Here is a 234,844-nt window from a genome sequence, read left to right as displayed (position 1 = left end):
TAAATAGAGCTAGTGTACCTACTTGAACTTACTTATAGGTAAATTGTGTAATTTTTAAGACTGTTTTATGCCTACCAGCTGAAAGCTAGCATTATTTTTACATCTAGGTTAATACATTTCTGCTCGGGATCATCCTTACCGTCTATGTGTATAGCTTACGACATCAGTTGATTTTTTACATTATTAATTAGTCAAATAAATACTTCCAAAAAATAATACCTCCTCAGTCACGAAAAAGCCCTGTTTTGGGGTTGAAATCTCTCTTCTCATTTCGCAATACACTTCACAATGTTTATCTAAAACACTTAGCCATCTCTTTCCCATGAATGCAGAACTCCTTAGCAACATCAACATCAATGTCCCTTCTAGACTTCCTCGCTATTCATGCTCGTTGCTTAAAGCTCCACAATTCCGTACCAACTTAGGGAAACATTCTTCTACAGTGAGATTAGCTTACCAGTACAACACCGTGACAGTCGCTTCGAAAGACATAGACATCTTTTATAATTCTATAAATGTATTCAGAAAACTAATAACTGAACAATTGAATTAAAACTGAATTATTGTCAACCATTTTTTTTTTATTGACTTATTGACGTACCTCCTTACCTATCATATCAACAGTATATATATATTATTATTTTTTTTTTAATTTCTAATGTTTGTTTTTAATTCGATTTTTATTTTAATTGTCATCTTTTGTATGTGTTACCACGTTTTTTTCTGTATTTAAGCTCACAAGGCTTATTATGCATGATGTGGTCACCTGTAATTAAGGAAGCACAAGAACCCTGTAACTTCTTTTTCTCTTGTATAGCATGTAAGGTGTATTCTTTGTTGGTGATCCATATAAGTAAATAAGTAAATGCATCACCCCATTACATCCATTCTTAACTCCCCATACAGCACTATCAGCTGTTGTGCTCTCAAGGAAAAACAGCTGATTGGAACATAAAAGTCGTATTGCCCGTGTTTATAAAGTCACAGGTGAGTGACCTATCCCGCTGGGAGCAATGACTGCGGTCACAGCACCCTGACGTTACTCGATGTCAGATGACACTTGCAACACAACGACAAGATAAAACCTCTTTCCTCGTCTCTTGAATTTTTTTTTTGATTATCCTTAAAAAATAAAAATAAATTGTCTTGAAATTTTTAAGGAAGGTGCAATGGTACATGTAGTTGTTATAATTAAAAGGAATATTAGTTATTATTGTAATGTTAAATAAACAAGGAAATTCTATACTGATTGGTTTTAATAATATTTATTTTAAAAGGATATGAAAAAATACGTGTTAATTACGTTGCCAACTCAAAGGTAGACCTACTATTTATAATTTCCTGTATAAATCGGTGTTTGTTGAATTTGAAGCCACAAGTAATAACAATTAATTATTTTAAATAAACAAATATGGACAACAATTCTTATATGGGCATATTTTCGTGGTTGTTTGAAATAGGCCATTATCAGCTGTTGACGACTAACTACACCTTAAAAATATGATTTAGAAAAAAATTACAGCTCAAATATAGACTTCATAGTTGTGAGTTAAAGAAATGTTATAGATTATTAAATATGTTATTCCGGATTTAGTTACGAGTTCGGATTTTTTGAATAAAATTGTCGGTTATTTTTTACGGATGTTATAAGATTTTTGATAACTATTAATCAAAGGTATGAGTGAAATAAAAAAATAACCGGTCAAGTGGGAGTTGTACACGCGACTTTCATGTTAGGCTAGAAACGAATTCACAGTAAAATAGAGCCCTATCCAAAAACCAACCATAAACTCAAAAATCACTTATCTGTCCTATTTAAAAGCAACATCTAATAAACGGTTAATTAAAAAACGTTAATAACTATCTAAGATAGAACTAGTTCAAGTATAACGTCACACATACACAGACACGCACACAGGCACACTTGATAACGTACACGGTAAGTACACAACCACAGTGTAAATGATACCAGTTTGGCAACTCGGTTATTTTTAGTTGTGTAGCACCTACCACCTAGATCTCAAAGTATTATTATTGCAGCTGTAAGAGAGAGACAGCTATACATGATGTAGAGCGTTGTCTCTTTCTGCTGGTAATTAAGTCTTTAAGAGATGGTGGTATACTACTACACCCAGGACTCTTAATGTTCCAAGTTTTTCTGGAATATGTATGGATGTATGTAATTGAGTGTTCGTGTCATTGTCGTAGGTTGTTATTTTTTTTTAGAGGTCCTGTTACTTGTGTGAATGTTAGGATTATTTATGGGGCAGGACAGGATAATAATTAGGCTGTTTCAGTTAAGTTATGTTGTTGGTGTTTTATTTTATTAAATTGATCAAGTTTTGTTATAGAACTGAAAAAAGGAAACTTAAAATGTCCTTGTAATTTTCTATCAAACCTAAGGTTTTTTTGCGTAAGAAAATAACAACTCTTACTAATTGCTACAATAAGTCCAAAATCGACATGTATTGCAACAAAAATTCTATAATTCTTTAACGAGTTAATTGATCTTATTAAATTAACCCATTTAATTTACCTATACCATAAATTATTCACTTCAGTTCAACAAAACAAAACACCTCATTAACCCGCGACAAAATACCAAAAAAAAAAACAAAAGTGAATATTAATGACAACACTATTGTTCCATGTTCTCACCTGCTCTGTGCAACATACCTACGGATGCGTACACCTCTAGCTTTTACTTTCGGTCACGACACGCGAGCGATGACTCCTGCGCAGATGCGTCGCGAGACTTGAGAAACTGGAGTAAGCGGTTGTAATTCAATTAGGGATTTGTTGAATTTTCGACGTATTTTCTTTTGTACAAGTAATATGCGAATAAATTATTTTTTTTGTTGTTAAAAGAAACTATTTTTTAGTTCAAAAATACTGACGCATTAAGGCAATTGAAAACGTGTGTGGCGAAAAACACCCAGACCCAGAACGAGCATTCGTGGATCACACAAATGCTTGTCCTACGCGGGGGATCAAACTCGGCGAACATTCCTCAACCACTCGGCTATCCATGCATTCAAGATTAGAGCAGATTCAGATTCTGTCGTTCCTCATCACAATCACGAAATTTTTATTTGTAGAGTTTATTAAATAGTTATTAGTTTTATTTGGAAGAATTTTCTATTACGTTAGTAGTGAAAGTAGTTAAAAAATTTAACAGACTGATGATAACACTAATGTCGTTGGATATTATTATACATAGCTCACCTTTAAGAATTTACATAATCCATGTTGTTTTATCTAATGCACAAACCGCAACAGCAGATAACGAGCTCATAATAATAGAAAATCCATCTGTCCGCAAGCGTCGCCGGGGGGCGCAACACGTTAAAGCCATCACAGAGGCAATCATGACTCATTAATAAGTTATTATCAGTCAGTCGTTATTAACCCGACACAGTAGGGCAGAATCTATGACGCAACTGTTTACAAACAAATATTATATCATTAGTACATACGTGTGTATTAAGCTTATTACTAAAGGGATAGAATAATATGATTATTTTATTGCTATAAAATGTGGTATGAATTAAATGAAAAAATCTGTAAAATTAAGTCTAGGTGCTACTTTTGTTGTTGAAGTTAATCTTCAATCAATTGGCTTGCTTGATTGTCGGTACGGCGAAAAAAATCTTTAAGAAAATTCTCAAACATATAATTGAACCGAAACATCTTTGAATAAAAGTGTATGTTTGCGATACTGAACCTAATGTCCAATATTGATTAAGCTTAAAGTTTCTAAACGTATTTAACTATCGATTGAAATCGGCAAAAACGCCTGAGAGTAAAAGAGTTCAACGCGTAAAGTCTACGAATTTATTTGCTACGCGAGGCTACGATTTTCAATAACATTTTAATTTGGCAGATTGTACCTACATATGAAATGTAAATTGTGTAGTATGTAGCACCAACTGCTTTTACTTGAATATCGGATTAGGCATATAGATTGTATGTAAGTATGTCTTTTTCAGGACAGAATAATTGCAAAAAGTACTTGGTTTTTTATTGTATTATAATTTTGGGTTTATTATCGACACGATAAAAAAAAAAATAGTGACTTGTAATCGAATAATACTCTGTACATGCATTTTATTGATTTATTTCTATGGCATTACTTTAATTTTAGAACTACCATGACAACCCCTCATTATTTATTAATTATGATTTACGTTATTTATTATTACGTGACGTAACTAACAGAATCATTACAACTGACATTGCATAAATACAAAATAGTAATTTAAATCTTCGATTCGAAATACTATTGAATGTATATTTCTCGATAACGCCAGAAAATACAAATTTGTATTCAAATGCTATACAATTATAAGAGTAAGACAAATTACGTCTATTCATATTTTAAGTTTAGAAAATTAAAGTCTGAGACGGATATTTGTTAACATTTTGCATAAATCAACTATTACAAAACATTCAAACCATGAAAATAATAGAGTTAATGGAAGTGCCCCAATATTTTCTGTACCAGACACTTTTTCCAAACTTACTAATTTCGCTGTCTGATTCGTATATGATGTATATAAAGTATTAAAAATGTTATGTCTAGTTGTTCGATTACGATAAAAAACACAGTAAAGGCAGAAAGAAAAAAACTATATTCTGGCTAACAATCTCGTCAAATGGTAATATGGCAAAGTAAATCGTCATCACATAATACTGCCTCTTCCTTTTACTTCTATAGTCCGTGTTCACAGACATTAAAAACCGTCGTTACCGGAGCACCAGCAATCAATTTCAACCACAACCTATTATCACCAATGACATTAGATTTACTTTCATTTCAAAGGTTAAAAAAAGAAGATACTATCAATATTACACTAGTAGCGCTCACAATAAACGCCTTTATTCCTGTACTATAAGGTTGAATTTTGCAAGCTCTTTTGTTTTATTATTTGGTAACTACTCGTATGTTTGACTGATATGAAGCAAGCTTGGCTTTATCGGCCATCACCACTGACAGTTGTAAAACCGCAAAAGTCACGCACTTATAAATATTTGACCGCAAAATAAAACGTTTTTAAAAATGATCAATGATTTACATCCTTTTTTAATTAAAAAGAGAAGGTTATTAATTTGTCAGTTACTTTTATTTTAGTTAATTTAGTTTTAGTTAAAAAAAATTACTGGGTACTGGGTTTTTGTCCTCATTTAGATTTTTTTTTAATCGAAATCCGGTGCTGGTCGTATTTGTGTTATTTAATTTTGCTAGAACATAATTTTGTTTTTTTTTTTTAATAAAAATCGAAAATGATCCCACGGAAACAAAAAAGTTTCGCTCAGTGGTTTTTGCGTGTAAGAGGAACAAACATATAAATGTTTGTTTCTGTCGCGTTTTTAAATATTAGTAGGAGAATTCAAATCAGAATTCTGTCACGTAATTGAGCAATATTATTGCTTTTGTGTAAGCTTTACAGCATAGGTACTATGCTTTGTAAAGCGGCACCCCTCTTCCAAAACTGCAATAATATTTGATAGTCAAGAGACTCATAATCCACCAGGTTTAACGATGGGCTCACGATGTCTATATTGGTCTACAACTTAAATAACACTTTAGAACCACTCATTAAATCAAACAAGCTTCGCAAATATTCATACTATTACACGATTTTGGATGGCTGCAACAAGTGTGTGTCTACTAGAGAATCAGCATTTTTTTTCAACTTAAATTGTATTTAACTCAACTATACTCACCCCATGTTAACACTCTTAAAAGGTATTTTTTGTTTTAAATTACCTCTTGAAAAGTGGCCAAAAACCTCCAGATTCTTTTTTCCATTTCTTTTGACTTTCAGAGATTTTCTTTTCGGAATGTCAGAAATTTCAAAGAAATGAATCATTAATTAAGATTAGGCATAAAAAAAACTTATTAACCACACTTCAACTTCACAAACTACATTAAATGAATACATTTTAACAAACCCGGGTACAGATGAAACCTTGTCTCGAGCTACTTTTTCTAATTTAATTATAAACAGGAATGTTTAATGTTTTCATAATACTGTGAAAGCGGAAAATCTCATAAATTAATTATTAGCATACATCTGACTGTTCATAATGTGGCAAAGGAAATGTGGAAACCTCCTCTCATCGTTAATGTTTTGCTAGTCTTATTAAAAAAAGGCTCTAATGCGAGACTCGGTTATGAGTCTAGAAAGAAAACCTTGCTGTTGAAGATATAGCAATGATATGATGGTTCACGAGAATTTCGATTTTGCATTAATATAAATAAAACGAAATAAACAAGTAAGTAAAATGCACCGAAATATAATCGAAGTTAAATAATCATACTTATAATAATAATATTTTTTATTTATTTATCACTCATGTGCAAGGCAAGGAAATCTAAGCCCATACAGTCATAGTCAAGTACTGAACTTCTTATTCGCGGTTCACAAAAAATCATACGAAACTCCGGTAGTCAGTACACACTCTAACATCATAAACTTGTGTAACTCACCTCCTAGTTCATTGTGATTAACTTTTATCACCGTTACGTAACTGTCAGTCATCATCTTTACAACCGTTGATCACCAGTGATTACCAACACGTAATAATTCAATGAATTGAATTCAACAATTATATGAACTTCGTTATTTTTATGGTTGTTTACTCAATACTAGTTCTCGTCAAATATTATTCACCTTTGGGAAAAGGTTAATAATGTCTTGTTTTAATGGCATTCAATACAATTAGTTAATTTCATATTACAGAGATGGTAATAATATTATAATTGACTACCCATCAGGATTCAAACACTTTGTAAATTTAGTTGGGCTATTTTATTTGCATAAATATTTCCAGTTCCAGCAACATGACCCCTATGTTCATGGTAATTATTTTTATCAGGAAAAGAATTTCATAAATCATTAATATTTCAAGTTGCTTCATGTAACTCTGAAGAAATTCTTGTTTATAATACATTATGTTATGACTACCTAAACTTCCCCAATTGTACTCATGGAAAACTAGATGGCGCTGTCAACTCCTTTTCCTACAATTTTCCAGGAAAATGGAAATATGCAATGTGCTTGTATTAACCTTCGTGGAACCAGTTCCCAAAAATGCTGTGCTTTCCTTTCTTTAGAATTTTCATCAAGGGTCAATCTAATATATAAAATTCCCGTGTCACGATGTTAGTTACCGTACTCCTCCGAAACGGCTTATCCGATTTTTACCAAATTTTATATGCGTATTCTGTAGGACTGAGAATAGAACAACATCTATTTTTCATACCCCTAAGTGATAAGGGTTGCCCTCACTAAAAAAATATATTTTATTTTTTGGACGAAATCGTTTGTTTTTATTTTTTTTTATAATGTGGCATTAAAAATACCTACAACTAGAAAAAAAAATCGGCAAAACAACGTTTGCTGGGTCAGCTAGTATTTGTATAAGATTTTTTTTTCAACCAGCATTAAAATGTGTTCTGAAAATTGGTCTGATTTTTGTGCGATTTTTTAATGCAAATCTTTGGACTTATACAGACCGATTCTATTGATATTTTTGTCATTTAACGTGAAATAACTGTCATTTCTAAGGTCCACATTAAAGTCCACATCATGTTTTTTCCGTACTTTTTATTTAATGTATTTTTTTGTTGTTGAAAATATGATTCGTAATAATTAATTATTATATTTTTAGGGTCAGTATCCAATGTGTGAAAAAAACACTTTCTATTACTGCGGCATCTATACCTGTCCATCAGGCTTTGACAGCCCAACCTTACCAATTGTTATTCAGTATTCTGGCTGTTACAAATAAGCATAATGTGTGTTTTTTTTAAATTCATCTCATTGTCCTCAAAATAGCCACTCTCATTTCATTTAAAAAAAATCCACTGGTGGGAATATGAATCCTTATATTTGTCAATCTCTTTTTTATAATTAACGCTTCCAGTTTAAAAGTAATTAATCATCATCTCTTCCTTAATATCTTAAATGGAGGAAGGTTTTTAAATCTCGTTTTATCTCACAGCGTCTGGTCGCTGTATTGGTTGCGTACGGCGCGCCGCGCTCCAGCCCATTTGCATATTGCTTTATCGTGTTACACCCCCAGACAAGGTTCTGCAATAACTGCCTTATACAACCCTGGGGTAACTCAGAAGGCGCATTAAGTATTGTGGTACCCGTTTTAGTGGTACAGTTTTATAGCAATTACTCTGAAAAATGTATGTATCATTAATTTATGAATCGGTTTATTATCGGGATTGCCCGACTAGTTTCTACACTCGCGACCCTGCCGCGTCAGCTCATGATTAAGGACTCCGGTTCGGTTTGAAACTAGTCGTGTAAACCTGATAAATACGCGTGAGTTAAGCAAAACAACATTTAATAATGAATAATTATTGTATAATAGTTACTATTAAAATACAATTAAATGAAGTTCGTAATCTTATTTCTTCATCCAGAAAAAAGGTTATAAAAAAGATTTTAATTTTCAAAGGAGTTCCAAATTCTTTACTCCAATAGCCGCAACTTGTTTTTAGACTTGGCAAAAAATAAATAAGTTGTTTGACAAAAAAGGTTTTAAGTAATGATTTATTACGGGTACGGCGTAAGCGAAAGGAAAGGAGGCGGTGAGAAAGTAACTACCTAGTGTCTTTATAGGTCACATAATTCAACTATCAACCTACCTACACATACAAATACAGACCAGTTTACAAATTCTATGTCACTCCAATGACAATATGTGATAGTATTTAAATTCATCCATCATCATCGTCGTCCTAGCCTTTTCAAACTAAGTTAGAATCGGCTTCGGTATGTATAAAAGCCGGGTCCTACAATTTAATGTGCCTCCCTATACACGAAGGAACCCGTTATGAAAAAGATGGTCACCCATCTATGAACTGACCGTATAAAGCATAGCTGAACTTGTTTTCGATCAACTTATTCATAACGTATACTCGTATTCGAACTCATAGACCCGACAAATCACAAACTCAACCCATTTGACCTTCTGTCCTCATCTCCATTACTGTCACGCCACCCATTACCGTCGCATTATTTTCACACTGTCAAACAAAAATAGTGGAGCGAGAAATTGGCGAAATCCGTAAATTGTTCGCCGAAAATCGCCGAATGTCGCCGAATGACGCCGATCTCACCCACGTAACCAGCATCCCACGTCATGGATGGCACACACCTACGCTTCCCATCTCGTATGTATTAAAATAAATAGGTTATATGTAAGTGCCTGTAGATATGTGTCTATCATCCTGACTGTGTCGACTGTTTGTCGAGATGTGTTAATGAACACCCACTGTTACATGTGTTTCTTGAAGATAGTCTAGGTTATCTCCAAATCTATACTTTACCTATGTCAACAATTAACTGCTTGAATGCTTGCTGAATTACTCAGCTAAAATAACATCCAATTTTAAAAACTTCGCAATCAGTTTAATTTCTAAATTATTGTAATTAAAAGGCAAAATAACCAATACTCCCAAAAATATTTACTACTACTACGTTAATGAAGAACAAATCTGGACCCCTAAAGAAGTTAGTAAACAAAAAGAAGGAAATCTTATAAATGAAATAGGTATTCCCTTTGTGAACGTCAGAGCTCTCCATACAGTACTTAGTGCGTACATTTGTGCGACACTTAATACAACAATAAACTTTTACTACGCGTTAGCTAGGTTAACGGTGTTCCTAAAACGTAGTCTGAAAGACGATAGTGGGGGGGGGGGTAATGTACACCTTGGTATAGGTGTATGTACTGTATGAGAGATTTTTATTATTAGTCATTTTTTACCTATACTATCCCATTGATGGGCAAAGGGGAAGACTTCTGAGACAGACTTCTAACGTAGATTTTTACCAAGGACTTTACAAGGCTAAATTCGCGTAATCGCGTATGATAAGTTTTCCAAAGGCTGTCGTTTTAGGAAAACCCTACAGAAAAGTGGTAAATTTTTTTCAAAACCAATTCGCATAAAAATGTAACATGACCTAAATTTTCGAATAGAATCGCTAAAATAATCAAACCCACAAACAATTTTCAGCTAATTCCAAAAGGCAAAATTGAATTTGATTCTCAGTACAAAGCACACAAGAATCCTATTCAAACCGCCACATGACTAGATTCAAAGTAAATATTAAAGCAAATAAGATAAACCGTAAAACCGCAAGAGCCAAGCGTTGTAAAGAATACATATCAGCAAAACTGGTCCTTTTACTGTAAGTCGCTAGAATTGTGAACCCGCCGCAAAGGACCAGGCTTATAAGCCAAGATTACTAAAATCTAATCAAGAGATTATGAAAATTTCAATAACAAAATTAGTTCTGTGGACGATAAAGGAGAAAAGGTCCCCAAATATTATTTTTGGCCTGAATACATCATCTGTGAACTGTGCCCTTTATTCATGACTTGCCGAGGATTACAAGCTAGGCGGTTAGTATGCCCTAAATTCTCAAGGGCGTTAGTCTTTTGAAAGATTATTGAATTAAACGCAATTGGGGCAAGGATATATTGGACAGGAGTCATCCAGACGAAAGAAATATGGAACGACTTCTCATTACCAGGCGTTTGAATATTCATGCGCCGTTTACCGTCGCGTCGACTACGATGTACGTAACGCAAATCGGTCGTGAAGTTTCATTCTGAGTTTTTTAGCAATGTTGTTCTCCTGGATACCAGCCACATTAAGTTTGACGTCTTTTATAAAATAAGGCGATAATACTACGGCAGTTAATGTTAGAATGATGAGCCGCAGATGGTCGTTGAAACTTATTCTCATCTCCGTATCTTCGTAACTACGTGGGAGGACGAACGTACATACATTGACGTACCTATCCGCCTTCTGTACTGCGAACCGCACACTCTGACCTTTCCTACAGACTTGCATTTAACAGACATGGAATGCATGTGAGTTCGATTCTCTCGGTCCCAAGGACCGCTCCCGAAATCGTGACATCGATTAGACGCGAACGGCGCACAGTAATCGAGTAACACGATTACGAAACTATAAAATATTATGGAGTTAAGTTACGTTACGTAGGTATTTCGAGTTGCGAATTGGCGTTCGCTTCGCGCTGTGTCGTAGTGGCTCGCGCCGCCTGGCCAGTGCCGCGCCGTCCGCCGCGCGATACACACGCACGCCGTGCAGCGCGCCCACGTCCGCGACTCGACTCGTGCTACCCTGTGTACCTGTGCCCTGTGTTATACCCCTAAAAGTACGTAAACAAAACACACTAACTAATCTGTGAAAGTGCGGTCCGGATTTATATTGGAGCGGCATCAAACGCGTGCGTATTGCTTGTTTGTTGCGAGTGATAGAATCTGTTGCATTCTGCAGGTGCTTGCTTGTTCTTTATTAATTGAAAAGTGATTGTAAAGCGGTCACGGCCGAGGCACACATGTCCGGCCCAGTTTTCACGATCGTTGCCTCTGTCTCGAACAAATTCCATGGCTTGGTTGCTTTTCTTTGTTTACCGCCGAGAGATGTTGTCGGTGCGTCTTGCACTTGTTGATTCGTGGCGAGCTGCGACTCGCACTCACATTTGTTTCGCCAGCCGACGAATTAGTTCCTCGATCCATTTTGGCAGCAAATGCCAATACTATGCGTTTAATTGCTGTGATGCCAGAATATTGATAAGTACCAAAACATTGCATGTATTGCATCATGGAATGAAGTGAAATCTATTATGCATTTCGGTTCTAACGTTAATCGCGATATTAAAACGAGAGCCATCGGGTGCCTTCAGGTTAATATTAATATAACAACCCTGATTGTGATTTATCTAGTCTCGTAAGAAATTCGTTTATCCATCTACCTATCTCTAAATGATGAAATATAGTGAAAATGTAAAGAAAATCCGGTACCCAACACAAAATGGCATTCGGAAGAAGCTTGAGCGATACACATTCATAATGGATTGTTTCTAGAACACATTTCAAACGAAAACCATTCATTAAGCTCCGACACGTGGAAAACAAGAAGATATGAAAATTAAATAAGTCTTAATTACACACCACATACTTATAATTCATGCTCACGCTTCCCTTGAACTTGAACTTTAATATTAAGCTTAAAACAAACCATTGGATAATTGTTACGCCGCAGTCTTTATTGTTCTTCAGAATACGTTATAAAAAGACAAACAAGCCTGACGGTTGTTTTAAGAAAATTAGAAGCAACGTGTTGCGCACTCGGGCTTTTCGATAAACTCCAACAGTGACGAGGAATTTTTCAAGAACATTTAAGAGGTCCTTCTGTTTCAACGCCAAGCAATCTACTCCACTAACATTATTAGCAAATACTCCAGCAATAATCTCGTTCGTACCTAAATTACGAGCATCCAATTATTCCGTCGAAATGATTCCTTTGCAATGAAGTTTCTAAGACGCACAAATTACTTAGCCGGCAGACTTTGTCCGTCATTAGCAGATAAATTCAGAAGCCACAAGTTTGTAATAATCGCAGTTATCGTTATTCTGTCTCTTTCCAGTGAAACCGATTACAATTAAAGTTTCTTGATTACGATAGACCAGTGTGGGACGAATGAATCGATTATAATATGGATCGAAAGTGAACGATTACATGTGCAAAACATTTAATATTGAACTCTGATAATGTCACGTTTTAACTCTTAATAAAATGATATGAATTCTGTAAAATATTCACCTTGAATAATGTGGTTAAATACTACTATTTTTCTTGGTTCTCCTGCAAATAAATGTAAATGAAAAACTTCGATTGACATACAAATAATTCAGTTTTTTAATCCTAGGTACTTATGGCGCGAAACAATGGGCAAAAATAAAGACTGTTTAATGAAACATATGGTTCTTAGTCAAGTCTTTCTAAAATCTGGTGCAAGATAGACAATTTCTTAAGTGTAGCATAAAAAGCAGGAAAAAACAAGCAAATACAAAGCAACAGATTAAGCAAAGAAGTAAGATGAAATAAGATGAAGAAACTGTTACATTGTAACATGATGGCAACACAAATTAGAAGTGATATTTACTGAATTGCTTAATAATGTAGAGCACTGCTATTACCGCCACGGTTATCACAGGAATAAGGTTAATTAAAATAGAAGATAAATTGTTTTTTTTAGGTTTTAAGTACCATGAAAAAGTTTTAATATGTTTTACAATTGATGTTGCCTACATATTTTTTTCTGGTTAGTATGCAGTCAACATTATATGACTACAGTTCCGTTCAGTTCTGAACGAGAAAAATGCCAAGCTAGAAGAATAAACGGAATCGTTCAAATTACCAAACATTGGTACATCGGGCAGCGATTAAAAAAATAGGTTCAATAAAACAAACAGTTTCTAAATCAATTTGCTGCAAGCAGATATCATCTGTATTCTTTTTAAAGTCAATTGTGTATAAAGCACGTGTACTAGATGACGCCACGTTACACCCAACCATTCTATTTATCTCCATAACATGACATGCTGTAGATTATGTATAATCCTGTTACTAAAACGTGACCGAGTTAATCTTCTTTGCAGAGAGGTTTCTGTGTTATTGGCTCATTACAATACTTCGGTGTACCTTTATTCCTACTTTTCCGGCAACCGTCCAATTGTTTTTCTCCGTAAAGGAAACAAATGAAAATGTATCCCGACCTCATCATAAAACAGATTATACCTGGAAAAGGAACTCTGAGAAGATGGAAAGCATCTTGGCAACAAATAAAAAGGTTGTCGCGCCTTTCCTTAGCGATGAACAAACAACGTTCAGTTGAAAAAGGCTGGTTTAACGCCGCAAATAAAAAGAAAACCAAAGATAGTTACTTACTGGAATTTAACCAAGTTGAAATGAAACGAGCAAAAACGAATCGCTTGATAAAAAGTTTAATGTTATGTTCTATAAGAAACTAAAGTGTTTGTAAAACAATTGTTGAGTCGTTAGCAGTAGTAAATAGTCTGAACAGCTTGTTCTGAGAACACGAGAGTTCAATACAGGATGTTTAAATTGTCTGAGATATTGTCCTATGTATGTCCTGTAGTTATCTTGTAAAATCGATCATTTCCTCACTCGCGTCCGCGTTAAATAGTACCAGCTACCGTATTTTTCTGTTCTATGCACAGTTTCAATATTCAGTTTGAGAATTTAAAGTGATTTTTACATTTTACATTCCCTGTGATGACTTTGATAGTACAATCTGTGTTAGTCAATGTATTGCAATGATATAACATATTAATATGCTATGCGCGTTCTTCACTCTTAGAAGACTTGTTAGTAAATGTACGTTCTTAAGGTACAGTCAAAAAGTGAATCTGTTTGTTAGGTTTAGAGGTAGAGACGAACTGATGACAAATATGCAACGTACATTTTTCTATACGGAGGTCGTGGGCTCGATGGCACCTAGGACAAATGTCTGTGTGATGAACACGATCACTTGTAGAGTGTCTGGATGTACTTTATCTATATTATGTGTGTATTTAGAAATGTATACTAGTACTCTTTATACAAGCTTTTCTTAGTTTGAGACTAGATGGGGCTAGAAAAGTTGAGAAATATTTTTTTTGATATCTCAACTTTTTATAGACAATATAAAGACACTTAATAATACACATGTTGTCAGTAAGTCTTACTAGGATCAGTGTGTCTCTTACTTTCTCTACAAATTGATTTACATTTTGACTCATATTGTCTGTCATAATGTTCTAAGTCAACATAGAGATGATAGCTACAAACAAATGAAGCCCTAAGTAATTGGAATTAATGAGTATATAAGGTTAATCCCTGTAAGGTTAACAGAGCACGGTCTAGGAATGTATGTTTAGGATACAAACTATGATAGCCTTATATTCGTATACAAATTCACTAAATACACTGTATTTTATTGAAACAGATATGAATTATTGGCTTGGTTTTTTGGGTTCCTTACCCAAAGGTTTTAAAGGAACTCTATTAATAAGAATTCGCTGTCCGTCCGTCCGTATGTCACCAAGCTGTATCTCATGAACCGTTTAAGACAGGCAGTTGAAATTTTCAAAGACGAAATTTGACAATTTTTATTGCACAGAGCTCTACTAATACATGTAAAAGTAGTTGTTGCGGGTGCATGATACAGACGCTTTCACAGCTGTTACAATCTTACTTTAGGTCCCCAGGAGTTTAAAAGAGTCTACCTCCCTTATTTTGACATTTCTCCACATATCTCCACTCCTGGAATATTGGCAATATTCATGGCGCTCTTCAAAAACTAACCTAACAAAACGATCGTTATATCCTTTAATCATTTTATTTATTTATCTATTATTAGGAATATTGGATCTCCAACAAAGCATACGCAGAAACACATAAACCCAAAAATAACAGTGTAGTTTTGAGTTGTGCACACACAGCATTCGTAGACATCTAAGTTTCTTCACCTATTTAGCCGTATTTAGGCCAAAGTCTTACAATACCTATTTATTGTAATTCTCCGAAGTTAGAATACTTGCGGTGTTGCATATCGCTTCGGTAAGCTGTGTCTGATATCTCTTTATTATTGTGTCAGGTTGTCCTCCCACGGGTCTTTGTCAGTTAAAGTTCACCTTCACTTGTGATTATACAATCATATTGCAGTTTATTGTATTTTGTTAGGAAGAGTTCTGGTTTGAGATTTGTTATAAATTAAAATTGAGTACTTGAGTACTGTATGTAATAGTAATGATTGGGTGTCCTTGTGTAAGTAACTAAGGATTAAATTCCTCAGTTCGAGAGACGATTTGTAAAAGAAAAAAAAATGGAATAGAAACAGTTTTGTGTTAAGAAAATTTTCGAGTTTCTGCTTCTTTTATTAATAGTAGTTAAATTTCTTATTCCCTATTTTTAACCATGATTAAGCTCTTTGCACACATGTCAACATAAGTCACACAATTTTAGGAATTAAAATCTGTATTTCAGACATTTACAAATCCACGTGTACGAACAGCCAAGAATTAAGAGGAAATATTATTCAAGTCATATTTGACGTTGCCTCGTCGCAAAAAGGTACAGCACTTAAAATAATGATGGTGTGCACAACGGATGTGAGATAATATGGTGGCTAGATACAGCGTATCGAATTAACTTGCTATCCGTACATCAGAACTAATTATTTGATTCTACTAGTTTACTAGTTAGTGATTTATGTCCGGTTCTTTGAATTTATGTATAATATTGGCTTGTTTTCCTCACTGCTGGGCCTAGAACAACCAAAAAGACAACTAAGAAGTGTACAAAAATACTATATTGAAGTTTTGTTAGTCGCTCATCTGGTATATTAGGAGTAAGCTCAAGTAGGGTAATAATATCAGCATATATCACAACTCGTTTAGGCTAAAATTACTCATCTAGATTATATTTTTCCACAATCCTGATCCGTAAACCAAATTTGATCGAAATCGGTAAAGCAGTTTCGCCGTGAAAGTGTAACAAATTTAAATAACCTACATTCAGATTTCAGGCAGGGATGTTATGAATATTTTCCTACAAAATTCACATGTGTGTATATTCTTGTTCCCTGATAGCGTAGGCAGAGGGTATCGCTGTTATTTTCTTGTCGTTTTCACCTCATTAGCTTCCATTACACTCTTTTACGGCTTGTTGACTCTATGAAGCTCGACAATTTACCCTGTTCTTGTAGTTAATAGATAAGTTGAATTATATATTATTTTTTAGATTAAATAATGTTAAATGGTAAATTATTTATATGACTATATTTTTCAAGCCAAACTTGCGATTCATTTCAGCTGTAGGTATAACAATTTCTGCTCCAACAATAGAGCTATGTACTTCATAAAATTTTGTAGATTTCTGTTTTTGATTGCGAAATAGAAAATACTCTGAGTATTCAATTCACATTTATTAAAAAAAAAAATACGAGTCAATTTTCACTTGTTTCATTTTCTTTCATTCTTTTGTTTTGTTCATCGTTACTATGACGCGTTTATAGCCGTAGGGTTGTTTTTGGTCATATAGAGATTTTCTATGCAGATAAACACCCACACTTAACCATAACATATTACGTTATACCACGTGACACCACGTTATACGACACAATCGGATTCGAATAATTCGTATTCGATTTATTACGTGTGAATAAAATCGAGATATTGATAATCGATAACGTATAAGACCAAGTTTAATGGTAAGCGGCGTTGTGAGATCTAACTTTAAAGGTTGTAGTCGTGTCTCTCGGTTATAATTCTTAGAATTTGAACTGAAGTTGGTAATCTTTAATCAATAATGTTTGAGGTAGTTTTTTTTCCTTTATATTTTAAGAGTCGGTGGTTATTGAAAAAGGAAAAGTTATTAGTGTTTCATTATGGGTGTGTCAACAAAAGTACAGTCGGAGATGTGAAAAAAGTTTATTTTTTTATTTTAGCAGATAAACCGAGTTAAATTTGTTTTTTTTTGGTGTTCTCCAAGTGATGATCGGAAGATTATAACGAGATTTATATTCACATTCACGTTAATATATACAGTCATGGAACAATAATTTGTATATACCAACAGTGCAGACGAAACAGATGTCGCTAAAAAAACTTATCTTAGAAATAAACAAATATTACGGTGAAATTAACGGCATTAAAAAGGCATTCTTCGCCTACGAGAGCACAAGCCGAAAACAACCAAAAAGAAAAATAAATTGTCCTCTAATATCAAATAAATTACTGGCATGATAGAAAAAAAAAATATTTGCCTGATCCCAAAGTTTCGCTATGAAGCGAACGCGTACAGTTGAATAATTCCTGCCCGCAGCTGTCTTTCTGTCATAAAGCCGGTCTCAAAAAAGGCTACAAGTTTCAATTTAACAGGACAGTGGGCATATTTACTCCCAGAATCCAGTTCCAGCCTTAGGAACACCTAGACTCACCTAACCGGATACATTTGTATAAACTACTGCTGTCTGCGTGAGAGTACATTGTGTCACCGTCTAATATCATGTTATTCTTTGACAGGCTATGTTTAGTTAAATACGGTCTTGAAGTTACTTTGATTTCCTTTTGGATATTCAATTGAGGTTTTCGATTAGAGAGAGTATTAAATTAGGCGCTTATATTCAAGATATCAAAAGATAGAATATTGGAAGAAATTCAGGCAACTGACTAAAATAATTGGGGGATTTTTGACAAACGTATTTTTTTAATAAGGTAGACGTAAGCGTTCTATAGAAGAATAAAAAATGTGTGTTATGTATCAAAGTTTATTACTTACCCGGTATACATCACTGGCCAGAATCAAAGACATAAAGATGCCTTTAATTATGCTAAAAAAGAAAAAAATTTGCAGCGTAAACTACAACAACATTTTCTGTGATTGCCATTCAAACCTCACCCTTATTCACTTTACATTTAAATCGAATATTGTATAAACTTAAGGGTCCAAAATTCAAGGCACAAGTCGTTCCTTATCTCTGTTAAACGACTTTTATCATCAAGCCTTTAGCTGCTATCGAGTTTATTTATGGCTAGTGTTAAGGGGTGACTTGACCAGCGGTTAGATGCGAGTTTATCACGCAATTGCGAGTGATAGCCGAGTTGTAAGGTGAGGTGTTCGTCCAATTTAAATCGGTTCAGATACGTCGATGTTTCTTATTAAGATAAATGTTAGATATACTTTATCGTTAGAAGTTAATAGTTAGGGAGGTGATTTTTTTTAATATATATACAGATATTTTTAATTTACATATATCCAAGCCAATAGAACGACTGACTGACTTTTGTTTTAAAGTTTAGTATGTGTCGATTTTTCTCAGGGTAGTCAGACGGAAAACGTCGACTTAAGCTTTCTAAAAAAGAGACACGTATAAGAGTTAAAAATCGTACTGACAGTATAAATGATTACATTTCGAGACCAATATTCCAGGGGTAAAAAAAAATTGCATTCGGGCAATAAATCCAATATCAGGTTGTCTCTCATATTTTTAATGGCACTTAAAGAATATGGTCTGACTGTAACGTAAGAGTCATTAAAGGAGTGTTTTAGCCATGTTTCTCTAAGATATTTTTTTTAAGAACTCAAAAAAATATTTTTATATTACTTAAGCAAAAGTACTATATTGCATTCTACAGATATATTAAGCTTACAATTTCAAAAAACATGATCGGTAAATACCCTGAAAATGTCGACTGGCAAATATTGTATCTCATATTAAATACCGTTGCGACGGAGATAGATCGAGTGTCACAGAACTACTGACATATGTATTTGTCGTAAACGCATTTGTTACGGATGGTATGGAAACTTGAACTATGACGGAGTGGAGAAAGAATTCCGGTATCACCTTTGCGAAAATGATGTTAGGAAAATTTGACTTAGGTCTAAAATCTAATGGTATGATTGTGCGATCCGGTGATTCTGGCTTGAGCAGTAGAAGGAGGTGTTCTTAGTTCTTGGAAGAACGATATATTCTCAGGCCGTGCCTTCGACGTAGGTTGAAGTCAATAGCGAAAATCAAACAGCAAAAAAATAATCGAAGCGAATGAATTCGTTAGTTTCATTGTGAATTCTGACTTACAGGAGTTGCAATGACGGGCAGTGCGTGGCGAGGTTGTGCTAAAAACAATCTGAAAGATGAAGTTTGGTTTTTTTTTGTAATTAGCAAATTAGTGCACATGTTTAAAGACTAACATAGTCACTGTCATATTATAAGACATTTTTGTAGATGTAATTTTAATGTATGTAAAATTCCACCTGACATAAAGGTGAATTTTCTTAGTCAGAGCGTTGTAAAAAAAGGAAATGACGCACATATTTTATGTCCGTCAGTTAGTTATATAATTACTTAAATTGATTAGAAACAAACCAGCGGCATTTAAAAATATAACCTTTATCATCATCATCGGTCTAGCCTTTTCCCAACTATGTTGGGGTCTGCTACCAGTCTGACCGGTTTCAGCTAAGTACCAGTGTCTTACAAGGAGCGACTGCCTATCTGACCTCCTCAACCCAGTTACCTGGGCGACACGATACCCCTTGGTTAGACTGGTTGTCAGACTTTTCAAGCTTCTGACTACCTGTAACGACTGTCAAAGATGTAAGAATAACAGCCGGGACCCACAATTTAAAGTGCCTTCCGAAACCTTTAATCATCACAAATACCAAATAAAAGCTTAAGTAGGCACTAAATATTTACTATATTCTATTGACACAAATAAAGGTAAAGAAATAGACAAGAAACAGTTTTCCTTCGTGAAAAGAATACTTGCTCCGTCAAATGTCAAAGGTGAATTTGCAATGTGATCCTCTTTTGTTTCATAAGGTGAGAGACGTGTGTCAACATACGTACCTATTGATAAGAATTCAAGACAAACTGCTATTTAATATAGAACAAAATGATACGTTCAATCAGGTACTCGATAATGTTTGAAAAGTATAAAGAAACTGGTTCACTGTTTTATGATTATTTTTATATGTAATATTTTAATTCATTGTTTAAGGTTTATGCGCTAGTCTAGACAAGCCAGCGCTTAATTCAAGCAATGTTTTTACCCATGTCAAAGGAGAAACCCGATTCTGGGCCTAGCCGTTACACGAATGAAATATGTACCAAAAAATTCTACTATTTTTCTTAGTTAACCCATTTAAATCTTAGCAACAATTACAATGGCCAAGTCTAAAAAAAAGTACATTTTTATTTTTCTATTTAAAACAACCTTTGTAAAGTATTTATTTTATTGTACATAACTTCATTTGGAAACACTAGCATAAAACAATAGAGTGTACCTAGAATATAATCGATTTAGCGGATATTACATTTTTAAAACTATATCAATATAAAATGAAAAATATACATTATTTACAAAACGTCAAAAAATACATCTTCATCCATGCCAAAGTCGGGAAACATGCCCAGAAGGCTGGTTGCATGGTCACGTTCTTTGGGCAAAATATAAACCTGCATTAGCCTTTATTTTATTGTAATTGCTTTTTTAAATTCAAATCATTGTAAAATAAAAAAAAATCTGGTGTATAATAATATTTTTATGTAAGCACGATTAAAAAATCATTAAAGGAAATAAATAATTGAAAAAATCGATTTCAACGAATCGATTCATTTATTTCACATGGATTGCACTAGTAAATGGCAAATGCCAATGTCAACGTCTGACAATTGACATCGTTTTTCCGTGTCATTCGCTCTTCGTATCTTCGCGCATGTGAATGTGTTTTTCAAATACTCGAGATTCATTACAATATTAAACCTCTGCTCGAATACTGGACTCCGAAACTGATTGCCTTCTGACTGACCCTCGCTTGCATATTGGATGCCTGCATTCCTGCTGACCTTTGCTGGACAACCGGATCTGAATATTGCTCTTCTGACAATTGGTGGATACGGTATCATGAGTGCATTAATGGAGGAATAGCAACAGACCGTTGCAACACAATAGAAAGGCGAATATTGGTTGGGTGCTGTGCCCACACCATGGACCAATTATCCTCCTGCACAATTCCTAGATAGTGTATTATTATATTATGATAATCCTAACGAAGGTGGTTAATAAAGAATGATCTCAATAATACGGTTTTTTTATTTTAATAAACCTATTGTCGCAATCGCAGTTTACTGTAATTTCAGATAGCATCAAATTCCCTGGTAGTAAACACAATGCTTAAATATGTCATTATTGATGTAAGTAGGCCCTATCTAGCAAACATAGTTTTCTGCTGAGGTTTTCAAGAATATTAATCTGAATTCACCACTTTTTATGTAAGTAGGTACCTAAACCTCATCATATTAGGTTGCGAGCGCACAGCTCGAAACAAAAATATGGCTGCGATGCCTGCTGACAGCAGAGAGTGTGAGAGAGAGAGCGTTGCTAGGTTACTAAGCACGCTCCGTCTTAAAGCGCACCGATAGTCCAGTCACAGTTTTTGAAGAAGGAGGTTTCAGTAAGGATCTTGAAGAATTAAGGAGGTTTCACTATAATAAGGAGGTTTCGCTGAGACTAACAATCAGTGTAAACATTGTCTGATTTTACCAACTTGGCCATTGCTGAGAGACGTGAAAATTGGGGACGTGAAATCTTCCTAAGTTCTCTAATTTATGGCAAAATTCCAGCTCTGTAACGCCAGGCCCAAGATTCTATGGAGTTTGGTTTTCTCCTTTCATGCAAAATTGGTAGATGGCAATTCCCCTTACAATCGTAACAGACAGACAGTTTTTTTATATATATATTCATGATACATAATTTTTATCCTATACAGAAAAAAGTCCTCTATATGACAAAAGACAAAGCGAAAGTAGCAGGGCAAAGTTAGTATTAGACAAATCCTTAATACGCCCTTAGCATAAATACCTATATATCTTGGCTTCCTAAGGAGACCCGCGGGATGGAAAGCCTATTCAAAACCGATGGTAATTTCCTCTCAGCTCATGGTTCCGTAGCTTATTAATATATAACCTCAGGGATTATAGCCATTATCGTGTTTATTGTTTGCATTATAGAGCCCTTAAATTTTAAAGGGTTAGGGAGGTATTATAATAATGTTAATTATAATTTTGATGCTTAATATATTTTTTTGGAAAGAATTAAAAATACCAATGACGTCACTGTGTAAATGTACTTAATTGATTTGTGACAGCAGTATATATCGTTGTATTTTTCGAGTCGTGCTAGCTGAAACTTAACAATGGGCATCATTAAAATTTGATAAAGATAGTGAATTCAATAAATGCAACAGGCAAATAAGAGCAACAGACGTAGCTGTTAATCTATTGCCTGTATCATGAGCTCAAGACAACACTGACATGACGTTTATACCTAGCTTGCTAGGAAAATTTCGACGCAAAAACGTGATGACGTCTATCCTATTTCCCGAAGAGATTATTTCATTACATTTTAGTATTTTTATTAAATTAAATCCATAACTCTCATCAAAAATGGTTCTTACTACGTATACGGTAAAAACAAGAACAAAAGTTAAACGGAAATCTCTATTCAGTTATTTATTTACTAGCTGTTGCCCGCGACTTCGTCTCCGTGGGTAGAAGATATAATTTATGATTTACACCTGCCCTGTTTTTTTCACATTTTCCATTGTATCTTCGCTCCTATTAGTCGCAGCGTGATGGTTTATAGCCTAAAGCCTTCCTCGATGAATGGTCTATTCAACACAAAAAGAATTTTTCAATTTGGACCAGTAGTTTCTGAGATTAGCGCGTTCAAAGAGCTTTCAGAGCCCAAAAAAAATGTGTCAGGTCTGTATGTGGAGCTGATTATCTAGACAGTTGTGTACCACTTTTCAAAAAATATAATATTCTACCTCTACCATGCCTGTATATTTATGAGATATGTGTGTTTGTTTATAAAAATCAATACTTATTTGAAAATGCCTGTAATATCAATAATAGACATAGTAGAAATAAATACAAACTTCATATACCAAAACAACGCACAGCAATGTTCAGTAAAAACTCGTATTGCATGGCTATTAGAATTTATAATAAATTACCTAATAACTTTAAAAATGAAACATTGAACATATTTAAAAAACAATTATTTGCCATGCTGATTGATAAGTGTTACTACACTGTAAATGAATACTTAAGTGATACAATGTAATATATTTGTTAAAATATGATTGTATAATGTAATGATAATTTTTCTCCTGAAATTTATCTATAAAATATTTATACATCCTTTCGCGTTATATAATTTTGGCCTATATTTGTTGTTTTTTTTTTTTTCTTAGTTTATAAGTTTAAGATTTGTACACCAGTAATGGTAGAATACAAGATACTAGTTATAATAATATGTAACACCTTAATGCACTGTTTTCTAACAAATAAATTTATCTTTATCTTTATCTTTATCTTTATCTTTATCAAACAAACAAACAAACTCCTCTGCTTTATATATTAGTATAGATAAAGATACAACACTTATCAAAGCATCCTTAATGACCGTAAAATCATGACAAACGTTATCGATACCGACAAATACAACAGTTACCGTACAAGCGGTACTCGTAGTTCTACAATTCGTATCGTACATGCCGCTACATTATATAGTTCTAATCTTCTAACTTGTGGAGAAAATAACCTTGGCATTCTTGATTGGCACCGCGCTTGCTATTATCGACCATTCAGCTAATACAATACGTTGAGACGAATATTGTGGTGTTTTGGTGTAGAATATAGGGTTTATGAGCCTTACAGCAAACTTATCTTAAGAAAGTATGTGTGAATGTGTCTTTGTTTTATACACGGTTAAACTATTTGACGATTTTTGATATTATTTGGCAATGAATCAACTGTTACTCCACGAAAGGACGTATATTTATGTAAGGCTATATTTTGCTGCAAGTGTTTTGTCGTTATTAAAATCCCGCACATCAATGTTATGTAAAACACTTAAGGAAAAACATCTATGAAAAGGCATCCTAAAATGTATGCAAATAAGCATTCGGAAGGGATATATCTATAACCAAACATATATGCATCAAGAACGCACAGCAATGATAAAAATAAACCGAACGGAAAATTAACGTTCAAAACAAGTGACGATAACAAATAATTAGGTTAATTCAACAGCTACTAATTAAGAAGTTAAAGCAAGCAAAGCATTGAACGTTATTAGTAATAGCAGAGCATGTACCTTCGGTAATGGCTTCACATGCAAACACATAAAATGGGTGAGACTGTGGAACTGTTTAGCTGTATGTGCTATGAGTGGATGCATTCGTGCCGCTTGCTGGTAAGAAAGGAAAAAATATAATTTTCGGACACGCAAAACTTATATGTCACAATCAAAATGTATTTTTATGTCATGTATGTCAAAATCGAAAAGTCACTGTAGGTCAGTCTTTTTTGGATGTAAGTATCTTTAAATAAAATTATAAAACATTAGTATTAATGACTAGTTGCGCGGTACCAAATTGTCATCCTTAGGGAGAATAATCTTGAAGGAAACAGGTGTAATCAGAATACCTTTCCCATAGAAATACTAGGACTCTATGATTTAGAAAAGCAGAGAGCACAAAATATACAAATTAATTTTACTTTACATATGCAGACAGGAGTATAACCTACGTAAAGAAATGAAGACGTTATGACAACACAAAGAATGAATGAAGGCTCTCAACACTTACGTACAGTCGTATAGTTCTGTGGGAAATGCTAAATTGCTTTATTTACTGCGGCTAAGCCTTGCTTGACATGCGACGAACACTAATAGTCCCGCCGAGACTTCCGCTATCAATTTACCGGGGCTTTTCCCCGGATTTTTATTTGTCTCTCCTTATGGTCCTGTAGAGTTTTGTTCCCTTCGTTTTTAGGACGATGACCTTTTAATGAAGCTGTTTAGTTGATAGCAGGTTAATCTGTTTGGCCTGATTCAGGTATCGTTTAGTAACCAGTATTTTTTTGTAAAATTTGAAGTAGAATTTTGTGTTTTTTAAAACAGTCGTGCCTGGGACCTAAAGCTTCTGGAAACTTGGATGATCAAATCCAAGTTTTACTTGCACTTTTTAGGGATCCATATCTAAAGGGTAAATAACGGAACCTTTTACTGGAGGCTCCTATGTCTATCCTTCTGTCCATCCGGCAGTCACCGTTATTTCTAGGCGGTCGAAGTTTTACGCAGATGATTTTTTTACTACTATAACAGCTACCGACAGTACGCAATGGTTTTTACGTTCATTAATTTGTTGTTTGACAAATAAAATTATTTTCTAATTCTGTGTCACCCAATCGCTTAGTATTTTTAGCCTTTTTGTACAGAACTCTCCATGTCACGAATCAACTCGCACTAAACACGTTATTTTAGTGCAAGGCTTGACCTAAATAATCCAAAAACCTCCGCAAAAATGTTCGTATAGATAGAGATAATTAACGATAAAGCTGTACAGTTTATGCTTGGTTGCTGCGATCGCGATGTGTCAAAACAACGTAGGTGTCAAGTGCTAATATGCCTGATAGCAGGCTTGCGAATCAATACTGATGGCGGCTCGTGACGCGACCGGGTCGAACTTATGTTATTAAGATTGCTTAATGGTTACTTTCAAACGTCTTTCTATGTTCCAAGATTTGTATTATAGCGTTTATTTAAAGCGTTTGTCTACAAATTTACTTTGTATATCGGTTATCAAGTAGAGAATGTTCTGTCGTGGTCCAGTTATTTTTATATAACTTTTCATTCAAATATGTGTCACGGATAGATTCCTTTTGTAGTACATAGTATATGTGGGGATTTTAGTAAGACTTTATCCATGTTTTCTTGTAAAGAAGAAAGAGGAAGATTCTTTGCGATTGCATAACATCATCCGTGTGAAACAGAGAAATCCAATGACAAGAAAAAAAGGTTAGAAAATTTTTAGTATTATCGTAAAGAAAAACTACTGCATTTCTGTCAAACATATACTTTTGATCTTTCTTTCATAAACATATAAAACAGTATATTTCTTTCCGTATACAGTTTGAAACTGTTCTTTACATTTTCATTCTAACTCCAAACATTGATAGATATTAGATACTGATATCAAATCAATACAACATATAAACACACACGTTGACAACAATTACATGTAAGTGTTCTAGTAAAGCAGGATGTTGGCGTGGGCGTATCTTATCACACCTCATGTTCGGGACACCTATTGAATATTTCGTGTCGAAAACGTACTTAATGTTTATGTAAATGGGCTATTAGTAATATTTACGTACTTGGTACTGTTGAAGGGAGTTTTGTAACGGTTCTAGTCATAAGTTGGGTTGGGTGATAAATATTAATTGGACAAATAAAGAGTTTGATGTTTCTGAAGACTTGTAATGTAATTGGTGATATTTAGAAATGTAAAGGAACGGGTGCGTCGATATAGTGGTAGTAGGTTTGAGCCCTGTCTGAGGTTTAATTTTGTCTATAAAAATGCAATTCTGAAAAATAGTTTTTTTTTCATTTCAATGCAGTGTTTAGGTTAGGTTAGAAATAAAGGTTGGTACAGAAATATAAAGTGATAGGTAACGGTTTTTGTGATTGTTTAAGATTCTGTTTTACGGAATAAAATTAAAAAAATATATTTTCAATAAAAATATAGTAGTAGTTTCTTAAAAGTTGCGTATTTAATATCAAAGCAACTGGAAGGGACAAAACGCAAGCTTGTACAATATTTTATCAAGAATTGACTTTAAAAAAATAAAGTGCCATTTTATCACTTATGAATCGAAGCTCTTAAACTCGTAAGTTCGCAACCCGAGTATTCCGAATCATATTTAAGCAATAATAAAAACAAAAAAGTGTCATATAATATCACTTGTGAATCAGAGAGTGAGTCAAGGGTTCAAAAGCCAGCATTCAAATTTATTAATGTTTATTGATCATTTATATTTATTTATCTTTTGTTTTATGACCTTATCGTGAATTTCGTTTCGATGCGTTTTAATGTATTTTAATGAGTATTCTTCTTATCATTGTGGATTGTTGTTTAAGGTTATATTATGTCACATTGTTTATGATGTTTCTTGATCTTAGCTGAGTTTACTTTTAATTTTTTATTTATGTTTCGAGTGCAGTGAAAATTTTAAGTTCTTTTGGAATTATTGATAAGTTAGATATTACACAAGGTGAAAAAGACCTTATTGAAACTCTTTTTTGTTCTTTGTTTTATTATTTCAGTTTTATTTTCTTTCCTACTTGTTTATCATATTAGCTAGTGAGGGATTCGAGTTTTCTTATAGTTTACAAAATCAATTATGCTACTTTTCTGATGTTATTCTCATTTACGTCCTGCGCCTATTCGGTGTTAGTACTTTATATTTTATAACGAATTAAACGTACAATACAGATTTACTTACTGAAAAAAAATATAAAAGTAAATTGCGATATCGTAGGAGGATAAGCTAGCTAGACTTATGAAACATAATCTATTGTTTGGGTATACGAGATAATTTTGTTGAACGACCTAATCCAGCCCAAATAAACAACGAAATATAATACTGACCGCCTACCACGAGAACTCTACGTAACACTTATTTTGTGGAAAAGAGACGCGACTATACACAATGTTTAGCGGTATCTGTCGCTCTCGCTTCCACCACGGCATCAGTCCTGGTTTAAGATATCGTAGTACAGGCAGGGGTTTATAATTATAGCCAGCAAACCAACACATATCGGATTATATTAAAATTAAAGTCAATAAATTGAATACGCTTAGTGTAGAAAATTAGTAATTAACGTATATTGATGCATGCTGCGAACTCTTAATCGATTCGCACACGCGCATTATCGCTTTGATAATTCGCTCGCTATGCTGCATACTTTGATATTTATTGCATAGCTCTACCCGCGGTTTCGGTTGCGTGAATAATTCATACATATTTTTCTGCATCTTCATGCGTGTTTAACACGTAGGGGTTTGTAGAGCTGCAGGACTTAATTTAATACAGTTTTAAATCGAGATTGTGAGTTAAGAATGATATTTTAACTATGAGCAACTGTGTTCTGCCTAACTGATTAATTTGTTATAAATAAAATAGTATTTCCTAAATATTGAAGCTCTATTTCGCTGTTCAATTATGCAGTCTACGAAAACTTAGTCTAAATCCATTTATCGATTACGCCAATATCTTTAATCTTCCAGATTTCAAAGATTTTACGCGACAATTTGGAACTGAGTACTAATGCGGGAACATTCTCTGATCTTAGATAAAGGAATATTATTGGACCGAGTTTAGGGGAGCTACCACTGCCTCTGAAAGTACCACTGCCTTAATTGTGGAAGAGAGATGCCACTCTACTTCGTGTAGAGCGCTGTCTTTCTCTTACAATTGCGAATATTTAACTTTAACAGGTGGTATTAGGTTTCTTGGTCACAATAAATAGAGATTTTCATTGAGATAATTTGCTCTATCCATATCCATTTATTTTATCACCTAGTTTGCCCTCTGGTTTTGCTCAAGTTTTATTCTGAAATAAAGATGTTTATGTATTTGTTAGGCATGTGTATTTGTAGCTTCCTTTAAGAGCATGTTTTTGTTTAGTGTCAATTGTTAGTTGAGTTTTGTTTTTATGCTTTACAAATTGATTACTCTGTAATTGTTCTAAGTAGGTAAGTCTTGTTTTTTATTGAACATTATTAAATGCTTTGTAAGTTAGCTGATGCTACATAATTGCATAAATGTGTTTGTAGGTTTAAGTCAATACACGTGCTGAACTAAAATGTGAATCAGATAAATTTTATAGATAACACTTGATTAGGTATTTTGAAAGGAAAAGCGATTAATATATTAAGACGGGTGTTTTGTAAAAACATCTCTGATAAAGCTATTTAACATAATTTTCCTCATTGATTTTAGGCTGGTGTTTATCTTAAACATAAATTATTATTTACCTCATTGTATCACCTGATTTTTAATTTCCGGTTGTAATTAAAAATCCATAATTTTCCTTCATTTTCTTTTACTTTTCTGAAACTCGTGTATAATGGTAGTTATACACGAAGACTGTATTGTTATTTTGCCTCCACGACAACACCAGTCATTCTTTAAAATGTAGAGCCCTACCTCTACAACCTTTCACAGTATAAGGGAAAAGTCACTCAGCTTAAGTCCATAGTCCACTACAATTTCGTATGGAGACGTGTACCTTCTATAAACATACACTAAATTAGGGCCCATTTAGACGATGTGACAATTATCGTGCCAGTTGTAATAGATTGCTGGCGTTCATCTATAACTTTAGGTATCCAAGCTGCACAATGTATTGCAATTTTCATATTTCTGGCATCGTCTAAATGGGCTCTAAGTGTGAGTAGTCCTTAAAGCAGTAACTCTGCGTAAGACTGTTTGTCAGAACTGTAAGGAGGGAACGACTGTCAAAGATCAACAAGTACATGACATCCGAGACTTACAGCTTAAAGTGTTTTCTAAGACATATTTGGATGGTGTTCTATGGAAAGTACTTAACCTATCAATGCACCTATGACTTATACCAAATAAGTATGTACTGTAATGTATGTGTTATGTTGTTCGTGAATCTTTGGTAAGCCGCTCCCCTTACATGTTATTTAGTAATTCTGTACCTTATATAACTATTCTGTAACTACGAGTATAATTGACTGCTATTTTTCAAGGAACTGAAATGACAAGAATCTTGCCAATTTTTTCTTAAAAAGACTTCCGCAAAAACACGCGATAGGGCAAGAAAATGGAATTGAATTTCATAAGTCAACATTTTCTTTTATTAAATGTGGCTGCAGCAATCTATCAAAATTTTATTTCAACCTTTTCAAAACTTGAGTTCACTGCACATCCTGCTCTAATTAATAATGTTTAATTAACACACATTGGTCTAGTAGGGCGAACAAGTATCACAAAGGGCCGGTGCAGTGCATTACAGAGCTAGATAAATACGCGCCAATCAGCTGTCGCTTGACTTTCACTGCGCCGCGCTGACGCAACGCTTGGACACACTCGCACATGTTACAGGTGAATTCAGAAGGTCTGATACTTTGTGTATTTGAGATAGCGTCGTATAGTAGTAGTGTTTAAGTATAAATTTGATTGGGCGTATCAACAACGAATGCCATTCATAGTTCTACATATTAAGTAAAGTAAGGTCAAGGACATTCGAACGGTGGTTTCTTCTAATTCCAAAAAAAGATAATTCGGCGACATGCTTGCTTATATATTAATACAGCCCCATCCTTTTTATACGGGATGACAATAATCCTAAATCGTCAAGGTACTCTTACCTTGGTGAACTATTACTTTCATATTTTAATCACTTTTACAAAGATCTTTTTTGAGCGCGCTGGTGGTGACATTTCCAATCTTGCCCGTCCTGTGCCAGTTTCAGAAAAACAGTCGATACAAAAACAAAGGCCACCGTCCCTTTAAAATGCAGTTTGGTTTTTTAAAAGCGTAATGTATATTTACTCTATTTTCGTAAACAACAATAAATCTTCATTTCTGTTTCGAGTAAACCTTCTGCAGTCTATTCTACTCACGACCACTCACTCGCTTGTGATCGGGTTTTGTTTAGGGACGCACGACTTTGTTTATGAAATTATGTAAACTTTCAATTGGCGTTACACTCAGTTCATAATAGTTATATACGGACATAAAGCCCTCAGAATCGAGTTTGTTAATTAGGTCACCTTGTGTGCTATGTATCAAATTGAATTGTGGAGTTATGGAATATGGTATAATGTGGATCTATGTTATACCAACCAAAGAAAACATGTATTTATTCATCATTTTAAAATATTAAATGTCTTCTTTAACTAATTGAAGTAAGGTCAGATACCTTTGTAATCTAATAGAAGAATCGAATTTTGTCAATTTTCATTACGAGACTCAATATTTCCGTCCATTTAAGAGTGTTTGCACAGAAATTACCTTTCTGAATTCCTCTTCAAGGAAAAATGTAATGTTATAAAATAAAATAATGATAAATTTTCTAGGGACAAAACGAATTGTATCTTTCGAGTAATAAATACAGAGTGTTAACTTATCTAGCCTTTACAAAACCTATGTAATATCCTCAACAATCCTTATCTTCTTGAATACGCTAGGTTTAACACTGTAGGTACTAGAGCTCTTACCATGAATTCTTAAAACAGTTCTAATGCCAATTTGGGAGCGAGACAGCGCTCTACACTGCGTCTAGTGGCATCTCTTTTCTGCAACACTAACAGTCCTGCTCTAGGATTGCATAGTACCAGGATTTCTGTAGGAAATATCGTTGAATATCGCGAACTTTGTCGCTCGTGATATGTTAGAATACCTGATGTCTAGACACAGATCTAGGTGAAGGAATATTTGTTAATGTAACGGCTTTATTAAACCTAAGTTAACAAGCGTCTGTATCAAGATAGGTAAAAGGCAATAGGCCTGTTGCAAAATTTCTACGAAATACTGAAATACAGAGTGTTTTCAGAGATTTAGGGCAAGTCTATTATTGTTAACTATGTTTTCCAAATGGAAAAACCTAATTATGATTGATGCTAGTTCGAACTACGGACATAATGAACTGTCGCGTTTCGAACCGTTATTTATGTCTGTCCTAGAAATAAAAAGGTATTAAATATGTACGTAAATATATATTCATACTTAGAATCATTGTTTTTGTTTCAATCATAATATCATAAGATACCTGCAATAAAAGCACGCCCCGATGCTCAGAAAACTTAACCACAAACAATATAATCCTAGGAAAAGCAAATGTAATTTCAATTAAAAGAAAATCATTAAACCATGTTGAGATACGTTGCAAGAGAACCCACAGCTGGTAAAGCATAGGTCACACTGACAGCGAGCGCTTTGCCCGAACTGCGATCTCACTTTCTTAATACTGTGAATTGCATCATCTGGGTGTACGAGATGTATTGGAATATGAAGAGGAAAGCGATTTTTTCTTAATATCGGTGGTGGTTTTTAATAAAGAATTCTTAAGCCCAGAAGTAGTTTGACGGCGGTATCTTTGCTACAATTAGATATCCAATAATAAGGTACTAGGACAAACCAAAAAGGTTGCCATAGATTGATCAGGAGTCTAAGATTTTCAATTCGCCAAGTTGTGTTGTGAAAATAATTATTTGATTTTCTATTAGACTTTTATATCGATTTAATTTTTTTATTTTTAAAAGAATAACTTATAGTCTCTTTGTGTCTTTGATTGACCATGAAAATTACATTATGGAACCGGACTCCTAAAGTCTTTAAAATTAACGTTCATGTGACTTTCAAAGGACAACTTGTAAAAATGTTTTGATTTTACTCGCATCGCTCGCTTGCAGTGTGACCTTAGCTTCAGTCGTTGAAGCAAAATGTGTGCGGTTATGATAGCAAATGACAATATTCTACGAATATATGCGAGAGGATTAATTAATGTACGTCTGTACGTAGGTATGTTACTTGAGTAACGTGATCATTATTTTATGAAATACGAATAAACATGCAGGTTTTGATGCGAGATTATTAGACTGTATTGCTTATAGTTTTATCACAAAATGTTTGAAATATAATATTTGTTGTTTGAAGTTTTCACAATATTGCAATGTTTTTTTAGATATTCTTTAGTTATAGTACATTTAAGTACACAGGTAGACACTATATTTTTGAGTTTAAGCTGTTTTGTAGTTAAAACACAATTTGATTATTATAATGACTAGGAGCTATCCCAATAAATACGCGTGATCAACAGGTGTTTGATTGTTAAAAAAGGATCGTTTTGAAAGTATCCCATAAAATTAATACAAAATTCTCTTATTAAATAATGTATACGATAAAATATTATGAAGTACAGTCATTCACTGGTGAGTTTACAATATTCTTTCAATATATAAAGGTCAACGTACGAGTTTATCATACAATGCGCGCAACACTTTGTTTTCGAACGTTTTCCACAATACGACCGGCAATGGTATAAACAAATTACAATAAAACTGTTTATTAAACGTTTATATTGTATAATTGTTTTAAAGAATTATTCAATGAAGTGGATTGTGGAGGTCAAGCGGCGCCATAGCAGAAATTAGGTATACATGTGCCTTTTGGTGATAGTTTGTAGGTTGGTACTATAAAAAAATAATAATATGATTATTCTTTTCACTGACTGCCTATTTCACCTCTAAAACTCATTGTTGCTACAGTTTTGCTATTTCATTAATAAATCCGATTATCGTGAGTATCGTAATTCATAGGTATGTGATTAATTAATATAAATGATCTAATTTCTGCAGCAAATGTCAGTAAAACTTATGGAGATGTTATTTATTTATTTGGTTACAGTAACTGTACATATAATATTACTTTTTAATTAAATATAGAACAAGGCAAAACAATTCAACCTTCAATTGCAATTTAAAAATAATAAATCACGTAAAACAAAAGAATCTAACACAACAAAATAAATGCCTATCGATTTTAAAATGTCAATCAATATTGTCCTACTTTACAATTATACAACCTGACATACCCATTGTGAACTCTTTGTGCAACGTAATAACGATTGCATTAACTGCACAAATAATATTGCCGTTCTACAAATCAGCATTCATAATAAATAATATAGTTATATACAAAAGTGAGTGTTCCAAGGCTGACTGGTGTTCATACTACTATCGTGTGCTCGAATTTTTACCATCGAACTAATATGCACCCAGTTCTAATGGCAGTAAGGTTGAAATAACATTAGCTGGTGCACCCATAGGTTTTTGTCTGTTACGATAGTTCGTTGCCATTTATGGAGGCAGCTTTCCTTGCCGGTCTTTGTATTTGATTTATTACTACAAAACTCTGGTTGAACACATTTTTTTGTCACAAATATTATGGATTTGGAGTAACCGGAGCTTGTTCAGTAAAAACCTTTAAAATAATTGGTGTTTTCTGGGTTTAGTTTAGTTAGCCATATTGATCGGTCGGAAATAAGGCCTTATTGGGTATGTGGCTTTTAAATTACGCGTTGAACAAATTATGATTAACATTACTGGTACTTATGGACACCAATAGAATTGCTACGAATTAAATATAGAGTGAAAATGTTGGACTGTAATAAATTTTATAAGTCGTGATCATAGAAGTGTAAATAAATATTGATATTACACAACATTGGTAAATAATGTTTTGACTCTTACTCAAGGTTTATTTTTATAAGTAAAATATTAATTAGCTTAATTTAACCCAATGATTTTTTAATAGTTATCTTTTGTAAAATTTAAGTATAAGATAGTGATATGATTTTAAGGAGGTTTTAGGTGTTACTTAAATTATTTCAATGATACTTTCTAGCATTAAATTAAAACTGTACGAGTCACTGCCATTGCATAAATTAAACATTACCTTAAGCAAACTCCAGCCAAAAATATTAGAAATCTTTTCTCATTGACATACCATTAACGTATATAACTATTGTACATTGTTCAGATGTAATGGTTTCCAGTAACACGACGCGTATGTGATGTTCGTAGAACTGTATGTACTCTACCTTATCTCGGAAACGATCAAATGTAATGACACAACATCTTCCAATAATCCTGTAATACCTGATTATCTTTTTAATTATGTCATTAATTTACGGATTGGCTTGTCATCTTATACTGTATTGTAGTTATTATAAACAAATTGTATGTATTTTATTTATTACGTGCCTTTTGAAGAGATAAATAGGCATTAATATCGCGTACCTGCTTATTATTGTGAACTAGATGCATTATGGTTTACAAAACGGTTTCCATGTAGTTCTCGTCTTGTATTACGTGAAACTGTAGTTAATTAAATCTGTTCTCTATTATTAGCACTCGAAGAGCACTTTTGCTTAAACAGGCGTTTCGGTTTCAAAAACGGTTGTCTCATACCCGGGATCAAATTTAGTGCATGTCTGTCAGCCATATTTGGTTTTAGTATTATTGGCTTTAATTAATATTATTTGTATTCTAATTCTTTGTTTAATAACTTTTACTTTCTCACTCAACTGGAGACCTTCATCACAAGCTAACTTTTCGGAGGGCTTGGGAATCAATATCGCAAAAATATGAAATACCTGTTCAATCACAGAACAAAGCTGGATGCAAGGCATAACTAAAGTTATTTCAAAAAGCATTAAGAGTAGAGCAGATATGCATTTTTACTACTAAATAATTCTAAAAGCTTGTAACTATTTCACGGGAACACTAACAGCCCAACTCTACCTACCCCGTCGGGAATAAAGTCGTAACGTTACACACACATACGCAAAACTATAACAGCCCACGTTAGCTTGAATTTATAATGAACTTCAAATGTGACGTCACGAGATTGTTAAAGCCATTATGTCTGCGTTTTCACTCATGTGTCCTATTTCGTATTCGGTTGCACTTTGCATGGCCAAATCGTTTGCCGTTTTATTGCGTTTGCAACAGAAATATTGCTTTTACATCACTTATTAATATCGTGGAGACCCACGTGGACTTTTTGTCTAGTTGTATTTGAGTAGTACAATTGATTAGTGGATTTTTGTTTTCGTCTTTATTATCTGTTGTCTAAGGGTTATATTTGAATAGTAAGGTGAATGTTCGAAATTGAGTTATTAACAGGGTTTCTTTCCGACTCTACCTGAAACTTTTAAAACAATTGTATATTCTGAATTTTTGATCTGTTATATTGATTTTAAATGAAGTCACAGTCATACCAGAGGATGGGACCAATGATTGTAAACGATACGAAAAATCTCCTATCGTGATTAATACGTTATTTTCTGTTAGCCATCCATCCGTGTTTGCAAGATATTTGTTTTGACAACGAATCAATTTAGATTAATTTTAATTTACATGTAAGATTCAGATTTTAATCTGTCTTAAGATTAATATCTAGCATTTATTTTAATTAAATCAATTGATAGATAATTATAATCAGTTACTTAAAGAGAATCACGGATTCTTCCTAATTATGAATAACTGTGAGTTTCCTATGAAGCGAAAAATTAAAACTTGGCTAATACTTAATATGGAAACTAATGGAGAATATGGAAACATAAATCAGTTTTGAGTTCCCCTCAAGTCTCATGTCGTCTCTGCCACGTTAATGTGAGCAAAGGCGCAAGCAAGTTTAGTTAAAGTACCCATATATATGCATTTTATAACGTATCAATATAATGTTACTAATTAGTATCTACTTACAAATATATTATTATTGATAGATAGTCATTAACAATAACCTGCCCATCAGTCCCTAAAGATTGGATAACCTAGTAGTATGACCATTGGACGGCCAAGTTAAAGGTCATAGGTTCGTAGTCCAGCTCGCACAGATGACTTTTCAGATTCATGAGTAACTGTATAAAGTTATTATCACTTACTAAAAATCGGCACTACTGAGAATTGTATAATGTCACTTCAGAGGCCTAAGAACCTAAACTTTATAACAGGCTGCACATCAAATATACAAAAGAAAAAACGATACCATTTTCGTTTTACAAAAACATTTGGAATATCAATTCTAACAATATAGTAGTATCTAAAATACACTAATACGTATTAAAGCCTCGTTAAAATTTAAAAGTACCATAACATTACACGTTACTCTACACCAGTATTACATTGAGAAGAAATGTCGCAATTTCCCCGGCATTCATTCATACGGCTATGAATAGATGTTATGTCTAAGCCCATCCTGTAGACAATGTAACGCTGTCTAACATAACGATGCGTCGTCAAACAGTTGTAAAATTATATATAACCTGACTTGAAGGCCTGCCAAGAACCTTTAACATAAGAACTGGTAGTTGAAGGGAGAGCGCGCTCTACATTTTGTATTGCGTTGTCTCGCTTCCTCTGCTGCAACTGTTTTAGTTTGGGAGTTAGTGGTAGGTATTCGGATTACATCTGGTTGTCTGTTTCCAAAATATTTTAATTTGATTACGAATAGATGTTACATCTATAACCTTATTTATGAGTTCTATTAAGTTCTCTTCTTTTTCCAATGATAGTAATGTACATACGACCTGTTGATAGAGTTAAAACCATGTAGTTTTTATAGGTTCAGAATATCCAAATTTAATACTGGATGCTAACATACGCAGTCTTCAGATGTGTGTAAACGAAATAAATAATAAATTTCTTTCTGAAAACATTTCGTTTGTAAATTCCGATTAGGTTATCGATAAGCTACATTGTTGTTAATTCAATTTGCAAAACATTATAGTATTAGTTAAATTTTCTGGACTTGGTTTAACTATAGCGGAATTAGCACTTTCTTGTCTAGATTTTATTTTTCTATCAATCTTTGAGGCTCGACGGTTTCATTTACGCAATAATTAAGTTCTTCTGTAAAGACACTTAGAATACGCATTGTAAATCATAAATATGTAGATTCTTATCCTTTTCAGGAATCAAACCTGCGACATGTCACGCACAGGTCACTGGCGTAGTTAACTATATCACTCGGCTTAACATGCAATCAAATCCGTCAAACACGAACGCATTAATTTAAGATCAGCTGTTAAAAATATTTAAAATAAGAATCCCGTTTGATTCGACAAAATCTAATCACGCTATAATGTTATCGTACGCTTTCGATCCATGGCATAACACTTTTGTCCATGACAGTACTTATCGTGTTTTTAAAATGGACGTTGGTGCTGATTAAATACGCAGATGTGCCCGCCGAGCGGAACGTGTGACGAATGGGCCACGTGCGCTCGCATGTACTCGCTCGCTTCCGGTCAACTTTGGTGACTGTTTTTACTTGATCCTAATCGAAAAGTCCAGTGTTCGTAAAAGGGGATCATTTTAATTTGGTGTCAAATGTACTGTGATCTAGGGGTATATCACTTCTTGAAGTAAGGCTGCTGCGGATGTGGAAGCGAGATGACGCTCTACACTGTATTGTTCGGCGTCCCTTTTGCGCAATTGTCTTACACATGTTGTATTGGACACCCTGACCATGACTATCACTGGTTAACCAAAAACCGAATAGTAGATCAGCGCTTGATACAAGGTTTGACATAGGGGTACCTAATTGGGTTATTCTGTTAGAAATTGGGTTCAATACTCCTTTAGAACCTCCTTTACATGACAAATAAGATTTAGTAAATTGTTTTGCAAGTGATGCGTTATCTAATCTAGAGCAGTAAAGTACATCAGCAGATAGAATGCGTGCATGAGTATCAATGCTGAAAACTGCTGAAAACTTATATTCTTTGCTCAAGGAAAACTAGCTTATTGTGGCCATATTCAGGTTCTTTGCATGCCATTTGATACTATCCAAATGAGGATACTGTTCTTATTGAAAAGTGTGTCATTTTAGCAAAAGTTCTATAACACTTGAAACTTGTAACAGTCGCAGTTGTAGCGTCGTACATTCTAGCAATCTCTAAATGACCTTTAACGGTGGTTTACGCGTTGATAACGCCATGGAAACCGTATCAAGTTCACCAAGTAGATGAAGTTTTATGATACCATTGAATCTATTCCTCGAAATATACTTTCAGTACCTACCGAGCAAATAAATCCTCCATCTTCGCAATTATTTCAGCCTACTGCCAACAATGATCAATCTATCAGTATCTTTTACTTCTTTAAAATATTACTGCTTCCTTATTTGTTTCACAAATCAATGAAGGACTTGCATCCTTACAACGAGAGGAACATTTTAAGCGTTACTTATCACCAGCACGTAGCGTCAACAGTAATTATCTTAATGATTTGACACATAAACATGTAACGTCCCACTTTATCAGTAATCACTTACGAAGCACACAATATTGTCATCCATGTCTTTATAATCCTATAAAAGGTGTCGTTACCGTTGGTATTAGACGCTAAAGTTAGTGCCGGCCTTGACATCAAACCTGGGACATAATGTGATCGCATTAACAACTGGAGCACTGGGTAACGGTGGATAACAATTTTACACGTATTAGAGTTTTCAGAGTTCAGCTAAGGGAAATATTACATAGTGCATGAAGAACAGTAGTGTCACTACGGATACTACAAGATTTTTCTGGTATGAAAGCGGCAAGTTTTAGTCACGGAACTTATCGGAAAGTATTAATTGACTCTTGAATTGTATTAAGGTCACTTATCTATGCATTTTATGCCAGCTATGTGTCTATCAAAAAGTTAAGCATTAATTTAAACAATAAGAAAACGTATCACTTAAATTGCTTGTCTCAATCTACTGACTTCGTCTTATTTAACAAATTTTTAGTAATCGTGTTTGAAGTATTTTTAACCCTACACCCAACTATCCCTTAAGCCCTTAACGATATCCTAGACGTTTCAATTTTAATTGACCCACAAATACGACGTCCTGATTTGAGGCCTCTTACGACCCCCGTGGGAAATTATCCGTCCTATTTTAAGGCAAAATACATGTCACGAATGAATGGTACTAGAATGAATATATTTGATGCCATTTAGCTATATTTAGGCAGAACGAATTGCACAATGAAATAAGTGATGTTTATTGTTTTATATCGATAACAATAGACGAATATTGTGAGAATGATTTACTTAACAAGTTTCGTGAGATGTACTCACGTGGTAATCACGTGAGGTGAGTTTGCTTTGGTTTATAATGTCACTTGTAGTAAAAAGTGACGGCGTTTTATTTAATACTTTTAATTACTCTCGAGTGTCCATTATTTTAGGAGAAAAATATACTGTTCTCAAGGTTCCTCGTTGTTCTGTCTTATCGAAAAGGCAAAAAAAGAAAATAATGTTATAAACACTACACTAGGTTAAACTTTAACTTGTATCAGTTAGAAATATTAACAGTACCTAGAGGTTCTTTTTTTAGTGTTCAGAATTTTTAACAAACAATACTAGCTAATTTAAAACCTATTTCTTTGAGAAGCTGCTTAAAAATACAAAAGCCATCAACCCGGACTTGTACTACTGAAGGCTCGCAAACTACGTGAAGGTCCCTCCCGTCAGCCCGCGATATGTTGACGTAATAACCTCATTTAGCTTTGTTCACTGTCTGTGAAATAATGGCCGCATTATTGGGCCCTAACATATCTTCGCCATCCCCGAGGTGAATGGATAATTTGATGCCAGGACCCTGAATATGACACTCTGATAAGGGAAAATACGTAATTGGATTTTCGTCAAAAAGAACCTTCAGCTTGTTTGTGACTACGATTTACTTCGGGGAACTAATGATTGAAATGTTTTTTGAGAAATACAGAAGATTAAAGACTGATCATTGTTATCAGATCTTAAAGGTATACACCGGTATAAATTTTAACCAAGTTTTTGGTAATGTAAAAAAAAACATAACGCATACGCAACGTGCATCTGCATGAAGTAGATTATTAAAGATAAAATAAAATAAAAACACCTACAGGCTCAAATCTTTCCCCCCACAACTTTTAAATGGCTACACCGATTTTTGTCAAATATGCGCAAATGATTGTTCTCAAATACAAAACAAACTAGACTGAAATCGTAAAATCCGTTCAGAGATTCTATGAAGCCACAGATAGACACTTCAAACTTAAACCCCCCCCCCCCGGGGAATTGGCAGTAAAAAAACAAAATAATTGTAATCCTGTATTAATGAAATGTTTTCCTAGACTCTCTCCAATTAAAAGCAAATATCTGAAACATGCATCAACAAACAACTCTCGAACACAAATGGACGATATACGAAATCAAGGAAACACCAATTACATAAAAACGTTAAATCCGAAATCCCGGCGTATACTGTGTGTGTATGTCAAACAATCGGTGGGAGTAGCACTCATGTAAATGAGGTGTTAAGCTTTATGTTCTGTAGCAGTAATATGAGAACTCAGCTGTGACCTATCACTGGAGCAGGGCTGAACCATTGTGTAAGAAACGAATCTCCTTTTTTTATTTAAGGGAAAAAATGTCTTTCTTGTCAACTGGAAGGCAGAAGGGATGAGATTGATAGAAGTAGTATTGGTAGTAAGCAGCACTTACCCTTCGCTGACTGCTACACTTAGCAGTGAGAAATCTTGAAGCAAAAACAGTAAATGTGGGAGAAATTACCTTGAAGTAGGACCTTATTATTTAGTTAACTAAATAGTTAGAACTTCAAAATTTCTTCAATGTTTTACTGTTCTGCCAAATTTGCCGACTAAAGCATAAGTATTGTCAACAAAAAACTCTTTGTAAGTGAGTCAAGGAATATTTTCGTCATTCCTTTGGTGAATTTAGCATCGTTCGTCGTTTTTATCTTTCTATCCATTAATCTTTTCCTAATGGTCGCCCGCTATTGCTAATGGGACAAAATTAGCGATCCGCCGCCTACGCGTTTTCGATTGCACAACTTTGCAATGCAAAAATGTGTTGATAATTTATGCTTTGTTAATTTTTTTTGGTAGTTTTAGCTGTAAGCGTGATTCTCCGGTTCATTTATTTCAGCCAAATTTTAAACTCTACATTATCTTTTTATCTAACATGAACATACCGCAAGAGGATTCATTGCTTTGATTTATTAGTTTATTATATAGTGAATTTTATGTATTGTTGTTTACAAAAATGTTATTTAAAAAAACGTAAAATATTATTTCATATAGCGTCTATTTATTGTTTTCTTAGCGTAAATACAAAACAACTACAAACTGCTTAGGTAGAAACACGTGTGCGCGGTTATATCGGCTTCGCGATACCGAACACCGATCAATATGTTTCGCAACATACCTGCCTACCTGCCTACCTGCAATCCACTTCTTAATTACAGATTTTAAATGAGAAATATATCTGTTTGGTGTTTTGATTGGTTGGGTAACGTGTTAATGGAATGCGGGGAATGCTTGATCGATGGTAACTACATACTAAATTTGTACATGTGAAATTGTGAATGCCTATTTTGGTAGTATATTTTCGACAAACCTTTTTTCTGTTTTGTTGAGACTCTAGACCGCTAGATTAAAAAAAAAACTTTTGTATCTTTAATATTAATAACTAGTGCGGTTCCAAAATTGTTTGTCTGCTGCTGAGATTGTTCTTCCTGAACCAGGTACTAGCTTTTCAATAATTCTCTGCTAATATTCTCGTAGTGACAACGTTCACTCACCTTAGTACTTACGTCTTTAGACTTCCCATTGTTGTACAATCTTTAAACAGCAATAAAATATTCAGTATATTAAGTTAACTTCATAGTACATTCTCTTATCAAGTGCCGGACATATCGCTTCAGTGTTTACTCAACCTGAACCTGTTTCACTTTGCCAACCAGTCTGGCTTCAGCTTTGCCGGTCTAGACTGTTATCGCCCTAATCGAAACCGTTGCGGAATGCAGACGGTATGAAAGGCACTCTCAATCGCATGCAAATAGCAACGGACATGTAAATTATACCCGATTTGGAGTGACTTACTAATGACTCAATAAGGAAGCGATTTTAATTAATTTGAAAGTAATAACTCCTTGGTATGGTCTAATTACATTTAATTTACGTATATTTAGAATTTCTTAAGCTGTCCTTTTTAGTTCGAAATGTTTGCCTGTTTGACGGTTGAAATTGTGATAGGCTGCGTTTCCATTGAGGTGCAGCAAAGAATACATTTTGATAAGGATTATATTATTATAAAAGTAATTTATTTATCCCTGTGTCTACTTACACAATTGAGGTGAAAACTCAGCCTTGACGTGGCTGTAAAAACATTCTGATCTATCAAAGGGCTCCATCCTTTTAAAGTTGATTTATCCCAACAAAAATAGCTGTTGCCCGCGACTTCGTTCCCGTGGGTAGAAGAAGATATAAGTTATGATTTATACCCGTCCTGTTTTTTCCACATTTTCCATTGTATTTTCGCTCCTATTAGTCGCAGCGTGATGGTTTATAGCCTAAAGCCTTCCTCGATTAATGGTCTATTCAACACAAAAAGAATTTTTCAATTTGGACCAGTAGTTCCTGAGATTAGCGCGTTCAAACAAACAAACAAACAAACTCTTCAGCTTTATATATATTAGTATTAGTATTAGTATTAGTATTAGTATTAGTATTAGTATTAGTATTAGTATTAGTATTAGTATTAGTATTAGTATTAGTATTAGTATAGATTCAAACCTGCACAAAAAAAATCAAATGAAACGAAGATTATTATTATCTTAGTTTTAAATTACCTGAACAGATAATAAACTTAACACACTGGAAATAAAATAAAAAAATGGGTATATTTTTTATTCGCCCAGAAAATACCTTCTGAACATCTTAAGCAATTTTGTCTCTGTTATTCTACCTTGCCTAGATAATTTGCTCAGAAAGGTGAGCTCTGAATATTTTACATGTTAATCTTTTTACTTCTGCTTTGAAGCCTCCAGGGGTATCGCAGTGTTTGAGATCCTTTCAACATAGAACCTCGTGAGTTTCTTTTATTTGAAAGTATGATTTAACTGTCTATCTATAATCATTAAAAATGGGATGATCTGAGCAAAAGCTAGGCTAGATTTTTTTAAACGTTTATAGTTAGTGTAGTCATACATCAAGTAGCTACGTTTAATTACCTAGTAGTAAAATACTGACAATAAACATACTTAATTCGTCATAAGAATCGCCATATTCTAGAAAAAAATATTCTATAATATCCACTAAACAGTTGATAATTTTAGTTAACTAAAATAAATAGTTAAGCTATCTTGCTGAACAAACGTTCACCGATGATTCTGGAACATTCGAAAACTTCCAGATTGTTCTCAGACACTAAAGCCGGTGCACGGGGAATGCCGGATGAATGAACGATCAATGTTGGGCCTCCGCCAGACATACGTCAGACCTTTTCAATGCACCTCTCTTAGTGAATTGTAATTAACAAAACGCTGCCGTGGCTGTATGACACATTTCCAATGCCAAAGTTACATGAGCGCTGTCAGAAGTGACATCCGCTGTCAAAGGCTTGACATTATAGTTAACCGTTGTTTGTAGTAAAAAGAAGTTTTGATAACTAAAAATGCGCTCGTGTGAAAAATATATAAATATAATAAGGTTTATTAAAAAAAATATAGTCTTTTTTAAGTCAAACTTTTTTGAAAATGATTTTATCAAGCGTTCCTCTAGCCAAACATTTGCATATTATCAGAAGAGGAAATGAACTTGGAACAATTTCCTCGCATAACACATTATTTAATGTATTACATAATTGTCACGTTTATACAACTAATTGCTGCACGTGATAACGCTAAAAATACATTTTTTATCTTACTGTTTGGCTGCTGTTCAAAATGAGTTCGTTGTCATTTTCAGAACCTCCTTCGTAAAACGTAACACGTCGTTTCTTATTTGTCAACAGAATATGAACTTAAGTGTTTATGAAGTAAGGTTGATAATTGGAGTGAGGTTATGTTAAGACGCATTCAATCTTGGCTTGACGCCACCTGTTGCAATTGAAGGCATTATTTGGGTAGCTTTATTGCTTCCGTGCTTTATAACTTAATATATCTATATGCTTTCTTTCCACTTATTTATTTACTTATCAAAGTAATAGGTACATTGGTTAACTACCTTAATTACGATAATATTCTAAATATTAAGTGATTCAGTATGACTCAATCTATTTAAAATCGTCAAAGAACTGAAAAATGATTGTAAATTTAAGTGAAAATAGGATCGCTGGATTCACTAGAATTTTCATCGACTTGAAATCAATCAATCAATGGATTACCAAAATTTTACCTAAAATTCTGTATCGAATTAAACGGACTTAAAATTCTTACCGTTTACCTTTGCGTTGACCCATCCACTTCTTTTCATGTTTATCTCGTTGCCATGGTTACCTAACAGCTTTCCTGAAGACAATATTCGCATAACACTAAACCAAGAGTCTTATTAGTGATTGATTGATTACCTTCAAAACGTGAGTTCCTATAGCAAAATTGATTTTGCTTTGACCTTTGCAAAGGTGACTAGCGAATCAATTGTTTTGTAATACACCTTTGTATTATTCATAGTGGAGTCTAGACTGTGGATGGTGAAGGTACACTGGCTCTAAAATTTATTGATACTTAAGTTTAAGTTTTCATAGTTTTTATTCTCTTTGGACCGAAAAGAGTTCTTTCTATACATCTATCTCGTTGCATTTTGTAACTAAAATTAATTTGTTTGTTGGATCTTTAAACGGTCTCATTTAGATAAAATTGACATTAATTACTCGCCTACTCAACGCGCGTGGGCCTTTTAAGAATATTAAGTTCAGTTTCCTAGAGAGGTCTTTCTTTAAGGCAGTGACTTCATAGAATAATTACTATGAAAGAGAAATTCGAAAAGTGTCTCGAAGTGGTTAGTAACTAAACAATTTATAATTAATTGAAATACTCACACATTTATTAGAATTGTTGTTGCTTAAAAATAAAAATGTTTAAAAAGCCTAGATAAAAAACAAAGCAACGTCTAAACAAAACCGCGCTAAAACATTGTTCGAACTTCAAAACAGACATTCGAAAATCAAACGTAGTGGTAAACATTCATAACTTTTCATTTTCACGGCTCGCCGGCCAGCGCTCTTGCCATCATCTCTTAAATCACAACTATTGTCATTGCTAAAGCAGGACGCCGCTACAAACTGTGTATTGCGTTGTCTCGCTTTCATAACCTCAGCCGTTGTTTTAGGAGTTCGTGGTACAGGCCCAGAGCGAGGCAATTGAGTCGGATGAAACTTTTTCAATCAATAGCCGAGGATTTTTCATTACCTGTTAGTTATTACATGTTGCGGTAAATATTAGCGTTGGAATTTTACACGATACGCTTTGTTGGAAACTTGTAGTTTTTAGAATTGCGATCGATGTTGGTTCGAGTTTGATTTAGGGCGCTCTTTTGTTGTGTCTATGTAGTCGATTTTAGAAATGATACAGGGCCTACGGTCAATCTTTAAAAAGCCGAGAAGCACCACATGTAGAAGAATAGACGTTGAAAACGATGGTATATTTTACCATAACGATAAATGACAATATACTTTTAACGTTGCCAAATACCAAGTAAACAGACAATACGTAAATAACTCTATTTTATTCCAATATTACTTCTGCCAAAAGACATGGAACAATGTTTACTATAACTCTCAAGGTCCCCCAAACACATAAAAAGCCATAATGCAACAAGTGGCAACCCTAGTTCTGACACAGTATGAAAAAGTTTCAGAAGTATAACGGATCTAAATAACAACATTTACCAACCGTGTTGCTACTGACATATTCATTTAATACATTTAAATGGAAATTGTTTTAATAGTAATATTTATGATAGATGCAAATTAAATTAAAAGCACCTTACCATTTCCAGACACCTTTATGCTTCAAAAATATTCATATTAAAAAAAATACAAAACGTAACATAAAATCTTATTTTTCATAAATTAAACTTGCAATTCCATCAAAAAGGAAGGAACCAATAAATGGATATACTGCACATAATATTTTATGTTATATTCTATACCATGTTCAGCGTCTGTGACCCACTTACCGTGTCAAGGTCGTTTCCTGAGCAACAAGTTGCAACCCTAACGTTCCAGGGGGCCTATCACCACCTCTCTACGTAAGACTCGTGCTGTGGAAGAGAGATGTCACTCTACACTGTATATAGTGCTGTCTCATTTCCCTTTACTTGAAGATTTGATGGTAGACCCCCTGATGTTCTGGTGTTACGTGATAATCAAATATTGATACTCAACTTTATTGGGTCAAACAATAAGGGAATGAAGTGCTGATTAAGTGTTCACTTGTTTTGTTTTTCCAAGACATTTTGGCACGGCTTTATTTGGATACAAGTTGATTTTTATTTGTTGTCTTTTTCATAATTTTTATAGGCAACATTATTTCCTCATTTTCCTTATCATAAAAAGTATTTTCTTAGCTTGCCTTTCAGTTTTTCTGTTTAAGTTTGATTTTTTACCTTTTGACATTTAAACATCGTTACTTATGCTTCTTTTAAAACTTTTTTGAAAAGCCTTTTGTCACAAAACAAAGTTTTGTTTAGTCTGGAGAAAATTCGTCGGGTATCCGATATTTGTGTTCCTTTGTCTGCTCAGATTTTTATGTACCTATTAAGAAACATTGTTGTGCCTTTTTCATAGAAGTTAGTTTAATCCTTCATAACTTGAAAGCTATTTTCACTTTGTAGCCTAAATAAAAAAGAAAGTACGAAAAGCAAATTTGAGCTATTTAATAAAAGCAATTATACCTACATAGAAATGTTTCCATATTGTACGTTAAACTATAAGTATTAAGGTTCAATTTAGCAATACTTACGACATCATGAATTAAGTAAGCAATTTATTTGATCGTAATATGACGTAAAAGTGGAGGTATTTTTATATGAGGACGTCTCATTGTCAAGAAGCGCGATAAACAATCTGTCTTCAAATTGATACACAAAGACATGGGAAAACCTAATTTGATATTACGTATAGCAACAGATACTTATTAAATATGTATGTAGATAAATAGTACAGGTAATCCGCGCGCGCCTTGCTATGTACACGTATGATTTTTTATTCGGATTTTTTGTAACTTATTAGTATACGGTTTTCTTGGATATTTAAAAGGATTACCCAAAAATGGCGCGATGTTTACGAAAAATTGACTATACAAATATAATTGTAAAACAGCGTTAATATGTACATTTGTAAAATATGTTGTATTGATTAACAACAAATGAAGAATTCTTGCATTTTGTATTAAAACACACACTTATCACAGCCACATGTTAATTGCGGTTTGTTTTAAATTGTGGTTTTAATTCGAACGAGCATTTGTCATGCGAAACAAATTTCTTAGTTGTTGCATGACAAATGACGATCTTGACTCACTCTGAGATCCATAGATCACTTTTGACTTACTAATCGTTGTTGCTATCAGCTAAAATGAAAAATCTATCTATTACTAAGAAAAGATTTACACTTATATACTCATACTAAGTTTTTATTTCCCACGTACGCAAAGTATGCAACGTATGATTGTTTTGTTATCTTTATTTACTAACAAAAATTAAGTTACAGAATGCAGACCAATGATTTTAGTAAATAAATATATTTATTTTTCTTTGCAATTTAACATTTTTAATCTGCACTCCAGTATGTAGATACTGGAGTGCAGATTCAAAATGTTAAATCGTACACAACCTCTAAAGTTTATACATCTTCGAAACGAAGTTAAAAATGAAGGAAAAAAAAACAAAATATTAAACAGTTACCCAAGTATTTCATTATTGTGGCAATCCACAAATCTGGACTCAGATATATGAAAGACTAAGGAATAGAAACGAGTTACATATGCAAAAAAATCATACGTTGCGTACGGATGTTTTTTTAATTCCACCTAAGTTATAAATGTGAGCATAACATTTAAAAACTATTAGACCATTAGAATGTTAAAGATGTAACGTTATTATTACATAAATGAACATAATATACGTTTGAAGTTTCGCAAAAATATTGCAACCTTTCTAAAAAAATAATTTAATATTCATTAATAAAACATTCGACTGTTATATAACTCTTATTATACTTCATTGATAAAAGCTTTTCTATAATATTAAATAATACAAACGAATTTATAAAATAATTACCTTATAAATATTCAATACTTTTTCGAATGTTGAACTAGTCGGGCGTCTACAATAACTGGTTGGAAAAACGAGTTCCTTTGATATTTTAATTGCTGTTACAAATCGACAAATGTAAAAGGAACTTCGGAAGGCTGAGATGCCTAAATTGGACTACAGAGTGACATCTATTATTGGTTAAGAATGCTATTATTTACTAATAAGATGTCATAAGATTAAGTATATCTTCCCTATTAGCGCCTTAGAGTATCTTTACTTGCATCTTATAATACACGGCTCTTCGTGTACATAATTAAGAAGACTTTTAATTATTACTTATCTAATGTTGAAGTCTTAAGTCTTGCGTTTACAAGTCTGTCCTATAAATAATAAATGTATACTCTGTGCTTGCACTTGAACGTAAGATTAGAATCTATTTTCATAAATAAAACTAAGTTCTGGACAGCATCTTAACTCATCTTTCCAAGTTCTTAGACTTATCTATAAAACTTTTCACAATGAATATACTTGTGTTTCTTCAGTTTTTTATTCATTACTCTTGTATGTTTTTCTTTTTAGTTCTTTTATTTATAATTGTTTTCTGGAATCTTTCGGTTTATATTGTTTGAAATGATATAATTTGCCGTTGAAGTATTAAAATACGATGTCTTTGATTTAAAACTGACTAAGCACAGACCATTAAAAAATGTCAAATCGCATTATGAAAATAACGATGTATATTACTTAATAATATTCCGACAATAGTTACCCATACCACACTACAAATAGTCCCGTAACACACATCTTCAAGTCGAGAATATATCGATTTGGCCCAAAACGTGTGCGAGCCGATGACCCGACGTCGAGGTCGCGTCGACTTGTTGCGTCTAAGAGCGAAAGTGGTACGGTCTACATCACTAGTGGGCACCGAAAACGAAAGTAAAACGGCTAAAGTTGTTTACTATTGTCTGAGAGGCAAGCTGTTGAGTGATCAAACTGGATTGGGTTTATTCTATGTTTGCTTTACTTCCTTCGTTAATTTTATGCTAAGAAATCGTGGTAAGATAGGGATAGTTGATGCTTTATGGGAGAGGTCAAAGTTTAGTAGTGGTAGGCTGAAATGATGATGATGCCTTTGTTGAAGTAATAACAGGAACACATCGTGTTATAATTCTAGTACTAAACATTTCATAATGTCTTTCATTAAAGACTCATTCTAACATCAAATAATAATGCAACAAAACTAACTAGCAAGCAACAAAAGCCATAAAAAAAACAACTGTAACACTTATTACTTAAAAGAAAACCTTAAAAAAAAATCATAGTACTACGAAAATTGACGTAACCTTACATAAGTACATCGAGTTATTATAGCCAAGTATAATTTAGTTACGGAGGACTACAAACCTTTTTACTTCCAAACTCCTTGCATCAAAAAGGCAGTTTTTTACTGCTTTTTGCGGTATCTCTGGTATTATTGCGTCACTTACGTCAAACTTCTGTCAGTGTGGGTGTTGTTTGCACCGTTTCGCCTTATTTGAGCATTCAAATAAAAATAATGAACTCTATTCGATATTCGATGTGTATAATATACTGTGTAAATAGATGCTGGATCCGTTATCATGTGATTTGCTAGGATATCTGTTTTCATCTGTAAGTTTCTTTATGGCCTTGTAAATAATGGGGAAAATTATTTAGCGTTTTCAAGTAGCTAAAATCAATTGAATTAATAATTAAGAAAATGAAATTTAGACTGTATATTTTCATGTCGAGAGCAAATGTATGTTTGCACATATATACTATCGAAAAGACAAACAAAAAACCAATGCAGATTCATACGCACTTTTACTCACATTACCAGAACATCAATAGATACATCAAGGAGGATACAATCATCATCACATTGCCCCATAGTTCATTTAATAAAGCAGTATAGAAAGCAAAAACTCTGCCTATTACGTCATTAAGGCCATCGGAATGCTCTAATCATGACACTCAGTGGAAGCCTTAACAAAGCAAGTGAAAGGATGCGGCTCTATCGCAGACAATAGGAACAGAGACCGCTCAATAACGTACGGATGCCCAATACGTAATAACTTAAGACGGTAATAACTGATACTCGAACAAATAATATGAAAAAAATGGGATATACTGTTATACAGAGGAAAATATACTTAATGTTTCAGAAAATAAAGATGAATTTCGGTCGCACGAATCTTTGCTAGTTGATTATTTTACCAATATGGTAGTGAATACTGACTAAAGTGCATGTGACGTAATAGTCCCTATTCCCTATTTATGTGGATTATATGATCTTCTACACGCCGAGTTCTGGCTCGTTCCGAAGGATTCCTTTCAAAATATCCTGTTGCATTTATATGCTCTTAAGTAGAATCGGTTAAGTTCGAGATTAAGAGTTCCGTACAAGTCGGCTATGGAAAAAGAAATTTGCAAAACGTTCAAGTTACCCATCAAATTATTGTCGCTACCAACTGTTATTTATTCTCGATTCTTGTTTTTTGTTGTAGCAGTAACAGAAATCCGTAATCTGTAAAAATGTCTTTTTTCTAGCTGTCAAGGTTCACAGGATATTGCTTGGTGACCGACGGACAGATGTTCTGATGTTGGGCTACAAAACCGTATTGGCGTAATTAACAAGAACCTGCATCATAATATTTGAAATCATTAATCTGGATTTATTTTCTTGGCTAAATATATTTTAAAGTATGAAATTCCGTGCGAACAAAGCTGGTCCTTTACCGCAATAGACAGTTATTGAGTTTTGAGGGCTTTGCCCCGCAGCGGGGTATTGCAAGATATTAAACCTGTTTACTCCTTACCGTTTTCCTCAATTCTTTCTCGTCCCTTCTCAAACATTCCGCATGTAATTCTATCGCCATCATCCTTATAACTTTCGTTCTGTCAAATGGTTTTATAAATCACCTTGCCTGGCCTGGGTGGGAGCGAGAGGATTTATCAGTGGTGTGTTGTACCTTGTTTTTTGTCTTTGTCGTTTTGTTTTGGAAACCCATATGGTGTTGTATTATTTCCTTGATAATTTGTCAAATCCTTGAATATTTATTTCTTGCCTTGAAGTGTTAGGAACCCAGAACTTCTTTTACCTGTGTCTGAAAACCGTTTTCTTTCCATGTTATGTAGGCTATCATTGAGTACGCATTAATTCTAGTTTCCTATCGTTCGGGAGCATATTGGTAGTTCACCAAGAATGGATTGGATGTTTCCGCTATCCGTAGTATTTGTGAGCGAATTGAATGCGAATTGCTCTCAATTTACGTTGGTATCATCCTCGTTTTAGATCTCTTAGCTTGTGCTTGATTTACCAAAAGTGGTTTGGTTTTCAGCTTTATGGATTCCAGTTAAGTTCAATACTTGTTTGTGAAGGTATATTTAGTTAAGTTTAGGTCCATTCACGTTGCAAGTTCTTGGTATTGAGCTAGTAAAAAAAAGCCTTTATCATGTAAACACATAAGTTCTGATTTGTGTGTTGTACGTAAATAGAAATGTTTGGACAATGAAGGCTGACCTAAATATTTGATTGTTGGAAACGTTACGAAGGACGCTTACACTTGCTTGCTTAATTAATTACAATTAGAATATATTTGTATAGCAATAGCGTTTACTAATGATTCTATTTTTGTCCGCAGGGCGCTACCAGTGATCAAGCCTCCCGTACCAGCATGTAGTAGACAGTGAATACTAAAATAATACATTTTCACTCGCGTTCTAACTAAATTCATGATGGCCGACATTCTCGAAATCGACCCCGTGGACGATGACGTCGGCTACGAGTACGATACGACAAAGATCCCCGACATCATCGCTCCGGACGAAATGATGGAGTCTGGGTATCAGGAGGGGTCTGAACAAAGTTATGGGGACCGTAGGGACTCGAAGGAGGGGTTCGGGGGCGAGGGGGACTCGGACAGCGGAGTGGACGGGGTGAGCAGCGGCTGCAGCGTGGCCGACGACTGCCCCGTCGTGTCCATCAACGACGTGGTCGCCTACTACGACGACATCCGCCCGCGCCGGCGGCACGTGCCGCAGCTCAGCTTCTACAACGTCGACATCGAGAGGCTGGCCATGGACGCTCTTATTCAGGTAAGCAACTTTTATTACCACTCATGCTACCAACTTACGATGAGCCCTGATTACTGGTTCATATTTAAGAGAATTAGATATACTAATATCATTTTTTCTGCGTCTAAATGAAACAGCGTATGTGTAAATGCGCATCACAGAAATACTTTAACAGCACAGCATATAACCTATGTGCCCTCAATGCACAGGAGAAATCATAGAGCATCGTTAAAAATACATTAGGAGGATGCAATTGAGATTTTTTCGCCCACTTCAAAGGTGTTTCCATAACAAAAACGTGATTATCTAATTCGTACACGTTAAACATAAATTATGTGCGGTCTTCGGTGTACTCGTTAATATGCATAGCGTTTGCCGTCACAATTAGACCGTTGCTATTTCCGTTTCATCTCACGACAATTGAATAAAAACCAGCGGAATTTCAAGATGTACTGCATGTTTCTATGTTTAGAAATTTCCTAGTGTTATCTAACAATCTTGAATGTCTGGTCGGTAAAAATCTGCATACTTAACTCGGGTACGGATTCCGGCTGTGCTTTTCGCAATACCGCCGTCAGCGGCTGGTGAGGCGGTCCGATTGTCATCTGTTCCGTATTCAGACGACGATGAAATTATATTATCGGTTTTGTTAGAGGTTCCTTTTATTTTTCTGTACAGATTTTATATTTAAAATGCAATTTGTAATCAGCTGTATTTTTAACCGAAGAAGGCTGTACACTTGATTTAATGTAACGTTGATATTGACTAAAGCCTAAGGAGTGGTTATTTGGTAATGTTTAAATAATGATCTTGATATAAGTATATGCATATTCAGTTATATGTATCACAATATGGACATCCTTGAGCAAAACTAAATGAACATAAAAATCACATTTGCGATGTTACTAACTTTTAATTAACGTTGCATAAAAATGTTACAAACCTATTTTAAAATTCGTCCTTCATCAGAAACTAATTACACAGATGTACCATTAATTACGAATCTGGGAATTTCAGTTGCACCGCTGTCTCTTTGAAGTATTAATTATGAGAGGGAAAGGCGTTTAAATACTTTACCCTCTTTGACTGCAATATTCGAAAACTTTTTGCCTAACTATGGTACCTAGCGATGAATGGACTGCAATTTTAAGTAAATTATTTGGCACTGGGGGCCTTTTATTTTGGTTTTTCGGAGACGTCCTCATGAACCCCACTCTCCTCAGGGTAGGACGCGGGTCGTGAAAGGTTCTTACTGACACCTTGGTACTGGCCTACCTCTAAGCCATTGTGTAACACTTCTTGAGAACATGGCTTCTTTATCTCCAAGTCTTTCTTCCGCTACTGTCACTGTTTTACTTAAAAAAGTGCTGATAGGATTCTTGTGGCTTGGTAGCTCTCCGCTTCGCTCATTTACCGTCAGAGCTGAAAAGTTGAAATTTCCACAAACGTATCCATATCTGTTTGATGATATATGTTGCCGCTGTAACAAACAGTGCTGCGCAATTGGTGTAGTCGTAACTCGGATACATCTCATTTGAATTTTTTTTTCTCAACCCATTTGCCCTATGGAGCCCTAGTGTCGCTATTTTAATTTGCACTTAACCTTTTATTTTAAGAACGACGACATGTTTAACCTCCCCTTGTGTAACTCAGTTTCCCATAGTAAGACAGGTTGTTAGAATTGTGATATTTTAACGACTGTCAAAGATCAATGCGTAGCAGTCGCGAATAACAGCGTAATATGGTTTCCGAACCCCATTTAAAACGTTATCAACTTTAATAATAACTGGTAAATACCTAATATTAACGGGTTAATTACTAAGGTATGGCTTTGGAATGAACATAAAACCGTGAGTTTTTCCATTGCTTAATAACTCTCTAGTCAGCATCCTCTTAACAAATATCTAGGTTGGATTAGCTAAAGGTACAATGCAACGTTTTTTATGGCGTTTTTTATGCGTGTACAATTGCTTAAATTCAGAAATGATTGAAATTACTAAAATCTTTAAATTAACCATGTGCTCCTAAACGTAGTTTAAGCATTAAACGTAGACGAAGAGTCTGACTCTAATATAAAAAATTATAAAGTATGTGAGTGTGTTTTTATGGCAGGGTCGCCCGAATGGCTGGACTGATTTCGATGAAATTTGGCATCATGGTAGCGAAACCATGGATTAACAAATAGGCTACTTTTTTTCGACTCCAAAAATGGAAGGCAATATTTTTGTAGCTATGAACGACATCCAGGCGGTCAAAGCCGCACACAAAAGCTAGTATTTTCATAAAACTAACTTCTATCTTCCATCGCGGTTTCAACTTATTTACGATGACTCTGCTTACCTCACCCCACATAAGAAGCATAATAAGCCAGTATTTTAACTTCAAGTAATGACCGTGTCGTTCGCTATACGTGAGTACTAAACTTGATACTACATAATGCATACTAATATAAATGTAAAAGTTGTTTCATCCGTCTGTTAGGTCATGCGCTAAAACCACTGAGCTTATTTTGATGATACGTAAATGGAGAAAAAGATTTAGAATAAGGTTGTGTATTATGAAGCTTTTAGTAAATTATTGGCAACTTTAAGGTAAGCGGAAAGACAGCATGCTGCTAGGGAGTTGGTTGAGTTTCTTCTTTCTTAGAAAACTGTGAAGGGTCGGCGAATATGGGTGTTGTCCATTACAATATTTTGACCTGCAAAAAGGTTTTTGATTTCGAAATAGCTATCATAGAGTTATTGTATCAGTATCAGTTCAGCCGTTTGGGATTCAAAGACGGGATAGACAAACTCGTTGTGGGCGTCAAATCTATTACAAACCTTTTTGCTCCAGTTCTCGTTTGTTGAATTATACAAAACATGCCTTAATTTTAATTGAAAACGTCATTTCGACAGCTAATCTTACACTAAGAAAGTAAAAGCTAAAATGTCCAGTGAGACGAAGTCGCGGCCGTCGTCTAGTTAAGTTACATAAGTCCGATGTTTATTACGCGTTTAGCTCGATCCGTACCTTTCTCCAGTACTGATGATGTTACGGATTATATTAGTGTTACGTAACATTGTAACATTGTTAGCTTTGTTACCGGCTTGTATTTAATTTAGATTGAAAAATGAATTGAGGAAAGAGCTGTGGAACTTGACGTATAGAAATAATTGAAAATGTTTGTTTTTGGTAGTGAAAGTGCTAGTTTTTGTAACGATATTACAGTTATATGAAAGAATTGTTGATGTGCCGCATTTGTACTGGTTTTTGTTGGTTTAGATAATAGGGTTTTGAATTGCTGCAGTAATAAGAATAAGATTGAGCTTTTACCGTGATGATTTTTCCGTATTAAATTAAATATTATTAAAAGCACCCTCTTATCATCCGGCCTCCACGCCTTTTTCAAGGTTCTGGTTGTGCAGATGAAACGGTTCATCAAACTCCCATGCAGTAAAGAGATACGTAAACATTCAGTAACTAAAAGAAAACAATACGCTGTTTATCTACAATTTGGTACTAAATAGGTGTTCCAGGACCTTTTTTGAAGCTATCAGACGAGGCTATTGAACTTTTTACTATTGTACTCATAAGCTTGCGTTTAAGTACACATGTTACCGATTATTTTATGTAAGGTCATGGTTTTCCCACGCATCGGCATTCACAATGAAAATAAGCTAACATTAAGCAGGTTTTAGTACAACTTAATAAATAAATCTGAGCAAACAAAAACCCCTACAAATTCGTAAAAATACTGCCATTTAAAAAAAATATTCTAGTATTTTTTTTTCGTAAATGCTTCAGTTAGATAACGGTATCCATGTTTAAAATACGAGTAACCACAGATAAGATATAATAGGTGGGTGTTCGAATTTTGAAACAATTGACGTAATTTATAAAAAAGTAATAATTTGCATATAGAATTCACTTGACGTTGAGCAACGGAGATGTTACGAATGGAGAATGTGTCTTATGCAATGTTACATACAATCGCGATGCATCATGCCGAGAGCACGAGGTTTGCCGAATATCGGCGGAAATGCCCGAAGAGGTGTTAGACTTAGGGAACATTTAAGGAAAAAGTTTACAAAGAATTCAGACTGTTAATAACTACTGTGTATTTTTTTTGACGAAGTTAAACACTACGTTGTGACGCAAGAGCCCTAGTTTTGGATGATTCATTATCTCTTCATCGATTGCCATATAAAAATAGTAATAATGTTAAATATTATACAGTTAGGTCGGTAGGTAATATATTATTATGTAACCTTGCGTAATGGTGTTATTACGTCTTACATTTCTATTTACGCACCCGATATTAACGTTAAATCGATACGTTGTTCATTGACAGACTTGATCATACAATTTGTATGAACTTTTGTATGAGTACTTAAAAAATATTCTATTCTCCTACTTTGATATAATTAAGAAAAATCTAATAATTTGTATGGATTAATGATACACAAAACGGAAAACATTATTAACCACTAATCACAAGTTGTCGTCAAGGTAATTACTAAGGGAAAAACCCGTCAAGAAATAGGCCATGTCTTACAGTAATTATTTAGTTAATTATAATAATTATTGCTGACATTGCTGTGTATTTGACCTCCTATATGACCAAGCAGTTTATAAGCACGAAGAAAAATGTGACGACTTTAAAAAAAAAGAAATATAACTGGCACAAAACATTAAAAGTAAAAGAATAATTCTAAATTTACGCATAGTCAACTAATAAATTTGGCGCAATTCACGCAGTCGTGTCATATGGTGACAAAATAATCGATATTCAAATAATCGGTTGTTAAAAAAACTATGCGGGCGTAATCGCGGGCAATCTTATAATGATATTCAACGCTTAACTTTCAACATTCGTGTGTACGGCCTCAAATGTTTTTTTTTTCTGCTACTCGTCTTTATTTCATAATTCAGCGGCGGTTGCATTTGTTTTTATCACTTACGTGTGAGACTGTCAGTTACTTTTACCGCGTAAACTGAGATTTGGCAAGCAAAGGTCATGATTACGTTATTAGAAAGGTATTTGGATTGAAAAGTTCATTGAATTGGCAATTTTGAATGTTGGCAATGTGTGTTCTTTATACGGTATTGAGAGAAATCGTTTTTTTTTAATTTATTCAATTTTTTATTGGTTTGTATTGGTAATTAAATTATAATATTTAAAAGTATACTCTCTCGGTTCGTATTTGGTAACACACGATTAAAAGTAAATTGTTCAACATTGTTTTAAATTTAATATTTTTTTAGGTGTAAAACGTCTAGTTCTATAATATAGTCTGACGTGGCTAATTTCGTTTAAAGTCAGTATTTTCAGTGTTTAAGCAATTTATGAAATTAATTAAGCATTGTTGTTGCTTATTATTTTAATAAACACCCGTTTTACAAGTGAAGGCTTATAATCTCGAACATAAATATTCATTTATATTCGGGAATCTTTCAAATAGGTCTTATGATTTCTATTATAATATCGAGTCGCCTTGAATATCGCCACGCAAATAAGTATCAGAAAACATTCTCCAAATAATACAAAATGTACTTAGTAATTATAATACTAAGTACTTAAAAAAAAAGGATTTGTAAGCATAAGGTTTTAGCGTACAATCCAATGCGCAATCATCATGATGAAATCTTTTTTTATCCAATGCGCAATATGTATTTTTTTAATATTGATCCCTGTTCTGAGTCTGCCGTTTTGTGCATGTAACTTAAATATTTGGATAAACCCCCGCTACATAAGTAGAAATCAATGTAGCTCGGAAAAGCATTAGAAAAGTCCACTTGAAGAAAGTAGTGTCTGCCCCTTTAATATTGGATCGTTGTTCTTCTGTAAGTTACCTGTATTGTGGTCGATTTGAGAATATGAAGACCTCTTGTATAACAATCCTTTTGTGTTTCATCTATAAATAGGACATTGTTCAGTATTCGGGTACAATGGGAATCTTGATACTCGATACGTTTTTACTAGCTAACGTATTATAAACATGTGTTACTTACATACTTTATTGTTACTTCATATTTTGTGTTTTTGTTACACTTTGGCTTGAGAAAGATTTTTATCTTTCGATACAATTTTGAGCTAGTAACGTTGTTCAATTGTTTTATAATGCGGTTCGCTTGGTTGGTTACTATGTTTTGATTCATATAAGATTCTTTGTAGAATTGTAAGGAGATAATATAGATCGAGCTTATTTTGAACTATGTATATTAGAAATGCAGGGCTACTAGTCTGTTAGGCCATAACTTACAAACATTTTATGAAAAGTGTATCAGCCGTGAAAAATTTTAGTCGATTTTATATAACACTTTATGATAACAAGTTAATAAACAAAGTATTTTTGAACATAAATATATTTAACAGTCTTAATCTGTGTTGTTCTTTAACAAATGTTCAGAACAGTAGTGACAAAAAAAAACTCTTTTATCAAAGTACTGCTTTGTTTTTATTGAGATCGTTAAGAGTACCTATTGTTACACTTTTTAGTACCGAAGTGTACATTAGTGTTGAATACGTACTTAGAGTTTGAATGGAAGCTGTTAATGAACTTTAATATGTATGATGACTTACGTTTAGTGTTGATAGATCTTTAAGAAGATAAAAAGATTTTTAAGAGTTCCACTTAGTATCTTTGACCGGTCTGAACCACATCTTTCACCCAACTAAGCATAGCTTTTATTAAGAGTACTAGACAATTGATAAACATACTTAGATAATTTTTAATGTAAGTACGGTCGTATAATACACAACTATATAATAGACACATTAAATGTTCTATGCAATAATGTTCATATGGAAAACGTCGAAAATAATAAAATACGAGCATCGCAGAATGTATCACAGCTCAAAGATATGGATATCGTTATGACGATCTGAATTATGGAAGTCGTCGGTTGTAACACTTATAACCCAACTCTATTGTTTTCATGAACTCCCAATAAGCACCTTGAGGCGGTTTTATATAAAAAAATAAATCCAGGTTGTCTCAAGATTTTCTCATTATATTATTTTTTTCGGTTATTATTTCGAGAATGTCTCCAAACGTCTTTTTATCATTCCAAAGTCTACAGAAGGGTTTTTTTTTATGAATCATTTGTTTCTTTATAATCATTACTCATGTTTTATAATGAACCTCGTTGAGTAAGTCGCCATGTTTCGTTTTTGTAATGTTCATTTGTTTTGAAGGTGACGATTTGACTGAAGTTATTGTTGGTATAAATACTTAATGTGATCAGAGGTGATCTTGGATCCGTGATTGGGATCGTGCATGTGAAATATGAAGGTTGTGTCTCATGCCTTTAAGGAATCTTTGTCTAATATATGAACTCTTCCACCTTCATGGTTTGATAATTGTTGGCAACGGTTTATGTATCGGGATCGCCCGTCTAGTTACGGACTCAACTGGAGTCCTTGATCATGAGTTGTCTCGGCCGTGGGGTCGCGTATAAACCCCACTTAAACCGCTTTATTGTCTCAATCAGGGCTTCGGCAACTAGTATGGTCTTAAACAATGATTTTAGATTTTGAGAGAATATGAAACCAATACTCCTTTCAAAGCAAAGTTTGTGTAGGCGCAGTAGGTTTTCAACGTTGCGAAATTAAAGTAATTTCACGTACAAATATGTACCTTATAAACTTGTAGAAAACGAATCTTACACAAGGTCGTGTGTGGAGCACTCTAATGCCTATACTTAATTACCAGTACTCGGTCACAACTTTGTAAGTGTTCTGTTATAATAAAACAGCTTAAACGACAACTCTCACCATACAAAAGTGTACTTTATTCTTTGCGAGCTATGGTAGATTTTTACATAACTGTAAAAGTATGATAAGTCAGATGTTTTAACACAAACATTGTGGACAGTGAAGCCTTATTGTAAATGAATCTATGTATGTGAAAAATCGATATTGCGTTGGCGGATGCCGGCTCAAGGGCGTAACGTATTAAGTACTCTTCAATCGACCGTTTTGCATGTCCTATCGGGCTATCTAATACTAAGCTATCGTGAAGCGTATATTGGTGATCACTAGAATTCCTGATTTTGCTGAAAACTGGCCAGTGAACCTGTACTTAATAGGAGCTTTTTTTCCACTAGGTAATGTTACAATACTTCATGCTATGTTTAAAAATTAAATTTTCAGTACAAGAATTTGTGGTTACAAATAAATTCGTGATTTGGAACCCACTCTTCACGTAAAGACCAAGTTTCAGGTTCCAAAAACCCTCCAGTTAGGTTTCAGTATTCTGATAACTAGAAAATCTTAAACTTAAAAAACGTTATTTTAGTTTTCACTCGCTCAGTACGTGCTATTTGGCTAAGCAAAACCTCTCTGTCGAATTTTCCTCAAACGCCCTCCAAAACAGACCGTCATTACTTCTAATCACCCCAAAATTTGCCATCTAACATTTCACATTGACCTTAAATTTTTCCACCAAAACATCACGCCTTGTGATTGTGTGAAAACCCACAAGCGTGTCGTTGGACCTTGAGGTAACGACGGCCGGATCCCGCTGTGATTACCAGGTAGTTAGCTGGCACGTGGGCCCTGCTGTAATAGGATTACCTTTTGTTTTATACGATCAATGTTTTGGCGGAATTTTGCGTAGCTCTATCAAGGTCATAAGTAGACAATATGTTCGTTTCTAGCAACTGGAGACGGTCCTCAAATGGCTATACTACAATAAGCTAGACAGCATTATTTTTAAAGAGATCTTTCAATCTTGATTTACTTTATACACCGGCCTCTAGAACCACCTACAGGCAAAATTCTTATCTCATCAGAGCGTGCCGGTCGTATAATGCAACTTGCAGGAGAATTGATATTGATCTGTTCAATACAGGGTTAGATAAACTTAAGAGAACTCTGTGCAAGCACTTTTTTGCTCATAATCCAAATTGATTATTCAATATGTCGCTACGTGCTTTTGGTTTGACCGACATACTGTCTGTATTTTTTTATTTTTCTCTCTACTATCAGTGGAAACTTTTAATTGGCTTTAGTTTCGCAATAAGCTTGTTCAATCTTTGTTATTAGCTGTAAGTTTTCCTAATATAATAAAATAAAATAATTTTCACGTCGATATGAAGCTAAGATTTGAGTAAAAACTACGACTTAAACTTAAGCTTACGACAAGAAAAGGATATTATTTAAGGAAAAGCAGCCGCTTAATAGTTTAGGTACTCGATTAATGAAAAATCGGCGATACTATGAATGTCTTTAAAATAAAGCTATAGGATTATATTCGTGCACCATAACCTTTTCAATTCTCCAGATGCTAACAATTTGTGTGACTTGTGTAGATGTGAGTAGTATACATCATTATATGCGAACTAGTATATAAGTATTTGTACGAAATAAGGTTCTTTAAACACATTTTTTTCTGACATGGAAACATAAGTAATAGCAAACGTCGTTTACCCATTATATTAAGTGATACAGTTCTATTAAGAAGGCAAAAGATGAGTATTCACATTAATTTATCCATGTAACCACATCTGCCTTCCTCGAAATACATAACAATATGCTCAATGTTAACAATATACTCGTGCATATATTAATTCAGTTTCTAAGTAACAATTATGATGTCAACAACAGATGATGGTGTAATGATTAAAATTGTCTAGCGATAAAAATAGCGACAATTATATTTATAGAAATACTAGCTGTTACTCGTGGTTTTGCCCGCCTGGAGGTCGGTTAAAGCTTTTGTTATACAGTAGTACGTAGTTCGACTCGCAACCCTGCCGTCGCATCAGCTCATGATTAAGGATTCCGGTTGGGTCCGAAACTAGTCGTGCAATCCTGATAAATAAGTGAGAAGAAACCCTTGCATCATTTAAGTAAAGTAACCGTAGAGTTAATCCAAGGTGCCAGCTATCTCTATACCAAATTCATCGAAATTGGTCTAGCTGTTTAAGCGTAAAGATGTAACAAACACTCAGACACTCTCGCCTTTATAACATTAGCATGATATTATACAATAGATACATAATTGCCTGCATAGTGTCATCGTGTTTTCGATTTAACAATACCGCTTCAAACCCAAAGGTCGTCGGTACGTCACAACGACCTCTAACTTAATACCAAAGAATAATAAGTTTTGTCTGTCATTATATACAAATTGTATTGTCGATGTTTTTGATTGGTTATTAAGGAAAATGTTGTATCAGAGAAAATTGTAACGATATTGAAAATTGTTTTTTTAGTGATGTTCCTTTTTGTACTTGTGTTATTTTAAGAAAGTGTAGTTCACAGTTTGCGATCTTAAAACGTGGAAGTTATCATCGGGCTATAGGGGTAAAACAGTTCAAAATAGACAGTTTCATTTTAAGTGGTTAAAGTTTTGTGTATATGATGAAGAAATGTAAGGTGGAAATACGAATCTAGAACACAAAATTCATTTTCTCGCCAGAAAGCTATTTCCAGAAGCAATTTATTATGAAACAAATGAATTATTTAAGCAAAGGCTTTAACGTTTCCTTAGTGACGGGACTGCCACAACCTTCTGGCGACGACGCTTCCAATTATCATCCGTGTTGCGGTCTCCCAATACCGGTACCTGCACAAACCGTTCGCCTTTTACGTATCACACAACAACCACTATTTCAAAAAAGAAACTCTATAAAACGGTACTCCCTACTGAAAATTAAACTTTATTCTGTGAGCAATTTGGTCCGTTATACATTGGTCCTGGTTTTGGATTTACCGCTTATTAAAATAATGGTACAGTTTATATATGCAATAATAAAATAAACGTGTGTTGTAGGATAGTGTGAATCACGACGCTTGCATTATATTAGCCAGTTCGTGATAGAACCGCTCCGATGGGAAATATTACGCGGGTTTCAGAGCAAGTGCCGGAATATACGGGCAATGAATTTTAAGCGAAGACGCTGCTCCCCTATACCAATAATCAAATGTTGAGGTTCCTAAACAAAGCTTCATAATTTTAAAAAGGCTACAAACCTACTTTCTTTAACAATTTTTTTTTTTGCAATTGTCTTATAACCAAGTCGCATTACCCACTTGCTCCTCTTTAAGAACAATTACAAATACAATTTCTGGAATACGGGAAATGAATTATTGCGATGTTAACACAGTTAATTTATGCAGCGTAGCTTCACACACTTTCTTTATATCAAGCATAAATGTGCCTATTAAAAAAAAATCTGTCTACAATAAAAGCAAACGTCCCGCCTGCATTAACCGCCCGTATATTGTCACGTGTGACGTCACACCTCCGAGATACTCGTGACACGTCTCATTTGGGTAATGGCCACACTATTTGGTAAGAGATTGTGATAAACGCCTTAATTATAAATAAAGGGTATTACATGGCTCTGAGCGGACAAAGAAACACGCAAGGCTAAGCGATAGCAAACGGGAATATATTTGTGAACAAAACTCTTACAAAACTGCTAAACCTAATTTAATTTCGCATTGTTTATTGCTGATGTGGAATGAGATTGTAAATGTGTTAAATTGCCTTAAACATTATGTAGAGTGTATATCTTGGAAGCAAGGGCGTAAACTTCACGTACAATACTTAAATGTGTAAGATTTGGAATATATTCCAATTCAGTGCTTAAATATCTCTGAATATGTATTATTTCTCATATTAATACATTTCTCCATTTCGTGATGATCGAAACTGCTTGAAACGTTTATTCGGAATAGACTCATTATACAATTGGTGTATTCGTAACAAGCGTTGTGAACTAAACGCAGATTGCCACAATTTCTTCGGTCCGCCTTTCCCCGCGAATCAATGTGCATGCATTACTTCGCAACGAGCTGATCTGATCTGGAATAAGGCCAGCGCTGTTGGCACACTTCGCTCTTACCTAACGCTTTATTTTTGTACTAATTCATTTGTTGTTGAGGTAGGCAACAACACTTACTTTGTTGTTGCTAAGTACGATGCCCTTAGGCCTATTACACACATAGGCACACTTTTTATATTAGTTTGCAGTCTTTAGCGCAGGATAGGGAATTTGAGACAGGACTTGCCCAAGATATGAAGAAAGAAAAAGAAAGTCAGTAATTCAAGTAACTATTAAATATTGGCGCGATTTTAGCAATGAAGCCTTACGCCTTAGTAATCATTATGGAGTGTATTTGAGTGTTTTTTTTTTCAAAAACGTAGTAGCCTGTTTTAGTACCATATTGACTGCCAAAAATTTCCATAGTGTCTTATAAAATTTTGAAAATCGTAGCACTTTCGAAAACTGTCGCTTGTGGGCAAGCTAAATATTTAACAAATTTAATTAAACTTTAGTATGACGTGTTCTCGAAGAAAGATTCAAAGTTTTTGTTATGTAATAATGTTAAAGAAGTTAATGACCTGTGATTTTATATTACTGCTTACTTATATATGTATTTTGCGGCGGATGACGGGTTTGCTGACCAGAATTTTATTCTCAAGTTAACAGGTTCAGATCGAACCCAGTATATCGAATTTACCCCCACTTTTATTTTAAAACTGCAATGTTAGGGTAATTAACATTGTGACAACTTTTAATGTTTATTTTTAAAGATTAAACATTTTTGTTGACAACATTAAGATTTTTGATAGGTTCCCAAATTAACGTGTTTTGAATACTGACCTTCTCAACTACAAAGGTCGCAGGCACCAACAATGTTGCCTAAACACATCTCTATCAATGCGTCGTCTGATTCGTGATAAATTATATGTATATATGGACACTATGTATATGCAAAATAGCTGCTCTTAAAATAGCTGATTCAAATATATGGATAGCCTTGACATTTGCATAAGTACGCCAAAGTGATCGCGGATATTCGAGTGTCGTTACATAATGTTGGTCCGCTGCGTTTTAATTGTTTTTATGCGTGTTTTAATGTTGATAGTACGCTCTTTACAAAAGGAAATTAATTCTCGTTTGAGTTTTACTTTTATCTCAGGGTAATGGTTTTTTTGCATATTGAAGTTGCGATTGCGATTGGTCATCCAGTTCAAAGCTCATTAATAAAAATAAACTAAAAATAGGTTTATTTTAAAGCTAAAGCTGGTAGTAATAAAGAGATAAACAAATCTTAACACTTCCTTGTGGATGTCACACGTTGGAAAAAATGTTAGCCGTATGACATGAGTTTTTGCGTTTTTGAAGTATCAAAATAAGTATGCAGGTCTCAATTTTTTTTGTATTTTTAGTATCGTTTTCCGGGTCATTGAACTACTTAAAATCCAAAAAAACACAGTTACTTCACCGTAAACACATATGCCTTCATCGGTAAAAACAATAAATAAAAAGGCATACATTTTCGCGTGCTGTACTTGGCGAAGGACGCTCTCGTCAATCATCGTAATAGCAGTGATCTGCGCATGCGCCGACCGGATGTGACGTCAGAAGGACACAGAAACACTGCGACATCACACCGAGTGATCCACGACCATCACGGTAGCTGGTTAAATGTAGGATTTTGAAAAAAGTAAGGTGTCAATCTGTTTGAAGTGAGATAGTGCTCTACATTGGGTATAATGGCATCTCTCTTACACGATGTGAAAATGTAGTAAGCGCGCTGGTTTCTCGTTGTTATTTAAAGGAAGAAAAAATGAGTATGTAGGTTGAAAATTGGAACCAAGTTTAAAAAATGTATTTATCAATAGTACATAACTAGTATTATGTCATCCTGAAGGTTTTATCTAAATGATTGATTAAAATTACCTAATAGACAGAATTTCAGCAGAATTGAGTGAAATAGCATTTTAATATATTTTTATTTTTTTTTATTCAAGCTTACTTGTATAATAATCAACCGACGATGCTGCCAATGATTTTAAATGTTTGCTAATCATCGTCAGTTTAAAACGCATTTTTTTTAAGGGAAGCTATGGCAATGAGTTTACCTTGAAATGTCCAGTGTAGATGAAAATCACGGTAATTAGTGTTTAATATACATGATACGAGTGTTTTTATGTGTTATAACGTCCTCTAAACATTAACATTTAAGAAACGTGTTTATTCTTGAGAAGCGACTTTAAAACTAATTTTGACTATTAATTGTAGACGTTAATGCCAGTACTATGATACTTGATAAGAAGTAAAATAGTTATTATTGTGCAAGCGAGATGGCATAATTAACTCGGTACAGCGCCGTCTTGCTCTGCAACGGTAGCGTTACTGCGTTAGGAACTTCAAGTTAGGTCACATATGATATAGACCAATTAAAACATAATTTTGATTTTATTGCGTCTTGTAACGCAAACATCTGTCTGTTATGTAATTGTTAGACGTTTATAGTTACGTTATTATTTTAAATAAACCGATCACCATACACGTCTGATGATTGTCTAGACTTTAAAAGACACAGCGTCCCCGAGTTTGTTGCTCTATATTCTCAGGGTATTCAGATAGGAAATGTTAACTCTACCGTTCTCAAAAACACTAGTAAAAGTGATGATATTATACTAATTACAAAATAAATGATTTCATTTCAGAATCGACTAATATTAGAATTCTATGTTAGTCGGACATTTGTCAATTGTTTTATATATAAACGCCAGAGCAAATCTTCCTTAAATCTATTTCTATTTCCATACGCCTCGATCTTATTGACAATATCTGGATATTTTTGAACCCTAATAGGAAAAGATCGAATATCTGATACCGATAGTTGTCATTCAATATCACACGTTCGTCAAATTCTAAACGACTCAATATTGCATTCATATATTCAATTTGATTCAATATTGTTGATGGTATTTTAAAGAAGCTTGCTGTGTAGGAGTGTAGTTACTTGTATGATATTCTAGGAGTTTTCCATATGATACTTGTATGAAGTTTTCCATATTATGGGAAAATGTGAAGGATCTTGATATTATAGATGTATTTTTAAAGAATTTGCTTTTGTTACCGTTGCCTGTTGGAGGTTGAATTTGTAGCGGATTTAGGGAGCTAGTACTTGTATTATGTTCTAGAAAATGATTTTGAGGAAAAATACTATTTTATTTAGTGACCAATATGATAGTTCTTTTGAAAGACGAGGGCTTGGAAATACGAGTAACACAGATGAACATTTCGCTACCGTTTTTTGTTTTCAAGGTCCTTAGTTATCTTTCATTTTAGCTAATGAAAAGTTGGAAATGGAAAAAGTTATGATGGAGAGAAAATATAGTATGAACGATTATTTGTCCTTTAGTTCTTAGTGTGAGAATAAGGATTTAAATATTATTTTCACATATTCTGCTCATATTTTCTTCACGGTTGTACAGTGTTGCTAAGGAAACGTTCAGTGATGTGAGCGAAAAGCTTGGAAACTGCAACTAAAATGTATGCATTTCTTTAAGTAACATTTTCTTATATATCCTTTAAGGTGGCGTTTTAGGTCTATATACTTTTTACATTGTTGCAAAGACTTTTTACTTTGTTTGAGTAAAGCATATTTTATTTCAATAAATAAATAAATGAAATAAATTTTAAAAAGTCACTGTAAAATTTCAGATATCATTATATTTTAAAAATAAGAATTTCATCATTATTTAATCAGTTTACTAACACGAATTTTTCAAGTCATTACCACAACATGCCAAGTCAAGAAAAAAAAAACGAAAAATAACTTTATTTGTAATCGTTTTCACATTAATCCCCTTTCTCCACACATTGAATCCGAAAAACAAGGAACCAATCGACAATAGCCATTAACATAGCATTAAGTAAACGACGGAAATAGTTGGGCACAAGTTGATACGAATCTCGACAGCGTTCGATATCGAAAGTAAATAGTAAATATATCGAGTGGCAGCGCCGCGCCGTCGCATGAAACGTACGCCGCGCTGAGTTATTGTTCAGCTGAACCGAGTAGGGCTGCAGGCAGACAAGCGAGACTGGTTCGGAGCTGTTTTAGATTTTGATTCGATTTTGTTTTGGTTCAGAATCAGTAGGTACTACTGTATGAGTGCTTTTTCTTAAATGGGTAAATATCGAATTGATGACCTCCGTGGTCGAGTGGCGTACATACCGGTTTCAAGGTGTCGCTAGCTCTGAGGTCCCGGGTTCAATCCCCGGTCGGGTCAATGTAAATATTCAAATTTCTACATTGTCTCGGGTCTGGGTGTTTGTGGTACCTTCGTTGTATCTGAATTCCATAACACAAGTGCTTTCGCAACTTACTTTGGGTTCAGAACAATGTATGTGATGTTGTCCGCATTTATTATTATTTATTATAAACAAAATCGAGTAGTGATCAGTTTATAAGCGTCGTTAAGTATTGAGCGTAGTTTTAACTTGTGCCACATGCACGAATTTTCGTTACTGTTGGATGAGACCCAACATGCATAATCAAAGTATTCAAGTAGACTGGTCTGAATCCAATATTCACTTTAGTGCATGTAAAGTAACAACATTTCTCAGGGAGGCTAATATTGTAATGAAAACAAAAAGTGCCCTATCTATCTATGGCAAGCTAAATCTTTTTTCAATTGTTGTTCGTTTAAAACTACTCACGTCTATAAGGATAAAAAAAATGTATTAACATTTCAAATTATTGCTTTTGGAACAATTTCAGTTATTAAAAATTTTAATATTAATTTTTCTTTAGCAACCCTATAATAATGTAGGTGTGTATTAGAATTTCGGAGGCGTTTGCATTTCCTTTGTGGACCGTCAGAGCGCGATATAATTCAGTTATCTTGCTCCAAGGCTTCAATGAAATGTAGCCTCGCCATTTTAATACACTTCAGGTATTTTTTGGTATAAAGAGCGTTTTAATAATACTTCATTGTTATTTTTCATTATACTATTTCACTTTTGTCAAATTATGTACTTGCTTACTTGCTATAAGTTATTCAATTGTCATTTTTTATATGAAGGTTTCAAAGTAACATAAACGTAGATGTAAGTTAATAGTATTTTCAATTAAAATATATATTACTATACTTTTTCCGTGTATGTAATACAATTTATTCTTCACTTTAATGAGTTAGTATGCAAGAGAAAAATTAAAAAAAAAAATACAAAAAAAATCTCTTTTCATCGGTCACCTATCATATGAAGGTGACGGATAGACCGACATACAGCGGAGTCTCAGTAATAAGGTTCCATATTTACCCTCTACGAACGCAAAACCTTAAAAAATATTCGGCTACAACAGATATAGGAGCAGCAACCCTACACCGGTGTTAGCTAAGCTGATCGCCTTTCACGGAACTGCGCACAAGGCCGCGCGTCGCGTGCGCCCGCGCACCGCTCTCCCCGCTGTCGCGCCGGCGCGTTGACACCTGAGCACTGTTGTTGTTTCGGCTTATATAGTAGGTAATTTGGTAAATTAAAACAATAGTTTTGCGAAAGCCTTTTATAGGATAGTAATGACGTTTAACATAAGTCCCGCTTGCTTTGGAGGGGAGTGGAAGATTTTTGCCTCCTCCTCCTCCTATTTATAATTGCTAATAAGTTTCGATGCGGGTTCCAAGATGCTAGAGCTGGGTGGTTTTTGTTGGTTGTTATTGTTGTTCCTGGTTTACAGGGGTTGCAATGATGGGAGAATTTGGCGGGCTTGTCCTATATTATCCTTTTTACTCAAATATGGGATCTTTTTGATCCTCTCATACTATAATAATAAAATTTATAGGTGCTTCTTCTGTGCTTTTAAGAGATGATATCCAAAACAATTTTTTATTATAGTACGTAGAAATTATGGTGGCAGTGCATCAGTTCTTCTGTATGCAGGTAGTCAGAAACTTTGGGCATCTTATTAAGTGGGTCATGCTTTAAGGAGTGATACTGCATTTGTAAGGTTGAAAGGTGTGCTGTATCCCGACTGGCATTTGTTTCCTTTTATTTATTTACCCCAATCGACTTATTCAGTCATAGACATTTTTTTACTTGGTAAAGCAGCAACTGCACACAGTTCAAGTTTCATTTTATCTCATTTAACAGTGCAGTAACAGTGCAACAATTAATTAGATGCTACCGCCACATGAACGTGTTGGTTAAATACAATAATTATAACACATTAAAATTGCTTCTCACTAAAATTTAAGAATTGCGTCGGCAATAGCAGTTATTAACAACAATTTAAATTACACCATGATAATATAAGTCGTATGTTTGATACGATAGGGATAATATTTGATCTAACACTAGACGAAAGCCTCTAGTTGCGTATAACTTTGATAATGACGTGTGGTGTGAAATGAAAAATAAAATTAATTGATAATCTCTTACAATAAAATTTGATTTACCTTATGAAAGTTTAATTTTAGCTTCGGTTCGTGTTACGACCTCAATAAACAACTTGGTAAAATACCTATTGAAATTAGAGCACTGATATTATGTTTCAAGTTTGTTGTGTTGCGACGTCAATTTTGAACACCCTATGTAAAATAATAGTAGCAAATGACAATGCTATTGTCATCATAATCGAAGTATATTTTTACCTGACCACAAATGTAAAAAAAAAACATCAACTGCGTTTCAGACACGCGACACCGAGGGTTCTGTACAAATGGGCAAAATAAAAATAGCAAGCAAAGTTAGTCACCCATCAAATTTAAGTCCGTGCTTTACCTTGATCTTAATTCTTAGTATTTATCGGTATAGCGATATAAAATAGGAATTTGTGATCTGTGAAACTTTCAGCTATCTAACTACATATATGCCTCATGAGATAAAGCCTGCCATTCAGGTGGATACAGAGTTGAATTTTTTCCTTTTTTTTGATACGAAACTCCAAAAAACAAACCGTTTATTTCCCCGACTGACTCATGAAACTACCTAATATGAGATGAAAACATCCCATGCTGTGGCCATAGTTATGTTGTAACAATTTCCATTGAAACATTTCCAGTACGTTGACAAGTGCGCAGGCGTCGCTCGGGGGGCTATTACCGTGCTCGCAACCGTGACATTGTCAAGGTCGCGCCGATGCGACACTCGATAATATTTCGTGTATTGTTTATGTATTTCCAATGACGTTGTTGTTAGTTTTCTATTGTTACTTTCACTTGTTATTGGAATTATAAAAAAAATACATTGTTCGGTATGATAATTTGATTAGATGTGGTGTTATAACAGCTGTTTTCGACATGGAAACTAAAGAGTAAAACCTCCTTTAATTTGAATTCTCTTCTTATTTTTTGAGAATATTTCGCTGATTCTAAATAAGAAAAAAATTGGTGCAAATTACCTTGTAACAATGTATTTTATAGCCATGTTTAAACAACACTAAATTACTAAAATAACAAGAAAAAATCGACTTAAATTCACGCATTCAGCCTTCAAAGCCTTTAATAAGGTACGATTAGGGTATTCGTGATCAAAAGTGTTACGATTTATAATTCATGTTGCTTATGTATTTATATTGTTAAATTTTCAGAAGTAATTGTTGATTGAGAAATTAACGCGGATCGCTTGGATTATTAAATCTTGTGTGGCCTTGGTTTTGCGTGGTTTATTATGGTTATCGTGTTTCAGCCTTAGTATGTTAAGTATTAAAGCTTAAAATAAATATTTTCGATCAAACATCAAAAAAATGCAAATGCAAAAGAACCAGTACTTTCATTTTCAATGCATATCATTACCATAATACAGGTTTTGCCTTCTCAATTTTGAGAATAGGCCTCTTTCTAAACCATATTTATTGTGTGTTTCTAAGTCTCTCACCTAGATTGGAACCCTCAATTGGACCATGAGTTTTTTATATCATTCGCTTGAAGGACAAGCCTGTAAGTAAATAAAGGCATGCAAATATGATTTATCATATTTATCCATCAGTTTCAAACAAACAATGCACAATACACAAACATAAAACATCTGCTAAATAATCACGCGATACAAAAAAACCCTCAAATTATTAAGCATACACACATACACGTTATTATTTTCATACACATAATCGCAATGGTTTGGACAAACAGTTGTGATTTTGTTCAAACACTGGCCCCAATGTTCGTGACCCGCTAATCGTGGTATTTGACGAGTGATTGTCGTAATTAGAACTCTATTGACGCGATTGTTATAAAAAGTTATTGTCAGTCTTTTTTTGGGTTTGGTGAAACTCAGGAAGGTGTTAATTGTTAAGTCAACAAGATTGGGTAGAGGGGATATATCGAAGTACATTAATAGATCAAGTCTTGGAATCGTTACCGTGTTTAGGTTTTCACCCTTGACTCACCTCTGTAAAGGATTTTTCTATGTTATTTCTTGTTGTCTACTTTAGTTGACTTTTTTGTTAACTAAGTTTCTTGGTATTACTATAGCACCGAAAATGAAGTGTACATTCAAGAGTTTGAAAATGTAGTTGAATTATTTTTTTGCTTGCTTTTTTTAGGTATGGAAATTCGCCGAATTACTCCTCCCACTTTTGGGTAGAACATAAAAGTGTGTCAGACTTATACCGACTTAAACCCACTCATATTCCATCCTTTGCCTTTTGCATAATATATATACCGAGACCGCGGACAACTGTTTCGGACAATCCTGCTAGATTTTTTGCTTCGTCTAGTAATTCATTAGCAAAATTGACTTTCTTTCGCAATTTTTTAACGTTCCTCCACAATTGTATCCATATTGCAGTGTTCTATAAATTATCCTTTTGTATTATTTCTAAAGATAACTTTATCAGTTCTATTATTAGATAAGTAACTCATAGTCAACATGAATCCGCCAAGTGTGGTGTTATCAGCTTTTAACTCCCGTTATTGTTAATCAAACATGGTTTAAAATGTGTTAGGAGATAAATGTAAGTGTCCTAATGGATAAATAATTGGATGTATCATGGTTGTAAATGTGATAAGAAATTGGATGTGTTTTGATAGAAATGTAGGCCAATAATGTACTTTACAGAGAGCTGTCTTTATGACAAGTGCGAATTGTGTTCGGTTTTTTGTAGTGACGCAGTAGTAATCCAAATCAAAGCATTATGTATGTCATATCGTGATTAATTACGAGACGTAACATACTAAACTTATCCTTTCCCAATTACATTGCTGACGTAAGCCTATCACGAGTTTCCTTACAATTATATACCACTTAACAGTTTCCAACAACAATTATTCCAATCTTGGCAGCTAGCAAACTCTCTGCGACCCTTATTACAGTAGATGGCGCTATGATCAATAGAACCTGTTGCTACCAAGGGTGTGGGACTGCTCCACTGACCTCAAACAATACGTACTCAAAGTAAAAACAACCTTTTCCAACGAAAAATAGAGTGGAAATTTCTCTGGGGACATGTCGGAGAATATGTCAGAACATTGACAACTAATTTTGTACTTTATGAAGCTGGTAATAGAATATGTTTTGTGTTGCGCGATTGTTATCTTAATGTAAATAAATAGGAGATGTCTGGAGAGAAAATTGTTCTGATATCACGGCTAGGACGTTTAGAGTCCCGCGAGGGTTGGACTGCGGTGGTTTGTTACAAGTACAGACTTGTCTCAATTAGGAGTTAATAAAACCAGGAGTGCCTTATGTATGGAACACATCTGATGTGCCTCGAGATTGAAGATACCTAGTGATATTTTAGTAAAGCTTCGGAGCTGGGGATTTTTTTACGGATGATGTGTTTTTAATATAAAACTGAGCGTAATCGATGAAAGAACGTATATTCTCAGGCTGTAAAAAAATACCTAGTCACACCGCTAATTCTAGTTTTGAAATAGGCATGAAAAATTAATCATGTTGTTTAATTTTTAACTCATTTAAAGAGGAAAAGGTTTTCAATTCGGTCAGTGATTTTTTTCAGTTATAAAATTGACAGCCGGTTTTAAGATTGGATTAACTTTCACTTCACAAATATAACAATATCATAAATAAGATCAGAATTGATAACTTTTGTCCTACAATTCTAAAGATCATCATTGATATATTTTCATCGGTTGCCCACTCGTGAAAGCGTCCGTGTTTATTACCGTTCAATTCATTTAATTTTATTAATATGTCACAAAATGTATACACATTAGTGTTTGTCATAAGACTGACTGTCACACCGAAGCGTAATCTGTTTCGTTCTCGACGATATTACGGTAATTTTTTTCAATAAAAAATCCGTATAAATTAGGTTTTTTTGGTCTGCCTTTCCTATAAACAATGTTTTCGAACTTAAGCTTGCTCGTATAGTAATAATTTAGGTACGATCGTTATTTAAATTGTGCCGTTTATGTTGTTACGATTAGTAACACATAGTTTAGTATGATTACGTAATTTATTTATGTAGTTAACATAAAGGCTTAACAATGGTTGAGCTAGAAACCTGTTTAACTTAATCGGCTGTTTCTTTACGTATAATCATATTTATAACCGTAAAATTGGTCTAATTTTAATTCAAATATCAGCGTGTACTAATTGGAACGAATAATATTTAATTGCTTAGTCATAGGTATATAAATAAAAATGTATAGAACGGAGTTGATAACGGGTCAATGTCAAGAGAAATGCATTTATATTAAAAAGATTTTAATAATCGTGTGTATCTTCGACACGATTTGACATCACCGCGTGTATTTATTCTCAAGTTTCCTTTATTTATTTTTTATTGTTAATACAACGCAAAACTCAATGAGCATTGAAGTAATTAGGTACGCCAGCAATTGTCGTTTTAATTAGGAATTTAGCAAGTCTTACGAGGTACCTATTGTTTTCTATTTTAAGCTTAGTACTTTATAAATTCGAATGGGAGGAACTAGGAAATTAATGCTGTTGTAGTTTGTATTATTGTTCTGAAACTTAGGTTTCGAAATACTTTGAAAGAGCCCTAGTTTTTGGACACAAATATGACTGTGATTGTTTATTACAGATAAAACGAATATTTTAGCAATTGTGGAAGAGAGACGCTATATATGACCCTGTAGTGTAATATGATGTTTCCACAATTATAATAGTAATATTTTAAAATGTGGCGTTAGGCGTTTTGAGTGTTTTATGTAATCTGTTAAGATCGTCAAGAATTTATAACACTTTGTGTCACTGTTACGAGTATTCCAAGAAATTTACTTTTCAACAATAGTGACGTATAAATACTTAAAATAAAAACAAAGAGTAATGTAAATTACTCGCATAATGACAAATTCCTTGCGACGAATTGCCCCACAGATACGTAGAATTGTGATCATTTATTGCATATTTTCTGCTATAATTACAAAGTTATTTTATCTTTTGCCCTTTTTACATTGCAATTATATTATCCACTGACGTTCGATTTTTCCCCGTTAACTTAAGCATTGTAAGTTTCCATTTTGTTGTTATATATGTTTGTTAAATAGTAATCTGATGGATTCTTCTTTGATTTTAATTAAAACGAAATACTACTGCAGGTTTCGTCAGTATCAAAATTAGACCAAGTTTTTTAGATTACTTTTTGGAAGTGAAACCATGTGAAATGGTTCAATACCTCGTAGTTTTGTGAAGTTAAAATTAATTCAGAATTCTTCTAACCTCAATTTCATTACTACCTATTACAGGTAGATAATGCTAAACTCTTAGGGAGCTGATCAGATACAGAAAAGTGCTGCTTTTACATTCTTACATTAGAAAAGAAAAATATGTAGGAAGATATCACCAACTTAAGATTATTAGTCCAAATAAAAAAAAATACCTGGAAATGTTGCACTAAATGACATTACTCGATAAATCTTTAACAAAACGAATGGCTATAAGTCACTTGTTCCTTACAATGTTCCATTACACTTGTTCCATTGTAACCAATTTATTATTTATGATTCAGTATCGCTTTCTATCTGAATCCATTACGCCGTCGTATATCACTCGCGTCGTGTCCGTATCACTGTCGTGTAACTGTCGAGGTCATCAGATTTGCATTTAATTGTCTTTTTTCTAATGTTCGTGTTTCATACTCATTATGTATTTCACTTGTACTACTGCGTATGATGTATAATGCTTATTATTTTAATGTTTACGCATTTATTTTTTAAGTTTATGCGGCTTCATTTGATAAGGCCTGGTTTTCTCTCTTTATCTCTGTTTATAAAAAGACTGGCTCGCAGAGACTATGTTCAAATTCTTATTCTTCTTGGTTTTAGACCTCCTGTAGGCCTATGATGTAGCTTAACACACCCTGGAATAATTAGCTGTATCTTGGAGTAAAGTGGGGAACTAATACAGCCAGGAAAAGGAACAAGTGATTCTGTTGTGTTTTTAATTGAATTATTTTGGGTTACATTTATTTCGATTTATATTCGACTACGGTGTGATAGGAGGAATGTTTAATGAAATAGTATTTCAGTAATTTGGTATTTCAACACGAGTACTGAAAGTTTTGAGTGTTAAGTAAATATTCCAGTTTATTTAAACTTAAAAAGTACCTATTAGTGAAATTTTATATTGAACTGTTGTAATTTGTTTGAAGTATTGCACGTGCAGAACCATTTTTAACCATATTTTTATATAATACAAAAGCAAACGTGTTTTTTTCCTCCGTATCTGAAAGAGTCTTTGTCTAGCACTGGAACATTTATTAGAAACTTGATCATTTTTCACCATGGTTTGAATCAAACACCTTGTATCAAGCATGTTTATCGAAAAGCTAAAATTATGACGACGATAATTTACTTATTTGTCACCTTTACAATCTCTAATTGATTACAACTGACGTCATCCTTACAAACCTTATCCTGCTACTCTTTAATAGTGACATCAAAAAATATTACAGCTGTAACAACATTACATTTACGGGCACAAAACTCATTGCCACGGGGTTCTAAACCTTGTTCACTAGAACTTAAAGTAGTGCTTGATATTTTGGAGTCGAGTTGTATGTTTGCGGTACCTGTTGCATAAATGTGAAGGACCCTATACCGCTCTCCGCTGATGTTCCGAGAAAAGGGCGTTGGTTTATTATTATTTAACGTTCGGAGTGTTTGTATTCGAGTTAAAGCAGCGGGTTAAAGAGGTGACGGTGTGTCTAGAATAGCGAGTGCAGGTAATTAAATAAACACTTAAACATTGTGCGTCGGAAAATGTTGTTGACTTGACTTGGAGATGAATATCTATGTTGATTGGGTTACTGAGTGGATAAAGTTATTATGTTACATGTGTTTGCTAATTATTTTGTTTATAATGAATTAACAGCTCAATCGCCATAACAAAAGTAATAGAAAGAGATTGAATGTGAGACACAAACCAAGAACATTTGGGGGGGGGGGGGGGTTGATAAAACAAATAAAAATCCTTCACTAAGATATGCGTAACTGCTTATAATAAGCTAGCAATGTACATGCACTTCTTATTAAGTTTCTGGTTCATCTCACACTTGGTGGTACACGTCTTACACATACTAAGCACCTTATTTAATACTTAACCTTAGGGCGCTAATTATTTCGTGGGCGATTTGTCGAAATAAGCGTACGAATGATATAATTTGTAACACATTGACCGCTCGCTAATCAAGTGACATTTTGTCTCGCGTACTAACGCAGCAACCTATTATGCTAATACTGAAATAGTCGTTAAATTGCATTATTATGTGGCGAGTTTTAATTGGCGACAATGTAGGTACAACGTAAAATTTAATATTAAAGGTTTTGGGCACATCAGTCCTATTTGTTTAAATACCGTAATTTTTTTTCTTCTTCCAAGTGTTTCAAGTCTTCTTAGCTTTAAAAAGGCTACATAAATATTTTTCCCGTTTAACCAAAAAGAAGGTATTGGCAAGATCATTTTTGTTAGCCGCCCCCGACATGGAAAGAGGATGAAGGCTATTTTTACACGATCGCGACAACGAAACAGATTGTGTCTTCATGAATATTATAATGCGACGATATAACGAACACTAAGTCGCGGTCCAAACGGCACCCTTCGTATCCACACTCAAGAGAAAATTAGTTTCAACATAAATCTATTTACGGGCGTCAAGTTTCTGAATATTTTTTCCCAGCTCCTTGGCAATTTCCATAGCCCCAGTTGATGTTACAAAACAAATTATAAAGTCAACGATGAATAATAACAGCCCACTTGATTCTCTTCAATTCAGTGCGTGCCTCAGATCCCTTTGAGAAGTTTACTAATTAACGAAAACCTCCAGATCTTTGCATTGACTTTCAAGTGTTTGGATTGTTCATTGGGCAATTTGGAGTTATTGTAATGGTAAATAAGTAGAGCACAAGTGTCCTATACTCTGTTAATTAATATTAGTTATAAATGACGTGTTTGCTTAACTCGCTTCAGAATTCCCTGTAAAGATAATTGTGAATGAAATATATTGGTTGGTAAATTCTTCTTGAGAGGCAAAGGCTAATTTAAATATTTTTCTTCATTGAGTTTTTTCAGCCTGAAATTAACATTTCTGTCTTGGCTCTCTTGTTTGCTGCTAATCCCACGCGACTTCTCCTAAAACTTGAGACACGTGTATCCTACATAAATGAAGAACATAAATAACAGAATTAAAATACGAACCTAATTTTAGGAGTCCGTCGGTTCCTCCTTAAGAAATTATATCGTTTCGAAAGTATCACCTAAAAGATAAGTAATTTTCGAACAAAACACCAAAATATACATTTAATTAAGCTGTATTTGTCTTGTAATACGATTGTTATTGTTCATTATTCGTTACGTAATGACATTGTGGTGTAGTAATCGAAAGGTGATCGAGGGAGATTGGTAACCGCTAGCTGTCTAGGTATTCGGCAAAGTTGTTTTTTTTTTTCTCATTTTAGGTAATTTAATCTGTTGTTTGTCTAGCGGCTTATAGGTTTTTGTATGTTGTTAAGCCCGTTAAGTAGACGAAGTTTGTTTTAAACTTATAGAGATTTTTTTCCAGACGTTAACTAGAATAAGGGCCTTGATTATGTTAACAAATGATTAGATGTTATTTTTAGGAATCTCAAATCTTATAGTAGGACTCCTAGGATTACCAAGTCAATATTTTACAAAAGCTCGATTCACGAGTCAGTTTCTATTATTTTGTCACGTCTTAAAAGCTGTATTGACTAGCGGATGGCTGAGCAATATAATATTGCTAGAGCATAAAATACGTCAGACTTCTCATGAAAAATATCTCAAGAAATATATTTTCTCGATTCAGCAGAATTCGTATCTATTTGCTGTGTACGATAACTGGTTGGCAAAATGTTGGGGAAATCGGATTCCCATTTTTGAAACATTTCCGAAGTGTCAGAATTACTGGAGAGAAAAATAAAAGCTGCTTTGGTTTTTCTTGTGTGAGCACTGAAAGGTTTCACTTCATGAAGTAAGTTGACAGTATATATCGACTTCTAAGACTTAAGAGGTTTCGGATGAAAACGATGGATTTAATGATGGAGGTGAATCTTCCAGCAAATGAAGTACTTTGAAATCGAAAAGCTACAATTAAAGAAAAAATAACCATTCCCTTGAACCGTGAGTCATGTATGAACACTTACATAGTTGAAGTATTGTGACTATGGGCAGGATAGAGAAGTTGGTAAAACAGAATACCTGTAACACTTCTTAGAATTTTTAGTTATTTTTTGGAAAACTAAGTTCTTTACAATATTATTACCAATAGAGATATAATAATATGAGAGGTGAGTGGTGGTTTCTGCGGTTATGGGTTAATTCCTTACAGGTAAATTGTTTCCTTTACCTTTATTTATCCTATTAGTTTTGAAATTACAACTCTTGGATTTTTTACACCTCCTAGATCATATTTCTCATTCATTTAGTTGCGGATTCCAAGATAGTCAATCGTTTCCCCTGGGATTGGCTGGGATATACCAAGTTTCAATATTTTGGTGGTATTCGTTGTTTTAATGTTTGTTTTTAAGTATTTTAATATCTTTTTAAAATATTTAAGGCAAAATCTTAGTTTAAATAAAGTATATTTGTTAACAAGTTATCAATTGATCCAAGTAACACGCATGCTCGCGCATACCAAAATTTTAACCTTTGAGTGAATTGCGCTCACTGACAGTTAACACGAATACCGATATTAAGTGAATGTACCGGTTGTTAATGTTATAGCTTATCTTTTTAATAAAGAAGCCCTTTTACCTTATTAATTAAATTTTTTTAAATGATTCATTTACAATTCAATTGTAGACTTTGCACTATTCAATTAACAAAATTGTATGTTTGCGCTATTTTTAATGTTATTTTTTGTACTATGTTTTCTTGTACCCTTAATTTTCATTTTTTTTCGAAGCAATATTTTTACCTTATCAAGTGTAATCGGATGAACAGTAAGATTATCTTGCACCTTGTTCATACAGATATAGAAGTTTACGTTGCGTTTACGTTTTGACTTACAATACTACCAACAAAGATCCAGATTAAACTTTCTTCCAGGTATGCTTGCAAAAGCAAAAAGTACTGATATCTCTACATTTACCTATACATCAATACCCTACAGGGTACAGATCTGTAATAGAGTGTATTATATCATTACGGTCATTTCTTTCCCCCTTCATTTCGTCTGACGCAAGACTACTTAGAAATTATGCTACGGTGTCGGTCTTGTGATCATTTATTTTCTAATCGTCTCGATCTTACTAAGACATTAGATTACATAGTCTATCGATTTCGTCATTGTTGTAAACGTATTTAACAAAGATTTTTTTAAGTAAGCTTTAAAACTTAAAGTCGGTTTTTGAAAAGTGTTGGTAAGTAAACAGCCTGCAGCTGGACATAGGCCTCCCTTAAGGTATGCCATAGAGCCCGGTCCACTGCTTTATGTATTAGGTCACTTTCGGCTCTCTGGGCTGTAATAGGATGATGAAGTAAAGGGCTTTCCAGACTGAAAAATCAAGACTCAGCTCAGGCTAACTGCATAAATAATCGGAAATTTTAAAAAGAAAGTCTGGAGAAAATCTTACGAAGATGGAGGTTAGAAATGTTTAAACATCTTACAATCTAATTAATGAAATGAAATCAATTGTAAACAGATGTTCACCGATCACAATTAAATAATTTACCTCACAACACGAGAATTTCATCATAAATCAACACAATTTACAACGATATTCAGTCTCGGTCTTGTCATGTACCTATTTCTACATTTTACGCATCAACAGTTACGATCTTACGCACGCTGCATCCACCCACGCAACATATTACCAGCCACACCAACCCCTATTACCACACAGTAAAGTACAAAATCCTAACACTTGACCGCAACTGTAAGTTTGCGCGACTGAAGATAGAACACCAGTTTACTTTGATCTTTAAGCTTAAGCAATTTGTTTTGCATACAGGTCAGGTTATACCTGTCGTATATGACTCATAATGCATTGTTATGGTAGGACGCATGCAACGAAGTCTTACATAATGAGGGCTCAATGAGGGGGGGTGAGGGGGGGAACTTCTAACAAGTTTACTGAAGACCTTGGCCGGGTCACGTGACCGGCGCGGATGACACGCGGGTTTTTTCTACCACTGGTTATTATGACGTAGGTAAGTACTCGGTAAATGATTTTAGTGTTTCAGTAGGTAATGTTTGATTGATTATGATTGCGATGTTTTAAGGTTTTTGGGACGCGAAGATTGTTATGAGTTGATTTGTGACGTCATGAGTTAGTGTCAGGTGTTTTTGAGTTAACTGTTTGAGCATTAAGAGAGTGTGTTAGAAAATAAATAGATGGAAGAACGACCATGTGTAAAGAGATTTTGTTATTGTATTTGCCGAAATGATAGGCTATAATGTTTAAAAGCACCTAGAGATGACTCTAGGTGCTTTTATTTTATATTATATTATATTATTACAGTCATGAGACTGTAACGTTCTTAAAATGCCTGAAGAACGGTCCTATTTGACATAAAAACTTGTGATTTTAATGAGGCTTTGAATTTCACATCGCTTATTTTCTGTTAGGAATAATAGGCTACTCTAAAGAATGAATTGAAACAATGTACATATAATCACCCAAGAAATTTCGCCAAACATCAACCGACATTCGCCTTTCGTTAAATAGAGACGTGCGAATTGATATTACTTAATACTTATGTTTATAAAGGCAGTTCGCCTTCGTGTCGGATGCATCTAAAAGTGCAGTCACAACGAACAGAGTGTTCAGCCGTCAAGGCTGCCATCCGCGGAATGCGGAGAGATCGTTCTCTGGCGCAACACTGTTTTGCAAACCCTCTTGCTTTGAGCACCAAACAAACATATCTGTACCGACGGCGAAAAATAGAACTAAGTAAATATTAACGTTGAAATGATCGGTTCTGGTAGAAAAAGAGCATCAGTAGCGCTGTATCCAACCGCAAATATAACTTTGTATTATTCCAACGTTTGATGCGCAAGTTTATATCCGTTTTTATATTTAGAATGGTTTGCATTATGGCGAGGTATGGCACTGTCAGTCCCTTCGAAAGGTCAGTGTGTATGACCCAGTTTGTTTGAACATCATATATAGCACTTGTTCCATGTAACGTTGGATGTATAGAGTCAGTCATGGAGGCTGTCAGCTCTTGATAAAATGATTGATGGTTCTGTTTATAAATATTTATGTTCATGAATAAAACATTATTGTTTATACATTTGCATTTTGCAATGTATCTTCACAAGTTATGAGCTTTGATTTGTACTTATTGATGTTCTTGTTGCTTTATATCTAGTTTTATGTTTCTTTTGTAATAATTGAAAAGCAAAGAGAGTAAATAATTTTGGTCTTTAGTCATTCAAATAGAAGTTAATTTTGGTGAGCTTAATTTGTCATTTGAAAAAAACATTTTTTTATTAGGCACACTTACCCTTCTTTTTGTAGTTAAGTTTTTGGTCTAAAGTGCTTTTCTTACAAAACACATTAACCGTAACGTTCCATTGTCGTTTCATCACCGGATCTGATCACAACCTCGCTAAGCAACTTATAAATTGCGAATAATCATCGTACAAGTCATCTATCATTTTAGCTAATGTATTTGTGATAGGTTAACAAGATGCTATTGCATTGTCTTTGGATCGGGCAATCATTTATTATTATTGCGAATTGTGACCGCTATTCATTTCTCATCGAACTGTCACAGCTTGTCTCCGCCGATGGATAGATGGCGTTACTGTCTTCGTGTAATGAATGGGTACTGAAATGCTTCTGTTTGTACTTTTTTCTTGTTCTCTCAATGATTTGTTCAATGACCAACAATTTGTCGCGAGTATAACGGATTGCATTGTTTTCAATGGAGACATATTACTTCCATATTTAGACGTTGAATCCTGGTAAATAAAATTATGTTTTAAAACGCAACAGTTTTTTCTTCATTTTTATTATTAAAAATCTTTACTTGCGATAGAAGTCGACTAATGATGGTATTATTAACTTAATGACACCTCGAGAGCTATTACATAGTGGGGACTGGCGAGTAACTGACCGCTTTATTATGAACACACCGTATATAAATTCAGTGATAAATAATATTTAAAGTTATCAAATATGTTAAATCTTAGAGTAATTTTTACTCATAGACTTAAAAATGCCTTATGTAACAATGTTTGCGGTTTTCGAATCGAACCTTTTCTTCAGACATAACAATGTATACGGTACTTAGTATTTTAAGTAAAAATAATTTTCGAGAGTAAATATTAAATAAGCATATTATTTTTGAAAATGTTACCTCAAACTCCCACCTCCATCCTCCACAGTTACTATTACAGAATCCATAATCAATTTCTTCAACATTCATCTATTTTAAGTAAACGCAACAAGCAAAACTAATTTAAAGCAAGCCATAAAATGTCGACCACTAACCGACGTGAAAACGCACAAATGCAACATTCACACGAACATTCATAACGCGATCATTCATAGGTGATGTATTCGATTTGAAAATGTTACATTTTGCGACTTTTTCTCATTCCATCGTTCGCTACGATCTGTTATTGCTTACCATTCATCATATATCCCGATGCGGATTGCAATTGCACTATAAATGTTTGTCATTTAATTTAAATATGTTTTTCTGAAGATATTAGGGATTGAATGATATTCCTCCAACATTGTATGTTGGAGGAATATCATTTATATTGTATTTGTTTTTAAAGCGGAATTATAAATATATGATCAGCGATACCTTCGATATAGTAGGGTTCCTTTTTTCCCCTTTCTTTTGGTTTGGAATAAAAAAGATAATATCTCGAATATGTACACATCCAGTTATTACTTAGATAATGAAGCAATTGCACACCAAAAGTAGTCTATATGAGCGAATTCAGCAGAATTCTCGTCAGATCGACAAATAAGTCGCGTGTTCGTAGCTAGCTTTAACCAACACCTTTTCCTTAAGAAAAAAAGTTACAGTTGTGGAAGCGAGACGCCGCTCTGCGCCATGTATAGCGCTATCTGGCTTTACGAACTGCAACGGTCTTACCGTTACATGTAGTGGTAGCGGCAAGGCGGTATCGGATAAAATTTTCAATTATCGACTCGCGTCGTCTCCTCCGTTTAATTAAGGACCGCAAAGGTTCTGGAAACCTTATGTAAGATGGTTCACCGACGACCAGTAATAGAGTATTTTTAATTAATTTAAAAGACATTTTGCTGTAAAGAGGTAATTATAGATTGATAACTTGTTTTATGCTTTTTTGAAATGAGAATTTCCAGACGGTAATTTTCAATTTCTTTTTCTTACAATAAATATTATCAGCTGTCTCAAGAAAGAGGTGGTGTTCTGAAAAAGTAATAAAAATAATTAACTTTGCTTTAGATCCTTGAAATGTTTATGATATATTCTTGTCTTCTGAAAAAGATAGAACAGGAGATATTAACTTGAATGTAAAGTATAGCAATTAAATTCCTCATTGACAATTTACGCAACAACTTTTACCGTCTAGACATATCAAATAATCTAACAGTAGTAGACACAACAATATACAATGTAAACAAGCCACAGACGTAACTGTGCGGTAGGCCCGGTAACCGGCGCTAGGCGGTGCGCGTGCGCAGAGCGTAGCGCGTAAGTAGCGCGGTGCGGCGCCGGCGCAGCCCGCCCTTTGTGAGCGACGCGCGCCGCCGACCACATCGACGTATTAGGCTTTTGACTGGTTTGACGTTCATACCGTTTTGTATTTACTTAGAAATTACGTATTCTTCTTATGATGGTTCTTAGTAAAAATTTTATTCCAAAGTTTGCTACGAGAGATGCACTTCATGGGACCTTCTTTTTACACTTATGTGTAACGAGACAGCTGTGGCCATATCTCTGTAGCAATACTTTTACGACTTATCTAACCTTTCAAACTCTGCAAGGCAGATTTTTAGGAGGAATTTGATAGCTTTCCACTTTGGAATCTCTTCTATTGAATTCAAACCTTCATATTTGGACGATAGCTTCTAGAAAAAATATTTTTATTTTAAAATAAATTGCTGTTAATTAGTTTAGCTAAAACTCGAGAACGGCTGAACCGACTTTACAAATCTTAGTCTTGAAATGTTTGTAGAACTCCAGGAAACATTTAAACGGCGATAAAATATGGAATAGTTGCAAAAAGTATCTAAGTTTTGTATTTTTGTCTGCATGGACTGTAAGGCGATACGAAGTTTACCGAGATATCTACTAGTTTATATAAGTCGGAAGAAGAAAATAACCTTCTACAGAAAGCGAAACAAAACAAACCGACTCTAAATTACCAAGTTTATAATCTGGAACCTAATCAAATAATATTAACTGTGGAGTAACAAATGGCGAGCAGACGTCAGCCACAATCCACTCGTAGTTCACAAGTCAGAAGACGTAACTCGTGGTCTATGGAAGCAATTTCCTCTTCTATCTGTGTGGGTTTGAAGAATTATTCTACTTTGTTCTCTTTATTGTTTTTATATTTAATTTGTTTGATTTAATGCCTGTTTGTGCTGCCCGCATCTCGTTATTGTATTTTTAAATTTGCTATCGGAAAATTTTATTCTATTTTTGTTTTCTTTGTATAAAATTATCGGAAAACTTCAACGCCAATTTACAGAAATGTCGAAATATAGATAGTGAAAGTGCAAAGGTCGTTTCGTTTATTCAGAAATAGGGTTCTTTAAATAGGTACTTTAAATAGGGTTGACTTTTCAATGTTTTTCGTACCCCAAATATCTATAGCAAAAGCTGTTTATTCTTAAGTGATATAATTTATTTTGGACTCAAACTGACCTATCAGGCTAATGCCTAATTGACTACTTTTTTTGCTTTTCTATTCTTAAAGGCGTTCAATTCCTCCCTTATCTCAACTTAGATCTTTCCTGTGGCTTCCTCTATTGGGGAATCACACCTTTATAAATATAATAGCAATGCAAGTGATTGAACAAACAAATACTCATGCTGATAAAATACCCATTTTCCTCAACAATTTCAAGCGCAACTTTTCACAATAGCCGTAAATAAATGTTTCCTTTTCGAGATAAGGCATGAATCATTGTTTAATGACAAAAAAACGCTGCGTAGAGAAAAACTGATTGCTTTAGTTCTGCCTAGTCACTGTTTTGATAATCATATATTGATTCCTATTTAGTTTTTTGGATGGACATGCAAGGACGTATGGTAATAGTTGCGATAACGTGCGGTCCTCGTGTCCGCTTTCGAGCTTCGGAAAAGTAATAAAGTTATTTAAAAGGTATCCGCTTTTAAATGGATTTGTCACGATTTTTTTCTTTTTGTCCTACGTCTGGAGTTAGTCAAGATCTTCTCATTGGTGATACTTAAATGCGTAGGTTGATAGAAATATCTTAGAGAATGAATAAAATGTTTTTATCTTTGAGCTGATAATTAACGGTGGTGGCATAATTTTGGAATTAATTTAAAACTCTATTTACATCTTAGTCCCAATTTTACCTTACTAAACGTGAATCAAGCTAATGACTTCTCACATACATCTTTAAAAAGCACTCAGAAAAATCACAAATACCTCAAATTTTGCGATCTTGTCACTAAGCGCGATGACGTCACGGCTAAACATATTTCTTCTTCAAAAAGTATAAAAGGACTCGCAAAGGAACCAGTTCCCTTGACATTGAGACCTAGATTAGTCGCGAACTCAATTTTAGTACAAATAAAGCAAGGAGGCCGCGACGGAGCTGACTTCCATTAGGAATTGTAAAGATTCAAGATGTTTCAAACCAAGGACCTTCAAGGACATTAGGGAGAGTTAATTATAATTATGAATACCTGATTTATATTTTTGTTATAAAGTTTGTACTGCTCCTTATGTCTCATTATTTCAAGGGCCATTTTTTGTTTCGAAAATGTTATCAATTGAGAAAGTGCGGACGTTTTCAATCAATTGAAGAACCGGTAAGTGCGAGTCGGACTGAACATTGAGGGTTCTATACAAACAGGCTAAAGAGAAATAAGATTGCAAAAATGTTTCTTACCTCAATTTTAATTTGTCTTTTATTAAACAGAAACAAGTTACCTGAGGAAAAATCGGCTGTTACGTTTCATAGTCAAATGGATAGATAGCGGAGCACTAGCGAGAGGGTTTTATCTTTCAGATACGGAATCCTAAAAAAAATATGTCAGTAAGAATGAAAAGCGTTGACGTTTGACGTTGAAATCTTGTTTCTTTAGACATTTCTTATTTTTTTACGATGACTTGAACTCTTATTCTTTTCATATTTAAGACATTACTTGAATAAATAATTTCATGCCTCATAATGTTTTTTCAGAGTCGGACAAGTAAATTGTACCATAATAGATAGTTATTAGTATTTTTTTCCATACTTTCAAAGGTATAAAGAAAGTCTTCCGTAAGGTCAATGCGAAGTATGGAAAGAGCAGGCGGAAATACAGCTGCTTGACCTTTTAAATGTTAAAACTTGTTTCTATACTTATTACCTATTATGAGACACATTGTATTTATTTTTTGAGTAAAAGTAGCTTCTTAAACAATATATTCGGATTATACGTTAGTACGTTTAAGTTAATCGTTAAGATGTGTTATATACAGTTGATTATTATGTACAAAGACTGCACCGATAGCGGAGAGTTTCGTTTCTCGCGGAAAACAACCATTTGTGTTATCCAAGAATGCTTGTTCTTAGTCTGGGTCTCTTGTGAAATCTTATTCCGGGAGACGTATAATATCGATAAGATTCACTTTTAAATGAAAATGGGCCTGTACTGAAACGATTTCTATCCGAAAATGTGTGGGATATATTGGGCTGGATAGGTTAGAATAGAATAGAAGAGGCAATAAAAAACCGATTTATTTCGTTAATTACATATGTATATATATTTCGTCATTGTACCTACTTAGTGCTTTCTCTCCTTGTCGCCTAAGTTCATAAGTGGCACGAGGAACCTGACCGACCGATACCGATATACATTGTAATGTATACGCGGGCTTTTAGGCAAATGGATGTTAGCTGACTGACCCATAAACCGTTTCATTGCTTATGATAATAGCTAGCGTTACGGGGCGCATGTAATGTAAAGTGTTGCTTGAAGCCTTACTCTCCTCTTAATAATCTCGTGTAAGATTTTTAGGTTTTAGCACACAATGGTGCAGTATTATTTGCTTATATTAAATTTTTTTGATGGCATGGTCAACTTTTGACTTGCCCCACGTTGGGCGCCATTAGTGTTGACGGTTTTGTCAAATTTTATCTTGTCATGTTTTTACTGTTTCTGAAAATTATTATTAGATATATAAATTCTAAATGACTTGTATGCTCTTCACGATGTAAAACTGAGTGAGCACTCTCTTATCGTACTTTGAATAATAATTCTGGCACGACGGTTCAATAACCTCTACTTGTAGGCGGACAGCCCTTAAAATAACTCTCTTTCAGCGTTTATTTATTCATCGACTTACAACATATCAAATTTATGATAATATCACATTTATTCAGAATTTTCTTCCGTTTGAGTGGTCACGTTAAGCTCATTAAATCTTAATTTAAACATGAACCAACAAAAAATAAAAAAATGAGTCTATAAATACAGAGTCTAAAATATTCCATAGGCAAACAAATGAAATTCGTGTTCATAGTTTCCCACCGGCGTCACAGTCCGGCCGAGCTGTCAAAGCCAGCGCATAAATGCATGGAACTGTCCAAAAAAACTCCATACAAAATATTTTATCCTTTAAAGAGAGGACAGATTTGTACACAATATACATCGTGTTGTAAATCCGTGTCCACACCGACGCATCGGATCTCATGCACAATGGCTACTGTACAACGAATGCATATTTATAGGGAATTTTCCACCGAACGCCTTTGCAGATCCCATTCTGTTTGATGTATTTTAATCCTCGTTCAATGGCGATAGACTTAAACCTGGTTAAGCTTTTCATTGATGGAATAAACATGGAAAATGTGCTTTGAATACGTTGTGTTATTTATGGATTTTTGTTAAAGGATTCTCGGTTTTATATTTACTCGTTTAGGTGAGGGAGGGATTTCTTTTTAAAATGTTAACTGGTGAATAAAAGGCCTTGAACGATATTTTATAGATTTTCTGAAATCTTACATTTAATGCAATTTTTTTAAATTGATTTCTTGACTCAGAATATTTCATCACCATCATCATTTATTTGAACATTTGAGTTTATTTATATAACGTTTTAAAACCAACGTGAGATGAATTAACTTAAAATGTGTGACTTGTATTTAAAATTTTGACTGAATAAATTGCCTACAGTTTAAATCAGTATACACTGTGTTTGTATATGGATGTTTATCGTCAAAAAGGTGTTAGATCGGTTAACCGCTTGTCAAATATATTGCGGCGGAGCGGTAATCGTAGACTGCACGCGGGTCTCGGGTCGCTGCGGATGTGAGGCAATTTAATTTACAGTGTTTTATATCACCAAATAAATGTTCATGCATTTAAATTCCTGTTTCTAACCTGTACAGATTTTGAATTTATAAGAGGATAGCGTTTGCTCGCTAATTGATTGTGATTCGGCCGGATTGCTATTGATCCGGTACATACAATAAAATTAAAACTGACTTCTAATTTCATGTTATTTTTGTTTCAGGTATGTTTACTATTTATGAGGATTCCGATCTTGATTGGTAAGTGAAGAATTAATTATCATATTTGTCAATAACAACATCAGTTACATCAATAGATAACTTTAAATGAAATCCAAAGTATAACGACCAATCTTCATCAGTCGTCGCGTCTTTAAACTTCACAAACAAAGCCACGTTCATAACTTAGTTCGGAGTTCTGAAGGCTTAGCTCCATGTCTTAGAGTAAGACTGTTGCAGTTGTAGAAAAGAAACACCGCTATACATTGCGTAGCTCGTTGTCTCGCTTCCACAAAAGGAGATGACTTAAGGGGTGGTGTTAGGTAGAGCGACTGTTCTCGACTTTGACATTTCGCAATAAAAGCTTCGCTCGGAAACTTCGTCACCTATACAATTACAAATGAATGACTGCGCTCGAATTTTCTTGACGATTGAAACTGCAGCTGAGCGTGGGTTGCATAAAAGAGAACTTGAACTGAAACAAATTGTTTCTTTGTAAACGTATTTTTGCTGCTTAACTTAAAAGTGGCTATTTGAAAACTATGTAGGGTTATTTCGGGTTCTACTTACATATTACATATGCTTCTGAACGTATTTTTTTAAACTGTTCTTGCGTAGACAGTGACAGAGCGTAGCGATCTATTAAAAAAAAATGGTCCGAAAATTACAAAATTGTAGTACTTAATGAAATATTTATACGTATAGATTATAACCAGGATTAATTCAAAGGATAGTTTTATCCCGATTTTATGTTCCCGTGGGATCATTTTCGACTTGTAGCGGACGGTCCCGTGGACAACACCTAGTAACGTCATAATGTTATTAATAGAAATAAAAATGAAATGCTTAATTAATTGTTCCACCATATTCATCACGATACAGACAAATCGCGAAGTAGCGAACACATAATGTTTCAAAATAACGAGCTCCAAGTGTAACGATTGTTGTTACAAATTGTATTTATTAAAACTTCAACAAACATTAACACATACAGTTTGAGTATTCGCTGTGTTGTTGCTCATTTGTTTGGTAAAGTTTACCGGCCTGATTCCTTACAACATATTATACACGTGTATGGAGTATGGTTCGGGCACGTTATGCAGAGGAATGAGAGTCATGTGGTGAGGAAGGTGTTAAGTATGGATGTGGATGGATATAGGGGAAGAGGACGACCAAGGAAACGATGGATGGATTGTGTGAAAGACGATATGGCTGCAAATAATGTTTCTTGTGAGATGACGTCAGATAGAAAGGTATGGAAGGAGAAGACATGTTGCGCCGACCCCATATACTAATTGGGATATGGGTAGGGGAATGATGATATGGAGTCTATTTCTTGAAAAGAGGTTGAATCTGCTGTCACAGCAGATTACACTTTGAAGACAAATGCTTTCTAAGTTTACCCACACTATCTGTCAGAGTCGAAATGTAAAGTTTAACAATAAGAAAACAAAAACACTGGATGCATTTTTTAATAGGGAGCATCAATCATACATGCAGAAATTGTGTTTTAATGTGAAGAAGGGATGGATTTTAGGTAGAAAAGATAATGAGGTCCATCAGGATATTTAGAAAAAAATACCCCCTGGCGAAATTATTCTTTAAAAACAACACCTTTTATGTCTCATAAAATTTCTAACATGCTCAGACCTATTTTGAAATTTCCGCGTCCCTTTCTTTTCATTTCAATAAGAAAAGGACGGCAAGTCGACAAGCTTAAGATTAGTAGTGACTGATGGAGTTTACAGTACAGCGTCTGTGCGTCTGTGCCATTAATTACGACGTCGTGTGGTATTCGAAACACGTACAGCTGACAAATGACCACGGGGACAGCGAAATGTAATTATATTATTATAAATATATGGGACGCTCAATATTATTGCACTGGTTAATTTGAATGTGGGTGTTTCAAACGAAAGGTCAAAAATATGTACGGAATACGCGATGATATGAGAAGGAAGGGATTGAATACTGTGATGAGGAGTAGTGAAGCTGGTTAAGGTGTGAGAATATATTGCATGTTGCAGTACATTGCGGGGTGACGCCGCTTGGGAATCATTCATAATCAACCGTCGGAAGTAATGTACTACAATTTAATCTTCACTGCCTAAATATGCCTTTAAATTATTAAGCCGCAGTAAATGTTATGGTCAATATTAAACAAAAATATAATTTAGAATTTGCTTGAAATTGCTGTCCGAAAGGCAAAACAATTTATTTTTGTTAGGCCTTTTAATTAATTACAAAGTATCCGCAATGTTTGGTATACAATAGCTTTACCCTTCACGCCTACGACTTCTCAATAAGCCAACGTTTACCTGGAAGGGCTGGCGCACATATGACGAAGAAACGTAGGTAATTTTAATTACATTCAAAAATGAACTGTAAACCTACGTGTTAAGGTGAAAAATAATTAAACATTGTGTGAGTAAATTTTGGCAGACATTAATGAACTTTAGCTGAAATACTTTAAAGTATATATTCGATTACCACAAAAATCCTTTACGGTTTATAAGTGGCAGCCCTAACAAAGGTACACATGACGTTTAATGTTTAACCCTATATTACGTAAGTGAAATTAATTATGACGAGTTACCCTCGATGTACTCACGTATACGAGAGTGATTGAGCCCGGTTAGGGCTCATTCAAACGAGTCGGAAATTACGTTCGAGTTGCAATACATTACGGAGCCACGCCGTTCTGGTGTTAAGAATTTGGTATCATTGCGCGCAATGTCTCGCAACTCACTCGACATCCTCGCCTCGTCTATATGGGGCTTTAGGGGCAAGTGACGTCACTCCGCCGCAATCAAGTGTTAATTAGTCACGTTTACATAGTTTTATTAATTATGACGTCAGGTGTGTTTTGTTCGTTTGCGTGCATCGATTCGGGGAAGTTGGTTGCATTAGCCGCGGTGGTTTAATTTGTATTGTTATTTTTTTTACGCTTTCAGCCATTATTACTATTATTGTGGTTCTGAGAAATATGGTATAAGACGTCATTTAGCCAGACAAATTTTAAACAACCTTAACCTTTATAAAAATTGTAACTAATAGATTTTATTGGCGACAATTTTTGTGTTATATTTAAATAAAATACATACATGTTTGTTTACATGCTTACACACAAAAGTTTGTTTACGCTGATATAAAAGAGAAGTGATTACAGCAAGCTGTTTTTTTTTTCCACATTTTTATAAAAAATATTTTAAGTGACAATATAAACAGCGAGCTGACGTTGTAAATCAGTGGAACAGTGGAAGCGCCAAGCGTGCACAGGATACGTAACGAGAACACGCCTCGGAGGAAAAACTGAAATATCATCGTTAAATCTGTAGTGTTGACGTAGTCCACACTTAGAGAGAGGGGGCAGAAGTATCGTGACGATAGAAATGTTTTTTTTTTGTGGTTTTCTTTCTTTTTGGAGATCTAGTTTTGTGTATATTGTAATTTTTTAATATGTCTCGTTATTCATTGTGCATGTTATTTAAATCCAAATCCTCATTTCTGGGTTTCTTTCCGCATTTAACTTGAATGTTTGTGAAAGCTCCGCGACACAACGATTGAATTCTTTAATGTGGGACTCGTCTTTAAATATTTAAAAGAATGCATTAGTTCGGGAAGCGTTGATAAATATTAAAAGTTTCAAATATAAAAAGTTAAAAGACCCAGATATAGCTGTCTCTAAAATTGGGTTTTATTCAGATTTAGCATTGAGCATATTTAAAATAAACGAAAAGCGCAAGTTACAGTACAATACAACAAAACAAAATTACATCTAACGTAGTTCGCAGTGAAACTTCTGTGTGACGATTTGAAGCGGCTATAACGTGAGCCGTGATTAATTGTAGCGATGTCAAGTCTGCAACAAGTGGGGAATTTCGATTTCACAGAAAACTGCCTTCACTCCGGCTGAATATATATTTTTCAGTGTTGTGTACTCACTACCCTCGATTTAGGTCTGATGGACCCATTTAGTATTAGATTGGTTTCATCAACGAGATAAAGAAACGGATTTTCAAGAGAACTTACGGTTGATGAACTCTCTTTTCATGTTACAAGTGATAGAAAACGTTTGTCTGATAACACTTTTGACAAATTATATTATTGATGTAACCTCTAAAGAAAAATAAGAACTGAGTGATAAAGTTTTATTAATGTGCTCCCGTTTTCAGCCTTATCCAAGTTGATTTGTTTTTCGTTACAAAAAAAAACTCTTTTATTTATTACCATATTATAAATTTAATAATGTTTTAATTTTACGAACATTTTAAAATCGATTAAAAACTTTTAGAGTTATCAAATCAATTAAAACAAACATTTTATGACGTAATAAAAACGTATATAGAGTCAGTTTTATTGATCAACGTATACGGTACTTTTTGCAAAGTAAATTCATTTCTCATCTATATTTATCTTTTTAAAACGAACCAAGGAGGTTTATAAAAAACTTTTTATAAACGCGAATCCTGTGTATGGCGTGTTTTCTTTAGTGAAAATATCCTTGACCTAGTTTTATTTATTTTCCCTTATTCCTTCGAATTGGGTCGCGGCTTTTGTTACCAATGTGGTAATAGAAATCTAAGAATAGATGCAAACAGTAAATGTAGAAAAAATATCATAGTTTCAAAAGCTATGCCTTCTCTTATCATACGTATCATATTACACATTTTTCATATGAAAATATGATTGGAAGAAGTACGTATCACTTAATAGTGACTCCTAATCTGCACTTAATCCTGTCTTTTACCACTCGTCTCCATACTGTGTCTACACATGAAAAAAAATGATATAGTATGGCAATGTGAATCGTTATTATATAGATTAATCTTCCTTTATCATAAGGCTACCATAATTAAGGGTGAGAACATATTATTATAGCCTCAGTTTAATCATCTCTCTTCTGTAAGTCTCGCAATGTAATCAACATCACTAGGTCACCATAAAACCCGAAAGCTATAATCGACACGTGTAATCTCGATGTATTAAGACGGATGGCAACCAATTCGCCTGTTTCATGTCGCTGGGCAGAAGCCCACGGGTGGGCGGGGCGTGGGCGACGGCGCCGCCACCCCGACAGCCTAGATTAATTTGTTTGCGGAAAAAAAATGTTTCGTACAATTTTTCGCGCTGTTCTCATTTTAATAGGACAAATTAAATAATTTATTTTGTTCAAGATAACATAAATATAATTCAAATTGTTTGTTTTTTGTTAAGAATAACGTTGATGAAATTAAATGGGTTTTTTTTTAGTTCAAGAGTTTGGTAAAAGCTACGTGTTGAGTGGGACTTAAAAGCTTTAAGAGCTCTATGGATTGTCGATAATAATTAGTGAATTATAATGGCACAAGATCCCAATCATTCGACATTCAAGATTCCAATATCCACTATTATGTTCGAATTACAAAATTAATTATCTCGAAAAATCTTGAAAAGCTCTCAACCATCTACTGTAGTATTTCCGTAGTGCCAGAAAATGAATAATAAAAGAAAATGTTTCAAAACAAGGACACTACTCCACAAGGTTCAGATGCCTTATAAAGTAATTTTATCTGAGATGAAAGACCTTAATTTCGGTAAGAAGAGCCTTCTTACTCCCTGCAGGTACTTGACACACTCCCATCCTGTTAACATTTACACATATTGTGTGTTCGTGTGAGCTGACAATTTTCCTCACTTCGCGACCTTTAATCATCGCTGGGGAAGTAAAGTAATCATCTTATTTGTCGCCTTTAGGCTGCCATACACCCGCCCAGACATGTGACATAGTTTCTGTTCGAATTGTTTCTTATTGAAAAGGCATGCTGTTTATCATTTCATATGCTTGAGCGATTTGGACAATGCTATCTTTTGTGAAGATGTCATGTGCTATTTTGTTCGAATGGCTCGAGTAGTACAGTAAATAAGGGTGTTATAAGCTTGACGTATCTGTCTGCCTGTATGCCATAGCTTCCGAACGGATTAAGCGACTTGATTTAGATTGTTTTATATTTAAGGTGAATATGTGCGTATGTGTGGTATTTCAAAGTAGTGCGGGTAAAGGTTTATATTGTCTTCGGTATTTTTATTTTATATTATGTTTTGTCCGCTTAAAGCATTCGATCGTGCGTTCAATCCAAAAAACTGTTTAGTTTCAACATATTATTTAATATCATGCAGTGTTGCAGATACAAATCGTCCGTGAACAAGCTGCCTTAGATTCATCTTGTTTTATAAGAAAGCTCTTTGAATCATACATAAGGGATCCTGTTTGTGTAACATCACGCTTGTGTCTTCCAAGGGTGGGTAGAAGTATAGAAGCACATTGCTCCCACTTCTTGTCACTCAGATTAAGTCCTACGCAAAGACGAGCTTATTTCTATACCTAGCAGCTTTGGATAACAAAGTAGTATATTAATACTTTGTTGTATTTAAAGATATCTTGATCGAAATACGTGATAAAATACTGAAATAGATGATGATAGCGGAAAATTTATTTTCTTTATATACCAACCTGTTTTAACAGGTTTTAGGATGTGAATTCACACTCAATTACTTGTTAATCTACCTACGTTAATGTTGCTCCTTCAGAATCCAGTCCATCCAAAGGTTGTCTGTAAAAGATCGCTTTTAGTCCACCCATTGCGACACCATTTATCTATTTATTTCTATAAAATCCTATACCTATGTGGTGTGCAATAAAGAATATTCTATCTATCTACGTTACTACAATCTAAGTTATTAAGTCGCAACAAGACTAATTCTTTAGCTAAGTACTAGTATTCGGGCTCTCCATTCAAAGTGAACTTGTAATAAGATACTGAAGTGAGTGAAATCATAGGTCTCAATGGTGGTCGTCATTTGTTTGAAGTGTGTTAAATGTAGGCGAGTAAGAGTTGTTCACGAATGTTTTGAGTGCTGATAGGTTGGAGTTTGCTTTTGGAGGTAGTATTGTTTTGATAGTAACTGTCGTGAGAATGATTCATTATTAAATGATGTAACGGTTTACTCACGCGTATTTATCGGGGTAGCCCGACTAGTTTCGGACCCAACCGGAGTCCTTAATCATGAGCAGACGCGGCGGGATCGCGAGTCGAAGTCGAAGTTCGACTCGCGATCCCGCCGCGTTCGACTCGCGAAACTAGTCGGGCTACCCCGATAAATACGCGTGAGTAAACCGTTACATCATTTAATAATGGTAGTATTGTTTTTGTCGTATTAAAGAGCTTTTTTATAAGCATTAATTATGACATTTACTTGACTTTTTCAAAAATGACTTTTTCTGAAATAAATAAATAAATAAAAAAAAAATACCATCACTTCTCTTAAAATAACATATCAGCATAAAAACAGCAGTCAAAACAAACACCAAAAGACATCAAGACTTATATTTCCATTACCGTAATTCATAACAGTTTGGGTAATCATAAACATGTTGGTAATATCAATTCTGAGGGAAACAGAAAGAAAACAATTACTGTGGTAAGCGCGGAGATATGTCGGCCTAAGTAAAAGTAAGTAACGCCATAAAGTAACAATACGGTAATGTGACAAAGGGAACCGTTATGTTAGCACTCGCTTCATGCGGGAGGGGACTTGGTTCCGTAGTGACACTTTTTTGTTTTGAGATGTTGTTGAAATGTTTTTGTGGCTTTACAGCGACTGTTCACTTAGTGGTCTTGTTGAATGTGACTTTATTGTTTTTGGTAGTCGCAGGGCAGAATGCGGAAGGGATGCTTTTATTTAAATGTTGTTAGTTGCTTCTTAATGGCAGACAAATTGCTTAATAAAGAATCATGTTTTCGTAAAGATCTCGTTTGGGTTGAATTTAAATGTGATTCAGAGCTGTAGAGGTAGGTTAATGGAAAGAACTATGTCCAGAAGAACTGCTTTTAGGTTTGTTGAGTAATGACGGTGATTGAAAACCTTGTAGGTAATACACGTAGTAAGACACTCTTTTTACTTAACTTTAACTTTGAAAACCAATTTTTAATTTTTATCATTTGAATATTTCTAAGAATTTTTAGTTTTAAAACCTTTCTAATTTCTAGTTTGAAAACTATGAAAATTTCAGTCTCTATTAACCGAAACTCATTTCTGTTTCATGAAACTTTCTAGAATTTTCTCTAAAACAGTGTACACAACAGCTAGAGCTAGTTCAGACGCTAACCGCTACTACACACCACGGTTTACAGCCACAACTTTGAACCAGACTTTGTTCCTCGCATGTTACCGTCATAGTTTAAACTTACTGTCTACCTTAAACTTTGTATCGCTTTAACAATGGGAGGTCATACTGAAATGGAAACTTTGAAAAATTCCAGTCTTTGAATTTTTTATAAAGACCTTCCAGAGACGTATTAAAGTTATAAAATGCCGTTTTGAAATGCACTCAAGGGATATCTTTGGGAATGTTTGAAAAATTGCGGAATTGGTGTCGAGAGGCATGTTACAGTTTTAAAACTATAACATTGTGCTTACGGAAGAGAATGACTAGTCTTTGCCTTTAACTATTGGGACGTTTCTCCTTGCATTATTTTTATCTTTTAATGGATAAGTTTTAACTGCATTTTAATATTAAGATTCAGATATTATGAACAACAAAAATGATTTAAGGCATTCTATTAGAGTATAAGCAAACTGAGAGCATCGTCGAAAAACGAAAGCGTATCAACGGAATATTTTCTACGGAACCCTAAGCAAGCCACAAAGCAATGTACTGTAGTTATAAATAATGAAAGCTGGGACGCGAATGCGGAGTAGTTTGTGTTATCACGACGCTCGCCAGGGAACAATCAGGGAACTTGCAGTTTTGTTACACTGTATTTGGAAACATAGATATGCGAAAAAAGGTTGGTTTTTAGGATATTTTATTAAGAAACGTTTATAGGTTAAATATGATGAAAGTTTAGTTAAGTGGAAGCCCGCGGTCGGTGCATGAAGGATTGCAAGGCATTACCATACACTGACACAAAAACACGGATGACGTAGCACGGCGGTTCAGATTTAGTCAGTAAGAGTCTGAAACTACCCATTGCCGAAGGAGTGGGTGTCCATGAGGATTCCCCCGCCTTAACAAAAGAAATAGGTTTATTTATCTACAATTGTTGACTTTGGAGCCGGGTACAAAATGAATTCTTCTTTTTCCACTCGCATATTGCCAGATAAATTCTACCAAACTTCAGCCATGTTTCTTCTTCCTGCTTTACAAAATAGAACCCTTTTTTGTACAAATGTCAGTATATTTATATACATAGAGCGTGTGCCCTTAATTCTAGGGGTTCCTTAATTTGCATACCGACGGGGCATGCATGTCCCGATACCCAGGAATTTGAAATACTTTAATACGTATCCTTTTCGGTTTGGGAAACTAAATGTAGTGACCCCTGTTTTAAACCTTGCCTACCCTGATATTTATTCCTTTTAAAAGATTTTGGTAGTAAAATTATCCATTTTACGACAGTTTCTGTATATGTTTATTAAATTGAAAGCATACTAAAGCGCTTATTGGTTTCTCTTAAAACGGATATATTTGAACTGTAAGAGCGAGATAGACATACGCGAAGTATATTGCGGTGTCTCATTATAAGTAACTTACCTACTCAGGTTAAGTTAATAACTGACTGTCCATACATAGAATCCCTATAAGATAAAATATACCCATTTTTAAATGGCTAAGGTTTTGTCTACCAAGAATTACCTTAATTGTTTGTCAAATAAATGTTTTTGTCAGTTAAACGAGAAAGTCTTTCATAAAGGTCATATGGTGTCAAATTTGAATTAAAATGAAGATCTGGATCATCACGGCAACATAACACTCGACCTAGTATCAACGTATTTACTGTTGACGAAAATAAATGGGAAAAAATCTACATAATTGGAAAGCAGAATCCAATCATTGGCGCGCGAAGAAATAAATTGTACGCAGATTTTGTGGTTACGCGTCAAGCTTTGATATTTCCTGCTATAATACTAGGTTTATTGCGATGCTCAGTTCTTTTATTTAGTTAATATTGATGAAGGCGATACATTTATAAATATTTCTATGCATTTGTATAGCTAGCAGTGCAGTGGTGTGCAGGTTTGTCCACATATGTAGCTTAGCTTTAAGTAATGGTGTGATAAATTCATTAAGCGAAAACCCGTACGATAGCTTACTTCTTTGACAGCTCGGCTGAAGTGTCCTGCAAATCCCGCGTGTTATCCACTGACAAACTCATGTCGGCTAATGAATACATTTTCTCACTTACATACATATGTATATATTACGTATATTTCACTTTACCCTGAAAGAGCTTTCCACAAAGTATAAGAAAACTTCAAAAAGAAATACTTAAAGAAGCAACAGCTGGATGCAAACAAATGAAAAACGAGGTGAGGTCGAAGTACCTAAAGTGAATATCCAGTTTGTGGATCATACTTTAACAAACACTAATTTATATTATTTGATAAATAATAATTGATAAATAAACCCTGATGATAACTAAACCACGTTACAAACGCAATAATAAAAAAAAAGCCGGAAAGGAGAACCTTCTCCTTCTTAAAATCAGATAAAGAGACCGATACACCATGAGCCCCTGTCTAGTTTTCTTGACCCATTTCTTAACAATATTCAGTTTGCAGTTTAATATTTAATTGTAAGTTCGTCCGGAGCTCGCCGGGCGTCGAGTGTTTGCTCACTCGGACAGAGGGCTGGTATTAGACTAGTTCTGTAGTGTCTGAGAGCGGGGCTTAGTGTAATGTCGGTCAGTGTTCGACTGTGTTTGAGTTTGTCGAACTTATTGGGACGCTTAGGGATGTGTGTTGGGTGTTATATGTAGATTTTTTTTTTTAAGCGGTTTACTCACTTTTGTTTTTAGGGATTGCCCGACTAGTTTCGGATTTCGAAGTCTTTCATCAGTCAGTCATCTGTTGAAGTCTTCAGTTATCATCAGTCGCGAGTTTGACTCGTGTATCGGTAAAACACGAGTGACCACTAAAAAATTCCGTATAAAAGAAACATGCAAATTGGTTTTAGAAGTTAATTTAAAAGCTTTTATTTTCGGTTTCTTGACCGTTGTGTAAGAGAGACGCCGCTACGCACAGATAGTGCTCTATCTCGCTTCTACGAAAGCAACGGTTTCGTATCTAAAGCTTAAAGTACAGACACTAAGATCCCTAGTGTAAACAGACTCTGCCATATTTGTATTGGGTCTCTAAGACCTTATTGTCATACAAACTTTGTTTGGTAAGTGTATTCTGAATATTGCTTTATTGGGGTCTGATAGACCAAGATTTAGGTCGAATATGTAATGAGCGTTATGAAGTTTCATTCAAGACCTTTTTTGTAAAAGTTACGTTATTGCTCTTTTGTAGAAATAAATAACATTTTTCATATTTTAACAAGACCAAAAGTTTACATTTATTATAATTATTAATTACTTAGATCGTATTTTTTTAATAATGAATGAATGCAGGTTATTCAAGTCTAAATCATTTTGCTGTTTTGGCAAATTTGAGCCTTCGTTTTTTAGTTTGCCTTTCAGTATGTAGTAAGTTATCTAGACGGCTTTAGAAGCTCTATAGTGCCCATGCGACATGTGTCCACTATCTTAGTAATTTGATAGAACGATTCCTTGCCTAGTAAATAATTATATCAAATTCAGTATTTCATATCTTGATAATTATCTAGTACTAAATTAATAAGCATGTAGAAGTCAACACAGCGATTATGCTTCTTACACGTGTAGCCTCGATAAATCTATTTTCGTTTGAACACATTCAGAGATATCATTAGCGATCGGAATATTGCAGAGATTGATAGAAAATTGTTCATCCTGATGCTAAATCGACGTCCCACGTGTAACCTCACACCTTCCCTTGTTTGTTTTCCATTTCATATTTCGACCTTAAGCCCAGATTATATTGGAATTGTATGTTGAATATTACGCGTGGGAATTCATTTCTTATTTATTGAAGTTATTATATTTAGATTACAGTCATGTTTATTATTAGTTATTTTGATTGTTAAGGTTGCTATGGTAACTGATTGTTGGTTAGTGCTGTTGTTTGGTTATAGAATAGAATATTATTTATTGCACACCGCGTACAGGATTTGATAAAAATAAATAGTTACAGTTACAGTTTGCTTCTAAGAGCGATTTCTTATTAATTAACCTTTGGATGGACTTGATTCTGAAGGAGCAAAATTTTAAGCACTAAGTAGTAATGAAAAATGGTGACAACTGTGACAAGTATTAATAATTTAAAACATGACTGTTTATAATTAAAACGTATCACTGTCTCATGTAACATGTTATATTGCATATATAAATCTTACATATGTGCTGGACTCTCATAAGAGAATACACCGGGGATACGTGGCGATGAAAGTGTTAAGGACACAATTTAACTAATGAAATTGCCTCATCGATGGAAATGTGTAACACTTGGTAAATAGTTTGTTTTGTTTCCTAAAATGTTACCGCACTACGTTTTCCTAAGAAAAATCAGTTTTACGTATAAATAAACAAAAATGAATACAGAAATTACTTAAATAGTTCAAGAATCCTCTAAAAAAAGCCGGTTAAGTGGGAGTCAGATTCGCGATACTTACTTGCCCGGTGCCGGATTCCGTACTATCTTACGGGTCCCTAAAAATGTTGGCTATACACGTTCAGCAAACAAATCTTCACATCCATAAACCACACTTTAGTCGGTACAATACAAACAAATGAACACCGATTTGTTATCATTAAAACAATTGATCAAATATTTGCACAAACTTGCGCTTGTTTATAATTCAAGGTGTCTTTTTAATATTGTGTAGAATGTAAGCAAAAAAATCAATAACATGTAATTTATTTTCTCTATCGTGCGCCTGCAATGTCTAGTGTTTATCGTGATTAGACTCATTAAATTTATATTGTGATTAAAAGTGTCTAATACCTACCTCATTTTCAAAATGTAAAATGGCATGTAAATACACACTTTCAAAAACGTAAAAGTTTCAAAGATAATATTTCTTACGGCTTTTTTTAACAAGTATACTCGTATATACAAAAAGTCAATAAAAATAAAGTGATCCACAAAAGGTTGTGTAATTATGACAAGTTACGCAATGATGGCGCCCAATGTCAATGACCCGCGCGGCGCCAAAACACCTGCGCCCGCGCCGCGACATGATATGTTGTAGCGGTCACGTGCCACACGGTAAAAGGTGAGACTTTTCTTTGTTGTATACGTTAAAAATACATCGGTATATAAAATAGGTCAAAAATAAAAATCGCGATTAATGAGATACATTGAAAATAATTCATTTTTTGTTGCTTTGAGTTTGAGATTATTATTTTTTATAGAAGAAATGGAAGTAAATAATTTATTGCTTTAATAAATAATATCCGTATTTAACATCTAGTAAATATGCTTAAAAAACATTAATGTTAAAATAAAACTTGCTTCGTCTTTTATCAAAATAATCAAACACCTTTCAGCGTCCCTTGAGAATGAATAAAAAGCTTTTAAAATAGGCGGTATCAGTGTTATGAAAGTATGAAGACAATAAATCCTGATAAAGTTGATGTGGTGTGCGCCGGTCATCCATCATCGTTTGTTTATTTTTGTGCAAGTTTAGTGTGACCATTAATCACTCGGAATAATCATTACTTGCACGTTTTCATGTTTTTGATTTTGATATCGGTTTTAAAGTTTTTTTTTTGTTTTCAATCTGATTATGATGTAATCTTGTTGCTCAAGGTTAATGATAATTAATTTTGAAATTGTTGATCTAGTTAAATATAGTTTTACGTCTTTTTTCGTTCTTCGCTTCTGATTTTGCTAGTACTTTCTAAGAAAAGGTCTTCTCATGTTAGCTAATTACTGCAAAGGTTAGAAAAAAAAAATTAGCAATGTAACAAATACTCGATCTAGTTCAAGTTTTTGTTTCTATTTTGGTATAAATAGTAGGAATATTGTTTTCTAGTAATTCCTTTGCTAAATTACAGCGAGTATTACACGATTAAAGCTTCACTGAAAGTTGAAATCCAGTTGGTGTTGGCACGTTCGTAGAATTTGCGAATGGTATGCGATTCAAGTATTTTGTATTTAAGGCGAAGCGAGCACGAATTTCACTGAGTTGTTAATTATTAATAAGTTATTTATTTAATTGACATTACTCAATGTTTTCCACATTCAGTCTATAGCCAAAAGCGTAATTTCAATGTTCCCATTGTTCTGTGAAAAAATGTAGATTGAGAACAGAGAGAATAAAACGAAAATTCTCAATAATGTGAAAGATACAAGTTTTCGGGATTCCAATAGACTTCGAATAGTTAAATTCAGTGGCGAAAGAAGTAGCACCCCCTTAATATAAAAAAGCGTTTATGAATCGTTATGAGCGTGGGTGATAAGTGATAAGCTACAAAATTGATTGGTTTCTATCATCAAGCGGCGGTGACGTCACCACTTGAGGTTATGACGTGCTGCCTGTTCCGATGACGTCATTAATTGTCGCGCCTACGTAGAAATGTTAACAGCGGGATTTAGATATGGAAATGTTAAGGATCGAAATTTTAATGTCTATGATGGCAATTGTTTTCAGTTGCTTAGTGGAGTGGGTTGTGGTCAGTTACTTCATGAATGTGACATTTAGCTAAAATCAGAGAGATTGGAAGCAGAACTTAACATGACTTAGGATAAAGCTAATCTGGATGTCATTGTTATTATTTGAAAGATATGAAACTAACTGCTCCGTCTACTTGTGATGTCATGTTGCAAAATGCATATTAACTTTGACATACCTAAATAAGAATTGAAAAATAAATCTAAGAGATCTAGAAGTAATAAAAGCATAAAACTGAAAGTTAAACATGAGCTAACATTAATATAAAGAAACTACTCTCTTCGTAGCAAGCATCAAAGTTAGAAGATAGAAAATTCAATTCAACGGTTTTATAAATAGGTAAAAACTCTAAGGAGTTCTACACAAAGATCTTGTTTGTATCCTTTAGAAATGAAACTAAAACAAATACTGTTTAGTTTTATAGAAATTTTGCTTGTACTTAAAATAAAAGGAAATAATGTGAGAAATTGTTAAAGAGGTTTATCTCGCTAATTATGTTCAGTAGTTTAGCGTATTTTAATCAGGGGATATGACTTCAATTTTTCAACGTTCTAAAAAAGAGCACAAAGCAGAAATAAATAATATTTATATTTACTAATGTTGTCATTCAGGTGACTTATAAAATAAAGACTGTGTTAATATATTGATAAAATGTCTTTTGGACAATCTGAACTAATGTTACCTACGAAACAAGTTCTACCCAAACACATCCCTCAGAAAACTCACAATAACTCAGCAACATTTCCTAACTACGCGTCGGTACGGAAAAATCCCGTTATCAAGCGTATTGAGATCAATGCCCCATGATCACAGGCGCTCATCCCCACGGATGTGTCACATTGCAAATGGCCGCCGGCGCCGCACAGACGCACCCCTGATTATAGGCAACGCTGAAACAACGACAATTAACCATGCGTGTTATGTATGCTTCACTATGGCACCTAACCTACTGTGTTACTGAATATAATTGATTTGTTTGTGCTGATGGCGTATCCCATGAAGGTTGGATAATTTACTGTTGCGTGCGTTTTTACACGTGTTTTTCTAGTTTATATTGTCGTAATATTGTGTTTGCATGTATGGAATGTTGTTCGTTTATTTGTTTCGTTGTTTTGGTTTGTACATGTACATGGATTGAATCGTAGTATTGTGTCGTTATCGTAAATATGCCAAAGTAAATGCCAAATCAGCACAAAAAAATTCGAGAGATAGTTTTCCTATTTATCATTATCAACCGGCTGTAGTCCACTGCTGGAGTTTAAATACGAGAATTGGTCACTTTTCTGCATTCATATATCTAACTTAGTGACTTAATAATTACATCACTTGATTACACATCCACGCATCCTGTATACAAACACTATATACAGGCTGTGACCAAAGCGTCGGGGTGTGATTTTAAGCTCGAGTGGGTGTAATTGGGAGTAGCGCCGGCGCCGAAACTCCGTCGCCGTGTGTAATGGTCGACGAATAAATTATTTTCTACTTAATTCGCCTTTTGATCGCGACCTTGCCGCAATAATTACTAGCTGTGACATGTAATTGTTTATCGTCACTTGTTCTCTGGTGTTTTCGTTAGCAACTGTTGTGTTCTTTGCTTTAAATAAAGTCTGCCTATATATTGTGCCCGCCTAGTGACAGTTTATTTAAAGGTCTTGCTTTTGACCGTTAGAATATAATCATCTTGTAAGCTTCATCTTTTGGTTTGATTTTCGGGAGAGAGTATTAACTATCTTTCCTATCATTAGCGTTACAGAGTAGTATATACACAATTTTTTTTCTTTTGTGGAACGTCTAGTTTTTTTAAGTTATCATATCTACTTTAAAACATAAGTGTTAATTTTAACACCTAAAATAGATAAATCAAAATAAGTTTCAAATGAAATCGAATCAAACGTTTATTTTCAAAACAGAGGTAATTATTGGTGGTCTTATAATATTAATGAGATGTGCACTATGTTCAATCACTAAATGGTCTACAAATCTTTTCTTTTTAAATTGTTCTTCTTATTATTTAACTAGAATAATCATATCGTAAATTAAATTAGGTACATGTCAGTGAAGTTATTTTAAAATATATTTGACGTTGTAATTAAATAATTAAGTAGGTACTGATTGTAAATAATCCGGATGTGTTTGCAGATGACTTGTGTGAGTGACTTCCTGATGTACTTTACGAGAACCTATTGAGATGTAGGAAGTCTTCGTTTAATTGATTATGAGATCATCGAGTAATGGGATCAGTGCGTGATGTCCTGTTTCTGTGAGCTATCGATAAAAAACCGGCCAAGTGCGAGTCGGACTCGCGCACCGAGGGTTCCGTACAAACCTGCAAGGTTTACAAAGTTCGTTCATTACGACAATCGAGTCATATAAATATATATGACTCGATTGTAAAACGTTGCTTCATGCCAAATTTCAAGATTCTAGGTCGACTGGAAGTACCCTTTAGGTTTTGATTCCCTTGCGAGTACTCGCGCGTTTCAAAATATGCAGCTTAAATTGCTGTTTCTTTTGATTGCGTTGACATAGAAGTTTGATTTTGTTACAGCTTAAAGGTATTATAGACCTGAGTATTTGGTATGAATTTCAATTTAATACCTCTACGCGTTTATGTGGAAATAGGTAGTAAGTTTAAAATTATAAAAAAAAAATTATTATGTGATGTAACTAAAAATTTAAGGTTTTCGGAATTTTTCCTTTATGTGTGCTATAAAACGTTGCTTCGTGCCAAATATCAAGATTCTAGGTCGACTGGAAGTACCCTTTAGGTTTTGATTCCCTTGCGAGTACTTGCGAGTTTCAAAATATGCAGCTTAAATTGCTGTTTCTTTTGATTGCGTTGACATAGAAGTTTGATTTTGTTACAGCTTAAAGGTATTATAGACCTGAGTATTTGGTATGAATTTCAATTTAATACCTCTACGCGTTTATGTGGAAATAGGTAGTAAGTTTAAAATTATAAAAAAAAAATTATTATGTGATGTAACTAAAAATTTAAGGTTTTCGGAATTTTTCCTTTATGTGTGCTATAAAACGTTGCTTCGTGCCAAATATCAAGATTCTAGGTCGACTGGAAGTACCCTTTAGGTTTTGATTCCCTTGCGAGTACTTGCGAGTTTCAAAATATGCAGCTTAAATTGCTGTTTCTTTTGATTGCGTTGACATAGAAGTTTGATTTTGTTACAGCTTAAAGGTATTATAGACCTGAGTATTTGGTATGAATTTCAATTTAATACCTCTACGTGTTTATGAGGAAATAGGTAGTAAGTTTAAAATTATTAAAAAAAAAAATATTATGTGATGTAACTAAAAATTTATGGTTTTTGTAATTTTTCCTTTATCTATGGTATAAGACGTTGCTTCGTACCAAATTTCAAGATTCTGAGTTCACGGGAAGCACCCTGTAGGTTTTGATTCCCTTGCAAGTGTCGAAAATTTGCGGCATAAACGGCTGTATCTTTTGATTGCGTTGCCTTAGAAGTTTGATTTTTTCACAGCTTCAAGGGACAGTAGACCTGAGTAATTGATATAAATTTCAGCTTCATACCTCCACGCGTTCCCGAGAAAAAGGGTCTTGACAGACGGACGGACGGACGGACGGACAGACGGACGGACAGACGGACAACAAAGTGATCCTATAAGGGTTCCGTTTTTTCCTTTTGAGGTACGGAACCCTAAAAATAATTACATCTTTTGGACAATCGATTTGTCTTCGTGCGTAGGACAATTTTTGTGTGCATAAAACCCTTTTATTCTTTTTTGTCGTCGTGGTTGTAATTCTCGTCTTTTAACAAATGACTGCATAGCCAAAATTTACAGATTGTTTTAATTTCATATGTAAAATCTGTTTTATATTAGGGTTCTATAGTTACCTCAAAAGTCGAAACGGAAGCCTATTATAACCTTAGACCAAAATCAATATCGAGTTTAGGCAAATGATAGTACACTCATTAATTCGATGGGTGACCAGTTTCCTTTCTTTTTTCTATCTGTATGTTGAGTTGACTCGCATTTGACTTTATTTTTTATCTTATTTTCGTCTTCTTTATTTTTATTTTCATCGTATATAAAAAAAGAAGTTGTTTTGTGTGAATGTAATATACATTCACGATTAGAGCGAAACCACAAGACGCAACTAGTTGTTTCATAATAACATACGGTTCATACACAACTTGGATAAGACCCATAACAAGACAATAAACTGATAATCTTTTTATTACTGCCCTCGAATGAGAACAGGATACCTACGTCACCTTAACCGATGAAACTCCCATAAAAACGTACATTAATACACCCATTACGTTGCTATCGATGGGCGGCAGGCGCTAATAAAAATTAACTGGAACACTAAATGTATGGAGACGGTGTTTTGGCTAAATAATAATCGGTTTCAATTGTTTCGCTAAATTAGATTGTAATAAAGTTAAAATTAGGTTTTATAGGAAAGGACACAGCTAAAAAAAGAGTTTAAAAATGTTAGTGTTGTTAGTAGGTACTTTTTGTGTTGTCATGGTGCGATCTTTTTAGAGCATTACTTAAATTGTAATTTAAAAATAAGAAATAAAATGAAAGCCGTTTGAATGTTCTAAATATTGATGTTTACATAACGTAGTATAATATTGTAAGCTACTGCTGTTATTAGACTAGCCGATCTAGCGCACTACGTTCTAGTCGGGCTGATTTAATAATGTTAACCACCCAGACTGCTACCAAAACGCATACAGCCGTTTAAGAGAAGTTCAATGACGTACACATGAAGAATCTATTCAAGAAAGTTAATGAAAAGTCAAAAAGAGATCAATGTGGAAAAGGATCACCAACGTTCACAGAAACAAGTGAGCGCAAATTTTCACAGACATACTTAAGCATGTTCAAGGATATGTTATATTTGATCTTCGGTCATCTTCGCAGGCTCATTCCCAACCAGTTAAGCCCGTCTCGATATAAATACCAGAATTGCCGTTAATTACGAAGCAATCATTACGTATGCAAGTGTAATAACCATTTAAAAAGTAATTGATACCGAAGCTTGTTAGCCTGTGCAAGCGATACGTAATTTTATATCTTTATTATAGCTTAATTAAATTCATTACATTGTAAATTGAGTTTCGTAATTGATTACATATCGATTGAGGGTTGTTATTTCAGCCACCCAAAGTGAGTTAATTTTGTATTTAATAAAAAAGTATAGTAGTTCAATAAATATACGAATTACCAGTACAGTAGCCTATTTTAAATTGTCTCTCATAATTTAAAATAGGGTACTTTTAGTCGGAGACTTAGCTGTACGAATATAGCCTTATAAAATTAAAGAAAAAGACAGCAGTATTAAAAATTAACACTTTCTTTATTCCTAGCTAAAAACTAAAAATCTACAGAATTTCCAATTCAAATCACTCATGACCAATCAGCAAGATGGCCTCAATAATGCCTTAATAACTCCAAGCATTTAATACGAAAAAAATCACGTCGCAATAAATGCGATAAGCCGTCCTGATTGCATACAATTTATTACAGGTGTAACGCAACACATTAATCCAGATATCGAAATAACTATCGGACAAACAAACTCCATGAAATGCGGAAACTCGTATTCCACTTTCGCGTTTGAATGTACCTCGGTTATATTAATGGCGTATTGCGCCAGTTATTGAGATAGGTCCGCCTGAGGTCAGTGGTCTCCGACTAGACTGGGACCTGTTCGCGAATCGACTTGTTGACGTACAGGTGCGCGGAGAAGTTATACTGAATTTTTTTTACTGAGTTTTTTTTTAAATGTAGTCTAGTACTTTTGGCTTAAAGTGTAGGTATTCTGAGACGGTATACGGCTGTCATTTGTTTTTTGGTATTGTGTAATGTCATTCAGAAGAGGCTTCGCAGACACTTAAGTTTTAATTAGTATCCATCGACTGCTAGTCATGTAGTGACGACATAGTCAACTATAGTTTTCTACTTCATACATCTATGCCCAATTATTCGAGCAACAGGTCAATAGATATAAAAAAAGCCTGTTATAGTGGCTATTTCATTCTAGTTGAAGTCATGAATTCAAGGTCGAGAACCTTCATTATAATAGTCTGGCAAAGAATGGCCGCCTCATACGATCTACACGATCCCAAGACGCAGGAAATTCTATACAAATTACAAGGGAAGACCGCGATTTTGATACTTTTGACCGTACGTACATGGAGCTCCCTTCAAAGTCCTTGGACCTTAGTAATTTGATACTTGGTCTTACCAAGTTAATTGGTCGTTCAAGAGTTAAGTGAAACTCTCATTGTTAAGCTTCCGAAATAACAATAGTTGTTTACTGTCTTTAAGTTTTACGTCTTTAACGTAAAAAGACATTTGAATATTTCGTTTATCACCGTACATTTCCGAAGGATTATGCTTGAAAAATTGTTATGAATTTGAGGTTATATGTTTTGTTCTTTTCTTTTTGTCTTTTCGTTAATGGTATAATAATTAGTGTATCGTGTTCCATTTTGTACGAGTTTGAAAGTAATAGGAGGATTGATAATTAAAATTGAAGATTTGTTTTTTTTTTTGTTTTCAAATTAAATACTAATTCGAACCATAAGACCCTGCCCGTAGTGACTTGGTAATTTGTATGACCTGTTCAAAAAGTTTTTCGTAGAAAGGAAAATATTATACACCAAATTGGAAATCATTTTTACTTTTACTATTTTAAGTAAATGGACATTAATTGTTTCTTTTAATTTAAAATCGAAACAGGAAGTTTAATTCTACTATTTTTAAATGACACTTCTGTCCATTCTCTACTCTATAAATAAAACCGTATCAACATAAGCATCGCACATTTATAGCCTCGCTACACGCTGTGTAACAACTACCTAAGGCGATCTCGTTTTCGCGACATGATCATATCAATTTGTGGAATTCCAATAGCTATTGGTACCTACTTATATAAATACCTATATAGGAAGAACATCAGATATCAAGGTCTATTGTGAGGCCGTATCGCTTGACTTTGGTCGAAATCTTTGGCAAATATTAACAGCCTTAAATGTACTAAGTAGTCCTATTGATTCTATTTATGATAGAGTTATTGTCTGTTCACGTTTTTCTTGAATAATAATGCTTCTATGTTGAATGGTTCTAAGTGTTGGTCCGTGAATTGTTTTTGCAGAGTTTGAAGTTTGAGTCTTTGTGCATGTTACTTGAATGTTTGTGAAAACCCCGCGACACAAGGATTATTTTGGATTTATTATTAAAATACAAACTTTGTGTTGTTTGATTGGTTTTGTTTAAGCCAGCAAAACTAATTAGAGATATAATTCTTCGTAACACCTCTTATTTCAAACAAGTTCAATTTATCAAAGTCCAAAATCCGGTTTCAACCAATTCATTCAGAATTAGGTCACAACTTCGGCTATATAACTTTAAAAACAAAACAAAAGCACTTCCATAGACATCTACGTCGATGAAAATTTGAAAAGAATTTCTCACTTTGTGCGTCTAAATTGAGTTGCGTACTACATAGTTGTACACTCTGTGCTAACAAAATTCCTGTGCAAGAGAAATCTGACGGTGCTTTGAATACTGACCACGCCGACAATAGAACTGTGAGCTCTGTAGTACTTTTATTCAGGTTTTAAAATAATTCTAGTCTGTTCGTTTGTAGTTTTGGTAGAGTAGTAGGACTCTTTTGTTCATATGCGCTTGTCAGATAGACATCTGACAAGCGCATATGTGATATCGGTTCTGACCCCAAATTTAGATGCGTAGTCCAAAGCACATAGGAAGCGGTGAAGGGTGATTTAGGCAGGGAGTTATTCAATGTCAACTTTGATTTTCGAAAAGTCCTACTTAGTAGCTTAATCTGAATAAATATTGTCTTAACTAAATTGCCTATAAATGTCCCACTACAGGGTGAAAGCTGCCAGGTATAATGCCGAAGCAATTTTATTTTAAGACATGGCGATAAGCCTCCAGGCCTTCATTTTAATTGGAACAAGTCAAAATATATATTTTGTCGACAAAAGCCTCAAAAGTACTCAATACTCAATTATTGATGCTTTCCATATGTTACAAGCATGGTAAAAAAAACAAGTTAATATGAACACTATCGGGCACGCAAAAGTTAAAACAGAGAAACAAGTCTAAAAAGCAATTTAATAAGTTATTCATTATGTTCCTTTTACATTATATCACTTCAGTTTTTTATAATATCATCATACATGTAAAGTTAATTTACTTAACTCGACATTTCCATATATCCCCCTCGCAAGCAATACATCTTAATTTAATTAGTTTACCGTCATACACCGTATATAATTTGATTTACCGCAACTATTATTACTCCACAGGATTTATTATCTTGCGCTATTAATAAGGAAACGTTTAGTATTATTATTTCCTATTAAAATAGTTCTGTGTCACAATAAAGAATGAGATTGGTCTGCGAAGGTCGTGAGTGACGCGGCCGGGATTATGTCCAAGTAAATCTAATTTGTTAATTAACTGAGTGTTAGATTACAGAAATACTTTATATCAATAAATAAATACGTTTTTTTTACTGTAATCCCGGCCTTAATACGTCCCCCTGCTGGGACAACCTCCTTCCCGAATAGGGGAATTATTTTTTACCAAGTTATAAATCTCTGTTGCTTGGAGGTGACGCGAAATAGTCACTAAATTTATGGAGAAATTTATTTATAACATATTTTAGCGATCCTTACAATCGTTGACGCTTTTGTTGTGGTTGGTTCTCTTGGTTTAGCGGCATTTTATTTGTTGCAACAAGATTTCGCCACGTGCTATTATTTTAATTCCAATTAATCAGTTTACTTTGCTCAGATTTTTAATTAATTACGACACAAGATGTCGCAATTTACAATTTCTGCTGCATAAGTTTCATACAACAGTATTATTTACGGCTACAAGGCGCTAATCAACAATACTAACAAAGTACACGCAAGTCTAGCGCTACATGTAAACTACTGCCAACTTTGATCAAGCAATAAATAACTTTGTTCGTACATTTATCGCCATATTTTACACATTTCGTATCTATGTAACTATGTATTTATTAGGAATAAGGTACAGTCAGGAGTAGAAGTCTGACTGCAATGAAAGGTCAGTATTTTTTTGGCCAGTAAAGATAGGGTAAACTGGAACCCTATTATTAAGGCGCCGCTGCATGTCTGCCCGTCTGTCGGTCCGTCCGTCTGCCACCAAGCTGAGATATCTCAGGAACCATGATGGTGTGACTTAACTTACTCAACCGATTCATTTTTCTTTAGCCCATTTGTATGAAACGTTCAAATATCACGTGTACTACTCGCACTTCGCCGGATTTCTATTTACTAACATGTAGGAATTGGTTTTCAGTATATCTTAGTAACTAATCGAATTCGATTCTGTATTTTTGTATTTATAATTATAATTATTAGGACTTGACTTCTGTTGCTGACCGTACCAAGTAATATTGTACAAATCGGTGTCAAATTGCCTATCTCTTGTGAACATGGGTCCCAGACCAATTACAACTTGAGAGACAGTTAGGGGCTGCTGTCACGAGAGTTAAACCACGGTTACTTGATCGATGGTTCAAGTTCTTAATTATAAGTAACGAAAGTGTACTCTACTTTCAGATTTTATAAGATGTTATTTTTTGTTAGGTTCATAGTACGTTTTAATAATGGTAATTATTTAAAATAAGCATTAAAACAGCAAATGAGGCAAAATAAAGCCATCTTTAAAGTATTGTTCTTTAGTTCTCGTAAAAATGTTAATAAATTATAATTAACATTCTAAACGTGATAAAAAAAAGTGTTACATAATAAACCAATTAAGGGAACAATGTTTGATAATATCAAACAGTTAATACAACAATGTAATGAGCAGTTAATTTTGACAATTCTAATTACAGTTTTATACAGTCTCATGGCAATTAACTTTAACTGTAGTTATAACTAACGAAAATGGTTATTTTACTTTTATAACTTTATTGTAATTATGACAGTATATCATAATTCAAATTAGTCATGCTTTAATGTAAGAATAGTTACAAGGGCAGCGTGTGAACTTATAATGCAATCAATTAATCACACCATCTTGTCTGTATGATCATTTGACTATATTTATGACGTCTGGTAATTTGATGCATCTTTTCTATCCTTTGGTATGTCTGTCTATGTTGTTTTGGTATGGAAAACTCCATCTTATATTCTTATCAATTATAAAAAAGAACAACATGGTCATAGTTCTTTTCCGAGTTGCAGCTACTAAATCAGCAGTAATAGATGTAAAACTGAAGTAGATATATAAAGCAAACTAAATTACAACAATTTATCAAACCTTTAATCCGTTTATTCAAATCCTCCTCACAAATTAACTAATACAATTCCAATAGGCTTTACAATTTACTTTAAAACTTTTGCACTGTTAATTTGTCTTCATTTGCTACCCAAGACTGCTTAACTTAACGATATATTAATCTGAGTTTAACCAGCGCGGTGTCATCGGCCCGCAGTCATTTTAAAGGGCGAGTGGTCGTTTCTTGTTACAGTTAAATCGGATAAATCTGAAGTACGGAGGCGTCTTGAGATTAATAGAACGGTTCTAAGAGGATGAAATATGTTATGTGTTTATGTTGTGGTAATTGGACTTTTCGACAAAATATATTGGGCAAATATTTAGACAGTAGTCAAACATTCGTATGCCTTAAAAGACAAAAATGCATTCAGGGCCTATGTTCAGCAATTGAATGAAACAGGTGGCCTGTGTATGACGAATCTTTGTCTAACGTTAATAAGCTTTATAAAATAAAAAAGCAAATGAAGTTTCCAAAAATAAATATAGCACACCACTCTACAAAAAAAAAGCAACAAATTGAATGTTCATACAAAATTCAATACATTCGTTTATACATCTAAAATATATAATTTATCCCACCAAAAACATTAAATGTAAAAAAATGCCAAGTCTCTCGATGCAGTCTTTCCATCGTAAAAAGTTTTGAGATCTCATAGAAGCCAAGTCCTATTCAAAATATTTTGTAGTTATAAATCAACATTTAGTAATTGTATCAATAGTTTTCTTTATATTATAATTATAGTGACTTGGCAATGAGCACAAGAAGAAACAAATAAAACGGCATATTTGTAGGAGTTGAAAGTTACACACACCGCATGCGTAAACATTAATATCACAAAATTAATTTTCTTTTGGTTTATCCGTGTCGTCCCAACCGAATTTCGGCAACGGCAGTCAGTCTTAGTGTACTCTCGATTCATTTACTTTCATAAAGCGATGGCCCGTAAGGTATTCTTAATTATTGTATTGGAGCATGTAGTCGGTAGTGACCATCATGATTCACACATAACAAATAATCTGATCACTGGTCTCGTCAGTAACATTTGCACATAATTCCAGGCATCAAGCAGCTTTTAATTTGTGCTCATTGCCAAGTCACTATAATTATAATATAAAGAAAACTATTGATACAATTACTAAATGTTGATTTATAACTACAAAATATTTTGAATAGGACTTGGCTTCTATGAGATCTCAAAACTTTTTACGATGGAAAGACTGCATCGAGAGACTTGGCATTTTTTTACATTTAATGTTTTTGGTGGGATCTCATTTATTTTTTGTAAGTGTATTTCTTTCTTTTTTTTTAGGTGTCATAATTTCTAGGACTTCAGCTACTGCTTTGCTTAGAACCCATTCTCTATCTCTATCTCTTTTGTTTCTTCTCTGAGACTTCGTTACTTCTAATGTAAACAAGCTTAAACTTATATATATATGCATATATATATCTACTAACTTACAAACTATAGCTAAACTAAACTAAATAACACGTAAAGTTCTCCGAATATCAATTATCACTACAATATTTTTTAGTTTCGAAATGGTTTTTCATAGACAGGTGGCGCTATCAAATGAAAATTATCGAATTATTCTGAAGTACTACTTAGACTGCGCTTTGTAACGAAACCATAGCGCGATTCAGACACGTACAACGCCATCTATCGAGCGCGCATACAATATTTATCGCAATACAATGGAGTTTTAGCTTTATTAATTTAATGAATTATGAATTTTATGTATTAATTTGTATTAATGATAGTCTGTGTATTACATTTATATTATTCTTTTCTATTCTATGTATGTATTCATCCAATTGAATAGGTACTTAAACAACGAACATAGTTAACAATGCAGTCAAAATCCATACATAATGTTCTTGCCAAACCGCAAATATAAAATTGTTTTCTATGGCATATTATTTTTTAATGTTTTTATAATTTTTCCTTTATATGTGGCTAAGGACCTATCTTGGTGCAAAATTTGAAGTTTCTAAGTCTGCTAGAAGTACCTTAGATTTTTGATGATCTGTCAGTGAGTCAGTGAGTGACAAAATGGTGTAACTTTGATCGACCGTAACTCCTAAACCATTAATTCAATTGGCATGTAATTTCGAACTTAAGCTTGTTCTAATGCCTACTATTATTCCCCGAAAAGCTAAACTCCTAGCTTTGTCCACGTCGAAGATACAGGGGGGGCGAAACAGCCGCGAATCGCTTCGAGAAAAGATGGTACGGCCGTGCCCGTTTTGCTCGAGACTTGGCAGGGGCACTGCCGTGCCCTCAGATGACACACCCTGTACCTTAACAAGTCGCACGTAATAAGGGCAAGTCTTTTGACGTTTATCGAATACAATTTCAAACTCCTCGCTGTTATGTAGGTAGTGAGAAAATTCTTTCTAGAAAAATCCAATAATACTTTGCGATCACGTTACATCTTTGCAACTGTGTGCGCGACGGAGGAAGCTATCTGTTACTGGAGTGTACTTCAACAGACGTACTTGTTATAAATATTGTTTTCTCTATTTCTATTATGATGTGATATTATGTGGTTCGAGAGATGTTGCGGTGTTTGTTGCCACACAGTACCTACTTGAAATCTTCTGTTTAAGTTATTTGCAGCGGAATAAGTAGAAGAAGTACAAAAACGTGAAACCGACTTAAAATAAAAAATATATCAGATTCAGATAATAAGCCAATTCGTTTGAAAATCATGCCTATATTATCAGTTGTAGACTCTTTTGCGTTGCTACCATTTAAAAGTAGAGAAAATCAGTAAATGATGTGGCATTGATTGATCTGGACGACTACCATCGCCATCTTTCAAATAAAGTCTGATTTCTGGTTCACTGTGTAGAGTGACGTGGCTCTTCAACAATTCTTATATTACTGTATTAAGACAAGGTAGTACAGGTGGCAGTCCTTCTAATCTTTATAGTTGACGTTTAAAAGGTGCTTAGTAGCCTAATTTGAATACTATTTGCACGTTACATATGAGAGGCAACAGTACAAAGGTTGCCATTTTTCTTAAGGCAACACATTATGTATATTATTATAGTTCACTAGTTTCTTATCAAAAAGACCGGTCATTATATTTATACCGATACTAATATAATTTGATGTCATTTGTTCACTTATCAGAAACTAGAAAATCTAGTTTTAAAACTAGAACAATATTAGTAGTGGAAATATGAAATTATACGGTACGCCCTACATAATAGCTGCAGGGGGCCTATTACCACATCTTAACGTAAGTTTCGCTGTAGCGCGAAAGAGATGGCGCTCTATGACGTGTAGTGCTGTCCTGCTTGCACACCTGCAACCTTTTACCTTAAGCGCTGGTGATAGGCTCCTTGAGTACAGTAATGCGAACATGTTATCAAATACACATTAACTATAGAATACTTATGTTGTAAGTATTTAAGTATAGAAAACTAAGTGTCGGATTGCGACGGTAAATTATAGGATTAAGGATTTAAATTTTCATATTAAATGTCTACGTACTGTTGGTGACACAAGTGCTTATAATTTTGAATTTTATTACTGCTTGTGGATGGTAGAATTATTGAGTCAGAGAATCAAAATTCATCCTTAAGCTGATACTGGTTAAGGATTATTTTTGATTGATTGGGAAATGTATCAGTTCTTATCAAAGGATGTAATCAAGATAGTTACATGTATTTATTTTTGCATTTTTGCTTTTAGATTTACTAACCCTTTTCTTTCGTAAAAAAATAGGTCATTCTTATTATTGATGTGAATATTTCTAGCCTGCCTAGGTTGATGGTTTTTATAACATCTATCTCACGAACCTAATGATAATGTAGCCAATTTTTAAATAACCAATGTATTCTTATGTAGGTGGGCGACTTAGGAAGCGGTGGCGAGACGACCTTAACGCTTACCACGCAGGCTGGTTCCATGCGGCCCAGAATAGAGAGTCGTGGAAGGATTTGGGGGAGGCCTTTGCCCAGCAGTGGGACACAGTGGGCTAGAGAAAAAAAAATGTATTCTTAATTGAAAACCTTATTCGGGCTTCAATTTACAGGTTTAACAAGACATGAAAACGAGATGTCAATATAAAACACTAAATGATCTCCCAACAAAAAGATCACCTTGAAATACCATTCCATTTAATTGCCAGTCAAAAAACAATAAAACTACTTAAGCCTACATTATTGTAACCGGATTACATATTTAGATGCGTACGTACAAATTTAAATACGTTGTGAAACGAGTCCATACTTATGCTAAACGTCAAATTAATAATTAATTTTTGTACGCAACGAAAAATTATAAATACATTAATTTGCCATGTAAATTTTACTCGCGATTGTACTTGGTCTTATTGCAACACTACGCATGCGTAGATTGTCTGGCCCTTCGTGTAGCTGTAGGGTTTGCGTCTAGATTGGTTAGCAACTAACTCACCTAGATTTTGTATTAGCCGTTGCTAACTGATTTTAGTACGGTATGTCCTACTTATATGGAATGTAACGTTGACCTCGGACATATGTGATTATGGTTCTAAAAAGAGTGTGTATATCTATCAACTTTAGGTAAGCTTTAGTAGTCGTTTTAGTTTCCTCCCAAACTCTCTTCCGAAAAGGATTATTATAAATATCCAGAAACAATCGAGCATCTATTCCTAAGTTTTAAGAGTTCTTTAAAAGAGTTTTCGAAGTTATTCAAGTTTATTTAACAAAATCTTGGTTTGAAGTTTTGCTGGAATTATTTTCATTGATTCAACGTAATCTGTTTACAGAGGTAATCTCAGTCAATTGTTTTCGGGTTATATTGAACTTTAAATATTCAAATTCCGTATGAAACGTGACTGTTCCACATATTTGTGAGGTTCACATTAAATTATAATTACTTGTGTATATACTCGTGTGTGTGGCCCTTAAAACAACGGATTTTATGAGATCGTTATGATCAATTTTGTGTTTTTTTTTACAAATAAAAATTAACTTTGTTGGAGGCAAATAGAAATTTTGAGTGGGGATCCTTGCCCACTAGAGGGCAAAAATTTGGATATTTTTAAACAAGTTCAAAGACTTTACAATTTCTGAAGTTCCCTTAGTTAATATTCATTACCCTTAAAACCTTTTAAGGATGTTTTTTAAGGTTCACAACTAGCATCATAAAACACCACCGGCAAATTCGGAAATACTCTTTCAAAACCAAAATACATTACAATAGGAGATGAGGAAAGGCCTAGCCATCTCGATCCTATAGGCTGTAAGCAAGCGGGATTAACCCCGCCTCTCGACAGATGGGACGCATTTATCACTCATCGACTGCCCCAATTATAGTTTGAAGGATCTAAAGTACGCACAATTCATTTTGCTATCAATTATTTAGAGTTTTCAATTCTAGATTAGTTGTAGAGGGTTAAAAGTTTTCCAGATTTAATTAATATTTTCCTGGTGTCAGCAAACATAAAAACTAGTTTAGATTAAATTGCTACCAAAACTAACATCATTTCTTGGAAAACGCATTCGAAACTGAAAACACGAATAATAGTTACTTAAACTTTGCCCATTATGGAAAAAGAGAAGCAATTTTGTAGATTTTAAGAAAATTTTGTCAATATGCCTATTCACGTTTCGTTTGATACTTTTAAATCTTGAAAAATATCTCATTTGACATCGCTCTACAAATTCTTAGGGTCATCGGTCACTCCCCGCTCCCGCTTCCTCGCCGCTCGCTCAACTCGCGGTTTTAAACGCCTGACATAAACTATTAACTTACTAATTACGATATCGATATGTCGGCAGGTATCGCATTATCTCGCGCGGTTCGCACCGCCGGCTCGCCTTGGTGCGATCACTTTCATTCTCTGTACGTTGTGCAGTCTTTCAAGGATTTTTAGCTGAATATGTAAAGGAAATGCCGTCTAAATAACACGCGGTATTGTGGTGATTGTGAAAGGGTATTTGAGATTATTTACGTGGTCGATTTTTGAGTTATTGAATAAGTGGTAAGGACATGGATTATTATTTAGAATATTTTAGATGAAAATATATAATTTAGTACTCGGATAGTTTATAACTAGGACTATCCCTAGGATACTATTTATCCCGATTTTATGTTCCCGTGGGATCATTTTCGATTTATAGACGGCGGGCCCGAATTAACAACTAGTATAGTAATAATTCCAAATTATAAAACAGGATTACAAAATTGGTTCAAATACACATACAATGATCAATTAATATTATTCTAATTTAAAAGCGTTTTTCAAACGCGTGTACAAAAGCGGTCGTCCTTGATTGCGTTATTATTTACACATCCATTTTCCAATAATTCAATCAATTTAAAGACGTCACACAGAAGTAGATCAAACATAAATTGTTTGCATTATATACGACTATAAATTATGGTTAGATTAAAAACTAATTGTCATAAAAACTCCACTTCTACGAGAGGTACGGTCATCGACAAAAGTTAGTTGATACGGACGTATTTTATGTCAAAGCAAATTCAATGATCTCTTGTGTTGAACAACATAGACAAAATAGACTTTACAACTAGTGCTTTTAAAAATACTAAACAATTGCTAATCTACTGAATAGTATGCATAAAATCAAAAATTAAAAATTCTCCACAAAATATTTTCGACCGATTGTTATCAAATATGTCTAAGAACATTCGCACATAATTAAATAGAAATAAGCTAAATTGCAATCGCTCAATCTGCTCGGGAGCCAAGAAGCCACAAACAGACAGACACATCAAAATTAAAACAGCTCCCTTACTCCGTCGCTGTTCAAAAAGTACTGGAACTTAATAATTCGAATTGTGCTTATAAACTTCTGTTTTTCCTTGTACTTATCAAATCTAATTACTCGTACACTGATTAATATAGATGACACTAATTGTTTTCGATTTATTTCTACTTATTACCTCTATTGTGTAGTCCGATGGGACTCATTGTAATTGTTATCTGTGATCTTAATCAATCGTAGGACGTTTAATTGTGAATTAACGTACTTATGCATTCAATTGTTAAGTAATAGATGACGCATGTCGGCTGTCAATCAAACGAGATTAATATCCGGTATTACAATGTGTCAGAGTTTTTGTGTAATGCAGCTAGAGGTATTACGGATCTCGTTGTATCAAGTGTTAGTGAAAATTACTCCATAATTGATAATTTGTCAATTCTAATAGACCTTAATGGTTTAATTCTCATTTAAAGATTTTTTTTAATCCTTGCTTAAACAGTCGCCACCCCTACTTTTAAATGGCTAGATCAATTTTCATAAAACATGTCTATGAACACTTGCGCATAATTTAACTTTAACACGAAACAAACTTGAAATCACTCAATTCGTTCGGGAGTTATGATACCATAGACAGACAGACAGTTCAAACATATAACACCCCACTTTTTGCGTAGGGGATTAAAAATAAAGAAGAAATACCTCTTCTTTCGAAGAACTTGATTTCTTGAAGCAACAAACAATCGCTTTGTCTCCTAATAGTGTGGAACAAGCCACTGCTTTAATTGTTTCTTTATAATCCGCTAGAGTGCGCTGTACCCTAGGTAACAGGTCAATAATGTACATTATTCTTGACCTATTTCCTAGAAGGACATTGAATAATACCAAGTCGGGGAACACCTGTGCGCTTATTATGCCTTTAAGAGGTACTGTTGTATTTGTGTAAGTGAGATGGTGATAAGTGAGGTGTAGAGTGATGTCTCGTTTCTATAATAGCAAGGACTTGCTTTATAAGAATATAATGTTTTATTACTTATATAAAGATAGGTCATTTACAAAACGGCTATCCATATGTACTTTACTTACTTTACCATTGGTTTAAGGATAAGTAACAGAAGTTTTCAAAAGATTTCCGCCGAGTTTTGATTTACTTCCCGGTGCATTCAAGGTACGAGATATTCTTCATTTATCTACCAGTTTTCTAATAAAGTATACTCCAGGTCGGTTGGCTCCCTTTTTCGTACTGACGTACCAGTTTCGCCCAATGTGCATAGGGTTGTTTTGGGAGGCTGTCAGTCCCACCATCCCGACTCCTGCCAGAAGAGCAGAAGTCTTCTGGGCCATTCACATTCTTTTGTAAGGGAGTTGCATGTACTGATAATTCTCGCTCTGTAAAATACACACCTCAAAACGTATTATTTTCACACGATATTTTCCTTTATGTAAAACAAGCTATAAAAGAGCTATAATGTTTTCAAATAATACTGTAAATCATTCGCCACGATAAAACTGTGATTTACAAACACAAATAGGTACATTGTAAGAAGTTTTTACTGCTCTATGTAAATGACTTTCAACAATGTTGGACATCTGTCTGTTTGACTTTAATGTGAGATCATTTTGATGTTTGTGTCTATTTAATAACTGCCGTAGTATACATTTATCTATTTTAATGTAAGTGTTTATTTGATTGCTAATTTAAGTCTTGAACAAACGCGTAGTCTTTTTTAATTTTTGCTGCATTCAGATAATAATCAAAATAATAATATTATAATTGTGGTAGTCTTAAGATCGTTGTTACGGAAGCTGTTTTTACCGCGGTAAAATTAATAAATAAACCGTTCAATTACGAGAGCGAAAAGCTTTAAAGAAATTAGTGTGTTGGATGCACATAAATTTAAGTGTGGATATACACACACGAACTCATTTGTAACCCGAAATGTTTTTTTTTTTGTATTTATTGTTGTAGCGCCATCCGAAATACATGGTCTGTGATAATTTCAACGGTCTTGCTATCACGATCCATAAGGTACAGGCTGGTGACGTCATCCGTTTTTACTCCTTGGAAACGGACACCTAAAAGAAGACAACTGTGGAAAAAGGGTAAATTAGGGGGTATTAGTAGTTGCAGACTATTTAAAGAATAGTTTTACCAAAACGCAACGCAAATGTATACGTAAAGTTCGTTACGTAAACGAATTGTGGACACCAGTTGGCCATCTTTTTGGAAACTCATTTTTAATAAAAGAGGTTTACATATAAAAGTCGCCTTTTATTTGATTTACAAATTAGAATAACTCATGCTGGCTCTGTAAACTTTGTGACAGTAATACTTTTATAAAAATTATACGCGCTAGAGCATTTACGGTAAATTATGTTAAATTTTAAATATTCTTGTTAAGAGGCTTTTGTATTTAGATGAGTTTTATGACTTTTATTATAGTTTGTGTAGTGGATGGCAAGATGAAATATTTTGTAATGAATCGTTTTATCGAAAGAGTTGTGTTTTGAACAACCTCTTATCCGACTATAAAACTTACACATAAGGTCTATTTTTTAATCAAATAACGTGATATAATGGTAACGAAAGTGGTACATTATATACTGCTGATAACCATGGTTAATATTTTAGTTAAGTAAACACGCATGCTGCCATAAAAATATATAAAAAGAATCTCAATCATACAAATCCCGAAAAAGCCCGTGTACAGAGTAACCACCCCCAAAAAACACGCTGCTTTAAATAATAGAGAAATATTCCCGTCTAAAAGAAAACATTTTTTCAAACATTGTACACATCGTTACAACATTTTTCGTTCACATCAAGCCTGCCGCACTACAGGTATCATTATTCTATCACACAACCGGTCTGACACACCGATAACGCTAATTATCGCCTCGCAACCGTCTCTCGTCGATGACTATTCGACTAGCTGTCACACCTGACAACCAATTTTCACCGAAGTGTGTCACGTCATTCCGAACGATTAACTTTTATGTTTAGTTTTATGGTGAAGTACATTTATATTGAGTTCTTTGGAGGGACTGTAATGGTTTATTATTGACAGTTTACTCAAGTATCTCTTGGCATGGCCGGTCTAGTTTTGTTTCCTTATTTTTCCACCAATCTTAATCTAATAATTATTATACATAAATGATTAACATACAACATAAGCTTTCGTTTTGTCTTATCGTCAAGAGAACATCACCAGCAGGATATGTGAAAAAATAAAACACAATGACAAGCAAATTACCCGTAACACGTTACAAACAAAACGTAGGTTTCGTTTTTAACATTGATATTGGCAGAATATACTTGTTTGTACGCGCAGTCACCGTTTAAAAAAAGCAAATGACATTTCACAATAACTGACAAAAATGAAAATGGAACGCCAAATAAAAGCAATTCAATTTACTTGGGATGCAATCATCCAAATTAATTAACAAAAATGTTTCATAAAAATAATAATAGGCGATCTTTTTTTCGCTTTGTAGGTAGATTAAACGGTTGCACAGTTTATAAACGTGATTAGTTAATCTCGATTTTTGCGTTTCGCTTTCAGCTTAATGGACAGACAGAATTATCATTTCACCGCCATTTATAGAGTTCACCCAAAAATCGCATAAGTGATTAAAATATCTTGTTTTGAATGTAATATCAAAACTTTTACGAAGAACATTCATCGTTTCGGTTAAAAACTTGTATTTTTTTTAAGCCCGATCAGAGATAACTTAGTTCAAAGTTCTGTTATAACAGTAACTGGTGAAATCAACCCTAACTTTGGTAACTTCAGTCACTAACATAGAATATGTGAGTTAGTCGAAGTTGCGTCGAAGTTAAGTCGAGTGCACTATGAAAGTGTTGAGGTGAAAACTGAAACTTGTGCCGGCCGCGACTCGTTTAATCCCTAGGGCTGCGTTCTGGTGACAGAATACACAAACTTTTTTGTTTTAAGCTTATAGGGTGATATGTTATAGATGCGACTTTATTTCGTTTCCATTTTTTTGCAAAGCGGTGTCGATAACAGTGCAATGTTGCAATTTTGAGAAAAAGAGTTTATATTATGGTCTGTATTAAGTGGTCTTCGGGGTTCATAAAAGAGTGTAAGAACTTTTGTTTTTCTTTTTTCAAACCAGTCGCTGATTATACAAAAAAAACTATTCACTTCTTTTTGTTTTTATTTTTATTTCCAAGTCATAAATACCAATTTGAGACTCTACGTACGTTCTCTATCTAAGATTGGAAGGTCTAGACCCAATCGGAATTTATCTCGAACGCCGTAAAGTACATTCACCCCAATTATATCAAGTCAAAACGTGGGCGAAGCCGGCGTCACATTTTGTCTATTTATACATAAATTGGAAACAACGGCAACAATATAAAGTGTGAATTCAAAAGCGAGGCGAGGACACACGGCATACATAATTCAGAGAAAGATTCATTAACTATCATTACGTGTTAAACCCGCTTTGTTTTACTTGCAAACTAATGTGGGACTTAGGGCGGCTACACAACGTTCTGTAGCGATGACAATACGATTCTTATGTAAAATGTGGCCGGGGTTTTAGGGTCTCGAACTTAAAGGGTGGGTAAAAACGGAGGTTCTTCTGTCTGTTGTTTCGTCAATAGGCTGTATCTTATGAACCTTGATAGCTGAGCAGTTGATATTTTCAGGGATGACGTGTTTCTGTTGCTGCTGCAACAATACTTGTTAAAAATTAAAAATTGAAGTTCAGTTGCGGTTGATAATACTCAACATATTTGTTCATCTTTAGCCTATTTGTAAGAAATCTTTAGTGTCGCAGGTGCAACAAGTTTTTCGCTGGTGTTGGTCTAGAAACAGTACATAACATAAATCCTTAATGTAAGTACTCGGTATTTTGTTCAAATTCAATTTCATGAAGAAATATCACTCATTTAATATTTACATAAGAATTTCACGTATCTATTTATTTTGACATACAAATATCTTGATCCATTATCATCAAAATTCTTAGAAGCTTTCAAATATATGGTTTGTTACCTCTGAAGTAAAAATCTACGTCTGAAAATAATTTTATTATGTTTGTGGAAGGGTGACAACGCAATACTCAGCGGAGAGCGGTATCTGTCTTCTTGCTCACCCATAATGATACTATTACCTTCTTTAGACGTGGCGTGGGCCCTACTAAATTATATGTATTATGCTGCTATTAAATTACAATGAAATAAAATAGACTGGCCTGTTGGTCTAGTGGTTATCAGCACTGACTGCTCTACCGGAGTTCGTGATTTTTTATTTTATTTTTAAGTATGTTTATCAGATGTGTAGTACTAATAATACAAGCTTTGCTTAGTTTTCGACCTGATGGCGTTGTGTGAATGTAAAAAATATGTATACAGTAATATAATCAGTTATATTACAATAATTACTTACAGCAAGTTGATTTATATACAGGTCACTGTTACACGTTTCCAATAAGAAATTCCAACGTCTTTTTACATGAAATCAGTGATGATATTAAAATGATAACTTCTTACCGTCCATACTCATATGAACGCCATACCAGACCATTATAAATCAATAAATCATAGTTGTAGTTGTTTTTGTAACAAGTTCATCTGTTAGTCGGCCAATGTGCAAGAGATGCGATGCGTAGACGCAAGCGCGTAATTGAGCTATGACGTCACTTCTAGGTAATCGCTGACACAAGACAGTTGATGTACAGAAGGTACAGCCTCAATACTACTACAATACTCAATCTAATTTTTACGCAATAATTAGGTATACTATGTAGAATCTCATAGAGTTAATAAAAGATTCATTTATTTGCAACATAAATTTTCTGGATGTGTATATGCAAATCTACACCCTAATATAGAGTATAATAAAAAAATTATTAACTTGGTTCCTAATAAAAAAATATCTCCGATGAGACTTAAAAATGAAAAAGGCATTGAATTGGTAAAGATACTTGTTTTCAGGATACTCTTAATTTGTGAGATGTTAGACTTTTGCAAGTGTCTTACTTAGTGTTGTACCTACAGCAATGTTTTCAATCAACCACAACTTTAGTGATGGGCGTGTGGTATCGATAACTTTTTATTATGTAATCTTCGACCCACTTATTGTTGTTTTATTTGTATATAATAACACCATTTTACTCCAATTCGTACTATGTTACGTAAAATTTGTACGTATTTATTCGTACATATTAAACTGTAAAAAAGAATGATTATTGTTTTAGATTTTTACACCTGCACTATTTCCGTTCTTCTAATATTATATTGCAAGCTTAATTTTTAAAGCTCAAATATGAAAGGTGAACTTTGAGCTTTCGTCATACAGCATTTTCCGTCGAATTTGTCAATTAATAATACGTTTATTTTAATTTCCTAAAACAAAATATTTATAATAAATAAGAAACACGTGCAAAAAACGTGTTCCGTATTAATCGAATGCGTGATAAAAACAACAGCAATTTTAATTACATTGGCACAGAATCGCTAGTCAGTGTTATAAAATAATTGCGCCCCACGTAATACACCCCGTATAACGTAGTAATTAATTAAATTATTACTTAGATGAAAGACGCTGATTAAGCAAACTAAGTAAGTTAAGTAAGCTGCATTAGATAACAGTGTAAACCTTGTGGAATTATTGGATTTAATCTGAATGATGCTTCTCCGTTAATTACTCTTGTTAACTTATTAATAAACTAGCTATTGCCCGCGACTTCGTCCGCGTGGTTAGAAGATATAAGTTAGGAATTTTGAACGGAAGCCCTCAAAGATGAATAATTTTCCCTGTTTTTTTCCACATTTTCCATTGTATCTTCGCTCCTATTAGTAGCAGCGTGATGGTATGTAGCCTAAAACCTTCCTTGATGAATGGTCAAAAATAATTAAAAATATTTATTATAATATATATATTATAATTATTTTTCAATTTGAACCAGTAGTTCCTGAGATAAGCGCGTTTAAACAAACAAACTCTTCAGCTTTATATATTAGTATTGAGTACATCTGCTGTGGAAGAATCTTCACAATGATGCAAATGCTTTTCTGGTTTCATTTTAACAAATATAGCTTGACAATCATCTTGCAATTTATTTGCCTAGAGAGTAATCTTTATGTCTATATTGTAATGCTTTTTGGTTACTCACAGTAGTCAGTAAATCAGCAAAAGGTTTATAAACATAATATACCTAGTAATGTCTTTATGTCTGTCATACTTACGTGCTACGATCGAGAGTTTAAGAAAAAGAGGCAAAAGATATATGCCCGGTTTTTTGCCCAGATATTATTTGACAAATAAATAGTCTCATTTAAAGTTACATAACCTTCAAACTTCAAACTTCAACTGCTTAAAACGTTTCCTCACAGTATCGTAAATCCGATGACAGGTTGTTTTATTTCGGTTCGTGCCGCGATCGTTGTAATGGGTGTTACGCACCTGACCCGGGGTCGCCGCGGAGGGATGAAATCTTCCCGATATTATCCCCATAACCAGGTCACCGTAGTTTATCAGGTCGGTCAAATAAATAGGGCTTGGAAAATGATAAGTGTTTGATTTTTTCCTGTATGTCCTTGTCCATTTCTCCCACGTTTTTATACACTCCTTTTCTTGTTTGTTTGTTGTTCCGGTTGGGTTTTTTCAACTCAATTTTGGGGCACTTGTCGATAAGTTAGCAGGCTGAAATTTGCAGGCTCTTCAATCTGGATGGCAATGCAACTTATAATTATGAAAACGGCTGGACTGATTTTGATAAAATTTTAACGGATGGATGGATACGTGGATTTTTAAATCTATTAATTTTGGAATAGTTTGAAGTTAAGTATTGTCAAAAATAGTACGAACAAAAAAAAAAGTGCCTCTATAATCCTTTTCTTGGAATTCATCCATCAAGCCCTTAAACGCCAATATTATTTATAAGGCCAGTGGTTTAGATCTTTCTATGGACCAAAAACCATGATACAGTTATTACAACCAAATAAAGTCATATAAAACACCTAGAGGAAGAGAGTGACATACCGACATACTATCATTCTCTATCCTTATACAAGAGTGATATATAAGAATTTATCAAGTTTTTACGTGTGGCAACCTTAAAAAGTGTTCGACAAACAGGATACAAGTAATTGCTTAAAAATACCGAGTTTTAAGACTTTGTATGAATAATATGAATATGTTTGTAATATTATTAATTCAATGGACATGGGTTCGACCGCTCCCGTGAGCTAAACCTTTTTTGACATTTACAAAATGTCAGACAAGTTAGTGTTTATTGAGTAATTAGTAAAGTTCAATGTTAGTTGGTAATTGTTTGGTGATTATGTAATAGGTAAGGTGTTTTGATATTTACTTTATTGATGTATTCACTGTGCTAGATCTGCTTGGATACTGAGATGCTTTTTTTTTATGAAGATGCCAGTTTAAACATAAAGCAAATTGGTATCGGAAATTTAATTGATGGATTATTGAACTGTTCTTCTATCTGCAATAGTAATCTGAATACTTTATGTCCTGTTTTATTTTGATGTCGTACCAAACATGTATGAAAGCCTAAATTTATTGTATAGGAGGTTCACGTCGTCGTTTTGAGTAATCAACTTAATTCTTATACCTGAATGAAGATCGCAAACCCTCAATTCTTCCCATTCCTCGCGATACAGGGCACCTTGCATATATACCTATACAATAAGACCGAGCTCGTCCCATTACAGTGTAAATAGTATTTATCCTGAAATTCCCCAAAGCTATAACGTTGGAACAGACAAAAGAGTATTGTGTAGCCGCCCACGTTATGCTGATGTCGGTACTCAGAGCAATTAGTTTTCTTTTCTATAGTTGAGGGACCTAGATCGTTTTATTACTTAGAACCGTACAGAACTTTTAGGATTCTTAAACATGAATAGCTTTTGTACCTTGCGATTATGCCCCACGTTGGGCACCAGTACCAAAATTTGACATTACAGTAAAGCATACGTTTGATCATTGTGTTTAAATATATACATGCTTATGTATAGTAATTATTTAGTGTGTGCAATCCCATCGTGAACAGGCGTTTGTGTGATCCATGAGTGTCTGTACCTTGAATTCTTTTGAAACCCTCCGCGATACAAGAATTAAATTCCATAGTAATTAATACTAATTCCTTACTAAAAAACAGAAAAACAATATTTTGATGATTTATTTGATATTTAAAATGTTATTTTTATCTCAACATTTTACTCTCTTTTATCTTTTCAACAAACAATATGAATCTAAAATCTAAAACTAACACGATTACAAAGTCCGTTCACAAAGTTAGTGGTTAATTAATATCTCGTTCTTCAGACTTTACTGAAGCTCTGTGCATTCAACATTAACTGCTAAATAACTGGTCATGTCAAGCGGACTTTTATTAGATAAGTTGCTTTTTCCTGTTTATTAAAATATTATGAAATGTTTTATTTATTTTGTGGAAGTTTTTAGCTTGTTTTTATTAGTTTTTTGTAATTTACTTTTAAGTTTGTTTATTTTTAAGGAAGTTTATAGGATGGGAATATAATTAACGAAAAACATTTTTTTTAGCTTGTGGCGAATACGATTTAAAGACTATGCCCAATATATTTTCTAAGATACAGAAAGAGCAATGTATGTTCTAGTACGTTCAAAATTCAATATCCATGTTGGTCACAGGACGACAAGCAAATTGAATTAATTATGTCGATAAAACAATTTACCATCGACTTACATCCCATCACTATCGCCCCGGGACGTTATTACTGCCCGCATATCCGGTCAACGAACCCGTGCCAGTGCCATTAAACCAACATTTGCGCCAAATAAATTTAACCAACATATAAACAAAACAGCATCAAGCAAGTACGAGAGCCTATTGGTCCCAATATTGGCTATTGGCATAATGGATTCAATGTCTCGCGAACTTACTCCGCCCCAACGCATTGAAAAATACGATCCAAGTTAAGAAAATCTCCAAGAGTGCGTTGAACTTTCTTTCTTGGTGACCATTTTTAACGTTACTATGCAGAGGGACAGGTCAACGTAAGTTGGTTGAATATTGATAAGAATAATATTGCAACTCGCTTTTCTTTATTGCCGTAATCAAGTTGCAACTTTGTTTCGAGCAGGTTTGTTGTGTTGGCAAATCGATATGCTCAGTTATTTTGTACAAGTAGTTTGTTTACAAGAGAAACGTAATGTTATGTCATTTCTTTTATATTATTTATCTTACAATGTTTCACTTGTAGAAACGCGAAATATATTTTTATCTCTGTTCTAATCTTAATAATTTGTCTCCAAGTAAAATAATTTGGAAAGAAGCCTGATCTTCCTATTTTTCTTGCTTATGGCAATCTGCTAATTGTTTTAGCTATTTCTTCCAGTGTCGTGTATGCCTGATCTTAGTTAACTATTTGATAGAAAACGTCACTGTCAAACTTCTGTCAGAATTGACAAGACGCCATGACACATTCTTATTTTAAAAGAGTAACTGTCTTCCCTTCATTTGAACGGGCAGCATCGACACGACAGTTTTCTATAGCGATAGGTACAACGTGATAGCTGTCAGGTACAGGGTGTCCTGTTGCGACGGCCTGTCGCGTGTTAAACGAAGCGAGAATCTATGTAGATAGTTTCGGTTGTGAACTTAATACTGGATATTGATAGAAAACTTTGTTTATCTTTAAAATGGCTGGGTATTTATTTGTGGCTTGAATATTATTTTAAAACAGCATTAATTCAATTTAAGCTGCCCAGACTTAGTACACTTAATTATAACACTTTCGGAAACTACATTCCTGCAACTTTTAACTACACCATGCATGTATGTGGAAAAACAATATTTGCCTATACTTCATTTAGATAGCAAAATGTCAAGTTCATCAGATATTTAAAAATGTATTTCGAATTTACTCTGAAAAGATTTAAAATCCCAGTACCCTTCTAAAGAATCATAAAGTGAAGTGATGCGCGCATATCGATAGAAAAACGAGAACTATTTGAATAGCGAACTATCAGAAAAGAAAAATCAGACTCCTTTATAGTCGGGGAAATGAGTTTTTAATAGCAGTCCGCTCTATGGACATAACGCGATTAGGCAAGAGGCTTATTCCGAAAGGTGTCGAATCATTTCTTCGACTAGCAATCGTATATTAAAAATGTAGTTTTAAAGAATATTCCTAGTTCAAAATTTCGCGTTTTGTTGGATATGATGACTGTAGAATTATTTTATTAGTTTTAATTAAGTGGGAATGATAATAATATATTAACAATTATTTCTTAAAAATATGACTTCTTAGCATTCGGTGCGAAATACTCTCAATAATTTTACAAGACAATTACATATTTATAACATGTACTGAAACTTGGCAGGACACAGAAGGCTGGTAGCATTGCCATATGTAATATGCAGCGCCTATTCTTATTTCGAAATACTACCATAAATTCTCTCTAGAGGACAATTACGTTGACATTTTATTGCATGGCAACACATTACACAGCCTTTTGTCGAATCTCTTTATGGAGTTTAGAATAGGACCCCTGTACAAAGACGTATGTGCGACTTTAATAGGGAATAAATTATTAAAAGGGAAAATAAAAATATTCCATCCATTCTGATTCACGTGCTTGTCTTATTAGTCAATGAAGTATGAAGAAAAAGCTTCGAGCGAATTTTATTGTATTTACATTTCAGGAATTTATGACGGGAATGAGGAAAAAGAAGTACTGTTATGTAAAACGGTGAAGGTTTATGATTTATCTGTTTGTGGAATAGTCGTTCGAGTATTTGTTTTATAAAGATAAACTGTTCAACAATATATTTAGATACTGACAATTTTTATTTGTTTTCCATAAGGCATTGCAAGTACAGTGTCCAGTCCATTTCGAATGTGCCCACATTAGAAATTGTTTTATTTATCTGCAGTTTCCTATGCAAAGGTGAAAAATAATTTATACTACAAAATCACGTTACATTATTAATACTTTGAATGAGAAAATAAAATAAAATCAAGTTAATCACACCACATTTTGTCTTGAATAGAAAAGATTATAGAATTAATTGCACTCATATGTTTTCACTTGGTTGCTGTTTATATGTCGTAAGGCACCTACTATCCATATAACCTATAAAAGCCTCAAGTATGTATCACTTAAATTTTCCCGTTTTAAACCCGCGACACGTTTCGCCCCGATATGCCGATAAAATCTAAATGCGGGCACCGAAAGCGTTTCTTTACAAATGTCCACTTAACATAACTAACGTCTAAATTACAGGTCGAAACTGAAATACTTTTGAACGACTAAACTAGTGTCAATTTTAATCCTCTAGTAGGTCGCTCACGCGGTGTTTTGGTGAGCAAAGCCAGCTCACCTGGCTCACCCATGCATGGGTGTGCAAGATTGTTATTTGCGCGGTTTTCTAGCGATATTTTGAACCTTTGTTAGAACTCGAATCGGTAGTTTGTTTTGTTCTTAACTGTATTAAGAATGAGTTTTCTTCATACAGTTGAATCTTATTTTGGTTAATAAGATTATATACTGAAGTGGCCCAAAACCGATTATAGTATCAATAATTCACATCTATACTAATGTATAAAGCTGTAGAGTTTGTTTGTTTGTTTGAACGCGCTAATCTCTGGAACTACTGGTCCAAATTGAAAAAATCATTTTTGTGTTCAATAGACCATTCATCGAGGAAGGCTTTAGGCTATAAACCATCACGCTGCGACTAATAGGAGCGAAGATACAATGGAAAATGTGAAAAAAACAGGGCAGTTATAAATCATAACTTATATCTTCTACCCACGGGGACGAAGTCGCGGGCAACAGCTAGTACATAATATTCTCAAACAGTCTTTCAAGTTTTTTCAGTGTAAGCTTTATTTCCGTACTTAGCTATTTCTCGAGTAGTAAAGCTCATTGGCTCATAAACCAAGGCTTCAATATAGGTGTCACCGCAAAATGGAAAAGTTACATTTAAATATATTATTACCAAAAAACACAGCAATATTTAACCATAGGAAAATCAAATAAAGATCACTATTTACAAAATTTTCCACATCATTAATTTGACCGATATCATCAACCATGTTTCACCAAGCATAACCGCCAAAACCAAATAGTTGTGTTATTGTTAATTGTCGAGTACAGCTGAGCCCAGTCCAAACAGTTACGTAAGCGTGCGTGCTCCGTGTACCGCGCCGGTGCTATCAGCGATTATCGGGCGTTTCGTTGCTGTTAATGCACGCGCCGGTTCAACGAACTACGATTGACAACTGCGTTTTATATCTAGAACATTGTTATTGATAGAAAATTTGCTGTCCGGAATTGTATGATTGTCAGGTACAGACAGTCCTGAGGAGGGTTCTAAATGTAACGATGATATTTATGATTTTAATAAAAACAATGTCATACATAATTACAAAATAATAAGATTTATAGTAAAATTTGTGCGCGTATAAATGCTTCAGATGTCTGAGTCCTGCTTTTCGCAATAACCTGCAGGATGCTGTTGGTGCTCCTGACCTGCTCAGTAGTGATACGACCGCTTGCGTATTACCGCGTGGAAGCCGTCTACCCTGGCTTCCGCAAACATACCGGAGGCACTGCAAAAACGGGCAACCCCAACATCCTAACCCGTTGTTATATGGACACGTGCATTGAGCGTCCTCTGCGTATATCTGAACACAGCTGCACGTGTAGAAAGTCTGACAGTAGGCTTTAAATAGAGTGACTTTAACTTGTTTACTACAACGCACAAACCTGCGGGCCAGCATATTACTTCTAACCGCCAATGCCCTACGTTCCCGTTCTATGTCAACCTGGTCCTCAAGGTCCTCTGTAACGTAATGTCCAAGATATTTAAACTTTTCTACCCGCTTTAGTTCAATGCCATTTAGCTTTATTGCGGGCACATTCAATGTACATTTACCGGGGGCCTTGAAAACCATGTACTCGCTCTTCTTAGCATTGTACATCAATCCATGCTGAATGCTATATGTTTCACATATTGCAAGCAACTGCCTCATTGCACTTACAGTTGGGGTCAGCAGCACCATGTCGTCTGCGTAACTAAAGTTGTTCATACAAATGTTGTCAATCCAGCATCCCACTCGTGTGCTGCTGAGCCCAACTATAAGCTCATTCACGTACAAGTTGAAGAGCCTAGAGAACTCAAACCACCTTGTCTCACCCCGCACTCCAACCTGTACGTGTCCGAGAAGGCATTTGCCCACCTTACATAATTATTCTGGTTTTGGTACCAGAAATGAAAAATCCGTTGTACCTGTGTAGGCACGCGGGTTTTCTTGAGTTTCTCCCATAACAAGTCATACGACACAAGGTCAAATGCCTTGGAGAGGTCAAGAAAGCATGCATACACAGGTGTACTTCTTTCCGTGTAGTATTGGACAGTGTGCTTCAGACTCAGAATTGCGCTTTCAGTGGAAAGTCCCGCGCGAAAACCAAACTGAGCATCATGAATATTAATATTTTTATCAGTTCTGAGTCGAGCACACTGTCCAACACCTGGCCACAATTGTAGCCAAGGAAATCGGTCGTAATTGTTCTTATCAGACAAATCTCCAGTTTTATTTTTAACTATTGGTACTACGATGGTTTTCATAAGGTCTATAGGCAAGTACGAGTGATTCAGACATAAGGTAAAGAACATTGCCAGCACACGCGGTAAATGAACACCAGCGTATTTTAGATGCTCGATACTGAGTCCATCATGACCCGGTGACTTGCCCCTAGACATGCTACTCACAATTTGTCGAACTTGTTTAGCAGACACCCTATACAATTCACCGGTCATGGTGGACCCAGGATCTGCAGACGAAGAACCCAGTGGAGACTTAGTGGTAAAATGTTCTCTAAACAGTTCAGCTATATCTCTGCTATCACTCGCACTTCCCACGCTCACTGGAAGGCCAGTCTTATGATTTAAACTGTTGGTTGCTTTCAAAATCACTAAAGTTTTTAGAAGCACGACATTCCGAAATAATTTCCATTTTTATCTGTTCTTTGTTATTGTGACACCACTTTAATCTTAATGCTATGATGATATAAGACAGACGAATTTCCAGTATACCTAGTACATACTTAGTTCCTGTACCAGTGCGTTACAGTTTTTGGGGATTTAAGGTTAATTATTGAGAAGAAGACATTTGTTTATTTTATAAATTTTACTCATTTATTTGTTGAAAATATTGAATCGTATTGTTTTCTTGTTACAGGTACTTTTACGAGTTAATTCATCACATGCTCTTGGTCAACAGTTGCCCAACTTAAAGGTATCTTTACGCATAAGCCAAAAACATCTAACCCTTTTAAATAAAATGTACGGGAAAATACAAATATAATTATTATCATATACACAATTTATAATTCTGCCCGCTTCTGTTAAGTTAAGTTAAACACACACTAGAGACAGATGATTAGGAAACGTTTCCCTAATGACTTGTACATACGTTATAAGTTATGATCTCCATAAATAACTCGTGTTTCCTTCTCGAACCTCATAATTTGCGGTAAAAGGTTACGTACGTAATATCACGCCGAGATCCAGCGTGGGTCAGCAGAGTTGTAATTGCCGTGAAGATTTTAAACTGTTTTGTGTAGTGAAATGAAAGGTTGATTTAATGGTATAAGGTGCAAATGGTTGTATAGAAATTGTCTGTAAAGCCAAAGCCTTAACATGACTGATATTAAGGGAGGTCACACCGTGCACTAGTATTCTTTATTATAATACTAGCCTATTTATACGTTCCACTGCTGGGTATTAGGTTGGCAATTTAAAATTCGTATATTTGAATTTCAGGTTTCCTCACGATGTTCACCTTCAACGTTTGTCAGTATTGTCTTAGATCAATTAAGAAAGTACATGATTATAATTTTTAAAATCACAATGATACCTTGCCTGCGTTGGGGTTAAACCTGCAACTTTTGCATACAAAAAAACCTCAAGGCCACCACGATAATAAGTAGTGGCTTTATTGGGTATAGACAATATACTGCGACTACCTTTGAAGTTTACCAACTCACAATGCATAGCGACGGGCCGAGACAAGACGTATAATCAAAAAAAACTCACAGTTGCTTTCAATTGCATTACCGCGTAAGGCTCTACAAAATCTATAAAAAACAAATTTTACTCTTCATCTTACACTTCCCCGTTCATCTCACGAAGCATATCAGAATGTATCTATCAGTATTAGCGTGGTCATTAATAGGGGCTACTTAAGGTCCCAAGGAGGCAATAAACACGTACAAACGGTCGTAATCTCAGCGAATGTTCTATTACGCGGCCGACGTCACACGCAAACCCCCGCATCAACGTCCACGCGGACTTTACATCGCAGTGTAGGCAAATACAGAAGGTTCACTTAATCACAAACATAGTGACAGTATAAGGCCCCTGGTACTGTAAGTTACTCCTCTACAGTAACCTCCTCTAACCTAGTGATTGGAAGGAAATAGGTTATCATTTGTCAAAAACGCATTTCTCCAAGAGATATTTGGGAATAGCCGCGCTTGAAAGCAAGCGTCAGTGAGTCTGTAATTCTAATAAGTTAATCGCTAACCTTTACTAGCTGGAGAGGCACATCTAGAAGAAGAATGGTTAAGAATTTGTGGAAGACATTTAAATTTAAAGAAGAGATTTAGTGCACTTATTTTGATGTTACTGTTGCTCATTGCACTATGTTTGAGACGGCAAAAGAGTTTTTTGCTTTTGTCATCTTTAAATAAAGAACATGGTTGGTAATGTATCTATTAGCTGAATTTAAGCTGATGACAATAGCACTGTTTAGTTATAAAGTCTAATTAAAAAAAAATGTTTACTTTTAATTTTCTGCGTATATATCTGCGCAATGCAAGTCCACGACACGTCACGTTCCCAGCCTGATTTCCCCCCGGGTCTGAATTCTAAATCTAATGTCGTAATGTTGCCAACTTGTTCCAACATGTTGATTATTCGTTTAGTGTTTATTCAATTGTTTATTTTTCCGTTCTCCTATATTATAAAGTTTATACGTATGAAAGTAATATGTGTTTTGGTTTCGATGAAAATTGTTTGTTTTTAAATTTTCTTAAATTTGGAATTTTAGGTTAATTTGTTTTTAATTAGGCTGTTTTGAAACTGCTTATTACAAGTGTTACGAGTTCATTCAACTTTTATACAGTTTAATGAAATTATTTGTTACATGAGTGTGTAGGAGGTGTGCGATTTAATTAAGAATAGATGTAACAGTGTGATCACAGTGTGAGGCCTGACCTTTTTAAATTAATAAAGACTTTTATTTGATAAACAAGTGGCAGAAGAGTGTAATAATATGTAGCAAGAATAATCGAAAATAATCTAAAGGTAAACTCAGTAACATAGTCTGTATAGTCACATGGGCATATAACCCGCAATCACGTGACAACTAACGAAACTGTAATACAGTTGAGCCAACAACAAATTGATATTAGTATTAACAAATAATAAAGAGTTCCGCTCTAACACTTAGGTATGCTTACAACACATTTATAATGACGGTATTGTGAGATGTTCTGGAATCTGAAGGCCAACGATTTTAGCAACAACACTTATTCAGACGAAACGCAGGCGAGGCGGGATGTAACAGCCTAGCTAGCGGAGCGGCCTCGCCGATTGCGATGAGCGATTGCCTTTCTTTCACACTGCAAGATATAAGCGTTGTGAGATATGATTTTATAGCGCGATCAGGGTTACCAGATGACAGGATTTTTCCTGATATGTCTGGAATTTTACCCGTCTGTTAGGGAAATTGGGAATAATGAAATTAATAATGAAATTGGGAAAGTTTGAAATTTTCAGGAGTTGTAATAAAAGAAAAAATCTCATATCTCGCATTGCGTTTGGCTACGCAACACCACATTTCAGATTTTTAATCAGGATCAACAGCGAGATTTTGAAAAAATCTTTTCGCGAAATTCTGTATATTTCTTGCTGCGGCAAAGATTTTGCCAGGGAAACTTTTTCTCAGATCTGGTAACCCTCCTCACGATAATACCACTCATATTTGCCAGTGATTTGAAATTCATTACTTCAATTTAATGTGTTGATCGTAAAATAGTAATGTTAGTCTCACATTAGTTATTGAAATGCCAGTTGTGTGGTCCGCTAACATATCCGTATATGTCACAAGGTGACTAAAGGGTAAATGCTTGTTTGGAGTGAAGACATGCGATTAAAATTATTGAAAAGTAATCATTTAAATGGCAGCGGTAGGTTGTTGAAAATATTAACTACAGCTGGCAATCGTTATGTCCTCGCATAATATTATAACATATATTTAAGGTTCATTTAGGTAGTTTACTTAAGACTAGTTTAACTTTCTTTTGCTTTATTTACTTGTTTGGACCTATACCTATGTCTCATTGGTAAAAATAGGAGATAAATAATCATAACGTTACACAGATTAATAAATACAATAAATAAAAAAGGACTGAATGGCAGCTGAAAAGGAATATAATATAAACCATCATAAATTCATAGTTGTCAATAACCTGTAATCGACCAATGAGAATGTTTAGATTTATAGCTGTTAAATAAAAAAAAACAATTAAAAAGATATCACGCGAATTATTTATCGATCTCAAATTTATTTTCCGCACTAGTGATATCGATATATTTTCTGTCTTATCTTCTAGCTTAGCATATCTATAGCACATCTTTATCTACGAACCAAAGCTAACCCTCATTGGGTGCGCATTTTTCCCCAATTCGAGACGGTCACAGTTGTTTCCAAAACCCACGATTCGTCTCAGCCACTCGTTCTGCCGTATTGTAACATCCGTGACGGCGGAAAGTGACAATGACTGACAATAGGTTTAACTTGAAATAGGCTTGTGTAAAATGTAGGTCGCGGTAGGTGACGCTGTTGTTTTACGTGACTGAGATTCACTTGTTTTGGAAAAGCATCTGAGAAATTTGAATCGGAGGTGAAGTAATTGTGAAATGATAAGAAATTAAGCTTAGATAGAATGTAATTTGAAAAGTATGTGCTCTGATATTTATTTTTGTATAACATATTATATGTGAGAATGTAATTTGAGAAGTAATGAGCGATATTATTTTTTATAGGTAGTGGTATAAACAAGGCATCGAAATTAACTTTAATTGCAGAAATTCTTCTAGATTTCGTTTTTGCTTTAATCAAAGTACTCGAAAAGACGATTCAAACATATCTAAAGAAGGAGAACCCATTGACACCTTTCAGCTTCAGCATCAGGTTTAGGTCATGTTATAATATTGCATTGTTATGCAATATACATACGCGGTCAATATTTTGAAACCGGGAAATAGATCAAATTCCAACTAGCAAGATTAGATTACTAACCGACTGAAAGACAGACAGACAGACAACGAGACAGATGAAACTAAACAAAAGCGTGTAAAATATACATCGATTAATGTCCAGCTTACACCGCAAAGGAGTACAAAATTCTGTCTTAACTATAAAAGAAAGTATTAAAAAGCTTACCCTTTCTTACTTTTGATACACAAAATATGTAAAACATAATATATATTTAGAACTTTTTACATAACTATACGTAATTCAATTTTCATTTTCCACCGGTAAAGGCCTGTTCCTATCCCTTGCGTATTTATGGATGTTGAAGAATCTCTTCATATTTTTCTTGAAAGAATTTTCTTGGCCGAGCCAATTGAACTGTAAAATGCAGTTACTTTTCCGATCGCATTTAGATTCTTACCAAATGATATTAGTGGTCTACAGATACAAATATTATTATGGTCTGGGGAACAGTAGTGATGTTTTTTTTTTATAAGAGATAGAACGTTTGAAAAGAAAATGAAATCTGGATATTGAGTCGATTTTGGTAATTTTTTTACAATGTATTTAAGAAGTAATTCTTCTACAATAAACGTTTGTTCTTCCAGGAACCTATGGTTGATTTCTAAATAATTCAATATAATAAAACAAATATTTTGAGGAAATATTTTTCCTTAGAACGTTATTCATTTCTAGCAGGAAAAGCGAGTTTTCAGATACAACCTCGCATTCTCGTTAACAATATATTTTTAGTGGAAATCATGCATATCCAATACCCATTGCTGAGTATATACTTCTTTTTGTTTCAGTACCCTTAGTAGTATGTGGAACAGTTCATTTATTTAAATGATTTTAATCACTATCATCGGCCTGTTTCTACAAATATTAATTAAAAATAAGGGTAATGGTGGCCTTGGGGTTTTATGTTTGCATTTCATGCTCGAGGTGCAGGTTTGGTCCCAAGTAAGCAAAAATATGAGTTTTTTAAATTCATTCTACGTAAGTCACCATTGACAAAAGGTGGAAGAAAATAGAGTAAAATAACCTGGTCTCCAAATATTGGCATCAGAATATACCAATAATTTGTTAGCCTCGTGGTGATCCATGCTGAAACCTTCCTCTTATGAAAAGAGACATGTTGCCCAGCAGTGGGACATCTGGTAGTATAATTATAAAACTTAATTAACCAATTAAAATTATTTGTATAATTTTCTATCGACGTACGTGACTGTTATTTTAGATCGTTTAACTTTGCTTAATCACGGTTTTAACCTTAAACATTTATGGGTGTGATTTCAATCCGCTTAATATAATCCCTTTATCACGATAACCCTTGCTTAGGATAGGGTCATGAGGACCCCCGCTTAGCGCAAGCTGTTAAGTATACAAAACATGAAGGCTTTTGCTTCTATTTATTTTAATAAAAATTGGCTTTGCTCATTGGTCAAATTTTAAGGTTCGATAAAGTATCGAAATCGTAAATCTCATGATTTTCAGCATAATAATACTGTTTTGATATAGTAGAATTATATAGTCTAAATTAAAATAATAATAATAACAATAATAACTCATTTACTATTAAAATCTTCATTTATGCATAATATGATCTTCTTTAGCCAAGCAATTAAGTGAATTAGCTTTCAATAATGTTTCTTTTTGGTACTAATCTCGGAACTCCGTTTTAACGTAATACCTATTTCAGAAATGCCAAATCCTGATCCATTGTTAAGCCTTAAATACCAGAAGGAAAACAAAAATTGATTCTGGCGCAACCGCATTTAGTTGGTATGCAGGGCTATGTAAAGTTAGTCAGAAGTACCATTGCTTACTGGGTTTTATAGGTTTAGGTATTGTTTAACAATAAGGACTGAATGTTACAAGCAATCATGAAAGTAAATTATATCGTATAAGTAAATACTGGCCTCACAAAGTAGGAGTTGTACATTTTTTTTTTTGGTAAGCCTGGGGAATTTCCTTGGGACCCCACTCTCTCGAGGGAGGAAATGAGTAGAGTCAGACTCTTGCTGAATAAACCTAAACCGCCGTGCTACGTCATCCGCGTTTTTGTGTCGGTGTATAGCAATGCGTTGCAATCCTTCATAGACAGCAGAAGTAGTTGATACTATTAGCTCTTTTTCATGAACATTACGTTTTAGAGCTTCTCCATCTATCCTGCTATACTAGCGCGATTGTGGTTGCAATGGTGATTTATTGACATTTCGGTCGAGTCGACGAGACGGCGTAATTACTGGCACGATTGAATGCGTTTGATCTATCTCTGTATTGTAGGTTGTAGAGCACAAATATGAGAGCGAGGCAATGCCGGCGTGGTTTCAGATTTACTGGTTATGCAGTTATTTGGTAAAAGTGTAACGCTATTGTAGTGATTAATATTATTTTACAGCGAGACACAAACGTTAGGGATGCAAGGAAAATAATGTAATGGCAGACGGACATAAAAAAGACAATCTATGTATCAGAATGTTGTGTTTTGGTAGCAAAATTTTGAGAAAACCGTCCACTTTACATTAAGCATTAATCCAAGTTCTGGTTTCGAGCCTTACCTTTACTTATAAAATCTATGACTAATTAAATTACCAAACAAACATCTTGCTATGCACATATACAATGTTTCAGCTTCATGTTAATTAACGTAGCATACAATTACGAAAGTAAATGATGAGAATAGAATGTAAATAGAAAACAGCGAAGTCTTCGAGTTAAACTTACAAAACCATTCCAACAATTGCTCATTGATTGCCTTTTATAGTATGTCTCCGTGAATTTCTGAGATTTAATCGTTACGCAACTGTTTCGCTGTTCAAAATTATCATATATTAAATCCTTTGGTATTTTATTGGCGTCATTTACAGATTTAAGTTGAGGTACGTTGCTGGTTTTATTTAGTTTCCTTGGAAGTATTGAAGTTGAAGAAGGAAATTTTTGGCCGTAAGTATCGTTACAGTTAAATGAGTGCCTGTTTCGATTTTTTGTTATTTCCGAGTTTATTATTTTTCTATTGTTTTTTTTTTGTCGAGCTAATGTAAGATTGAACTATTGGTAAAAATGTTACAAAAAACTTAATTTTGTTTTCATTTTTGTGGTATTTGTCAATAACGGTAATAAATGGCTCATTATTATTACCTACTCCTTAATGTTTTAAAAGTAACCGACTTTATTACACTTCCTTTTTCAATGTAATTAGTTCTCGCGAAAATTCCACAACGTAAAAAAAGTGATATCAAATAAAGACAAAAACCTTCACTCAAGTAAAATCGCAATAAACTCTTTATAATATATTCTCTCAATAATAAATCCTTTCAATTGACGATGAAACATGAAAACGATCAGTCGATAGTCAACGTGTCCACAACAGTTTGACTCGAGCTGACCTGTACGCTCACTTGTAGTTAATTGTTGCTCGCTTACACAGTAACAATAAATACAAGATGTGATTGTCCAATGAAAAATGGTAATGTGAAGACATCTTGCACAGCCGTAAAGCAGCCTCTTACAGTTTCTCAAACAATAAAATCTTTGACTGGACTTAGTAACGCGAAAGCGTAATATGACTTGTTTAGCTTATTAACCTTATTAATTTGTAACCTTACTATTCAACGTTTTTTAACTTATCTTCTGACTGAACCTCAACTTGGATTGCAATTGTTTTCTACATTTTGTTGGTGCAATTTTGATCTCCGATTGAGAATAGTGCAGTGAACAAATTAAGACCTCAGATAGACCTCAAACGTCTTCTGCGAAATTTGACTATACGCCCCAGTCGCTTTACCAACTATTCTACCAAGATGTTTGACCAAGAATTTGTTTCATGTACAGTGACGTGGTACTTTCATTTCTTGAATTCAGATAATCTGTTTTAAGTGTTGTACATTGCGGAGTCGCGCAGCTCTGTTGTCAAAAGTTATAAAACATCGCCGGCAATGTATCGCTACTTGCACAATATTCCTCATTTCACCTAAAAGAGACTTAAGTCAGACAGTTTCAACGGACCATGTTATTTGTTTATCTGTATTGCAACAGTAATGTATATAAATACTTAAACCGTTAGATACCCATTTATGGGCAATTCAATGGAAGTTGTATGGAAATACTAAGAATACATAAAACATACGGAATATGATTGAAATTCAAGATTAATTATCGGTTCTGAGATCAGAGATGTGAGGAGAGCGTGAGCTAACTCTTACTGATTAGCCTGTTGGTCTAGTGGTTAGTGACCCTGACTGCTATACCGGTGGTCGTGGGTTCGATTCCCACCCAGGAAAAAAGTTTGTGAGATGAGCACGATCGGTTGTTCTGTGTCTGGGTGTATTTTTTTTCGTATGTATGTTTTTCGTAATATATAAGTGTGTTTATTGGTTGTCTATTACTCATAATGAAAGCTATGCTTAGTTTGATACTAGATGGCGTTGTGTGAAAATTGTGGAATATTACTTAATGCCCTCTGATGTATGTTAATGGTAGTGAATTATGCTCCAAGTATCTTCACACTTATAACTTATTCAACGTGACGGAGAACAACCGAGATACCCGTAGTCGAAGTGTGTGTTTACTTAGAATAGAAAGAACGTGTTTGAATGTTCAATGTGAAGTTTTATACTAAGGTATTTATTTGTTGATACTGTTCCCGGTCATTTAAGCGTTTAACGTATTGCCTTAGTCTATGATAAATTGTTGTTTATTAAATAAGCAATACTTACTGAAAATGTAAGCAAGCAACTGAGAGGCCATATTTGATACTGCTGTCTGTCTGTGCGTCGGTCAACAAGCATGAACCGTCGTAGACAGAAGGTTGCGATTTTCACCGATGATGTGTTTCAGCAATGGTCATAAATTGAATAGGTATCTATCACATTTTTTTTTTAAATTGATTTGCTCGACGGTACGGAAACGACGGTTTATTATTGAGTTTTAGTATTTTCTATATTTTTGAAGTAATAGCAATAAAATATGTATATAAAATAACCAGCTGTCATTGACAGTACAAGTAAGGATAAAACCGAATGTATTTTACTCATCGCATAAGTTGTATTTCAAATAACCACAAAATAATTATAAGGTCAGTTGAAATACTTTCAAGGCAGGCTCCCAGCACTTCACGTTGCTTGTAAACTATAAATTGCAGTAACTGCAATAAATCCAAGTTAATTGCGTCAGTAATGAGCGACAACGCGTAAGATGCGTCTGGTCTTAATATTGCGCCTGATGGAACCTCGTGATAAGATTAAGGTATCTATCGCTCGATTTATGTTAAGAATATAATGTTCTGGTTTTGGTACCCAAGGGAAATGGCACTCAATTATTAAGTCTGTCAGTCTCCAGGACTTTAACCGCTGGAAAGTCGACTTTTACATATGATATATTTTAGTTTGTGCTTTTCAATAAATATGAAAAATAAGAAAATTGGGCCTAAGCAACGCTTGCTACAATAATAAATTTGATGGGTGAAAGGAGAAGTAAAGAAATAAATAGTACTATATAACCCAGTTTTCCTCTAAAATTCTCAAAAATTTGTTATAAAACATAAACATCTACTACGCCGTTCCCTGAGTATAATCGCTCCCCTGAACTAAATTTCTTCAAGAAGTCGGAACAATTTAACTAGGTCACGTCGTCTGCCTGAGGTTCCAGTCTAGACGAGACCGTCTTACCGATAACGGCGCCATCTTTGAATTATTTCTTAACTTGACAATTTATATGCAAAATGAAGCTTTTATATGTAAAATCAAAATAACACGTCTTTAACATAACGAACACCCTATATATGCCTGAAAAAATGATATAAGCTCTTTATTATAGAGAAGCACTTTATTTTGACTGATTGACTCAGTGACAACTAAAAGTCAGTCAGCTTCTCACTTTTTGAACGCATTTTAGAGTGCATTAAAAACTCCAAGGCTTTACTGCCTTTGGCACTTTTCCTACAAGAAATGCGCTAAACTTGGAATTAAGATCTTATTTCAAACCTCTCGAGTCACACGACAAAGTTGCCGTTACAAAACAGCCAGTTATCGCAAACGACTAGCTCACAACTAATAATGTATGTATTGGCTGTCACTTTATTACGCGTTTATGGTCACACCTGAATACAACATCTCGATATTCTCGATACGTATTACACGGTCTTAATGATCTGTTGACTACTCCCATAAATCTCTATTGAGCAACAAGTCGTAGGTCAAAATGTTTATACCGAACGGCTATGATTAGAAAGGTGTAGGATTCATTTGAATGTACAACCTCCTTGCACGGAAACTGTATAAGTGCATGGTTTATACGAGTCTCGAGTTGTAAGGGTCATCCGATGGGGTTAATTATAATTTTGATGATAGTAAACGAAAAGTTAGTGCAATGTTTGGGATCGTCATTTGTTTTTTTTTTCTTATGCATCGAAATCTCACCATAAGCAAAACCGTCCGGTTTTGTTTATGGTGAGATTTCTTCAAATATCTTTGCAAAGTAGTTGATGATATACATATCTATGTTTATGTCTTTTTTTTTTAAACGACCCCCACACTAAGGAATTTAATCCTTGTGTCGCGGGGGGTTTCACAAACATACAAATCACATGCACAATGACACCCAGACTCAGAACAAGCATTTGTGTGATCCACATTGATCCATTTGTCCGAACCCGCGACACGACGCGCCAGTGGGTTTGGCGTGGTGACCTCAACCACTCGGCTAACCGTGCAGTCTTAAACCGTGTAGTGATTTTGTTGCTATATAAATGTAAGCTATGAACTATTATTTTTGATTTATTTTATATGGAAAATAGTTATGAATTGCAGCATGTATTGCAGAATAAATGGGACATGACGGTATTTTTTTATGAAATGCATTATTTGAACGAATATTATTCCTTTGATTTGTTGATAGAGACATATTTCGAGATAAATAAGTGCACTGTTTATTAAAAAGCTTTCTGGTTGTTAACGCTACCCAAAATAGCTGAATGGCTTTCATTGCAACACAAGCACACAATTCACACAAAAATGCGTAAAATATGAATTTATAAAACGACAAATTCGTTAATATATTTTTGTTACTGCCTTAAAAAATAATTGATGGAAGTGGCAATCTTTGTCAGTATTCGACTTTAAAGTAAAACAAATTTGATGGCGCGTAACTGGTTTGATTTTAGTTTTCGACATTTTCGATAGTACATAGTTTTGGATCTTATTCATGTATAAATAAAACATATTTTATTATTCACTACGACTTACACGTGATTAGATGTACTATTCCAACAATTATTGTTATAATCATCTGATTTTTTTGCAACAATTTTAATTGTGCTCTTTGTTTTGCGCAGGACATGCAATGTTATGCATTTGTGTTTGTTCGACGTCATCGTATGGAAATAGAGTGCAAAAGGTTCGCGACTCTTGGACTATTATTACCTTTGAAATATTTTCTGAGGGTATTTATAAAGTATAGCAGGATTAGGATGGTTGCAAAAGCAAAAAGACAAAGGTGGGTGGTATTTAACCCCGCAGTGGGACATTAAGGTGTGATGATGAGGGTTTATCTATGAAGTATACACTTTCTAGCTTCCAACTAGCCGTAATGACTGTCAAATAACTTTAATTGAAAGCCGGGAATTTAACGTGCCTACCGAAAGACGAACAATCTCGTTAGTAGATGGTTCACCGTATCAAGCGTAGCTTAATATGTTACGTTTAACTTGGTCAGTTAAAATTCTAGTCATTAACATATCACGGAAAACTGAATTACAACCTGATTAAATAATTTTCATTGAATTCAATATAATTGAATTAATGAACACTAAAAATATTAGTTTAATTAAATGTTATAAACTGAATAATGTAGCAACTCATCCTAATGTCGTAAACTTGATATAATTTTCAGTCTAATCAAAATATCTAGATTGTTATAGATATAGATGCGAAGTTCGACATTTATTAGCGACCTTCGCTTTCGAATCCTGCCTAACAACCGCTTCAACATTATTAGCAATTACCTGATATAGGCTCGCAATTAGGTTTTTTTGCATATTGCATTTAATGTAACAAGACATTTAAATATGGTGTAATAATATATAAATAAGTTTAAATAAATAAAGACTTAAAGGAGGGAAACAATTGAAGACAAAAATTGATAACTCTTGATAGTAGTTTGCTATTATTAAAAACGACTCCCGCTGTAAGGAATTCAATCCTTGTGTCGCGGGGGGTTTTACAAACATACAATTCACATGCACAAAGACTCCCAGACTTAGAACAAGCATTCGTGGTCTTCGTGGATCACACAAATGCTTGTACTACGCGGATATCGAACCCGCGACACGTCGCGCACAATGGGTTTGGTGTGGTGACCTCAACCAACTCAGCTATCCGTACAGGCAATATTATGATTATTTATACGAATATAAACAAAAAAAAATCCGATTTCTTGCGTGTATTGCAGAGTTTTTCCAAATACACACTCTTGTTCACCCCTTAAGGCTAAGTGTTGTCAGTTTTTCAAATATCCCTCTAATAATCCTTTTAATGCTAAGATTCATGTATCTAATAAATCAATGTCTCCTTGTACCGCTAGAAATTCGTCTCTTCCTACTCGGGAAACATGCGTCTGTTTTTTATATTACAATAAATAGCGTCCTTCCTGTCAAGATTATGAGTAATTATACTGGCAACATTGTTGAACGCGAACAATCCGATTTAAGTGTTGTTAACGTCAAACTCGTTAAATATTTTATATAGGTATCTTTATAGTTGTGTACTTAGCGCTTCGTTGTCGGTCGTGCTGGAGATCGTATGGAGAGGGATATGTCCAGCAGTGGGCAGCTATAGGCTGAGATGATCTGATAGTTGTACTTTGATTTTATGCGACGTATATGCGTGTGAAATATTAGAGTTATTTCAATTTATAGTTTTTATTTATGAGTAGGTTTTTTATTTTTATGTTCAAAGAATCAGATGTTTAGTGTTTGGTAATTTATCATGATTAGATCGGTAAATAAAAATATTTGTAAGCTACGAGAATTTGTATTATAATCGCGTGTAGCTAGTAGAAAATTTAAATAAAATACTATTTACTGTTCTATTGACTATGGCATATAAGTTGGTTTCGTTTACCCATCAATTTTTCTCATCGAACTATCGCTCTAACATCTTAGCCTATTGCCGTCCACTGCTGAACGTAGGCCTCCCCCAAAAAGCACCAGCCATCCCGGTCCTGGGCAGCCCGCATCCATCCGCTGCCAGCCACCTTCTTCAAATCATCGGTCCACCGTGCCGCAGGGCGGCATAATTTGTTGCTGCATCGCTCTATGCAGCAACAAATTATGAAGCAATCGTGGTTCTAAAATGCTACATTTCCAATATGGTTATAATAATAATCTTTTGGTATTTGAGAATGAAGTAAATTTTCCTTTGCTAAATATCCTCATGCTATCACCAATTTCTATAAACCACTTCTAACACTATCATTATTAAAATTTCTTTGACATAACGACATAACTCTTGATCGAAAGTGTAATTTAATTTAATCTTTATAATAACGTGAACACTTGTTTCTTTGATAAGAATCACCACTTGGTAAATGTTTACATACTTAATTATTGTTATTAATATGAATAGGGGAAGTCCTAGGTCAACAATTACTGTTTAATTAGTTACTCGTATTTATTGATTTCCGTTCATCAATTATTATTAACTAGGTGTTGCGACCAGTTTCACTTCGTACTTTATTTTTTTCAATGCATTTTAATCATTGCTTAATGCATATAAAGAAACAAAACTTTTATTTCAAAAAGGCCGAAATATTGTATACATTTAACTTCCAGCTTTCTTTACATTATCACCTGTAAAATTGATGTGCATCACATTGACATTCTTTGCGAAACCTTGAATGTGACATTCTACTTGTTTAGGGTCCTTTTCTAAGCTAAGTTGACGTCGTCTTACTGTCTTAATAGATTCCATTTAATGATTGTTTGTTCCATTGATAACAAGCATGTTTGTGATCCACGAATGCTTTCACTAATATGGGTGCCATTGAGCGTTTGACTTTAATGTTTGTAAACACCCTGCGACACAAGGATAAAATTCCTTAATGCGGGGGTCGTTAAACAAAAATATTCTGTTTGAACCGCTGTCTCTCAGACTTTAACAATCATTTCTGGGTAAAACAATATCCCATAGTAACACCGCTTGACGGAACTGATTCTCTATAAATATTAAGTTAGGAGAAAACACACATAGCTACTACAAAATTCTATTTGTAATACTCCCATTAATCTTGGCACATTAATCAGTAAAGCAAATATCCTGTTATGTATTATTCAAATGCGGGCGTTTGAATTTGCAAATGTAATAACTTAATTTTCTATTCATCACCGTATAATTACGTCCTAGTGAACGATTAGGGAATCCTGTTTCCATGCTAGGCTGGTCAGGGCGTTGACTGCTCGATGAACAATAGGTTCGAGGTGTGAACCAGTACTCAACATTTTTAATTGTGAATAAAAGTCACTAGGTTGACGAAGGTCGGTAAGGTACAATTTAGGATACACACACAATTAATATGGAAATGGTGAGAGTAAATGAATAGAGAGAAAAACTTGATGCGTTTTTTTTTCGGATTCCTTCAATAAAAGCTGTTTTTTTTTCATATGAAAAGTAAAAAGCGATTCTTCCTTTCTGTTTAGCATAGGGATTTTAGGGGACACAGAAAAAAGTTTTAATCAGTATATTTTTTCACAAGCCTGCACTGAGCTCATCAAACTCATTAAGACATTCAATCCGATTGTTATAATGACATAAAAAACTTGTATTTCATATAAACTGTGTCTACGTGCAGTCTACACGTGAGTGAGGAATGCTCAGCGGTGGGTGTCACAACACTGTTGCTGGCGTTTCAATATGCCTATTAATACAGTTGGTTCATTGCGAACTACTGGTGCGTAAACCTCTTGCCAGTGATTATGTTAATATTTCTAATTGTTTATTCTCCATTCTTAGGGCGAGAACAATATGAAGTTAGTATTTATGTATTTTTACACAACTGTATCTGGTTATTGATGGATAATGTAGCTTTCTTGCGAAAATTTAAAGTTCGCGTGCTTTGAGTTCAAGATATTAAATTAATGTTTTAAGGCCGATTTTTCAATCGCCAGATAACTTTTATCTGACGAATATGTTTGACGTTTTGACAGGTTTTGTATAGAAAATATTTCAAGCGGCCATATTTATTCCTCAGATAGAAGTTAACTGTTAATTGAAAAATCGAGCCTTAGTTAAATAATGTGTAGAATTTATTTATTTACATAATTAGGTATGAAGAACATGTTTAAGCTTGCTGAGGTATTTTTTGACTTTAATGTGCTTTTTATCAAATATATTTATGAATTTAACGTTAAAAAACGATTTGCAGCATTTTTTTAATTTCGAATTGAATCTTTCTAATGACACATTTTTAACAGGTTCCCTGTATTACCAACCTGTTATTTAAAATTCAAATAGTGAGCTTCTTGCTTGAATATCATTTACACAAGACGGCACCACTACAGACGCACCCTAAGCAAATAATTTCACCGCAATAATTAGGCCAGAATGATCGAATTAACTCGTGATTACGATTGCCAGACAGTTCCCGACGAGGATACAACTTAATTAGTCGCTTTGCTTATAATTATGGCATAACTGTTGATGTCTTCAATCAAAGGGACGCGTGAACTACCCAAGCCCTTCGTATGCGTGATAGCACAAGTCAACTACACCCAATATTGGGCTTTATCGACGCGTCACTTACATCAAGCTCTAAGTTTGTTTGGTGAAATCTGCTTGGAGAGTAATTGTTTTGTATAGGATACTTGCGTTGACTTGTGTACGAATGATCTAAGACGGTCTAATCAGTTGTAATTAAATGTATTAGAGAGCGTACAATAGTCTATTGAGCGTGTTGTAATTACATTCGATTGTGGTTTTAATGTGATTATAACGATACGATAGTCCTTTGTAGAGATGTGGTAGTTTGGCATTCTAATTATTCTTAGGTCTCTAAGAGTCCTAATGAGATGATTGGGTTGTCAAGATGGTTACGCAGATTTAAGTAAGGGTTAGGTTGATTTATTTTGTATTTAAGTAATACGTTGTTTCGTTTGTCTGTCCTTAAATGTAAGTCAAACTCAGTTTGCATATTCCTTGACTTCTCCTAGCTTTTTTTTCTTTCTATTTCATAAAATTATTTATTTTCTTCTGTAAAAATTGTATTCATATAATGACTTAGATCTTCACTGTCAGACCACTTAAGTTATGAGATAAAAAATCTGAACGACCACTTACTTGACTTTGACGTCACATCGTGCCATCTCGCTCATTCGCGTCAGTATTAAAATGTAATCACTCTTATTAAACGAATGAATCATTCTGCGCAGTTAGGTGCTTCAATGCCATCGAAATGATTAGATAGTGCACACGTGATAGAGACAAGATCTAGTTGTGATAGGTTAGTACCATCATCTCGGTGAGTTAGAACTTGCATGGGACAGGTGCCAGGGTATAAGGAACGGAGGGTGGGCAGTCCGATAGTTTTTTTTTTGGTTTTGGAAATGTCATCATATTCCAGCTGCTTCCCTATATTAAGATGCTCTGGAAAACAAAGTCAAAATGTTTTTATTGATAGTGAAATAAGCGCTTCAGAAACGTTACACCACATACTAGTGACACAAGTGTGCGGTTCCAAAATGTTATTCCCTTGGCGCAAAGACAGGCGAATAACCACATAGGTTACTTAAAACGGAATAGAAGAGCGTATTTAATAAGTTCACAGATATGCATCAAAACCGCAAGATGCTATTAACTAGAATTCAAAATTCAAACGAAAAAAAAACATCCTGAATTAGTATAATACAAATCTACGTAAAGTATTGCAGATCGCAATACCTACATTTTACATGGAAAATCCCCTCGGTACATAGTCATAGTCAAGTTTATAATAACAATGAAACGAATAAATAAATTGAATTGACGTCAAATACTTTTTTCTTTTTCTGAGAAAACGAACAGGTATTGTTAAATGTAGTTCTAGGTAACGTAAGATGGACATTGAAGTTTATTTAATAATTATTAAAATAGTAAAGTTTAACAACAAAGATCGTTGTTAATGATTATTTCTTGTAAATCTATTTAAAGTAAATGTGTGGGTTTCCCGGTAGACTTGTTACTTCTTTGTATCTTTATGTGATGTAGGTACAGTTTAACTTACAATGTGCTTTAAACTTGTCGATCAAAATAATTGATTATCTATATACATAATGTGATTATTAATAGGTACGCGCTTACACACGGCACATTCGGTGTCGTGGTACAGGGGCCTAGCACATTTTAAAGTAATTTAGTTGCATTTTTGGAAGCGTGGCGTAGAGCGTCTCTTTTCAAGCACTCCACTGCAATAATTTAAAGAGCTCTCATGACTCCACGTGTGCAATTGGTCGCTGAGCTGGCTAGCTTCAGCTCATTAACTGGGCTATGGATTAAGGATAGATAGGATAAACCACACTCCCATTGCTCAGGAACGCTGTAGCTCCCCCCCCCCCCCCACCGGCACATCTCTACACCAAGAAGTTTTTAATATTAATATTCTTGTGTGTATTCACATCACGTCGGTCATACAAAACAGTAGCGGTTTACATCACGACCAGTATCAAAGGAGCCGCGGTATGATGTTATCACTTAGTGCTCTTATCATTTACATAATGCATTACTGAGACCATCTTTATCTGGGAAAAAATAAACAAATGTTCTGCTTAAGTATTATGTGAAGTGGAGTGTGTATCCGGCTTTTATAGTTACGTATTATTTTTGGAATCATTTGAGTTATATATAGCATTTAATATGTATTAAGTATTTATATTGTGGTATATTTCGAGACAGGTGAAAAACGCGGAAAAAGAGTTCCAACAAACAATGCAATGTGTTTCTACTATTTATCAAGTATTATTTATGTCAATTATTTATAGGTATGAAGTCACAGTAAACTAAACAATATAATCCAATACACAACTAAGAAATAAGGTTTAAATAAAGAAACCTTGCCCAAAACCGAAGCAGCGCACTTAACCCGAATGAACATTTTTATAATAAAATCCGTGTAGCACCAAACGTGGGGTAATAAAGAGGAACATTACCCCCGCACATGTCTGTCGACATGATTGCAGCCAGTATTACCCCGAGGAAACATAATAAAGTACGGAAATATTGATATTGTTCGGTGAGGCGGGTTTCATTATTCAGTTGTTTTTATTTTTAGTAGACTCTACTTTATGATGTTTGCGGTTTGCGATTTTTTGACGAATGTTAGTATGTTTTCAGCAAGTTTTTGAAGCAAAAACTAGTCTTCTGTACATAATAATGTACATTTCAAAAAGTTTTGAAAACAAAGATTTAAGTTTTAAGTGTCATGTAAGTAGCGTCTGTGAAGTTAGCTTCTATGACATTGCATAAAGCGGCGTCACTAATCACAACAGTTAGTTTCTTAAAATTTTGAAATTACAATTTATTGCAATTTTTCTCCCTATGAAGGAAAATCTCCTTTTACAATAAACGACAAAATATGATGTCCTTGAGAACACATTTAAGCCTTGAAGTGGACTTGAAGATGACTTACCTTTTTGCACTCTCGTAAAAGACTGGCATACGAAAGCCCGGAAGTACATTACCTACATTTCTAAAAGAGCCTTCAATAAGTAACCGTAGGTAAGTAAATATTATGAGTGCTTACATACTTACAAGGACTCAAGGTCGTGTGAAGGACGTTTATTATAAGAGCTGTCAACTCAAACAGAAATATAGTGGTAGTAATTAAAAAAAATCATGTTAATGACATGAAATATGTTTGTTTGTTACATACTGAACGAAAACTGAAATAACAAATCGTATTCAACTTAATAATTTCAACCAACAATAAAGACCTTTAGTCCAACGAATGCTCAGTGAACGTTGTTACTATATCGTATGGGTCTCAGAAGTACTCAAGGTTATTCAACAAAATCTTGTTGAAAAATCACGTGCCTACATAACACGACACGTATTTTTAAATTCTCATCAAAACCAAGTCTGTAGTACCTTAATAAAGAGAGCTGCGATCGTTTACTCCGCGTCTTACGTGCGTCATACTCCCACCAACCCTATTTGCATCCCTTTGAGACTTAGCGCAAGACCTTTATTTCAAGTGAAATAAGTGCCGCTCGGGTGAGCCTATACCTTCAACATGGATGGGGTTAAATAAGTTTGTGACTCGTGGAGACGTGGTCTAGGTACGTGTGTACCTGTAAAGTATTAAGTAATGTTTGTGTTTTGGTAATATGAGATATTAAGAAGTGTCTTGGTTAGAGGTTGCGGTTTTATTCATGTTTTTGTTTCGAACCGAAAAATGGTTTTGTAATTGGCTGTGGAAATGCCATCGTAATCATTAAAATAAAATCCCCAACAGTAAATCTTTACACCCCCCACAATTTTTAATGCACATGATTCACCTGTATAAAACAAAACAAATAGCTCAATCAGTTCGGGAGCTATGATGCCGCAGACAGAAAGACATATCAAACTTACAATACCCTTCTTTTTGCTTCAAAGGTTAAAAATATTTAATTCCAGCTTTAATAAATCTGGCAGGCAGATGATGATGATTTTATATCGTAAATAAATAGCAAAAGACTCATTTTACGACCTGAACGCAACTCTGAAAACGTACCCAAAATAAGGTAAACCAAGGAAAGTCAGCCTTCGGCCTCGGATTAACCAGAGTCACGATATAAGCAGCCAATAAATTTTAGTTAAATATAACTTTCGGATTATCGAATTAGATCGCTAAACCAACATGAATCACCATAAATACGTGTTTTATAAACGACCATCTTTGGATACCTCCGAAAATAGATCGGAACGACCTTTTACTCAGGGCTATCATAAATGTATTTATTTCTCCTGGTAACAAACTACTAATTTAATTATTTAAATAATATGTAAATTTAGGTCCGTTATAGTTTTTTTTTTTGTATTATGCAACGAATGTTAACGGGTGTCATGAATGTATTCAATATTAATTGTATGTAGTTATTTTTTTTACATAAATTATATAAGTCATTTATTTTCGCTTGATAATTAAAAATCTGTATCTTGCTATATATCCTCATAGTTTTTTTTTTTTAATTAGTGCTTCACATTTATGATATTATTTTAACAACTTATAGTATTTAATCAAAAGAACATTAATTGTGATTAAACATTGCGACTACTGTCATAATCATGTTTATGAGAAACCGATTTCGTATCCTAAAAATTCTGCAGACGACAATTTTCCTATGAAAATGTTTATTTACGATTATGTCAATTTGGTCAACCCTACCAACTTGACTTAGTTTTATACCGGAGTGTTTAGCTCAGATAGTGTCACACGAGTGTTTCTATACTCACACAGCTCATTTAACAATTTTAACACTGAATTTATTTTTACGTTGGCAGTTTGTACATATACATCTTCCGGTTCAGATAACATTCTATGTTTAGCTCTAGTTTGTTGCTAGATTTTACGTAATTTTTTGTCCCTGCCATATAAAAAAAGTTAATGTTTTTACAAGGCTATATTTCTTACACAAACACTTTAAAACCCAATAGAGTTGCTTCATAAAAAAAATGTTGAGTACCGTAATTCTAATGAATCTTAGATTCGTTTTTAATTGGAATTATGCCTCTTAAGGTCTCGTATTTCTAAGGATGTTTAATGGTCATATAACACCAGTTATAAATCCGCGATATTGCAATTACAGCCAATGAAATCACGCGTATATCAATTTGAAACCAATCGTTTTCAACCCCCGCCATACCCCTAGGAATTATCTAATATCACGAAACAGATTTATGATCCAATAAGACATGTGATTTACGACGTGCCTGCATTTTTTTGCGAATATTTAATTAGAATTCAAATATCGGATAGTATTTAGCAAAACATATTCGAGTATTGTAAGGCAAATTATGTAGTATGTGCGGTATTCTGGTCTTTGCTCGATTACTACTTCGATTTCCTTGTACATGATTAAGGCAAAACTGTATTTACATTAAGATCACACAAAAAAACTAAACGATACTGAGAAAACATGTATTCCGCTCAAAGAAAGTCAAGTCGAAATTACGGGCCGAGTTGTGGTAATAGACCCCCACAAATCAGACGCACTATCTTTCAAGTATTTTACTAAGATAACCGGCTAACAACATAATGTTTTGTTCGCAGGTAAATGTTGCGGAAAATGTACATCGCGGCTATCGGTAATGGACCGCTATCTCTTGTAATTTGCACGAGCCTTATCAGTGAAGTTACATGCAGGTATTGTGACACTAACGAATTGCACTGTACTAGGGAATCCCTTGTATGTTAAAATATTCTTGGTTGTTACGTTACCTAGGAATGTTTGGTCTTTTATGATTAACAGTTGATCAGGTTTTTGTGTTATGTCATAAAGAGACTTATAGGCATTTGATTTATTTGCCTTTCAAGTCTATGTAACAAAACACTACAATTAGCTTCGATAAAGTTATAACTTCTAACTTCAAAGGGTTCTATTATCAAAATAGCTTGTAAATAGCTAGTGCCTTTTTATACCACAAAATTTAATATCGTGTGATCCAAATATAAGTTTGTATAAAAGGACCAAAATAGAAACGACAATTGCCATTTTGATATCGATACCATAGTAGGCGTTTGTCTACGTTAGGCAAGCCTAGAAACACTAGGCACGCAACAACTGGTCTGAAATGTAACATTTATCAAACAAAACGTCATATTAATTAAGTAAAACTAAACCTGATAACGGTTTAAATTGCGTTATAAGTTTTAGAGAACGTTTAGTTTACGATAGAGTTATTGTTTTCGATTTAGCACAAAGTTGAACAAAACACAAAACTGAGTTAAATTTTAACACAGAGTGTTAAAATTTAATGTTTTTGGCTGGATTTATTTTTGGCGGTTCAGAGTAGACTTTTGTAGAAGCACAAAAATAACACAAAAACTAGTACTTAGTATGAAAATGTGTTTCTAAAATAAACCCTGCGACACATTTATATCAAAACTAGTTAGGTATGAGGTTGTGAGTATAATTATTATAATTAAACGCAGTATGTCTTGCGTAAGAGGCGTGGCAAGGACAACAACACACGACACACGACACGAATGCATTATGCAACTGTTACAGATTTTAATACTTTTTCATATACTCACGTGGGTTGGTAGGTATTTTAGTAATAGTCCCCCACGCGAGCCTTTTACAGGCAGATATGCATGTCGATAATGTCGCGATCTTTTTTTGTTTGTTTTTTATCTTGACACTGATATGGCAGCTTGGACAGCTTACGAGTGTGAAGTAATAGTAAGCTATGTTGTTTATTGATATATTATTATGCAGTTGTTGCATCCGGCTTGCCTTTCAGTGGCACGTGTAATATCAAAACCGGTCATGTGTGAGTCTGATTGTTTAGCTATCACGGTTCATGAGATACGGCCTAGTGACGGACAAACAGACAGACGGACACTTAGTAATCGGCTCCTGCTTCTTCCTTTTGGATACGGAACCTCTTAAAAAAATGTTATATACGGTGGGAGACCTCTTGTTGGGGTATCATATGACACAACCGAAGTCTACACTGTTTTATGTAATGTTATTTATTTTGTAGTTAGATTTAATTTCGACAATATTACAATGAACATTCGATCATTATTTTGTCATACTAAAACGACAACATTCCTTGCTCGAAGACATTATAAAAATATTAGCATACATACCAAGTCTAAACAAAAACCTCATTACAATATTTTCTTCCGAAACATTTATAAAAGGCACATTCACATTACCATACACAAAACGAACGTTCTACATATTTTATTCAATTGTTACACATTTCAACGTTTTCATAAGTATGTGGGCGGCTGATTCGCTTGTAATAGCATTAGCGTCCCACACAGCCTTAAAGATTGCCGTACCGATTGCATGTTCCTTGTAATATTGTTTTACCTGATATGTTGAATTTTTGAACGTTTTGCAATTGAAATTGTGATTGGTTCAACATGTCAGATTGTTCTTTTGGTAAACATATTGTTTGAGTTGTGAGGCTAGTTTGTAACGATACATGTGAAACGCAAAACTTATGCCTGTACCAAGGCTTTTTATCGCAAGATTGTTTTACCTTAGGGATTGAGACGTCCGCTCTCGGAATTATTTTTATAGAAATATTCATTATAAAAAACTAAAATTAATTGTACTTAACGTTATCAAACATATTTCTAGAAACAATAAAGTTTTTAGTATACGAGATTCTTAAAACATCAACAAACTAACTTATTGTTTTAAACCGGTCTTAATATTTAATAGGCTTAATACAAATAACACATCAAATATTTACTTCCTCATTAATCGACTTTTGTCCATTATCAAAATAAGTATTGAAATCTCAAATTACATTATAAACAATTAATGAGTTGTAAAACAATCGAGCGCTCCGTGAGAACTTTATACAAACCTTTTATAAATAAACCGCTTAATAGGCAAACAGTTTTTTTACGTTTATTAACTAAACTAATTAGTCCGCGACCCAATTTAAATGCGTAGAAGTTTAAATGATTTGTGGACGCTAAGAAAACTCGTGACTTTTTTCAATTCATACCTAATTAATTTACTTCTTTTTATTTCCAAAGCTTAGTTACAGCAGTTTTGTTGACTGTTTTAAGAGTTCTTTACCTAAACGAAAAAAAACACAACATAAGGCTGTGCTGTCTTTTAATATGCCTGTCAACAGGCTCTGAATCGTGACATCAAGACAGTTGAAACTTACAGATGACGGAACACAACACGTGCGAAATGTGCGACAATGCCATGTCAGAGTTGCATTGAAATAAAACCACCTCAGATTTCTATAAGACAGCGATATCGTTGTGTCAAATGACGTTTGCGTATTGAACAAATGTTACGTTTGTCACTGTTGAGGTTAGAGTCTCACCTTTGTTGTTATCGGAGCCACGATTTCAGTACGGTATATTATAATGTTAAAAATATACTGACGCATGGAGAACATGCTACTACCTTTTATAATGTTATAAACGCTCAAGTGTGTTGCTCAGGGTTTGCATGGATGTATGAATGATTGCTTCTCTGAACCACAGACCGGATTTAGACGAAAATTGGTAGACAGATAGTTTATAAACAGGATTAACTCGTAGGATAGTTTTTTATGTTCCCGTTTGATCATTATCGATTTATAGTGGGCGGGTCCGCGTGCAACAGCTAGTTTCCATAGTCGAGGGCCTTTAATACTAATACCGTTTACTAAAATATAGACCAACACAACCTATCTTGGAAAATAACGAGACTGCCGCAACCGGCTGCAAACAAAATACTAATATTGTAATCAGTTTAATGCCAACACAATTATCATAAATAAATTATAATGAATAACAAAGTAATAGTTATAAGTAATGTGAACGTTCGTTGCGCACCGACAGCGAATATTGCCGTCAAGTTGGGAAATGCTAACTGTTAAAGTATTAATTGTCTAGTTTATTGTCAAAAGCGATAGTTGTCAGTTTGTTTATAAATCATTTAGCAAAATTTTCGCAATGATCATTCAATAATTCTTCCTCGACATTATACGGATCAAACACATAGGAAAACAAATAGACAGACATCCTGCAGTTATGACAAAACATACAAACAACTATGAAAGCTATCCACCCATTACAAAATACAAACAAATGAAGACTATATTATTACTCGCTTTTCGCCCGCGGCTGCGCCCGCGTCTAGGTCGGTTATATCGCGTTTAAAAACTATCCTATGTTCTTTCTCAAGGTCAACTCTATCTCTGTACCAAATTTCATTAAAATCAGTTCAGTGGTTTAGACGTGAAAGCGTAACAGACAAACAGACAGAGTTACCTTCGCATTTATAATAGTAGTAGGGATTCTGACATGTAGCAGACGCCATTTTTTTTCTCAATTTGTTATATAAACTAATCATAAAGCCTAGAAGACACAGAATTTCCGAAGGTCCTTTTTTACCAGATAGAGTTTCGAACAAATTCCGTGTAAGCTTACAAATTATAAATACCTTGTCCATTTAGACATCTAATATTTTTAGCGCCACTTGATATCTTATTGTAATAAAACTAGTTCCTGTTCATATCTGTTTTTTGCTAAGTCTGTTCGCCAATTCATAAAGCAGGTTCCAACTTGATTTATTTAATTCTCGTTTTTAAAGTTACGTAATAAATAACAGACAACAATTATTTTTAATGGAGGCGTTGTTGGTTGTTTGGCTCTGAAGTTTTTTTATTCTATTTATTTCTTTTGGTGATAAAAAACGTCATAATTCCCCCTTTCTGCTAAGGGTTAGCAATGATCAAATTGCGGAATCATTAGAAATGACAGATCTAGTTAACGAGGCTTCACAACAAGAAATGTTAATTTCTTACGTTTCAGCGATTTTTTTAATGTTGTCTTTGACTTGTCTGAATCTGTATCTCATACAGAATACGTGAATTGAACACTTATATTTATGTAATTTTATCGATATTTACGATTTCCACAAAGCATGACTTACAAAAATGTTCGATACCATAACCTAACCATATCTATAAAGTTTCCGCAGAGTTTAAATCAATACTGTTTGTACGTCAAGTCTGAGAGTAACAATTGAAATATATAGCTCTTTTCTCTTAAGTTCACCACTGACCTAGCATTTCATTGCTCTCACATAAATATCTGTTATCTAGAAGGTTATAAAACATCTGAAACCTTATTTTAACGTTAACGTATACGTTCAGTCATGCAGGATACGACAATTCCATTAGACTATTTAAATGTCTTGTAGCAATCCAACTCACCGAACCCAAGATCTTGTTCCGAACTCTAACTTCTACATGCAGATCTGATGCTAGTGTTAAAGCAAGACAGCGCTCTAAATTGTATATAGCTGCTTCTCGCTTTTACAACGGTAACACTTACTATTACACCTTTTAGTACGAGCACAAGTTTTTTTACATCGGATAGTTTTACCTGAATGTGTAAACGTCTGACATTTTACATAAACTTCCAGCTCGTAGCGAAAATGGCCATTAGGTGGACAGATGGGTAGACATTAGATATCAGGCTTGATCGTTTGCCCATACATTAGGTGACCTCCGACACTGGTTAAGTCTGAAGCTGTGATTTCACTCAAGATGGGTGTTCTTGTGAGAAACTATGCAACATGTCAAGTCTTGATTAGATATTGTACACAGCAGGAAAGCCCGTAACGGTATTTATGTTTATTTTCTTACAGGTACGTTTGTTTGTTAATTAATTTTAATGCAACAATGTTTCTAATCTTCGTTTCAACAGCATTGGGAAAGGATAAAATATAGTTGTGTCTAATGTAGGCTTTTTCTAAAGTTCGAAAAATAATTCAAAATTAAACCTCATTCTATAATAATTATGATAGAGTGTATCGGGTTACCTGACACCCAAAACCGCAAAATCCGGTGCCGCCGGCATTTCTAAAATTATAAGCTTTAGCCTTGAAAATTAAATAACTTACTCGAAAGAGCAAAAAAAACTTGGTTCTTCGTAAAACCGCGGGCAAAACTCAGTTTCTTCTAAAATTATGCACATACATAGGTACGGAGGTAGGTATGTATGGAAAAATAGTTCGGTAGTCGCCGAGTGCCTTTCAAATGGCGATCAGGGTCGACTGGCCGCCATACTATTATCAGTACGCCGTTTATCAGTGCAAGCCTTCGAGCTCTTGTGCAAGTAGGCGTGCGCGAACGGTAAATGCTCTATCGGTTTACATTTTTTTCTTATTGGGTCATACGTATGCACATAAATACATTTTAAGTGAATGTTTTTGGATTAATGACGTTTTATATGATTCGAGAGCGTTTGGCATAGTTATTATATTGCAAAACTTTTCACCTTCTAATTGGTTTCTGAAATATATGATGATATAGATGTTCTCATATTTTTTTCACTTTCAACATTCACTTATTTCCTACTCATGTATCAAATCATCTTCAATTTATGATACATCAGTCATGTTTGTGATTTCAGTATTTTTTGTTTCCACATTCACACAAACATTTCCACTGCCTGAATCTGCAGACGTTTGGACGGACAGACAACAGGACCTCAGTAGTGGGGTTCCGTTTTACCTTTTTTGGATACGGAACCCTAACAAGTAATCGCCGACAGGATGTAACGTTAATGCCTTTGAAATAAATCTTTTTTTTTGTTCCGACTAATCGGTTTATTAATTGATACTCTTAATTAAAATGTGTCGGAGATATATACATCATCACCTGTCCTGATTGAATGTAGGTTGATGATAGTTAATTAAATTATCGTTATTGTACTTTGTTACTAAGCGCTATCGAGATAAATTGTTAGTTCTATTTAGAATTTCTGAGTTTTTAGAACTCTGAATTTAGTCTCAAAAGTGATGAAGATCTTTGCATTGGAAAAAAAATTCGTAAATTTCATTGGAATTTACTTACTCAAATCTTTTTTTATAAAACTTCTTCCTCACGGACGTCGGGGTTATTATTTTTAAATACGTCTATACTACTACGCGGCGATCGAAACCGCGCCACGTCGTACACAGTGAGTTTCGCATGGTGACCACAATCACTGAGCTATCTGTGCAGTCGGAAATTAATTACATAACTTGTATAAATACTGCCAACATTTTATCGTGCAGCAAGCTATCCTTCATAAATATTATCACCAGTTACCTAACTAAGAGTCGACTAACACTTTATGACAACGGTTTTGTCGGCTCTTTGAGTCGGAACTGACCACTACAAATATAACTCCTTTGATATTACCGCCTTCACTAAAGATTCAGGTTTGATTTTGAAAGCCCGAGAAATGTCGTGTACGCAGTACATTGCTGTAGATGGTCAGAAAGTTTCTATGCTCGTAGTTGTGACCACGTAATGTATTGCAAATCATACGATAGTTACACTTTAAGTTAATGTTGTCTAGTAGCAATGGGTTTATAGAAATAGCGTTTATATGAATAATTCTTTATTAATATAACATAAACATAAAGAGAAAGATGGAAGGAGAGTGCAGTGCACATCAATGGCACGAAAAGAACACAAAATAAATAGATTAGTATATGTCTAACATAAGCTTCATATGAAATAGACATAAGCACGTTGAATGCAAAGAGAATTTGTTATAATCAGTCACTTAAAAGTAACACCCAAAGTGATCTCATTTTAAGAGATACAATTTATTCAGTAAATCTGTTCACAAAGCCTTATGTATCAACTTATCTTTGAACTATATCTTAACTCAGAACGTGTTCTAACCGTTAACTCAAACTACAATAATTTATCTACACTAATATTATAAAGCTGAAGAGTTTGTTTGTTTGTACGCCCTAATCTCAGGAACTTTGAACTTACTGGTTCAAATTAAAAAAAAAAAATTGTGTTGAATATACCATTTATCGAGGAAGTTCAAGTTCAAGATAACAAAAAAAATCTTGCAAATACGAACAAAAGGTTGGACTTTAAAAACTTAATCGATTAAAAAAAATCATAACTTATATCTTCTAGCCACGCGGACGAAGTCGCGGGCAACAGCTAGTCATTAATAAAACGCCGATAAATTGCATAGTTCTTGATTCACAAGACTCTACAAAGTGTCACATTCATACGATGCTTTCGCTAATATCATAATCCGATGCTGCGAATGTAGAGTCATTACGATGTAAAGTGCAAACACACAGCGCAATGGATTGCGAAATGGCTGTTAGTTTGTTTTCGCGATATGAATTTCGCGCATTTTGAGTAATGATCATGGTTTTATAAAGCCTAGCCTGTGAAATATTTACACGCGAACTATTTACATAATAACTGTGTTGTTATTTCGTTATATACACTTAAATACCTATATGTTATATTACTAATTTACATTTAGTTAAGCCTTTGGTATATTGAAATACACTAATACATTTTATCAACGTCTTACAATTTTTTGCGGCGATTAAACATTTTTGACATAATGACATTGGATTCTACAAGTCTTATTTTAAATGAGTAATAAATTAATGACTACTAGTTTTGTTAAACTGACGTTATTTGATCCAGTAAAAAGCGAGATTGATTTTAAAAGCTTATTTATGGACGGGTCACGGATAGCCGAGTGGTATATAGGTCCTGGAAAGCTTGTCCTGAGTGTGGGTGTCTATGCTTGTGACTTGAATGTTTGTGAAAGCTCCCGTGACACAAGGATTATATTTCTTACTGTATGAGGTTACATAGTGGTTTCTTAGGTTTGTGCGAATGTTAGACATTGAAATCAAACTACTTGTACGGATTTTATCGCGGTATATTTTTTGATTTTAGTTCCCGACTAAAATCAAAAATTAAACGTTAATTTAACGTCATAAAATAAAAACAAAAATTTAACATAATTAAAAAAAAAACAAATAAATTAGAGGTTTTATAATTACAAAAATTAAAGTAAAATAGGAACATAAGGGCCAACGCACAGCTTACAATGGATACACACATAATCTTGATCATCGTCAGATACAACATATATCATAAAATTGTAATCAGCTATTATTTCATTTTATTTCTAGTATTTCAACTTTTATAGAGGGTTAATAATACGTATTCTGCCACCGTGTTCACATTTATTTATGTCAGTTAAATAATTAAGTATGATGAGACTTAATTATTTAACTCTAATTGCGTTGTTTACACCACGGACCACAATTAACACATTAGTTACGTAGCGACTATTAAATAAAATGCAGTACTACGGCAATGTGTTTAAAACTACAACGTACAATGTACGACAGAGCATTCGTACAGTAAGTTATAAAATAGACTCTAAAGCTGTAACTATAAAGTCCATGTCAATGTTTCCTTGGCAATGATTTGAGGTTGTCTGTACGAGCTAGTGTTAATCCGTGAATAATTATTATGTTGTGACTGACATTTCGACTAATTTAATTATTAGGTAGAAATATGGTAACGGATTTGGCGACTTTAAAAAGCAAGTGACAATATAGTAAGCAAATTAAAATGTGGAAAGTCTGTCTAAAGCTAAACGCGACTTCAAATCGCATCCTTTTATATCATATCACAGTTTTAGGGTTAACCTATGCATATAAATTCATATTTTTACTAACTTTATCTGCAACTTTGTAGTATTGACCATATTCTATTGCCTTCGGGAGTGTTGTATTTTTTGCAAACAAAAAATATATTTCATAAATTTATTTCAAGAATGTAATAAACATTGTATTATTGTTTTTCGCCGTCTTTGATATCTCGATTTACGAACCGGAATTCATTAAAATGACATTAATTAGGTAATATTTTATGAGTGTGATTCAAACCGTCGTAATATTTAGATTTGTTCGTGATTTTTAAATTAGTTTCAATTCATAGCTTATCTTGCATTTGATTGCCAATTAACATTCAACAATTAATAAAACTCATTGAATTTTTTTTATACGAAATACTATATGTCAGTGACAATTTATAATGAACTATCAATACTTTATTTTAATAATAAACTAAATTGATTAATCTAGGGCAAACGTTATAGCGTTTATAAAAATAAATTATTTCAATATCCATTCAAAATAAATTTAAACACTCAAATATATCATTCTATTAAAATACATAGTTAAGTTTTCCTTGTATTTATTCCGCTTTCCTCTCCGCTTATCACCATACATCAGGCGTCACACTATTAGCGACATACGCTCGTTTCACACCGACGTAGGTTCTACGTTCTACCCTTGACATTCATTGACTCCACACACAACACAAACATAAAAGCTCAACTCGCAACAACTACTCACACCTATTCTATACCCTACGTCCTAAAACTTAGGGTTTAATTTAAATGCAACGTTTACTATGAAAATATCCGGATTCTTGAAGACAAAGCTTGCAACTGTGTGACATTTAGCCAATGGCTAGTTTGCTGAATAATATACAAGAATTTGGGGCTACATGTCTTTGTATTAATAATTAAATTGGATGTCCGATGTTTTGTTGACTTGTGAACGTAGTACCTTTTCTATGCGGATTTTAGGACCACTTTTTTACATCCGCCGATTGATTGGGTCCTTATGGTCATAGACGTGACCTCACTTGCTTTTATAAGCTGTTTGACGTGCTTCAAATATAGCTGGACATTCAATGAAAATGTCTAATAAGTGGTATATTGTTAATTCCAGTTTGATCTATAGAAACAGCTGTTTTTTATTTGAACCTAAATGAAACTGTTTAGCATAATTGAAAATGCTATTTCTATCTCAATGGAGCTTGAAATAGAAATGTTGATAGATTTTCAAAGAACGTCTCGATTGAGAATTATAAACCTTGTTTTCCATTCTACAATTCTTTTTAGTTAGGATTAATACTACTATATAAATGGTAATTTAATTAAAAACCAGCACTGTATTAAGTATACAAACTTTAAGCTACTGAATAATGTAAGTTATAGTAAAAACTGTTTACGTGATGTATTCAACAGTGTGTACGATTAGCCAAGACTTTAATTTTTTCACTAGTCAAAACAAAACATCACAATTCTAAACTTCATAAAACGTTCACTTACTGAAATTTATTCAGCTAAAACATTTTAATTCACCTCCCTTAATCCATTCCTAACTAAATTAAACCACTTTGGCCTTAAAAACTATCTATTAGGGTTGACTTTATTTCCGAGACTCGGCTCTAATAAACCTTTCTCATAAAATACTTTACTTGACTCAGATCGAAATGAAAGACAAAAGGAGAAAAAACAACAGCCGGCTGCCCGGATGCGAGCCATATTGCCTACCACAGATAAACCAAGAAGCTTTTTAGCTAATTGTGAAAGGAAGAATAGGAACTGTGTAATTTTTTCCTTTGCCTCTACTTTTTTTTATCGTTTCGACCTTTTCTTGGCGGGAATAACACTTCATGTTATTGTTTTAGGATCGCGGTAATTCTAATTTTGAAAGCTTTGACAGATTGTTATATTTTGAGTTGACACTGTTATTTTTGAATTCGGAATCAGGTTAATACGTTCTTAAATATTTTTCGATGTTTTTGATAACATTTAATTTATTTTGGTGCTCGTTTAGGTAAAAATACAGAAATTCCGACATATTAAAGAAGAATCGTTAGGAAAAAGTGCTTAATAAATTACTATCTACATATTATGGCTACTTTTTCCGAGTTGCTTAAACCCACTGTATAATTATTTTGAGTTAAAATTGGGAACCCAATATTTAACATATATTTAAATGTAAAAAGAAAATATTATGTACTTTATTTAAATATTATTTTGAAGTTGGCAAGATGGTGGCTCGCAATATAAATATTTATGATGTTACCCGCCGTTTATTAGCGATGGAAATTATAATTATGTATGTTTACATTTAATTTTTGTCATCAAAATTTTTTGACCATTTTTTATTCAAAAGTGCTAAGGACTTTTTTCTTGCGGCAATGCGAAACGGCTTGCGATGGACGTATCTCAAACGCTCATGGAGTTAATTAATTTTGGGTATGCCTGTCTTCCTAACTTTGCCTCAAAGTTTTGTATAGCTACACCATCTGAAAAAAAACCAGTTAAAGTATGCCTAAAACGTTTTGTCACGTTCTGTTTACATCACTCACACATACACATGTACATATGTTGGAACGTACTTGTATACCAGTGTAGGTAGTACTTAGATACAAGTACATAGTGTTTCCATCTCAACCTTTCTCTTGAACTAAACTCTTTCAACAGTTTGTAGAGAAGCCCCGAAACGGTTCGTTTACTTGGGCTCTTGTTTCTTATTTATATTAGATTGTACACTCTGAACAAACTGTGAAAATAAAATACAATAATCAACCTTATTCCCTTAAGAATAAAGATGTTAATGTTCTGACATAGACCAAAGACCGACTGTGGGAGGCTGTACCGTTGCTTGAGACATCGTACACCCTACCACAAGTCTGTGAAACTAAACAACTGCAAGAATCCACCTTACTGGGTTAAGAATACGGATGTTAATGTTTTGGTAGGGTGTACAAAACAAACAAATTTCCCCGACTCTGTGACTTACAACCCTTTATTGTAGAAACCCGTGTTATACTTCAATTTACCTATTTTTTAAGGTCATTAAATGTTAAATTTATTTTATTTTTGCCCTAATAAAATTCAGTATCGTTTGAAAAGCTAAGTGCTTACTAAGCTAGCGAGCTTAGCGACAAATGCAACCAAAAAAAAAGGTTCTATGCTAGCCTTTTTGATGATTTTTAAACTATTAAAAGGCACTCATACTTTGTGTTTAACAAACTATCAATAGCGTGAACAATAAAATCTTTATAAAAAAATAAACAATACCATGTCTTCATATTTCGAAACCAAATGATGACGTCACTAGCTACCACATCAACACACGCCCAAACACCTATACACCGAAGGCTCTATAGTTCTACATCGTAAACTTCGATAACTACTTCATTAACGACTCAGGTGTTCTGCCCGAAAGTTTCGTTTGTTAGTGATTTGTCCTCAATATCTGTTCCTATAACCTGTTTCATGTCTTAATAAGGAACTTTTCTTCGGTATATTCTAATATTACTCGTGTTTATCACGTATTGAATTTACTTTGGGATATGTTATTAATAGTTTACAACGTCCCTATGGGTTTAATTTTCTTACGCGTTCTAGATGAGAAAAAATATTGAAATGTTCAATTGTTTGTAATGAAACGCAGTAACGTATTATTTTATTTATTATCTAGAACCGGCTTATAATATCAACATTTTTGTTCTATATTTATGTTACGATCACTATACTTAGTCCACAATTCTACCCCTTCTGGTATTCTATCGTACTGGTACTATTAACCTTCACAATTTGTCTAACAAAAACATAGGTATATCTATAATTTAACTCTACTCTCCAAATGAAACCAATAGCGCCTTATAGAATCTCATTAATATTAATTTCATAATTAACGTTTCGTTCTTTTGGAAAGCAGTTTTTCTTCCTACCCGTCCCTTCCCCGTTTTATACATTTATAATTAGAATTCCTGTAAAAAACGTACTACGGAATCTTATACCTTTCTCAAGAGATAAAAGTTCCAACAATTACCTACATTATAATTTTATTAATGAGTAACATTGCCGTGAAAACATGACCAATCTAAAAACTGCATTCCCATAAATAATGTTTTTATCTATGTATTGCATGCTAATACAAAAAGTTCCTTGGCTTACTATCGCCTAATTATTTTCCCTTAACTTATATTTCTAGCTCTAAGAAAATTGATTCTGGCCTAAAAACTTTCTTTACTCTTCCATTTCAATCCTCACTCAAAATACAGAATACAACTCATAATAAAAAAATTGTAAACCCTTAGCCGACATTATAGGGTTTCCTTCGCCTAAACAAGAAAAACAAATGAAACCCAACCTTCTTTACCAACAAATGGCCCTTTTGAAAACTATTAGTATAAGAATAACAATGCTTCGTACTCCCAACGCGAATCAAATAGAACGCTCCAATACCACGCGAAACAAACAATAAATAATTTAACATTAATAAAGGGAACATTGAATCTTATTACTAGTGTTTCCTCTGCTTATTCTTTTGTAAAAATTTCGTATTTCTTGTAAAGAGTGATAAAGGTCCGACAACCCGTAGTACCTTAGGGTCCTACGTTTACCAGTAATTGGGATTCAGTAGCTAAATAGTATAAAATATGGGTTTATGGAAACTAAAAACCGTTAAGTAAACTTGGGAGTCGTTTTAGTTGTATTTGGGATCCAAAATGTTGATAATTTTTTGTTTTACTACTTTCGAGGATATATTATTTATGTTCCTATTTATTCAAAAAGAGGGCCAATGTATGACTTGCATGAAAGTGGTATAGAAACCTCAAAAATATTTGTAATCTCGTTGAAAGAAATGACGTCATCTATTTCAATGTTTCTTCAATTAATATTCAAAGTGCAAAACCATAAAAACAGATTTTCTTTTTATTTAATTAAGCACTTATTGTTAAAAATTTAACAAACACAGCTGAACCCACAATTGTTCTTTTTCAATTCCGTATAATAGCAATCTTTTCAGTGCAAATAGCGTTATTGTGTTTTACGTAGTTTTGTGGACTGGACCGCAGCACATTGTTTACATTTAATATTTTCGCGACCCAATTAGAGCTACGACTTTGTTCGTCCTTTGGGCAATGCCGTTGTGGTCCCGAGCCCACTTGAGTTTGCATGGTCCGGAGATATTTCTTCCGAGTTTCGCTTCATGTGACGTAATATTACATGCGTCAAAGCACTTTCGAATGAAATTATTATCTTTAGCGAGTTTCAAGGTTCTTAAAAACGAAATATTCAATAACTTTTTCACGTACGTAGGTATTTTGTACCAAATTATATTTCTTTCAAATTCTCTACAGAATCCTTAAGTCTTATACAAAAAATATGAGAACAAGAAAATATTTCCAACATCATAAAAGCACAAAACCTATAATCTTGTTGTGTATACATAAACGTAATTTTCTTCCTTGGCTGAATAAATTTAACTTTACCACATATAAAAAGCGTGAAAAATTGCTATTGAGATTACCATAACTACCCTTAAAATCACACACATTACCTAGCTTTCTAACTTTCCCCATTAGGCCTACTATAGCGTCCCCCGTACGCCCCGACCCCCGGCACGCTCGCCCACGCGCGGCCGAGAATAGAACCCCACACCACTTTACGTCACACAACTGCGCCACAAGCCTGGGGGGAAGCGAGTAAATTACTATATTTAGCAAATATTTTATGAGTTGGACTGTTTTAATTAGCGTTTTCGAATGCGCTTTTGCGATTGCGGAACGAAAGACCAAATAAAATTAAACAATTTTTTGTATTCGGCCCTTTGTGTCGCGACTCATATCAATCACTCTCTAAGCGTACTCTTCGTTTTTTATTTAATAAATCTATTGAACGCTTCTGATAAATAAGAAAAGACTGATTATAAATAATTATCGTTTTTTTAACTTCAGAAAATTTATTTTAGCATTTATTTAATAATTTCTGTACACAAAATAGTAACAAATCTATCGAGCTACATACTTGCAGAGACGTAAACCTGAAAGTCTAGCTATTTTCAATCTATTCTCGAGGGCTTATAAGTCTTATCACATCTCGAAATAGACCCTTTCTATGTCAAAGCAAGGAGGCAACATAAAAGGTCCTTTTTATCACATACGTGAAATATTTAGAGGATGTTATGATAGTGGTCATGCTTAACAAAGCCATTGTCTAGAGTGATTGATGTCCTTCTTGTTAACATTCACAACAACAACGAACAATTTTTTACCCCAGCTGGAGTAGAACCAATTAATTTTATAAGTCTCTCAGGACACGAATATTTCTAATGAATTTTCCTCGTTTCAAACAATTTTCCGAGCTTATGGAATTACAGAGTTTTTTCTGTTAACTTACTCCTTTGTCTCGATGTTTAATTTCTGAAAGCATTTTATTCAATTCAATTTATGCATTCGAATACAGTTTCAAATAGAAATACAGAATAGAAGGTAACATGAACATTTTCAATGTTCTCGCTATTCAATTACTTTCTGTCGCCCGCATAAATATTATAACTTAAAATGAATACATAATCTTTCAATACAAATATAATCCCGTTTTTAATCAATCATATTTTCAGTAAAGCTTAGTCCAAATTGGTTTTCGGTACGATATAAATTAAGCCAATTGTGAACTTTATTTTTGGTAAACAAATTTAGATCAAAGTGAGGCCTGATTAAAATAAATATAAAAATCGAAAGCCGTGAAAAGAAAATATTGAAATTAAAATCAATCAGGCAACTTTGTACGAGTGAATGTTCCCGGACTATTGGCCAGGGGAATGTTTTGTGTCCCTGGTGTAGTGGGGGGAGCGGAGCGGAGTGGGCGGACTAACCAAGGAGAACCTTAAAATAGAACCTCACACTACAGCGCCTAGGGAGGTAACGATATCGATGAAACTGAATTTTAAATTATAATTCATGCCAACGTTGCGACTTGCGTACCTTTTTCAGGGCCGGTTTTAATGTTACGTAGCTAGGTAAATGCGTAATAAGCCTGTGTCAGGTCAAATTTTTGGCTGAAGGGCGAGTTACTCGAGGAAAGTGAAAATACTTAGTACACATTTTTGAATATAGAGAAATTTTAAAATACTTTGATATTGAGTACCGTAACAGTAAATACATATATCATCACCATTTTCGTTTTTTTTTGTAATCGATAAACATGATCACGTCTCTACATTTACGATACATCCGACGTGAAACGTATCAGCGTTTGTTTATATCGATATTTAACCTCAGGCTTTATTAGGCGATAACGTCCCCTCACTATAACAAAGCCGGTCGCTCTCATTGTTTGTCTGTTTGTTTGTTTAACAGCTTCTGATGATTTTGCTTTTGAAATTTATTTGTTATAGAAGTTTGAGGACATACTTATTAACGGTTTGAAGATTATTTAAGTTAATAATGAAATGGCAGACAAAAGAGATCGGGGTATTGAGAGGGGACTCTTTAGTGATACAATGTTGAGTATTTTAATTGAAAGGGCCACTTATACGTCAAGTTTCTTATTCTTATGTAGCTTCTTGACTGTTTTTCTTCATAGGTAAGACACTTTTGGTTATCGCCGATTCTTTTAATATTTAATATTTTTTAACTGCTTATAACAGCAACAGCCTTTTAAATACGCTACCCTATTACGGAGGGTCCGCTGTATGTCTGCCCATCTACCATCACACTGTACCTAATAATACGTGATAGATACACAGTTGAAATTTCATAGATGATAAAAAAAAAGATCGAGGTTAAGCAACGATAGTACGGTTATAAATTGGTTGGTCAGCCAGTTACTTATAATACTAAGTAGTTATTAATAGTTGAAAAATTTGAAAGTTTCATAGATTTAGATACAGACTGTTGGTTCGAAGGTAACGTACAATTTCATTAGCATTTTGGTCGATTTTCTGAAACAGGAACTCATAATTTTCGCAGAAAATACTAAGCTATTATTCAGAACTGAAACCTTGCGTCAAGTAATTTCTATTCAGTGATGAAAAGGTGTGCCCTGGTAATTAGAACCTTTTTCCGACATTCAAATATTGTTTATTTAATTTAATAACGAGCGTCTTCTACGAATTATATTATTCATGTACTTAAGTTTATTACAGTGAAAGGAATATGTTTTATGACCGTGAGACAGACTAGTGAAAAAGAAAACATCTATGTATTTATTTGATTTGAAACTCATGTCGTTACTTTATATTAAGTTCATCTTTGGAAACTGGATTGTGCAGGTTTTTCACTCTTCCCGTACTATATTGCTGAATCCATAAGGTTGGTCCTATTAACAAGTTGTAGAGCCATTTGTTGAAATACAAGTGTTGTCCGCGTCGAAGACGTAAAATCATGACTATGAGATTTTACTATTAAGTTTTTTAAATTTAATTAACCTTCATTCATAATCTTGGCTAGTCAGTCATACCCTGCAACAAAATATGTGTTTCAAGAACAAACTGTAGGACTGTAACTTTTTAAAGCTCTAGTCGTTTGATGAATAACAAAATTGTTTACATTTCGTCCGTCAGTCTGCTTATTGTTTGCTCGGAGATATTCCAGTCTTGTGCAAGAATCTAAACCACATTATGTGGGGAATAATGGGGGGTTGTGGGCAATTGTGTGCAGGATTGAATATTAAACGAGTGTAGTACGTGCCTGCCTGTCAGTCACAGCTTTAAAATTCAGAAGGCTGAGTTATTGGTTCATTTGATTTTTTGGGAAAATTGCGTAAACAAAATATTTTGTTGGGTTTAGAGGATTTTTGTCAAAATGTTATTGCCTAGAATTTTTAACTTCACTAAATATTGTAGGGGCAGATTTCAGTACGGTAGATGTATCATTTATTTGCATACTGGATTTATAGAACTAATTATTTATTTATTTATCCAAAATAATGTGCTATAATGCTCAAACTGTATGAATTCGTTGGTATATAAACTTTATCTTAAGCATTAATACTGACATTATCACTCTAGTTTGAATTTACAAACAGTTTATCCGTCTTTTTAGGTTAAAATTATAACCTGAAGTACTGATATTAAACATTTCCCACTACGATTTTCCTATAATTTTACGAAGAGGAAAGCATTTTCTTCTTCACCTTTTGTAGTTCCCTCTACATTGTAGCGTCTTGGTCGTATGCCTCAAGTTATCGAGTTAGCTCGCCCACTGCTTATGTCGTTAGAGGTCGACCCGAGCCTGCGTCTCAGCTGATAAACAATTACTTCAGTACACATTGTTCAGACATGTCCTATACCTTGGAGAACTGTGCTACTGTATATGTAACTTTAGGTTAGAATACTAAAAGGATGAAGTTTTAAATGATGTATAAAGTTTGACGACCTCCGTGGTCGAGTGGCGTACGCACCGGTTTCAAGGTGTCGCTAGCTCTGAGGTCCCGGGTTCGATCCCCGGTCGGGTCAATGTAAAAATTAACATTTCTACATTGTCTCGGGTCTGGGTGTTTGTGATACCTTCGTTGTATCTGAATTCCATAACACAAGTGCTTCAGCAACTTACTTTGGGTTCAGAACAATGTATGTGATGTTGTCCGCATTTATTTATTATTATTTATTATAAAGTTTAACCGTGCAAATATCGGTGAAAATGATATGATAGATTATCAGTAGCCACATATTTACGTGGAGATTGCAACTGACAATAAAGGTTGAAAGAAGAAGGTATTATTAAAAAAACGTTTCAGAAAATGCGACTCGTTTATTAAAACAATTCGCAATAACCTCACATTAAAACATAAAAGCACATTACATACTACACGGGTTACCAACATTTAAAACTATTTGTTTCACGTCAGAGGGTCACTGAAACTAAAAACCTGAGTTTTGCTTCATGTCTGACAGCCACCATAACTCATCTCGATTTTGTAACTTCACTGAAAAAGCCAACATTAGTCTGTGCTTCATAACTCAGCTGGTTTCAGCGAGGAAGTACGATGTCGCCACATAATATCTGTGCCTGAATCGCGAAAACTTCAAAACAGGACTGTCGTTATTGTGAAAGAGAGAGAGCTATACTGCACGTAACGGCATCTCTCTTCCACAACCTCAAAAATCTAGAATTAAGAGTTTCGTAGTACGAGGCTTTGGTTAAGTAGAAGCATTGTACTACACTTGGCTGACTAAAAGGTCTCGTAAATCCAATTGTGTTCCCTAAGTATGGCAGCGGCACAAAGACTTTTGTTTTTGGGTTTATTTATAAAACAACTCATTTTTTTATATTAGCATAGGAAAGCAATCTACTTCGATATTATTATGGCAATAAGAGCAATGAGAGTGAAAATCGATAATCAAAAAAAAAAAGCAAAACAGTTTTTGTATGTTTCAATATTAACCTTTGTGACTCATATTAGTTATATTTAAAAACAGTTTACTCAAACGTATTTATTTAACTACTTAAAAGAAGTTCATAGATAAATACTAGCTACTACAAATTACCAGCCGGGATAAATCCGGGATTTAACGACTGCCTCTTAATTTGGGTGTTGACTGAAATTTCTTCATAAATACACTCGGTAAATGTTGTTTGAAAGTTTTTCAGAGTTTACTCAAAGATATTGTAGGCGCTTAATTCGCGTTTTATATTCCAACTTGGGAATTCCGTTGTATTTTGCTGTTTAAGTTTATAGCTATACTATAAAGGATAACTGACCAGGAGCGAGTTAGACTGGCCACATTGATTGTTCCGTACAAATGGCTAGAGAAAAAAAAACTAACATAAGAACTAAGAACTTTACATACATCAAAAATAATTTTATACGTAAAGAGACAAGCTTACTAACTGACATGGCTACGATGGACTAGAATGTAACTAGACTTTGCTTCGAGTTTTTAAAATTCACCCATTAAGTTTATGGTAAAATGGGGGTGCATAGTTAATTTGTGATTCTTTGCAATTTATGACTTAATTTCATAATCTTATAATGTGTAACAGTTAGTTACTCACCGTTTAAGTCTAAACTAAACAACAGTTTTAATTTCCTTTCAAACCACACCCTACATACATACACTCGATTATTTCAGTACAATACAAACAATCGCTACGTTTGTCTGAAGAAAGCCGCGACAGAATCCTTGCAAATGACGCTGACGTGACGTCAGAGGGTTCGGTGGAGTGACGTCACGGCCAACCCCCCAAACCCCACCAAGGAGACTGCGTACTGCGTAAATGCGTCGTTTAAAAGAATCACCACAATACAATGAGTTTTACGCCCAAGCGAAAAGGAACTGTGTAACTAGGTTGTTGAGGTGCGATTTTGATTGGAGCATTTTGTAGAGTTGGTTAGGCTAGGTCGTACGGTTGTCGTCTGCACTCGTTAGTGGAAATGGTAGGTGGAAGGTAATAACAGGGGTCCCGGCTATCGGGTTATTGTATAAATACGAAGGACATTAATGAGAGACAATTACAGCTTACATTTGTGGAAATAATTGAAAATTGTATTTTTTATGCGAGATTAAATCGGACAACAATGCTTCTTCTTTACAAAAAACATTTAAAGGATATGTATTATAAGATGTTCTATGCATCGTTTGCCTGAAAAGCATATAAATCAATCCTAATCAAATAAATTTTAACTCAAAAACAATCACTTTAGAGTCTAAATTTGTCTGAATTGATCTCACAATCACGCATATCTTGCGTGAGTTGCCAGAGGCCATAGGTTTCTTGGCTCCTATCCTAACTAATATATTCTGATTACTAGATAATAGCCGAATAAGCCTCCTCATCCGATAATATCTGATTCAATGGAGCAATTAATTGGTTTACCATTGATATGACATTATGGCTCACCACGACGTCTCGCTATTATATTCTGAAGATATTATACATAGTATATATGAATATGTAGGTATATGTCATGTAGACACATGTAAGGGTTGTTAAGTCGTGTAATTATTGGACAATTAAGTACGTATTTAGCAAGATATTTATGAAAGTGTTACGAAACAAAAAATTCTAATTCGAAAGTAGAGATAAGATTGATAGGTTTTTAAAACGTCATTAAATAACGACCGATAAATTAACTTCAGTTTTCATTCGTATAAATATATATTTTTTTTGTTCCTGATAAAATATTAATCTCAAAATTCCACTTTAATTAAGCTGAAGAGGATTCATAAAAAATCCAGTTATGCTTGTTCAATGACTCTACCTTTTCCTTTAAACAGATATCCTCACACTCCATAGAACACATCGAGTAACATACACATACACATCCACATTACTTCGATTCGCTAAGTGTATTACCTTAATTCCGAGCTTATATTGGATCACTCCAATTGCCGGAGTAATACTGACCTTACGCCCGATCCTCGTAAAACGAATGTAAGAAGCGCGATAGTAAAACATACTATCAACTTTATTTCATTTACAACTTTGAGGTGAAGGCTTAAGGCAAAGAAAACATTTTTTTTTTCGTAGTATAAAAATGTTTATGTTAATTAAATGGGGTTCTACCGTCATTTCCTTATAAACCCTTCTTACAGAATAGAATACCCCCTCCAATAAACTAATCTAACAATAACACTTATAAGCCCCTTACAAATCTATTTTTGTATGATTACTCAAAGTCGTAACAAAATTGGACTATAGAGTCGTAGCCCAATTATTTGTTTCATCCGCAAATTGTTCTACGGAGCTACGGCGTAACTGCCACTTACGTAGCCCGCTACGGGGCTTCAGATGAATAACAAAAGGAATCCGTCAATATAAAATGTATTATTTGTAACAAGGTACACGTAGTTTATTATGAGTACTCAGAACATGTTATATCGATTTAGTACCCAGTCTATCGTGAAATCCGATTTCAGGCGGCCTAACCTCCCATTCGCCCTCCAAAATTACGCATTTGTTAGTAACTTGATAATACTGAATAAACCTTTTTGGGTAGCTCTGATATCTATATGATACCGTCAGTAATATTTACTGATCATTTAACACTAATCAGCCAACATCTGAGTATGAAATTAATAACGTGAAAATAAGCGAAGCAAAAGCTTTGCGTCACCCATTCACCACCAGCGCGCGTAGGCGTTTGCCTGCCACCCTATCTCTCCGTCCTGCTCTACCCGCGTTATTTATATATCGCTGTCTTGCTCTGTCTACCCACGCGTTCATTCAACGCCTACGTTCCATTCAAGTATGTTGTTCTATGTAGATATTGGTTATACGTCTGTGTTTCCCTTAATCTGAAAGAAATAGACTTGTGTTTGACATAGGGTTCATTTTGCGATGCTCATTATTTCTAATAAAGTATTCTGTTGTCTTTGAGGAAGCTAATGTGACCTACAAATATTTGTTCTGCATTGAGTTTATTTGTAAAGAGTAATTTGCCGTACGGTACATAGCAGGTAGAAATTGGTATTTGTTACAAATCTTTTTTGTCGTATAATATGTAATTTACCTTTTGTGTATTTTTTTTTTTAGAGGGAGTCAAACTTAATAATACGTTATTTTAAGCCCAGACGTATTGATGTTTTATTTCTTTCCACTAAATACGAAACTGAGTGTGATTTATTGATAATGTTATCCTCGGTGTTGTTGCACACGGGAACTGTGACCACAAACAGTAATCAGTTGGGGTCAATTTAGATTTGTTTACTGCGTCGAATTATTTGACAATTGTTAACGCTCATATTTTGAGTAAATTGTGGTTAGGCACAGTTCTCACCACAATTAATTGTAAAATCAATTTACTAACGGAATATTCTGATTTATTTAGTGAAAGGCATAAAAGGTACATTTTAATTGGGTATGGAGATTGGAGGGCCTTGGAGTAAGTTCCTGCTTATTATTATCCAAAGGAACAAAGCGAAAGGAAGTGTGTGTCATGTCAATAGTTTTCTTTTTATTTTTATATAAGAACTAATTGATGCGGAAGCGAAGTGAACGACGTGTCGCGAGCTCGAGCCCTGCGTTTGTGTGATCCACGAATGCTTGTCCTGAGTCTGGATGTCAACACTTTTCCCCGTACCATTGCAATACCTACGAAGTGCCGCTAGTATTCTTGCATGCACATGCAAAGAAGAATTTAATAGCTGGCTAAATATTCTACAAACTCTTCCTTCAGAAAATGCCTCAAACATCCAAAGCCGTCAGTATCAGTAATTCGAAATACCTAAAAGTAATTAACGATTACATTTTCTGTGATGAATATGCAAATATGAGTAACGAAATTCGTGGCTCGTCGTTATTATGTAAATAGGTACGATCGACCGTTCGCCTAGTTAACCCTACCACGTTTAAGGTTCTGCCGAAAATTCTGAAAATTGTGCGCCGGAATGAGGTGACTGGGGTTGCTCGCGTACGTTTTAAATTTTCAAAGATTTATAAACATAGGATGAACTCGTTGTGCATTGTAAGGATTAAAGTAATGAAATTAATATTTATGTTTTCGAATATATTTGTTCGCGTACGCCTAAGACATCTATTAGACTACTTTCACATTGTTAAGATGTCGTTCAAAAACATACCGTCTACTTACACATAACACGAATACTGCAAGTTTATTTTTAATCAGTGAAAGAAAAATGCAACTTATAAATAGCGGATCTGTTTCGTGCCAAATTTCTTGGAACACAAATTACAATTACAAACATTAGATTGTTACGATTTTAATTAATGAGATCTATTTTGCTTTACAATTTACAATAAAGTGTCTCATTAGCTGGTCAGAATTCAGATTATTTAATACAATTTTGCTTTAGAACGAAAACTTTAAATTAATCTTATTAAAAACAACAGCTATTCTGTAAAGTCAAGGGTTGGCAGACACCACAAAAAGAGCTCGCAAAATGTGGTCAACTCACGTTTTGAATTAAATTTTAATGGGTTAAATTGCGTTCGGGTACATCGCGTGTGAGCAGAAACTAATTTATCAAACGCATGGATTTAGGTATTGTGGTACCAAGTTTCATGTTTTTAGATTGTAGTAATTGTATGAGCGTTTATATTACAAGTACCAAAAAAATGTATTGAACCTAAATTATAATACTTAATATATTATATAAAATAACAATGGATAAACTCCAAAATGAAAAGCACAATATAAGAGTCACAGCAGACCTCATAAAACAGCATAAACAAATTGCTAACTAAGTACATAAAATCAAAACTCAATTTGGCTTAAAACCAGAATGCGAGACATTTCATTCACGACACGTAATAGGTAGCCGGCATTCATAAGCGGTGTTCTGCCAAAATCGATACGCGGTGCACCCCACGGCCGACGTAGGAAGGACAACATTGCGCAAATGCAATGACCTTCAACCTTCACCTTGACCTCCGACATTATTCCGCCGTTGCCCACTCACCACCGAAACGCCACCCCAGTATTCGACAACCCACTCAAATTCTACCTCCCCACCCATAGACGACTTCGTTCCGGAATGTTCCGGAAAGTTCAGTTTTGAGCCGGTAATGGATGCCATGTTTCGGAAAAATGACAAACAAGTTCGATGGAAGTTTCGTGGGCGTTTCATTCAGCTCTCGCTATCAAAGTGCAGTAAATATTGTAACTACAGCCGAGTTTCCCCGGTCGAGTCTAACTTTGCTTGTTTGTAAACAGAAGCGCAAACAATTTTGAGTGAAATATTGCGGGTGTTTGCTGTAAGCCTCTTCTGCGTATGTTGTTTTATTTGATTGAAAGTTTGAACACCATTTATACGTCGCTTTCACTTGGTACACCTGTATTGGCTTGTAATGCACGCATGCGGGATTCGTTGATTATGACCTATTGTTGGCTACACGACCTCGGCGTTAAAGAGAATAAATTACAAATTCAAACAGCAATGTAAGTTCGAAACAGTTTTAAAATATTCATAAATAAAGTCGTTGATACTTTTTGTACGAAGTTTTGATACTTTACAGTGGTACAGGATCCCTCAAGTTTGTCGCGTCTCGTGAACTGGGGACGAGGGCGTCGTAAACTTGGCGCTAGTTTCCAAATAAATTGGACTTTAGTACGAGTCCGCGCTGGACTTTTTATAGAGCATGAAGCAGTTATATTTTATACTGAGAAAATGTATTATTTTTTTCTTGAAGTAATAGATGCTAACGTGTAATTAAACGGTAAGTAACATTAAAATATGCCTATCGAAAAATTGGTCTTTCCATCCCAATTTTTTCCCAAAAGGCGAGGTCTTTTTTCACATCTTAGGACTATAAACCTAACCTACGACGTTATCTACTTTCAAAGTTGTCTAACATCCTTCCTTCCGAGAAAACCCTTTTAAAAAACTCCGCCGCTAGTTCCGCAGCTAACATTATTTACCGTAATGCTGTACAACTTTCGCTTTGTGGACGTTAAAAAGTTCCCCGTTCCCGCTCCAGCCTTTTGTTTCATTTTACAAAACACTCCTCGTGCCTGCATAATGGATTAATTCCCCAACAAATGGTGGTCGCACTGATTTCTCCTCTATTTTTAACTCGACAGCTATTTTTGTAGTAATGAATGAACATTGAAGTGGTTTTAATTTTCAGCCTTCTTCGAATAACAGGTTAAGTTTTTAACAATTTTGTAGACTCTTGAATAAAACTATTCTTTCAAAATAAGCAATTGAAAGTTTGCATGATGAATGGCAAACACGTGAACAGAATTTCTATAAACACGTGCCGGCACTATTACATAATTCCTATGATTAGGGTAACATTTAATAGAGGTCTGAGAGACCTTTACTGGCGTACTCTAATACAGGTGTATGTAGGTATACAATCAAATACTGCGTAGTTTAAGCTCCGATTTTTTTTCTCAATTAAATAGTGTTACAGATTATAGGAAATATAATACGCATACCAAAAGAACAAGGTAATTAAGTTTAGTATTAACTTTAATATATATTTTGGCGGCCACAAACATGATTTCCTTGTAACCGAATGCTCTTTGTTAAGTAATAAGCCGCCAATTATTCTGTATTGTTTTAGTTTTCGGAAGTCAATTAGATAATATTAAACGGTCGTATTTTGTTATATCGAGGTTTTTTATGGTTTGTATATTGACGTAAATGGTTTTGAGGTTGATAGTTACTGTACCTTATCAAAAAAAAGCGACATAAGATCGATGTGTAGGGCAATAAAAAAAGACTCGTATAAGCAAAGGGACGACTTTTTACTTACTTACTTATAATGAATATACTTTGAAAAATCAAAAATCTGAATTATTACAATTTACGAAAATTAAATAAGTATTTTTAGTTCGTTTAATCTTTCCTTATAATATTTGTAATAGTTTGCGGACGTACTATTAATCACAATAAATTTTAATTATTATAACCTGAATACCAACATACTCATAGAGAAACTAGTATTACACAACGAAGTATAGTGTTTTATCACATATTTATCTAGCTATTACTATATTTTGTGCTATATAATATGGTGATTTAGATGTGATAAGTTCATTTTGATTATAGTTATTAACTCTTTGGACATCAAGGCATACACCACGCACGAATACTTTCAGAACAATCGCTAGTTAATATAAATGCTGCTGAAATAGTTTTATAGATAATATCACCTCACCTTTTTGAATAGAAAGCTTTGAAAGTAATGCTTAATCATGTTTTGGGTTTAACTTATGACAATCGTAAACAATGTTTGAAAAATATTCAGGAGTTTAGAACGAATGATAATGATGACGAATTTTTGTTTGGAAATATTTTGAGTAACATGAAAATTTGGCCTGTTCTATAGGCATAACATTTTGAAGCTGTTTCTGAAGATAATGAAGTCGAAAAAAAATAGCGATTTCACTACAGGGCATAAAGAGATTGAAAGTATTTTTGAAAATGTAGCGTTTATTGGCGTATAGTATTGAATACGGGAAGGGTTAACTACTGAAACTTTTTTCATAAAGTACGTCTCCATTACAAGCTTAATAAACATTTTCATTAAGCGCGCTAAAAACACCTTTAGTAAATTAGAGCCCTCAGGGAGCTGGTCGCACTTAATTTATTAAATTACCTTTCACCGGTATCAATGTTTGTGTAAACGAAAAGTGAACTAATTGGGTCCTTGTAAATAGATTGTTAGGGACAGGTAAAAATACATTTTGGTCCTTTGAGTCATTAGTTGTAAACGTTGGAACTCCGGATGATAAGCTACGTAATAATTGCCTTTAAATTTCAAAATACTATGAAGAGCTTTTTTGAAGCTATTAATAGTTAGTAAATCAAAACATCTGAGTTTGTTTACGAAAAAAAAAACTTAGGAGCGTCTATACAATTACTTTTTTTTTAATAATAATGAATTTTGAATCAAGAACCGACTATAATAGTAACAAGCTGTACTAAGAGATGGTAATATTTATCCTGGGTTCCTATGCAATAATATTTTTTTTAACCATGATTAAAATATTTACAAAATTCCTTAATAAGATTATTAGCAAGGCACCAAGTCTGCACCTTGGAGGCAAAGTGGCAAAGTTGGCAAAGTGGTCTGAACCTTGGAGGGGGTGTATTTAGTGAACGTTGCTAACATATTTTTTATAGTCAGCTTTTATCTTTGCTTTAACTGAAGGCTCATAATAAAGTCTCGCCAATAATTTCAGTAAATTTCAGCGCTTAGCCTACCTGCAGACCGCTTAGCCTACAAAAATGCTTTTTGCCTTTGAATTGAAGAACTATAAACGTACAAATTAATTCATACATTTTTAAAGATGTTTTGCAAGTTTCAATGCTAGCAGCCATTTTAATCCTGACTTTCTTTGTTACAGGTAAAATATTCATCCCCAGTTCGTGACGACAAAGTTATGGACATTAGTCGCTGGCAAGTAAACTAATTGTATCAAATTGTTAACTGCCCTTTTAATCAGACGAATTTAAATTAAGCAATTCTTTAATTAAGTTTAACTGGTAACAGAATTGGGTCGGAAGGTTACCGAAAGATGTGGAGACTTTCATTGAGAGGGTGATTTGTAATTTAGTTATCTACTTTTTTTCTCTTTTCTTTTGTATTACTTACATAATTATAATTTTATTTCTTTCACGTAGTGTTTTTTCTTTTTAATTTGATTATTAATTAATGATTTCCACTGTAGTTTATTTCATCTGCTTGTGTTTTTAAACTTTCACTCTAAGTCTTCTCCTTATCACCTTATGACGAGGACTTTACCGACGAGTCTCTCCCATACGAGGTCAAAAATTAAGGCATTGAAGATGCAATAATGTATATAAATAAAATGTATAATATAATATCAAATTGATCATGGTTGACAATACCTAACCTATCTTTTTCGTTTTTGTGAAACCTTGTGATTATTTTAATTTTCGTACTGTGAATGTAATCATAATATATATTTTTCTATTTACATGAATAGAAAAACGTGCTACATATCTTAGGTGCCTATATGCCTAAATTACAAATATTCGTCGTAGTAAATATTCCACAAGAGGTACGTTATTACGTAGGTACATGTTGTTGTTTTACTGATAACTTATAATCAACAGCTAATGTTTACAAACAATGATTAAAACTTATTTCAATTGTTTATTTATTAGGGATTACAGTAATCTTGGCCCTTATCAAATTGATTGTAAGTGCAATGATCTCATTGATGAATTTATAGCTAATTTCATAAAATTAATTCTCAGGCACAAATTAAAATCTCAGACAAAGTTGCGAGTAAGATCTAGTCTTCTGTGCATATCACTAAAGTTAATTCAAACAATTAAAAATAGATATTTGTAGGCACACAAAAATTATTCTAAATGCTACAATAAATTAATCGTAGTAGGTACATTGGTTGATTAATGACTTTGTTAATTATCAACATAATGATAACACTTAACTGTCAATTAAACAAATGATCAATCAATGACTCAAAATATACTTCAACTATAAACTTATTCATAAATTAGATTCAATTTAAAACAATATTAAAATTGTTGCAGTGACAGCCCTATTACGTAACGATAAACGTTTTCTTCAATAAGGACAACCCTTGACATTCAAAGCACAAGATTATTCCGCTAAGAATTGCTTATTTGAGTGAATATTTTTATTTTGCATTAGTGCAAGTGACATTCAAGTCTGCAAACTCGCCCACGACGGAAGCAAACCTCTTTGTTACCCAACATTAGTACAGCAAGCATTCAGGCACGTTATGTAACGAGAGGCTATAAATAGAAAAGAAAAATAGATGCTCTACATTCAATTTTGTCGACAAGTTCCACAAATAGTTTGGCATTAGCAAAAATAACAGATCCTCGTGATTTTACTATGACTGTCCCACTAACATTTTGGCCCAGTATTCAGGACTTTGCTCTGAACACGAATACTATAAGTGTCCAAACTATTACAGTTCCGAAAACCATTTTACATTGGTTACCAACTTCGAATAATATACCGTCCATCACAGCTTGATCCTCCAGTCCTCCCTTACCCTCAAATAGTTTGGAGACGAACGGGAAACTGTCACCAAACGCATAAAGATCAAGATAAATTGGTTATAATTTTTCTAGGTGTCTGGCAAATCGCCCACTTCTATTCGATATGAAAAAGTCGGAACTGATAAAATCGATTGCCGACTTTAGACTTTTTCCCTTATGGTAAAAGGTTTATTTTCGAATGGCAGAATGGAAGGAAACGTGATTTCGTATGCAACAGTCAGTCACGTGTTTTTGGCGCCTATTAGCCGAACAGTTGGAATGTGCTGTAGTAATATAGTGCAACCGATTGTGCGGGAAAATTCTCTTACCGAGAACGAAAATAAACAGCGCGGTGGATTCAAGTATAGTTTTATTCACTGAGCGACCATTGTTCTGGTAGTTGTACATAAGTAGTTGTAAAAGTTACACATTACATTATTTCAAAATTACACTACTCCCTCAGACCTTTGAAAATGAATGTAATCCCACACTACATGTACAATTTTCTACTAAGTTCCTACTAAGCTATATAGTTCTTCTTCCTTTTCTTTTAACAAAAAGCGAAAAGATCACACAAATGCTTTCCCTACACGGGGATTGAACTCGCGGCACTTCTCGCAGTGTGGGTTTGGTATTGGGACTTAACCAGTCGGCTGTCCGTGCAGTCAGGAAAAATAAGAACATAATTAACATGACCTTAACACACAACACGACATACAACAAAAGAAACACTATTGCTACAAGTTAAACACATAAAACCTCATTTTGAAATTCACTTAAGCCAGTGTAACCGTAATAAAAACTTGTTTTAACACAATAGCGTGTCCCGAAAAGCCTTTCGTTCCAGAGATTGAACATTTTTTGACCCTTGAAATATTCGCGTGTTGTATTACAACTGTCCCTTTGTCATTCGAAAGCTGTTCTTTGTATCAACTTTCATAGTAACTTTGCTCCGTTCTCTAGGTCGAATATAATTTTACAAAAATAACTTTTATCACGTTTCAATAAGAGCTAATTTCTCTTATTTCTAAACAGGACTGCCAAGGTTAGTATTTAATTATGCGACCATTTTTATATCGAGTCTTTTGGTTCTATTTTTATAAATTTAATGCTTATTTCTGTATTAAATTAGGCTGTAGTGGCAGATAATTGATATTAATTGGTTATTGTGTACACAATTGGACGTTTAGCAACCTGCGGTTTCAAATACTAATACAGTAATTGACAGTAAACGTTATTTGGTTACAATTGAGCTAATTATTACTAATATTAAAAAAATATCTATTTATAGTGTTTAGTAAACATTTAGAACTCACAAAAATATCAATATATTTCAAATACAACTTTAATTTGAACTCATATTATAAACCTTTTGGTATTTTAAGTTCGACCAAAAATAGTCAAAAGAATCGAGTTAAAAGAAGTAAAGTAAAAACATCATACGTCATCACTCAGCAGCTAATTTACATACGTTACAATCGACCTTAAGCTTATCTACAGTCTAACAAATAAAATGCAATTAACGAGAGTAATAAAACATTAGTTATTATATTATTATGTAACTGAAGTCAACGAACTGTCCTGCAGTTCACTCTGAGTTCGCCACGTGTAGCGAACGCGTGCAATAAGTCATGTTGTGAATCAGCTGTTCTTATCATGATTATGTCTTGTAGGCCTGAGGGCTTACACGTCTTGATGCGAGTGTGGAAGGGAGATGCCGTTACATGTTTGTGGTGCGCTGTCTCGCTTCCACGAGCATAGTGATATTTTTTTAAGATGTGGTGGTAGACCCATCGGATTTAGATTATTTATTTGAGATTAGAATTAACATCAAAATTCTTTATTTTAAGAGGCTCCAAACGGTGGAGTGTCATCCAAAAAACTTGTCTGTCACTATATCTAATATATAAGATTCTCGCGTCACGATCACGTTGTACGAAATTGAACTCCTCCGAAACGGCTCGACCGATTCTCATGACATTTTGTGGTCATATTGGGTAGATCCGAGAATCGACAACATCTATTTTCATACCACCCTTTGTTTATTCCCTTAAACTCATTTCTACGGCAAAACAACGTTTGCTGGGACAGCGAGTAATCGATAACTATAACAGGCATAATTTTAACGTATTAGTATAGTGAAAATAATTCTTTTTTTGAAGGAATCTTATTTTATCAAAAATACTACAACACGCTATGTACAAAGATACTCTGGTCTCATTATTTGGATAAACCATACTCATAAAAAGCCTAAATTTTGCCACTTTATATAGGTATAACGAAACATGATGATAAGAGACAACAAATTTGTAACATTATCGGCCAGTACACATGACCTTGCGATATCTCTGTGGTTGCGCACTGCCTTGCAATACAGATAGACTGAATTCAAGTCTAACTATTTTCACTACCCTTGGAGAGACAATACTTCAATTTTGTTGCCTAAGAAACTTAAAGGAGTCGCTAAGAGTGACGAATTAAAATGATTGAATCCAGTTTTTGCAAGTATTCTATTTCCAGTTATTTTTAATTCTTCTTATATTTTAAATTGGTACGTCAGAAATCAAAACAATTTTATTAATATAAATTCAAATAAAAACTTGAGAATTACGTCATAACTTTGCTCTTTAAACCTCTTGTATCAATGACATTTAATTTCCTCTAAAATTGTGACAATTATAGCTTAAATTTTACTTTTTTGAAAGCATGGGTCTAGTGATTTTTAAGTGCAACCAAACCATTTCAATACACTGAATATTATTCGCTACCAAGCCATTATAACTCCATGTTATCCCTTCTACTAAAACCCAAATTTTATACAAAATATAAACCCCAAGAGTATCAGATGAAACCTCTACAAAGTTAGTGCGTTGCGGTACAGGTGTTTAAAAGTATAGCCTTGTGAGTTGACCTTGCGGCCGTACCTTTCCATTACAAAAGTATGTACCGACACGTTTAAAATAATTAGCGGCTTCTTTCACAAGCGTACCATCACATCGATAGATAATAACGTATTGGTATTCATAGTAATGAATGAGATTTCGTAAGCGAGATCATATTTTTGGATTTTACAGTTTGATGTGATGTGATGGGCTCCATTTTCCGCACGTAGGCTTCAAATCGGCTAATTGTACGTAGTGGGGCTTTTGACCGACAGCCTAGTCGGTCTAGCTATCCCAACTCCCAGCCAAGTAGAAGCGCAGAAGTCTTTTTGCACATTTGTTTTATCATTTTTTCCGTTTCTTTCGCCTTCATTGTATCTATCTAACTATTGTTTTATACCTATGACATTGATACCTATACTAAAACGAGATTTTACTCTAGTTTCTTAGACGCTGTCTCTCTCAAACATCGTTCTTTTCGCTGGATTCCACAAGACAACCATGTCACATGTATTTTACCAACAAATTTATCTTATCCTCAACAATTATCTGCATCTACAGTTCAGATAATGATGAAAAATTCCACGGCTTGTGTTTATTTGTAATATTTATAAAACAGTTTTGTTTACTAAATACCAGGTTTCCACTTATGTCCTTATCACTTGTGGTTGTTATCAAATCGTTATCAGTTCACGTTCGAAGTCATGGACAAGTCCGAACACATGTTGTGCTCGATACTTTCTTAAAGTGTGTTAGATTAGGAAAGTTCTGTTTGATAAGCTACTCCGTACCTGCGAAAGTACTCCGTGTGGAATTTCAGATTTGCTCTTGAAACTAAATAAATAAATGCGGACAACATCACATACATTGTTCTGAAACCAAAGTAAGTCGCTAAAGCACTTGTGTTATGAAATTCAGGTACAACAAAGGTACCACAAACACCCAGACCAGAGACAATATAGAAATGTGATTTTTTACACTGACCCGAACAGGGATCGAATCCAGGACCTCACTCACTCGACCACGGAGGTCGTCAAAACTGGTTCGGTTAAGTTTTTGATCTTGGTTTGGCCAAAAAACAGAACTTTAAACAAATCTCGAATTAAATAGCGGTCACTGTTATTAACGTCAGCAGTTGTCGATCGAGGTATTTCTGCCTCGTGCCGCTGCATGAATTAGCGCTGAGGTGAGGTTCAAATGGTACTATGCAGTGTACACAAAACTGCATACAGACAGAGCCACCAATAGTGCAGTGCCTGCACATTGGTGCTGAGCAAAGAAAAGAACATATTGATTGAGCATTGATATTGGAAGGCTCATGTCACCTGTCGATCACCTTTGAGTAACATTAGTCAAGGTTTTGCTTATCACTCATTGACCATGATACATCATAGACATCTGTAAGTGTTTCACATGTGTTTGACCTCTTCAAGTAGAATAGAATGGACGTCAAGAACAGACTCCTGCTGTGCCAAATGCACAACATAAGACTAGTTAACCAGCTTCATATAAACATTTAAGTAATCCGCAAATGTCAATTCCAAGGCTGTGTGGCTTGACGCTAACCCCCCGCGACTATACTTACACCTAAGATTAATCCAAATTCTGAATAAAAACACCGAAAACTATCATAGTACTTAATTATTACAAGTATTTAGGACAGATAACGCTGACCATATCTAGCTGGTTTTTCCTATATTAACAATAATGGACTTAATTGCATATTATCCAATTGATATAAAATTGATAGCGGGTATCGATAATGGAAATTTAATTTACTTCGTAGTTTTGTGTGAACATGATAATTTATTTAAGATGTTTTAATTTAAGTTTATGAGAAAGTGATATCTGGCTATGAAGAGGCAAAATAATATCCCGCGGAGAGAATATATCTTCATCAGTACCAAAAATTCAAAAAGCAGATCTATTGACGCTTTTGGTTATGACACAGCACGTAACAATGCACGTAGCCGCGTCTCTTTTATGTATATGTTATTTCTCATACTTAGAGAGAGAAGACTGTCCTAAACATGGCTGCACATAATCATAATGAAACATGATTATTTTAGGTACATTTTTGACTTGCTCGGATAATAATGATATCTAAGTTATTATTATATATGTAATACAAGCTGTTTAAGCTTGTATTAAATAGCAACGTTTAATTGTTACACTGTAGCAAATAAAACTAACATAACCTTTTATTATGCTATTGTTTATAAATCGTCGTCAGACTATTGTTTATTTTTACAGCAGTTTATCCGAAAGAATAAACTCTGTTTTGGGTGAATGTGACGAATAACTTTCAGAAAGATGTGCGTCGTAACTTTGTACGAGCAAGATAATATAGTTAAGACGCACTAAGCCACATGACTGTCAATTAGATTATGACATTACTGGACAACACAATTGTGCGTTATGTTTTGTTCATAAGTAGACAAAACAAAAGATACACTTCGCCTGACGATCATATAAGATGTGTTAACACTAACACGTAAACAATGTGCAGACATCATTAAAAACAACTTCCCAATGTATTTATAGTAAAATATCAAGGTCACTCTCGTAGTATTTATCTACCGAGACCTTTTAAAGAATCATTATTGCAGTGGAAGAGAGACGCCGCTATATATTTTGTGGCGCGCTGTCCTGCTCCCACAAATACATTCATATCAGTGCAGTAATTAGGGGTGTTGGCAGGCCCCTTGAGACAAACAGCAAAAACAAAAAAGTAACATTGAAAGTTGTCATCGTAAAGATGCTTGTCACAATGGCGCTGATAAAGGTCGATCTCATAATTTGTTGTGGGCAATTTGTAAGGCTTTAAAATTCTTGGTTTATTGGTAGTTGTTCTGATAAAGTCAATTGGGCTCTCAGTTAATGGAAAACCGAGGCTACTGATAGCAACAAGCTTTGTCCTATACAAAAATTAAAGTTTCTAAATAAGAATAAAAGTGATTATTTAAAGCGCTTCGTCCTTAACCTTCTTCACGGATTTTAATGGGTTCAACGTTTATAATGTCGTTAAATACAAACTTTTAATTAAAATGTACCCTACGAAACACATTGATCGTTATTTAATACGTTCTCGATGCCCAAATATGGATAAATTTTGATTGACAAGCTTTGAATTGAATCGGGCCCTACTATAGTCCCTTGGAGAACTACTGTGTAAACTAATTATAACTTTAGAATAATTGAATTTTCTGAGTAGTGGGATCGTGAGGACTTTAGTGCCTATCATTGTTTTAGTATGTAAGTTTCTGGGATAAAAAGAGATAGAGCTATAGAAAGAAAAAAGAGCTTCTCTACTACATAAACGCTAATTTTGAAACTTGAGACAGTCGGAAACCGATTCGTAAAAAGAATGTTTTCTTTCTAATATTTGTTATACATTTTAATTCTATAATGTTAATCTATCCATGTATACTCAATGGGTGGTCCTATTAAAGTAGTGACACTACATTTCACAATCATTTCTAATAATCCAAGTGATTACAACAGCATTCGTACTGATAACAATGTCGCGACAAAGCGTCTTATTTATGAATGATGATGATTATGCTTGATAATCACAACTTAAACCATTAAATCAAATATTGTTTGTTTAAGATTAAATATTAATTTATCATTAACGGTCATGACCTGCACGATATACATTATAATATGTAGATGTATGTATGGAGGTATCGCCCACATTTATCCGAAGCTCGTTTTATCAGTTTCTCTATCGGTAACAACATTATCGACTAACTTTATTATTGTATATTTTGCATAACTATGTTACCTATCGTAGTTGGTTTTACCTGAAATTTTGCTTCAGAGATATTTTATGGTTTTAATTTTAATTAATGGATAAGGACCATACATTAATTTCTTCTACATCTTTATGCATGTACGTTTGTTTCGATTTATTTTTATTCCTATTTGTTTTCGCGGATTTATTTTATCACGTTGCTTTTCTACTGTTATCTTAAGACGCAAGTACACTGTTGTGGTTTATCTGTGAGTCAGCATGTGTGGTGATGACTGCACGTTTTTTTTGTTTAGTTACGACAAATACACATGTTGCTAGACTCCACAGTAAAATTAAATACAAGAAAACGAAAAAAGATTCTCAAAGAGGTATTTAAAAAATTTTGAACCTTATTGAAGAAGTTTATCCAGTAAAACCCACCATAAGACCAGTAATTGTTGATTACTATGTTGTTAAGGCGTTGCCTAGTAACCGATGTCAACGGCACGAAGTTTACGCAACCTCCTAGTAAACAGTGATAGTGTGTTATCAGCCGATATTTATTTTTATTATAATTGTGTTATTGTTTCAAGATCATTATAGGACATGTTTTAATGAGAACGAGTACCTTTGGATTGGTCGCAAACAATGTTGGATATTGTACCTAATTCTTACATCAATCGACATTTTTGTGTTTGTGATAACTATAAATTTTAATTTGTTATTTGTTTTAATTATGTAAAACTAAGGTGGCAGGCAAGTAGATTTGACTTATACCAAAAAAGTAACAGAAAAGCAGATGTCAATGAAATAAATGAACTCAATTTTGGGATGAGTATTAATGCAATGTTTGCAAAGGCAACGGTAGCTTCCCATCTGACCTTAAACTGCAAAGGATTTACAAGAACATACCAGTTCCAATAAATTTAAACCATAAGACCTTGATCATGACACGACAAGCATTAAGAAGCTTACGAGGACACCCGAGTAATCCTTCACCCTGAATTTATGGACTAGCTGCCATTTTACTTTCCATTACGGACCTGTCAACAATAATTGCGCCGAAAACAAGAAAATGTACTCACAGAACCTGCAATGGACAACTTTGCACGTAAATGTCCATTTACGTAAAGCGTGGCAACCAAAAAAGTTCGGAGCTGATGCAGATTTTTATTGCGATGTAAACAAAATGAGACAATCTGGAATCACTAGCGAACGCCATGTATGGGTAAAACATTTTTCGTGGTGTGTGGTTAAGCTTATAAGGTGGTAATATTTGTCATCTTGCTTTTTACTTTCGTATAAGGTAGAAACGAAATTGTTAAAGAAATATTAAGTGTATTGATTTTTCTGTCTGCTTAAATTTAAGCCGAAAAAAGTAAATGGTTAATGTTTCATTGCTTGAATTCAGAATTTATTGGAGATCGACAAAGATATTCGATGCATTCCATAAAAAAAGGTTTTAGGTTTATCTTGGTGTGTTTAGTGACTTGTAATATAATATGTATCGTCATAACACTGGTCAGGAGGTAACACGTGAACGATAAAAATTATATCACCAGATAATAAAGTAGATATGCACTTATTTTGAGCGGGGCTTTTGTCCCATCATCCCAACCGAAGCCAAATTGTCTTCCTCGACAACAATACACCATATTTACCAACATTATAGCTACAGCAACATAAAGCCGGTGGGTATTACCAAGATATTAAACGGTCTATTTATTAAGTGTAGGCTGTGTCCGCTCACGGATGTGGGCCGTCCTTGACGCAGGGCCGCGCGCCGAACTGCGCCGATAAAGTACCGGCGACACAAATTAACTATGTGTTACAAATACTTGTATCAGTGTAGCCCTGTGTGTATTACGCAACGCGTCGTTAGAAACTATTAATCGTTTGTGTCGTGCATTTTTGTCTCTCGTTGCGGTTTTTACCAGGTCCTTTAAAAATACATGCTTCCTTTTTTAATTCAAGCATGCCATCTACCTTACTTCAAAAGCTGACAAAACTTTAAAATACACTACCCTTATGTGATGTCACGTCAAAGGGCTTTCCTTTTTCTTATAGATTATTTTTTGCTTTTGAGGATAGCTCCTGCATATACTCACATACTTGAGGCACTCAGAAACTTTCTAAGGTAGCCTTAAAATTGTCAAATAGTGTTCTTCCATGTGTGCGTTTAAGTACTATAGGAAGTCAAGTATCCGTTCGGTTGGTATCATTGACAGCTTCGCTCGCTAACGGATGTGATTAGTCCTTGACAAGGCCGCGCGACTGAACCGCTCCTATAAAGTACTTTGAGTCATAGGCGACCCGAATAACATTGCTGTCCTCATAAACGGCGTGTCCGTTTTTGTTGAGGTTTTATCTTGGGACAGAGGATTCAATGATTAAGTACTATTGGTAGGTACTGCGAAAATGGTTAGAGAAAAGAAAATATAAATTCTCCATTTGGAAGTTTGCAAAAGAAAGTCGAAGAGAAGACTTGTTTTATATCGTTGATGTTTTGCTAGGACCTCGCTGGAGAGTCTAATTGAATACAAAACCTTTTTTTAGGATCTTTAAGGTTAGCTTTAAGGGTAACAAATCTTCCAAATAATTTCAAAGCTTCAATTATCACAAGAGGATCATTACATCGTCACGACCAAGCGCACCCACTTCGCTTACACTAAGTACATTCTTGTACATTGATTTCCCCACTACTTTCTACAAGCCATCAGTCCAAGCATGTCGTATGCCCGAATAATTGGCCTCATGCATACAGTGTACCAATTAAATTATACGTAAATGGTGGTACGCTTAGTATATTGGAATTGGTGCACAGTTTTTGTGTGTGTTTCGTGGGCGTGAATTATCGCCGCTACTTATTAGGCCTGGCCCAAAGGATTTAGACGGTTTATGGGTAGGTAGTTGAGCCTGGCGGTTTTCTTTAGGCAATTCCCGTTTCTGGTGCCTTTTTTGATACAATGTTCTATCACAAGTATGTAAATATGATCTAGACTTTTCTTGAGACATTCGACTATCATCTGATATGATTGGATAATGAAAATCTTTATGTCAATGTAAGCTCTACATTTAAATTTTAATGTAGATGTGGTCTATTTAGTCAAATGAATCGGGCAATGGGTCGACTTGGTTGGATAAATTTTCCGATCCTGTGCGCAATGATTTAGAAAGTGCATCCTTTGTTATTATTCCAGCCATGAGGCAATTAGAACTATTACTCATAATAACCAACCAACTACAATTCCAATCAACGATGAATAACAAAGTATTACAAAATAATTTCAAGCAATTATATATAAAAAATAAAATTAACTCACAAAACGGGCAAAAAATTTAAAACCTATTATATTGCATATTGGAGAATCAAATAACGTTTTAGCAGATAATGATCATGTTACAAAGGAAACTATAAATCGAAATATAATTTAGTCGTAAGGATTTTTTAAAACAGAACCTGTTCATGCTAGTTCTAAGCGAGTTACGCCAACAGTGCGGTGTGTTTCGTCATTCTTGTGCCTTTCGTAACTAATACATGAGTTTATTAAAAATGCGATAGTACTCGGATTCTTGGACGATGCATTGCATCAGTATCATATGACGTTTTACGCTAGACGGTTCGACGAAGAAAGGTGTTGCTATTGGTTGCGAAGGAGATGTCTTTGTGTGTAATTTAACATTGTGTCTGGTTAAGTAACAAAATATGCCGCTTCTTTTTGTTCCGATTCTTATCTGACCATTTTGTACATTTGTTTGAATCTCAATCATCTTGAGTTGAAGATAGTTGACCTACATTGTTAAAATTGAGATAGCAGTTCTTGACTTGTTAACCAACTTATTTGAAAATTTAATATATTCAACACTATTTAAGCATCATTAAATTCTACATCCTAAAATCAAAGCACCTAATCAAAGAAGGATATTAAACGACATTGCATCGATACATCGGCGGGTGACGTCATCCGTCAACCGGTCTTCAACGAAATCCGTATAAGAGCACAAAGGTCCCGTGACCTTGAGCCTGACTAGGCGACAGTAAGAAAGGACACTATTCCAATGTTCCACTTTAAGTATTTCGACCAAAAATATGGGAATTAAGCCGACAGGTCCATTTGGGATTTTTCGGAAAACCTATTCGTGGAGTCGTGTGATTAAATCCGGGATTTGACTGAGTTATGACGTTGTCCGATCGGATAATGAGATTGTGAATGTTTATGAGACATTTAATCGAATAGTTTTGGTAATGATTTATAATGAATAGCCTTCTCGAGGGTAATTCTCGGGATGTTACGTCTATTTCAGGTCCAATGGGAATCTTTAATCTGAGAACGTTTTGATGATTATAAATATAATACAAAATATGGTTGACTTCGACAGCTGCGTAATAGCCCGACATTTTGCTATGACCACTTGCTTTTTTAATCAATTGACTATGACATAATTGAATTCGTCAGTTATAATAAACTGCATCGATTGATACCGATACATATTCATTCAACCTTCTTAGATTGAAGAATTGATTTATGCTGTCTTCCTGCTGACTTTTAAAGTTTTATAGGAAATTAAATAGTTGATACATCTGTTATATTTCCATATTCGTATTTAAATGAACTGTTTTAATTCTAGTTATGTGTTCATGCACATGACTGGCGTATGATCGAATTTTATGTTGTTTTGATTATATTTTGTATCATTTTCTTTCACTATTTTATTTATTTTTAAATCATAAACACAGAGAATTTACATAAAAGAGATGTTCAAATGTGATAAATTAACATTCTAATAAGTAAGCATTCGTTAGGTTTCTATTTTAATATTGTTTATTAAATAACGGAATACTCACGCGTATTTATCGGGATTGGCTGACTAGTTTCGGACCCAGCCGAAGTACTTAACCGTGAGATGATCCGGTCGCGAGTCAAACTGTTTAACTCGGCTAGTTGGGCTATCTCGATAAATTCATATGCGTAAACCTTTATTAGAGAAATAAGAATGACATCGTCTCACAAAACTTATTACAACTTTATTTTACACTTACAAAAATAAAATGAATTCAAATGAAGAGAATTCGGATATCGTGTTGTTATTATTTTTTATAGTCCCACAATACCTACCAAAGACTCTTGATAATACACATTGACATTAATACAAACTGCGTCGTACAAGTTTATTGTTGTGACCTCATAGATCACAAATAAAAATCACACGATCGTTCTAATGTTGTTATTTAATAACCACTCGTGTCTTCTCAAATTGTAGGCGTGGCATTATACACGAAGACTTTTATACAAGTATGTACTTGCTATAGGGCTGGCAGTGACGCTGTTGATTTTTTACGTAGTTTTTTTAGGACTTCTTTAGAATTCTACGATAGAGATAATTTTCTTCCGTCAATCCTTGTCTGTTGAAATATTTTGCTATTTAAGTTTAAATAAATCAGTCTAGATTTACTACATCATTATCTTTATACTTTGCCGACGAGTGGTTGACTATAAAATCGATTTCTTAAAAAAAAAAACTTCGTCGTTTTAGCCGATGGTATTTTCATTGAATGAGTATGACAAAACAACTAAATCAATCGCTATTATAGTAGATGAAGTGACCGAACTATTTAATTGGTTAATGTTTATTAAAGGCACATTTATCTTAATAAAGGATTTGTAATAGATATAATGACGTTACAATAGACGTTTTTTTATTGGCGACCTCTTATCCCAATCGAAACATTTTCGAAACAGTCGACTTTGCAGATAATTTAGTGTACCAAAATTCCATAATATTTTCTAATATCGATTTTGCGTGACAGCCCTACAACCAAAAGTACTTACTGAATGAACTTAAATTATCTTAATATGATATCTTGCCTTGACTCGACACTGACCTAGTTATACAAAATACTTTCGATTTTCGTACGATAATCCTTCTCAAATAATATGTTATCTGCCGGAATCTTGGTCGTTGAACGTTTTTTAATTTAACTTGTGTTTGATCTATTCAATACTTTTTTTCGATGGTTAAAAAATGAATATTGCGATCGTCTCGTGTGTCGTAAATTCTATCTGAACATAAATTAGAGATATTTTTAACTTTATTTCGTGATTTTTAGCTAAATATTTTTGAAACGATACTTTGTTAAGTAAATGTTTTGTATTTCACAGCCCAAATTCGACCTAATTTCTACAGCATACAATTTACATTTCTCTAACTTGTATTTTACAAGCTTATCATGTAAGCAGAGTATTTACCAACTTCAAGGGAAATGTGCTTTTAAATAAATGAAGAACATTTAAATTCAGGTGCAGTATGGCCTAGCCAGGCAGCTAGCTAGACTCAGTAACATTTCTGTCTAGAACGCTAGACATTCATTTAATACCTAGGCTATTAGCCCGTCTAAACATTTTAAATGTAGTACCTTTCCCACGATACAACCTTCAACGTATAGCTTTGAGCCATAAAAATATTTTGAATCAATTTTATTTTATAACAGTTGTTGAAACTAGTCCCTTACATATTAAAACTAGCTGACCCAGCAAACGTTGTTTTGCCTAATGAATTATTTCTAGTTGTATGTATTTTTTAATGCCACATTATAAAAAAAATAAAACAAACAATTTCGTCCAAAAATTTTTTTTTTTTTGTGTGAGCCCCCTAACACTTAGGAGTATGAAAAATAGATGTTAGTCGATTCTCAGACCTACTGAATACGCATATAAAATTTGTTAAAAATCAGTTAAGCCGTTTCGGAGGAGTACGGTAACTAACATCGTGACGGGATTTTTATATAGCAGAAGATAACATTATGTGAATTGAATATCAATTTGAATAAATAAAACAGGCAATTGTAAAAAGAAAAACAATTTGTGTTCTCCATTCAAAATTGTAATCAGTTGTTTAAAATTTGTACGCCATCTTCCAATATGGCACCATATTACAAAACATTCGAATCTCAGCAAACTTTGCACTTCATAAGTTGCATCATAAGCAGTGATCGTGATTTTTTATCAGCAGATAAACGAACCAACAGTTTTATCACAGCTGACTTGCTTTAGTCACAATGAAACGGAACTGAAGGCTTAACTAATTTTAACACTCAAATTAATGTCAACATCTTTCTTAAAATCAGCAGTATCATGTTTGTCTATGTTTAATATTTACAAAATGCACTGCCTTGGTAACTGAGAGAGAGATTATGTGTTTCTGAATTTACATAAATGTTACATCTTAAGAAAATATGTAGTTTGCTTGTACTGTCAGCTCTGAAAACAGGAATGTTGCGGTTTGAAAGCGAGACAACACTACACGACTATTGTGCTGTCTCACTTCTTTTAACTCATAGTCCGTTTAGATAATCAAATAAGTTTGAAGTCGTGTGTAAATCCTTTCAAAATGTTCCAATATATTTAAGAAACCTAAATTCTTTAGCCAATTAACATCATAATTACACGTGAAGGAAAAAATAGTATTAGGTTTGATAATTGGTGTAGCCTGCTTAAAATTGTTTTAGTTGGAGTAATAATAAGTAATTAACGGTATTGCATGAGGCGGCGCGCGATAATTTGTTCTATTATTAACTAGACTATTAACAACATAACATCGATTTATTTTCATCAGTGTAAATTGACTATACACCTTTTGTAATTACTGTAAACACATATTAACTCCTTGATAAGTAACCTCTTTATGTTATCATAATTTATTTACGTCTGAATGGCAAAAGACATCGAGGGAGGTCCAGCCAAAAATGCCAGGATGAGCTATTAACCTCCTTAAATTGAAACAATCGCGATAGAAAGAAAGAAGAGAGGTATTTTCCGTTTAGTAAGACAGAAAAACAAATCGTTACCCACACGAAAAATGTTAAGGATTTTGTCTAACGTTAAATTCCTGCAACGGCTGTACGAAAAGAGAAAAAATATCTTGTAAAAACTAAAAGTTCCATTTTTGTTGGTCACAAATATTCGTCAAAAATATCGAGGTAGTTTGTTTATAAATAAACAAAATAATTCTAACCTTGTTCGCACTCTGATAAAATAAGGTACGCAATCTGATTCAAAGGTAACTTTGATCTCACATGAGATATCAACTCTATGAATAACTGGGACATCGATAGCCTTTTCGCAATAGATCTTGTTATTGACACACGTCAAAGGTTGCGAAGTTTCCTTACAGGAAAAGCTCTATTCATTTTTCATTCAAAATATAGATGTAGAGGTGTGTGCTTCGACTTCAAAAATAAGGAAGTTCTCGATCGATTCTATTTTATGTTTTCACCTCATGATGAATCGATTTTGTTGAATCTTTTTGAAATGCCTGTCATTTGGTTCCATAAAGATTTTATCAAATTCGCCTCAGTAGTTTTTAATTGAAGTCTGTTGTATATTTTTGTCGTTTAAATAATTGTAGTGTGGTTAAATCAAGTGGTTTTTAATATATATTATATTTTGAACTTACATAACAAACTAGTTATAGTTATATTAACTTGACATTGAATCAAATACAGTACAAAAATATTTGACCTTTTTTTCAGTTACTCTCCAAAAAGCCCGCCTGAGTTTGTCCCAGAATAGGCTGATCATACCAAAATGACGTCATCACACGTATATTATGATCAGTATCAGACCACCCCTATAGCGGCAGGCGTGATGATAAACATCGCACATACAACTAATAAACCATCACGAAACGTGTAACAACACGTTTTCTTCTGTAAGTGTACACCGGCACGATCGTGTTCATAGATAATTTCCTTTTATCTTTCGTATCAGTAGCTTGATTTGCGCTTTTAATGCTTTATATATACATCCTGCGAGATTATTCTATATTCACGTGCCGCTCTATCTTAATCCGAGGGTTGACGGAAATTCACGAAGTTTCCCGAAGTTTTCGATTGTCAATTGATAAAGGAATGATTCCGTTTTGTGAGGAAACGTACGTATGTTTTATTAAGGTATTTTGTTTATTTACTTTGATATAAACTACGCCTGTGGCCACACCTTTCTGATTCTTGGATATTTATTTAACTACTAGTAGTTTCACAGTATTTCTAGTACTATGAAAACAAAACTTTTCCAATACGCGGAATATAAGATACAAACATTATTCATTCTAATATTAAAATAGAGAAACACAGAAATTTCTAATTGAGAAATACATATAACCAAAACATATAACAAATGAGTCCTATCTCACGTTCAAAACTAAAAGCGCTCTTATTCCTGACATATAGAATTCTAACCCAAAGTTCATACACATATACATAGTACACACAAGCCTATATATATATGTGTGTATGTTTAGCTCTAGTATCCTTACTCCGAGTTCCAAAATGTCGCGCCTAAAAATATTGACGTGGGCGTCTTGTGTGTGTGTGTGTGAGTGTGATTTGCGACGTTCGCACTACGATAAGGTCAGGGTCACTTGAATTGGTCTTTCATTATCTGTCGACCGATTTGGAGTGGCTGAGCTGTTTGTTATACTTTTTTTTGACCGGTTTCGAATTATTTTATTTGTTAACCTTAAGCTATCCCGATTTTGCGCGGTTGTCTATTTTTTATTTATTAGAATAGTTTGTAAAACAGGGTGTAATTAGTTGCATGAAGCATACGTTTTTTACACATGATATTGAAAACCGCAATTTTTTAACACAAATTACTCCTTGCTCAATGGAACATCAAAAAAATTATTCAGTTCATCAAATCCGTCTTTTGTATTCCGCACAATACGATATCCTACAAAAAGGCGAACAGAAAATATTTACCATCCAGCTCACTTAGTTTGAATATTTTAACGCCCACAGCGTCTCCGGAAAAAAAACATCATATTTTTCAACGATTTTATTCAGACCTCGTAAAATATTAAATTAACTTTCTCTTTCATATTGAATTAAATTGACTTCACAGACACTCTGCGAATTTTAGTAATTTACAACAACTTGTTTATTACTTTCAAAACTTTATTTACATCCGAAGGGTAGTTTTTAGGTAGCTACGCATCATCTACGAGTGTAGCCACGCCTACGCTCGTAGCATGGGTCCATGGCGCACGCAACGCCTACGCAAAACGTAGCCCTCTACGAGTGTTTGTTTTGACGTCACAGTAACTATACGAGTACAATCGAAGCCCTATCGATGTAAACAAATTATACCCATTTGTCTAGTGTGTTGTGCCGCATGCAACTGCAATGGTTTATAAATAAAGAGTGTTTTCAACCAGTTTAACGGAGATTTAAGGTCGTTCGTGCACCATATTGCTCTTTGTTTAAAATTAATTAAATCGCAGAACATATTGTGTGCAAAACGATAACATAGACCGTGCGTATTGTGGAGGCACGAATATGTTTAATCAAATGACTAGGTGTCATGTCATTAGTGAGCGGGACGGAGATATGCGTGTACCGGCGCGTGCGAGCGGAGCGCGAAGTGTAGCAACAAGTAGCGGGCGCGGGCGCGAGGCGCGGGGACGCGTTATCGTGTCCGTGACGTCAAGACCCTTTCACTGTCCGAAGTTGTGTTCTGGCGTCTGAGACTTCAGTCCGCGCGGCTCGGTCACAGCGTGAGCACGTCTCGCGCCTAGTGTTCCTAAACTATACCGACTCACGCGTCACTCGCTCTAACAATACGTAAAGAATATCGAAGCCAACTCTTGTCAGGAACGACAGTACGCACGCAAACGGCCCGCTCGGTCCTTCGTGTGTTCCGCTCCTGCCAGCTTGGATCTCCCCCTGACAGCATCAGCTCCACCATGGGCGTCATCAAAGTGAGCCCCGACACCGCGGCCCTGTACTCGGCCTGCGACATGCTCGACGACATGAAGGTGAGTGTGGAACATCATGTGATGGCTGCTGATGGCGCCGGTCCAAGCGTCCAGACCTAGTTCCGTATTAGTGAAAAAAATATCGGTGAATAGGTGCGTGGGCGCAGACTATTGTCTCGTTACTTACGGCGTCGGTTCGCTTAATTTTAAATGTTATGCGCTTTTACGCGATGGTATTCGTCGCGGCGCGCACTAGGCTCGCCGCTCGGCGCGCGCCGCCCGACTTTATGCAGATCGCGCGCGTTTTCTACCCGCGGTGAAAACTCGTGTCGTTCGGTCAACGGAAGCGGTTGCCCTTATCAGTTGTTTGTGACATGATTCCTATAACTAGAATTTGCTACGTGAGAACATTTACCCACAGTGTAACCTACGATATTGTACTTTTATAAGTCGATATAATTTATTAGAAAGTGGCTTGGCGGCGGTGACATGTATTTGGTTAATAATAGATATCTGTCCTACCCCATAGTTTATCGCGTTGCCGTTGATTCTGGCGCACATTTAGAATGATTCATGGTAATAAAACCATCGGAGCTTGTTGCAGACGAGCGGGGATCCGCGCTGGCCGCGGTGACGCAATGTCGTTAAAATTGTTTTGATTATGTTAGCCAGTACGAGGCATGTCGGCTGACGATAATGTAATCTCGTGATACCAGAGGCGTGAAACATTTCACAATGTCGAATAGCAACAAAATGTAACATGTAGGTATATCCAACTCGACTTTTAAAATAATCGAATTAAAAATAATGAATCGAATAAAATTGAAATTGATTAGAAGATCGTATCGGTGCATAGCAACGGTCGGTGTTACAATATGCGTAAAGCGTCGGAATCCATGTCCAGCCGGGCATGTTGGAGCGCACGCAATGCTTAGCAACAGTGCACGCTTTGTGCGCATGCGTCGAAACGAAGATTCCAACACTCTAATTTTCTTTCAAGTTTTAGTAAGAATACATTTATGGCGCTCATATTGACTACGGATGTTAATTTTCGTTTGATATTGTGTAAATAATTAAATAATATTGTCAATTTTCATAAACAATCGGCACTAATGCAAATCATGACAATGTCATGTAATTTATCTGATATTATTTAATCACAGTTGATCAGATTATTTAATGCCTAATCTTACATATAAAAATATTTTTAAAATAAATTTTAAATTTAGACAAGTCTAAATTAAATTAAAAGTAGAATTTTATCAAATTCCTATTCTTATTTTAAATTATGTATAAATTAAAATAAAAGTACATTGATTAGCGATATAATGTACGGGAAACTAGAAATATAATTTGCATATTATCGTAATAAAAACATTCGAATCGTACGATGTGTTGAGACGTTGTTTTATTTTTATAAACTATGCAAAATATAAATATGTGGCCTGACTATTCTGGTTTACTTACCTATTTCTTTTTTTACATAAAAACTGGTAATTAATGAGGAAACTTTTATTTTCTAATTATTATTTATAGAAATTTTTTGTTTTATTGTTTTTTCGTTATTTTACTTTTATATAATTTTTTTTTTGTATTAAATTTGAAGTCTGGTTGTGTGTGGCTATGATCTTGACACACCTCTTTCATTCCATTCACTCTGTATTTATTGCTTTGGTTTAACTAAAGTACATTCACTATACGACTATACAGATTAACTATTGTAAATAGTTATCAAACAAAACATTTCTAAAACAATTGCATATATTCTCGTGTATTCGTATTGCATTATAATTCCATTTTGATTTCTATCCGATGAATTGTTAATACAATTTTCCAATGCATACTGGTACGGTACATGTTAATGTTTCACATTGCCACTCAGGCAAATCAACGCTGAATAAAGAAAAAACTGAACACATGGACAAAACACGTGTATGTGGTTGTGTGGGTTTATGCCAATGTCATTATATAAATCGTTTATTTTTAAACGAATTAATATCTATAAAAATCAAGTTTTTTTCTGCACATTTACGTATTACGTCTGATTGGTTGTCGTGAACGATTCTTTTGTTTTATTTTTTGTTTGAATTTCGAATGATTTTGTTTTTTTATTGTTAAATATTATTCAATTAAATACAATCCTTTGTTGTATCCTCTATAAAGATTTTATTTGATTTTAAAATGTTTATAGCAATCTATAAAACGCGATTTCATAATATGCAGTAAACAAGAAGGCCGATCGCAAATGTATATATTTTAAAATTGTTTATAATTTAATTATAATTCTGCATCAGAATATCGCATTAAAAGGATATAACCAATCATTATCAAAATAACACCTTAACATGCATCAAACAATTACAAACACAAATCACGATCTTGAGTAATAAAAACGTACAATGAATATTATTTTGATATTTCCCTAAATTCAATTTAAAATATTTAGTTTTTCTTTGAGTAAAGATCAATTTAATACTTTATCACTCGAAATTTGGATCGGAAATTTATTAAAAAAAAAAAAAGTTACATCGAATGATTTATACAAATTTAAATGTTTTTTTTATTTACGTTTCTGTAGAATACTATCAAAAGTATTTTATTAAAAATAGTCTAAAAACAGAATGAACATTATTTACATGTGTATATTCTAGACTCTTTACAGACAATAGGAGTCCCACCGTTCCAACATACTGAATCCAATACATTTAACATTAATTGTGACCTTTAGCCTCTGTCTTAATAGGGTCAGTTGTTCACACTGTATTATTTACATATAGATAAGTTAACACTTAGCTTTTCAGCTTTTATAATAAACTAGCTGTTACCCGCGACTTCGTCCGCGTGGTTAGAAGATATAAGTTATAATTTATAGCTGCCTTCTATCTATCTTGTAGGATTCAGTCAGCGTTTGCAATATAAGAGCAAAAAATGTGTTTTTTTACGACGTCACATTAGAAACCTCAAAAATTGTAGCCTATGTGTTATTCTGATGTATAAGCTATATTGTGGTAAAGTTTCATTCAAATCCATTGAGTAGTTTTTACGTGAAAGAGTAACAAACATCCATACATCCATACTTACAAACTTTCGCCTTTATAATAGTAGTAGGATTATGCAGAATAAAACCGTGAACTGTAACGCCGATACATTATTTAATGTTCCCTATAAGCTTGTCTATATTATTCAATAAGTATTAATAATTAAATCTAAAGTAATCTACGATTGCCAAATATATAATTGTTTAAGTTTTTTTTTTCATACACTCATTTCTGTTAATAAATTAAATGTATTAATGTGTTTATCAGAAATAAGCTTTCAATTCATATATAAATACTATTAAATACAATGTTCTTATTACAGCATACATTTTAGCATGTATTGTCGCTTCACCTTTACAAAAATCACCAAAACTGGTTCGACATACGCATCGCATACAGAGCTCAAAGCACGCTTCTCGTGATCGTTTCATCCTTGATATTAAGAAATGAAGAGTTTTGTACATCGGCATCACTCGCGGATGCAGTCAGAATGTGGGTCGCGGCAGTTTTGTAACAGCCCAATGTCGCGGGCGGTTGTTGTGGCGCTGTGTGCGTCGTGCCTTTCGCGAGGCCAGTGCACGCGATGGTTTTACAGTCAATGTTTTACGTGTTCATTCTTTATTGTTATGGCTGTTTAACTATTAACTGTTCAGTAGACGTTATGACGACTGAGAACTATAGGTATCAGTTTTTGTGACGGACGGGCCCAATCAGTTGTAAAATTATACTTGTATTTGAAACTTGCGTTCGTTTAATTAAAGAGGATTAAATCACGTTATGGTTGAAAGGAACCGAAAGAAAAGTAATTTAATATACAAAAACGAGAAAAAGAAGCTTGCTCTCTAAAAATATTAGTCCAATTTTGAAAATCCAAACTTTCATTTTCATAACCTCGCCGACGAAGTCACGTGGAAAACCCCGTTTTCAAAAAGTACGTTTAAAAAAAATCTATGAATGATACTCTAAAACGCGAAAGTAAACATATTTCAAGTTTATACCCTTGACATATACATACATATGATAGTAAACAGCATTATCTCAGAACACTGCAGACATTCTGATCCGCATCGTATCACATAACCATCGTATTAGATAAACATCTCTGTGACACTTACGAGATAAATATATTTGTTAGAGTAAAGGTTTGGCAAAGTTGATAACACGAGATGCAAAGAATTTACAACTGTAAGTGTTGTGCAGTAAGGTGTGTTATTGGGTGTTGTGTAATTGTTTTCTGCCCGTAGTTTATTTCGCCTTTAGAACATTTTCTACTTACCATAATTTTGGTAAAACAACTGACTATGTCAATTGACCCACAACGCGTAGACCAATAGAATCTAATATATGATAATTTATTCTATTGTATTCTTCAATTGAAAAATCTGCTTCTAAATTCCAGTTTAAAATCTATAATAATTTTTTTTATCCTCAATCGTCTCTTATCTACACATTGCAAATAGTATTCAAATATATCTGTGTGTTGTAATTATTAAACATGTTTGGTTTCTTTAGGTAAAATCATACCTACCACTTTAATTCTAACTACAGTCCGCACAAATTGACAGTTCCCAAATTATATGTATCTAGGACAATTTGCATGCGTGCCGATACATAATACATGAAAGTTTTAATTTCAAATTGTATACAAGTACGGCTTAGGGCAACATACATATGATAATGTATGTATATTTGTACAGGCCTTAATAGTTTCTTGTAGAACTATTATGTTTATAGATTCACTTGGCACAAATGCTATAAAGATTCATTTATCTAAAAATAAAATGTACTATTATGACTAACGAGATAACATTGCTGTAGAGTAGCTAAAGAATTTTGACTTAAATGCAATTTCCGTTAAAGTTTTATCTTGAATTCCAAAAATAGATTCAAGTCGACAAATTCTAAATTAACCTGTTTATGTAACCAAATGATAACGTTACGAGATGTCTCTGACAATATTTTTATCTAATCTTTGAGAAATACAAGTTTTATTATTAATACAAACATCCTATTGCCAACGGCAAAAGTAAGTCTTACAGATGTGGAAGCGAGACGCCACTATGCTACATGCAATGCGTTGTCTCCTTTCCACACTTCTTTTAAAGGTGGTAGTTACCCCACTGATTTCTTAATACCAACCCTGGAACACTGCAAAAGGCGTTCATTGATCCAAAGCAAAAACGAAACGATTACAAAACACTTTCAATAATAAATCTATTTATTATTACTTGTAATCGCTATCAGAACTTATCTACGTGATAAATACTTTCACTTTGATAACGGTTTACCTTATTGTTCAAGGTTACTGACTTGATAATAATTCAGTTTATTAATTCTTACCTATTGGTCGTGGCTTGCTTTGTTCGAGTTTAATATGACGTAGTTCAGCTAATGTCTGTTGCTTTATAGAAACACACTTGACAAACAACGACAACGGTTCGTAGTCTAGACTGAAATAGAAAATGATTCAGTTGAATTATGGGCTGCTATTTAAATACAGAGGGGAGTTTGTTTTCTGTCGTGCCCTTTTTGTACTGGGTTCGAGGCTCGTGACTCTAGAAAGTATTCGTTTTGATATGAATTATTTTACAAGAATTTTATGGGATTCGTCGAAAAATGTATTGTGCTTTTTATAAATAAATAAGTTTATTAGTTTCATGAATTGTATTCTTAATGATAAATTGTTACTGGATAAACAAAATATGCCCATCAAAGCCAATGATTGTCATGCGTTTGATGCAAAAATCAAATAATAAAGAAAAGTAATTTTAACACCTATATTCATACAACATTCAAGTTAATTTTCTATAAAAATCATTCTATAAGAATTTACCATTTATTTTGATTGGTCGCAAAAGATCAAGGAACAAATCCACAGCAAAGTCTTAACAGATTCTAATTTTGTATTCACATCATGACATTTCATTCATAAAGGAAAAATATGAGATAGTCATTATTACATACAAGTTATAATGCGATCGTTATATCCATGATATGTCAGGTTTTTCCATAAACAACTACTCTATAATAATGATACTATTCAATAGATTAACGCCTATTACCTATATCCGTGATAAATATGACGTTATTATTAATTATGTACTGTTATTGTTAAGAATTTACATTAAAAGATGAGGAATTATTTTAAATAATGAACTAGCATATTAAAGCTTACTTTGAAAAATAAATTCATCCTTTTTTAAATTATTTTTCTTAAGTTGGTAAATATTTTCATATTGAACATATATCCTCTTTTTGGACAACCTCATTGGTTGTCTCTTTTACTATATCTTAGGGCGAGTGCTTATTTTAGATAACTAAGCTTTGTTTCAGCTTTTTAGCCAACACTTTATGAAAAAGAATCTTGTAGACAAAACTGTCTGATATCTGACGACAAATCAAGCAAGAAAGACGAGTTAAAGAACATTGCCCCTCACAGACAAAATAGTGACGTCACAATTGAGTGAGCTTACTCTAAGTGAAAAACACACTAACTATCACACCCCTCCCCGACCACATTATTGATAAATAGTGGTCAATAACAATATCAGTATTATTGCTATTTGTGTCCGTTATTGTGAATGTCTGAATGTTTGTGATGATTGGCAGTCAAAGTGACGTACCTTGTGGTCGACAGTGACCACAAAATATTTATTTTTGTGACAGGTGTTATCATTATAAGTGTTATTTCATTAATGCACTTATTTGGTCGTTATTATAACGTTATTGGCTGACTGGTTCGGATTTAGTATTATAATTAGTTTTTGGTATTTACGCATTCAAAGATTCAAACAATTTTTTTTTTGTGTACTCTATTTTGTTTAAGCTGCCAGCAGTAGTCCGAAATCGGGGATTAAGAAAGGAGACCAAAGTCATTTAGAGTATGAATCCAAACCATCGTAAGTCGTCTCTTCTAAATTATAAATTCTATATTTCATAATCAATACTTATACATAACAAATGTATAAACATAAACAAATACAGCCATAACTTATCTCGCTTCCAAAATTATGACCTGATAACGTTTTATTAACGCAAAACATGTTCGCGGATTATCAAACTCGAATTCATTAGCCGGTGTCACGTGATAAATGCCTGATTATATTATGAAACTGTTTCGTATATTATAAAAAAACAAAATTATAAACGGTGATTTTTAGGTCGTCTTACAAAAGCAGCCCAGTTCATGTTACATCCGACGTAAAATACCCCTAGGCGCGATTATTTTTTTTTTATCATCAACTAAGATAATAAGTACGAAGAAAATTAAACAAGAGAAATCTAAAATATACTCTTAAAAATAATAAAATTGCCGCCGCCCACGCCCCTCACCATTGTTACAAGGCTCGGACCGCGCTCGCAACAGAGCTGTGTTTCTAAAAAACTACGAATTGCATCAATTCAATCAATCATAATATTGAATAAAAATAGCATTTAATTTTTTTTCAAATCTCATAAATACCTATTTTATCATGAATGTGTTGTAGTCATTGGATACATGAACTGTGCTGCTTTTATAAGACGACTAAAAAATCACGGTGTATAATATGAAAAATTAATTAAGCTTAAACGTACCGATTTTCAACGGGTTTAGAAAAGCATTTGTCCAGCACTTGTTCGTTCATTATTTTGGATTATAATTAATAATGTATTTCATATAGTTAAAGTCCAAATGCAAAATTTCATTTGCATATAGCGTAATCGAATAGACTATTCTTTATTGCGAGCCGCCTTAGTACATGGTACAGGATCTGACGAATATAAATAGTAACATGGTGCCGCAATGGGCGGTCTTATCGCTGAGAGCGATCTTTTACAGACAGCCTTTGGTAGACTTCATTCAGAAGAAGCAACAAATATAGTTGAGAGTTGTGAATATCGTTGAAGGGTTGAGGGTGTAAAAAAAGTTAATCGAGCAGTGTAGCAGGGAAAACACACTTTCAGGCAAACTGCAGTTTTATTTCAAGAAGGCCGTTTTCCAGGCACTTTTAAAACGTTACGATAATTATTCAAGATGCTAATCCAACCTCCTCTAACCATTCTTCTGTGTTAACTTAGCACCTATTCCATATTAGACTGGTTGTCAGCATTTATGTTATTTATTATATTTGATTTTATTAATTAATTGTGTTAATTAGGTTTATTTATTTAAAGAATTAGTTTATCCTCTTGAGTAAGGTTGATTTGATTTCAGCTGTGTAGGTAATGAAACATAGCAACAACAGGTATATTATTAGTGCATAATTCATTAAAATTATCGAAATTATTTATTATCCTTAAAAGTGCTAATTAAACTTGTTAAATATGGTTTACGTAAATAACTAATATTACTTTAATAACCAGAATTAAAAGCAAAGATAAGAATGCTTTTTCAGCGTTTGTCTTTCAGCAGAAATATCAAATTACGAAAACGACTTGAAAGTTACAGTTTTATACAGATTATAAGACCTCTGGACTTCAAAACTTAAGGTTATCACATTTTTTAAATGTTTACACATTTTAGTTTTTATTTTGATTGACGAAATCGTAAACGCCTACAAACCCAGTTGGTAAACATCAAATTTATTTTCTAGATACAAATCTAAGAACGAAATAACGCAAAACCCACGAAATTGGATCAAAGTAATTAATCAATCAAACATAAAAACTCGTAAATTCATGATAGACACTTAATTAAAGCAAGAAAAACAAAACGCAATCGAAAAAAGGCGTATTACATATCAATAAGTCGATTACAGCTCATCAATTCTGCAACACCTAGTTGTACCGACTGCGATTCACGTTACCGTTAATCGATGCTCGTTATACACTCGATTATCCCCCGATCAACATTGAAGGCTGACTAATAAATCGAGTAACTTTTAACTAGCATTAAGGCTGATTGTACAACGGAGGGCAAGACTGTTGCAATTGTAAAAGAGGGACGCGGCTCTATGCTGTGTAATGCGCTTTCCCGTTCACAGGACTAGAGTAGTCTTATATTGAAAGATGCCGTACTATATGCTTTAGAAATATTAACATCGAAAAGAGACAAATCTATATATATTATAATGCTTTGTAGTCCTCTTTTCTTTCCCCTTTATTGCTCCTAGTATTTGTTGTATGTCTGCTGGGGGCCTACCATCGTATCTTGAAGAATACTCATCTTCGCTATGTAGTGCGCTGTCTCGCTTCCAATTGTACCAGTCTAACTTGAGATATTGATAGACCTAATACTATGTATACCTGTACAGAGTTCTCGTATGCGACCTGCCTAAGTATCTGCTAGAGGCGTCACGTCGTCTCAGCTCTCGAGAATTTATTAAAACACGCCTCTGCTGCCAACGGTTGCTACACAAGGGAATGCTGTAGGACGTAGTTAGTATGCGCCGTCGCACGCGCAGCGACTGACGTCCAAATGTAAATAATTACTGTGCTCGATAACCGAGCCTTCTCCTTGATAAGCCCTTGATCTAGAATAATCGATTAGGTAAACGATTTATTTATCTCTCGATTATAATATTTGACGGTGTTGTTGTACCTCTTTCTTTTATCAGCGTTTTTTTTCATCGGTTCTGTAAACATTGTGTGTTGTATCATTTTCTGTTTAGTTGAACTGTAAAATTACTGATACTTACTACAGATACTGCTCAAAAGTATGGTTATGCCAAAAAATGTTATTTAAGCATTCATTTTTACAATGAAAACATGTATGTACATTAATCTTTTGTCGTAAATACTAACATATTTGTAATAATAATGAACTGAAAACCATAAAATGCGGTAATATCTATTGTTCTTTGACAATCGGTCAGATCTGTCAAACTCTAGATTATCTATGGCCATACCGACCCTGACAGCAGACTCTGAACTTTTGAAAATGGAATTAACATGCAAAAAGGTTACTGACGTTATTATTTGAAATTCATGGACAATGTGAATGTAATATGGTAACATTGTTTGTTCGAATTTTAAAATTTCCTGCTGTTCAATTGTTTTTTATTACTTTACTGGAAAGATGCCTACTGATTGTTGATACGCATGCAACTATTTTATAGAAGAATATATACCTATAGGTATGAGAATAATGATAAACGTTTATATTTATATAAGCAAACTTAATCGTGGGTTTAAGTTAAAGTTGAATATTTCAGAGCGTTTATGTTGATTAAGTCGCTTCAATGTATCGAGCAGTAAAAGTTATAGAAAAGTTATATGCGTTGTGCAAGGGAAGTTTCCTATTAAAAACGACTCTCGAACTTAGGAGTTTAATCCTTGTATCGCGAGGGATGCACAACCATTGGCACAAGATATCCAGACTCAGAACAAGCATTCGTGGATCTCACAAATGATTGACACATGAGTCGAACATGAATCTGCTATCCGTGCACTTTGTAGTATGTCTATATAATCTCATACGAGGTAACATTATCTAGGGCCTTTGATCAATTCATTACTCCTTACACGAAAAGTACAATACAATAAACAATTATTTATTTAAAATATTTTATATTGCAATTAAAAACATTGAAAATATTCCTTCGAAGTATTCTCAAAACAATAACAAACAAAGAATAAACTAGTATTATGATAACAATAATTAAATTACTGCAACCTTCACATCTGAACGGAAAAGGCTATTTTACTTAACATTCCAATCGTACTGCCTCAAGACCGTAAACAAATGTTGCGGTTAAAACTATTTACAAGGAGCTTCTTTGTTTTTGTCATAAGTGACTTGTGGTCACATTTAAAACTATGAAATATTATATACTCGGAGGAACATTATCTCACTTAAATCAATATCGGCTCAATCCTATAATAACTCCTATATTAAAGGTATCCTATAAAAAATAATACGTTCCAGAAAAGCAGTTTTAGCTGTCTTGATACCAAACCGTTTTACCCAAGTTTTTTTGCTGGAAACTTTAAAATATTTAAAAATATAAGTTCTGCTGTACTACACAATTACTGCAGAAATAGTTGTAGACAATAGTATATTGGCAAGACCAAAAAAAAAACAGTTTAAAAATAAATAGTACAATCGCACAGAAAATAAATAAATGGAGTAAACGGCTCAAGTCTAGGTCAGCATCGACTAAAACTAGTCGTGAACGTACTCTGTACAAGTTACCAAGATAACTACGATACAATTTAATGATAAATCTGCTATAAATTGACCAGCACAATTAAACAACGCTGTTATAGATACAATAAATGTCAACAAGACGACAAACAAAGATATAAAAAACTTGTTTTCTGACTCCATTTTGAGCTGTAAATTAATGCCACACCCATACCTACATGAGTTGCTAACTGGCCTCAAACTGTTACTAAGGTCATTTGTACAATAAAAACTGAAATATACGAATTTTGTTTAATCGTAATTGATCTTTATTATAACGACATAAAACTGATTTATGATTAGCAGGATCCCGGGACTCGACAAGATGTTTTAAGTACACTCGTAAACACATCACAAGTTTTTTTTTTTAATTGCTTTTCTTATGTCGTTCCCATGAATGACGGAATAAAACTCCTTCGTTACCATTGAAAATATTCATTTTCTTCACTTAACTTTACCACTTTTATAATAGGAGTAATGATAACACAAACAATTGTTATTTATAGAAGATTATTTTAACATTATGCCTATCAATTAAGATTACATTATTGCTGTAATAAAAATTAAATACAATTTTAATTAGTTAGTAAAACTGTGGTCTGCTTGTGATAATTTTGATCTCACAGCAATTACTGTGACCGATTAAAAGTCACTTATAACTTTAATAACAATATAAGTACTTTAAATTTGTCTCTGAAACGTGACATTTGTGAAGATCATCGTAATCATTGTGATGATATGAAATGGTAAAAGATATTTGGTATTTATTATTAAAATTTGATGTTCATCTTTTTACAACATTTGAATATTATTTAATTGTTCTAATTATCATACCATCCATAATTCATGCTCAAGTAATCACTTAAACTATAGCAGCACTCAAAGAGAATAAGAATTAGCAAACAATTACGATTTCAATTAAAGCGCTTCATCCTTCGACACTAAACCATTGATTGATTTCTAAGAGTGCGAATAATGGACCTTTTTTCCTATAATGAGCGAGGCAAAGGTACCTCGTCGCGGCCTAGCCCTCGATAATTATAATTAACAAACAATTCGCTTCATAAATTCCAATGAGACAATGATCGGCTAAGTATTCCCATCCACATTGATGGCCCCGACAGTCCGTCCTTTTCGCTTTATTAACATAAAACAAAGGCACCACTTTCAAATGAATGACGGTAGTCGTAAATTAAAATCTTTGTTACAAAACGTTTTCGTTACACAAGTACAAGGGTTACTTTTAATTTCGTTTGTATAGGCCTAGTGACGCAAATGGAACGTCGTCTGCAATATTAATGAATCGATTAGAATAATAACACGTTGATATAATTTAAAAGAAAGTGAAAATGCTTCCTTCCCGCGCGTTCGCGTTTTAAGCCCGCGCCATTGCGGATCCCGCGGCGCGCCGAGCCAGTTCCGTTCCGTATTACGCAGCTCACGTATGCCGAGGCCATGCTAATTACTAACCTCACGAAATCGAAAGTAACCACTCGATTGTCTAGATGTAGGTTGCGATCGTATAAAGAAACGTAACATCATATCCTATATTAATATATTCCGTTCAGGTATTGTTCTCTTTACTCAAATAAAAGTTAGCACACGATTGAATGCGATCAGATGCTAGATAATGTGTGGCGTTGTGAAGTCAATGAGAATATTGCATTGTATGGACTGGTCTGACCTTTCGTCGCTCTATACTTGTAAATCTTTTGAAAACAATACTGTGTATAGGTAGGTATTTGGAACTAATTATATCGATCGTCAGATTGTTTTAGTTCGATTGCTATAACATTAAAATGTTTGATCACGATAATGCAATTGTTGCGAGGTCGGCCGCTAACTTTTGACATACGATCGGCGCCACATCGGTATTTCATAAGTCTATCATAACGTCTAGACAATGAGAATCATATTATTATGTTGGTCGGGTTCTTAATACTTGCGTGTTTCTGCCGGGTGTCGTTTACTTGATTAACACAGCTATCCTTTCAACGCACAAGTATTTTACGCCTTTACAGTGTTCTTGCTGATTTTAAATACTTCTTAACAGTTTTCGACTGTGGATTTTGCTCTTATTCTAATTATCAGTTTACCGAAATTATATTTAGTTTCTCGAAAAGAAAACCTTGATGGTGTATAGAATGCTGTGACGACGGCTGAGAAATGCTAGGAACGTGAGCACAGCGAGTACGTTCGCACGCACGCACGCACGGTGGATGCGTGCCTCATTGTCGGACCACTTGTTCAATGTTAGTCCACTTTGTATTGTCTGTATTGTGTTTCGTCCGCGTGATGTTTTCAACCTACACCGACACTGACGCAGACTTTGTTACGTCTAGCATTCTTTAACTTCCCTCGCGAATTCGCACTGATAGAGAATTTGCGCGAAAAGATTAGATAGATAAAAGTGTTTGGATAAGCATTGCTGTTGCCGTCCTGTTAGAGCTAACATCCGTTTTTCATATAAAAATGAATGAAATTATGTAAAGATACATTATGGTTTTTGTATAACTAGCTGCAATGTGTATTTTTATCCTCTTAATCAGAGATATGTTTTATCAAATGGCGTCTTAAATTTTGTGATCCTACTGGATAATCATCATGCATTAAGTCTTTATCAATACTTAATTTAACTACGCATCGATTTGAAAATGAAATCATTTCGCGAATTAAAATGGCAGCTAATGTGACAATTATAAAAGTCGGTAACTTTCCCGCGCGATTGGAATCCGATTGAACAATTCGAAATATAAATTCATAATTTCACATTCCCGTTCCGTATTGCGCGCGCGTTTTGTTATTGCACGCAAAAACTGGCAAGTTCACGATCTGTGTCGTGTGGCACGCGTTTACTTTGAACATAGCACGTCGTTACTTCTGTTAACTAAACGCACTTTTATGACATTTTGAAGTGGTTTGCTTTAACAATTAATTTCTTTACTATTTATCAGGGAAGTGTCTTATTTGTGATCTAGTGTTTATTATATTTTGATAACTATAACTTGAATTTCCGAAAATGTTTTAATTGTAAAATGTTGTTTGATGTGCAATTCGTAAAATTGAGTTATTAAATCGATTGCGTGGCCAGTTTTTGAATAGACATTGCATGACACGTTAACAGCGTTTTAACTATTTTGTTGTCATGCATTTACCATTCGTAACTTTATTTTTCTGTAAAATATTTGTTTAATCCGTGCATGACGCGAATAGCCGAGTGTTATAAGTCACCGCACAATGTGTAACTTCCGCGACACAAACAATAAACTCCGGAGTGCAGAAGTAAAATTTATTATAAAAATATCGGTTGGTTATTTGGCAAATGTCTACAAATGAGTTTTCTTAATGTCTTTTTACAATAAATCCAAAAGCAGTTTCCATCAGGTTTCTTAAATAGATCAAACTTATTTAGATGGAGTCTGTTCTTACAAATTGGATCTATTTGCACTACCCGCCCTGGATCCACGTTTCAATCTTTATATTTAATTTAGTCTTATTTTCCAGCCTGTCTTTTGTTTCCCCGCTTAATGTATGATTGTTAGTTTGCACACGTATTGTTCTAGTTGAGACAGCGCCACATAACTCACTGTAAAACTAAATAACAGCTCCACGCAACACTCGAGACGGCCGACCTTCACAGAACAGCTGATTTCTACGGCTCAATAAAAATAGTTACAGTATTCTTATTCAAGTTTGTAGAGAGCACGGCTGGCGTCCAATACAATTTGTTACTATTGCGCATTTGACCTCAACGAGCGCCGCCTGATTTCAAATCGACGAGGAAAAACAATACAAAATTTCGTATTTTAACCGGCCGCCGTAACAAGGTCACTTCGCGCGGTTCACGAGAGAGCCGCCCCGCCACACGCCGCACGCCGTGACAATGACAATGACACTTTTATAAACTTTTTAAATTCACGATGATTGATTGGCGAAGGCGTCCGATTAGCGATAATCGAGGCTGACTCGAAATAAACTATAAACACCTGATAATACTAATAAAATTTACTCTTGACATTTGTATGGAAGGTCAGATCATAAATATTAATTATCTATTATATATTAAACGATCGGACTGAATGTTTATCGCCAAATAAAAGAAACGAACATCGAAATTAGTATTGAAAGTCGGACGAAACACAGAAGCTGCCAATGTACCGCTCTCACGTAATAATTTTTCATAATATGTATTTTGTTGCAATGTTTCGTATTTACGCACGTGGTGCTGGCGTCTTTAGCATTTATTAGCGTTAAGAAACATCTGAGCAAATAATTATCAAAATAAATATGCGAATTCTTTTTGGAAGGTCAGAAGATAAAAGTAACAAGGAATATGTTTTCGATTTTAATGATGTTCACATCTAAATATTTATAAACGCCGCCCTGACATCAGCACGTGATAGCCGGGTCTAAACTAGTCGTATATAAATAAATCATGCACGTGAGTAACACACACCCATCCTAAAAATACCCAGTAACGCTCGTTTATGTTGTAAACAAAACAGTAAAAAAAGACAAATTGTGTAGCTTCCTGACAAAATCAAAACAAAATAAACATGACGTTTCTTTGAGTCCAGACAACTTCACTCATCGTCACTCGACTGACCTCACCAAGCAATTTCCAATCTTGACCACACTCCTTTCGACCTTCCGATAATTCCATTGCCCATTAACATTCTCTATAATCAATAAATATACCTATCAATAAACATAACTCAAGCGAACTTGCTTTAGGAATTCCAGTTCACGAATCCTGTTGCATTTATTATCGGTGACACAAATAAAATGGGAAGTGGTCAAGTGCCGGTGCCACAAGTATTTAATTACGTACCAGCGACCCGGATGCAATTGATAAATTTAACGTGGGCCGATAATAATAGAACGGAGTTAGCTACTGTCTGTCTGTATGTAGGTACGTTTAATGACATTTGAACAGATGCTTTGCGAGTTAAAGAAATGCGCACACGTTTTGGGTGTTTCGAAGTATGGATGTTTAAAACTGTCGCTTTCATAATAAGTCATGTATTAGAAGGATTAAAGATAAGAGAACGTGATGGTTAACGGTGAGACCGAAGTGTTTCAACTTTTCTTTTGTTTAAGAACAAATACGCAACTGACTTCAAGTACTGATCTAAACTCGATGAAATCATTAGATATGGAAAAAAATGAAGAAAGAATAAAAAATCGCAACAAAGCAGACGAATTTCGAACCAGAGTAGGTTTTGATTTTTAAAATCAATTGATGAGTGTTAACTAATACCAATTCATAATTAAGGAAGAAGAAAAAAAGGAGTGTCCGAAAGAAAAAGCGGAGTGTCCGAAACTAAGTACCTAGTCTAAGTACCCCATAAATCTTGTTATAAATATGATTGCATTCATCGTGTAGCTCGTTACGATTTCTAAATAGGAGCATCTTTCTCCAATAATTCAGCTGACCGGGAACAAAGCCAAAGCGATGCCATAACAAAAACTTGGCAAACCGAGATCAGGGATCGCAGTACCTACCATTTTTGAATGCGTCACAATTAACAATTCTTATACATTGATTTTCCTTAGATGCATTATTTTCTATGGAATCTATACTAAGCTCATTATTGAAGAATTTTCCAATCAGTAGACAACTAGACATGGACACAGAAATTCAGTCATACCATGTCTTTCATCGTATGGTGCAATACGGCGACGAATATACTTTCAAGAAAATCTTATAGTTTATTTCGAGCATTCAGGAGTTAAGTTTCTCTTATATTTTTAACTATAACTGCAGTAAATAATCTGACTCTTTGTTTTTCATTTGAATGCAAAATCAAATGCATAAATTTTACATTTCTTTAAAATTTTAATAAAAGCTTCTAGCTACCTTACAAAACCTATTTAAAGTTTCATTTTCTTAGTTGATACAACATTAATTTGTATGCACAGATTACGTAATGGAATTTCTTTTGTGCATTCATTATGCTATTTAAAGCGAATGGTAAATTGGAAGTATTTATTTCAGAGTCGAATTTCGTTGGATGAAGTCTTCATTTTAAATTAAACTTTCGTCGAAAGTTTCAGGTCAATCGCTATTTGTCGTAAATCACGAAGTTTATATCATCTTTCTTCATAAAATAGTTTCGTTGAAACCCCTGAGCTACAGCAAACGTACTCACAGACAGAACCAATATAACCATTTAGTTTTCAAAGACCGTTGAACTTTAACAATAGAATACTTTATGAGGAATCGTTTACCATTGACTAGTTACCGACAGAGATTTATTGCCGTCCCATTCGTCTCAATGACGGTCATATTTAGATACAATGCGTCATTAATACTCATAAAATCACCATTATTGAATATTTTTACCAATTCTGAGGATTGTTGGAGCCATGACTAGATATTTACATTAAACTTGTTATTTCAATTGTATTTGCTAAAATTATCATAGCCTAACCAGATTCAAGGAATCTAGAACTTTGGTTTCGTGAAAGCAAATACTTTAATTCACACATGGACAATCACGACGCATCAAATATGTAGTCACTTGTACAAACGACACACCCATACTCATATTTGACGACCTTCGCGTTGTTTTATGAATTGGCTAAAAACATAGTAAGCTATCAGTTCATTCATTTGTTTGCATTTTTTTTGCCCCTCCGGTAGCCAGTTTTAATTGCGTTTCTATTATACGCCATTAATCAAATGATGCAACGATTACCCGGATTGCCAATAACCGACGTTTTTTTTTGCATCTTTCTCATAACAATATTTAGTGTCTATTGTGAGAACAGTAAACTTAAAACAGTTAAGTAGCATTTGTAGTTCCGATTTTTCTTAGTAAACCTTATGCAGATAAATACGATGATGGTCTGTCGTAATATACATCAGCTGTTTTCTGCGTATTACTCAAGACAACTCTTACATTGTAGCGTAGATTGCGTTTTAGGTTTAGATGCTAGTCGCGTAATACAAGCTGTTTTTTTTTTCCCTTTATTTACGGGGTTTTGTTTTTTTTTAATAATGTTAACATCTCACGTATATAACCTTGATATGCTTCTAGATTTAATTGGTCTAATATATACATATATATTTTGTAATTTGAGTCGGGTTTTAATAATTTTCTTTTGCTCATTGTTACAGAGCGAGTCGAGCTACACTTCATCAGAGGAGGGTTGCGGTGGTGGTGAACGCCATGCCGTTCTCAGCTACGAGCAAGTCTCGAGACTTAACGATGTCATGGACGAAGTGGTGGCTATCCACGGACGTGGCAACTTCCCCACGCTTCATGTGCGCCTGCGCGAGCTGGTGGCGGGCGTGCGCGCGCGCCTGGAGGCCCCGCAGACTGCGGGCGGCGCCGGGGTCAACGTGCGGGACGTGCGCCTCAACGGCGGCGCCGCCAGCCACGTGCTGGCCGACAGGCCCCAACCCTACTCCGACATCGACCTCATCTTCACCGCAGAGCTACCCACCGCTCGCCACTGTGACCGTGTCAAGGCCGCCGTCCTGGGCCATCTGTCCACACTCATGCCGCCTGCTACGCCACGTCGACGCGCTTCTCCCGCTGGCCTCAAGGAGGCCTACGTCTCCAAGATGGTCCGCGTGAACTCCGATGGCGACCGCTGGTCCCTGATATCGCTCGGAAACTCTCGCGGCCACAAATCCGTCGAGCTCAAGTTCGTTGACACGATGCGTCGCCAGTTCGAGTTTTCGGTGGACTCATTCCAAATCGCGTTGGACTCGCTGCTCGCATTCCACGAGTGCGCTCAGCTGCCTATTGGCGAGAACTTCTACCCAACCGTCGTCGGCGAGTCCGTTTATGGCGACTTCAACGAAGCCCTGCTTCACCTTGCCGAGAAGCTGATCGCGACGCGGCAGCCTGAGGAAATCCGCGGCGGCGGGCTTCTCAAATACTGCGCCCTCCTCGCAAAGGGCTACCGGCCGGCGCGGCCAGACAAAATTAAAACCCTTGAGCGATACATGTGCTCAAGGTTCTTCATCGACTTCCCGGAGCTTGGGCAACAACGCGCCAAGCTCGAGGCCTACCTTCGGAACCATTTCGTCGGCAGGGAGGAAGAGGCGCTCAAGCATAGGTATGTATCATTTTACTTCTATTGAGGCCTATCAGCCCTGTCCATAGCGATCCTGCACACCTTCGCATGCAATTTTAAAGCTTTCAATGTCTGCATTGCAGTGATTGTTTAAAAATCCAACTAAACATTTTGAAGTTCCAAAGAGAATTGTTGTAGACTGGCGGTTTACGTTTTGTTGGCTGTTTTTGATTGACCGCATCGGTAATATTTATGCAAACGGCTTCTCAGTAATTGTGCGCCTCCTCCATAACTTGGTAACACCTAAAGCTGCATAAACGAATGCGGCGCTTGAACTCGCTTTGTTTGTCCATATTTGCAGATACTGTGTATCAGAGTTGACGTTAACTGGAGGTGTCGCTCGGTGCAGGTACCTGACCCTGCTGCACGGCGTGGTGCGTGAGTCCACGGTGTGCCTGATGGGGCACGAGCGGCGGCAGACGCTGGCGCTGATCGAGGCGCTGGCGTGCCGCGAGCTGTGCGCGCGCGCGCCGCTGCTGCTGGCGCCGCCGTACTACGTGTGCGTGTGCGCGGCCTGCGCGGCCTGCCCCGGCTGCGCCGCCGCCAGCGCGGGCGCGTGTCCCGGCTGCGCGCAGTGCGCGCCGCCCGCGCCCTACTGCGAGTGCTGCCGCGCGGCCTCCTGCCCGGCGTGACCGCAGCCCGCCAGCGACCGACGATGAATTTAGTGCCAAATGTATATAATACGAATAACAAAAATGTATGTACGCGTAGGAGCGGGCGGCGGCGCCCCGCGTCACGTTGCTCACTGTCCGCCGATCAATTCGCTCGTCAATTGTCCCCCGCGGGCCGGCTCGCGGCCGCCCGGCTCGCCGGTACGTGTACGGTACGTGAAGTAATTTCTAGTCGTACTCCTTTCGTGTTGATAAGTTAATATGTCAGCAGTACGAAAATTATCGTTCACGTGGATTGTGACGGACGCGCCGCTAGATAGTGAGGCCGAGTCGATGGTCTGCCTATATAAAAGACTAGTTAGTTATTTTTAAGCTTTTATGTATAGAAGTCGTCTCCATAAAAGTAGTGGCATGTCTCTCGCCGTCGAAATATCCCGGAGAAGCGAACGGTCGGATACGAGTTTTATTGCTAATTAAGTGAGAAAATTAGTCGCGAGAAAGGATGACCGGTTCCCTTGAACGACGGCTTGCGAAGGAACAGCAGTCCAGCCTGTCGCGAGGCAGAGATCACGAACGCAGCAGCGGTGCCTCCGCTCCTAACTCACACACGTAAACAACTATTTTAATATGTATTTATCAATCAGAAAGGATGTATGTATACAATCACACGTTCCGTGATCGCTCTAGTATTGTATACGGCTTGGCGTACGAGTAACAAATTAAGATACACGTAGAAAAATATAAAACGATAAAAAAAGTAAAAAACCCAAAAAAATAATATTACTAAGGTGTGTACAATATTAAAGTTCACGCTTTTTTTAATAATAATAAAAATACCATTATAGAAATATTTTAAGAACATTTACAAGTAGTGAAGTCACGTTTAGTAACACAGTACTTATGAACATTTTTTTACTAGTAACTCATCAATTGCAGTTTATATTACGAGCTGTAGATGTATGGGAAAATGTGATTTAATTGTTGTATTAATTAACCATGTTGTCGACGATTATATTATCTACTTACATAACATTATGTAGATTAAATCCAATAGAGAGATATATTATTATTGTTGTATTTTAATGAGATATAGAATATATGAACGATGGTGTAAACAGTGTCCGGCCAACACGTGAATGTGTTAGATATTTTGCCAAATGCATATTCAGAGTAATATTATATATGTATACATTGCATGGAACTAAGTAGGCTTTCACTAAGCAGTTGCTATGTAGTATGTCGAGTAGCGGAAGATGTATCCGAAGTAATCAAGTACAATCATCTAATAGGGTTAACTTTTATTGTTGACTTCGGAACAATCTATCGAGTTTATGAACGAATTTTTCCCGATTTGCTCACTGTCGAACCAAAATTTTAAGATCTCATTTTTTTTTTACTCTTCAAAAATACTTTTGGGATTGTAATGTTTTATTGTGAACACTTTAACTGTTATCAATGGATTTTATCTTCGCCATACGTCATGTTTGTGACTTCGAGATAAACTTGATATATGTTAAACCTGTCCAGTGCTCCGTTCCACTCGTGGGAGAGACTTGTGCTGGCACGCGGGTTTGTCTCGCAACATTTTCTCAATTGAATCTGAACGAAATCTTGCTCTAGAAGGAAATTTTTGGAACGAGAACGTCTCGAAACAAACAATCATGAGTGCAACGGAACACGGTAACCTTAAAATTAGAAATAGTACGCAGTCGTCTGTACTTAGAAATAAATGAAGTACATAAACATAGTTAACTGAATCTAAACTTTATTCCATATGTAATAAGAGTGAATGTAAGTTAATTATCACTAGTGTTACTTGCTATATCGAGACAGGCGTCTAAGTTGTGATTTGTAGTCTTTTCGACAGGTATTTTAAATGTCATTCTATATGTCAGTATATTTATGATAAACAACTGTGATTGTTATATCTATATTGTAAACAGCTATTGGCAAGATCCGTTAAGAACTACCTCCTCGCGTGAATAAAAACTATATTCGATGGTATATTTTTTTGTGATTTTTCTCTCTAGGCTATCGAAAAAATTATGTAGGTATATTAGCGTAGGAATATACCAGTTAATATCCAGTCTTTGTAAAGTCCTTGAAGACATAGTTTTATAACGTTAGACATTTTTACATAGCCAACTCTGAAACGCTTCCTACATAGCATAATATTATAGCATCTACATAGTTTTTTCTTTAGTCTGTGACGTCACTATTTCGGATAATGGAATGCTGTCTCTAAACTCTACATATGAGGATGGCTTAACAATTCGAAGGCAGTGTAACGTCGCGAGGGATTCTTGTTAGCTTGTAAAGCTCTTCCATGCAACCACTGTTACGTGGCTCAACGCTTTCATACAACGGTCTAATATTTCGAAATTTTTAGCAAAGAGAGACATTGCAATGTAGCTTAGGGTTTTTTTTTTTCTAAAGTTACCATCAGTTTTCAGCTAGCCTTATTTTATAATTATTATTTTTTAATTTTTAATGAGCACTGGTCAAAAGGCGTTTGCGTGCGATAGTTGAGTGTATGTTTAATATATGTATATATTGTTGGATAATAGTTTTCTGTTGGAGATATTTATTTTAAGATATAATGTAAATCCAAGTAATGTACTTAACTTTAAGAAATTGGATTAAAAAAATATAAAAAGCTCTGCTCAGAATAAGTATCTCTAGTAAAGTAAAGTTTGGCTTCGTGTAGTTTTTTGTTTTCAAAGTATTCTAAAAATATAACATCATCTTGGATTTTACAAACTTTTGTTAAATTTTAATAATATGTTACAAAAATGTTACCAAATGCTTCATGATATGAAACGTGACATGACTCTTAAAAACTTGGCATTAATTTAACAACATTATTGATACAACTGGCATTTGTTTATATTTTGCATTCGCTATTTTGTAATTTAAATTAAGGCGATATGTCAAGCACCTACTGATACATACTTACCTACGTTTTAACATCTTGTTGATATAGTAGATGGGTGTTATTAAGAGTAGCAAAAAGAACGTATTTGTGTGAATTCAAGAATGTTATTCATTTCATAACCATGGCGTATAATGTGACGAAAAATATTAAATAATTTCAAAGATAAAACGATGAACCTTTGTAACCTTTTTGTTTGTATTTCGATAAAAATGCAAAAATGTTTACGATAAATTAGTGAATTAGAATTGAAAACTAGAAGCATTTACTTGTCTGTTTTGCGTTGGTACTAAGATCTAGTTATATATTCAAGAACCCAAATAAAAAAACTTTAAGAAAAAAGAAAAGTACATTAATCTGTTGGCCTAATGAAAATATAACAAGGTTTTATGTGTTTAAAGTTCTTGTGGAGATGCACGCAAACGCCGAAATAAAAAGCGATGTTTTGTAGATATGGTGGTCTTGACAATTAGCAGCGGTGTGGCTTATTAATAATACTGTTTATGTGTTAAATACTTGAATTACTGTTAAAAAATTATACCTGAAAAATATTTCCATAAAAACAATGAAACAAAAGGAAAATTGCTCTACATTATATTTTTAACAGCGTAATAGTGCGTAACCAATTTCGATTAAACTCTATAGAAACATCCAATAGGAAGCAATTCACTAACAGAACACGTTCAGGACATACAAATTATTAATTACAACAAAATTGCAGTCGTAATTACTGAATACTAACGCTGTAAGAGTCATAACCTGGAAGTACTTGCGTGAACGCAATGAGTTACTCATGAAACGGTGTTCCGTGTGTTCCTTGAATACCCCCCTTGACTTTATGGTATTTTTTTTCTATTTTTTAATTTGATCTGTGAAATAAGTCATACAGTAACTCAAGTCTGCTTGTTAAATAAACTAGGATGTCGCAGTTGTGAAAGCGAGATAGTGTTACGTGCAGGGCGTTGTCCCGCTTGCACAATCACAGCAATTCTGGTTTAAGAGTTGTTGGGACAGGAGGCCTGTCATCACGTCTTATAGTAATATTCTTGCGGGTGTGGATGAGACATGTCGCTCTACACCGTGTACTGCTCAGTTCTTTCCAGAACCACTTTATTATTACTTTAAGTCGTGATGGCAGACCTCCAGGACATCCAATGACGCTACACAGCCACACAGCTGGTCCTTGGTCGGCCGCCACGTCTACGAGCTCGCCGTGTCGCGTCTCTCGCTCATATGTTAAAAGCGAACGCTCGACACACCGACTCTCTAGCATAGGGGTTGTTAGGCCTTACCTTATATAAGCTTATTGTTAGGTTATATCAAGTATATTTACATTATAGTTATTATTTTTTTCTTTCTCTTCCATGTTGCCTGTTTCGTGTCACACGAATAGCGACGATGTGTTGTTACGATACATAATTACTATTATATTTGTGAGGAGTTTTAAGCTATTGTAAATTTTACAGAAATAAAAAATGTTGTGAAAATAAATTATAAAAAAGTGATATAAACAGTGATTTGTCGTCTTTTATTTTTATGCCCTAAAGATGTGGTGAACCTTAAGAAATCTATTATCATGATATACATACTGAAAAACAGACATTCCCCGATAGTGTCAATGCAGTTTAATCAGGAAATAAAATGGATATTTTAAAGAAAAGCTCTATCCTACCTATTCAACCCGGTATTGACGGGTAATATCATATTGGAAACAGTTCTTGAATATCATATTGACGCAAAAAAAAATATTTTCCAAAAAATACTGTCTAAAACAACATGCTATCGAAACATGACAGAGCACAAACGTATCTGATTGCAAGGAGAACCACATGCTCTAGCTTACTAATAGTGATTACTAATAGCCGTAATCTGCAAGAGATCAAAAGTCACAAGTTACGACGTGAGATGTACGTCCACGTGCCACAGTCACACCAGCTTCATAGCGAATAGTAAACAAACAAGACATCGTCAATAATGTAATAATAATAATATTTCACAACTTTCACACAACGCCATCTAGTCTCAAACTAAGCAGCGCTTGTATTATGAGTACTAGACAACTGCTAAACATACTTATATATTTCTAAATAAAAACATAATATAGATAAATGACACCCAGACCCAGAACAAATGATCGTGCTCATCACATAAACATTTGTCCTGGGTGGGAATCGCACCCACGACCTGCGGTATAGCAGTCAGGGCAACTAACCACTACACCAACAGGCCCGTCACAATGGATTTAATCTTGCCTCGCTAGCGTCCCTCGGGAAGTCCTGGCCATAAATCAAAGTCTAATCATTAAAAGTGGTGTGTTAAGAGATTATTCCCTTGGTGGAAAATCGATGCTCGCTTTGATTATATTAAGGTTTTTGGAAAGTAATTTGCATCCAAAATAAATGTAGTCTTTTCAAAAGATTTATGTTTATCATTTTTTTTTATTAATATTAAAATGATATACATGCTCAAATGTGGTATTTGTCTCGATAAGTCACGTAAACCTCCCGTATATTTTAGTAATTTAAGAGGAATTGTCAACACTTGCAGATCTGTTTGTATGTCAGATGCATATGATTCAATGCCCGCTTCGCTAAGCAGTATGAGCTGTTCTGGGCTATGCGCTTTCGCATTAGCCTGTACTGAGAAGAAAGAACGAGAGGAAAATGTTGGTAATGATCTAGATCCATTATAATTCATCACTATCCTTTTGTTAGACAAAGCAATGCTACAAACAAAAGATGAAAATCCAGTCCAAAACGTTGGACACGCGACACCGAGGGTTCCGCATACATATAGACTAAAAAAACACGCTTGTAGAAAATACCACCAGTCCCCAATAAATTTTATAACCGTGCCAATGATTCATTTACCTCGACTTGAGTTGTTATATCAAGAATACATCATCTGCGTATATTTTAACGTTGTTCACAATATAATGTCTATCTCGACACCACGCTTCATGAGGTACACTGTGGTGATAGGCGGACGGATAGACAGGCATACCTAGACGAACAGACGACGAAGTCATACTTATAGGATTCCGTTTTCCCATCTTGTGTACGGACCCCAAAAACCAACCGGACAAAAATCATAAAAAGCTTTTAACAGACTGCATTTCTCGAAATCGTGTTAAATCACTTATAGATCCTATTAAGGTTAAAAGAACTGGTTCAATTGAGTAAAGTATTTCAGTGTTAATTAGTTCTCCTTTATTTATCGGCAGGGCTCGTCACGCCTATTGTCTTTCACTAATACAAATTACCATTTAAGGTCAATCATGGATCAGGGGCCTGCAATCGCCTCTGAAAGGAAAACTTGTAGTTAGAAAGAGATAGCGTGCTACACAATGTAGAGCGGCATCTCGCTTCCACTAATGCAAGACAGTCACTAAAGTACAGTGGTAGGCTGTCGGTACATTTAATCAAGGATAAATTGGTACTATAAGTGTAACAAAGCGAAAGTATTATTTATGCAAATAGCTGTTATTAATTCTCCTTCAGATTCCTTTAGATTTCAATTAAAAATGTCTTTGAGATTTAGTTATTCAGCCTAGTATTGTTTTGTAATAATTACATTTGTTATTTAATTTTGTTGTCATGCTGTGCTATCGTTATTACTACAAAATTAAATATGATATCAATCAAAACTGACTTTCATGTTAAAAGGTTTTTTTTACCGAAGTAGAATTTTTGTGTGTGGCAGAAAACCTAATTTAAACTAGTAATCAGAAACTGTTTGTAACTATGTAGGTAACTTTTTTCCGTTTTTACTTTTGATATCGAGAATCACTGATACAAAGACTTTATAATTGACAATAAAATATTTTTTTTACGTCTGCAATATATAAGGTCATGACAAACCGTTTTCATGAGATTAGTCATACTAAACTATTATTAGCGACATTTTATTAGATTAGTTTTACTGATATTGAAATTAGAAACCAATACAATATTTTATATGATGTCATGTAGTGTAAATAGCGAAAAGATTTACCGTCGAAACTAAATGCAGTTAACGAAAGCGTAAATATTTCCAAGTATATCAATTGACGGAACAAATGTTAAAATTAGTCACAAAACCTCACGATACCTCCCTACCAATAGGAAAAGGAAAAAATAAGTGAAAAAAGATTCACCCATAGAATTCATTTTGGCGTTGCTTAAACTATTAAAGCGAATCGTCAGTAAAGGCTCTGTTTTTACCCTTTGTGATAAAAATAGAAGGTGGTTTTGCCTAAAAAATGTCAGTATCGAAGATACTACTATACTATCGAAAAATTCAAATATTTTCAAAGAATACTATTTTTAATATCTGTCCAAAAAAAGAAATGAAAGGCATGCAAGTAAAATGTATAACGTTGACAGCTAATCAACGTTATAAAGTTCACTTCAAAATCGAATAGATAAGAATTACATAACGCAACGAATAAGGAAAATTTCGTGAATATAAAAAGGTCAGAGAGACGTGAAGGAAAACAAAACTAAGGTCGTTGAGATTCTATTTCATAAGAATAACAATCAACAATAACGGGAACCACGCCGATCGTCTTACGGTACATTGTTCTAAATAAAATGCAATCGATTCAAAATAGACGTCCACACTTCCCGCCACGCTAATCGATAACGATACCGATCAATCGATAAGACATGACATCTCGATTACATCATTCATGTATTACACAATATTAACTTTGTTTTGACTGCATGGATAGTCAGCGTGACTGAGCACAACGTGTCACAGGTTTGATTCCCGTAGAAGAGAGTAATTTGTATAATCTATTTGCCTGTACTAAGTCTGGGTTTGTTTCTACATGTGATTTAAATGTTCTAGCCCCGAGATATTAAGACTTCCTGAATCAATGAACTTCCTTATCGCGGTCCACCGCCGATCATCATTAAAATCCTGATGAGAGTCATTTTTAATACATCAGAAAAGGTTAAAATAGGTCCAAGCATGTTTGGCACATTCTTTCCCATCAGAGCAAGTTAACACTTAAAGTAAAGGTTATAATTTATTGTATGTCTGTCATTATCGCAAAGCAAGCCTATATCAGCTAAACGGCTATGCTTATTAATCTCTATGATATAATAACGCAGAATAATGTCTTTAACAACCGGGTCAACATTGAAATAACCCTGAATATAGCTCAATGCCTATCGGATACCTGGCGGCCCACTACCACCTTTTAAAGTGGTAGTAGTGGCAGTTGTGGAAGCGAGCTAGCGTACTACGCATTGTAGAGCGCTGTCTCTTTTCTACACCCACGACAACTTGTTCAGAAGTATTGCGGTAGGTCCCTTGTGGCTGTGGGCGTAATACCCAAAGTCATGTTTTGATAGCCTTTGGGCGAGGTGTGGGATAAATAATGAATTTTCTCCCAAATCCAACCGGATCCCTTAAAACGTTGATTGATTTCCCGTAGCTCTAGGCTTAAACAAATTACTCTTAGTTAATTTATTTTTGTACCTGATACGGATTTGTTTTACCTGGGTGGTTTAAATTGCTTGTTTAATGTAGAGCGAGCTTTTTCATCACGTTTCATTCATTTAATATTAATTTGCGATTCTTGTTCCATATTTAACTTTGGTACAATCAACAGTTTGGGGTGAAACGGTAGGGATATAGGAGCCAGGTGCACGAGACCTTTACAAAGAACTCAAGAAGCTCTTGGCTGACACCACCCCGCATCAGAAGGGTTGTCTGCTTTTTGCTGGAGGTATTGGCATTCAACGGTTCGACCTCCGCGTTGAACATGTGTTTGTGTGAGCTGAAATACTTGCTGTAACTCTCTGCATGTATTGAATGTTTTTGAAACTACCCGCGTCATTAGGATTTCAAATTCTTCACTGTGGAGCTCGTTTTTATAATACAAACATGAATATGTAAAGTTCAACAACTTAGTATTAAAAATATAAATTTTAGTTATAGTTCTTTATGTGACTAATTTAGTTTTCTGCTTAATTTAACCCGAACCGTTGTTGTTTTTTTAATGATCCAATCATTCCAAAACTACTCGTATTCAAAGTTGAGAAATGTGTTTTTGTGTTCATAAGGTACTAGCAAGCCCTTATTAAGGTTAAGGTACCTTACGAAGGTAGTTAAAACACGCACTTGGATCAAGTAGGACAATTTGGTACGCAGTAATTAATTCACGCTTTGAATCGCCGATTGAATTAAATTATTCGAGGTCTGTCGAAGGTAAAATAGATCTACGATTACTTCAGATTTGTATATCGTAATAAAGTTTTCCGTTTTATTATCTCTGATAATTGCTATCAAAATTTTGGTATTGAGGCGATAACGAATTTTGGACTTATGACTTATTTATTCGAAAGGTACTTACACG

General features: G+C 34.4%; 2 protein-coding genes across 9 annotated transcripts; both read left to right on the top strand.

Annotated features, from left to right (window-relative positions):
* Positions 1–11,027: 11,027 nt before the first annotated feature.
* LOC113500707 lies at positions 11,028–186,925 on the top strand. 7 transcript variants are annotated; one of them, XM_026881587.1, is made up of 4 exons: positions 11,033–11,285; positions 52,560–52,798; positions 52,829–53,013; positions 137,706–139,568. In XM_026881587.1, exons 2-4 carry the CDS (start codon positions 52,651–52,653, stop codon positions 137,829–137,831), a joined length of 459 nt encoding a protein of 152 aa, XP_026737388.1. In that variant the 5' UTR covers positions 11,033–11,285; positions 52,560–52,650; the 3' UTR covers positions 137,832–139,568. The 7 variants fall into 7 exon arrangements, with proteins under 7 accessions (XP_026737386.1, XP_026737387.1, XP_026737388.1 ...); XM_026881585.1 differs by having other exon boundaries at positions 11,028–11,335; positions 52,560–53,013; XM_026881586.1 differs by having other exon boundaries at positions 11,029–11,213; positions 52,560–53,013.
* Positions 186,926–205,068: 18,143 nt separating this feature from the next.
* LOC113500913 (terminal nucleotidyltransferase 5C) lies at positions 205,069–230,015 on the top strand. Of its 2 annotated transcripts, none has more exons than XM_026881842.1 (3): positions 205,069–205,782; positions 223,988–224,937; positions 225,305–230,015. In XM_026881842.1, exons 1-3 carry the CDS (start codon positions 205,711–205,713, stop codon positions 225,585–225,587), a joined length of 1,305 nt encoding a protein of 434 aa, XP_026737643.1. In that variant the 5' UTR covers positions 205,069–205,710; the 3' UTR covers positions 225,588–230,015. The 2 variants fall into 2 exon arrangements, with proteins under 2 accessions (XP_026737643.1, XP_026737642.1); XM_026881841.1 differs by having other exon boundaries at positions 205,448–205,782; positions 225,257–230,015.
* The last annotated feature ends 4,829 nt before the right edge of the window (positions 230,016–234,844 follow it).

Source organism: Trichoplusia ni, chromosome 14 (assembly GCF_003590095.1).
Source record: "Trichoplusia ni isolate ovarian cell line Hi5 chromosome 14, tn1, whole genome shotgun sequence".
Classification (NCBI taxonomy): domain Eukaryota; kingdom Metazoa; phylum Arthropoda; class Insecta; order Lepidoptera; family Noctuidae; genus Trichoplusia; species Trichoplusia ni.
Note: the sequence above shows the minus strand (reverse complement) of the source record. Positions and strands in the feature narration are given on the sequence as shown.

Bases quoted from the DNA above. Each gene is read 5' to 3' on its own strand.
- LOC113500913 (XM_026881841.1), top strand. From the start codon at position 205,711: ATGGGCGTCATCAAAGTGAGCCCCGACACCGCGGCCCTGTACTCGGCC. The intron at 205,783-223,987 runs GTGAGTGTGGAA...TCATTGTTACAG, and splicing joins ACATGCTCGACGACATGAAG to AGCGAGTCGAGCTACACTTC. The intron at 224,938-225,256 runs GTATGTATCATT...CCATATTTGCAG, and splicing joins GAAGAGGCGCTCAAGCATAG to ATACTGTGTATCAGAGTTGA.
- LOC113500707 (XM_026881585.1), top strand. From the start codon at position 52,651: ATGATGGCCGACATTCTCGAAATCGACCCCGTGGACGATGACGTCGGC. The intron at 53,014-137,705 runs GTAAGCAACTTT...TTCTTGTTACAG, and splicing joins CCATGGACGCTCTTATTCAG to GTACTTTTACGAGTTAATTC.